At 45.7% G+C, this 286312-nt stretch overlaps 4 protein-coding genes, 1 long non-coding RNA gene and 2 pseudogenes across 51 annotated transcripts; 3 read left to right on the forward strand and 4 right to left on the reverse strand.

Annotated features, from left to right (window-relative positions):
* Positions 1-11222: 11222 nt before the first annotated feature.
* LOC147349764 (uncharacterized) lies at positions 11223-27407 on the forward strand. 8 transcript variants are annotated; one of them, XR_015150127.1, is made up of 6 exons: positions 11223-11278; positions 12414-12654; positions 15668-15734; positions 16287-16367; positions 22156-22230; positions 27042-27407. XR_015150127.1 is itself a non-coding variant. In XM_086364804.1 (5 exons), exons 1-2 carry the CDS (start codon positions 13060-13062, stop codon positions 15682-15684), a joined length of 360 nt encoding a protein of 119 aa, XP_086220930.1. In that variant the 5' UTR covers positions 12964-13059; the 3' UTR covers positions 15685-15734; positions 16287-16367; positions 22156-22230; positions 27042-27407. The 8 variants fall into 8 exon arrangements, 2 of the variants coding, with proteins under 2 accessions (XP_086220931.1, XP_086220930.1); XM_086364804.1 differs by lacking the exons at positions 11223-11278; positions 12414-12654 and adding an exon at positions 12964-13402; XR_015150124.1 differs by lacking the exons at positions 11223-11278; positions 12414-12654 and adding an exon at positions 13505-13695.
* A 2199-nt stretch (positions 27408-29606) lies between these two features.
* CHD2 (chromodomain helicase DNA binding protein 2) lies at positions 29607-141707 on the forward strand. 32 transcript variants are annotated; one of them, XM_086364778.1, is made up of 40 exons: positions 29607-30107; positions 30450-30582; positions 36151-36274; positions 48440-48671; positions 52614-52700; positions 54306-54367; positions 60887-60991; positions 63768-63908; positions 65486-65619; positions 66315-66540; positions 67858-67958; positions 68837-68881; positions 69029-69207; positions 71210-71334; positions 74547-74763; positions 76550-76639; positions 77521-77711; positions 88108-88296; positions 89901-90063; positions 90396-90548; positions 92285-92356; positions 95443-95592; positions 96280-96428; positions 97649-97745; positions 98159-98251; positions 101663-101833; positions 102771-102946; positions 107781-107822; positions 108377-108516; positions 111389-111527; positions 111711-111861; positions 112973-113095; positions 114320-114448; positions 115280-115420; positions 117118-117252; positions 121621-121799; positions 123772-123871; positions 126402-126615; positions 131656-131902; positions 138240-141707. In XM_086364778.1, the coding sequence occupies exons 5-40, from the start codon at positions 52614-52616 to the stop codon at positions 138571-138573; spliced, it is 5190 nt and encodes a 1729-aa protein (XP_086220904.1). In that variant the 5' UTR covers positions 29607-30107; positions 30450-30582; positions 36151-36274; positions 48440-48671; the 3' UTR covers positions 138574-141707. The 32 variants fall into 32 exon arrangements, 31 of the variants coding, with proteins under 31 accessions (XP_086220904.1, XP_086220910.1, XP_086220894.1 ...); XM_086364779.1 differs by lacking the exons at positions 29607-30107; positions 30450-30582 and adding exons at positions 33781-34289; positions 35541-35650; XM_086364784.1 differs by lacking the exon at positions 60887-60991.
* On the reverse strand, positions 47663-48423 carry LOC147349766 (adenosine 5'-monophosphoramidase HINT1 pseudogene; annotated as a pseudogene). Its single transcript, XR_015150123.1, has one exon. The product of XR_015150123.1 is annotated as an adenosine 5'-monophosphoramidase HINT1 pseudogene (transcript).
* Positions 76765-92974, reverse strand: LOC147349767 (uncharacterized). 6 transcript variants are annotated; one of them, XR_015150130.1, is made up of 5 exons: positions 92720-92946; positions 92509-92636; positions 92254-92396; positions 83642-83803; positions 76765-76985 (listed from the first exon to the last, which is right to left on the reverse strand). It is a non-coding gene; the product is annotated as an uncharacterized LOC147349767 (long non-coding RNA). The 6 variants fall into 6 exon arrangements; XR_015150134.1 differs by lacking the exon at positions 92254-92396 and adding an exon at positions 85992-86176 and having other exon boundaries at positions 92720-92934; XR_015150131.1 differs by lacking the exon at positions 83642-83803 and having other exon boundaries at positions 92720-92965.
* A 12237-nt stretch (positions 141708-153944) lies between the features above and the next one.
* RGMA (repulsive guidance molecule BMP co-receptor a) lies at positions 153945-203831 on the reverse strand. Its single transcript, XM_086364801.1, has 4 exons — positions 203699-203831; positions 182297-182412; positions 164801-165315; positions 153945-156284 (listed from the first exon to the last, which is right to left on the reverse strand). Exons 1-4 carry the CDS (start codon positions 203710-203712, stop codon positions 155562-155564), a joined length of 1368 nt encoding a protein of 455 aa, XP_086220927.1. The 5' UTR covers positions 203713-203831; the 3' UTR covers positions 153945-155561.
* Positions 203711-205156, forward strand: LOC147349769 (uncharacterized). 2 transcript variants are annotated; one of them, XM_086364802.1, is made up of 2 exons: positions 203711-204076; positions 204481-205156. In XM_086364802.1, exons 1-2 carry the CDS (start codon positions 203711-203713, stop codon positions 204526-204528), a joined length of 414 nt encoding a protein of 137 aa, XP_086220928.1. In that variant the 3' UTR covers positions 204529-205156. The 2 variants fall into 2 exon arrangements, 1 of the variants encoding a protein (XP_086220928.1); XR_015150122.1 differs by having other exon boundaries at positions 203939-204076; positions 204366-205156.
* Positions 205157-227712: 22556 nt separating this feature from the next.
* LOC147349770 (large ribosomal subunit protein uL29 pseudogene) lies at positions 227713-228176 on the reverse strand (annotated as a pseudogene). The gene has a single exon (XR_015150136.1). The product of XR_015150136.1 is annotated as a large ribosomal subunit protein uL29 pseudogene (transcript).
* Positions 228177-286312: the final 58136 nt, after the last annotated feature.

The following is a 286312-nucleotide window of genomic DNA, read 5'->3' on the forward strand; positions in this document are numbered from 1 at the left end:
GAGAGGTTAGTGGGTGATGCAGGAGGAAGGTCAAGGAGAGAAACACTTGAGACTGATGGTCATATCTGTAGGGGAGAGAATGTTGGGATGGCATGACTTCACAAGGGCTTGACCTGTCTGTCTGATAGGCCCCCCAGTCCTGCAGTCTTAGAGCCAACAGATAAAATACAACCACACTCTAAGTCATCTTGGTATTGTGATCCTTATAATAAAATCTGAAATATCTTTGGAAGGACATTGGGGAAACTGGTTGCATTGATTGCTTTCAGAGAGGAGCTCTGGGTAGAATAGGAAGAGAGAGGGGAGACTTTTCACTGTATAGCCTTTGAACTTTGAACCAGGTGTTAACTCTAAACCTTTTTTTTTTTTAATTAAAAGATAAAATCCAAGTGTGTTGGAAAAAAGAATGAAATAGGAACATAAGGTTCTAGAGTACAATCTTCACAGGATCCTCCATCAAAAAAAAAAAAATAAGCAGGGACTCCCCTGGTGGTTCAATGGCTAATACTCTGCACTCCCGATGCAAGGGGCCAGGGTCCAATCCCTGGTCAGAGAACTGGATCCCACATGCCGCAAGATTCCACATGCCACCAACTGAAAGATCCTGCAGGCAGCAAGGAAGATCAAAGATCTCAACTAAGACCTGGCACGGCCAGAAAAAAAAAAAAAAAAAGCGAACTCCGGAAAATTTTAAACAAACAGCCTTATTGAGGTATAAAATTGACGTACAGTAAACTGCGCATATTTAAAGCATACAATTTGGTATGTTTCAGTGTGCACTTAACAGTTGCAGAACTATCAGCATGAAAAAGATATTCATCACCTTTAGAGATTTCCTCCCTCATGCCATTTGATGTCCCTGTTTTACATCCCGCCCCATCTTTCTCCCATCTCCAGGCAACCAAAGCACTGATCTACTTTCTATTAGTTTGCATTTTCTAGAATTTTATATAAATGGATTCATATAGTATGTACTCTTTTTTTATTTTTGGCTTATTTTCCTCAGGCAAAATTAATATTGAGATCAACCCTGTTGCTTGTATTGATAGCTTATTCATTAAAAGTGATGGATTAGTATTCCTTTTTTCTTTTTTGGCTATACCACGTGGTTTGTGGGATCTTAGTTCCCTGACCAGGAAATGAACCTGGGCCCTAGGCAGTGAGAGCATGTACTCCTAACCTCTAGACTGTCTCCGAAGTCCTGAGTAGTATTCACGTTTATAGACACGCACCTGGGTAAAAATCTAGGCGCAGGATCATACATTAAGTATTTTGAACTGAATAAGAAACGGCCAACGTTTTCCAAAGGGGCTGTACCATTTGGCACTTTCAAAAGCAAAGCATGAGCGTCTTTTATCGTTGCTCTGTATCCTCCCAAGCTGGCAGAGTTTTTTTATTTTCATTTTTCAGTTTTATTGAGATGTAGATGACATACAGCATTATATAAGTTAAAGATATACACCATAATGATTTGATTTTCATCCATCATAAAGTGATTATCACAATAAGTTAAGTTAACATCTGTCATCTCATATAGGTACAAAATTAAAGAAAGAGGAAAAGTGTTTTTCTTGTGATGAGAACTCAGAATTTACTCTTACTAACTTTCATAAATATCATACAATGGTATTAATTATATTTATCATGTATATTATATCCTGCTGGGACAGTCTTTTTAAACTCTCAAGTTCCTATTATATACATAGTAATATCTCATTGCGTTTTCAATTTGAATTTCCCTGGTGACTAATGATACTGAGCATCTTATTTTTCTTATTTGGCTTCACTGCTTGGCTTGCATAACCTTCATTCCCCAACCAGGGACTGAACTCAAGCCCTAGCACTGAACCACTGGACTGCCAGAGAATTCCCCTAGCATTATTTCATGTGTTTATTTACTATTTGTGTATCTTCTTTGGTGAACTCTTTATGTATTTCACTCACTTAAAAAATTGCATTGTTTATTTTTTTATTATGTTTATTTACTTTTCATTGATTCATGATTTCCTTACAATATTGGTCTGATTTCTGTCACACATCAACATGAATTAGCCATAGGTGTACATATGTCCCCTCCCTTTTGAATCTCCCTCCCCCCTCCCACCCCATCCCACCCCTCTAGGTTATCACAGAGCCCCAGTTTGGGCTCCCTGAGTCATACAGAACATTCCCATTGGCTACCTATTTACATATGTTGGTGTATATGCTTCCATGCTGCTCTCTCCATCCATCCCACCCTCTCCTTCCTCCCCCTCCCCCTTGTCCATAAGTGTTCTGTATGTCTGTGTCTCCATGGCTGCCCTGCGATTAGGTTCATCAGTACTATCTTTCTAGATTCCATATGTATATGTTAATATATGATATAAAATGTTTCCAGTTTATTATTATTTAATGTTGAGAGTTCTCTATACATTCTTTATATAATTCATCCGTGATTTGCAGATATTCTGTCCCTGTTTGTGGCTTTTCATTTTCTTAACAGTTTCAAGAAGATATTTCTAATGTTATGCAGTTAGGTTACGAACTGTTCCTTTTATGGCCCATGCTCTCTTCTCTCTGGTACTCTGCCCTGGTAACTCCAGCCACCGTGCCCTCCCTGGGCTTCCTGGACTGCCAGCCCGTCTCCTCAGCTCAGGGAGATGGCAGGGTTCTGCCTGGGTTTCCTCTCCCAGCACCGAGGCTTGGACACAGGGTTGCAATCCAGGCAGTAAGCGGGGGTAACAGCAATGCTTATCACATTTGTTTCCTGCACTCAGGAATCATGGTCCTTTGTTAGCTGATGCCTGATGTCTTAAGTACCCTTGCATTTTTCTTGCCTTTTGTCTGTTTGTTTCAGGCAGGTGTGTAAATCTGGTTCCTTGGGCTCTATCTTGGCTGGGAAGCACAAGTTCCCTTACACTCCGCTTGAAAGTTTGATAGAATTCAACTTAAAATATATATTTATTTGGCTGTGCTGGGTCCTAGGTGTGGCACATTGGATCTTTGCTGCAGCATTTGGGATCTTTAGTTGTGGCATATGAACTCTTAGTTGCAGCATGTGGGATCTAGTTCTCTGACCAGGGATCGAACTGAGGCCCCCTGTACTGGGAGTCTGTTGTCTTAGCCACTGGACCCCCAGGGAAGTCCCTGAACAGTTACCACTTACTTTGGAAAGCCTGAGTTGTAGGCACTCACCTAGCTATCATGGTATATTGGCAGAGTTAGATGAAGGCTCCCAGGAGACGGCAAAGAGACTCATCTGCAGGTTGTAGTCTGACTGAGGCTTCCCTGGGAATTTACGAGAACCTCACCTCAGCAACATCAGGAGTGAATCCTGGAGAAGACACGCTGCAGCACAGTGGGGGCACTGACAGGACAAGACAGGAGGCGAGTGTTAGACGTGTGGCAGTTACGTGGTTCGGGAGTACGCTGTTCTGTTTTAATCTGCTTCTCACCTTGGTCTAGCAGTGGGTCAAAGCAGACCGTATCTGTGGAGGAAGAAGTGAGTCCTCAGCTGATCTAGATGGTGTGGCCTAATGGGGGAGAGAGGAATTTTATCAATACCTGGTCCAGATAGGTCACGTCCAGATTATAAGCTAGGTCACAGGTGTGACCCCTGAGTTAGGAAGATCCTCTGGAGGAGGAAAGGGCAACCCACTCCAATATTTTTGCCTGGAGAATCCCATGGACAGAGGAGCCTGGGGGGCTTCAGTCAATGGGGGTCACAAAGAGTCAGACATGACTGAACGACTGAGCAAGAAAGCAGGTTCACCTGGGTATTCAGTCCTCAGGCACAAAGGAAGGAACCAGGGGAGGCAGATCCCAATGAAGCTATCCTGGAGTCTGTCTCTTGGGTTACGCTGCTCCAGTTCTGCCTGGTGGCTGTCTGGAGCAGACTTGACAGCCTGGGATCTCTCTGTACCGTCCACTCGGGGACTCTGTTTGCCCACCTTCTGCAATAGATCTCCCCTGTCCTCTGATTATGACTTCCTCTTCCTTGGTTGCTCCCTTGCAGGATACATTCTCCAACAGCTCCTTGAGAAAGCATTCATGGGAGGTAAACTGTTTGAGATTTTGCATGAAAGTTGTCTTCATTTTACCTTCTACATGCTAGATACTTTGGCTAGAAGTAGAATTTGAAGTTGAAAATCATTTTTCCCTTAGTGTTTTGAAGATGTTGCTTCACTAACATGCTTTTTTTTTTTTTTCTGGCCGTGCCTGGCACACGGGATCATAGTTCCCAGACCAGGCATTGAACCTGCATCCCCCGCTTTGAAAGCTCAGAGTCTTAATCACTGGACTGCCAGGGAAGTCCCTTCACTAACTTCTTGATTCCAGTGATGTTATTGAGAAGCCTGAAACTATTGATTCCTGGTCCTTTGTATGTGACCTTCCCTCCTTGAAGCTTGTAGAATCTTCCTTTGACTTCTATGTTCTGGAATTTCACAATGATGAAACTCAGTGTCTACTTCATCTGTTGGTCTTGCTTCTTGATCACCCTTTTCCAATTGGAAATTGTGTTCTTCAACTCTGGAACATCTTGAATTATTTAGTTGATGATTCTTTCCAACTCATTACCTTTGTTTTCTTTTTCTGGAGTTTCTATTATTCAGATGTTGAACCTACATGCTGCTGCTGCTGCCAAGTCGCTTCAGTCGTGTCCGACTCTGTGAGACCCCATAGACGGCAGCCCACCAGGCTCCCCTGTCCCTGGGATTCTCCAGGGAAGAACACTGGAGGGGGTGCCTACATGAGTTATCCTTTAATTTTGTCTCCTAGTGTCCATCACTGCAGATGGTGACTGCAGCCATGAAATTAAAAGACGCTTATTCCTTGGAAGAAAAGTTATGACCAACCTAGATAGCATATTCAAAAGCAGAGAGACATTACTTTGCCAACAAAGGTTCGTCTAGTCAAGGCTATGGATTTTCCTGTGGTCATGTATGGATGTGAGAGTTGGACTGTGAAGAAGGCTGAGCGCCGAAGAATTGATGCTTTTGAACTGTGGTGTTGGAGAAGACTCTTGAGAGCCCCTTGGACTGCAGGGAGATCCAACCAGTCCATTCTGAAGGAGATCAGCCCTGGGTGTTCTTTGGAGGGAATGATGCTAAAGCTGAAACTCCAGTACTTTGGCCACCTCATGCAAAGAGTTGACTCATTGGAAAAGACTCTGATGCTGGGAGGGATTGGGGGCAGGAGGAGAAGGGGATGACAGAGGAGGAGACGGCTGGATGGCATCACTGACTCGATAGACTTGAGTCTGAGTGAACTCCGGGAGTTTGTGATGGACAGGGAGGCCTGGCGTGCTGCGATTCATGGGGTTGCAAATAGTCGGACACGACTGAGCGACTGAACTGAACTGAGTGTCCATTTCTGTCCTTCATACTTTGTTTTCTCTGAGTTTTCTCCAATTTTATTATTCTTTCTATTGAGTTTTCCATTTCTGTCACTATGTTTCTTTTTCTTTCTTTGAATTATTTCTTTATATGGCATCCTTTCCTTTTTCATGGATCCAATATCATTTCTTTCCCTTTTGAAATACTAATGATGATTAAGAAATTTTATTTTTTAATATCCTTTCCCTTCATGGCCTGTTTTTCCTTCAAGTTACTTTTTTTTTTTCATTCCTCTTGGTTTTGGTCCTTATCGTTCATGTGAGAAACTTTTATTAGTTGTTTGGCATTAGTTATTACTATTAACAATTTATTCCTTATCAAGAGTAGAGTCTGAAAGGGTGACTGGAAGCTCCGACTGTAAGATTGGGTCTTATTGTAACTCAGCCAAGGTTTTCCTCAAGAAAGAGCCCAAGACTTACACACAGGGGAGTGATGACATGATCCAAAGAAGCAGGAGTGGGGTTGGTGGGAGGGAAAGTGGCAGAGCACAGCATCAGCGTTAGACATGTGCCGCAGCGACCGGTGGTCTGTTTCACAGCATCTTCTGAGTCCCGTAGAATCTGTCTCAGCTGTCCAATCAGGGGACCAAAGTCTTCAAAGGTATCCTCACAGGTATTATCTTCCATAAATTTCTGGCTTCACATTCCTCCATGCTGATGCCGAGTGATTCTGTTGACCCAGAGACATCAAAGCAGCTTTGAGACAGAAAGTACATTCAGGGACGAGATAGGTCTAGATAGAGATAGTATAGGGAACTGGCTCAGGTGATTATGCCGAGAAATCTCATGATGTGTCATTTGCAAACTGGAGGGCAGAAGAACCAGTTGTGTAATTCAAGTCCAAGAACCGGGGGAGCCAATGGTGTAAGTTCCAGTGTGAGTGTAGGAAAAGACAAGTGACCCAACTCAAAAAAAAACATTAGGCAGGAAGAGTAAATTCTCTTGTCTGCTTTTTTGTTCTATCAAACTCTCAACCGATTGGATGAGGCCCAATATCCGCTCTGCTTCCCTGGTGGCTTAGCAGTAAAGAATTCACCTTTCATGCAGGAGATGCTTGAGATGTGGGTTTGATTCCTGGGTGGGGAAGATCCCCTGAAGGAGGAAATGGTAACCGCTCCAGTATTCTTGCCTGGGAAATCCCAAGGACAGAGGAAATTGGAGGGCTACCGTCCACAGGGTCGCAGAGAGTCAGACACGACTGAGCATCCATGCAGTATCTGCTCAGTCTACCAATTCAAATGGTAATCTCATCCAGGAGTGTTAATTAATATCTGGGCATCTTGTGGCTAGTTAAACTGACACAGGAAACCCATCATATTTGCTCTGGGAAGCTATATGGAACTTGATGGAACAGTGGCTATGACTTTAGGTAGAATAACAGCTGAGGTCAAGAGGATTAGGAAGCAGTGCACAAAAGGTGTCTGATACATTGATCCTGAGCTTTTCTGAAGGGTGACCTGGTTGGACCATTGTCAGGAGTTAGGAATGCCCCCTGTGGGCCTTCGTCATAGACCTATTAGATTCCTCAAAAAGAGTCTTCCAATCTCGTACCCAAAGGTAAATGTCACATTGCCAGCATTCTAAGAGCCAAATTGGGATTGTGGGTGTGCCCAGTTGTGTCTGACTCTTGGCAACACTATGGACGGTAGCCAACCAGGTTCCTTTGTCCATGAGATTTCCTGGGAAAGAATACTGGAGTGTGTTGCCATTTCCTTCTTCAGGGCATCTTCCCGATGCAGGGATCAAACCCCTGCAGCTTGGCAAGTGGATTCTTTACCACTGAGCCTTGGGGCAGGACGACTGGAGTCATCTCACTTGCTGAGCATCTGGCCTCCGGATCTCCTGATTTTTGGTGTGGTAGCTAGGCCCTCCAATGTGCCTGGCATCCTTCAGACCAGAGGCTCTCTCTTCAGAATAATCTCCAATCTCCTGCTGGAATCAGGGATGGGATGTGAGCTCTAACTGCTTCTCAAACTGCTGTCACTCAGCTCTCTTTATTTCACCCTTCCCCTTCCCACTTAGTCCCAGTGATCCCCAGCTCTGGTTTCTGAGCCTTCTGAGTGTAAGCTGGGTTGGATCTTAGCTTTCTCAAGCCTGCTTAATTTTAAGATAACCTTCATCCATCTATTTTCCAGCTTCGGAAATTGTGTTCTTCTCTTGTGTTCTTTCCCTGATAAGTTTATGAAAAGAAGAAAAGAAGGAAGTAAAGAAAGGGAAAAGAAAAGCTGTTTAATGCAGTTTGGGGATGGAGCAAAATTAGCTGCATGCATACCGTCTGCCATGTTAGCCTGGAACTGGCTACACATAGCTCCTTCGTGTCCTTCTGATTTAATTTACATGTCACCTCCTCAGAGAGGTCTTCCCTGACCACTCAACCTGTGGTTAGGCCTTCCATCAACATACCTAACTGATGACTACTTGGTATTTTCTTATGTACAGACTTCTGCCCCATAAGAATATAAGTTCCATGAGAACAGGAACCCCAGTCTATGCAGCATCCCCAGCTTCTAAAATGGTACCTGGTGGGACTTCCCTGGTGGTCCAGTGGTTAAGAGTCTGCCTTGTAATCCAGGGGACACAGGTTGGATCCCTGTTTGGGGAACTAGGCTCCCATATGATGCAGAGCAACTGGGCCTGTGGAACCACAGTGCAGCTACTGAGCCCGAGCCCTCAGGGGCCCCAGTGCCACAACTAGAGAATGCGTGCACTGCAGTGAATATCCCGAGTGCTGCAACTAAGACCTGGCACAGCCAAACAAATGGACTTTTTTTAAAAAGGAATAAAGTTTAAAAAAATAAAATAAAATAGTACCTGGTACATGGAAGAAATAAGAACTGTGTTCGGAAACCTTTTGAATATACGAGTTTCAAGCTTGCGTGTGATGTACCCTGGGAAAAAGAAAGACCGCCGTCTGTGAAGAAGGAGCAGGGTGTATCCAGAAATAAGAGAGGCTGCATGTAAGTCACATGAGTGTGAGCAGCAAGAGAAACTGCAAAGAGCAGGAGCAGAGAAACTCTGCCTCTGACATCAAGGTCATCCTAGGTTTTGATTGAGCCTCCGTGATGAGTTGGGTTGACCCTCGAAGGGAGACACTCCAGGCAAAGGTGGATGTGTAGGACAGGACGTAAGGCGGGAAGCATGTCTGGCTGGCTCTTCTTTAATGGCCACCAGAGGAGAGGAGGGCAGAAACGGGAAACAGGCTCGCGGAGCTGCAGGGACGCAAGCAAGCAGCTCTGTCCTGCAGTGTGATGCCACAGCTCACGGGGACCGGGAGCTGCTGCCCATCATATGTGCCAGGGACCCTTACCATCAGCCAGGGACACTCCAGGGGCCATTCACATCTCTGGAGGTCCTGAGTGTTGTATGACCTTTGTTTCATTAAAAAAATAAAAAAAGGTACAGGTGTTTTGTGCAGCCAATGCAGATGACATATACACAAATTTTTTTTAAAGACTTTTTGGATGTGGACCATTTTCAAAGTCTTTATTGAATCTGTTACAGTATTGCTTCTGCTTTGTGTTTTAGTGTTTTGCCCACAAGGCAAGGGGAATCGCAGCTCCCAGACCAGGGAACGAACCCACACCCCTGCATTGGAAGGCGAAGTCTTAACCATTGGATGCCAGGGAAGTCCCCACAAAAAAATCTTTTTTAAGTTACCTTTATAACAGTGGCAGCTTTTAGCCCAGGAGATCGAGTTTTCTCCCTTTTCTCTCTTCATTAAAAAGGTAATACCTTCACATGGTTCAAAGTTCAAATGTCACGAAAGGATATAGAGTACAAAATGCCCTTCCCACTTGATTCTCCACCTTCCTCTCAGGTCTCCTCAGAGGTGACCAGTGTAAACAGATCCTTGTATCCTTCCAGAAATAGTCTCTGCCCATCGAATTTTTTTTTTTTTTTTTTTGACAAGATTAAATTGGAACAGATCTACTTAGAGCGCATGAAGAGGCCTTTCCTCTGAGGAAGTCAGGGCTAAGGGCTGGGTTCTTCATTTTCACTGGTAAAGAGATACAGTAGTAATAGGAGCCTGCGGGGGCTGGGGAAGGGAGTGACCTCCTCTGGGTTCACTGGCAGATCACTTAGCACGAAAGGAACTGTGGTGGAAGTAGACTGTGGTCAGCCAGGTATCAGGTGCTTTTTTTCAGGACAGAGCTAGTCTACCTTCCCTGGTGGGTTTTCTTGGTGTCTTAGTGGGAAAGATTGAGGGCAGGAGGAGAAGCGGACGACAGAGAGTGAGATGGCTGGATGGCATCACCGACTCAATGGACATGGGTTTGAATGGATTTGGGGAGTTGGTGATGGACAGGGAGGCCTGGCGTGCTGTGGTTCATGGGGTCGCAAAGAGTCGGACACGACTGAGCGACTGAACTGAACTAGTGGTAGAGAATCAGCCTGCCAATGCTGGAGACACAGGTTCGATTCCTAGGTCAGGAAGATCCCCTGGAGAAGGAAATGGCAACCCACTCCAGTATTTTTGCCTGGAGAATCCCATGGACAGAGGAGCCTGGCAGGCTACAGTCCATGGGGTCGCAAGGGTCGGACACGACTTAGCAACTAAACCATCACCACCAGTCTAGCTTTAAAGAGGATGGCTAAAGGCACAGTGTTGACATGGCAAAATAAATCATGACTGTCATGTGTGAGGTGATAGGGAAAACATTTCCATTGGGTAGATAAGGGCCTTCTCTGAAGAAGACGTTATGTGGAATGTAAGCTTGGGAGAAGAAAGCTGTTTTCTGTAAGCCACCCAAGATGTATCTTCTTAAAAGGGAGTCACTCCACAATTGAACCGTGAGGATCCACAATTGGACAAGGAGTAAAACAGGAGAGCTAGAGGGACTTCCCTGGTGGTCCAGTAGTTAAGAATCTGTCTGCCAACACAGGGTTCCAATCCTGCTTCTGGAAGATTCCACATGCCGTGGAGCAACTAAGGCATGTGTGCATGCTAAGTTGCTTCAGTCGTGTCTGACTCTTTGCAAACCTATGGACTATGGCCCACCAGGTTCCTCTGTGCATGGGAGTCTCCAGGCAAGAATATGGGAGTGGGTTACCATGTCCTCCTCCATGGGATCTTTCCGACCCAGGGATTGAACCGGAGTCTCTTATGTCTCCTACACTGGTAAGCAACTAAAGCCCAGGTGCCATGACTACTTAAGCCCATGTGCCTAAAGTGTTGTTCACTGCAACAGGAGAAGTCACCACAATGAGAAGCCCGAGCACCGCAACCAGAGAGTAGATCCTGCTTGCTGCAATTACAGAAAGCCCACACACAGCAATGAAGACCCAGCACAGCCGAAAACAAAACAAACGAACAAAACCAGAACTAGAGACCTAGAGTTCCCAGGTGGCATGCCAGGCGATTGATAGCAACAGGGTGGAGGATGGGGACCAGGTCTGGGAACCAGGATTAAGTTAAAACGGATCTGATATCTCCCAGTTGGAGGGAGGCCCGATTCTGAAGGTGGAACATGTCAATGAAGTAGGGGAGAGAGCACCTGGCAAATCAGACAGCTCCCACAATGGGAGATCCAACTGAACCCATCTGGCAAGGGGACAGTCTTGGCCAAAAACTGGGAGAGGCAGAAGGGAATGGGTCTGGAGTCAGACTACTGGGCTCAATGCTGGTTCTAATATTTCTTAGCAGTGTGGACCTGAGCAAGTTAAACTTGCGTCTCAGTTTCCTAACAGAGATAATACACAGTGATAATAACAGCCTCTCATAGGGGTGCTGTGTGATCACCTAAATCAACCTCCAATGAGGGCTTAGAACAATGCCTGGTGCATAGCTTACTCAATGTTTTTGAGTCATACCTATTTTTAATAAGGACCTGTTCAGGCCAGTTTTGCTGGCAGAGAAGTACTCCATGATGAACCGGGACAAGCAGAATCATAGATGGATTTCAGGTAGGGCTAGGAGGGAAAAGGTGGGGGGATGAACAAAGAACACACAAGAACGAATCAGGAAGGATGAAGACAAAAAGTTCAGGGTGGGGCTATTTCAGAGAACAAAGCCTGCAGCAGGTCTACAATGTTCAAAGTTAGATTGTGTAAAGGAATATCTCTTGGAAATTAAATGGAGAAAAGCTGAATTTCAGTTAAAGAAGCATTCTTTTTGTGTTCACTTAGAGCTCAAATTACACTCTTAAGAAGAATGGCCAGTTTGCACAGAAGGAACCCTAAGATCTATATAAAGTTAGGAGATTTGAGTTCTAGCCCTAGTTCTGTCCTAAGTAGCTGATGCTTTTCAAAAGAAGGGGCCAGACCTAGTTCCTAGGCCTCATGAATATTTAACATTCTCTGATTCTAATTCAAGAACAGAAAACAGGGTCTTAAGAGAATTTCAGAGTTGCCCACCTTTCCCCAAGACTCCTTCCCTCAAATAAATCCGTTAGGACTAAGAGCGTCTAGTGTTCCTTTCCTTTTTCCCAGGTCCCTTGCCAAAAGGAGCAAGATTTCTAAAATGCTGGCGTTGGGAGAGAGCCACTACTTTTTCTTTTCCCATCCATTTCAGTAAAGTTTAGGTTTTCAGTTATTTCTCGGTCTGCCAAGAGTTACTTCCAGATTTAAGTAGGAAGAAGGGGAGAGGGGGCGGGGAAAGATTTGCTTAAAGGAAGTGAAGCTTGTTTTGCCTGAGTTCTGGGAAAAGGTGGTTGGCAGGTAGACTGTGACTGTTCAGCTTCAAACTATCGCTTTAACATACTGGGGAAGGGTGGAATCCGGCCCAACCAGGATTAAGAGATCCTGACTTACAAGGCCGAGTAACAACGTACCTAATACACTGCCTTTCATAAACGGTCAACAAGAAGGTTACAAACTCTCAAATAATTGGCATCTCAATTAGGATGCTTGGCTAGGGGGATGTGCTGGTTGGAAAATCACTTGGCTCTAATTCTTTGACCTTTAGGGAACGATTGGGTTGTTTAGAAGAAAAATCTTGAGTTCTACAGTTGAGGAGAAATGGCTGTTGCCCAAGGGCTATGAACCTGCATCTTGTTTGCCCGTCATCCTCTCATTTTCCTTTTTTTTTTTTTTTTAAAAGACAAAAATCTGAAGTCAAAAACACCGAATTCCAAGTTTTTTCCAGGAGCGAAGGCCCCATCTCTAGGCCACTGTACTAATAATACTGGCCTGGACTATTTCGCGCCTGGAACCCCCCTAGTCTTCTCCGAGGGGTCCGCACTGCGGGGTGCAAACCCACAAACCAGCTCCAAACCAAATGTTCCATCGTCAGCCAATCGCTGGCTGGGACCCCTCAAGAAAACCAAAGACACCTACAGAAGGTGAGTGGCATTAAGGCCAGCCTATCCGCGGGGAGGCAGCTGAAGGGGGTGGGTTCAGAATTAGCCAATAGTCTCCAAGTGGTTGTTGTTAGGCGGGAGGAAGACGCTTGCGAGCGTGCGTGAGGCCGCTCCCCGGGAAGGGGGTGGCAGGAAGCTCGAGGAGCCAATGGCCGCGGCGGGCGGGCGGTGGCGCGCATGCGTATTGCCACCTGGGGCTGCGGGCGGGAGGCGGGGAGGGTGGGGGAGGGGAGCGGGCAGGAACGCGGCGGAGCTGCTGCCGCCGCAGCCGCCGCCGCCGCAGCGAAGAGGCCATGTTGTGTGGTGTGTGGGGCGGGGGGGAGGAGGAGGAGGGAGTAGAGCCGAGAGAGGAGACGGGAGAGAGACACCACACACACACGGCACAAGATGGCCGGAGAGGCAGCAGCACCCCGAGCTGTCAGGCGTTCCGCCGCGGTCGCGGAGCCCGCCGGCCGGCGAGGACCTACTCCCGGGCGGCCCCCAGACCCGCGGGAGCAAAGCGGCCGTGGCTGGGGGGTGAGGCGGGCCGCGCGCCGGGCTGGGAGCCCGCGGCAGAGGCGCCCGGGGCGGCCGGGCCCACGACGCGCAAAGCGCCGCTGCGGCAGCGGCCGCCGAGGCTCCCCGGGGCCCCGGCGGCCCGACCCGTACGGGCGGGAGGCTCGGGCGGGCGCCCTGGCGCGGGAGTCGGGTGCAGGCGACCAGGAGGGGTCGGCCGCGGCGTTCGGACCCGGTGAGTGGCTCCCCGGCTCCTTTTATTGTCCTTTGTCCTTGGGAGGAAAAGCAAAATGTCCTTGAGCGCGCGAGCAGGAGGGGGCGGCGGGCCGGGCCTCGCGGGCCGGCTCTCCCCCGGCGGCGCCGCTCGCTGGCTCTCCGGGCGGGAAGCGCCGCGGGGCCGGGGGCTGGGGGCGCGGGGCCCCGCTGCAGACCCCGCGGCGGGCGGGGGGCCGTCTTGCTGCCCGGTCCGGCCCCGCGGGGAGAGGGGCGGCGACGGCGACCGGGCGAGGAGAGCCCCCGTCTGTCCTGGTGAGTTATTTTGATATTTAGGGTAAGGAAAAAAGAATCCCCTTTTCATATCCTTCCAACTGGGGAGTTTTTTTTTTAACCCCTTTCCCGTGAGGTGGGAACTCATCTTCGTGGTCGAATTTAAAAGAACAATGGAACCCTGACTACGTTTCAACAAAAAATAAAAACTTGTTTTTTTTTTTTTTTTTTCTTTTGGGTGTTGGCTTTTAACTCTTTCCAAGCCGATTTTGAAAACGGCTGCAGTGTTACAGATGAAAAGGTAGTTGCTGCTTGTTCAACCCTTTACTGACTTTAAGGTTGTCTTTTTAAAAATGCAAGTTGGAGGAGTGCTTCTGGTATTTCAAAAATTACGAAGCCAAGTTTACTATGTCGTCAGGGCTGTTTAATGGAAATAGATTATAATTACGGTGCTAGAAGATGACGTTTGATTAAGGTAGTTTATTTTACTGAGTGATTACGCCAAGATTGTTTGACATTCTGTTGTTTGAACGATGATTAAATCTACTGTTGGGGTACTTTTAAAAAGGTCGTAAGGAGCCGTTATACCACACCTGAATGTTAGGAGGTACTTGGGTCAGTTCCTAGACTTTTAAAAGTTTAAGTTCGTCGTTTGATTATTTTTAAAAATAATGTATATCCTCACAAGCTGTGGTCGACAAAACTTCTGCAAAGGAATATTCAGAGACCAAATCCCTTTGTGAAGTTACTTTCTGGTAGTGTAAATATTAAAGTAGGATTGCTCGGTAATGGGCGATGAAGAGGAGCCATATTTGTTGCATGCATAAAAATCCAGTTATGCTCAAAATGGAACAGTATTTCAATAGTGTATTATGATTTTTTAAAAATTTGTAGAGTCCCCTGTACAGTCTAGAAATTTGAAACCTTGTCTGAGAGGGAATTTAAGTTTAGTGATTTGAAGAACAAACCACAAATGCACAAACCTTTGTGTATTTTAGAATATATTTGTCTTCGTCCTGCGGTAGCTCGTGTGTTGTTGTGGAGGTGAAGATCTACGTAAAAATAGTGTTGGGCAGATTTACGTAGTACTTGTAAAATCACAGGTACTGTTGTATTTTTTAATGTTTCTGAGGGTATTTTTGTTAGTGAAATTGTTTTATTTTCCTAATAGCATTCATATACTGCTACACGTTACATCAGTTGCGCATATCTTGATTTTACAGACTGTGTTGTTTTAACCGTTTTGGTTTTTCAAATCAACGTTTTTTGAAATTTTTGAACCTTGCAAGTCGTTTGACATTAATATTCTGAATCTTAGTTTTTCAGAATCCTCTAAATAGCAAAATGCAAAATAATTGCTAGTTGTTTAACCTCCTAAGATCTTTTTACATGAGAAATGGGGGAAGGGAGACTGAAAAGGTTAGAGACCTCAGTTTGAAATTGAATAAAGATCATAGATAGTACATGTTTTAGATTTGCTTTAAAGACAAAGCTAATATCCCACTTGGTGAGATCAAATAACTTGTGGTTTAAAAATTTAAAGTAACCAGTAGCCATTTTAACTTCACTTATTTCTCCTGGAGTTAATTTTTAATTGCTCGTTTCTTGTAAAAGGTAGTTCTAGATGGTAAAGAAAATTTAAGATGATTTCAATCTTTACCAGTGGTAAACTTCTTTGTTTTGGTATATTGCTTGGCATCAAAGAAAAATAAAAATGAAAACAAGGTTATAATCTTAACCCTCTCCAAAGATGTGAATTCTTTCTTTTTTAATCTCCTTGCTTTCTCTCTAATGTTTATGCACGCACCCAAAAGATGAGGAAAACAAAGAGTGATAGGCCCTCTGATAAATAGCTGCAACCTCACATGTACAGGGAGCGCGTTGATGAGCATCTTCTTGATTTATCCAGTGAGCATGTCTCTGGAATATTTTCTCATTGTTCCATCACACTGAAACTTTGGCCAAGAATTGTTCAAAAATCAAAACACTGATATTATCTTTTTTTTTTTTTAAGGTAACTTACAAGATTAAAATTAAATTTGATTGACGATGATTCTGAACAAATATGCTGTTTATTTGAGGTAAGAATGGGTAAATTTTACTACTTTGACATAAAAGTAAGCTTATTAGGTTTTTATTTTCTTTGATAATTTATATTTTTGATACTGATTATGAGTAAGTATCTGAAATAATTTTACAAAATCTTTAAACCTTTTCATTGAGAAGTATTACGTACATAGCTATTGTAACTTAATGTGCCTTTTGAATAGTTTAAAATATTGAAGGTCCTTTAAGCCTTTGTTTAATTTTGGGACCAAGAAAAAGACTGATTATACTTTCAGGAAAACCATAAACCAAAGATATGGTTTTTCTTTTTTGCTGCCTAATATGCTGTGTAAACAGTTTTAATCTTTAATATTAAATAAGTTCATTGGAAAATTCAATCTAGTTACTATTCATATTAACATTTTAGGGGAGAATGTTTTAAAAACTAGCGTTTTGTGAGCATAGATTTTAGTTTTTGTTCCTTTTATGAAATAAGAACTTTAAAAACATGTATTCCTACTTGGCTTTTGGTGGTTCCATCAATAAATTGTTTAGAATATTGTTTTCTTCCCCGCCCCCCCCAAAAGGTATGCCATTTTGAAGACTGAGACCATGGAATTTTGTCCTTGAGGATAAATCTTTGTGATAGTCTGTATTTTGTATAGCAAGTAAGTAAATGTTTTTACCCAACATATGAAGTCTAATAGTTACCAACGTTTGAATAGGAAAATATCAGTAAAGGTTGTCAATGTGACATAAATTGTAGACTTAATCTCAAAAAAGGGATGAGGAAAAGCCCGTCAAGTGCATTTCCTTATATCAAAGCAGTTTTGTGTTAATGTTAAAACAGTTGATACATGTGATTTATATCAGCTGTGAGACATTCAGTAATTTTCAGTTAAATGGTGATTTAGATCTATGGTTAAATCAGAAGTTGAGTCATCTTTACAATCTGAAATGTACATTCTTCAGCCATTTTTTTGGTGATATAGATTATGTTTTAGAAATGGCGTAGAATTTTTGTATCTGCAGATCTTACAATTCTTAAAAGAACTGTATTTCAAAAATTAAGTAGACCCTTTCATAGTCTAGTTATTATTTAGTGGATTTAAAATAGTCATTTTACCTATTTTTGTGAGTCTTTCTTCCCAAACAGGTAGAAAAATAAGTTATTTTACAGGAAACTAAAATGATGTGACAAGAGAGACTTGTTACCTATAGCTTAGTAAGTCTTTAGAGCTTGAAAGGAAGGAATAATTTCAACATGTATATGATTTTTTGATATCCTAAAATTAGATACATGAATTAAAAAAAATAGGTACAGAATTGTCAGGAATAATTTCTTACTCCTTAACACTGAATGTGGAAATTAATGTCAAGTGATATTAACAAGGGATTTATCAGAGGAAATATGGAATATAATGAGATATCTTGGGAAATTTTAAGGATAGTCAAATAACCAATTAATTCATATAAGGGCAGGTTTGCATTTGTTCTTATAATTTTTGTGGATAATTTATCATTGGTGTTAGCTTATTCTGTTGATTCAAATAGATGATAGAGGTAATATTTTTATTTCTTTTAATTTAGCTTAATTTTTGCTTTTTGGTCCTTTTGCAGTTTGGTCAAATTTGTGTTTTTTATAATGTACAAAGGAAACCAAATGTTAGACCTTTAACAGTATAAAGTTTTAAGATGTCATATATGTAGAGTAAGACATGTTTTCATCCCAAGCGTCTTTAATACAAATATCAAGGTTAGGGATTCCTTCTTGTAAATGATAGGATGTTATTTTGGCATTCAGATGTGCTTGGACACTTGTAAAAATTGAGAATTGAGCTTCTTAAGACACAAATGTATGTGAAGTTTAGGGTAAGTTTAAGTAGAAATTGGCAGTGACTTATAATAGACTACCGAAGTTGTAATTTGAATCCATAAAAGTAAAAAAAAAATAAAAGACTTTAAGATTAAAATATTAAATGGAGATTTTAATTTTTTTGTGTAGTATTAATCATTATAAAAATACTTTAAATGATATAGAAACTCCTAAATTAACATAATGGAGTTCAGTTTTCCTTTTTATCACCAACAAAATAAATATTTTAAAAAGATCTGCATGTCCTTTGACCTTCATAATAATACTGTCAGTGTTTTGAAATCTGCTGAGCCAAGCTTGTAAAATTGGCAATATTTCTGGTAGACAAAAAGAATGGATACATGAGAGCAAATATAACCTAAGATTCCATTATTTTAAGTTTGTATAGTTCATAAAAAATTATTTAGTTTATTACTATTTTCTGTTTGAGTCAAAGTTAAAAATACTTAAATACTTGTTTTTATTTTAACATTTTGAATTCTTGAATCAAAATAACCTGATCAGGTTCGAGATTGAATTCCATTGTGTTTATCATTGTGGCAACAACTGTTTAAAAAATTCCCTGGAGTTCCACAGATAATGAAGGAAGCCATGCCCATAGTTAACAAAAGGCTTTCATGAACTATTGCATTATAATTAGAGGCTAGATTATATGAAATAGGTAATTTTGAATATAAATTTTCTTTCAAGCTTAGTTTACTATTCACAGTTTCTTGATAATTTAAAATTTTGGACTGTGGACAACCAATTAATTTGCCTTGTTTACTCTTATTTTCATCTTTGTTGAGAGGGAAAAAAGATAACTTGGGGATATCTCCATCTTCTCCATTAATGAGAGGTGTGTGAAAGAATGGAAAGAATAACTGAGCAGAGAGGAGACCCAGCTTCTAATGTGAATTAGTTCTGTAATCTTGACATTTTATTCACTGTGGGCTTTAGTCTTCCTCTTTTGTATAAAATATTTGGAGTTTTCCAATCTCACACCAGTTTGCTCTTAAATTGTGTGGTAAAAATAATAGAATGTCTAATTCTCTTAAACTGGAGAGCAGTTTTGATAATTTTTGCATTGCAAATTGTAGGTATTAATTTTATGTTGAAGTTATTTGAATAACGTGAGACCTGGGCCGGTAGTATACCTGAGTTTCCTAATTTTGATGGTGGTTTTGTCCCTAAATTGTGTCTGACTCTTTGTGACCCCATGGACTATAGCCTGCTAGGCTCCTCTGTTCATGGGGTTTCTCAGGCAAGAATTCTGGAGCAGGTTGCCATTTCCTTCTCTAGGGGATCTTCCCGACCCAGGAACCTGTGTCTTCTGCATTGGCAAGAGGATTCTTAACCATTGAGCCACCAGGGAAGCTGTTTCTTAATTTTAGGCATTCTAAACTATTAATAAATAGTATAAATGCAGACAATGGAGAAGTGTCTTTAAAAAATAGAGATTTAGAATGCTGCAATGAAAGCGTTTTGAATTTTTTTCCTAATTATTTCATTAAGTAATTTAAAGATTAATGTATTTAATGTAACATTTGCAGCTGACTATCATGATTATAAAGCTTACATGCTTGGCATAACCTATATAATTTTCTCTGAATACAACTGTATTTCAGAGATAAATATTCTCTTACTCAGCTGCCTTTCCCTTCCAGGTTAAGTAGCTCACCGCACTTAATTGTCAAATTGAGTGTTATTTCTGAATATAATTAACCATGACAATTTAAATTCAAGGATATTCTGAACTTTACAAATAAAAACTGATTTGAATGTTTACATAACTTCCAAGAAGCATGTTTACTACCACAATTTGATTTATACATTGTGTAAAGCTAGATAATCCACTGTTTTGGAAAACAAGCTTTTGTTTTTTGAGTTTATTTGAAATTGAATATTTTCCAAACAAGCAATTATATCCTTAATATATATTACAGAGTAGTCAAAATCATTTTAATTTAGGTTATCAAGCTAAATATTTTGCTTAACTTTAGTGGTTTATGAGTTGTGAGAGTTTTCTTATAACTTGATGACTTTACCACTAGTATCTTATTTTTGTGAAAAATTTCTTATATTTCACAATGCTCTCAAACTTTATTCTTAATTAAGATGTTAGGTGGTTTTGAGGACTTCAAAAGATGACAATCAAATGTAAGAAAAGCACAGATGGCCTAGTGTTAATGTAAGACTGCACTAAAGTCATCTTTGCATTTTATTATAAAGTGACCAGCAATCATAATATACCTTTCAGTTCAGTCGCTCAGTTGTGTCCGACTCTTTGCGACCCCATGAATCGCAGCACGCCAGGCCTCCCTGTCCATCACCAACTCCCGGAGTTCACCCAGACTCACGTCCATCGAGTCAGTGATGCCATCCAGCCATCTCCTCCTCTGTCGTCCCCTTCTCCTCCTGCCCCCAATCCCTCCCAGCATCAGAGTCTTTTCCAGTGAGTCAACTCTTCGCATGAGGTAGCTAAAGTACTGGAGTTTCAGCTTTAGCATCATTCCTTCCAAAGAAATCCCAGGGCTGATCTCCTTCAGAATGGACTGATTGGATCTCTTTGCAATCCAAGGGACTCTCAAGAGTCTTCTCCAACACCACACTTCAAAAGCATCAATTGTTCGGTGCTCAGCTTTCTTCACAGTCCTACTCTCACATCCAAAGATGACCACAGGAAAATCCATAGCCTTGACTAGACGAACCTTTGTTGGCAAAGAAATGTCTCTGCTTTTGAATATGCTATCTAGGTTGGTCATAACTTTCCTTCCAAGGAGTAAGCCTCTCAAATGAGGATCCTTGTTACTGCAAAATATTAGAGATAGATAGGAATATGAGCAAAATTGATATATCAAAGTTTGTAGTCTGCTTAAGGTGAACTTAGCTTGTGTTAGTGGCTCAGTTGTGTCTGACTCTGCAACCCCATGGACCCCATGGACTGTAGACCGCCAGGCTATGCTGTCTGTGAAATTCTCCAGGCAGGAATACTGGTGTGGATTGCCATTCCCTTCTCCAGGGGATCTTCCCAACCCAGGGGTCAATCCCAGGTCTCCACATAAAGGAAAGCTTTGTCATTTTGGAAAGGAGATTGAGTGGTAGATTACATCAGTGTCAGTAATTTTTGTGGTGGTGCAAAGTGTGATCCAACTTTTCATCTGGTTTTCATGGAGTGAGCACTCTGAACCACATACTTATACTGGTAGAGAGCTTTTTTTAATAAGCTGATGAGTTTTCCTCATATTTCTTTCATGGATATTCCCTTAAGTCATTCCTGCTCTACTCTCAGGGACTAAATCAATTTATTTTACTTGATTGATTTAGGATTTATCTTTGTTCAGTAACTGCCTTCTTTATATAAGGTCAGGTTAAATTTGGAAGCTTAAAAATGAGTAATGCTGTGTTTCTTATTAATTGCTTCATTTTATTAACTTGCTGGGAGGAAATTTTAGCACCTTGATCTTAGAAGAAATTTTGAAGCAGGTCTTTGCAATATTTCTTGGATATGAATAGTCAAAATGATTAATGGGTTTTGGTAAAGTTATCAGGAACTTGCTTTATAATTTGAAAATTGGAAACCTTGGTCTTGGAAAACATTTAAGGTAGCTTAGTTGTTGCTTAAATCTTAAACTTTTACTTTCTAAAAATTCTTAAATTGGTACTTTTTTATATTGAACTTTTAAACAAAGCATTTTGGATAGTTCTTGCCATTATTTTGATTATTATAATCATACTTTGGCACAGGAGTGACGGGAAAAAGTATATACCTGTATTCTCAAAAATATACTCAAGATAGAGAAACATTGTCTTCCATGTTGGTGAAGTATTTCAGTCTAACCAGTGAAAAGTATGGGTATGGTATTTTTATCAAGCCACATACTTTAGAGAGGCTTAGTGTTGATGCTGGGGAAAATTGAGGGCAAGTAGAGAAGGGAGCGACTGGATGAGATGGTTGGATGGTATTACCAACTCAGTGGACATGAGCTTGAGCAAACTCAGGGTGATGGTGATGGACAGAGAAGCCTGGCATGCTGCAGTTCATGGATTCACAGGGTCCAGCAAGACTTAGTGATTGAACAAGTGTTGAGTAGGTCCATTTAATTAGTAGTAAAGGAAAGTTGGAAATTATGCTTAAGGTTTCTATCCCAGAATAGTGTTGATTTGATTAAGGTTCACGATAATATAGTAATACTGAAGAGTGAGAAACATGGCCTTGCCAGGTTGGAAATGGACGTTTTCCTTTAGAAATGTTGAAAGCAGGTTAGATGAAGGACCAGAAGATAAAATACTTCTCTTCTGTTGAGTGAGGTTGGCTCTGTTAAACAGCTGTTTTAACAACCATGACTGCCTGTTAGGGAGCCCAGATTTTTACCTAGGAAGTTCTTGGGGACTGAGACTTAACATGTGTTTTTATAATAACATTCTACAGGTGAAGCTCCGAGCGTTCAGGTTTAAGATTCTCTGGATTTGAACTTTTGATCTTTTGGAACTGTCTTTATAAATACATGTCTGGTAATTGATTCTGATAAGATGTTGAAATTTCCAAGTCTATTTTTGTGTTTCTGTTCATAAAATTGTATTCCTTTTGCTTTCTGCAGGAATATGAATCCTGAAGCTGAATTACCTAAGGGGCCTCTACAGTGAAGTGAAATAGATGTTGGTGGAAGCATTTAGTAAGTTTTTACTCAATTTACATGTTTAATCTGTTTTTTAAGTTTAAATATGACTTTGGAAATTTTAAGTAAATGAGTCTATAAAAACAGATTTAGTGAGATTCAAAACAGTACAAAAATAGACCCATATGGTTAGGTGTGTACCAAGTTTATTAAAATCTTATTAATTTACTCCAACCTTTTATTACTTTCTGCTTTTCTAACTTAGGTTCAGGCAAAGTTTAAATGGCAAGAAATCATATTTGAATATGCTCTTAATACTATACCTAGGACTTCTCTTGACGGCCCAGTGGTTAACACTGGGCTCCACTGCAAGGTGCAGGGTTCGATGCCTGGTCAAGGAAATAGGAGGCCGCAGGCACAGCGCAGCCAAAATAAAAAACCTGCACCGTAGATCTAGGTGTTTGTAAACTGCCCTCTGTTTTTATAAATAAAATTTTATTAGAACACAGCTATGGTGTTTCATTTATACATTTTCTGTGTCTACTTTATTTAGAGCTACTGAGTAGAGAGTAGTTGTAGCCAATGGCCACAAACCATTGAATACTTAGTATCTTGTCCTGTAAGCAAACCTAGCTTATTCTGGATCCTTCTTTTTTGTCAGCTTTACATATATAGAACTCAGAAGCCCTTGAATTCTCTTGGTAATAGAGCATACTTTTTACTGGATTTCATTGTTACTAATTCAAATAAATGAAGTAATCATGAGCTTTCCTTAAACTTGAAAGCCCAACAAAAAGTTCTTTTTACACTGGGGTTTTGCCTTGATAGTGTAGAAGGTTTGGTTACTACTATGGAATTTCTAATTCACCATCTGAGAAATAGTGAGAAAAGAGTGGTGAGACTGTATAAATGAATTTGGATGAATTTTCAAATGGATTTGTTTATTTTTGACAAAACTTTTTAGTATAATTATTTAGTAATTGTTTTATAAAAGAGTTTTTGAATCACATTTGCGTATCTAGATTCTATATGATAATCTTTGTTTCTCATTATTGTTTGAACCTCTATTATATAAATGGTGACTAGGACCTGTAAAATTGAATTTTTTTTTAATGGGGGGTGGTGAGGACAGAGATGAAAACTTACCTAATGTAGTATAATTTATTGACTTCATGCCTTCTATTTTAAAGTGCTTAATTGCCTGGCACATAGTGGGTGCTCAGTAAATACTTGTTAATTTAATGTATATAGTTGCTGTTGAACATTTGTCAACTAGTGTTTGGGGTCTAAACTAAAAATGAAGGGAGATTCATGGTTAAGTTTATAATGCTTTAAATAGTAACTTTTAGATATGCTTTAAATACTAAACTTTGACTCAGTAAAAGCTTAAAAGTTACAAGAAACCACAACTTTCAATCTTTTCATGAACATGTAGTCAAGTTTTAAACTAATAGGGATAATGGGGAAGATCTGATAATAAAACTTTTAAGTAAGATGATTTTCTTAGCCCCCATAGTTGAACAGCATAGTTTTAACAGTGTGAACAATAGCTGGCTGCTTTTGTTTCTTGCATGCCCACCTTATTTAGGACCCAGACTTGTTAATATATTTTAATCCTATTGAGGAGTCAAGCTGTTTTTGGTAATAAGACAATATGTGAATTGACTATATTAAATATTTTCAAATTTAAAGGCTGTGCAAAGAAGATTGAAATTATGACATAAGTACCAGGAAGATTCATTATGTGATGATAATGATCAATTTCTCCTTAATGTAATTTTGTACCCATTTGTCCCACTCGTTTTGCATTAAGTCTTTGAATTTTAACAAATTGTAACATTTATTAGAACCACTTGTTTAAAAAGTTGAGTCATTCATCTTTTTCCTTGTGCTCTTCCTGTCCTCCACATTTTTTTGTTGCTTGTAAACTGGGGGTTTGCTAAGAAGTAGAGGTAAGGAAGTGGCTTGTTTTAGGGGAACCTCTCTTAAAACACATCCAGTAATAAATCACTTGCTTGAATTTCAACTAACAACTCATTTTACAGTATCCCAATGTGTTTTAAGCAAATTTACTGAATTAGAATTTAAAACTTTCTTGTTCAGTATTGTGTTTTTAATTTCTGGCTGTACAGTATTTGGGGATTTTAAGAGATAGTAGATACTTAATACCTTCTTACCATAAAAGTTTGTCTAGAACTGACTTAGAACAAGCAATTAAAAAAAAAAGTATAAGTGACCATTATAGTGGGAAAATTCTCTTAACTTTTCATAGTATTAGCTTGAAGCTTGTATGTTTGATGATGGAATTCTGGATCAAACCATCATCTCTTCAGTATGTTTGCAGTAATCCACAAATTGCTGAAAAGATATGGAGTAGTAGGGCTTTGATACTAAACCCTATTCAGTTTTCTGTACTGATCTTATTTTAATGCAACATTAGCATTATGTTAGTTACTCAGTCATGTTGGACTCTTTGTGATCCCATGGACTGTAGCCCACCAGGCTCCTCTGTCCCTGAAATTCTCCAAGCAAGTATACCTGACTGGGTTGCCATTTCCTTCTCCAAATGTGACATTAAATTCTCTTTAAAGCAGAAATTGTTTTTGTCTTTTAAATAGTTGACCCCAGGACCCTATAGATTTTTCAGAGATACCATGACCATTGGAATATAAATTGTTTGATTCATTAAGGTTAGTCTGTAGGTCCTCAGGTACTTTGGTTACTCTGGTATATTGGAGTAATAACTAATATTTATTGAGGTCGTTCTATATGCCAGGTAATGTAAAAGCTATAAATGTTAATCTTCACCACTACTGCTACATAAGGTAGGTACTACTGTTACTTCTGTTTTACAGATGAAGAACTGGATTTAGTTACCAATGAAATTTCCAGGCTCAACTCATGCATACCTTTTCACTTTTTTAACTTCGGTTATTTGCAAATTTAATTTTTGTAAGAAATTGAAATTCCGTGAAATTAAATGGCTCATTCTGAAATCCTTTATTGTTCTTTTAAGTGCTTTGAATGCTTGACTTAGCTCTTTTGCTTATTAACAGAATGCTTACTTTCTGGGTTTTGATTTGCTTCATAGGAATGCAGATTGATCATGGCTTTTCTAGTACCAATCTTTTTCTTTATCCTACTCACCCCCCTCCCCCTTTTTACCATCTTATATATGATGACAGTATATATGATAGCACAACCAATATGCTGGTATTTTTTAATTTCTACTTTTGTCACACAAGATGATGTATTCTGTTAATTAATTTTGATATGATTTTAATATCATTTGGCTTCCTTGTGAATCTTTAAAAATATGGTTTTAATTTTTTAAAATAAGGCTTTAATACTTTACATAGTGTCAAGAATGGATTTTGCCTCTTGCCTTGTGGCAGGAGAGTATGAAGCCCTGAGTTTATCACTTAGTGTACTAGATTGAATAAATTGCACCTATTGCTATTGTAATGACTGTAACTTGATATCAATGCATTAACGTCATTGTTCATCATAATAGTATTTACATTCCAAACATCATTTAGAGCTTGATCCTTCATTGTAACAGTTTGAGAAATTGGTTTATAATTAACTAATCAAGAGGAATGAAGGTTTTTATCTTTTTACTTTAATATAGAGATATATGTCCCTTAATTTTAAGGAATGAACAATTCAAGTGGAAGCTATTTTACTGATCTGGGAAATAAATGAGTTATTTTTAGTTCTCCTTTTAGGCTGGAGAGATATGGGCAAAAACGTTTGGGAGAAATATCTTTTGTTTGATGTTTATTGATGATGTGACACTCATTTTCAGTATCTGTTAAATGAGTGGTGATATCTCGGTTAATCATGTGATTTATTCAGTAGATTTTTGTACTGTATATAGTAGACAACAGCAACAATGAATCCTTATAGTTTTGGAATGAATGTATTAATTACCTAAAGAGCAAAAAATACCCTTGTATTTAATAACTTCCAAGTTAGTCATCCAGACTTTATTGGTATAAATTTTAGTTTGAGAGCTGTAAAATTTATAGAGAAGATCAGAGTTAAAGCTTATTTTTCTAATTATGTTTGATCATGATGAATCAGGGCCATTTATTTAATGGTAAAATCTTCTGACTTCCCTTAATTCCTTTAGCTCAAATTATTTAAGCAGTTTTTTTTTTTAATGAGGAAAATTTGATGTTTTTGAAATGAGAATTTTACTTGTATTTGAAATCTGATACATCAAATAAGACAGGCAGACTACATTTTGATCATTTTGTTTTCTAGTGGCTATATGTTTCCTGCATTCTCATGTATGTAGCTCAAGATTATCCATATCCATTTGTGTTACTTATGCAAAATTAAGATCTGTTGCACCAGAGAACTGCTGTGATCCACTGCTTTGGTCTTTTTTTTTTTTTTTAATTCTTTAAGATTCTTTTCCATATTTAGTTTTATTTGAAGAAGCTTGGAAAGTTTTCTGCATTGAGATTTAGAATCCATAGTGTTTGCTGTACTTTAGCTTTCCAGAATTGTGGATTTGACTTTTTGTTTCCATTTCTCATGTAGATAGTATAACAACATTTAACTATTAAAAATGTGACTCTTACTGCCACATTTTTATGGTTACTCTGTATCTGTGACAGGAAAAGAATTTTGTTACTGGTGTGCTGCTGTTTGTGCCATGCTTCTATCAGTGAGAAGTTGTCTGTGCAGCACATGCTACTTAATATAATACAATTTTAGAGTTTAAAGTTGTTACAAAATTATTAAAGCATTATGTATGGTAAGCTTATCTTCAAGGTGGGTAGATGTTATCTGTTTGAAGGAATATGATTGTTGATATTCCAACAGCATTTTTTTTTTCTTTTAATGTTTTCATCAAGCACCCAGTCAGCTTGAAGAGTCTCAAATGGACCCTACCACTGAGAAATCAAGATGGCAGTCCACTATGGGGAATTGAGAAAAATGGATTAATACAAGAGTGCTGTGATAATATACAACCAAGACAGGGTTCTTTTAACATGGATTTCATGAAATGAATGAAGATATAGGTTTTTTAACAGCACAAATGGACAGTAAATTTGTCTTTCTAGAGACTTTTTGTATCATTAGGAATATTTTTGACATTTGGAGAAAAAGATGGCACATTAACAGATGATAGTTTGTATGCCTGGAATTTTTTCAGTTTGATTTGTATGAGTATGACCTTGTGGAATGTTAACTTTAATAAAATTTCTAACACTTTAAAATTTCTCAGTTTGGGTTTTTGTTTTTTTTTTTTAAGCTCATGTTTCATTAAATATTCAGTGTCGCCTTAAATCACACTTTGACCTTTACAGTTGCCCAGCAGTCAAATGTACTGAATAAAGCTGGTAAAATGGAAATGGTGTGCTGGAAAATATTTTACTTGGTTGATTAACATTTGTCTTTTTACAAACTTGTGGAAATTTATTTGTGCCTTAAAAAATGGTTGTTCAGGTAAAATACTATTTTATACTTTCTTAAAGCATCTTGCTTAACCAGTGGGTCAAGGATATTTGATTTTGTGAGACTTTAATGAACTTTAAAAAAAAAAATGCCTTTTGCTTCAGAATTCAGCATGAATGATAGAGTATTTTTCTGAATTAGTATGTTTTGATGGAAATGGTCCCTTTCACCTATGCTTATTAAATATTATAAATAAAACATCTTGTAGAATATCTGAATATTCAAATTAAACTGAATCCTCCTTTTGGCTTAATGGTTAATATTAGGTGAAGAGGTGTTGGATTTATAGGAAGGTCCTTAGGGTATTCTCAGAAGAACTTAACATTTTGGTGTCAATAATGTCTACAATAGATTTTATAAGATAAGATTGCTTATTGTATTTTTCTGATTCTGTACATTTAGAAGTTTAGAGTAAGTGAACCACACTATGTCATTGATAACTTTTGTTTGAATTCTGGGTGAATGCTGCAGTTTCATTCATTGATAATCAGTTAAAATTATTTTCAGTTACTATTATGGGGTGTGGCAGACTTTGATAAATGAATTGATTATATTTTCCCATTATATAGAGAACAAATGATATTTCAGCTTTTGTTTTTTGTTTTGGTGAGAAAATGTTAATCACGCCATATTTGTAATTAATGGCAAATACCAGGATACACAAGTCAGTGATCAATGGAGATGTATTCATTCTCATTGGCTGATTTGAGTTGGTTGGTTGGTTTATATAGATCAAAAGTGGAATTTTGGATTTTGATTTTTGGTACAAAATTGTCTTTTGTAGAAAGTATGGAATTGAGACTGGGTTTTGTTTATGGATTTTACATTTACCTGGGTGCAGATTATTGCTTTCGTTGAGTATAAATCTAAAGTTGGCTTCTCAGTGAGGCAAGGGTGGTATTCTGGCAGATAACGTTGAGTAAGGAAAGTTGATTGCTTTTGGATGTGTGAATGTTTTCTTGGGGTGCTTGTTGAGAAAGTTGAATAATTTGGTTTTGGCATTAGTGATTTTGTTTACGTAGATGTCATGGTTTTGATATGTAGGAGATATGTGACATTACTTTGGTAACTTTTCCATCAGATATGACATTGTTACTAGTTTACCATTGTTGAAATTGGTATATACTTAGAATTTGATTTGGAGTACAAGGGGATGGTTGAAATACATGTGTTGGTTTTGGAGGTGGAGTTTCTTGGGTTTGTTTTTTCATTGGTAGTTCCATGCTCTTGAATTTAATACCATTGTTCTGCGTGAATCAGTATGGTATGAGAATTTTGGGGGTATGGTTTTGGCAAGGTTGTATAATGGGTTAAAGAATCTTGTGAAAATACAAAGAAAAGTTGAGATTTTTGAATAAAAACTAGTTGCATTAATTTTTGCCCTAATGCAACTGAACACTAGGGAGGCGCTCTTGTGCCCCTTCCTTTCAGTTGGGATGGAAAATTCCCCCTTAAACTTAATCCTTAGATAATTTTTAGGCTTCATAAGGAAGGCAAAACTTGAATTTTAATTTATGAAACTGAGGTTTTGCTTTTATTTAGAAACCATTTTACCATGGTGGGGGTAGTTTTTAAAAAGATTAGTACTTAAGCTGAGCTTTATATTCTCCCAAGAATTATCCCTTTTTCAAAATGGCTTGATAAAACACCACTTCCTGTCCAGAGAGGAAGTTATTTTAGCTCAAGGACTGAAATATTTAGCAGATCTTTAGACAAAAGGAACAAATTACATTTCTCTCTGGCTTAAAAAGGGTGTTTGAGCCAGAGGGGGTTAAGAAACCCTCCCCCCTCCGCCTGATGGGGTGGTCTGGAGGGGCAGGGAGGGGTGGGGGTAGGGGTCCTTAGGCTCCCTGGGATGGAGGATCTTTTTTTTTTTTTTGGTGGAGATGAAGGGGTGGGTCTATGGTACATCACCTGAGTTGTGGGGTAAATGTAGAGAGTGTCAATCAAAGGCAGAGCTCAGAGCTGGGAAGGAGGCTCTAGATGGCGGCTGTGCCTTAGAGAGAGCGCGCTCAGCTCCCTGCCTTCGCCTCACTTTACGCAACTTTCCCTAACTTTCGGGCAGCCTCAGGGGGCCCCCGCAGCCCCCTGCCTCTCCTAGTGACTTACTGGGGTCGATTCGAACCTTTTTTAGGGAGAAAAGCAGCTTTTGGGAGCTTTCTTTTCGTGCCTTGTTGGAAAGAAGCAGCCGTACTGAGAGCCCAGGTCGTTGTTTTTTCCAGCTTAGAAGCCATGGCGCACCTCCATTTTTGTGCGCTCTCCTAATGAGGTTTTTTTTCTTCCGGACCCGTTTCAGGATTAATTGTTGCTTTATTTTTTTGAACAGTTAACATATTTGAGGATTATATTATTTATTTTTTGCTTTTTAGCGGAGAATTTTGTTTTTATTTTTAATTATTTGGGATCTGATATTTTTCTACTACTAGATAGGACTCTTGCTTTGGACCTACTACATGGATCAGGTAAGTTCACGATCATTAGTGGTAATTTAAAAGATTTACATGTTTAAGTTTGCTCTATTTTCTGTAAATATGTGAAATTCCTGGATGACGCAATAAGATACAGAGATTGTTATTTGTATCCAGTGTGTTACTTTGAGAAACTTTCCTTATTGATAGTGATGATTCCCTCTGTTCGGTTTATCATGTTTTTTTTTTTTTTAAGGAAAAAATAGAAATATTTTGTTTTTTGGTGTTTACCGCCGTTGTGTTATAACAATATCGTTACATAGTCAGGACTTTGTTCCTGATAATAAAAGCCATCGATAGAAGCTGGGACCTTACCTTTCTTTCAACTTTTGACAGTAAATACCTGGGCACAGGACTTCAAAGCAAACACAGATTCCCCCTCCCCCTTAATATTTAAGACTTAAAAGATGATGAGAAATAAGGACAAAAGCCAAGAGGAGGACAGTTCGCTACACAGCAATGCATCGAGGTATGAGCTATCAACTTTCTTCCTTTTTTCTTTTTTTTGGGGAAACCTCAGCTTACATTGTTTACCTTGACAGACAAGGATAGCTGTCTGTTTTATTTTAAGAATTTTACTAATTTGAGTTCGTTTTTTAAAGCGTGACCTTGAGATTGCTAATATGCCACACCCTAATTTTTTGGTAGCAATTTATGAAAGTTAAGTTGTGACTTAAGGCCTCTTACAGCAGTCAAAAGGTAAGGTACCTTTATTCAAGGGGGCCTTTCCTGCAAACCACAGGTTTTTTGACAGTAAATTTCAGTTTTTAGGTTTTCATGCTGTGGGAAAATGACCTTGTCGGTTTAGCCATTGCTGCATTGCACCATTTTACATACAAGGCAAATTTTTTCTTTTGAAGAATCTAGGATACCCAAACTAGTAACTGAAGGCCATAGAGGAGCCTTGTGGTAGTAAATTATAGTAAATAGACATTTGAGAAAGTTATATGAATGAAAAAATGTACATTTTAAAATGAAATGGCAAAAAGGACCCTTTGACTGATGCCTCTCAGTTTATATTTTTATTTGACTCTGTTTCTTTTGATACTGTTGACATTTTAGGAAATTTTGATAAGATTTAATCAAAACCTTTACTCTTGATGGTTACAGTTCCTGCATTTATAAAATCAAACCTGTGATCACAGAAATCTTGGAATATGATTAATATGCTTCTGTTTTGTGTGTGTTACTGTGATTCTAATTGTTTATTTTATATTTAAAATACTTTAAGGTTTGCATTTGTATGCTTATATTTAGACAATTTTCTCTGGTTGGTAGATGTAGTATTTTATCCTTGCATTTTAGTTGTAGCTGCTTTAAATTTATTGATTTATTTCGACAGAGTCGTCTGGAATGCTTTATCTTCTGAAGCTTACAAATGTTACTGTTTGTTCAAATCATGATTTGTTTCACATTTGTTGGAGTTCACCATATTAGTGACTAAGTAATAAAGCCTCTAAGATATCTTGTTGTATGAAAATCCTCTAAGATGTTTTGTTGTATAATCTGTATATTAATTTTCTAAAGTATGTATGAATACATTTCTTGATGTGTATTCTATGAACTGTCACATTACAGATTTTAAATTAATGCATTTAACAAGAACTTGATTGGTTTATATGAATTTTTTCCCTCCCCAGTTTGCTTTTACTTTTACAATTTTTTATAAACAATATATATTACTAGGTTAGTGATATGAAAGTTTTGAACATGGTTTATTTCTAATGTTGAATTCTTATTTGTGTTATAAGACTTAAAATATTTTCACCCTTGCTTTGAAAAATACCTTTCCAAATTCTTTTGCAAATTGAATTGTCACATAGTTTGGATTACTGTCTTTGAAATTGAATTACCCGTGTAATTATCTAGGCAAGATTTAGGACAGAAAACTCGTGATTCTAAACTGATTTTTCTGAAAAGTGATGGTGACTTGAAGAAATAGGAATCCCCAGAAATCTTTGACAAATTATTAAAGATTCAATACCTAAAATTGGTACTCCCTTGAGTGTATGATTTGCATATTTCACATGGGTTCTGGCTTTCTCATGCAAGGTTTGTGGTTAACGTCATTGACCAGACTCTGCTTTCTAATTTAAAAAAATTAAATGGTTTTGTTATTCTTTCATTAATTTACTCTGACCTGGAGAACGACATGCAAGTTTCCATGCATTTGTGTTCTGGTTATGGGGTTGCAGCTTAACTAGGAGCATGCACTGTACTTTTGAATGTTTTGTCAAGTATATTTTGGTTCATACACCTGATGAGTGTCAAATATTTGAGACACCTTGAAAAGAAGATGGAGTTTTAAATTACTGTTCCCCCTAAATTGCATACTGATACATGTACATAATTATGACATCACTTCCTTTAAAAATTGTAAAGCTAAGAGAATGTTAGTGATGTTTTATTGTAGTAAATTGTTATTTTTAAATGAGCTAAAACTGTGACTTACCACAGCTAGTACTTGGTTCCTTAATGCTTCAGAATTTCTCCATAAGGACCTAGTTTCAATGGCACAAAGTCTAGTGTTTGGGGAATATTAGAAAAATCACTTTTGCAGCCTGAGCCATCAGAGGAAGGGAGGAGTTTGCAGGTCAAGTAAACTTTTTGGTCTGTGAAATTACTTTAGGACCTGGGAGAATTGAGTGTGATCTGTTATTTTCCTGTTTTGGGAAATAATGGCAATACTTAATAGTCATTATGTAAGTTTGTTACTCTTTTGAAGTTAATGCTTAAGTATAATGTTAACACTTTGTATGTCATGGTTTTTGAAGGTTAAAAGTTCACTTTCAAAAATGTTTTGATTTGGTATCTAAGTTTTAAGTATTTGAAACAAAGTTTTAGGGATGGACAGAGAAATGAGGATCACACACTTACCTAAGACAATTCGCAGTGGGGGTGACTTCAGTAATAAAATAATGGGAAGGGAAGGGAAGGAAAGGGCAAGTGAGTGGGAGTGTGCACACAAAGAGCTCTGTGTTCTAGGACGCTGCGTTTTGATTTTATCATAAAAGTTTATTAAAATTTATCTCCAAACCCTCTGCCTTTGAACCAGATTTATTTTGATAAGCTGAGCTGCGGGCAAAATCTGCTTTTTAAATCAGCCTTTTAGTTGTCGCTCTTAAAAGGCTGGTGATGGTTAGAAATTGGCATAATGCAGTTGCTTGTGAACTGGAACAGGGAGTTTTTTAAGTGGCAGCCATTTTATGATGCTGATAATAATTATGAGTCGGGATTTTTTTGAGAAGACTGAAAATAAAGCAAATTTAAACCTGAATTACCAAAACATCTGCCCCTCTCCTCCCTTTTCGTTCTTTGGTACTGAAATAAAGGGCAGCTTGGTAGTTAGCGCAGGCAGCAGTTCTGAGTCCCTGGCATCTTGGTGCAGGTCCAGCTCAGTCACAAAATGGCTGTTCCTTTGTGCCGCAGCGCTGACAGACATACTGCATTGCACTGTGTACTCGCCAAACAGCAGGAAGTTGCCGTGCGGAGTTCAAAGGCCGGCCGGCGCCGTCGCCGACTGCTGATTGGCTGTGCGCGCGCCTGGCAACAGCGGGTCAACAGCGGCGGCCTTCGGGCAGGCTCCGCCCCGTGACGTCACGTCCCTCTCCACAGGGAGGGGTGTACGCAATGACGTTAGGTTGCGTGCGCAGCCTGGTTCGTTCTTTTTCGCGGAACCAGCCGCCAGCTGTGGGGCACGGGGGGTGGGGAGGGGCAGGGACGCTGGCTGGGACTTTCCGGTGGGCGGCCTCTCCCGGCGACGTCCTCCGCCCTGTCCGTGGCTGTCTCCACCCTGCGGCGTGTGTTCTTTGCCCAACCCTAGGAATGGTTTTCCTGATTTAGAAGCGGCTTCAGCTTTTGGAGAAAGTGAAGGACCTGCGTGTTGTTTTTACAATTTTCGTTTTCCTTTCTCATATCCTAGAGGGTTTTTTTTTTCTCTCTTTCTCTTTTTTATTTTTGTGTGTGTGTTTCCTGTGGAGATTAGTGAGTTTGTAACCATTAACCAAAAGCGTTTCACTGTTAGGAGATATTTTTAATTGAAAGTTCGTTAATGGTGTTACAGCTGTTTTAACACATGGCTCATAAACAAAGGGAAGATTATTTGAACTTGTCCCCGTGCATTTTCACTTGGTACCAAATATTTTCTCAATTGACATTTGATGGAGAAAAACTCAGGTCAGTATGTGCAAAGTGATTTATTTTTAAGGGATAATTAGGTAGAAAATAGCAAGAGATTTTCACCTTCTTAGTAACTATTAGTCTACTAATGTTAGGTTAACAAACGAATACATCAGTAGCCATTCATTACTATAAACAAATGTTAGGAGACAAGTCTTTTAAGTGTTAGAGCACTTGCTAAAGAATAGTGACTCCCGAAGCATGTGCAATAGTGGAATTCCTTGGTAAAATCTTAGGAAACTTTACCCGTTCTGGAAATTTTAATTCAGTCCTGGCAAACTTGTTAAAATATTACAATGATGCTCATAGTCTGCCTTTTTAGCAACCCTTGCAAGGATTTCTGGTTAAAAAAATAATCATAGCTTACCAACCATGACTTTATAATTTGGTCATAAGTAATGAATTTAAGCACAGAGGAAAAACAGTATTGGTCTGTACTCAATACTGTAATCATACCCCGGTGAAGAGTCTTTTCCCCAAGCTTTTGGGGGTGTTTTAACAGTAAATGGAATATCAGATTGTTGGCAATAGTTAAGATTTTTTTTTGTATAGAGTAAAATATACTTCCAAAGAGATGTGAAACTCCTGAGTGCAGGTAGAAATGTTTATCTGGGCATATCATGAATTTTTTTCTGAATCAAGTTTGTAGAGTAAAATTCACTACATTATTAATTGGTTTTGTAGATTCGCATAGTCTTTGTTCTTTAGGAGGAATTGTTGAAACTTTTAGGTGAAATTGGGTTTTCAGTTTGTTTTATAAACTTGTTCATCAAATATTCTGTAAATGATATTTCAGTTATATGCTCAAATATATATGATGAAAATTTTAACAGCCTTAGGGACAAGTACTTAGAATTTGAAGATCATTAACATATTAGCAACTTAAGGTGAATATAAAACAAGTAGAAAGGTTTGTTCTTCCTATATTTTGTGATTGAGTTCTGGTTACATTAAAATTTTATTTGCTAAATGCCCTAAATTAAAAGAGAATTAAGTAACACTGCAGTTGTGTTCTAGAATGTAAACTGCTCTGTAGTAGATGTCATAGATACTACTCTGTGAATTAAAATGACTATTATGATACATCCTTAGTCTCTGTGAACTATTTGCATGCTACTTGGAACCAGTTAATTTATTGAAGGGAAGTATTAGGTCTCTTCATTGAGCTTTCTATGGATTTTCCTCCTGTGTGCAAAATGTCATGAAATGGCAAGAAAAGTGCTGGTTAATCTTTTTTCTTTCTTTTAGATTCTTGACTTGAAAACCTGCAGTTTCCATTTGATATTTGGCTTTTTGGAGTGTAACATCTTTAGTAAAGGTTAAGCAATTGCAGGAAGGTGGGCCAACTATTTCATGAGGTACTTTAGTTATAAAAATTTTTAGCAAGTTATTTTTTGAGAGGTGAATCTGGAAGTTCGGTTGCATTTTACTCGACAGTATGTGAAACTCACAGATTTTATAATTGGTTGGCTTCCTTCCTTCCATATGGAGTTAAACCCCTGACAATTGTGAGATCTACCTCCTAAAACCACTTATTTCTAGACTCCTGTCCTTTCACACAAAATGTAGCATAGCCAGCTTGTTCCTGACATAAATATTAAGTGACTGCTCTGTGTGACATCTGGTAATTTTATTCTGGATCAGAGCATCAATTTTTTAAGGGTTTTTTTTTTTTTTTGGGAAAGCCTTAAAACTTGGTTGGATTTCTTGAAGAGATATTTCCTTTAGGGAAGAAACAGTGTTTTGTTTTGTTTTTAATCACTCGAGAGTAATTTTGTATACAATTAAAAACAACTGTGTTGCCTTACTTATGCTGCTATTTGTTACTATAGCTGACTACTTCCCTCCTGCATTTCAGCGTGACTGCACATTGAATTCGAATTCATACCTCACCAATACTGCCTGTTACTACGTCTTTGGAACTTGAGTGTTATTAGTATAAAGCCGAAACAACAAAAGTTGACACAGTTCAGTAAATGCCAGTGAGTGTCATATGTTTATTATCAGTGATTTAGCAGTGTTGGAGTACATATTTCATATTTGTTTTATAAGTGGAGGTTTATACGTTTTAACTACCTTCATTTAACTCCCTGTCCCCTCAGACTCCTTACTCCCCTCCCCCTGAACCATTCCCAAGCCCTGCCTCTGGTTCTCAAATCTCATCTCTATGTCTATCATTTACTTTATTTTTGAAATATAATTGACGTACAGCATTATGTTAAGATGCTTGGCTAACGTCACCTTTTTTGTTACTTTAGTGATAACTTTGGAGAGACCTCACAGTTTGGGGCGGGGGGTCTCCTCTTTATGAGGAGAATGTTGCAGAAAAGTGATGAGGCATCACTGTGATGATAGTTGTGATTTTATACCCATGTCAGTTCTGATGGGTCATTTTGTGATTTGTGGCGTCTTTAGCAGTTCCTTCTCCGCCTGCCCTGGCGAGAGCGGGTGCAGTGATGAGCGCTAGTGCAGCATTGAGGCTTCCCTGCTGGCTCCGTGGTAAAGAGCCCGCCTGCCATGCAGGAGACACAGAGACGCAGGTTCCATCCCTAGGTGGGGAGGATCCCCTGGAGGAGGGAATGGCAGCCCGCTCCAGTATTCTTGCCTGGAGAATCCCCTGGATGGAGGAGCCTGGTGGGCTAGAGTCCACGGGGTTACAAAGAATCGGACACGGCAGAGCACACAGGCATGGTGCAGCCTTTACTTTAGTACAGACGACTTCTCTCAGTTTAGGCCAGTGAAGTACATTGTTGGAATTTTCTGATTTTTGAAGTGTGGATATGGGACCTCCCTGGCGGTCCAGTGGTTAAGACTCAATTCCGCTGCTGGGGATGTGAGTTCAGTTTCTGGTCAGGGAACTAAGATCCCCCGTGCCTTGCAGTGCAGCCAAAAAAAAAAAGTGTGGATAATGTCAGTCTTCATTGGGTTACAAAGATTAAATTATGTAATGCTGATAAAGTGCTTAGCAGAGACACTGTTAGGTTGAAAGTACTCAATAACTGCAAGCCACTAGTAACACTTTATTCCTCATGTTTCATCTTTCTTTTTCAATACTTTATAAGTTCCTCTTTAAGAGCCAGGTCGCCCCTGAGGCTGGTGGCCAGGCCTCCCACAGGAGTCAGTTGAGGCCAGTTAGGTTAAGATGATTTTAGAAGGCAAGATCTCTTTTAGTTCGTTGAAACCTTGGGTGTATTTTGTAGTTAATCCTAGGATTTTTTTTGCTTGCTTTTTCCTGAGAACCCCAGCCTTCTGAAGGGAGCGTGTGAGTCTCTCTGGGCTAGACCAGCTTGTGTTGAGTCATAGTCTTCTCGCAGTCACTCTGAGTAGAGGCCTTGTCTCCTCCTCCCTGAGCTGGTGTTCACTGCCCCGGTCTACCCTCTGTCTCGTCTACATCTCAGGCTGTGCCAGAGGGAATGATTCATACCAAGGTGCAGTGCTGTTTGGATATAAATGTAACTGCTATAATATTTCAACAAATGTCAGATTGGCTGTAGGTTGCTTTTACTAGTCAGTCTTCCCCGTAGTGGCACTTAATTTCATTTAACATAACGTGCAGTGTCCAATTTATTCTGTTAGACCTGTAGTCTCATGATTTGTGTTTCCCTTTCCCCTCCTTCCTTCATTTCCTTCACTTTTGGTTTATGAGTTCGTTGAGTTCTGTCTTTTTTTTGTTTGTTTGTTTCTACATCAGACCTTGGAGAGCTTCTAAAAATACCAATGTCCAGCCCAGCCCTTGTGATTCAGTTTTAAAAGCTCTCCACCTGTTTCAGATTTGCCTGTGTTTCCATACATTGACGTGATTCCCCATGTGTTTCAAATCTTCCCATGGCGCACTTGTTACATTCTTTCTAACCCTTCCTCCATTACCTGTCCTGGTTTCTCAGTTGCCTTTTTAGGGCAACTGGCAGTTGGTCTGGAAGCAGTGGGGGATGGGGTGCTAGTAAGGAGGTGGTGTAGGGAAAGAGGGAAAGTTTGCATTTGAACGGCGTGCCAGATCCTGCTGTAGCATACCTTTAAACTGTTCATAGTGTTGGGTTTTTTTTTTTTTTTCCCTTGGCCCCAATTGCTTTAAACTCTTGCTCTGTCTCTTCCTTACTGTGATTGTCTTCTTAAACCCTCTTGTTCAGTTGCTCAGTCGTGTCCTATTCCTTGCGACCCCATGGACTGCAGCACGATAGGCTTCCCGGAGCTTGCCATCCAGCCATCTCATCCTCTGTCGTCCCCTTCTCCTGCTGTCAGTCTTCCTCAGCATCAGGGTCTTTTCCAGTGAGTTGGCTCTTTGTATCAGGTGGCCAAAGTGTTGGAGCTTCAGCATCAGTCCTTCCAATGAATATTCAGGGTTGATTTCCTTTAGGATTGACTAGTTAGATCTCTTTGCAATCCTAGGGACTCTCGAGACCCTTTTAGAGACCTCTAAAAGTTTGGATTGCATAATTGACTTTGAATGCAGTTACATTCCCTTCAGAATTCCTTCCCTCCCCCAGCTGAGGAAAGGTAGCTCAGGGCTGGAGCAGCTGCCCAGGGTCGTCCTGTGAAGCAGTGATTCACGGTCATATTTGTCACCCATTGGTGGGTTGTGAATTGTAACCAGCATTAAGAACGGAATAAGAAAATAGGATATAAAATAAACCTCAAGGTATTGCATATATAGGAGTGATTGCTCAGTCCAGCCATGGCTGGTAATCTTTCATATTGGATTTTTATCTTGAAGGAAAATAACATATGTGGTGAACATTTTATAAGAAAATACCAGAGTCGATTTACATTTTATGGAGAGCTCACTGTGTCAGGCACTGTTTTAAGGAGTTTCGAATGTAGATTTTATTTAGCGTGAAGGTTAGTGTAGCAGGATTGCTAGTGACCTCCTTCCGCTAGCTTTCCCAGGTCTACCGTCCCCAGAGCTTGCCTTTGAACTTCTGTGGGTGGTCCTGCATCCTGCTGAGCTTTTTTATACTAAACATGTCACCCCAATCCTTCAGTTGGGTTGTATACCTAGCTAGAGCGTTTGTCGTTACTTCTCAGATTCGTTTTTGCTGGCTCTGCTTACAGTGTTACACTTAGGTTAAATATCAAACCAGTAGCTCTGATTGTTGAGAGATGTTTCACTGAAACCTGTGTTGATTTATTCTGGAGAAGTTCAGTAATTGCCAATGGCAGTGGCTGCTGTGAGCCTGCCGCTTGTTCTGAGTCCTGGGTATGTGTTCCTCTGAGCCGTCTGTCCTCACGTTGTATCTGTGAGGCAGGTACGACCGTTACTTCTCTGTTGTAGATGAGAAAACTGAGGCACAAGGGCGAGCAAAGGGTAGCCTTGGCTTCAGGCACTGGCAGTTTGGCCCCAGGATGAATTATTACAGATGGGTAAGCGGAAAGTACATAGGTGATTGAAAACGTAGAATAATTCTGTGTTCTGTTTACCTTAAACTTACTAAGAAACCAAAAGATGAAAATCACCTTCTGATGACTGATGGTGTGACTGATGAAGAGACACATTGCTTTTCAAAAGGCCATAAGGCCATACTTTTACAAGAAACGATTCAAGTTAAATTGTTCCGGGAAGTGATTGCCCTGGGGGTAGTGGTGGGTGGGGGGAGGGAGCCCTGCTCTGGAACCTTGCCCTTGCCTGGTTTGACCTTCTCCAGCCACGAGTGCTGCAGCCCATGGGGTCGCAGAGAGTCGGACACGGCTGAGCGACTTCAGTGTCATGCATTGGAGAAGGAAATGGCAACCCACTCCAGTATCCTTGCCTGGAGAATCTCAGGGACAGAGGAGCCTGGTGGGCTGCCGTCTATGGGGTCGCAAAGAGTCGGACACGACTGAAGCGACTTAGCAGCAGCCACACGTGCACTTTGAATTTGGCCAGTTGGTAGACGCTGAGCTGCTCATTTTTCTCTTTTGCTGTTGGTAAGCTTAATTTCCCACTGTAGGCTTTGCATCAGAATCACTTGTGAATTCAAAACACGAAGGCCCATACCTGATTGGATTTTGGGAGGGGAGGGAGGGAAAAGGAGACGGGAGGGGAGAGGAGGGCGTGGAAGGGAGGGGAGGGTGGGGAGGGGAGGAGAGGGATGGAAGGGAGGGGGCAGATAATCAGAATTATGCTCCAGGTGTGGCCTTGTAAAAGCCAGGGCTGGAACAGCTGTTCTATGTGTGCACTAGAGAAGTAGTTCCTGATGGTGGGTGTCAAAAGTCCACTCCAGTTATTCGACCTTCCCATGGAGGTCGAATATGGCTGGTAAGTTATCCTTTAGAAAGGGAAGTGGGTGATGGGTCAAATTCTTGTAGTGCTCCTTTACTCTTGCCTGATTAAAAAGGTCTGTTCCTTCTGAATTTAGCTTTATATAGGCATTTAAGTCCCCAAATCTACTTGCTAAGAATCACCTGAGTTGCTTGTTAAACATTCCAGGCTTGCCTGGAAGTTGTAACTCAGTCGTTGAGGGATGTATGTGTGTTCAGTCACTTCAGTCTTGTCTGACTCTTTGTGACGCTATGGACTTGCCTGCCAGGCTCCTCTGTCCATGGGATTCTCCAGGCAAGAATACTGGAGTGGGTTGCCATGCCTTCCTCCAGGGGATCTTCCCAACGCAGGGATCGAATCCGTGTCTCTCTTGTGTTCTGCATTGGCAGGCAGGTTCTTTACCACTAGCACCATCTGGGATGGTGCCCAGGAATCTGTGTTGACAACAGGCTCCCTTGATTTCTGCACTCAGGCAGGTTTGGGAAATAGGGGCTAATGGGACAGGATTTGGGGTCTGTTCTGTTTCTTTTTAGCTATTGAATTGCAGACAGGACACTCTGAGCTTGTTTCTTTGATAGAAGTTAGAATTAAATAATGATTTAATAAACTAGTTTTGAAATAAAGGACACCACCTCCCCGCACTCCTGCAAAACTTTGGCAGCGTCTGGAGGTGTTGTTGGTTGGGGTTGGTCGCAGTTGGCATCTAGCGGGTAGCAGCCAGGGACCCTGCTAAACATCCTACCGTACACGAGCTTGTCTTTCTGCTCCACCCTTTCCCCAACGGGGTTGTCTGGCCCAGAACAGTGATGGCGAGTGTGAGAAATTGGTCTAAAACAGTACAGTTTTTGCCTCGAAAACTGTTGGCTGTTCTTAAAGTTGGGAGCCCTCACCTTTTCTGTGGACTGGTTTAGGGGCCTCACTTCCTGTGACAGTGTGGGCATAAGTTCCACATTTACTACTGAGGTTAGCAGCCAGGACGTTTAAATCTCTTTTGAACTCTGGAGTTACTGTCTTATAAAAGTCTAAGACACAATTGCCTGAACGTTTATTAATAAGGAAAGAAAAGACTCAAAGGGCTGAAAGAAACTGGTTAAACAAGTTCATCCAGCCTCAGGGTTTAAATAGGGGTAAATACATCAGTTGATACGGTGGATTATGCCTTTGTTGTTCAGTCACTAAGTCATGTCTGACTCTGTGACCCCATGGACTATATAGCCTGCCAGGCTCCTCTGTCCATGGCATTTCCCAGGCAAGAATGCTGGAGTGGGTTGTCATTTCCTTCTCCCAGGGATCTTGCTGACCCAGGGAATGAATCCTTGTCTCCGGAGTTGGCAGGCGGGTTCTTTCACTGAGCCACCAGAGAAACCCATGGTGGTTTATAGGGCTAGTTTTACTTGTAACTGCCTTTCATTGCATGAAGGGTTGGTTTTCCATGTTACCTGGGTAGAAAGCTTGCCTTTTGTAGTCCTTAGGGCATTATCAGATCCGGATTGGGATAGGTGTTTGTGAAATGGGTATTTAATTTGTGCCTTACCCAGGCTTCTTGTTGTAACCCACTTTTTTCCCCTAGTGATTTGTTTGCCCGGATTCCGTTTGTTTTACGCTTTTTAAACCATTGAGGGCCACTCCCATGTTTCCTGGTCATCGGGCAGCAGAAGCAGCATGATAGAGATGCAGGCGCCCTCTGCCTGACCCCAGCTGAGGATTCCAGGCAGATCCCTCCCCCGCCCCCGCCTCTGCCCCGGGCTACTTCTTGGGAGCAAGAGGTGGTTACTGATAGGACTTAACGTTTTATCTTCTGAAACTGTACACAGCATTTTGGTGTGCATTTTGTCTCATATGGGTTATTGGGTTGGCTGAAAAGTTCATTCGGCTTTTTCCAAACCTGAATATACTTTTCAGCCAACCCAATACCTTTTTCTGAAAAGAGAATCCTTCGTGTTCCCAGTGTTAAATTCCCAAAGTATTGCTGAATCTGAGGATGATCTGCGTCAGAATACTGATTAGTTTTGCAATGTTAGAAACAGCTCTTTTTGAAAAGTTAAGTTCAGAAAAGTTCAAAGAATGAAATTAAAGTTTAAACAAGATAGGTACAGTTAAAATCCTATCTACCCCTTTCCCCTTGTCACTCTCGTGAACTTGGCATATGAAAAACTTTGCATTTTAAAAATTATGATTCATGCAATATATTTTGTGTTAAAAAATATAGCCTTGAAATTGTCATATTTTTTTTGAAATTGTCATATTTTTATGGATGACACATCCCTAGTCTTAACTGCTGTAGTTAATTGCATAGTATGATTGAGTGACTGAACGGATGACTTTCATATTTTATCTTTGCATTTTCGTGTATGAACATGTAAGTTAATTCCTTTTCTAAAATCTTGTGAGCAGATCTCTGAATATTTTTATACTTTTTCACCTCTTGCACACATATGATGATTTATTTAGGTTATATACCCACTGATCAAATCACATGACTCATACGTGTATTTTTTATCTCAACTGGATAACACAAAATATGTTTCCAAAGCTTCTGCTGATTACTTCTCCAGTAATCATATATGAGTACTATTTTCCCTACTTTCTCATCATCCTTTAACGTTACCAGACTTTTTAATTTCTGCAGAGCAGATGACTGTAAATTTAATGTGTTGTAATTACACTTCCCAAGTTACTAGTGAGGCCTGATTACCTTTTTTTTTTTTTTAATGTTTATTGGCTTCTGCTGTTTGGTTTTTTGTAATTGCATGTTCATTTCCTTTGCCCAGTTTTTTACTGGAATTTTCTTTGCTACGTAATTCTTCCTGCGTTGTATGTGTAAATGCTTTGTTGTGTGTACATTGAAATTTCTGTCTCTTGTCTTTGAACCTGACTTAAAATGTAGCTTATTCTTCAGAATCATGGGACTTGAACCAGAGGTGGAGGAGATCTTAAAGATAGGATTCAACTTGTTAGAGGAACTATATGTAGTGTTTTTTATTACGAATAAGAAACTTGTAACTTAATGATCCCTGCCTTTCTATCCTCTTATGACACAAAGGAGTGATTGAGAAGGACTTGTCCTGCACCGCCCTTGAAATGGTTCTGGCCTTGATCTCTTGCTGGGTGGTTTAATAATCTCTTTAACTGATTATGACAGGGACAGAAATACCACTTAGAGGTTAATACTGTGGATTTCATAATTGAGACTGGGGATGGGGTTGACATAGACTCATTCTTGGGCGAGAACTCTTCTGTAAAATGAGGGTGCGGATTAGAGGAGAATGTTAACATGTGACGCAGAAGTGCTCTGTAAATTGCTAGTTATTTTATTATTGATAGTACATAGTCTGGAAGTAAGCTTTATGGAATTCCAGTGTAGATTGCTTTGTGTTTTTACTAGATTTTCCTTTCACCACCACCAACCAGAAAAACAAGCTCTGCCAAGCAACTCGGCCATTTTGTAAGTTTAGGAAAAACAACCCAGCAAGTGCTGAAATGGTAAGTTCGTGGGCAGAGACGCGCAGGCTTGCCCTTCAGTCAAGTGCTGCTGTGCTGCCCTCGTGTGGTCATTGCTAAAGTGGTGATTGAAAAGGGAACAGCTTGCTTTCACAGTCGAGTTGTAAAGACACACTGAATCTCTGTGTTTTTGCCAGCTTGAAAGGGATTTTCAAGAGTTATCAAATCTTTTTTAGCAGTGAATGACAGGAAGTGTTAAGCTTTTTTAAATAAGTATTTTTCTATTGGAGTCCAACAGTTCCCAGTTTTGACTTCAGTCCCCTGTATGTATTTATGCATTGTGTTTCCATTGTTGTGGTTATTCAATCAAAAATTACAGAACTTGTCTGCAACTTAGGTTTTGTGTAATTTATAGGTAAACTTATTTTTCATGAGAATTCTGTATGTATGGTGGATAATCATTCTCAAGTTCCATTTTTCATTGCCTTATAGCTAGCTATTAATGCCATTGGAAATCTGGTAATTTTATGACTTTAATTTAGGTGAAAGCTTAGTTAAAAGACTACTTACCCTCTAACTTGATTTGTCCTTTTTTCTAGTCTTGTGGACTTTACATATCTCCTACTCTAAGCATCTCAGCCTACAGTTTAATATTGATAGTATTTTGTATTATCATTAGGCATTAACAGTGAATCTTCATAATATTTCAGGAAATTTCATGTCCTTGGAATTAATAATTAGGTCATCGGTATCTTAAATGTGGAGATATTTATAGTTTTTTCCTAAATATTCTTTTTCTAATTTTATATTTAGGAACTTGTCCTCCTAGAAGTAGTATGCAAATTAATTGTTATATCTTTATTAAGGCTTATTTTAACCCCCCCCCCCCAAATATTATTTTAGGTCGCTTAAATCTGACTTGTTTCAGAAATGATTTAAAAAAAAAAAAAACCCTTGGTCTTACTCTCATTCATATCTTAAGTTCATTTTGTGTAGGATTGGGGATTTTTACACCCCTTGCCTTGAATTTGACTCTCGGTTGAATTTATTATGAACAATTTGAAAGACTAAAAAGATTGATACATAGCGAACGGCTATGAACTCAACCACTCAGCCTCAGTCCTAAAACCTGTCCATATCATTTTCTGATTACATCTGCCTCCCTTTACCCCCAGAAGTAAATACAGTTGAAAATTCATGTTTTGTCTTGGGTTTGACTTTCAGAGTTAACTGTTTTTGAGGGCTTCCTGTGTAGCTCAACTGGTAAGGAATCTGCCTGCAATACAGGAGACCCCAGTTTGATTCCTGGGTCAGGAAGTGCCCCTGGAGAAGGCATAGGCTACCGACTCCAGTATTCTTGGGTGTCCCTGGTGGCTCAGCTGGTAAAGAATCCGCCTGCAATTCGGTAGACCTGGTTTCAGTCCCTGGGTTGGGAAGAACCCCTGGAGGAGGGCATGGCAACTCCTGGAGAATACATCTGCCTCCCTTAACCCCCATAAGTAAATACGGTTGTAAATTTGATGTTTTCTCTTGGATTTGACTTTTAGAGTTACTATTTTTATTTTTAAATTGCACAAGTAAGTAATTCATGAAATTCTCAAGGTACTTCAAATAACCCACCCCATAGAGTAAACCAGTGTTAGCAGTTTGGTGATTAAAATGATTTTATGCACGTAGCTATGTTTTACCTGAAAGGTGTTGTATGCCTGCTCACATTTCCAGAGGTCACTTTCCTATACAAACACAAATATAGAGCTGCACATGAGGCATATATACAAAAACAGTTTTGTTAAAGTGCACAGTTTTAAAATCTAAATATTTTGGTCAGGAATACAGAGATATGGAAGTATATCAATGATATTTGTAGCTTATTCATTAAGAGAACAGTTTAAAAATTATGTAAATGTCCCTTTAATAAGGGAGCAGTTTAAATATGTATTCATCCTGTGAAGCCATTCAAAGAGAAGGAGGTATTCATGGACACAGGTGTACCCTGATGTGGGAACTGGTATCAAATTGTCTCTATCATGCATGTTGGCAGTGACTAATGGCATGGGTTGCAAGAGGGCGCAGGCCTGAGATGATCTGTGGTGGAGACCCACACCAGGAGGGCCAGAGCCTGCACTTTCTAACTGGTCACTTCCTCGTGTTCCTTCTCACTTGCTGAGCACCTTCTGAGTGGTCACAGGTGGAGAAGAAGTGAGTTGAGATGGTTAGTCACCTGGACTAGTTAACTTGACTGTGCCAAGGACCTAGGAGTCAGTAAGTGCAGTGGGGCCTTGAAGGTACTGAGTCACCATTACAGGGTTCAGGTTGATCGGCTGAGTCTCTAGGACTTTGAACTCCTGTGGTGAAATAAAACATGAGCTTTTTAGAGCCACACTTCAGGTGGAATTTCTGCCTCACTCCCCCCAGCACTCTCACCCTCCGCACGAGGGTGGTAAAAGTGTTGTGCTGGTGGATATATAAGTTAAACAGACATGTAAGGTACTCGGCATCTATTACATGATCAGACAAATGATAAGTCGCTTTCCCCTTCTGCTCCCTTTCCCAAGGTAGACACTCGCCCACTCCCTGTGTTCTTATTGCTTCCTCGTGTCAACTGAAGTCCCTCTGACTGTATTTTGCTTGCTGTGGGTCACACGGGATATTTGGGTCAATGCCCCATCCCTGTGTACTGTCCTGTTCATTCTCTGGACACATCTGTCAAATGGTAGCACTTCATTTCTGGTTTGGAAGAGAGTGGTGGTAGATAAACAGCCTCGCTCTTGTTAAAACACCCTTTCTGATTTTCCTGCCGCGTGTCTCTGTCTTCTGGTCACTACACCTGAGGTCCTTTGTGTTGGCACTGCTTTAGGTTCTGGGTTGCTGCCTGCTTCCTCCTCTGCTCTGCCTCTCCTAAATGAATAGAGGGTTTCTAAGCAGAAGAGCTGGGGGAGCTCTCCACCTTTTTTTTTTCCTGTAGAGTCCATCACATTTAGGTCTCTTCTCTCTAGTGTCCTCATTCCTGCCACCATGCCCCTGGCTCTGTTTTTAACATTGAAGAACATGCCTTCTGTTTTATTTTTTGGTGTGACTTCTGCTGTCGTTTACCTGTTGTGCTTTCCTGAGGGGGGCTTGGAATGATGAAGTTGGGGTTGTGTGGGAGTCCAGTGGCAGTCTTTATTGGACTAGACTCTTTGTTTATTCTTTTCTTTTAAGTCTACCAGGTCTGGGACTCACCTGCAGGAAATTTCAGGGCAGGAGATCTGGTTTGGGGTTACTGTGTATATGTTTTTAATTTGCGCCTGTTCTTGAGAGCCATTGATTGGATAGTTGGAACGATTGCATTTTTACTGTTTGAGTGACTCTGCCTTGGTTTTGTTTTGTTCTGTGTTGTTTGCTTTTTTGTTTGTTCCTTTTGTTTTGATTTTGTCTTTGTCTTAAGGAGGGAGGGGCTGAATAATGAACAAATAAGACTTAGTGGATTCAGACAGATGTACCTGGTTTTAAACACTACCTGCGTCATCAAGAATTATTCAACTACTTTTATTTTATTTTCAGGCTATGCAGCAATATCTTTTATTATGTATGGGTTTTTAAAATTATTTTTGCAATATCTCCATACACAGGCCAAAAAAAAAATTGTTTAGCATATTGGAACTTGCAAACCTGATCACTGCATAGAGAAGGCAAAATTATCCCTATAGCACACTTAACCAGGAGGCCAGTTCATCTGCCGACCTCCAAGAACATGGAGAAGAACCTGATAGACAGACTGGCCCCCATCTGAACCTTCATTCACCACCATTTTGATAGCCCTTCTTCACGCCCAGATCAGCAGCACATTTCTTGGTGACAATCATCAAATGCCCAAGAAGACTTGCATCATCATCATCTGCTGCAGAAATCTGGGATGTATGTTTCTTGGGTATCACCAGAAAATGTGTTGGTGCTTGAGGGGAAATGTCATGGAAAGCAAGACACTGGGCATCCTCATAAATGATTTTGGCTGGGATTTCCTTGCGATTGATCTTCTTGAAGATGGTGTCGCCGCCAGACCGGGCGACCTGAGCCTTGGCGATCTCATCTGCCATCTCTGCCTCCCTCCCGTGCGGCCGGCTGGGGAGAAGGTTAGGAGGAGGGAGGTTAACTACTTTTAAGCTTCAGTTTTTCTTCATCTGAGTGAAGGACAAAATAATATCCCCCGTTTTGTTTTATTTTTTCAAAGAGCTAATCTATATAAATTATGTGGCGTATGGCATCATGTAAGTAAATCAGGAAATGGTAGCTGTCAGGTGTCAGGGATGTTGAGAATGGCACTAGTGACATTATTTGCAAATAATATAAAAGTATGTTTGAAAATTTTGATCTCGTATTACCAAATTACTATCTGCTGTCATATTAATGCTAGGATTTTTCTTTTAAAACCGATTTATGTGGCAGTTCTTAAATTTTTTTTTAAATCTTTTTTTTTTTTTTTTTAATTAAGTCATTCAGCATCTGAAGAAGCTTCGGGTTCAGACTCAGGCAGCCAGTCGGAGAGTGAGCAGGGCAGCGATCCAGGAAGTGGCCATGGCAGTGAGTCAAATAGTAGTTCTGAATCTTCGGAGAGTCAGTCGGAATCTGAGAGTGAATCGGCAGGTTCCAAGTCCCAGCCAGTTCTTCCAGAAGCCAAAGAGAAACCAGCCTCTAAGAAGGAACGGATAGCTGATGTGAAGAAGGTATCGGCCTTGCTTACAGTACAAGTGTGCCGCGAGCCTGGACCAGAGCGCAGGCCCCTGCGTTCCTGTGGGAAGCTCCTTAGTGTGTCTTGATAATGAAAATTCATCTGCAGCTGTCTTTTCTAATAATACACTGTCTCTGGATCTAAATGGGGACTGCTCTCTGCTCTACTAGTTAAGACACAGGGCTATGAGGAAAATATTAATAATTACATGAACCATCATATAGGGCAGAGAGACATTTTGTTGTTTTGATTTTTAGCATTTAAAAAAGATGGTTTCATATATATATATATTTTTTTTTTAGCACAATAGTAATACAAGAGAAAATCATTGATAGATGACTGTGAAATGCAGTTGTAGTTTGATGGATGATTCCAGTCCAAGAATAAGGGATGTTTTATTTTATTGAAGAATAGAAGGAGAAGTACTCCTCACAGAAAAGAAATTATCTTTACCTAGGCAATGTAGATATTCTTCGCCTAACAGAAGAATTTTCCAGCAGAGAATGCAAAAAGGTGAATATTGAGTTGCGTAGAATTTTCTCACTGATGTCCAAACTTTTGGATGCATTCCTTTTGGGGAAAAATAATGACTTGGTCTAGGTAGTCATGAGATGCAGCTGATCTTTGAAATTCTAATTTGAGAGAATTAAGTTTAGAATCACTAGAAATATTTAAAAATTGCTTTTAGAAATTTAAAAAGGTCTTATGCTGAAAGCTTTATGAGAAATCAGTTTTTCCTCTAAGATACAAATCTGTGTCTGCACACAAGAGATCTTCCCTGGAGGACAAACAATTTTAAATTGCCTACAAGTTCTGTAGAATAGCTTCAGCAATCCTGAAATTAAAAAAACAAAGTGGCTTTTAACTGTTGGCAGAATTGAGATTAACTGTTATTTCAGTTCTTCTGTTCCCAGTATAGTCATTGCTTAAGGTTAAATGGCCCTGAAGGATTGGTGGGAGGTTGGGGAATGCTGGTGGTGGTGTAGTGTTAGGGACAGGGAAATGAAAACTCCTTCTTAGCTAACTCGTCACCAGAGAAGGGACTTTCAGACACTCAAGGATTGTGCTGTGTTGCCTGCCTCAGTATGTGGAGGCCCTTCACAAGAGACATGTCAGGTGGTGACTTATTCCAGAGAGACCCTGTGTATGGAAGGTACCACTTACGGTATCTTGTCTGAGTGTCATTCAGCTCAGAAATTAACCTGCAGAAGGCCTTGCTTGGCTATTTTTTTTAACTTTTTTCTGAACAGTGAAGAGTTCTTTACTTGCAGAGAGTAAAGAAAGCCATAGAAACCACGACTTGCACGGGGTGTTTAAAACTTTACTAAAGTCATGTTGACTGGGATTCTGGGAATCAACTGTAAGGCCAAATGTCTATGTGTGTGTGTAATATACATATATATATGTAAAACTTAATTTAAGGAGAGACTGGATTAAGATTGCATGTCACAATGGAAGTACAGGTTTAGGCAGAAATATTAAAGTTAAGGTGATCAATTTTTAGAAGTTAATAGATACATGGATGGATGTACTAGCCAGTTAGAATGATTAGGTTATGACTTTAATAATTATTGTGAAATGAGCTTCTAAAGAACCGCTCTTTGTTTTCTGTACACTCTTTTTTTTCACATGGTAGTTTTTATTGAAGAGTTGATTAGGTATCACTAGCCCTCAAAAGGGAGAAGGCACTGGCACCCCACTCCAGTACTCTTGCCTGGAAAATCCCATGGATGGAGGAGCCTGGTAGGCTGCAGTCCATGAAGTCGCTAGGGGTTGAACATGACTGAGCAACTTCACTTTCACTTTTCAGTTTCATGCGTTGGAGAAGGAAATGGCAACCCACTCCAGTGTTCTTGCCTGGAGAATCCCAGGGACAGGGGAGCCTGGTGGGCTGCCATCTCTGGGGTTGCACAGAGTCGGACAAGACTGATGCGACTTAGCAGCAGTAGCTGCTGCAGCCCTCAAAAGGACAGATGGGAACACAAGATGATTTTAGGATGTACACATTACAGTGTGTGTTGTAGTAAAGTCCCAACAGGTGAGCCTGAATGCCTCAGATTTTAAAATGGTAAAACTAATTAATGTAGTACCATTCCCAGTTAGTAAACACTAATTCCTGTGGAGCCACTTCATAGCTCTCAGGTTGAAGAAAGGGTGGATGTGGGTTGATTGGCAGGGCTGGAGCAAAGCTCTTGCTGCCTCCCTTTCTCTGCCCCACTGGTTCGAGTTGTGGACATTGGCTGCCTTTTTTGCCTTTATTTCCTGCCGCTTGATTGTTACTAATTCTTGGTTGGATCTTTTGTCCTCTGACTCATATTATTCTAAGGTTAAGGATTCTTCCCTTGTGTAAACTGAGGACACTGACCTACATGGTTATATGGCTTCTCGTTCTGAAATGCCTATTCCTAGAACAGCATGCTTGTTATCTTTGGAGGGGTTGTTTTTCTTCGGCTTTCCTGGGATTTTTTTTTTTTTAAAGGTACTGTTGATTATGTCCTCCCTTGACTTTGTGACATATTGTGTTCCTGAATCGTCTTTCATCATTTTTGTCTTTTTAGGGATCCACTTTCCACACATTTCATGATGAGCCACAGCCCGAGGCTTCTCTTGCCTCACTCCAAATATTTTCATGACCTTAGCTGCCTCCCGTATTTCAATGGCAAATCCAGCTTTCTAATCTTGGCTTTCAAGCATCTCTTCTAAATGTTTAACCCTGTTGTGCATCTTCACTTCAGTGTTCCACAGTCTTTTAAATTCATTTTGCCTATAGGTGATTGATTTCATTAAAAGAACACACAACATGGGCTTCCCTCATAGCTGAGTTGGTAAAGAATCCGCCTGCGATGCAGGAGACCGCAGTTTGATTCCTGGGTTGGGAAGATCCCCTGGAGAAGGGAAAGGCTACCCACTCCAATATTTTTGGGCTTCCCTTGTGGCTCAGCTGGTAAAGGATCCTCCTGCAATGTGGGAGACCTGGGTTCGATCCCTGGATTGGGAAGATCCCCTGGAGAAGGGAAAGGCTACCCACTCCAGTATTCTGGCCTGGAGAATCCCATGGACTATATGTATAGTCCAGGGGGTAGCAAAGAGTTGGACACGACTGAATGACTTTCACTTCACTTCACTCACACACAACATACTTATTAGCCATTACCTGTGGGAAGAATAGAGGCTGGGGGTTAGACGAATCCTTAGAGCAGCAGGGAGAAAAGGGAGGCCTTTTGTATTTTTCCTTTTGATTTGTTAATTTGAGTCTTTTAAAGTGAAAGAAGGTTTATTTGCGGAGATACACACTCCACAGAAAGAAAGACTGGAGGCCATCTTGGAAGGCCGGAGAGGCCAAAATCAGGTCTTAAAGGCAAAGGTTAAATATTGTTAGTAACATGAAGTGTGCTGGAGCAGGGGCGCCAGTGGGTCTTGTTCTGAGACTTAAAGCTGAATGTTGGAAATAGTGAATTTTGACTGTATCTGGCATGTTGCACATCCTGAGGAATTTTTAAATATACGCAAGTAAACTGATTCTTACTTAACAAAAAGTTGGTGGTGGGGTTCTATTGATTTTATTTGAGTTTCTCAGATGAGTCTTAGGCAGTCAAAGCTGAAACTGAAAGCATTAGGGACTTAAAATTCTTAAGTAAATATTTTTTTAGTGGAAGCGGTTGTTCTCTTACGTCTCCATATTATTCAACTGTAAGTTTATATTTTGACAATGGGTAAGCAACGTACTTTCTAGTTTAATAGCCATGGAGTGATGAAGAGGCATTGTCACAACTTTAATGAGTTCTAGGGTAATTGCTTTATTCTTTTTAAAGATGGTCCTTTATTGTCTCATTAAACAAATTTGAATTCACTTAAATTGAAATATATGTTCCAATAATGTAAATAGTAAATGGGGATCAAGAAAAAAAGATTGATGTGTAGTCTGTTAATTTTACAGATGTGGGAAGAATATCCTGATGTTTATGGGGTCAGGCGGTCAAACCGAAGCAGACAAGAACCATCACGATTTAATATTAAGGAGGAGGTAAGAAAAAACAATGTTTTAAGGGGATATGATCACACTCCTTATCTTACCTCATCCTTTCTGACTCTGGTTTGTATTACCATGAACTTCAGGCATGGGAGTTAAGTGACTGGAAAGCAAGTTTTTTAAACCTAATTCAGCCGGAAAAGCCGCATGTGGCTTTAAAAAAAAACTACCAGAAGATCAAGTCATAGTGTGTGCTTTAGTGGAGTGTTATATAAAACTGCCCTTGAAGTTTTGTTTGTTTGTTTCTCATAGTGCAGTTGATTATAGCAAGAAGTTTACTTTTTAAAGCATGGAGTTTGTAAATTCTAGATTTTGTTAACTGGGTCACCAAGCAACGGTGACAGTGAAAGTAGTTTCAGATTTTCTGCTGAGAAGGGAGCGTGTGCCTAAGTGATTATTTTACCTAAATTGTTAAAATTCGGTTTCCGAGTTCATTTTAATGTGCAATATGAATGCCTATTTACTTTCTGAGATTGAATAGATTGATGATTTTAAAAACTAGTGTTATATATTGGATTTTGTTGTCTCTATAGAATCAGACCTTTCCTCAGTTTGTGTGAAGTTTTTGGGGAAATCCTCTGTTTTAACTCTGTGTTAGGTTTATAGACTACATTCTGAAGAGGTGTTCTTTGGTCTCTCAGTGAAATGTCCCCTCTGCATTCTCTGGAGGACTTTGCTGTTCTTAACTATGTAACGTCCCACTGGTAACAGTTAAATATTAGTAGCCAAAGGTTAATGAGTTTGGGGCAGTAAGTATACTTTAAAAATGTGATTGACCATAACACACCACAGCATTTGTGGTGTTTTATTTTGAGTGATCTCTCAGCTGGTTAACCTTAGTTAGCTTTCTTTTTCCATGTTTGTTACAGCCAAGCACATGGTGTATATACCTTTTCCCTTTTGTATATAAATTAACACATTGTTGATAGGTCACAGGACCAACAGAAATGGGAGTATCTTGCCGATTTGTTTTAACACGTGGGGAAAAGAGTTGTTCAGATGTCCGTGACTGTAATCGCTTGCTCTGCTGCTGTCAGCAGAGTACTGCTGGCTCGTGACTGAACAAGCGCTTTATTGAGTCTGAAATGAAACAGGTTCTTAGTCACCGCCTTTAAAGGCACACTTAATGTTGTGTGGCATTTTTGTGCCAGACATTCTATATCAGCACCCAGTGTGGTCGCCATTAGACGTGGGTCTTTTAAAATGTGTATTAGGTAAAATTAGGTAAAATGAAAAGTCCATTCCTAAGTGACACCAGCCACATTTCAGGGGCTCAGCCACGTGTGACTGCTGGCTGCTCAGTGGGCCACTGCAGATACAGGATGTTTCCTTCATCACAAAATTTTATTAGACTATGTTCTCTTAGAAGTCCAGCTGAAACAAATACTTCTTGGCGTTACAGGTAACTCAGCAGTAAGAGACAAATTAATTTTAAAAATGAAAGAGTGAACACCACCAAACAGAGGCTTAGGTGTCTTTCTGCCTGAAAGCTCATATTGAGTAATGTTGCATTGAGTAGATTGTGGAACCGGGGTTCGTGTTGTCCCTGAGAACTGTGAACTAAAGTCTGTGATCTTTTTCCCCCCTCACACCCTGAAGGCAAGTAGCGGGTCTGAGAGTGGGAGCCCAAAGAGAAGAGGCCAGAGGCAGCTGAAAAAACAGTAAGTCTCCCCTGGGGTGGTCCTGCCTGGGGAGTCGGAGCGTGCGGCTGTCTCTGGGCCCGCCTGCCTTGTGTCTGCAGTGCGCCCTGGGCCCCAGAGCCCGCTTCTGTCTCTGCTGTCTTGGCTTCCTGTCTGTCTGAGTCTGCTGCAGCAGCAGTGGCATTTGAACATTGGGCTGCTTTTCAGGGCACACCACAGCTATTCCATCTGATTTGCCCTATCAGCCCCATTATTTTTTTTTTCTTAAAAATGTGCACAAATCCCAAACATACAGGCATTTGGTGTTCTGTTCCAGTTAAGCAAGGAACACATGTAGACTGGCTGTTTTTCCTGTTGATTTGTTCTCTGTGTAGGTGTGATAAAATTATACTGATTGGACACCCATTTTAATATGAAATACCTTATTGTGTCAGTGTAGTTTTACTGTTGGCAGTTCATAAGCAAGAAAATTTTAATTCACGAGGTTAATGTGAAATTCCTTTATGATATGGATTATATATTTGTTATTGTAAAACTTTAAAAACTCTACTTATGGTAAAAAAAAATTGACTTTTTTTGAGAAATAATTAAATCTTTATGGGGTGGAATGTATGAATCCCTTTGACAAACTGAATTCTACAGCTTGTCTTCTCAGAAAAATACTCAAAACCCTGCACACAAATTCAGGGGTTTCTCATGGTAAACGGCTGTCCTTGGCTCTTGTTGAGAGTCTCAGTTATATCTTCTCTGTTTTAAAGTATTGTAATCCTTAACTTGGGCTTCCCTAGAAACTCAGCTGGTAAAGAATCCGCCTGCAGTGCAGAAGACCCCAGTTCAGTTCCTGGGTCAGGAAGATCCCTTGGACAAGGGATAGGCTACCTGCTCCAGTATTCATGGGCTTCCCTGGTGGCTCAGACAGTAAAGAATCCAGAATCCATCTGCAATGCGGGAGACCTGGGTTTGAGCCCTGGGTTGGGAAGATCCCCTGGAGGAGGGCATGGCAACCCATTCCAGTATTTTGGCCTGGAGAATTCCATGGACAGAGGAGCCTGGTGGGCTATACAGTCCATTGGGTCGCAAAGAGTCAGACATGACTGAGTGACTAAGCACAGCATAATTCTTAAGTATTTGGCCAGAGGCACAGTAACGTGAGTCTTTAAATTTCCCCATCTCTAAAATAGGGTAATACTTATTCTGGTAACTTAACACAGTTATTAGAAACTATGGTCAGAAAAGTCATAGTGTTTAATTTTGCACTGCCCAGAGGGCATGCAATTTCCATTTGTGCTTTAAATATTTCATTAGAGTTGCAGAAATATTGACTGTAGGCAAGCCCCTGCTTCGTGGCAGCTCAGAAGGCTCTATCCCCATCCCAGGGCCTGCTTAGGAGATCTCAGTTTCCCAGGCTAAAGGCTTCAGAGGCTTTTTGGGAAGTCCATGCATGTGTGTTTTCCTCCACCGTCTGGCTACATTCTGCTGGTCCGTTGGTGGGAATCTAAATGTTCTGTACTTGAAAACCTGAACTCCTAATTTTTTTTGGCCACTGTGCATGTGGGATCTTAGTTCCCTGACCAGGGATTGAACCTTTCATCACTGGAGTGGGAGCGCAGAGTCTTGACCATTGAACCACTAGGGGAAGTCCCTGAACACCTCATTTATGTAGCTTTATTTGGGTGTGAGAATCCCTCCAGCTTTCAGCCCCTGTGTAATACATCAGACTTGCTATTTTGACTGATTTCTGTATTTGCTTTTCCCTCTCCTTTCAGTCCTGAGAGCTCTCCAAAGTAGGCAGCTTTCGGAGGCCCTTGTGACTGTTCTTTGCCCGAGTAGAACCTTTCCACTTCTTGTCGGGGAGAGGGAGAGGGGGTGTCTTCTGTGAGGCTGCTTGTCTACTTCTGGGCTCTTCCTTAGGAACTTACGTAAGCAGAGGTTCTCCTCATGCCTGTTTGGTTGGGCCCTGGGCTGGCCTCCTGCCATGCCCTCCTCTGGGCAGCTGGAGGGCACTGGGGTTTGTGGAGAGCTCTTCTCCCGAGTCAGTTTAGTTAGTAACATAGATTAGGGGAGGTCCTGCAGGTGCTGAGACTCAGGTCACGAGAGGCGGCACTGCCGGGCCCTCTGTGGTCTCAGCAAGGGCGACAACCTAGTGTGTGGGCACATGGGCTTCAGAACTGAGCGAGACGCGCTCAGAGGAGTGGACATTGTGAAATATTAGCACGGGGCAGTGTTTTTCCAAAACACTGCAGATTGTCTCACAGATTTTAAAGTTTTTAAAAGGAACCATTTTTTAAACTTTTTTGGGGGGATTAATTTCAAAGAGTTGAAAAATTTTAAGGGTAAGAGCAGTACAAGGAATCCTGTATACTGAGATTCACCACTCTGTACCGTTTTTGCCCCATTTGCTTTATCATTGTGAGAGTTCTCTTTATATATATTTATGTATACACACAAGGTAATATTTTTTCTGAGCCATTTCAGACTAAGATTCATACAGCATGGTCTTTAACCCCTAAATACTAAGTGTGTGTTTTCTAAGAATAAGGATATTCTCTTTTGTAAGCAAAATACAATTTTAAGGTAAATAGATTTAACATTGGTACAATACCGTTGTCTAATTTGGATTCCAATTTGGTCATTCAACTCAACAATGTCATTTATAATATTTTTCTACCCACAGTACAGAATCCAGTCTCAGGTTAAATATTGTATTAGATGTCAGCTTTCATTAGTCTGGAGCACTTTCACAGACTTTATTTGCTTTTGTGACATTGACACTTTAAGGACTACAGTCTTAGAAGGGACTAACTCTGCTGGAGTCATGTGATTAGCATTTTAAAAGCTTAGAGGAGGAAAATATTCTTTTAATTAATTGGCAATTCTTTATGGTCCAACTCTCACATCCGTACATGATTACTGGAAAAACCATAGCTTTGACTCTGTGGACCTTTGTTGTCAGAGAGATGTCTCTGCTTTTTAATACTGTCTAGGTTTGTCATAGCTTTTCTTCCAGAGAGCAAGCATCTTTTGATTTCACGGCTGCAGTCACTGTCCGCAGTGATTTTGGAGCCCAAGAAAAAAAAAATCTGTCGCTGCTTCCACCTTTTTCCCATCTATTTGCCATGAAGTGTTGGGAGTGGATGCTCAATGTTGAATGTTGAGTTTTAAGCCAGCTTTTTCACTCTATTTTACCTTCATTAAGAAGCTCTTTAGTTCCTTTTTGCTTTCTGCCATTAGAGTGGTATCATCTGCATATCTGAGGTTGTTGATATTTCTCCCCACAGTCTTGATTCCAGCTTGTGATTAATCTGGTCTGGATTTCTCATGATGTTCTCTGCATAGAAGTTAGATAAGCAGGGTGACAACATATAACCAACACACTCCTTTCCCAAGTTTGAACCAGTCCGTTGTTCCATGTCCAGTTCTAACTTGCTTCTTGACCTGCATAGAGGTTTTGCAGGAGGTAGGTAAGGCAGTCCCTATTCATGCTGTCCTAATTTGTGAAATGTTGGGTAGGATTTCTGCTGACTCATTGCAGTCCCAGTAGTGTTCAGCTCCACTGAACAGTGGTTCCAGAACCCTCTTTTCCACCTGGAATTTAAAAAATGATTTTACCTGTAATCATTTGAAGTTATTCTCCTGAGATTATAGTTGAGATTATAGTTATTTCTTCCTTTCCAGTGCAGTAAAGTGGAAGTCTGTCACAGTCCTGTGACACAGCAGAAGAGAGTCCTTGTTAGAACAGACTTATCCTCTTCATTGAGACTTGCTTCTGAACACCATCCTCTTTGGGAAAATCGACTGAAAATCAGTGATGTTAAAGCAGTTAGTTCCCTGTTTTCCTTATCTGCCTTCTAAAGTGGAGGAGAAAGGAGTTCCCTTCTTTGAGCTCTTAAAGACAGTTAATTAGGAAGCCTCAGTGGCTCTTGGCCAAATTTTAGGCCTATTTTATTTTAAAATGGCTTTTGTTCATTCCCTTCTTTATAGTTGTTTAGATTCGATTTTTCCCAGTAAAGAAAAAAGGAATCCACTTTTTCCCAGTAAAGAAAGAAAACCATACCTAGTTAACTTGCATTCTGACTTTTTCCTATCTATCTATATGGCCTTGAGGCCTCAGTGGTCAAATCTTGGTATTTTTTTCCCCCAGTTCCCAAAATTTTGGCCAAAGTTCTATTGAGTCCCATTTAGGGAATCCCACTGGTGGCTTCTTAGAACTGGATCTGGCAATTCAAGTCTCCTTTAACATGGAAAATATTTCAATCATGATCCTATATTTGAGACTTTTCTTTGTAGCCCAGCTTATAATATGGCTTAGTCAGGGAGTCTTCCTCCTACAGTCTACATTATTTGAGAAGCCAGCAAACTCTAGGGGTGGATGTTGGTTTCACCTGTTGGAGAGCCAGGGTTGGGGCAGTAATCTGTTAGTAATTGATTGCCCTTTTCACTTCACCACTTAGACAGAATTAACAGTATTGCTGGTCCTAACTTGCCCCCTCCCCCACCATTCTTGAAAATTAAAATGAAATTTGAAATAATCCACCAATTTCAGATACATATATATAAAACTCCTTTCAACCTTTTAAGCCTCTTAACTGTTCAGCTCCTCCTGGAATGGTCTTCAGTAGGTTCTGTTGAGAATAGCAGAAATGTGGGTTTGACATACACCAAACAGCTTGTTCCCACTGGGCTTGATTTTCCCTCTGTGTGGGAAGAGTACTTTGGACCAGTTGCTTGGCTAAGTTTTTGTACCTTCTCATATTTGAAGATTTGAAGTCCTCTTGGTTATCTGTACGTCTACAGATCTGCAGTTTAACTGGAAAACTCTGAACCTCCATTCTCTCAGTGTCTACTGCCACTTTAGTCTTTAAAATTGTTGAAGCAGACCTCATTAGCTACTCTGATATAACAGTCTCAGTTCCTGGCAGAGTTATAGAAATTACGAATGACACTTGATTGTAGATCTTTCTCATCTCATCTGCTTTCCATTAGGTCTTACGTGCATGTTCTTTCAAGCTTGTTTCCTGTGAAACCACTGCTCTCCAGTTTGACTGTAAGCTCCTTCTAAGGGGTAAATAAACTGTTCTAGTCTTGGCCAAGGAAGGCTAGATCCTTAGGTGCCAGTCTCCCCACTGCTGGAGACATCTTTTTTCCTCCTGGCCATCACCATCTATTCCTTGGATCCTTTAGAACACATTTATTGTATGAGGCGCTAGGAAACGAGAATAAGGCGGGTGCCCAAAGTATGGTTTGCTTTAAAGAGGGAGGGATGGGTATTGGTGATAATAGCAGACCTTAATATTTTACCAGTCACTGTCCATAAGCACACTCTACCTGTCTGGCAGACTGATAGGATTCATTGTTTGTATTTAACAAAGATGTATCTCCACTTGCCTGCCTTTGTGCCAGTAGAACTTGAGTAATGTGCGTGGAAGTGCTCTATGGCCTTTCATGGAAGGCTTGAGAGCGTTTTCTTTCCTGAAGTTTTGACTGAATCAAGTGTAGGGCTGTTCAGAAAGGTTCTTCCACTATTACTCTGAGTTATTTTCCCAGGAAGAATATTGGCTTGACTTTGCAATTTGACAGCAGTTGTCTTTAACATAACCTCATTTTCTGTACGGAGACCCAGAGGCACATGGTAATTGTTTTGTTTAGAGAGAAATCCTAAACCAGGTTCTTGCCTGTTGAGTTTTTTGTTTCCCTGGATGTTTCTCGACCCGTTGCTATTATGTGTGTTCCTTCCTTCTTCCCTGCAGGTGGGAAATGAGCTGAGTTCCTGTGATTTCTTTTTTGGTCTTCAAGGAAACTTCAGAAACTGTTGGGGCATAGCAGGGCACCTATAGGGTATGGCTCTCCCATGCCATCTGTTATCTTGATGAGCAAAAGGACACCTACTGTATTTAGTGATTATTAAAACTACTTCATTAGCTGGACAGGTTAATTAGTAGGTGGTAGGTTTATCATTAATAACATAATTTTAGGGATTGTTTAATCAACACATTCTGAAGATAGCTAGTGTAGTACTCAAGAGAACTCTCTCAATAGTATCAGCATCATCTGAATTTGGTAACATTCAGATTTTTAGGCCTCACATTAGACCTCCTGAATCAAAAACTGGCTGTGGCCCAGAAAACTCTTTCAGCAAATCCTTTATATAGTTCTGATCCATACTAAAATTTGAAAACCTCTGATCTAGTATATATTATAGCTTCAGTCTGATCAATGATAATAGTAAATGAAAATAGAGTATTAGAGAATTGGCAACATTTTTTTTTTCCCAGAACCAATAGTTAAAAAAAAAAATACAGCCTTAGCTTCATCATTTATTTTGATACCAGATACAAAATAGAAATAGATATTACACATCGCAGGAAGGAACCCAACCAAAATTTGAAGCTAAAACAAATCTTGTAGCATAATATCTAAAATATACACTTTCTGCCTTTTTTGGCTCTTCTGCTTGAAATTGGTTTTGTCAGATTCTTCAAGCGAAACGATCTCGAGGAACTCTTTTAGAAAAAAAAAATTTTGCTTTGCTTTTGATCACAGAGAAAAACGGAAATGGGAGCTCTCGGAAGATGAACAGGAACAAGGCTCCAGTGCAGAGAGCGAACCAGAGCAGACAGTGAAAGCCAGAAGACCTGTCCCCAGAAGGTGCCGTGCGTGCTTGCGCGTCCCTGCCTCTGGTTGAGCTCAGTCTGTGTTAGGTTGAGGAGGACGGTGTAGTGCTGGCACGGGGGCCTCAGTTGCCAAGCTGCAGTGTGTTGTGACTCTGGATTCTGAATGCCTGATTAACTTCTTGCTCATCTGCTTCGTTAGCAAGTAATTAGATGACTGAGCTGCTGTGGATTTTGTGTGTTTGCATGGTACATAGCTAGAGAGTGAATCTTGCTGTTTCATATTCCAGGTGGACTGGTTCTGAGGAACAAATACATCTTCCACTCTTAAAAAAAAATCTCTCTGTGTATTTGACCAGTGTACAGATTCTTTTGGGGAGAACTAATTTTTCCTATGTTTAATTGGCTGATTGAAACATACTTGACTGTTTATTACCCTGTTCGTACGATCTATATGACATTAAGCAAAGAATCTGTCCAGAGATGGAAGTAGGTGGAAGTGGGAAGAAACTGGTAATTTCTGATCAGACAGATGGCAACAAAAGGTATTGGTGATGGGGGGAGGAAGACAGGAGGCAACGAGGCCCCAGGAAGATTTTTCTCCTTGCAGTGTTAGGAGGGGTTGGCAAATGTTGTCTTTGGGCCAAATCCCACTCCCCGCGCCCACCCCCCCCCATTTTTATGTGGCCTGTGAACTCAATATAGCTTGTTTTTAAAAAGTTTTTGTGATGTGGACCATTTTAAAAGTCTTTATTGAATTTATTACAACATTGCTTCTGTTTTATGCTTTGGTATTTTTTGACCACAAGGCATGTGGGATCCTAGCTCCCCGACCAGGGTTCTGCGTTGGAAGGCAAAGTCCAACCCCTTGGACTACTGGAGAAGTCCCTCAGTATAGCTTCTGGTGAACATTTGTAGTTTCATGATAAGGAACACTAAATTCGAACACTAATTAAGTGAAATGCTATCATCACTTCAAAAAGAATTCTGTTCTTCTCATTAGTAGATGTTGTATCACAAAAAATATACTTGATCATTATTATTTTATTTTGAATTTTTCCGTAAAATATTTGTTGAAATTTATTTTCTCTTGTTATTTAAGTACCTATGTGGTAGCCTCAACTTTGCCTCTTGTCTGAGAAAGTAAAAAATACTTATCCTCTGGCCATTTACAGCAGAAATATTTGTCTGTCCATGGCTTAGGATGTTGTACCTCCCCCCTCACCTTCCACCCCTGTAGGGAGATTCATTAGTGTTGTCTCCTTTCATCTGAGTTTCAGCTCTCAGCCCTGGAATCCACTCCAGGTCTGTCTTCTAGATTTTACCCATCTTTTATTGACTCTCTGGTCATCTGTCTGTGGAGTGTTGGTTATGGCAAGTATGAGAGAAAGAGATGGCTGTGATTGTGAGTTTCTGTCACTGTCTTTCTCCTCTCACCTTTTGCCGCTGCTGGAGTACTTGATTTCCTTGTGAGAGCTCCTAGTCTGTGGCCCTCAGTCTTGGCTGCAGGGGAGGCGCCGCCTGCAGAGGGCCGATCTCCTCAGCTGTGCCCGTGGTCTGTGGCAGGGCACAGTCTCTCAGGTAGTCTCCAAGGTGTCTTTTATATACATGGAAGAAAAAATGTGTAGTTATTTCTTGTCCTTTACTTCTTTATACAGATGATAACATTCCATGCATCTTCTCCTGCATTTTTCTTTCATTATCTCTCTTGGAAATCTTTCCTTACCAATGCACGGAAAACTGCTCCCTCTATTGTTTTTTATGGTCGCATGGTATTCTGTTTTCAGACCCTGATGCTGGGAAAGATTGAAGGCAAAAGGAGAATGGGGTGACAGAGGATGAGATGGTTAGATAGCATCACTAATTTAAGGGGCATGAATTTGAGCAAACTCCAGGAGATACTAGAAGACAGAGAGCCTGGTGCAGTCCATGGGTTGCAGAAAAGTCTGACGTAACTTAGTGGCTGAACAACAATAACAAGTATTCTGTTATTGAACTAGTTCCCACTTGATGACTGTTCAGTTTTCCTAATCTTTTGTTATTGCAAATACCACAGTGAATAGTTTACTGTGCCTGTATCAGTTTATATCTGTTTGTATCTTTTACTTATTCCCAGAAGTAAAATGGTTACATTAGTAACTTTGGTAGATATTTCCAAACTGCCCAGAAAAGAGCTGCCCTCAGCAACAGGCCGTGTGTGTATTGTGGTGTCAGGCGATCCTGAGGAGCGGTGGAGAGTCGTTGCCTGAGAACCCCCAGTGCGGTCCTCCCTTCATCCTCGCCAGGGATGCTAAATAGATGCCAGAATCCACGGATGCTCAAGTCCCTTCTTATATGAAATGCTGTGCTGTTGTATTCCGTGTAGACTAGGCCTCTCCTCCCGTGTACTTTTAGTCATCTGTTGATTACTTTTAATACCTGCTGCAATGTTAATACTTATGTAAACAGCTGCTAATGGGCAGCAGTTTCAAGATTTGCATTTGGGAACTTTGTGGACTTCTTTTCCCCCCAGATAAGTTTTTGATCCCTGGTTGGATAAGTCCGTGGGTGTGGGACCTGCAGTCACAGCGGCCGACGGTGTCTCCTGTAAAATGACTGGAGGGTGTCAGCAGTAGAACCGTTTTGTTTCTAGTGAAGCAGATTTCTCATGAACTAGAATCTCATGGAACAGGACCTAGGAATATTCATGTCTTAACATTCCCTTGGTTAATCTCTATGGTAAGCCCTGCTCTGGGCAGTACAGTTATATAGATTTGAAGTAGACACCAAATGATGAAATAAGGACTTGGCCATTTTTCCTTTTCTCACTTTAGAACAGTGCCCAAACCTCGTGTTAAAAAGCAACCTAAGACTCAGCGTGGAAAGAGGAAAAAGCAAGACTCTTCTGATGATGAGGATGAAGATGATGAAGCTCCCAAAAGGCAGACACGCCGCAGAGCAGCTAAAAATGTGAGGTAGGTGATGTCCCGGAAGGGTTTCATTAGTGAGAGGAAGGGGCATAGTGTAACTGGCTAGAGCTTGCTTTTAATAGGTCCAGGATCAGACATTTGACAGGTGAAAATAATGACCTGTGTCTTGAGATTGTATTCAGAAAGGTTCTTTCAAAAAGAATGGTCCTGGCCAATAGGAAAATGGAAATAATAGTGATAAATCATATCAAGCCTTCATTCCTATGAAGAGAACTACTTCAAATTCACGTTTCCTTGAGTGGTAGTGACATTATCTTCATTTCATACCATTCTTTGGGACTTCCCTGGCAGTCCAGTGGTTGAGACTCCATGCTTCTAATGCATGGGGTGCGGGTTCGATCCCTGGTTGGGGAAATAAGGTCCCACATACGCTGTGGTTTGGCCAAGAAAATAACAAAAATAAAAGTATAGCACTGTTTTTTAGGAAACATATTTGGATTGCAGTCTTACTTTTGAATTATACTTTCAATCAGATAAATTCCTTTGAGTTTCAGCTTATATAGTGTTGGGCTTCCTTTGTAGCTCAGCTGGTAAAGAATCTGCCTGCAATGCGGAAGACCTGGGTTCCATCCCTGCGTTGGGAACATCCCCTGTTGAAGGAAAAGGCTACCCACTCCAGTGTTCTGGCCTGGAGAATTCACTGGACTGTATAGTCCATGGGGTCGCAAACAGATATGACTGAGCGACTTTCAGTTTCTTTATATAATGTTACTTGGATGTAATAATCTTATCAAGGTTATGATAGTGTATGAATAATTAATAGAAAATGAAATAAAGGAATAGATACAAAACATACATACTTTATACCAGTCAGAGGGCATTTAATTTCATTTTAGAAGGGTACATAGTTTTCTTTTGGTCTACTTAAAGATGGTGAAGCTGAATCCTGAAGTTACTAATAACCTGTTAAGTGAATCCAGTTAATAATTTGAAAGCTAAGACTAGGCTTTGAATATATTAATGTGTAGCTTAGCACTTTTTCCTCCTATAGCTAGTTGTACTGCATCCAGCATTGTGTTTTTCTCTTTTGTAACTCCCAAACCCTTTGTTGTTAATATAATATATGGTGGAAGGTTATGTTTTAATATTTTTAGTACCAGGAAGCATGCTCAGTGACTTGAAGACTTAAATTTCATATTCTTGTTATTGGGAGACAAAATGCAGGGTTGATGCATTAATCTTAGAACCAGTTTTTTCATTAGGCAATTTTTTTCATTATGCATTTTCTTTTTTTCGTAGTTGTTTCCTTGTTTATACATAATAATGATGTTGTTAAAAAATGAAAACATAAGAATGTCCTTGTAGTTTTCTGTGTCTTGCTTACAAAAATCACTTTAGTCAGTTTTTATTTTGAAATATGAGTTAGCCTTCCTGCCGCTGTCTGTGAACATGCAGTAATACTTTAAGCAGGAACAAAAAAATGAACTTTGAGCCCACTTTATCGTGGCTGATCTGCAAAACACCATGTTGGAGCCAAAAGGGTTGTCCTAATGATCTTACGTAAGGTGATTTTGGATCTGAAAAGATAGTTTCTTATTTATTCGGCATTATTCCTCATGCAGTTATAAAGAAGACGATGACTTTGAGACTGACTCAGATGACCTCATTGAAATGACTGGAGAAGGAGTTGATGAACAGCAGGATAATAGTGAAACTATTGAAAAGGTCTTAGATTCAAGGCTGGGAAAGAAAGGAGGTATGCAAAGACAGTGCTTCATTCTTGCTATAGGTGGCAACAAGCGTTAGGGCAGGGAGCGCAAATGTTGAAGGAGGAATGGATTTAAGGGTCACTGTTGCCTCAGGCACAGAAACAGCTTCCCTTTTTCTGGCTTTCTTAACCGCCTATGGCCCCGGCCCTTCCCTGCAGCCTCTGCTGTTAGCTCCCTGAGTTCCTTCTGCGCCTCTTGTTTCTGCTTGAATGCTGCTGCTTCCTTGTCCATCTCCTCAGCCTGCTGCTTGCGTTGCTTCAGGAACTTCTTGCCACCTTTGCGGCTAGACATGGTTCCTGCTGCCACTTCCCTGCCATTGGAAGCTGGCAGATTTCTCTCTGCTCAGAAAGGCCCAAATTTTATGTATTTAGCCTGAGTTAGTAGGGACCAAAACAAAAGAATGTTGCTGTTCCGTATTTATTGTGTTTGAACACAAAGATTTCTTTGATTTCACCAGCAAATTTTAGACTGTTTAAATGGGAAAAATTGGGTTTGCATCTTGAAAACATTTGAAATTGCTGGGCATGTTCATTCTGTATTGTTTGTGAATATCTGCATATTTGAAGATAAAGGATTTTGGTACTTCATCCAAAAAGAGACTCTTTAGACAACTGTGTATTTGGGAAGCTTTTCAGGGTCTGGTTTCATAGACTTCTTAAAATTTAACTGAATCTTTTTGCAGCCACGGGAGCTTCTACCACTGTGTATGCAGTCGAAGCTAATGGAGACCCTAGCAGCGACTTTGACCCTGAAAAGGATGAAGGCGAAGTCCAGTACCTCATCAAGTGGAAGGGCTGGTCATATATCCACAGCACATGGGAGAGTGAAGAGTCCTTACAGCAACAGAAAGTGAAGGGTCTGAAAAAACTAGAGAACTTCAAGAAGAAAGAGGATGAAATCAAGCAGTGGTACATTACCTTTCCTAGATAAAAGAAATACACTTGCAGCCTGGGGGAAGGGAGAGTTTTTAAATGGTGGAGAACATGACTGTCTAGAATATCAAATTTTGCCTCTGTCAGACTGAATGAACGTGGAGGCATCCATGGTTACCTTTTATAAAACTGTGACCTGAAGATAGTATGTATTTTTATGTATAGCCAGAAAGTCTGTAGAGTTTAATAATAACAACGAGTGTATGGGGCGTTTTTCAGACCTGATCTTGTCGTCAGTCCTCACAGTAAGCCTGTGAGATTTGTACAGAGTGCTATTTGTTGACAGTGAGCTGCAGAGCCGCTCTGCGGCCCTGGACGCCCGCAGCCTGAGTCCAGGCTCATGTCCTTGAGCACCTTGTCACTTTCTCTGGTTGTGCTGGCCTAGCCTGGGTGTCAGAAGTTTAGTGTTCTAGAACTCTCTGGGATATGGTATACTTAAAACTAATCTTGGTTTTACAGTTTACAGAAATGATGTGACAGGAATGTTCTGAAACTGTGATCACCTTGTGGTTTTTAGCTTACTTACAGCTTTGAACATGTCAAGTTGTATGAGAAACGTGGGGCCACAATACACACACCCCTAAACTGATAATAAATAAGAAGTGTAAGTTCTCCCTGGAGACACACGCTTCAGTATCATGTGATCAGGTTAATTAGTGTTAGGAATAGGGACAAATGGGTTCCAATTCCTGTTTTATTACTGTGCAGAATATGCTATTTCAGTAAATCAGATACTTTTTTTCTTTGAGTCAAAAACAAAAATATATATCTCTGAGGTATGGGTAGTTTGTAAAGCAATTATTAGAATTTTGAAAGTCCTTGAAAGTTATAGTAGTATTTAATTTCAAGTTGCTGGTGTTGTTTTATAACTGAAAATAATTGGTTTTCTAAAAATGTCAACATTTAATCACTCCTAAAGTCCATCATATATGAAAAAAAGACATCTTTTCTTATAATCTGAGTTTTATTGGCCTTGTCTATTAAGATACATGAATTTATCACAGATCACATGAATTTATCACACAAAATAGTTATTTTTAGGTTTCTTTATAAAACAGACCACATCAGCAAGAACAACTGGTGTGTCCTTTAAGTCTGAGGTTTCAGTGTTTTCTACAAGTCTTACATGTTTTTCTTAAAATCTCTGGCCTAATTATTAGTACAAGATTACTAAAGGGACATATGAAAGTAAAGACTAAGTTTCCTTTCCTGTTTTGACTTTGCATTGATAGATGAGTATGGATTCTCCAGATCTAATTAGTATGTACTCTTCCTTGTTTGACTTCTGGCCAGGTTAGGGAAGGTTTCTCCTGAAGATGTGGAATATTTCAACTGCCAACAAGAGCTGGCCTCGGAGCTGAACAAACAGTATCAGATCGTAGAAAGAGTAATAGGTAAGTACATGGAAACTCATTTAAGCAGTGTTGGAGTTCCAGGAATAAAGGAACTTCCTTTTTTGGGAGTAATGTATAGATATTAAAAAATGTATTTTTGCAGGTGTAAGTTTGGAGAATAGTCAGATGCCTAGATTTATTTTGAAGGAAAAGCTAACAAGACTTGGTGGTAGATTTGGAGATGGGGGAAGACAGAGGAGTGGTGTCAGTATTCCTGACCTGAGCAAACAGGAGATTGGAGGTACCATTTACTGAAATAGCAAGACTGAGGGAAGAGAAGTCAAGAGCTTAGTTTGTCAGTTTGATATACTTCACAGTCATCTAAGTGGATAGTATTGTGAAGGCTGTAGAGTATGTGAATCTGGAGTTTAGAACTCAGTCTTAGCTGGAGATTGAAACTTGAGAATTTATCTCTGTGTAGATAGTATTTAAAGCCTGAGGTTTAATGAGATCATCAAGAAATGTACACATGGTGAGAGCAGAAGTCTGAGGGCATTCCAGCTTTTGAAAGTTGTGAAGAAACCAACAGAGGAGCGTGAGAAAGGCCCGCCAGTGAGGTGGCAGCCAGGGGGTAGGCGTGCCAAGCACCAGGTGGCTCGGGCGGCAGGTGGCGTTGCCAGTCAGGGAGGACTGGGGCTTGGTCCTTCCGCTCGGCAGTAGTCCTGGCCCGGGGGATGAATCCATGGGGTGGTGGGGCTGCAGGTGGGGGTAGGGAGACAGAGAAATGGGGCCAGACAGGGTCGTGAGAACAACACGGCTCTTTTTTATTTTGTTAAGATGTGAGATAGTAGAGTATATTTGTACTCTTGCTCACAGGGCCTGAAATGTCACTGTTTTCTTGGTTTTGTGATAACTTACCTGATTTTCCATTTATTTAGCTGTGAAGACAAGCAAATCTACACTGGGTCAAACAGACTTTCCAGGTAAGTGAGAGATTTTGTTTATAAATATTGTCTAAGAGCAATGCATGCTTTGCCACGTGGTGTTGCCTTGGTTACACATAAAACAGAATGTCACCCCTCTCCTTTAATTGGCAGTTGCTGATCTGTCAATTTTTGTATGTGAAATAGCTCACAGCCGGAAGCCGGCCCCTTCCAACGAACCTGAGTATCTATGCAAGTGGATGGGACTGCCCTATTCAGAGTGCAGCTGGGAAGACGAAGCCCTGATCGGAAAGAAATTCCAGAGCTGCATCGACAGCTTCCACAGTCGCAACAACTCAAAAACCATCCCCACGAGAGAATGCAAGGTGTGCTGACTGCTGGCGTTTGGGCTTTCGGGGAAAGGTGTATTGCTTAAAAGTCTGGCCACACACAGATGTGGGGGAGAGAAAAGACTACAGAAGTAAAGGACAGTTCTCATGTTGAAGAAGATGACCTAATCTTGGTATCAAAGGAAAACCATTAAAACAGGAGAGCAGGATGTGTTGTATAATGGCTTTACTGACTCATTTCATCTTATTATTTACCCAGTTAGATATATCTAGTTCAGAGATACTGTGGAGACTCCTTGAAAGAGTTAAAGCACTTTAAAGAGAAGTGGCAGGAAAAGGAAGTGACTCTGCATTCTACAAAAGACAAGGATCTGTACAGGCTTTCTTATTTGATTGATCCAGAGACTGGATCAACCAGTCTCTGCTAGACTGGTTGTACAGATCCTTATCTTTTGTTGGTATTTATTCCCTGTATAAAGTGGAATGCTTGGGTCCTCAGTAATAAAACTATACTTAAGATATGGCCTCTTTGTCCGAGAGGTTGTCTTCAGATTCATAGAACCAAACCTGTACCTATAAAAAGCAGTGTGTCACTGGAGGTCAGTGAGTGTGACGATATCCAGAGGCAGAAGTCACTGAGCCACAGGGATCACTGAAGGGGTTTTAAAACTAGAGGAAGTTGTGGTACATGAAGTGCCCTACCCTTGAAGAATAGATTGGAGCTGGTTAGACAAGATAAAAGGGGGCCCAGGTTATTGCCCTCTTGTGAAAGATACTAAGAGAAAGATGTTCTTGTAATATAGTTGGGGGACCACCGGGCCTCAGGGTTGGAAGAGGGAGGTGATATTGACAAATCAAAGTGTGTATGTATTGAATACCTTGAAGGATATGTTGACTTTATCCTGTGGGTATTGATAAGCCTACCCTCTTGAGCAGAGCAGCAGGCCAGAAACAGTATTTCATTTAGAAAGCTTAATCTAATGACTCTGTGTTGGAGACTCCAGAGTAAGTAATTGTTAAAGCCAGAAGGTCCCACCAGGAAGATGTAGAATAAGCCCCTGAAGGGAGAGTTGGTGTGAGGATGAGGACAGTAGCAGCAGTTGAAGGGTCAGACGGGAGAAGCTTTGTGGGGAGACTTGGCGGGAGTGGACAGCTGCAAGTGAGGCATCTGATTCTGTTGACTGCCCGCTGCTCACAGAGGAGAGCTGAGACAAACAGTAATTACCTTATCAAATACTTTAGTAGGATGACACTTCTTAATAGGGTACTCATTCCAGAGAGTGCTCATCTTCAGAGAAATGCTCCCTGCAAAAAAGGCTTTTGTGGGCACATCACTCTGGGATGCACTCCTGAATGAGCTTCTCCTGTTAACTCACGGCATCCACAAACATGGTAGACTTGAAAAGGCACGAGCCATGGGATGCATGTAACTTTTTAACCCAGTGTTTCCCAAACTGAGTTGCCCGTAGAATACACATTTTGTGCAAACCATAGAGACATGGCTTTACTAGGCTGCCAAATCCTCACACCTGTGAAGGTGAGAGCAGCATCTTTTCCTTCAGAAAGCCAGACTCACAGAGTTGGGGCTTCAAGGGAGGTGGGCTGCTTTTCAGAATTGACAAACGCTGTTACGGTAGCATAGACAGACTTCCCGAGAGGCATTGTTTTGTGCTGTTTAGAGAGTAAGGTAACGCCAAGAGGAAAATAGGTGACTCACTGCCCCGCTGCAGAGATGATGCGGAGTCAGTGCTGTTTAATGATGTTCACAAGCTTACTTCAGGAAAGAAGCAATGACTAACAACATCTCGGGCTGCAGTCTGGCTTTGGGCATGTAGACAGCGATGCAGGAACTGATGGTCGGTTGGGTGTGGTTGGTGATACAGATGTGAAATTTCAGTTCTTATGCTTTCATGTAGAGTGCACAAATCATGGTTAGCATTTTAACATATGAACAGGTTTGCATATGAAGAAGGTTAACAGGTTAACATATGAAGAAGGTTTTCTTCATACCTGGTCTTTGTTCAATTCTGCATTTCAGGCCCTGAAGCAGAGACCACGATTTGTGGCTTTAAAGAAACAGCCGGCATATTTAGGAGGAGAGAATCTGGAGCTCCGAGATTATCAGCTGGAAGGTCTCAACTGGCTTGCTCACTCCTGGTGCAAGTACGTAGAAGATTATGTTTGATGTTTTCTCTACTGTTTCTGGCTGTTTAAGATGTTAGATGCAAAGAATTACTCCTTTTTATTCCCTTCTTCAGGGGATCTTCCCAACCAAGGGATTGAACTTGGGTCTTCTGCATTGCAGGCAGATTCTTTACCATCTGAGCCACCAGGGAAGCCCCATTGTATATTATTATTGTTATTTGTCACTATGTCGTGTCTGACTCTTTTGGGATACCATGGACTGTAGCCCACCAGGCTCTTCTGTCCGTGGGATTTTCTAGAATACTGGAGTGGGTTGCCATTTCCTTCCCCCTGGGGATCATCCTGACCCAGAGATCGAACCCATGTCTCCTGGATTGGCAAGTGGATTCTTAGCACTGAGCACAAGGGAAGTCCATTGTATATTATAGAAAAAAAAATCATATATATATGTGTGTGTGTATGTGTATATATATATATATATATGTATGTATGTATATATATGTATTTGATTAAGAGAAATCACTTCTGGGAATTTCCCTGTATGTGTAATTACCACTTTAGCCTGAAGTAAAAAGTACTTTGTTATTTAGTTATTGGGAGGGTAATAGCCAGCGACCTGTGTCATACTGTGTTATTCGTGAGCACAAATAGCAAGGTAATTTGCCCAAATCTTTGGTGTGGAAGGAATTATTCTAAGACGAGAGAAGATCTTTAATTTACATACTGGTGCTAAAGAGTCTTGTGATTCCCCTGCTCCCCAATTGCTGTACAGGCCATCCCATTTAGAGAAAGTTTTCTGACAGTTGAACTTGTGAAATTATCCTTCACTTTTTGTAATAAGATTACCATAGTCTTGGGAAAAAAGAAGAGAGATGAGACAATGAGGTTTAAAGGTACTTTGAGACTGTACTCATGAATTTTATTCACCAAGTTCAATTGCAGACTCAAGTATTCCCTAATTACTGTGCATTAGGAACCCATGTAGGCCTTGAGAATTTAATAGTGAACCAAGACAAGACAGGATTTCCCTGTCCTCATAGAACATACAGGGTGAAAAGTACCTTTTTAAACCCCCTCAAGGTGTTTTATTTGCAAATATGTATTATATCCCTTGAAAAAGAATCCAAAGGTTTCCCCTCCTGTGTTTTCATCTTGCTTCTTCATGGTCCATGATGCCCACTGAGGTTGTTGGTACAATGAAAACAAACTGACGGGACGGGAGCAGGCCATTCTGCCATTTTTCTAGATCTTTCAGTTGCACATCAAATCTGGGGCTGGTCACTCCACACTTACGAAGCCTGCCTCTGAGGCTCTCAACAACTTGTACAGCGCAGTGATCATGGATGATTTCAAATTTGCCAGCGTAACCAGGCTGCTTCTTCAGGGTTAGAAGCCTGACAGTGGCTTTGGAGCGTGGTTTGATAGGCACCTGGCATTTGCCTCTTCTCCGCACTGTTGGTATTCCTGAGAGCGCCAGCCCGGACACCCATGTGCAGCATCACGGCGGCACAGAGAGGCGAAGGAGGGAGGGGAAGCACCTATGTCTGTCTGCACATTCCTTCCCCAGATGGCAGCTCTTAATTTCGTCAGTATTTGGTGGCAAAGCAAGAATTCTTACTTCAGAATAGACTACAGCTCCAAAGCAAAGACGTGTGAGCTGCTTTTCTCAATGTTGAAAAGATGGCTTTTCATTACAGAGATGCGTTTATGTGACTTTCCCAGTTGAGCCGTCTGTTTTTTCTCTTGTTAAAATTTATGTAATATTTAACATTCAGTGTAAGAAACAAAGATCTTGAGGTTCCATTCCTTTGACTGAGAATGGAGGTCTGAGGTAACTCCTGTTCTCGATTGCTGGAAGATTATTTTTGTTTCCGAGAATAGTGAGATGTGAGCTTCCTAAAGGACAATTACAAGCTCAGTGGAGCCTTAGAAGTTGTGTAACTAATCCTCTTGCTTTACACTTCAGGACACACTCTGTAGAGTCTTTAAACTCATTAATTCAGAACCAGCTGAAAAAGGCCCAGTTAGCTGCTGGGCCCTGGTTGTGGGAACCTTGCATTAAGTAACATGCTGTTTTGGTCTAGTTCCAGAAAAACAGGCAGATCAGACCTCCTTTCATGTGTATAAATGGACAGTGGCAGTTTGCTAGGGAGAGGAAATGTTGGAGAAAATTAACCCTGTTTCCTCCCCAGTGGTGTGAAAAGGTGAGAGAAATAAGAGGGAAATCACTCAGGGATATCTTCTTGGTGAATTAAATGTCTTGTTTTTCTAATCAGTTAGTTGTCTTTAACTTGAGTATTAGTTTTTGTTCTCTCTGGTCCACTGATTAAGTGTGTATTATACATATGTAAACCTCCCGTGGCCTGATTTTCAAGAACCTTTTTATATTTTCAACCTTATGGCATATATGCATCCCTGGTTTCCTGCCAAATGGACTCTTTTCTATTTCCAGAACATATTTCCTAACTCTGGCTATTTTTTTAAGTTTAAATTAGCTCAAATTAATTAAAGTTTTTGCCTAGTATCTGGACAGCCCTTTCCTATTAGTACCCTGTTGAAATCCTGCCTGTCCTCTAGAGCCGTCTGTCTCAAAGTGTGGTCCAAGGAGTATACCCATATTACAGTGCTTGTTAACAGGAGTGCTTGTTAACAATACAGAGTTCTGAGCCCTTTTCCAGATACTCCGATTCAGCAGGTCTGGGGTAGGATTCAGAGATCTGATCTGCAGCCTACCCCTGCTAGATACTAGTATGTTTAAAGGAAGCTTTGTGCACCTGCGGCATGTAGGTCTGGAAAGTAGTGATTACAGCATTAAGTAGCCCAGTGGCAGGCAGTGGAATGGGTGGGCAGTCTGAACAAGGGCCCGTGACTGTCAGGCTGTAGGGCTCACCAGGAGTGGGGTAGCCCGTCTGCCTCTGCCTTCTGCATTGATGGAGCCCAGGGCATGTGCTTTACACCACTATTCCAAACCTGCCTTCTGTTATAAGAGGTAGATGGAAAGCGGCCCTTACAATAATCCAGACCTCGATTATACTTAGATTACTTGTTACCCTGCTGTCTTCTGACGCAGGAGACGATTGCAGAGGAGAGGAGAGACATTTGAGGCTCAAAACCCCTGACTTGCTGAGGAATATCGTGAGGCCTTGATGCCTCTGCTGTTTGTGCATGTACTGTTTTGTTTTTTGTTGTGAACTGATGATCTTTTTGTTTTTATCTTTTTCTTTCTGCAGAAGTAACAGTGTAATCCTTGCTGATGAAATGGGCCTAGGAAAGACCATCCAGACCATATCATTCCTCTCCTACCTGTTCCACCAACACCAGCTGTATGGCCCCTTTCTTATAGTCGTCCCTTTATCCACCCTCACCTCATGGCAGAGGGAGTTTGAAATCTGGGCACCAGAGATTAACGTAGTGGTTTACATAGGTGACCTGATGAGCAGAAATACGGTGTGTAAACAAAAAGAATTGGGATAGAATCTGTGTTATAAATGTATTTGGGAAATTGACCTAAAGCTATTATAGTCTTTAGTAAATTGTGCTTCTGACACTGTGCTATGCCCCTGTTACTGGGAGATTTCTGTATCACAAAAACACAATTCTGATAGTCTTAAAAACGTATGCTTACTTTGTAAAGAAAAACAACAGCTATACATGAACGGGAATCTTTCCTAGTTGGATTGCAGTATTAAGTTTTTCTTCTTTCTTTTCTGTCTACTTTGAAGACCACTTAATTTACAAAGGATTATGCGATAGAGTTTACACCTTATGAAATGTTAGTAGTATTTGACAGGGATAGTACTGACAATACTTTAGTTCTTAGAATTTGTTTCCTAACTTTTAAAAAATGGGGCAGTTATATAACTTATAAGAAAGGAGTAAAAGGACGGTGAGCTATTTCAGAGCAGCAGACATGAGAATTATTTGTCTGATATCAAAGTTAACTTGAGTATCAGGAACTTGGAACACAGGGGCTTAAGTTTATCTTCGTTTGACAGATCTTTTCTTGGTAACGAGTAACATTTTTTAAGGTACTGTGTGCCAGGCCCTGTGCTGGGTACTTCATATATATTACCTATAATCCTTATGATAGTCTTTAAAGTAGATGATATTCTTTCCAATCAACTGATGAAGGAAATTGACAGAGAGGTTAACACTTGGCCTCAGGCCAGCTGGACTGTGGCAGAGCTGGGGTTGGGACAAGGATGTGTTCAGTCCCAGACCTGGGCTTTTTCACCACTGGATGTATGTTGGAATGAACTGTTCCTAGGAAGTTGCTGATGGTTTCATTGAAATTGCCTAACCTAAACTCTGACAGATTTCATTGCTCTAATTTTGAGTTTCTAAGTACATAATAGTTCCTCAGTTTGTTGATCCATCCGTTAACCATTAAAAAAGAAAATCTAGATTATGTAGAATTGCTTCAAACACCACTGCACTGAAAGGTGAGGGCAAAGAAAAAGAACTCTAAATAATTGTGGGGTCAGGTACACTTTCTTTTCTTCTCAGTACTCCTTTTCTTTGTTCTTCCTTCCCACTTGATGGTGATTTTCTCAAAAGCTCTCCTTGACCCATTCTCCATTCCTAACTTGATAACCAAACTGTAGGAGCTTTGTCATGGGCCATTGTGCTTGCTGGGTGTCCAGTTATGTACTTTATACTTTTGTATGAATGTGTTAGTTTTTATGTTTCTTTGCATTGATGTTATTTTCATTCTTACTAGGTTGTATTTTAATCCTGTAAGCCTCCCTTTCCTCCTTATTGGGGGCCACATCTTACTGCTATATGATTAATGAAATTTCTGACCAAGTCAGAAGTTGGAATTTGTTGTATTTACTGATAAAAGTATGCCCTACCCAAAGAATAATCAAATTATATTTCCTTAAGAAAATTCTCCTTCTGGAAGATCTCTAGATAAGTTCAAGTCACCAGGGTTTAATTACTCATGAAATGCATTTTTTTCTCAAATGTATTGGGGTGGGGGAATATGGAGAGAAGACTGTTTGAATTCTGGCAATAAAGTTTTTGCTGCTCAGTAATAGATCTTTTAATTTTAACTTGTATTGCTCTGTACTTTGGTTGCTTAGATCAGTTTAGAATGTATTAGGTATTCATTAAGTTCTAATTAGATTTAATTTTTTATTTGGCATATTTTGTTGCATCTGTCATAAGACTTGGTGATTATATAGAAGGCTTAAAGTAGAAATTGTGTCTTAATTTCTATTTTCTCTTATAGATACGAGAATATGAATGGATTCACTCTCAGACCAAAAGGCTAAAGTTCAATGCGCTTATAACAACATATGAGATCCTCTTAAAAGATAAGGTGTGTAATTGGTAACCCAGGAGTGTAACTTGTCCAAATGGTGTGGTCTCTGCCTCCCCCTTGCCATGTTATTTTTCTGTTTTTATTTAAAAAAGCCAACAAATGAAGAACAGAAAATCCATGAAGAATGTTAAGGTTATGTATATATAAAAAAACCCTAGAACCTTACAGTCGAATGGGACCTTGGGTCACCTAAGCCAATTGAATAAGACAGGATGAAAGGGGATTGAGGCCCACACCTGATAGGAGATTCTGGTCAGTCATTGGAAGCTGGTCTTGAGTGCCTCTCAGGCATTTGCCATCTTATTGTTAAGCACTTCTCCAGAACAGACGTTGTGAATGGTCTCTGTGAAGAGGACAGAAAAATGAAGCTCTTTTAAATTATCTCCTTCTACCGTTACTATGAAATGTATGTGCCAAGTGATCCCATTGATGATGATAGGTGTAAGCAAGTTCAGCTTGTTTACAAGCTGTGGCTTGTAGTAGCTTGTGGCTCTTGGTGTTTCTGTGCTTTCAGGGTTGGGATGGAGAATAGGCAGAGAAGAATCTTAATTAAGGAGAGACTGCAAAATCATGAGTTTTGTTTTTGTGTTGTTTTTGCCCAGCATACATACCAGTTTTTATGTTTTTGCTTTGAGGCATGCAGCGATACCTGAAAGACCCCCTGTAGGTTTTAGAGGATGACCTGTTCTTTAGAGTAAACACCAGTCTGGCAGCTAAGAGAATAAACAGAAGAGTCTTACGTACTTTTAAGTCAGTGAAGAATAAATGTTTCTGTGTAAACCTTTGTGATGGTATTTGTACAGAGATGATTAACACTTGAAAGTATTTTTAGGTTCCCTTCTGACCTGGTGGCTCGTTCTGTTTTGTTTTTACTTTAGACTGTGCTGGGCAGTATTAACTGGGCCTTTCTGGGAGTGGATGAAGCCCATCGGTTGAAGAATGATGACTCTTTATTGTATAAAACTCTGATTGATTTCAAGTCCAACCATAGGCTCCTGATTACGGGGACCCCTCTTCAGAATTCCCTCAAAGAGCTCTGGTCCTTGCTGCACTTTATTATGCCGGAGAAGTAAGCTCCTTCCTATGTATTTCAAAAGATGCTAGAATGTCTGAAATGCCAATGCTTTTTAACTTTTTTAGCAGACCTTAGGGAAAACAGATGGCATGGTCTGGGGAAAGCAAAGCATGGAACTGAGGCAGCAATAAAAGTGTGAAATGTTTTGTAACAAATGATAGAAAGCTCAGAAATCAGTCTGTTAAGGAAGAAAGCATACTGTCTACCAAGCATTTGAATTGTTTAATGCTTTGGAGGAAATAGTTGATAAATAGAAAACATTTCATACCTTCTCCCAGTAGCTATAAGGTCATCAGTATAATTGGAATGGCGTATACAAGGTATACAATCTGAAAATAAAATATCCTAAATCTAAGCTTTTGATAGTAAAAGCATCAACTTGAGATTTGTTACAATTACCTATTTAAAGAATTGTGGGATGTCTTTACTGAAAAGATTTTTGTGGGAGAGATGGTATGTACATTTCATAAAACTTTAAAATTATCCAATGGTGTTTGATGATACTTGCAATCTAAATTGTTACCCTAATGTGGAATACCCTACTCAGCATCTGACCCATCTTAGCATTTTCTCCACCACTAATTGTGCTCCAGCCATTCTGGCTATCTTCTGGTTCCTTTAACAAGCCAAGCATTGCTATTCTTTTCTTTATTTTATTTTATTATTGTTTTTAGTGGATTGATGACTGGTTTACAATGTTTTGATTTTTGTCATATGTCAACATGAATTAGCCACAGGTGTACATATGTCCCCTCCCTCCCACCTCTCACCCGTTCCCCGCTCTAGGTTATCACAGAGCCGCAGTTTGGGTTCCCTGAGTCATACAGCACGTTCCCATTGGCCATCTATTTACGAATGTTGGTGTGCACGCCTCCATGCTGCTCTGCATTCATCCCACCCTCTTCTGCTTCTTCCCACCTTTGTCCATAAGTCTCTTCTCTCTGTCTGCCTCTCCATTGCTGCTCTGTGAACAGGTGCGTCAGTACCTTCCTTCTAGATTCCGTGGATATGTGTTAATATACGATATTTGTTTTTCTCTTTCTGGCTTACTCCACTCTGTACAGTAGGCTCTAGGTTCATCCACCTCATTAGAACTGACTCAGATGTGTTCCTTTTTATGGGCGTTGTGTGTGTGTACCACAGCTGCTTTATCCGTCTGTTGATGGACGTCGGGGCTGCTTCGGTGTCTTGGCTGTTGTAAACAGTGCTGCAGTGGACACTGGGTCCGTGTGTCTTTTCGGGTTTGGGTTTCCTCGGGGTATGTGCCTAGCAGTGACACTGCTGGTCACATGGTGGCTTTACTCCTGCTTTTAAAGGAACCCTCGTGCCATCTCCCGCAGTGGTGTGTCAGTTGACATCCCACCCACGGCGCTGGAGGGCCCCCTTCTCTCCACACCCTCTCCAGTACTTGTTTGTGGATTCTTTGATGATGGCCATTCTGTCTGTGGTGAGGTGATCCCTCATTGTGGTTTTGATTTGCATTTCTCTAATAATGAGTGATGTTGAACATCTCTTCATATGTTAATTGGCCATCTGTATGTCTTCTTTGGAGAAATGTCTGTTCAGATCTTTCTGTCCACTTTTTGATTGGGTGGTTTGTTTTTCTGGTATTGAGTATTGTATGAGCTGCTTGTATATTTTGAAACTTAATTCTTTTGTCAGTTGTTTCATTTGCTATTACTTTCTCCTATTCTGAGGGTTGTCTTTTCACTTTGATTATAGTTTCCTTTGCTGTGCAAAAGCTTTTAAGTTTAATTAGGTCCCATTTAATTATTTTGTTTTTATTTCCATGATTCTAGGAGGTGGGTCATAAAGGATCTTGCTATGATTTATGTCACAGTGTTCTACCTATGTTTTCTTCTAAGAGTTTTACGGCTTCCGGTCTTACAATTAGGTCTCTAATCCATCTTGAGTTTATCCTTGTGTGTGGTGTTAGAAAGTGCTCTATTTCGTTCTTCGATCCATCTCGAGTTTATCCTTGTGTGTTGTGGTGGTAGGAAGTGCTCTATTTCGTTCTTTTGCACATAGTTGTCCACGTCTTCCAGTGCCACTTGTTGAAGAAACTGTCCTTTCCCATTGTATAGTCTTGTATATGTCAAAGATAACCTGCCCATATATGTGTGGGTCCAAGCATTGCTATTCTTTTTGTCTGGAATGTTCTTTCTCCTCATCTTCAGAGGGGAAGTCACTTATTAATACCTTTGCCTTACCTTACATGACCAGCAAACCTGAAATTCCTTATTGGACATGCTTATCTTCCACACCCCGTTTCATTTTCTATATGTCACCTTCCCCCCCACCCCCATTTATTTCCTCACTGATCCTGTGCCATTAAATTATGCATTTAGAAGTAGCAGGGATCTTGTTTGTTTATTCATCTGTGGTCCACAGACCTAGAATAGTACGTGGCATGCAGTAAACAGTTCAATTAAGAATTGTCAAGTTAATAGATGAAGCACCACTTTTTTTTTTTTTTTTTTTTTTAATTTGGAGAAGACTTGAGTGCTTACTCTGTGCCATAAACTGAGCACAGCATGTTTTGGACAGCCTAAGGAAATAGCTTATGGGAATATAATGTATGTACCATAGAATGTGGTACGGGAGATGTCAAGGGACAGGGAGGCCTGGCGTGCTACAGTCCATGGGGTCGCAACGAGTCAGACAGACTGGATGACTGAAAAACGGCAACAACCGTGGAATGTACCATTTTAAGTATACAAGTCAATTTTTTTTTTTTTTTAAGTAAATTTATAGAATTGTGCAGCCATCCCCACAGTCTACCTTTAGAATATGTTCCTCACCGCAAAAAATTCCTTCTTGCCTGTTTGTAGTTAATCCCTGCTTCAACTTCTAGCCTTAGGCAGTCACTAAACAGCTTTCATCTCTAGAGATGTACCTTTTCTAAAAATTTCATCTAAATTGAATCCTAATAAGTAATCTTTTGTTTTTGGCTTCTTTTACTTAGCATAATTATTTTGAGATTCGCCCATGTTATAGAATTTATAGAATTTATTAGGAGTTATTCTCTTATTATGGAGTCATATTCCATTCTATACACCAGTTGATGGATGTTTGGGTTGCTTCAGTTTGGGGCTATTTTGTTAATGACTATATACATGGGAGTGGAATTGCTGCATTATTCATAAAGTATATATTTAACTTCTTAAGAAGCTACCGGCTGTTTTCCAAAGAGACTCTACCTTTTTACATTCCCATCAGAAATGTTTGAATTTTTTCATTTCTATCATTGCTGATACTTGGTGTATTGTCAGTCTTCTGGATTCCAGCATTCTGGTGGGCAAATAGTGGTATCTCATTGTGTTTTGACTTGCGTTTCTATAATGACTAGTAATGCTGAACATCTCTTCAAGTGTTCATTGGCCATTAGTGTATATTTGGTCGTATGTCTGTTCAGTCTTCCACCCATTTTTAAGTTAAATTGTTTACCTTGTTGTCCTTTGTCCTTGGACGTGGGGTATCTTTTGTTGTGTTCCAACATATTCCTGTCAATGGTTGTTCCACAGCTTGTTGCGATTTTGGCGTTCTCGCAGGAAAAGATGAGTGCACATCCTTCTACTCTGCCATGTAGCAGCACCCTTAATGAGTTGAAGAGGTTTTTAATTTTTTAAAAGTGGTCTAGATGGAAGTTCTTTATTAGACTCACATCTTCTCTTAAGGCTGTAGTACCTCATTTCTCCAGTGTAGGTAGATTCCTTTTATTTCTTGTCTTACTGTATTGGCTAGAATTTTCCATGTTGAGTAGAGTTGGTGGGAGTAGGCTGTTGCAGGATTTTTGTTAGGTACCCTTTATAAGGTTGAGGAAATTTTCTTGTGCTCCTGGTTTTTGAAGAGTTTTTACGAGCTCTTGAGTTGTGTTGGATTTTGTCATGTGTTGCTCTTCTGTGCCTGTGGAGGTGACCATGTGATATCTGTTCTATATTCCACCCGTGTGGTATATAGCATTAGTTACCTTTTGGCTATTGTCAGTCTTTCATTCCTGGGATAAATCTGACTTGGTCGTAATGTTGAATCCTTTTTCTGTTTCTGGATTCAGTTTGCTAATACTTTGTTAAAGATTTTTCCATTTTTGTTCCTGAGGTACCTAGTTTTTTTGTTTGTTTTTGTTTTAGTGATGTCTTTCTTTCTGGCTTTGGTATCAGGATCATAGAATGAATTGTATAGTATTCCCTCCTTTATTTTCTGAAACAATTGGTTAAGATTTGTATTACTTTTAAAAGTATTTGATAGGATTCGCCAGTGTTGCCTTGTGAGCTTTGGCTTTTCTTTGTGAGAAAATTTTTAATGAATATTTCCATTTCTAGTTATAGGTCTATTCAGGTTTTCTGTTTCATCTTGACTTTGTTTTGTTTTGTTAATTTGTGTTTAAGAATTAGTGTATTTCATCTAAATTGTTTTGTTTGTTGGCATAAAGCTAGTATTTCCTAATGATCCTTTTAATTTTTCAAGAATCAATACTGATCTAAGTAATACTTTGATTATGGCAATTTGTGTCTTGTCTCTTGGTCTTTTTATAATAGGTAAAAGTTATCAATATTAGGGATGTTTTCAAAGACAGCAGCTTTGGAGGTTATTGGTTTGTTTTGTTTTTTCTATTTAGAATTTCATTTATTTCCACTCTCATTTTTATTATTGTCTCCCTGTGCTTTTCATTTAGTTTTCTTGTTTTCTATTTTCTTAAGATGGAAGCTTAGATTATTGATTTAAGATCTTTTCTTCCTTTTCCCAATATAGGTACTTAAAGATACAGATTCCCTCCCTGTACTGCTATAGCTGCAGCCTGTAAATGTTGCTATCTTCTGTTTTTGTTTTAATTCATTTTCACCTATTTTTGAATTGCTCTTTTGATTTTTTCTTTTGTGCATGGGTTTCTTTTTTTTAAAAAATGATTTGTAGTTTACTTCTGTCTTAGAGCACATGCTTTAAATGAATTATTTGTTATAGTCTAGTATGTTTTTTATTTTTGAGGATATTCCATGTATACTTGAAAAATGTTTATTCGGCCTTTGCTGGGTAGAATTCTGTGTCTGTTCAGTCACCTTTGTTAACAGTCTCCTACGTATCTTGCCGACCCCATGTGTAGTAGTTCTATCAGTAATTGAGTGAAGTGTTTTAATATTTAACTACAGTTGTTGAATGACCTACTTCTTTCAGTTCTGTCAGTTAGGGGGTTCTGTTGTTAGATGTGTGCACATTTATGTTGGGTTGACCAAAAGTTCATTTGAGTTTTTCCATAACATCGTACAGAAAACTCTAAATGAACTTTTTGGCCAAACCAGTATTTGTTGTTTGTTTCTGATGTATTGACCTTGTTACCATTATAGCACGGCCCTCCTCATCTCCAGGGCTGCTTCTCGCTCTCTGGGTCTGCTTTGATCTCTAGCTCCTCAGCCCTCTCCTGACGACTGTCTGCACAGTGTACTGCTTCCATTGGTTACTTTCGCCCTGTATCTTTCTTTAAGATGTGGCTCCTGTGGACAGCATATAGTTGGATTTTCCTTCTTCTCTAGTAAGATAATGTCTGCCTTTTGATTGGAGTACTTAGTTCATTCACATTTAGTAGAATTATTGATATGGTTGGATTTATGTCTGTTTTGTTTTCCCTCTATATGTCTTATTTCTTTTTTGTTCCTTTGCTTTTTTCTTTGCTGTCTTCTTTTGTTTCAACAAATAGTTTTTAGTGGTTGCTCCAAGGTGTTTAGTGTATACATCTTATCAAAATATTCTTAAAATTAATACTGATTTAATTCTGGTAAAATATAGCAACTTTTCTGCAGTATAGTTCTGTTTTCTCCTCCTTCATTGTTTTAAACCCAAGAATACAGTGATAAAATGATTGCTTTATTCAGGCTTGTGTTTGAAGGAAATTAAGAAAAGAGAAAATATATTTATACAGTCTTACTTACCATTTTACTTTATCATCTTTTAGTGATCTTCATTTCTTCTTGTGCAGTCAAGTTGCCGTCAGGTGTCACTTTAGCCTGAAGGGCTCTGTTTAGTATTTCTTGTAAAGCAGGCCTTCTACCCACAAATTCTGTCTTCATTTGTCTGTGCTGTTCTCTTTTCACCTTTAGTTTTGAAGAATAGTTTAAGACTCCTCAGAAGACAGAGAAGCTTGACTGCTCTGATTATGCTCTTACTACAGCAGTTTTACAACAGGCTTAGACTATTCCTTTTTTTGCAGGCATCCTCACTATAGTATACTTGTGAGAGAGGAGGCCCCCCTCTATACTCCTCCTTCCTCTGCCTTCTCTTGGAACAGAGTTTCTTAACCTCAGCACTGTTGACATTTTGGGCTGGATAATTCTTTTTTTGCAAAGTGGGGGGTGGCTCTCCTTTGCATTTTATGGTGTTCAGCATCCATGGCCGCTACCTACTCCATGCCAGGAGTGATCCCCCTTCCTCAGTTGTGACAACCAAAAATGTCTCCAGACATTGCCGAGTGTCCCCCAGAGGGGTGAAGTCACCACCTTGAGAAGCACTATGCGAGAGAGTTCCTGCTGCCTCCCCGCATTGCCCGTTCTGCCGTCCTCCCCCCTCCCCCCAGTCTCATTGCTGATCTTTCGCCTGTCCCATTTGCTGCTCACCTGCTCCTCTGCTCCTCCCACAGAGCTCTGTAAGTCAATAGCAGTCACCTTTTTGAGGAGGGAGGCAGTTTCCCCCTTCTCTTTTTAAACATTCTATTGTCCATTCTGTAATGAATACCCTGTCCGTCATGTATTAGCAGAAGCCCATGTTTTTATACAGTGTGTTTTTCAAAATGTGTGTGCTATAAAACAGATGATGAATGAAAGTTTAGAAACAGTGGGAGTATCACTTATTAGTGATCTTTGTTTTCTGAAATGGATAAGAGAATTTTCAAGTATATTAGAGTTTTCATATTGTTTTCTTGTATCTGACTTTTGATATACTGTGTATGTTTAGCCTCAGATTGTAGTGAGAATATGCCGCCTTAGAGAGGTGATGAAAAATGTGTCTCGTATCATATGGTTAATAACTGGATAGACTGAGATCGATATGTCTCATATCATATGGTTAATAAGTGGATAGACTGAGGCCAATCTCCGGTCTTCTGTGACCCAGGCCCATGTCTTTAAATTTCAAATTCTAAAGAGAAATAGTGCATTCTTCATAGCACCATAGAGATGAAGTAGAAGTATTCTGCATAGTAGGAACCTTGAGGCCTGTGGGAACTTATGTGCTCATTTTCTAGAGAAAGAAACGTGATGCTTAGTTTCCTCCAGTGAATGGCTAGCTAAGATTTGTCCTTTTGTTCTTGGCTAGCGAGGTGGATGGTAGGGATTTTGACTCCTAAATGGTCATAATTAATTTTTTGATGCTCTTAAGCAACTGCAGCGTTCCACCCAGCATGGGCTACATTTTGGGAAAAAAGTTTTATGTTTTTGTTTTTATAACTGAAGAGAGGAATTTTGAATTACTTTTTTCCACTAGAGATGATCATTCAGTTAGTGTTTGCCAAAGTTTTCCATGTGGCCAGTTGGGTAATTATTGGAGGGTGGATTGGAGTTAAGGGATGTACTTTGTGTATGTGTGTGTATGCGTGTGTGTGTATCAGCATGTGTATGTGTAAGAGAGCTTTTTCTCTGTAAACTTTGTTTTTAAAACATTATTATTTTCAGACATTTAAAAAAATCATTTTTCACGAAGGTGTATGTGTAAGAAGGAAATCCATTAGTTAAGGAGTTTAGATTTTCCTTTATTTCCATCTGAGCTTGCTGTGTGGACAACAAATCCTGTACTTCCTCCTACCCTTTGTGGTAGGTCCTGAGGTTCATTACGGCTCTCTACAACCGTGTGTTCCTTTTTGGGAAGTGATCCGCTGAAGAAACGTCATTGTACAGAAGAGAGGTTTACTCATATAATTTCCGGACTTTCCCTTCCTCAGCTGTGATAGGCCATTGTTCTCAGCATCCAAAAGTTACTGTTCTTTTTAACCAGCTGAGATGGCATTTCCTTTGTGCAGAGTCGATCCAGTCGCCTTTTCTGCATAGCGACTCTGACCAGGAGCCCACCCTTACTGTCTATGGTTACTACCCTTACTAGAGACACATATCGTTGAGCCACTGTGTTCTGTATGTAGTGTTTTTGCAAAGTATGGGGCTTGCTTTTAAAGCGAGAAAGAGCTACGACTACATCAAAGAATTCAGCGTATACACATAATCATGTGCAAATGTGTATTTCATACCCACCCTACAAAATAACTTAGTTTGATAGAGTATTTTCGGAGATTTTTACCTCTTAGTGTTTTGTTGTTGTTGTTTTGCTTCTGCTGTCTAGTCCAGTCTGTGAATTTTTTTGCACTTTTCCTTTCACATATTTATCACAGGACTTCTAGTATACTTTTCTCCCTGCTTTGATTTAATTTTCTTCTTTGTTGTTCCTCATTAGAGTGAGCTTCTGTTTATGCAAAATCCCAAGGTCTGGAAAATGCAGAATTGTTTCTACTTCGGTGAGACGCATATGTTAAATAAATACAGAAGTTGATTAACAGAGGAATAGTTAAAATAGTGACTCTATAGGCTGTGATGTGGTATCATTATAAGTTCACCATGATGACGGTATACCTTTTATATCCATGGTATTACAAACTGACAGTTGTCCACTGCATGGACCAGCACATGTTTCTTAAAGAACTTGGTAGTCAACATTTCAACTAGGCATATGGTCTCTGTCACAACTACTCATCTGCTGTATAGACAGAAAGCAGCCATAGGCAGTTTGTAAATAACTTAGTATATATCTAAGAAATAATATCTCATATTAACTTTTTTAATGCAATAAGAATACACTAGGTGGGTGAAAATACTTGTTGCCTAAAACAGTAGGAGCAGTAAGTCTTGTTTTAAAAAAAAGTTTATTAAGTTTTTAGACTAGTGTAGTTTTAATTAAAATGTGTTATGTAAATTAAAACATTCCCTTGAAATTATTTATCTCCCAGCTCTTCAGAAAGTAGCTTGATGTATAGGAATGGTCTTTCATTTCCAGTTGCCTCATACATTTTGCGTTGAGATGCTGTTGAGATACCTCATTTTTTACATTGTTCCTTTTAATCCTCTTATCAGTTTTAATTCTTCAATTTATGTTCTTATTTTTCATAGCAGTATGGCAGAATACAGTGTGCCTTTGGTTTGTCGAGGGAGAAGCTTTAATGGTATTCTCAGATCGCTACCTCTAAAGGTTGTTTTCTCTGCCTCTCTGAACGTGGTTGTTTCAGGCATTGCCAGGTGTCACTGGGCTTGAAACTGATGCTCCTGGTGCCTGATGGCATGCTTGGCCGTTCCTGAGATCAGAAATGGCAGCAGACAGTTAACATCCTTGTGCCCAGAGGCAGTGCTGGCATTTGACTTTCTCTCTTATCAGAGATCTCATTACATGGTAACTCTAGGTAGTGTCAAGTCCTGAGTTTATAATTCCGGGACTTGACTGACCTCGGCACAGCAGGGCCTCATCTCACCCACTGAGCTTCAGTCTGTACACAGAACTAAGCAGCTTCTTCCAAGTGCTTTCTTGGCTTTCATTTGGCAAGTCAGCAAGCTTATATTTTTCTAAGCCCCATGAAAGAAACTTCTTTCAATTTTTATTTTTGAAAGAGCTTTGATCATAGTGTCCCATACTGAATTTCTGCCACAGGTCCTTTAGTGATCGAAAGATGGTTGAATTAATATTTACACAGGAGAAACTTTGATCTGTAGAGTCCAGGCAGAATTTGTTATGGGTGACTTGTCTTTAAATTTCATTGATAAATTTTGTGCCTCCAAGTTCTGTTAGTATTAAATTTGTATCACTTACATCATTCTTCTTGTCTGGGGGTTGTTGTGTGGTTGATTGTCATTGTGATCTATTAACTTTTAAATCTGTGGGCAGTAAGGATGACTGATGGAAACGATATAGTTTTTACATTTGGTGACAGCCCTGATACCACCACTAATTATTCTTTTATCTCTGAATATTGTTTTCCCTGTAAATTGCAGCTTATTAAACGATAGCTTATGATTAATTTTCTGCCTAACATTTTATCACAATAACTTGTTACTTATGTACTAATTGCATGATTTACTGAAATATTTTGTGAACCCTGGATCCAGTCTCAGAATTGGAAACCTGCTATTATCCAGTATAGACTTATGAAATTGTTTCAGTTGATTTTTCCTTGCCTTTTGTTTTCCGTGCTCTTATATTCAAGAGCTAGTGAAAGATAAAATTTATTTATCCTTATAGGGAAGACTCATTTTTTTTAACGGACTTTTTTTTTTTTTTTTCTAGTTGGTTCCTTAAAAAAGAAATTTTAATTGGGAAAAAAATTTTTTTTTTTTCTGTGTAATTGAGTAACACTGTTCTGTTTTATCTCTAGGTTTGAGTTCTGGGAAGATTTTGAAGAAGACCATGGGAAAGGGAGAGAGAATGGCTATCAGAGTCTTCATAAGGTGCTAGAGCCTTTCCTTCTCCGAAGAGTGAAGAAAGATGTGGAGAAATCTCTTCCTGCCAAAGTGGAACAGATTCTCAGAGTGGAGATGTCAGCCCTTCAGAAACAGTATTACAAGTAAGTCATTGGCTGAGTCAGGCCCGACTGGGATTAAGATCAGTGCCAGGAACACATGAGAGAGAGAACTGACAGGTAAACTGCCTTTTTTAGTGAAGTCTCAACACAGATTTAAATAGCAGTTTATTTGTGGTCGGAGAGAGGGAAATTTATTTTTAAGGAATTGCTTTGTTTAATTTTGTTGATGATTACTAATAGTTAACAGAGCTCCAAAGCCAAAACTGCCAAGTCTGGCCTGTTCAAAGACCTGCCTTCATTCTTGTCTCCTCCATTCCAGTTTCTCTTCTCCTTAGGTAATGATTACTGTTATATTTAAAAGTCTTGGTGTTTATCTTTCCTTTATTTTTAATTTTTAAAATAGAAGCAGATACACGCTAGCTTCTTCGGGCCTTTTGTCTTCTTATACAGATGGTAGCACACTGTGCAGTTTTCTGTACCTTACTTTTTTCACTTACTGATGCCAGACAGCTGTGCTGGGAACACTCCACAGTGGTGTACAGAGGCAGACAGCCCTTGCTTTTTGCAACCGCATAGTGGATCTGTGGGAAAGTTTGTTACTAGTCCCCTAGTGATGGACATTTGGATAGTTCCAAATACTTAACTTTTATAAATAGTGCTGTAGTCTTTGAGCCATCCCTCTTTGAGATGGGTTCCTAAAACATGTGATTGCTGAAAGCGTAAAGAAATTTCACAGTGCAGAAGAAAAGTGCTTCTCATATTTTGGGGTTTGTGGTTAGAGCTTATTTGGATATGTGTGAATATTCACGCACCCCGTCCTCCCTTCTTTCCAAACTGAGTTGTAAAACACACTCATCATGAGCACTGTATTCTGTAAAACTCCCTTTTACACAATTTAAATGGATATGTAGCTTCTGTCATTGATATATCTCATTTATTTAACTGATTTTCTAATTTGTGATAGCTTAATTTCTACTTTTATACTATATTAAAGACAGCTTCAGTGATAGTCATTGTTTATGTGAAATATATAAATGTAATATATGTTCTAGTATATATATATATTTTTGTTGTTGTTGTTGCCTTGGCTTTCTAAAAAAAAAAGTACTTACTTTCAGTTGGAGGATATTGTGTTTGTCTCTGCCATACATCAACATAAATCAGTCATAGGTATACATATGTCCCCTCCCTCTTGAATCTCCCTCCTACCTCCCACCCTATCCCATCCCTATAGGTTGTCCCATAGCACCTTAATCATTGAGCTCCCTGCATCATACATCAGTTTTTTATTGTTATTATCCTCTCTTAATATTCCTGTGCTCAGCCAGGTTGAATATTCCTGTGCTCAGCCAGGTTGAATACCTGATAGAATGTTGAATGGTCTGACTCTGGAGATGTGTGAGATCTCCTGCTGAGGTGGCAGGAGATAGAAGGTAAAGCGCCCTTAGTTCAATGGTCTGGCTCTGGAGGTGTGTGAGGGCTCCTGCTGAGGTGGCAGGAGGCAGAAGGTAAAGTGCCCTTCCTCGCCTTTTCAGTTCCCTTCCGCCCCCATGCCCTCAGTCATAGTGTTTCCTTTTATAATCTCCCTGGTATACCCTGTTCTCTTCCTTTGCATCTGATAATATCATTATTGTCTTACTTTGCAGATGGATTCTGACCAGGAATTACAAGGCTCTCGCCAAAGGAACAAGAGGCAGCACATCTGGCTTCCTTAATATTGTGATGGAACTGAAGAAATGCTGCAACCACTGTCACCTGATTAAGCCCCCTGAGGAAAACGAAAGGGAAAATGGACAGGAAGTTCTTCTGGTGTGTGCCTACCTTGTTTGTAATTAGTTTCTTAAGGACAGTTTAATTTCTGTAGATGCTTTTACTCAAAACACTCCTTTTCCTCCCTGATGGCTCTTCAAGGAGCATCAAAAGAAGCTTTAAAAACAGGTGAGGAAAACCAAATAGCTAGGAAAAACCTGGAAAGTATATTGTCACAGATACCAGGTAAAGAGCATTTTAGGAATTGCTTGTCAGCTAGATTGCAGAAGGCTTCCAGAAGCTTTAAGATGATTTTAAAAATATGAACTCTTAGAGGTGAAGGGCAGATTGAAGTATCCTTTTGATCATGATTGTGTCTTTTCGTTCTTCAGTCCCTGATCAGGAGCAGTGGGAAGCTGATTCTATTAGATAAACTGTTGACAAGACTTCGAGAAAGAGGAAACAGAGTCCTTATCTTCTCTCAGATGGTGAGGATGTTGGATATCCTGGCTGAGTACCTGACTATTAAGCACTACCCTTTCCAGGTAAGGATGCTCGGTACTTAGGGTCTCTCCCTTCCTCTCTCCCTCCCTCCCTCCTGGGTTGTATGCTTTGCTTGTTAAATTAGCCTCAGGTAGAAAACAAAGAGTTTTCTTGTTTGAAACAAATTGAGATTAAGAGTCCAGGAGGGTCTTAATTTTACTTTTGTAAAATTAAGAGTTTTTGTCTTCATTCATTAATCTCCAGTCAGATTAGGAGAAAAATAAGGAGGAAGAAGGAGTTTCTTTAGCATAATATTTTTCTGCATGTTAGACAATAAAAAAACAAAAACTTATCTGTTATCTATGTATAGGCATGTGTGCAATTTATTTGGCCTAATATTATTACATAAGTTTTTTCTTTAGTTTTGGATGAACTAATGAAGTTAGGCTGATATTGAAGATACTTGAAGCTAGTGATTCTAAGAAGACCAAGCTTTAAAACTCAGTGCAGATTGTCTTTCAAAGTACCCTGAAAGGCCTAGTTACATCCATAATACCTGGTGTGGTCTTTCAGCAGCTGTCTTGATACTGTGGTTATTATCAGAAATAGCACAGCAGAAAGAGTCAGTGATCTTTCAGTACATCTGATCCCTGGCTGCTTTCAGGTCTGGCTCATCATTTGGCATCAGTGAAATAAGATGTTACTTTTTTCTCTAGGGAGTGAGTAGTCTGGTGTCTGCTCAGGTTATCATGCCTGTTGCCTTCGCTTAGTGAGAATACTAAAAAGAGGGCATTTGGGTTTTCTGATTTCAAGACTTATCTTTGGGTCAGGGCTGTCAGGTAGACTTGGTAGTCAGAAAGAAGAAGGGGGGTTCCCACGTGTGATTCTGCCTGTGTTCAGGTGGCTCTGGGTTTGGTGGGCAGAGCGCTGAGCTGTGGGTCCTTCCAGATCCCGCCCCGCCCCGCCCCGCCACTGATGACTGGCTAGCAGACAACATCTGTCTGGTCGGTTTTGCCCTCTGTAAAATGAGATAGTTTGTCTCAAGTGGTGATTAAGGGGCAGCAATATGAAAATGATTTTAAAGAGTGAGAAATGCTTTATATACAGTGTACAGGTAGTAATTCTTCAGTATCCACATGTTATGGTATCTCTACAGTGACATTGTTTTGGACCTAGAGTTGACATACAGTCTAATGTAAGAATTGTATGTGCTGGGAAATGCCAGAGGCTCTCTTGAGGATACATTTTGGCTGCTTGAATGCTTTAGTTTTTGGAAAAGCTGGGGTATATGACCAGCTGAATGTTTTCAATATTGTGGGGAAATGTCTTCCAAACAAAATTATGTAAAGGATTTTTTGCTGTATATAGCAGTTAACATGAGGGCAGCTTTCAGCCATATTAACTTAGGAGCGTCACTTTTCCGCAGGAGCTAATTGTGAGGTGAGCAGTGGTAGTGTTTCCTGATTTCTTGAGTACCCACAGATGGAGAATCAGACAAAGCCTCTAAGCACAGCGTGGTTGCCGTCTTTCTCCTTATGTCCTAGCGGCAATTCTCATCCTTGGATGGACCTAGGTGGCCCTCAGAACCAGAAGCTTCTGAGCTTGAGTGTGTAACCAGAGAGCTTGGGGCATGTTGGGTGTGCTGCTCAAGCACAGCCCCTGGACGGCACTTGGCCAGTGTGTTCTGGTTATTTTTACTCAGAGGGTGTTGGAGTGAGGAAGGTTTCAAGTCTTCTGTTCTATTTTGAGTGCAGCTGATTTTCCTACCTTATGATTTTCTCGTGGTTTATTTTTACAGCGTCTGGATGGTTCCATCAAGGGAGAAATCCGAAAACAGGCGCTGGACCACTTCAACGCAGATGGGTCTGAGGTACGGCATGCGTGGCTTTGTTACTTGGGCAGTCTGGGTTCTGTATCAAGGGGGAAAGCCTTTCTAGCTGAATGTACTCTGTTTCAGAAACAGTTCACAGAACAGTGTCCTACCTGATAAGAGAAATCACTGATGTAAAAGGTGGCTCTTACCTTGTTTGGTTGTCACCCCCAAAAAGCATATCCATGCTTGTTTCTCTTCCCTGGGCTGAATTAATGGCAGAGTAGCTCTGATATCAACCGAGTGCTCTCTGGTGCTCCCAGATGACAAATTTCTGAGCCTAGAAGAAAAACAAGGCCAGGTTGTGGAGGGCTGACCAATAGGATTACCTTTGACATGTGTGCTAATTCAGAAGGTTCCGACCTGTGCTCTTGGTGACTTGAGTCTTAGAAAGTGTGTTTGTGGTGTCTCAGATGTGCTGGACCTTGGTAGGGATGTGGCTTAACTCCCTTGCTTGGGCTGATGGCAGCATCGGTCCATCTGTTAGGTGTTCAGCTTGAATTTGGCAATATGAAGTATTTTGTTTTTAAGGCTTGTGTGGAAGAGCCCTTAGGACAAGCTAGAAGCCGTGTAACCTTGTAATGTGTGCCTGTCAAGCTGTTAAATACCGTGGGATTTGAGAGAAGGAGGGGGAAGAGGTTTAGCGTGGGGGGCTGTAGTGGTATGAGGAGGGGAGGAGGCCAAGGAGAGCGCTGGAGGTGGGACTAAGCAGTCTGTGGAGAGAGCGTGGGAGCCTCTGAAACCCAGGCGGCTCTTCTGTGTAGAAAGACCGGACTTGACTTTCTGCTTCTCATGAGCTTTAAGCACTGCGTCTGTCACTCCAGAGAGTCAGGACTCCTGCCCCTCGAATTGCACACAGGCCCAATTAGACTGTGGTATTCTGGCTTCTTCTCTAGCTTAAAATTTTAGTTTCCTTGGGGAGTTTTAGACACTAATCTCTTCAGAACCAAGGCTCTGAATAGTCAAGGACAAGAGGAATTGAATTATTAAAACTATTGATAACCATCTAATTCCCACTCCTCCTTTCCCTCCTCCGAGTTCCTCACCTATGAACTTTCACATGATTTTGCTCCCCGCTTTGTAACCCTGCGGTGGCGACTTCAGAGTAACAGTCAGCACGCAGCCCTGAGCAAGCGTGCCGTCAGTGTCAGCTGTTGTCATTATTCAGAGTGTGCTGAGGTTGGCTTTTGTGCCCTACTCTAGGTTTAAACTCAGTATGAGTTAGATGTCTTGTACTGCCCTGTGTCAGAAAAAACTAAAGTCAGTTTCTTCACAGTTCTCCACTCAGCCCCTTTCCCCGTGGCTAGAAGGAGAAAATGGTTTCTCTACCATTTTCTGCAAACCCGAGTCTTTCTTAAATTAATTTAAAAATTTATATACTTTATTACTGGGGGAAAGGATTATATGCACATTTAGAAATTTTGCAAGTTGGTGAAGAGTACCAAGAAGAAAAGCTGTACAAACTCGCTCTCCAGCTTGCTATTCGTATCATTTGGGTCCATTTCATTCATCCCAGAGGAAACCGTTTATTTGTTTATATGTTTGCCCCAGTTGGAATCAGGCTGCATATAGTCCTGTTGTCACATTTCATTCAAAATTCTACTCTAAGCATTTTCTCCGTATCATTTAAAGATTTTAAAAATCATGGTTTCTAATATTTCTCATGCCTATTCCCTCATTTATTTAACCATTTTATTGTTGTCAGATGTTTAGTTAAGAGGATGTGAGCATGTAAAAAAGGTTTTTAGTGCCTTTTGCTGAATCACTTTTTCCAAACAATTTATATTCATACTTTCTAATGTATTAATTTATTTGGTTGTGCCTAGTCTTAGCTGAGGCATGTGGGATCTAGTTCCCTGACCAGGGATTGAACCCAGGCTCCCTGCATTGGGAGCGCGGAGTCTTAGCCACTGGACCACCAGGGAAGTCCCTATATTTATACTTTTATGTATGAATACTTCTATTTTACCTCACCCTTTAGTTTCATAGTTTTTTTAACCTTTACCTATTTGGTAATAGACATAACTAATATCTTAATATACTGCATACTACCTTTGATAAAGAATGCCATTGAAAATAATTTTTTATGATCATTCAGAGCTCAGATGTCGTTTATGTTTTAGATGTCTTATTCTCAAGTGTTTACCTGTGGGCTTCGCTCTAGAGTGTGGAACTGCTGGGTATTTCTACCAAGGATCACAGACTCAGTGCTTCAACACCCCTGGCGATCAGTTCTCTCTTGGAACTGTTTAAAGTTCTTGTGAGACAGCTCTCTCTATTTTTAGTTCTCCAACAGTGTTGGTGAATGACTGTTATTCAGACTGGGGAGACCCTTTCATTGCATTTATGTATATGTATTAAGTACAGCCATCTATCAAAAGATAACTCAGAACTACCAGTGTTTGAGATGCAGATACCACCTTCACGAGATGCAGATGGGCGTGGGCTGCCTGCCCAGTCTCTGTTATGCCGTTGCTGTGGAAGCTGGGATGCATCAGGGCCTGGGTCTTTCCCGTATGCGGCTCTTCAGCTTGTCCTTCCCTGGTTTCCTTGGTGCATGTCCGTGGTGACTGAGGGCCCTGTGCTACCAGTGGCTCCGTCATGTCGCCTGTCAGTACAGTGTTTCTGTATTCCTCAGCAGCCTAATAAATGAATGGACATTTGCTCAATAAAGTTTCCTTGCTTATACGGACTGCCTGCCTTACATGGCATAACTCTCCTTTACCCAGGAAATAAGTGTGTAGACAACGTACTGAAGTGATCTGTTGATAACTAAGTTTGTCTGGTTTCTGTTAACTACTTGTATACTAGCTTTAGTTGGGCAAGACCACTAATTCTTCTGCTCCTATTGCCTTATCCATTTCTACTTGACTCCCTTAGCTCATTGCACCAACTCTTACCTTTTAATCAAATGAAAATTCACTCTGCCATCAAGTCCCTGACATTCTTGTAGCCTCCATAAAGTTTGTCCATCATATCTCACTTTTCTTCGCACCTGCAGGGGTTTCCAGGTGTGAGGGCTTGTTGGACTGTGAGGCTGTTTCTGAGAGGCCACTGCATAAAGTAGTATATTGCATTGTGTACAGGACTTCTGTTTCCTGCTCTCGACAAGGGCTGGTGGCCTGGGAATCAATTTGGCTTCAGCGGACACAGTTGTCATCTTTGACTCTGACTGGAACCCCCAGAACGACTTGCAGGCACAAGCCCGAGCCCACAGAATTGGTCAGAAGAAGCAGGTCAGTGGAGAAGCCTTTGGAAGTGGCTTGGAGGGGAGGTCGTTGTCTCTGGGTAGATACCTGTTAATTAGCTCGTAGAGAGACGCTGTCTTTAGGGCTGAGATGAGATGAGCCTGTAGTTATGGACCAGTTCTTTTTCACTGTTTGTAACGTGTATGACCAGTAACTTTCTGGCTTACTCAAAGGTACATGATGAATAGACTTAGAATTAAAAATTTCTGTTTTTGTATAGAAAAGTTGTGATATTCACATTGTTCAGCACAGTCTACTTCTGTTAACATGGTCAGTGTTAGCGCTGCTGTATGCTGCTCAAGTACGCACTTGTTCCTTCAAGGATGAATTTCAAAGTCTGTTCCAGTATTAGCTACCATTTAAGTTTCATATGTGGTTGGAGATTCAGTTTTGATAAAACAGATAATTCTTCAGCAGCATTTTTATTGTTAGGTCAAGGCTATAATAATAGTTCTTAGAGGCAATTTTTATTTAAGAATGTAGCATGCTGCCCATAGTAGAAGATATAATATATATTAATGCTTAAGTTGTCTGCTTGGATCAATGACTTACAAGTAGTAAGCCATAGCAGAGAACAGATTTTTTTTTTTTTTAATTTCCCCTCTTGGTTTTAGGCAGAAATAACTTTCTATGTGTGTGAACAGGCCATAAGCATAACATTGCCTTTTCCTACAGGTAAATATTTACCGCTTGGTTACAAAGGGGACCGTGGAGGAAGAGATCATAGAACGGGCCAAGAAGAAGATGGTATTGGACCACCTGGTGATTCAGCGCATGGATACCACTGGCCGAACGGTTCTGGAAAACAACTCTGGGAGGTCCAAGTAAGTGCCAGAAAGGTGGGAGAGGTAGCAGACATCAATTTTACATTGTCATTTTGTGTAATTCATTCATTCTTCTCATGAGATGCTCTACAACAGACATTAATCCGTTGATTACCTGGAAAGGACCAAGCCAAAACTGCAAGATGACACTTTGATTTTATTTTGCCTTCCCCATTTCTCCTTCCTCTTTTTTTTTTTTTTTTTTTTGGCATACCAGCCCTCTGCGTGTGCCCTCTTGTCTTTGCTGCCCTCCTCTTTTTTCATTTTTTTGGGGGGGTACCAGCCCTCCGCATGTGCCCTCTTGTCTTTGCTGCCCTCCTCTTTTTTCATTTTTTTGGGGGGTACCAGCCCTCTGCATGTGCCCTCTTGTCTTTGCTGCCCTCCTCTTTTTTCTTTTTTTTGGGGGTACCAGCCCTCTGCGTGTGCCCTCTTGTCTTTGCTGCCCTCCTCTCCAGCCTCTTGCTTTTGCCTCTGCCTGTCCTGTATGACACAGCAGCAGCAGTGGCAGCTGTGTGCTCGCCCTCAGGCTTCCTGCCTGGCACGTATTGCCTTGGACTTTTCAGCAGCGAGGCTGCAGCAGGTTGAGTTGGCAGCCGTTTCTTATTATTGGTAAAAATGTTGGGTGTGGAGATTGCCTTTCCTACTGAAAACAAAAGGGTATGAAAGGAAAATAGTTAAGTTTCAGCTAGCTTTATTTGGAAGCACAACAATTTCTCTTAGAGAGTTTACATTTTGACCAGATTGTTGAGTATCTTCTGTGGCAGTCTTAACAGTTGTGTTACAGGTTAAATCAAATGAGCCCTTTCTAATTAGGTGATGATGATTTTCCACTAAAAAGAAAACTAGGACAGAAAAAGCTTGTTCTTTTATTTTGGACCAGAGAGCAGGTGTTTGAAAATTCTTGGTGAACAATAACTTTCTGAATTAAAGGATGAATAGAGGATTCCCTTCTGTCATGTTGCTAATTACCTTTCTTGCTTACCCATGTAAATATATGAACCAACCAGAAAAGAATTGCTGTCTTAGTCTTTTGTTAAGTTTACCACTGCAGACTCATCCTGTGGATTAAAAACCATGAAATATTTGTGAGATCATTTTTCTTGTGGCAGAATTTCTGTTCTCACCAGTAGTTGGACCTCTTTAGGAAGAATATATATTTAGAACTCAGTAGAGGTTATTTGATGTCCCTAAGAGATTACAACTACATTTTACTTCTACAGTTCAAATCCTTTTAATAAAGAAGAGCTGACGGCGATTTTGAAATTTGGAGCAGAGGATCTCTTCAAAGAGCTTGAAGGGGAAGAATCAGAGCCTCAGGTAATTAACAGCAAGGGGAAAGAATGTCTTGATAAGTATCATCTGTGAGAGTCTAAACTTTTCTGGAAGCACATTCTGAGCCTGAGACTTTTCTAAAGAAAGAGTAGTTACTTGCAGAACATAGTTTCTCTTTTTCCTTATATGGCTGAAAGTGCTTACAGAATTGAATGGGAAAGAATGAGAAAATCATGGAGGGTTTTGACTTTGCTGTTTTTTATTCCAATTTTATTTCTTGAAATTTCTGAAGTGTCATCCTATGATTTGTATAAATAGTAGTTTGAAATGTTGGATATAAAACATTATAAAAACTGTGAGTGTAAAAGAAAATGGAATCAGAGAAGAGGGTTGGTTTATTTGCACCAGTATTCTCAGTGAATGCTGACCACTGTTGGCTTTTCACCATGTTCTTTTAGGAAATGGATATAGATGAAATTTTGCGCTTGGCTGAAACCAGAGAGAATGAAGTCTCAACAAGTGCAACAGATGAACTTCTGTCACAATTTAAGGTATTAAAATCATTGTCTGAGAAAGTCCTTGGCATTGATTTGTGAACCAATAATAAGTAATGCCTGTCAGTACTTTGTCAGTGCAAGACACTCTGGGCTTTTCTTTTTACCTAACTTAATTCATACCCCTTAAAATCACTCTCCAGAGTTCCAAGTATGGTGTGAATATAGACTGTACAGTCCTTCCCATGGGGGTGACCACCGAAGTAGTCCATCTTGCCCAGAGTCAGTGGACAGAAGAAAAATAGTTGGTGTGAGTAAGGCTGCAAATACGCTGTCAGTGGGACAGGTGGAGAACTAGATAATGTGGAGCTCCGGGAGAGACGTTAATAGAATCATAACAAAGAGAGGTCAGAGGTGTGAAAATAGAAGGTGGCAGTGGGGAGGCTCCTGATGACTTCGTGGCATTAGGGAAGTTGTGGGATGGTTGGTGGTATTTGATAGAAAATTAAATGAGATCAGGACCAAATGCAAAAGCTGGATACCGGATGAGTAGGAGGTGACCGCATTGAGTATAGACTTTATTAAAAAGCTTAGTAAGGAAAACAGTGAAAGTAATTTATAATGATGAAGGGTCAGGCAAGGTAAGGTTTTTTAAAGGTGTTACCATGTTTCTAGCTTGAGGAAAGAGCTTGAGAATAGGAAAACACTGGAAGTTCTAAGGAAAGAAGGATAATTGGTTACACATTGCCCAGGAGGAGAGTGGAAGGGATACAATCAAAAGCACAGATGGGAGAACTGGCCTTCGAAAGACAGAAGAAGAATCAACTTTGGAAGGAGAGGGGAGAGAAGATGCAGAAGCTCCAGGTGGTGACCTTACTTACCAGTAAGTGAGGTGTTTACTGAGCAGTGGAGAAGTTTTGGGATGGTGCCATCCAGGGGCCAGGAGTTGCTGGGAGGAACTTGATAGGGACTAGAGCTGAATTTAGAAGGTGGGGCTTCATGTTAGAGCAAGTCAGCAGGATCAAATGACTCTCCAGCATTACTTGAGGTCAGAAAAACTGGATCAGTTGTTCATCCCAAGGTGGAAGATTGGCTTAGGAGGCACAGAAGAGTCATCAAAGTGGCAAAGAGTTGCCCAGATTCAAGGGAGAATGTGGTTGAGTGGATTCATCATTGGTTGGTTCCGAGCATGTTAGAGAAGAGGGTAAGAGGCTACATGGATGAGTATGTGTGGTAGACCCACTAGGACTGAGAAGTGTTTGGGAGGAAGCAGTACTTTGTGATGAAGTCCAGGGTTGGCCACAGGTGGAAGTTGTCGCAGTGGGAGAAGAAGAAAGGGGCTGAGTGGATCACAGAGCTCTAGGGTCAGAGTTAATGTGTCTTAAGGATGCAGAAGATGGAGGTGAATTGTTAGCATTTCAACTGGATTTCACTTCTGTGACTAATGCTCCCTTCTTAAACAGAAATAATCTTCATGATGGTGTCCTAGTCAAAATATTATATGATTATTTAGATCTGAAAAACTTCTGCATATTACAGATTGATCAGAAGCCAGATTATTGGTGATACTTGTCTTTCTATAAGGCCCTTTTGGCCATTATGTTTCAGCATCAGGTTAGGTAGGATTCGGCTTAAATAGGGACTCTATGTCTGGAGTGCATCACTGAATTGACTTTCTTTTCCTAATAATTCTTTTTTGTTAAGCTAATTTAACTTGTTGGAAACATAACAAACATTTCTTTGAGATATTTATGACTACATGTTTCTTAAGTAATAATAACCAATCCTTAGAAAATTCTTACTATACTGTAAGCACTGTTTTAAGTACATTCTGTACATCAGTCTTTCAGTTTTTACAACAATATTATGTTGGAGTCACTTATCATCATTTATAGATGAGGAAACTGAGATGTAAGGAGGCTAAGTAGATTTCCTAAAGTCACACATGTTTGGAGTTGTTATTACTTCTTAGACAGGGATTCTGGCCTGTAGAGTGCTATTCTACTCTTGGGAAAGTTAAATTCCCAACTGCATGAACCCCTGATGTATCTGTAGTATTGGTATTTGTATCAACTAATACCATTTCAAAGTGAGATCTAAAGTAGTTAAAAACAGTGCTTAACTTGAGAGATCAGTCAGATGATTCATTTTATGGAACAGAAAAATGTTAAATTTTAAATCTCAGAAATTACATACCTCTGGTTTTGTCCTGTAATATTAAAATTCTGATTGTGAAGACATGATATCCATGTTGGAAATTAGAGTTAATTTTGCCCGAAAGTTCTGATTTCAGTGTCAGCTCTTAAGTTATTTTGAGGAATGGAACCTCGTAAACCTCTTTAACTTCAGTCCTGACCTGGGGCCTGCCCACCACTGCTCAGAAGTGGCCAGAGTTGGTAGATGTTTCTCTGTAGCCGTAGTCTAAGGCTTTCAAACTCATACATGCAGATGCCTTTCTTTCTGGGATACATATTATGTCTGTATAAATATAATTAAATGTCTGATATCAGGCTTTCCTGATAGCTCAGTTGGTAAAAAATCTTACTACAGTGCAGAAGACTGGGATTTGATCCCTTGGTCAGGAAGATCTCCTGGAGAAGGCAATGGCAATCCACTCCAGTATTTTTGCCTGAAAAATCCCATGGACAGAGGAGTCCATGGGGTCACAAGAGTCAGACATGACTTAGTGACCAGACTACAAAATGAAGTAAATGGAATATTATTCCCAGTTTGCTTGAATTTTTTGCATTTTATGTTTTCGTTTTTATTCCTGAGACTAACGCACTTTTGAGCATGTGAAATTATGAAATACTGTTAGCTTCTGTACTTTTAATAAAAGTGAATCAGGTAACCAGTTGACTAGACAGTAGCTACTGCTTTGAGTTGTGCTTTGTTTCAGATGAGCTCTATTCAGTATCAGCTTACAATGCACAGGCCTGTCAGTCCACACTGGGCTAACATTAGGGGTTCGGATGTGATGATCTATATTTACTTTATTTTTGGCCACACAGCACAGCATGTGGGATCTTAGTTCCCTGACCAGTGATCAAACCTGTGTCCATCCGCTGCAGTCTTGCAGTGGAAGCATGGAGTCCTAACCACTGGGCCACCAGGGAATTCCCTGCAAATATTGTCATCTAAATAAATCTAAAAGTTCTAGTTAATATATTAGAAAATGTGTATGATTTAATAGCACGTCTTTTAATAAAACATAAGACAGCTTGTATATTTTTATCTTTCTTTATTCTTCAGTAAAATTCCTGATGAACTTTAGAACTTGGCGAGTAGATTTTGTTGAGGGGATAAGGGAGAAATTAGTAGAAAACTGATTTTTTTGATTATGTAATATAAGAGTCCTCTTATTCATAGCATTTTAGATTCAAAACACTGCATGAGTTGGTGTTTCAGTAGATGGTGTTTGGGAAATAGTGAAATGTCGGTCAGACAGTGAAGTCCTTTTGTTGTAAGGTTGCCAACTTTGCAACGATGGAGGATGAAGAAGAGCTTGACGAGCGTCCTCACAAGGACTGGGATGAGATCATCCCAGAGGAGCAAAGGAAGAAAGTGGAGGAGGAAGAGCGGCAGAAGGAGCTGGAAGAGATTTACATGTTGCCTCGAATTCGGAGTTCCACTAAAAAGGTGATCAAGTGAGACAAAAGAGACGGATGTGCTTCTGACGTGCAGGGTTCCAGGGCAGAGTTTCGGGAACTTAGCAGAGGGAAGTGGAAGCTTGCACAGGGCCCAGGAGCGTACCTGGGAGACGTTCGATCTCTACATCTTGGCCCTTTGTGAGATGGCTGGACGTGATTTGAGTTTGACACAAGGCTGCCTTTTGCACCTGAGACTAAAAGTAGTAATTTTAACAGTTGGGCTCTGGTTGGCGAGGCCTTCAGCTTTCAGAGTCAAATGTCTCTTCCTCTGTAAATGCTCGTTCATAGCACTTGGTATAAATACTTAGTAAGAGATTATATAAAGGTGCTTCAGTTACAAAGTGCCATCATAGGCACTATCTAATTTGATTTTTGCAAGAACATAGAAATAGATAAACTCTGTTTTTATTACTCAGTTTGTTGGTGATAGCACACTCAGGTTTGCCTAAGATCCTAGTAAATCAATATTAGCTCATAGTAGTTGTCACTGAGTATGCACAGTGTACCAGGCATAAGTCAGTGCTTTTACAGTAACTGATTCATTTAGTTCATATGAAAACCCTGTATTATAGGTGCTATTATTCCCATTTTACAAATGGAAAACAAAGGCATGGAGAGGTAATTTGCCCAAGGAAATAAACATGAACCTACAATCCAGATATTTTTATTCCAGTGTACTTAATGATGACCAGATGACCAGAGACAGTATGTACTTAATGATGACCAGAGACTGTATGTCTCTGGCAGTGTGAATACACAAGCAGATCTTCTTTCATTGCATGCTATCTGCCTCCTCCTTTCTTAAAGGCAGATTGACTTGCCTGATAAATAGGAAGTTCCGAGCTTTAAGGAGTTAAGATGGGCTGGTCTTAGTCCTTAGATCACTTGGACCTGGCATTTGCTACAGTGTAACTTTGCGTTTTCAGGCTCAGACAAATGACAGTGACTCTGATACTGAGTCCAAGAGACAGGCCCAGAGGTCCTCTGCCTCTGAGAGTGAGACAGATGACTCTGATGACGACAAGAAGCCCAAGCGCAGAGGGCGTCCCCGAAGTGTGCGGAAGGACCTGGTGGAGGGGTTCACAGACGCCGAGATCCGGAGGTTGGTGGAGGCCCCGCTCTCCCTCCCCTCACGTGTGGGTGGGCATGCTGTAAGCCTCAGGTGATGCGTCCCTGACCTGGGGGACAGGGCGGAGGGCAGCAGGGAGACGAGTCGTGCCCAAGACCCCGGGATGATTCTGCCTTCTCCAGGCTTTTCCTCAGTTGAGCTCTTTGTTTACTTCTTGTTCTCTGCTCTGAACATTTCATGATGAAGAAAGTCCAGCCACGAGGAAAGAGGCTGTTGGAGGTCACCTTGGGCTGGAACTTTCTTTTGTTTTTATTGAAGAATTTGAGTACATACATGCATGCATATTTAACAGTGTATATAGAAGAAATGGTATAATATAAAAAATTAAAGCAGTACAGATAACCCCAGTTTACTTTCTGTTAGTGTTAATACTGGTATCAGTTTGGTTTACTAATACACACATGTTGTTATACACAGCATATTGTTCGGCAGCTTGCTTCTTGTCACTTTCAGCCAGTTTTAGGTATCTTTCTATTTCAGTACTTATTACACATTTGTTGGTATCTGATTGAATCCCTCTGCCCTCCAGAAAAATCTAAAATTGTTGCATTGACACCATTTCCCCCTAGTTTCTGTTATCTTTTTAAACAGGTGAAGAAAGTAGAAACTGTGAAGATAGCTAGCTTTATGATCTAATCCATATTATTAATTTAACTGTATCATGTAGTCCTTTTAAGTCAGTATTTGAAACCATGAGGTCGTTGTTTCCCACTAAATGTTATACCTGTTCTGTTCTTCTTTCTTTATTATGGAAAAACGTAAATACATACAAGCATTGATAAGACGTCAGCAGCCTTCCCCTGGGCATCGTCTTAACCCTTGCGAATCGGTAGTCCATCTTGTATGTGGCCCTGCTTCTGCCGCCCCTGCCCCGAGTGTCACACAGAGAATGCTGTGTGTTGTGCTATGGCTAAGTGGGAGGTGCCAGAGGTGTTCACTAGGCCTGCTTGGTTTACTGCTTTTCAGGTCTTCTGTGTTCTCTGATTGTCCTATGCATTATTGGAAATGGGTGTTGACATCTCTATTGTTGCTGTATTATTTATTTCCTCTATTTTGTCAGTTACTGCGTCCCATATTTTGGGGCTCTGCTGTTAGGTGTGTATACTTGATGATGTGTTGTGTTGATGGACTGGCCCTTTTCTCGTTATAAAATGTCCTTTGTCTCCAGCAGCAGTTTATGTCTGAAAGTTTATATCTTGGTTCAGTACTCATGTAGATACTCTAACTCTTTTGATATTGTATGTGTGGTATCTTTTCCCTTTTTTATTGCAATCTATTTGTGTCTTTGAATCTAACTTGCAACTCTTACAGGCTGTATTTAGATGATTTTTTAAAATTCATTCTATTGGTTTCTTTGTTTTGATTGAAGTCTTTAAATCATTTACATTTAATGCAATTACTGATAAAATAGAATTTATGTCTGCATTTTTGTTTGTTTTTTATGTCTTGTATCTTTTTTGTTTTGTTATTTCCCCCATTACTGCCTTCTTCTGTATTGCATGATTTTTAGTATACTATTTTAGTTTTCTTGTTTCTTTTACATTTTAAAAATTATTTTCTTAGTGGTTTCCCTGGAGATTATAATTAATATTTTAACTTAGAACAATTTAGTTTGGACTAGTATCAACTTAATTTCAGTGGTATTCTAAAACTTAACTCCAATTTAGGTACATTCCTTCTCCCTTTTTGTGCTTTTATTGTCAGGTTTAAAATCATTCAGTTCAGTTCAGTCGCTCAGTCGTATCCAACTCTTTGCGACCCCTTGAATTGCAGCACGCCAGGCCTTCCTGTCCATCACCAGCTCCTGGAGTTTACTCAAACTCACGTCCATCGAGTCGGTGATGCCATCCAGCCATCTCATCCTCTGTCGTCCCCTTCTGCCCCCAATCCCTCCCAGCATCAGAGTCTTTTCCAGTGAGTCAACTCTTCGCATGAGGTGGCCAAAGTACTGGAGTTTCAGCTTTAGCATCATTCCCTATAAAGAAATCCCAGGGCTGATCTCCTTCAGAATGAAGTAAAAAATTACTGAAAAAAATACGTGTACACTGTTTTTTACTTACTCAGGTATCCTCCTGAGGCTCTTGTTTATTCATGTGGATTTGAGTTATTTCATGTGTTTTCATTTCTGCCCCAAGTACTCTATTTTAGTATTTCTTTTAGGGCAGGTCTGCAGCAACAAGTTGTGTCTTGATTTATTGGGGAATGTCAATTTCTCCTTTGTTTTTGAAGGATAGTCTTTATTCTTTTTCTCTTTAACATCGGATAGTCTCAGTTGATTTACCTTTTCACTGATGTTTTTCTTCTGTCAGTTCACATCTACTCCTGTGATTTTTTTTCATCTTATGTATTGTACTTTTCAACTCCAGTTTATATGTGACTCCTTTATATAATTTCCATCTCTGCTAGTATTTTCCATTTAGTGATACATCATTCTCAAATTTTCATTAAATTCTTCAGACATGGATTCCTTTAGTTCTTGTATATATTTACAATAGTTGATTAAATCCTTTGTCTATTAAGTTCAACTTTTGGATTTCCTAGAGACTATTTCCATTGAAAACTGCCTTCTTCCCCTGTATATGGATTATACTCTCTTGTTTCCTATAACTTTTTGTTGAAAACTGGACATTTTAAGTGGTACAGTGTGGCTAGTCTGGACATCAGAATCCCCCTGCCAGCCAGTTTTTTGTGTTTGCTGTTCATTGTTGTCATTGTTTGCTTACTTAGTAACTTTTCTGGACTAGTTCTGTGAAGTCTCTGCTCATTTAGCTTAGAGCTCAGCTAATGATTGGGCAGAGGCTTTCTTAAGCACCTTAAGTCTACCAAACAGTAAATCTCCAGCCTTTGCTGAAGGACTCCTTGTGAATGCTGAGGCATGTGTTCAGTGCTCTTGCAGGCAGTTTACGACTTTGCCTTATCCTTCAGCTCGTGTTTGTGTGGAGCCTGAGGACTGGTCAGAGGTGAGAGATGAACGGCTTCTTGTGTCTTTGCTGTGCCTGCACACAGCCCTACACATGTGCAGCCTTCTAGATTCCCGGGAATATGTCTGAGCTTTTCAAAGACGCCTGTGAACATCTTCTCACCTGTGAACACCCCAGTTTTTCCATAGCAGTTCTTGATCAGCTTATTCATCCCCAGCTTATAATGCTGCTTCAGGCAGCCATGGTGTTAAACCTTTGTCTCTAATTAATTTTTGACTGATGAACTATGGACAGTGTCTTCACAAAGACCCAAGTCAAATGAAGACAAGCCTGAGAATGGAGTTTCTCAGGGTGCCATCGGTCAGGCCAGATAGCACTGTGCTCTGGGGAAGAAGCTTCTGTGGAGCTCCAGGCCCATTCTGCTCCCTGTAATGGCTGCTGTGTTGCTGTTTGCTGGCTGCTGTAGCTAGAAAAGGGGTTTTCAAGGCAGTCTTGGTGCTGGGGAGAGGGCACGGGAAATAGAGCAAGTCAAAATGGCAGAGAGCTCACCATTCATACTGAGATTCAGCTATTTTCTTGAATATATGCTTATAAGTTAGCTGCAAGCCTTTGATTAATTTCCAGCATTCCAACAAAGTTGACTTGGACAGTTTTTGCCAGTGTTTTTGTTGCTTTTGTGAAGGAGCAGATTTTCAGGGGTTCTTATTACTCCATCATTCCTAGAATGCTTCTCTGTCTCACTATTATTTTGAAGTAGGCTCAAAGGACATATTTCAGATGTAAAGTATGTGAGTATATGTCAAGAAAGAGAAATGCAGAGTTGGGGAGTAGCCCTCAGGCTGGCTTTCACACACAGCACTTTCCTAATCCTTGTACCCATGCTGTTCCTTTGATGTTGTTTCTTAGCTGTTGTCACATTCATCACCACTTTTAAGAATCGCTACGCCTTCTCTTTTCATTTTTTTCTCCATGGTATCTCTTCTTTCACTGTTAGCTAACCAGATAATTTGGCATTTTATAGTGATGACCTTCATATATTGTGAATCTTGGTTTTTAGTGAAAGTGCTAGTGGTTGGCTCTAGGGAGGGGAACAGATTACACATATATTGGCATTTAGCATAGTTTAGGCTAGAGACTTGTGGAAGGATGATTAGGTTTTAGGTTGGAGACACCGTTTGGCAGAAGGAGTCAGAGTTTCCAAAATAGTTTTGCCTAAAAAGTTTAAAATCATATATTTTAGTTTGCCTCATTACAAAAAGTACTTGAGGCAGTCCTAAAACTCTTCTAGTTGTATTATTGACCAGAACATAATGGAAAATATTGTAGTATGGAATTGGAAGTAACAGCAGTGGACTGAATAGACCAGTAAAACTGTATGGGATTTTATCATAAGAGTTGTGGTTACTAAATCATTTATTACCTATTACCTATTAACTTGTACCTTCTAAAACTGATAGTACTAGAGTTAAGCCATTTCCTTGGAGAAGAACACTCCAGTGTTCTTGCCTGGAGAATCCCAGGGACGGGGGAGCCTGCTGGGCTGCTGTCTATGGGGTCACACAGAGTCAGACACGACTGAAGCGACTTAGCAGCAGAGTTAAGCCACCATACTCAATTACATCCCTAAGCAGTTTCATGACCAGTCACTGAGAATAAAGTTGATCTTTGGTTTGAAAAGCTTTTTAGCACTCATTTTAAGTTGGCCATTTTCAAAGGCATTCAATATTTACTCGTGTAGTGGCAGTTGCAAGGATTGGGCAAAATCTCTTTTTGACCATTTTCATGTTTTTGACCATTTTTATGGCTTATATTTCGTCACAGGATGTGTTTGCACCAGCATAGCCGAAGTCTGCTTTTTAAATGTGATTTATTAATCATTTTCCTAGGTTCATCAAGGCGTATAAGAAGTTTGGTCTCCCTCTTGAACGGTAAGCTTAGTAACACAATAGTTTCTTATCCACCTCTTTTTCCCTTCTGTTATGTAGCAGTTTCTTTTTTTGGTTCTGTTTTCCATTTTTAAGGTCTGGCACCTATTGACAGTGATTTTTTAGACATGACATGCTCCAGATGACTTGGAGATCAACAAAACATTTTGCAGATGTAACTGCACTTTGCTTCTAGGAACATTGCAGTGAATGGAAGTAGGCTGGAGAAAGGAAAGTGAGCACAAAGAGGCAAACTAGTGCTGATAGCTTCTGGGCACGTCACCCGACGGCCCATTTAGTTAATAAAGAAAGCTGAGCCCTTTCCCCCGTTTTCTGAATTAGTCTGTTTTTGTGGACTCTTCCAAGTCAAATTCTTTATGATGGAAAGTGAGTAAGTTAGTCATAGTCACTGCTGGAGGGTTCTTGTTGGAGCCTTGAACAGTCAGATGAGGAATGAAGAGAAAAGTGTCTTTGCAGGAACAAGCTTACGCAAAACCAAGCGGTAGCTCACTTGGGCACAGGCCTTGAGGGCTGTCCCGGTATGTGTCTCTCCTCAGGCTGGAGTGCATCGCACGTGATGCTGAGCTGGTAGATAAGTCTGTGGCGGATCTGAAGCGCTTGGGGGAACTGATTCACAACAGCTGTGTGTCAGCAATGCAGGAATATGAAGAGCAGCTGAAAGAAAATGCCAGCGAGGGTAAGTCAGCAAGTCTGCCTCAGTGATGCTCACAGACCTGGATCGGGATCTCTGCTGCTCAGGGGTCTCTTCTCCTCACTCTTTCTTCACACTTGTATCCTGTGCTGCCCTCCTTTTTGGAAGTGTGTATTCTCACCTGCCTTTATTTATGTGAGCTCAGTTGTTAGATCCCAAAGATTTACTCCCAAACGAAGTTGATTTGCCCAGGGTGCAGAGCACTGAACAAGTGGAATGATTTCTTTTAATGTTACTGTAGAAAGTTCACGTTGGCTTGGATGATGTAAAGATTTGAGGAGGTAAAGCCTGACTGGGCACGATTGTATCGTGGTTGCAAGAGAGCACATTACAGAGCACCAGAAGGAATTATCTTGGATGCACATACAGGTGTTGTTTTGTTGTGTAAAGGATTTAGAGGATTAATCCAAATAGACAAAGCAGTAGCTGAATATTATAAAACTCTTTGTGAGCGTGAGTCTTTTTTGGCACTAGAATTTGACCTGTAGCATGTTTTCTCTTATACACCAAAAGCACTTTTGCCTGTCCTCTACAAGCAGGAGGTGTCAGGAGAGAGCTGAGGTCCTTGTTGTTAAAGGATGCCCTTACAGTTGACCCTCAAAGAGATGAAGGTGTGACCATTCCAGTTCCCTGGCCTGTGGTGTATCTGTGCAGTTGCCTCCATTCTTGTCTCCCTTCACTGAGGTTACTCACAGGAGGCTCTGTCAGCTGTGATTAAGGGTTCACATGTGGGAGGCAGCCAGTGTACCTGGAATCTTGGTCCTGATGGTTCTCAGCTGCAAGATCTGAGACAAGTGATAGCCTTTCAAGGATCTGGTGCAGAATGGAGTAGTAGCCCTGAGTCAGTGGGCTTGGATGGCCACTTGAATAATTTCATACATGTGAAGTGCTTGTCGTCATGTTTGCCTTGCAGTGTTAGCTATTTCACCAAGTAGAGCATTATTTGTGCTCCGAAATTTTCTTCTTTATACTATTAACTGAAAGTAATAGAATTTTAAAATACCTTGAATATAGTCAAAAACATTTTTTAGGTGTGGTTTTTGTTTTTTTTTCCCCATGAAAGAAAGAAAAACTTGAGTGGTATGGACAATGATCCAAATTTGTGCTTTTATAGCACCCAGAATACATTCAAAAGTAAACCTTAGCATTACAGTGCTTTTCTTTTTTCCTTGTAATTGGTTTGAATAAGTATTACACTCATATGGCTCAAAAATGAAAACCAACTATCCCTGTTTCTTGTCTCTTTCTAGAAATGTAAAATATATATATGTTCAAAAAAGGAATAGATACTATTTTAACACAGTTGGTGATGTAGCATGCATACTGTTGTACCTTGCTTTGTCCATCTCACAGCATATTTGGGAATATTTCCTTGTGACAGGTGCCCCCTCGCCCACATACCTCTTTTCTCTGCTTATTCACAATCTGAATCTGATGGATTGCTTCCTCTGGGCATTACTTAACTTATTTCCATATACCTGTATTTTCTATAAACTGGCATTGAGTGTATTCCTGAGTCCAGGTTTCCTGCATTGGCAGACGAATTCTTTAGCATATGCCACCAGGAAAGCCCCTTCCATAGACCTGTATTTTCTGTACACTGGCACTTAGTGTAGTCCTGAATCCAATTTCCAATTCTAGTGTAAGATTATTGATACCTCTTTTCTCAAGCCAAGAAATTTTTGTTCCTAGAAATGTTAGCATAATCATGTATTTGTCTCACACGTGTTTCCAAATATTAATATCCAATTTTACTGGGTTTTTTTTTTTTTTTTGGTTTGGATTTTTGTTTGTTTGTTTTGGCTGTCTCTCAGCTTGCTTGGTCTTAGTTCCCTGGATTGAACCTGGGCTGTGGCAGTGAAAGCCTGGAGCCCTAACCATTAGACTGCCAAGGAATTCCCCCGGTGTTACTGTTAACACTAAGACTTCTCAATGCAAAGTCTGATTCTTTTGCATTTCTTTTTGTCCTTAAAATCCATGCATTAGCAGTGTACGAAGTACTGTGTTTTAAAATTGTTTGAAATTGTTCTTTTCCCTGTGTGGTTATGCCACCAACTTATAATATGTAGTTCAGTATCTTTTGTTTACATTTCAGTTTCTAGGGACTGCTTTTCTTGTTTTTATGAAACTGTGTGTGTTTTAATTATGTAAACCATTTGCATGGCCCAGAGTCAGAACTGTCAAATAAGGAACGCATGGAGAACCTTGCCTTCATCCCTGTCCCCGGGGCTGTCTTTTCTCCCACAGACAAGTGCCATTATATCACGGATTTCGACTTTGGCCAGAAAGTCTGTGGTTAGAGTTGACCTGCTTTGTTTTTGCCTCTTCAAATTACTTTAATTTGAAACTCGAGCTAGGGATAACCTTTCCATGACTTATTTTGTTCATCCTTTCAAATGTGTTAGGTATTAACTTGATCTCAGGCTTTTATAGTAAAGAAGTTCATTTTAAAAAAATTTATCGATGGGTTAGAAAAACAAAAGAAAAATCTTAAGTGTTTATATCACTCCTTGAAAATCTTCTTTCATTAGTTTTAGAGCCAAAGTATAAAACAAAGAGGAAGATTAAAATACAATTATAAACACTGCTGGACTGAAAAATTCTAAATCTTAAAAAACCGAACTGTTTAGAGATTATTTTACAAACATTAATTGAGAAAACTTTTTGCCTTATTGATTGTATCTTTGGATTAACAGTAAACCAGAGATATACATTGAGGGAATAAGAGAGCATTTAGGATTGTTCACCTGCGTTTTCTATGAATTCTCACGTATAGTGAGAATTCTGTATACTTCTTCTGTGTACACTTCTGAACAGTGAATTCTCATGTAACAAATATGCAATTGATGTTCTTTAGGCAAAGGACCAGGGAAAAAGAGAGGCCCAACTATCAAGATATCTGGGGTTCAGGTTAATGTGAAATCTATTATCCAACATGAAGAAGAGTTTGAGATGCTGCATAAATCTATCCCTGTAGACCCTGAAGAAAAAAAAAAGTGAGTATAACATGTACCCATGCACAGGTGGTTGTGCCATTAGAAAACAGATTTGAAGTTACAGAGTAGTATTTTCATTGTCTTTTTGATGTACTAGAATGCTTTGTCTATGTTCATTTGTGTTTATTTCCAAATCAGAAAGGCCTCTCCTCTCACGTCTTCCTGCTTTGGAAAACTTTTCAGATATTGCTTATCCTGTCGTGTCAAGGCTGCACATTTTGATGTTGAATGGGGAGTAGAGGACGACTCTCGTCTATTGCTGGGAATTTATGAACATGGCTATGGAAACTGGGAGCTAATTAAAACGGACCCAGAGCTTAAGTTAACTGACAAAGTAAGTGATTATCTGTGGTGCTGGAGATTTCTAGAAGATTTGTTGTATATCTTTTTATCAATGACTTACTTTTAACTGTTTTCTGAGGGGTGGGGGATCAAATTAAAGATTAGTACAACAGTAAATTCCTGGGGTTTCTATCCTTGAAAACATTACTGTCTTTAGTGGACTGTGGCACTATTTCAGAGCTGAAGATAATAGCCAGGTGAAATTTTGGGGAAATATATAGGAGAAATCTTAATATTCTGATATTTATCGTAGGTTAGATCTCATTGCAACAAATACCAGGGTTGGATTATTAATAATAAAAGCACTCCTCAGCCTGAGTTGTTGGCACTTTCTTTAAAACGATATTGGGTCAGTTCTCCACCTGGAGAAAGAATGAGCCATGCCTTGGTATTTTTTGTAATGGAGTTAAACACGGGCTGTACTTCTCCCACAAAATTAAGCCTCCCACCCTATCCGTTGCACATCAGGCTGCCTAGTAGTGAGGCCGTGCTCAGAGCTGTAAGCAGGGAAAGCTGACTGGCTCAAATTTTCGTAGGATGCGCTCCATGTTGGGCTCCCGGCAGGGCTTTTCCCGGCACGTCCCTCAGTGCTCATCCCAGGTGCGGTGTTCTCAGAGGGTGCCAGCACCCTGCCATAAGCACTGAGACCACATCCAGCCTGGCCAGGAGGCCCAGCTGCGTCCTGGCGTAGCTCAGTGCTCTCCGGCAATGCTCTAAGAAGCATTTTCAATCTAAAACGAAGCTTTAACCTAGCTCCAGGGATTCCCTGCTCCTGGAAGGAGGAAATCCACGACGGCTGGGATGCTCTAGCAGACGAAGCCAACAAGCCCCTCCTACCTGAGTTGTTCTACCCTGTTAACAGCACAGGTAGGAGCCAGTGGGAGAGCTGGATTTCTCCATCCCATTTTGTAAAATGAGAACGGCTCATAAGGGATGTTCAGTGACTGGGAGCCATGGACATGAGATAGGATCTGAGGCTTTATCTGTGTTCTGGGTGGTTGGGGAGGGAAAGGATCGTTCAGCTGTTTGTCATCTCTGTTCATCCTGATCCACTAACCGGGCTGTGGGCCATGCCGGGTGCTTCTCTTCCTTTCCTGTTGAAGATTCTGCCCGTGGAGACAGATAAAAAGCCCCAGGGGAAGCAGCTGCAGACCCGAGCAGACTACTTGCTGAAGCTGCTCAGGAAGAGTCTGGAGAAGGAGGGCGCTGTGACGGGCGGGGAAGAGGTGAGTGCAGCTGCCAGCCTGGCGTCCCCCGGGGCCTGAGGCTCCTGCCCTGCAGGGTTAGGTGGGCAAGAGATGCCCCTTCCGGGTGCAGCACAGAATGCTATCCTCTCCTTGTCAGCTGTTGCTACTGGGAGTTCAGTGGTAATGGTTTGGTTGGTAATGGTAGGAATGTTCGTGTAGTAATTGAACACCTAAACACCTTGGCATAAACCCATTCTTCTAGAATACTGCCTCAAAATAGTTCTCATCTCTCCCAGTGCCACTGGTCTAGATAGACTTTCGCTATTGCTTTATGCCGTTTCCTTGATTTTGGAATATAGATCTTGTTACTGTCTGAACATCACTGCATTTGCTTGTTCCAGCTAACACTGGCTACGTGTAGTCACAGGTCCCAGGGATAAAATGGGTAATTAGGATACACAGTTAATTCAGACAGTAGACTTCAGTTGCAGTGAGTGACCTTACCTGCTCAGTGAAAGATTTCAGCTGAGTTACTAATGGACTCCTCCTTTACCTTTTATTTCCTCAACTTGTCATTTCTCTTCAAGCCTGGAAAGATGCAAATCACAGTTAGGAGATAGTTCAGGTTACAGCCAGTACCAGTAGCCTTTGTGTGTACATACTCCTTAAGTGCTCCCAGAGCTATGCCATTTGTGTTAATTTCCCTGCATTATAAACAAAGCAAATTTCAGAAAACAAAAAATCCCAATCCCATACTTTGTCCTTAACAAAGTCCCATTATGTAAGTAATGTCACTCTTCACATAATATGTTGAGGATATTCTGTAAGTTAGGTTCTGGAGAGAGAGATGAGACCATGGTTTTTACTTTTGGATAATACTATATCTGAGTGGATAAACACATTTTCCTTATTTTTAGATATAGCATGCTTCTCCATTTTTTTATGTTCCTGTTACTATCTTTTGCATATTATCTTTCTTCGTATTTGTGCATAAGGTGATTTTCCTTCTTTTGAATTTTGTCTTGAGATTGAATTCCAAAAAATGGAGTCAGTGGGTTCACGAATATGGACATTTTTGTGAGGCACAGAATGATTTATTTTTTCCTCCTTCAGATAAAATTGATTGCACTACCATGAATTTTCTTTTGAGTTTCCTCTTTTGAATTATGTGGCTGCTACTATTCAAAGAATCGTAATGTTATGTGGTCATACTTTTGAGGGACTTGATTTATAGTTTTATCATCATTTTCTTCTGGTTTCCAGGCCAAATTAAAGAAGCGGAAGCCTCGAGTGAAAAAGGAAAACAAAGCACCGAGGCTGAAGGACGAGCATGGAATTGAGTTTTCATCTCCTCGACACTCAGACAATCCATCAGAAGAGGGAGAAGTAAAGGTGTGAGGCTGCGTTTCAGTTGAGATGATTTTCTAAGTTACATTTATTGTGCCAGCTGGTGTAAAACCATTTGAAGTGTGTTTGGTTTACATACCAGAGTAGGTAAAATGGAAATAGAAATACGTGTATCTTTGCTTAACATGTGAGAGAGGAATATAGTTGTTCATGTAAAATCAGTGATTGAAATAATGAAAGCAAATAAAGGGAACCACGAAATTTAGTGATAAATGGCAGCTGATGCTCAGCCTCACTGTTGGGATGATAAGGAGTGGTGGAGACTGGTTAATCAGGGAGCACATGCCTCATGCATAGGGGCACCTATGATGCAGTTCATTGTTGGGCCAATAAAAACTCCTTGTGGTTCAGATTTGGCCCAGATCTGTCCGTTTGTAACCTCTGGTCTAAGGAAAGTGAAAAGTAACGTGGTAGCATTCAGCCTGTTGAATCAGGGACTGAAAACTATGGAATTTTATTTTGTTGCACTTTGAGGTTAGTTCCAGGAGGCTCAGAAGTGGGTATATGAACTAGCGTGGATTTGAGTCAAGCATACATAAGTTCAAATTGTAGCAACCTTACCAGTTACTACCTAGCAATAAGCTCTTTGGTCTTCGGTTTTTTCCATGGGAATAATGATGCCTATGTAGTGAAGAGCATCTGCCTCTATAGGCTTCAGTTGAAGCAGACGGCTTTAAGGCTGTGCTTGAGAACACGCTTCTGTGGGCGCAGTGATGAACCATTGAGGGCAGTGCTTTCTGGTTTTTTTTTTCCTAGAAAGTAAACGAGGGAATAAAAAGTTTGTGGCAAAAGCTCACAGCCCCATTTGTTTTCTAGGATGATGGCTTAGAAAAAAGTCCAACGAAAAAGAAACAGAAGAAGAAAGAGAACAAGGAGAACAAGGAAAAACAAATGAGTTCTAGGAAAGACAAGGAAGGGGACAAGGAAAGGAAGAGGTCGAAAGACAAGAAAGAGAAGGTACCAGTGTTGTTCTACTTCCTGAGATGCCCACAGCCTTTGGGATTCCCTTCTAGGATTTAGAAATAAAATGGGGTTTGAGGGCCCTGAAAGAATCGTCATTTCATGACTATATCCCAGGAGGAAGGATGGGGCTTCCCGTCAGGATGGCTGCAGTTCTCCCTGCAGAGAGGGGGCAGTGTGTGCGTGGCGGTATTCTTCAATGTAGAAGCCTTGCTCTTTTATTACACATTTCAGAGAGGGTGTTAGAATGACATCAGGAAGTTACGTGATACATGTTCTCAGACTCATGGTAGAAAACCACCATCTACAGATGAATCTGAATACATGAAAGGTTTAGAGTTCGAACCAGATACTATCAAGAGTAGAAATGGGTTAAAAGCCTTGTTATTGTGTAATCTTCATATTTCGGTTTTATGAAGTTCATTCCAAACCTAGAATTCTGGTTCAGTGTTGAATCTTGCTGACTTCTGATGAAGTTATTTTTCAGTTAATCTTTATAATCATTGTTAAAACATACAAATAACTGAATTCTACCACCACTTATAAGTCTCACAGATTTCTTGATGAGGACATATGAAACTTTTTTTTATTATATGCATATAAGAACAAATATAAAAATTTGTTTAGGAAACAAATTTGTAGAAAAATTAGGCCAGGCTATTTGGATTGCCTTTTCTTCCCACATAGCAATATATCACAAATAGTTTTCCAAGCAAATAAATAAAAGTTAAAGCCATTTTTAGTAGATAAGGAAGATTTTGTTTGATTGTAACTTTTTGGAAGTAATTTAAGTTTCCCATATGGACATTGCTTTCAAATTTCTAATTATAAACTCTGTTGTGACACATATCTTTCTTTGCATTTGTGCTTCTGCAGAAAGATACCTTTAAAATGAAATATTTAAAAAATAGATGGACAGAGAACGATTTAACCAGCAACCGTGTACCCGATATTGGTACCAGCAACAGATATTGCAGCTGCTGACATTTTTCTTGTTTACTTCAAGTGGTTTTTTTCCCGGCTGCTGTGTTTGGTGCTCCACACACCCATTACCAAACGCCCCTCAGTTGGAGCTCCCCTCTGTTCCTTCTCCCAGTTTCATTACTCTCCTCTATAACACTGCTCTGACATTGGTATGAAACCACCTTACCCATGCTTTTATACTTTTCCTACATGTTATGTAATCATAAGCAAAGCATAGTATTGTTTTATGTTTTTAAATGTTCATACCTACAGTTAGTTTTTATTTGTATCTGTATCTCCATCATTCTGCACCCTTTCATGAATAAATGAGCTTCATCCACCTGCATTCATATAAATTCAGTCACTTAAACTATCTTAGTTATTTAGATTGAAGCATATGTTCGTTCTTAAGCTGTTAATAAAGTTGCTTCTTGCTCCTCTGTTGGAGCTCTTCAGTTTACAGTCTTAACCTCTTGATGACATTTTTGTACATTTCATCGATTAGGTGATAGAAGCCAAAATAGCACTGATGAAGCTAAAATTCTGTTTAGAGACAGGAATGGGAATGATATATGATTAAACTGTTAATTGAATGTGTTTGGCTTCATGATATCTTGAAACTGAGGCCGTCTAGTATACCCACTTACAGTGATGTGACGCAGTGAAGAAGTCCGAATGCAGGACAGGAGCACACAAATGACAATGACTCCTTGTAACTCTTTTCTGAAAAGCCTAAAGGTGGTGATGCCAAATCTTCAAGTAAATCCAAGCGCTCTCAGGGCCCTGTCCATATCACAGCAGGAAGCGAACCCGTCCCCATTGGAGAGGATGAGGAGGATGATCTGGACCAGGAGACGTTCAGCATAGTAAGTTCTGGAATCGAGGGGGCGGGGTCTGCAGCTGCCGTGCTTGCCTCTCCCAGTTCCTGCGGCCCAGCTAGTCGGTCTAGTAGGTCTAGTAAGCAGCATGGCGTGAGACGAGGCTGGGGTCCGGCCGTGTGAGCCGGAGCATTGGTGAGCGTGGCCTGTTTCACATGCTCCTGTGTTGTGGGCGAGGAGCTGAGCCACGGCCTGGGGTGTGGTGCAAGCCGCGGCGCACCGCCTCCTAAGAGACAGGGACGCTGAGGGGAGAGTCATGGACCAGACCTTGCACAGGATGGTGACAGGCCAGCGCGTCCTCAGGGGCGTGCCCCTCATCAGAGCTGTGGGCGCGTGCCTTACTGTGCTGCACTCGTCCCCTTTCTCCTCCTCTCTTGAGGTCCCCTCCTCTCCCAAACTTGCCTATATCACTGTTCACTTGATTCCAGTGTATGTTCATTTAGTTTTGAAGAAAAAGTGGTCTTCCAACTCTCAGAATATTCCTCCTCTGCGGCAGCAGTGGATAGAATTTTGACCTCGTCCTGTAAGAGTCTTCTCTCGTTTTACCCTTTTTTGTGTGTGTCTGTGTTCCCAAAAACCTATATGCATATGTGTATTTTTTTTTTCTCTTCACGCTTATCTCATTTTTCTTAAATCTCTTTACTCTTCTTCCTGTGAGCTCTCTGAGGGAAAGTACTATGTCTTCTAAAGTAGGTGTAGATGATAGAAGTATCTCAGTAAGTGAGTAAATGAATAAATTAATTACACAACCGCCTCTCTGATCTGTTTCTGGTTCTTCCTTGACCCAGTATTTATAGGAGAACATCATTAGCTAATGCTTCTGTGGTACCATACTATTTTAAAAGTGGCTTTTACCCAACATTGTAAATCAGCTGTTTGTTGCTCTTGTTCAGTCGCTGAAGTCATCCCCGACTCTTTGCCACCCCGTGGACGGTAGCCCTCCAGGTTCCTCTGTCCATGGGATTTCCCAGGCAAGAATATTAGAGCGGTTGCCATTTGCTTCTCCAGGGGATCTTCCTGACCCAGAGATCGAACCTGCGTTTCCTTCACTGGAAGGCAGATTCTTTACCACTGAGTCATGAAGGAAGCATCAATCAACTGCACCTGAATTTAAAAAAAAAGGAAGGAAATTGCATTTATATATTCCAGCTCATTTACTCTTGTTTTTATATTATGATATCTTTTAAAAATGCAGACAATTTTCAGAAATATAATAGGCATTGATAGAGGTACCACAAAGTTTTGTCAGGTCTGAATTTTTTAAGGCTCAGACTCTAAAGTTGAAGCTCCTGGCTCTGCTTTGTTTCCTCCCCAGCAGTGACCACAATTCTAGTTTGATGTAGTTCTCATGTGTCGTGGTTCTCATGTGTGACTTCAGAGTTTTACTACTTAATCTCTTTAAAGACAGTAATAGTTCACATAATCAGCCAGGTATTGTTAGTGTGCTTTTTGTGTATTTTCTCCATGACAACCTGTGAGGTAAGTATTATCTCTGTTTTACCCCTTAAAAAATAATGTGAGGAGAGTTAAGTAACTTGTCCTTTTTCACAGAGTTAAGATGTAGAGCTAAGATCTGACCCACACGATTTGACCCAAGAGTCTGGGTTCTCCCCATTACACTGCGCATCCTCCCAACTGTCCATAAGCAGCATGACTGCTGCTTCCCAGGTCTGGAGCCTGCTGATAAACGCCGCACTGTGTATCTTGTAGCCTGCTTCAGCATGCACAGTTTTGAGATTTATTCATGTTGTTAATTGTGTCTCTGATTTCAGTGTTTCCTGTTATTCTGTTTTATGATTTCCACAATTCATTCTTTATCCTATTGATGGACATTGGGGTTTTCCAAACGTTCACCACTACAAATAGGCTACAGTGACATTGTAAATATATCATCAAACGTGTGTGTAATAGCTTCTCTAGTGTGTAGCTTGTGCAGAAAAGCCGGGTGTTTGTTTGGGTCCACACTTCTGCTTTATTAGATGTTGCAGAATTCATCTTCAAGGCAATTGTAAAGATTTGCTCTCTTTCTAGTGATGAATGTGAGTTCTAGGTGCTTCCCAGTCTTGGAAACACTTGGTAATTTCTGACTTCTTACTGCTGCTGCTAAGTCACTTCAGTGGTGTCCGACTCTGTGCGACCCCATAGACGGCAGCCCACTAGGCTCCCCCTTCCCTGGGATTCTCCAGGCAAGAACACTGGAGTGGGTTGCCATTTCCTTCTCCAATGTAGGAAAGTGAAAAGTGAAAGTGAAGTCGCTCAGTCGTGTCCGACTCTTAGTGACCTGATGGACTACAGCCTACCAGGCTCCTCCGTCCATGGGATTTTCCAGGCAAGAGTACTGGAGTTGGGGTGCCATTGCCTTCTCCGTCTGCCTTCTTAATTTTTGCCAATCTAAGAAGTATGAAAAAATTAGCTAGTGGTGGTGTTGAACATTTATTTTCATATTTATCAGGTATTTGTGTTTCCAGTGAATTGCCTGTTCATATCTTTTGCCTATTCTAGATAACTTTTATATCCATACCTTTCCCCCCCCAAAACTGAGCATTTGTATTTCTCAAAAAACTTCAAGATAATTCTGATAAGCGTCTGGATTTTTAAAAGTGATTACAGGTAGTCCTTACCTTTTCTATAGGAATCTTGTTCATGATACTAATCTTTTGTCTGTTACAGTCATTACAGGTATCTTCCAGTTTATCTTGTGTCCTTTTTAAAACTTTAAATATAATACTGAAAAGCAGATTTTAGGTATATGGCTATGGAGATTATCACGAAGTGATGGGAGTTTGTTGGATTTTTGTTGTTATGTAGTTATGTGGACATGTGGCTTACTGGTTCCTTATACTGGATACTTAGTGGCTGACAGCCATGCCCTACAGGTCAGAGAAATACTCCTGACTTACTCTGTGGTAATTTCCTTCTCAGTTCTTAGTTTTATCCTGGTTTTCGGACATTGGACTCTGGGAGTGGTCCCTGATATTATCTTAAAAATGTTTTCCACTTCTTCTTTGTCAATCCTACGTTTCTTGGAGATCTCCTCAGCTTTGTTTCTGAGAAGAAATGCCATTATTTCTTTTGAGGCTTTCGCTTCTTTGTCATTTTATTTCCAAGATCTTTTCCCCCAATGTATTTCTCCTAGATTTGTTTCCATCATTCGTGGTAGATTTTTCCAGATGGCATGGTGCTCCCTGGTTGTCTTCTGATATTTAAGAGTAAGGACTGAGCTTCTGATTGGAACCTCTGAGCATGTGCGTGGCACTTGATCAACTCTGAGAGTGTTCTTCGTAGGGTGATCTGGCTGGGCTGCTTCCTCAGAAAACTTTAGTCCGGTGGTCAGCATCTTTTGGTTCTTGCTCTTAGGTGGTCAGGTTTTAGGCACAAGAATCCTCCAATTCTCCTGATGGAGGATTAAGACCTGGCTTTCTTCATTCTGGAATCTGCGAGGCAAAAAAAAAACAACCAAAAACCAAGCTGGTTGGTGGCTCATCTAATATGCATATATTACACATGTATTCCATATAATGCTGTTTTCAGTGCAGCAGGCTTGCCCCTCAACTATGCCTGTGCAGCCCAGTTAAAAGACTTATCCTCTCCAGAGAATAAACTTCCATATATGTTGTTGGGCAGAGTTAGAGATCTGGGTGTCTGTAATGAATCTGAGTATCTATTCCTTTTAGGCAATCTTAAAAAAAAAAATCCTTATTTTCAGCCTTCACCCCTACTGCCAGTGATACTTAGCAAGCCTTTGGGGGAATAAGTTTGCAGCATAAATCGGGCTGGCTCTCAGCTCTCTAGTAAGTATCTATTAAGTGATTTCACTTGCTGTAATAGTTTGCTGCTGTTGGTTTCTTGGATTTCCCTTGTCTTTGTGGGCTTATCTCTTCTAAAGTCAATTCCTTTACTGTCGTGTTAGTGGATGGAGACAGCAAGAACAAGTTTCTTGTGTTCAGTCCACTGTCTTTATCTGGAAGCCTTTCCCTCAGTTTCTTATAAGCCTGAAGGACTTGTAAATATTTCACCCTGCAGTTTTAGGTAGTTTGTGGTGCCCGGTTTTCAGGTTAGGTCTGTAGTTCCGCTTCAGAACTAAGTAGTTGCATCACGAATGCCCCTCTGGCAGATGGGGAAACAGCGGTGTTCTGGAGGCCAAGTAAAGTGTGAACGCCGCTGCTCTGAGCACTGGAGCCGAGACTGGAGCCTGACGTTTTTCCAACTCTCTAACATTTTTCTTTGTTGCCCTGCCTTTCTTTCCCTGCTTCTCTACAAGTGGTCATGTGGCCTGAGGGGGACTGTGTGTTCTCTGGGAGTTCAGGGCACAGGAAGCGTGGGGTGCAGAGGGCTTATGTCTCTCCTCTGTCGCAGTGTAAGGAGCGGATGCGGCCCGTGAAGAAGGCGCTGAAGCAGCTGGACAAGCCTGACAAGGGGCTCAGCGTCCAGGAGCAGCTGGAGCACACGCGGAGCTGCCTGCTGAAGATCGGGGACCGGATAGCCGAGTGCCTGAAAGCTTACTCAGACCAGGAGCACACCAAGCTGTGGAGGAGGTAACCCGCCGTGGCCCCGCACGCCTGTCGCATTGTCTGTCCTGACTTGATGACAGAGTGTGTGTGTGTTAGGGATTCTATTTTTGTTTTATACAACATGACACAGCCACCTAATGAAAACATTTTTTCTCAGCAAAAGCCGACGACTGGCAGCTTACCTGCAGGCTTCAGTTTTCTTTTCCTGAAATAGCCTATTCCTCTGAGGCCAGTCTTGACTGGGTAGGATGATATTATTTTATGAGAGAAATACTGTGGTGCTGGATTTGCTGGCCTGTCCTCAGGATAAAGACTCAGGCTTTGAACCTGGAAGGGATAGAAATCATGTATAATTTCACTGCTCTACCCGTCTCAGGTTAATAGTCAGAGATGACATAACTAATTGGTTAGTTCTATATCAGCTAATAAGAGGAGGCAAAAGCTCAAACCACTGGAGCTGTGAGTCTTCTTCTAATAGTTGAAGAACTCAAGTAGTAATTTGGATTAATGCAGTTAATCCAGAACTTCAGTTTGTAAGGCATCATGACTTACATAGGTTCATTTATAATTCATTTCTGATGTTTATAAAACATGCCTGTAATTTCTCAAAGAGAATTGTAACATTAAGTCTCTCTCTATACTCCACAGTTAACTGAACTCATATACTTCACAGTTAATTATCTTTGTGTAATATGCCTAACATCAGTGGACGGATTTTTGAGTGAAAAGGAGATTTAAGAAAACCTCTGTCATGATGCTATTCATAGCATGCTTCACAGCCATGAAAAAAGAACATTTAAGTTTTGAAATGTGACTTGACTTTCCTCTTAGACTGTTCCCAACTTCTGGATCCCTGTATCTAGCCGTCTGGCTCTCTTTTTACCCAGCTTAACCCCTATTGGAAGATAACAAAAGCTCACCATCCTAGCGTATAGTTCCATGAAGCTAGGCTGGATACTGTGCACTGTGGCCAGTCTGTGTTTAGATGTGCTGGGTACTGTGGTCCTGGCCTGCTGTGGTTCATAAGAGAAACTTATGAGAAACTGTCCCTCATGCAGTGATGCTTGGAAGATCAAGTCTAGTAGGAATTCCAAGAAGGTAGAAACCCGTGCAGAGGAGCAGTCAGGGAGGGAAGACTTGCAAGGGGCAGGCAGGTAGACCGAGCCGGCGTGGGAAAGCAGAGTGGACCTGCTTAGATGGGAGAGTTCTCAGGCTTCAACAAAACGTTGAAAGTGGCTCTTAAGGTTTAAAGCAGGTTGTTAGGATGACTGAAGTGCTGCTACAGAGGACTTGAGAGAGAAAGGTAAATGGCTTTCTGTAGGAGGCCGCAGGTTTACTGGTCAGGAGCTGGACAGTGTTCTCTGAGCGGCACTGTGTGGCGTGGTGTGGCTGCTCTCCAGGACACGCGCCTTTCCTTCTAGCACATGAGGGTACCTGTGCCTCCATGTTCTGCACACCTGCTCTACCAGCCACTGCCCTGTTGACAGTTGTGCCACGCACAGTGGAATCGGAGCGGGGCAGTCGCTTGGAGTTTCGAAGGCAGGAATGACAGGCTGTGGTGGTGACAGCTGGGAGGAAGGGAGGGGCAGCAGTGCAGAGATGCCCACCTGTACCTGGGTCCCTGGGAGGCGGTGGTGATGACAGACTGCCTGAGGGCCCAGGGAGAACAGAGGTGGGGCGAGATCTTAGGTCTGAGGTCACAGGCGTCAGGAAATAAGTTAGAGGGGTTTTAGCTGTGAGACGGAACCCTTGTCTCCAGATCAATGTAATATTGATAATGTAATTGTCTCCAGATTGTCAAATTCTGTTGACATTAGTTAGCTTCCGAAGGTGTATTTGTTACTGATGCCAAGACCTGAAAGATCATTTCTCTATTTTTTATACTTGGAAAGTATTCCAAGTATAGCAAAATCAATTAACTTGCCATCCATAAAGAGAAGAGTTATTTTTAAAATTCTATAATTTACCAGAAAAAATTTCTTTTTCTTTTTTTTAGGAACCTATGGATTTTTGTCTCCAAGTTTACAGAATTTGATGCTCGAAAATTGCACAAGTTATACAAGATGGCTCATAAGAAAAGATCTCAAGAAGAAGAGGTAAAAATACAAATTTAAGCCTAATTCATACAAACAGATAAAAACCAGTTCTGCCAAAAAAATTCCCTCATTCCTGTTTTTGTCTCAGGAGGTGATCGTAAACTTGTAGGTTGTGGTCTGGAAAGGGCCCGGGGTTCCCTGCTCTTACTTTACAGATGGAGGCCTGGGTCCGAGAGGGGCTGCGGGTGGGTTCTTGCCTGCTGGGTTCTTCCGCCGTCTTAGCCGTGCACTTTGTCCACATACTCCACAAGCAGTCAGACTATCGGCTGAGACCTGATGGGTGGTAGTGCCAGTGTACAGGAGCCAGACAGGGCTGGCATTCTGATGAGGGCCTGTTCCTCTGTGTTCTTATGTCCTGGAAGCGTTTACTCACCAGGCCCTTCCCTCCATATGCACCTGTCTCAGCGGTGGCTTATCAGTGTGGCTCTTGAAAGAGGACGTCATGGGCAGCGCCCGCCTTCTCTCTTCTCTCTGGGCCATGTGCCCTTGGTGTCCTTCCAGCTTTTGCACACAGGGCACCAACCACTTGCATAAAGGAGCAAACACAGAAGGGCGCCCAGGAGATGCTGCCCCTTCTTTGGTAGCGGGAGATAGGCACGAAGACATTTGGCCGATGCTGCAGGGCAGCGTTCCTTGTTCAAGTGTGTCCATTTGCAGATCTGCTGACTTGCCCTGTGGGCCCTCCCACCAGTTAGCCACGTAGAGCCAGTCTAGGAACACCCAGCACCTCCTTCACCACCCCGTCCACTCCGAGGAGGCCTGCGGGCTGAAGGGCGCTCATCCTCTCCCGGATCGTCAGCACCTGGAGTCGTGCCAGGCGCAGGGCAGCTGTCTCCTGTTGCACGCACGTGTCCTGTGCCAGCACTGCTTTGAGCTGTGGGGCAGCATCGTCAAGTGGTTTATAATTTAGTTTCACATGGAAAAATATGTTAGAACAGCAATATACAGGAATACTATAATAACACTTTTGCTGAATGTTAGCGTGAACTTTACGCGTTGTGAAAAGTCTTTGAAAGAATAGTTAGGAAAAGCCCCAGTAAGGAGTGAAACAGTTGGGCAAGGCACTTGAGGGAAGAGGGGAAGTTAGGATAAGTGTAAGTTGGACATATGCTGTAAAGGGTAAAGGGCTTCATCAGTCAGGTTATCAGAAGTTAGATTAAGGTGGTAATGACACTAGTGGGCCTACTAGTTGGGGTTATTGTATACATTCACAGCCTTTCTGGAGGATAATTCAGTAGGGTTTACAGAAAGACTAAAACATGCAGTTCTTCTAAGAATTTAGTTAAAAGAGATAATTATTTAAATATGTTTATGTGGAAATGACTTCATGTATCCATATCAGGGACTATTCAACCATAAATATTATAGTAATATTCAGTAGGTATTCACATAAGATTTTCACAGTACATTAACTGAAAAAAGAATGTTAAGTAATACTTTTGTTTAAAACACACACACACATGTGCACACACACACAAGATAGGAGTTCCTCCTATGTAGTCTTGCTTTCCACAGTTTTAGTTAACTGCAGTGAGTCATAGTCTTAAAATATTACATTGAAAATTCCAGAGATAAACAATCTGGAAGTTGTAATTTACGCACGGGTTTGAGTAGCGTGGTGAAATCCTGAGCCGTCCTGCTCCATCCTGTCTGGGACATGACCATCCCTTTGTGCAGCATGCCCACACTGGATTCACTGCCTGTGTGCTAGTTAATTGGTGGCCCTCGGCCGTCACATCGACTGTTACGGTACTGCAGTGCTGTGTTCACGTAATCCTTATTGTATTTGATGATAGCCACAAAGCCCAAGCGGAGTGACGCCGGCCGTTTGGATGTCCTCTTACTGTGCCTGCCGTGAAGTGCCACGGGCATATGTGCACACGGATTTGGTGCTGTCCTGAGTGTCAGGCACCCACTGAGGGCCTTGGACTGCACCACCCAGGGACTGGGGGGACTACTGTGTATATATATATATAAACACATACCGGCCCAGATTATTAACAGTAATTCCCTTGGTGGTGAGATTTCACGTCACCTCACATTTCTTAGTGTTTCCTTACTATATTTTCTGATGTTTTTATTTTGAATAGTCATTTCTGTGGTAGAGACATGATGTTACTTAGATAGATGTTCAGTGTGATGACTTTGGCATGGGAACCAGTTCCCACTGGACCAGTCGGGGGGTTGGTGGTTCTGGTTTCACGTGGTCCAAGAGCAGCCTGCAGGAGGGCTGACAGCCTGGCACCTGTTCCTCACCCCAGGCTCTGACAGCTACGGGTCATGGAGACTGGCTTCCTTACAGTGAGGGGCCAGTAGGTGCAGCAGCAGATGGAGCTCTGTAGGGTTTTCATGCCCTGGAACTTAGTGGAGTTTATGAGCATTTTTTCTTAAGAAGGTATTAAGCAGCAGGGAAGCCAAGAGGGACTTGTCAAAAATCAAGAGGGAAATGTTCAAAGGTGATGATCTTTATACTGTTCTTGGGTACTGCGCCTAGGATCCTGAGGGTCTTTGGTTTCCTTTGACTCTCCAGGAGCAGAAGAAGAAAGAGGATGTGATTGGTGGTAAGAAACCATTTCGACCAGAGGCCTCAGGTTCCAGCCGTGACTCCCTGATGTCTCAGCCCCACACCCCGCACAACCTTCACCCACAGAAGCCTCACTTGCCTGCCTCTCATGGCCCGCAGATGCATGGACACCCAAGAGACAACTACAGTCACCCCAACAAGAGACACTTCAGTAATGCAGGTGAGTCGTCAGAGAAGCTTTAAGAAGAGGTGACAAAAAAATTGTTTTCCTTTCCAGAGACAGCGGCCCGGCCTTTGTGCTTCATTCTTTTCTCTCACTTTGTTGTCTTCTTTTTTTTCTCAGTGAAATAATACACGAATAAAGATCCAAAAGGCTTAATTCAACTTTAGGAAGAACATAACTCGCACAAGTAAACAAAAGACGAACGAGAGACTGAGGGAAACCGTTTACACTGTATATGAGAGTTACATGGTAAACTGGTAATACTGAAAAACCCCTTATGAATTGATAACAGCCGGATGACCAAATACAAAAATGGGCAAAGGTTAGGAATGGACAATTCATTTGGAAGAGGAGATTCAAATGGCCCATAGGACAAGATGAACAGTATTACTACTAGGGAAATGTACGTTAAAGTAACAATAAGTTAACCGTTTTTTTTAACCCATTCAGATCAGCAAAAATTATAGGGTGAAATTCACACAAATTCCTGAGTGTGACTTGCTACTCCAGAAAATAGTCTGGAGTATCTAAATCCAGAGGCCCATTTTCTGGGAGTCTGTCCTGTAGAAATGCAGACACGTATGATGAGGGTGCTGTTGTAGCCTTGTAATGGCAAAAAGCTGGAAATAAATTGACTTCCCACTAATAGAAAGATGGTTAGATGAATAATAGGGCATTTATACTCTGTATTATTAGCAGTTGTTAAAAAAAATGAGTTGCTTTATAGATAAAAGTCAAAATTGGAAGGAAAAAAAGCAGCAGCAAGAACCACAGAATCTCTGTGGCATGTGTGTTTAACTTTACTAACGTGAAAGTCACATACCGTAAAGAAGTGTAGCCATTTAAAATGAACAGTTCAGCAACATTTAGAACACTCACAAAGCTGTGTAACCACCACCTCTGTCAAGTGCCAAAGCGTTTTGATCATCCCAGAGAGAAAACACGCTTCATTTGCCCCTCCCCAGCTGTGGATTTACTTATTCTGGACTCTGCGTTAATAGCGTCACACAGACTCATGTAGTATGTGCTGGGCCTTCACTGGGCTCTGGTTTTCAGGGTCTTCCCTGTGGCACGTGTCGGTACTTGACTCCTTCTGTGACTGAATGATACACCACTACGTGGTTGGACTACAGTTTGTTCTTTCACTAGTTGGTGGGCGTTTGGGTTTCTGCTTTTGGTGGTTCTGAATTGTACTGCTGTGCACATTCGCATGCAATTATTTGAGTGCCTATTTTCAGGTCTTTTAGGTGTATAGCTAGGAACGTGGAATTGCTTGGTTGGTTATGTGATAATTCTGTGTTTAACTTTTTGAGGAACCACCAAGCTGTTTCCCATCATAAATATTTGAATAATGTATTTGTATAAGCATAGAGAGAGATGTGAAAGCATACACACAATAGCAGTTACCTTAGACCTGGTGGCCCAGACAGTGGAGAGTGTGCCTGCAATGCAGGAGACCCAGGTTCCATCCCTGGGTCAGAAAGATCCCCTGGAGAAGGAAATGGCAATCCACTCCAGTATTCTTGCCTGCTGAATCCCATGGACAGAGGAGCCTGGTGGGCTAGAGTCCATGGGGTCCCAAAGAGTCGGACACGATTGAGCAATTAACACTTCCTTTTCTTTGTCTTTTTTTCTTCTAGGCTGGTAAAATGTGGGAGGATTGGAGAAAATTAATTTTTCCGTATCTGTTACTTCACTGGTTACAATGAGCATGAATTACTTTTAAAGATAAAAATAATAAAAAAGCATATAGAACAAAATCTTAAAAAAATATAGTATATATCACGGGCCCCCAACCTACAGGATCTTATGCCTGATGATCTGAGGTAGAGCTGATGTTGTCATAGAAATTAAGTGCACAGTAAGTGTGATGCACTTGAATCATCCCCAAACCAAACCTTCTTCCCAGTCTATGGAAAAATCGTCTTCCACAAAACCACTCCCTGGTGCCAAGAAGATTGGGAACCACTGGTATATATGGAAGCGTGGTATTAATTTTACGGAGAGTCAAATGTTCCATAAACTTTCTTCCTTTTTTTTTTTTTTGGTTTGGTTTTTGTTTTGTTTTGTTTTTGTTTTTGTTTTTTAATTTTATTTTATTTTTAAACTTTACATAACTGTATTAGTTTTGCCAAACATAAACTTTCATTTCATTGTAGTTTCTTTTTAAACTTCAGTGTTAGGATGTGCATTTGACTTGTTTTCTTTAAAGTACATTCTCAGCTTCCAGTAAAGTTCTCATGCCTTTAGAAAAATTGATGTTCTCCATCTTTTCTTCTTACTTGAAACACATTAACTGTAGATATTTAAAGATTCTTGTCCGCTAACTCTAATATCTGAATTACTGTGAGCCATTTTGTGTGTTTTCTTTTACCCCTTGGTTTTCAGTCATACAGCCCTGTCCTTTAGTGTGCCGAGTTATTTTTGTTTAAATGGCAGGCACTGTGTTTTAAAAATTGTACAAGCTCCAGATGATGTCACTTTGCCCCAGAGAGGATTGCTCTTTCCTCCCCCGTCATGCAGAGTGGGAGGCGATCCCTGCCACCAGTGAGTGGTCTGGTCCTCCTCTGGTCCCCCATTCCTGGGGCGTGGCCCTGCAGGGTGCTCGGCAGGGGGCCTGCTGCACTCGCTGCCCCTCCCCGCCGGCCGCTGTTACACTCGGGTCTTGGTTTACCTGGCACTGGGCCTCCCTCAACTGTTCCGCTTGTCAGAAGGCCTCCAGCTCAGCTTTTCAGCCTTCCGCTCCCTGCAGATTCAGCAAGTGTTGTGAGGGAAAACTGGCTGTGTGCTTGGAGTCCCTCGAGTCTCCAGTGCCCCTTGAGCTTAGAAAGACCACCAAGGGCTCTGCTGGTGGCTCTGTTTCTCCAGCAGTGCTTCTCTGCTGGGAGAAGCCCAGATACTCAGCTTCTTGCTCAGGCTCAGAATCACAGATCTCTCCAGTGCACTGCGGTGACTTCCGCAGAAGTTGACTTTGGTTTTTTGCTCTTTGGAATCTTATCCCTTCTAGTCTTTATTGCTTGGGCTGCTCTTTGATGTCTTTAAGCAGATTATTTTCTGTTTATCTGGCATTTTCTAATCGTTTTTGGCAGGGTGTAATTCTGCAGTAGTTACTCTTATCTAGAAGAAGTTCCATATCTATTAATCCTAAAAATCTTAGTTGAATTAATTGATCTCCATTTTGTTGGTGGGGTGAGGAATGCCGGTACAGTAATGTGGTTGGAAAGTATTTCCATGTCCTTAGCTGCAGTCTTAGCAGTTTTACTGGGTTTTTTTTCCTCTTGGGATTAGACTGTGAGGTCACTGATTTTCTCTTCTGATCCTTAGAAATAACTCTTCTTATTAAACTAACTCGTAGTCTTTGAAACTTTGGATTTGTCACCCCTCTGCTTAATAGTCAGTACTTCCCAACCTATGACCCTACCCCATGGAGGGTTCAAGAAGGAAGAAAAGCACTGTTTACTTTCTCTGGAAATAAATGACTTGGCTTGAGTTTTAAGCATCTCTACTACACCACATACCTTGACACCCTTTTGAAACCTTCTATTTCAAAATAGAAGGTTTCATCTTTTATTTGAAGATGGCTTCAGACGATCCTTTCATGTTGTGAAGGTGTGTCTTTTTGTTGTTTGTTGGTTCTTTGGTTAAATAATCAAAAGTTTTTAATTCTTGGTCCCCTGGCCTGCTCCACCCTGGGTCAGCAATGAATTTAAGCCACTGGTTGACTTTGTATTATTTTGATGGTCTGAATTTCTAAGCCAAACAGGTTCCTTGATGGAATTATTCTTTGGCTTTGTAGAAAAACGCTAGAAGGGCAACAGAGTGAGTAGAGAGAGGTTTAGTTGGTGGCACATCTTTGACCTTAACAAATTGTAACAGGAAGATGGGTGTCCCGTGAGACCACAGAGTTCCTGCTGGTTAAAATCTCTGTGAGTTTCCCGAGATTGCTGTGACACAGTGCTGCAAACCAGGTGGTTTAGAAGAAGAGAAGTATGTTCTGCGGTTTCAGAGGCAGAGCTCTGCTATCAGCCGGGGGTCAGCAGGGTGGGTTCCCGTGTGCGGCCTTCGGGAGAGCCTGCTCCACACACTCTCCTGGTCTGTGGTGCAGGCCAGCAGGCCGTGGCACTTTGGCTTCTGGCTGCCTGGCTCCGGTCTCTCTTCCTCTCTCCGTGGCCTTCCTCTACGCGTCTCTTTGTCCCAAATTGGATTTAGGGCCCAATGTAAATCCAAGATGATCTCAAGTCAGGATCCGTCCCTATAACTCAGAGACCTGTTTTCACTGCAGTCACAGAGGCCCCACGTGGCTCTACGTTGGGGGACCACATTTCAACCCAGCTGAGCCTCCTTTCCTGGACTTCAGTGTTTTCACTGCATTTTATGATTCATAAGTGTGATTCTTCACCTCAGGAAAAAAGGGAGGCTTACAGAATCTAAAACAAACTGCAGTTTAGCTCCCATACAGAATCCAGAGTAGAGGAATCGCTTTTTACAGGAAGAATGCAAGGAAGTGGTGTGGGCTGAGGAAGAAGAGTAGCCTCAGTGGGTATGGTCTGGCAAGGTGTTCGGGGGCCAGGCATAGCTGACGGTACCAGCAGGTAAATAAACGTTAAAGGTATAAACAGGTATATACCTATAGCTGTGAAACTCAGCAGTGCCTTTTCCCAAATAATTGCTTGGTGTTGGGTTTTTGTTGTTGGTGTTGGGTTTTGTTTGCTTTAGTGAGATATCATTTTAAGAGTCTGCCCTGGATTGGAAGGTAAGCAGATAGAAAATGAAAAGCAGTAAAAGAAAAAAAAAGAAAGGAAAAACAAAAAGCAGTAGTTTTTAAGATTGCAGAAGGAGAAAGGTGTTAAATTTTCTTTTGCCTTAAACATTCTGGGAAAGAATGTTAGGACTCGTTACTTGTTTGATAACCAGCAGCACAGAGGCCAAGGAGGAAATGGACTGTCTGCGGCACGTGTCAGCCCTTTGCAGTTTAAACTTTAGTGAAAGTGAAATGCAGCCATTCCTTGCAGTCATGAGATTATTATTTTCTTGCAGATCGAGGCGACTGGCAGAGGGAAAGAAAGTTCAACTATGGTGGTGGCAATAGCAATCTGCCCTGGGGGAGTGACAGGCACCATCAGTATGAGCAGCACTGGTACAAGGACCACCATTATGGGGACCGGCGGCACGTGGACGCCCACCGCTCAGGGAGCTACCGCCCCAACAACCTATCAAGAAAGAGACCTTACGACCAGTACAGCAGCGACCGAGACCACCGAGGGCACAGGGACTACTATGACCGGTGTGTGGAGGGCCCTCAGACTCTTGGCACTGACCTCTGCCTGGGGCGTTAGGTTTAGAAGGGAGGGACAAGCAGTGCACACTTAATGTTCTTCTCCATCAGATGCTCATTCTCACTGTGCGCCGGGCACGGTCCCAAGTCTGGTCCAGTGTTCTGCCATCACGGCGTCTTCAGAGTACTGGGGAGAAATAACGATGCAGCTGAGGCTGTGAGTGCCGAGGGATGGGTGGATGAAAGAAGGGATTTTTGAGTTTTTCCTGAGGGCTGAGGAAGAAGGGAGGTTTGATTTGGGTCGTAAAGAGTCAGTTAAGTAGAGAGAGATAGAATAGACGTCACAGGACCAGGGCAAGGATGGGCCCCTAAGATGAGCTGCCCACCCCGAAGATGACAGGTTGGGTGGTGGAGGGGCCTTGAATGCCACGTTACGTTACAGGTTTTACGTGTCATTCTTGGGGCCAGGGAGCCACCTGTGGTTTCATCATCACACTTGCGTAGGGAGAGTTTGCTTTCTTCCTCTGAGAAAGTCTAGAGAATGGGTAGCCATAAAATGCTAGAATCAGCAGTCAGAATGGTGACTGTACTAGGCTCTTGGCCACACCAGGCGGGACCCAGCCGGTGGTACGCCAGGAGCTGCAGTTTCAAGGGTCAGAGCCTGTCCAAGTCATCCCTTCTCTGCAGCCATTATATCATGTTCCAATGGGCCAGCTTCTGTAAGAGTAGTTGTGAGAGTTAGGAAGGGCTAAAGAGGTTTTATCTCTCTTTAATTTCAGGACTTAGCTATATTTTAACTTCCTAGGAGCTTCAGTTTCCCCTAGGCTAAAGACAGGCTCTGGCTGCACCTAGAATCTAACATAGGAAATGTTCATATGAACATCTCCACATCCCGCCTTCTTTTGGGAAGAGCTGGTGACACCGGGCTGCTTTAGGGTAGTAGCTGTGGCTGAGCAGCAGCTGCCTCTGTTAGGCTGTCTGTGCCCCTCGGCCCCACGCGTCTGTGCCTCTGTTAGGCGGTCTGTGCCCCTCGCCCTCACGTGTCCCTGTCCTCTTGTCTGGCTCCAGTGGGCATTTGCCCTGCGTTGTCCTGCGTGGCTCTGTATTTCCATATCGCATAATTTTTCTTCTGCCTGAAGGACTTTGGTTTTAGTGTGGGTCTGCTGGTGATAAATTCTTTCAGCGTTTGTATGTCTGAAAAAGTCTTTATTTTGTCTTCACTTAACAGAAATATTTTCTGCTGGGTATAAATTCATAGATTGACAGGTATAAATTTATAGATTGACACTTTATTTCAGTACTTTAATGATGTTCATCTACTTTCTACTTGTATCATTTCTGATAAAAAATCTGTCATCTTTATTCTTTGCATAATGTGTCTTTTTCTTCACCACTGGTTTTTAGCAATTTGATTATAATGTGCCATGGTGTATTTTTCCTGTTTTTCTTATGCTTGGGAATTCTTAGAGCTGTACATTTATCATTTTTTCATTTTTTTATGATTATTTCTTTGACTACTTTATTCTGTTCCCTCACTCTTGTGAAGATTCCAGTTAGACATTTGTCTCACAGTTCACTGGTGCTGTGTTTTTTTTAAATGATGTTTTCTCTGTTTCATTTGGATAGTTTCCGTTCCTTTTTTAATCATGTCTGTCTTTGACGTTTTGAAATCTGGTATACAATTTAAAAATGGTTTTCTATCCTTGTCTGCTAATTTTTATCATTTGGGTCAGTTTCAATTGATTGATTTATTATTGCCTCACTGTAGGTCTTACTTTCCTGGTTCTGTCCTTTTCCATTTTGGTTTCTTATGGAATTTTGCATATAGTTCCTTGAGCTATCCCGTAGGGCCTTGTTGCTTCTCTCTTGTGTGATAGCAGTTTGTGTCTACTAATCCCACACTCCCGATTCATCCCTCCTGACACCCTTTCCCCTTTGGTGACTGGAAGTGTTTCTATATCTGAGTCTCTGTTTTGTAAATAAGTTTCTTTGCATCATTTTTTAAAATTCCACATGTAAACAAAGTATATCAAATGATATCTTTCTCTTTCTGATTTAACTTCACTTAGTATATTATCTAGGTTTATCCATATTGCAGCCAATGACATTTATTTTTTTATAGTTGAAAGTAATATTCCATTGTATATGTGCACCACACCTTTTTTATTTATCTGTCCATGAACATTTGTTTCCATGTTTGACTATTCTAAACAGTGCTGCTGTAAACATAGGGATGTCTGTATCTTTTCAAATTAGAGTTTTGTTCAGATACATGCCCAGGAGTGGGATTGCTGGATCATATGGCAACTCTATATTAGCTTTTTGAGGAACCTCCATATTTTTTTCCATAGTGGCTATATCTATTTATATTCCCACTAATAATGTAAAAAAGGGTTCCCTTTCTCCACACCCTCTCCGACAATTTGTTATTTGTAGACTTTCTAATGGCAGCCATTCTGACCAGTGTAAGGTGGTACATTGCAGTTCTGATTTGTCTTTCCCTAATAATTAGCACTGTTAAGTATCTTTTCATCCGTGTGTCTTCTTTGAAGAAGTATCTGTTTAGGTCTACCCATTTTTAAGGTGTTTTTTGTTTTTTGTTTTTAAATACGGACCATTGTTTTAAAGTCTGTATTGAGTTTGTTGTGTCCTGGTTTTCTGGCCGTGCAGCACATGGCATCTTCGCTCCCTGACCAAGGATCAGATCTGCACCACCTGCATTGGAACATGAAGTCTTAATTATTGGACCCCCAAGGGAGTCCCTCTGCCCATCTTTCAACAGAGTTTGTTTATTTGTTATTGCGTTGTGTGAGCCGTTGGTATATTTTGGAGATTAAATCCTTGGTGGCATTGTCTGCTGATATTTTCTCCCATTCCATAGGTTGATTTTTGTTTTGTTAATGGTTTTCTTTGCTGTCCAAGAACTTTTAAGTTTGATGAGGTCCCATTTGCTTATTTTTGCTTTTATTTCTCTATGCCTGATAATTTTTTATTAGATACCTAGTTAAGTGCTGGATATTTTTGTCTTCCTATAAATGTTCTGGAGTTTTGTCCAGAAGCAGTTTAGTTACTTGGGAACAGTTTGTTTAAGATCTTGCTGGTGGGACTTACGAGGCAGCACTGGAGCAGTGCTGGGGCGAGGGCACATGGGCTTCCCCGCTGTGGCAAGGCCCCTCATGGCGTTGGACCAGTGCCCCTTGGAGCAGAGGGTTCCAGTCTGGTTGGTGAGAAGAGAGCAGGCACTCTCTGCTCCAGCCCTGCGTGAGCACAGGGCACAAGCATCTCTTGTCCTTCTGTCTTCCCCCGTGGCCCCTGGGTAGTTTTGGCACACATACAGCCTGAGCCTTATCCAGCTAGATACCCAAGGGAACACCTTTGCTGATCTTTGAGCTCCTTTCTCTGCAGAACTTTCTTCTCTTGCACTCTACACTTGAACTCCAGCTGTGCTGGTGCCCCCGCCCCATCTCAGGAAGCCTGGGCTTCTGCTGAGCTGGGTGCTTATAAAACTTACGTCATTCGTTTCTCATCCCACAGGGAGTGTTGTTCTTTCTTTCCTGACATCTGGTGTCTTGATAACCATTGTCCACACATTTTGTCCCTTTCTGACTGTTTGAGCAGTAGGTATCTTGGCTGGAACCTGGGCAGTCTGTCTCTCTTTCCCTCCCTCCCATCCTCTCCCCTCCTCCTTTTTTCATTCAGGTGAAACTCACATAACATAAATTACTTTAAAGTGAACAATTCAGGGACATTTATTTAGTATATTCAGTGTGTTGTGCAACCACCACCTCTGTCAAGTTCCAAAACACTTTCATCCCCTTAAAGAAAATTCTGGCCACTAAGTAGTCACTCCCCATCTTCTCTCTGCCTAGCTTCTGGCAGCCACCCGTCTTCTGCATTCTGTTTCTGTGGACTTGCTTAGTCTGGACAGTTTGCATAAATGGAATCATATAATATGTGGCTTTTATGGTTGGCATTTTCAGATGTTTAACATGATATTTTAGAGCTTCATTCACACTGTACCATGTATCAGTACTTCAGTTCTTTTCATGGGTGAATGATATTCCAGTGTATATATTAGGTGTATACGAAAGTAATTGTGGTTTCAGACTGAATTTTCAATCACTGTAACTAGGCTCAACCACATCTTTCTTAAAACAGGAACCATTACAATCAATACATGTTTTCCAATGAGATAGAAGTTTGTTTATTCCTGTAGCATAAAAGTCCGTGCTTTTGGGATTCAGTGAACTCTTGGAGAGCATTTTCTGCCTCCTGCTAGTTGTGGAAGCATTTTGCCAACAAAAAGTTGTTGAGATGCCTGAAGGAAGTGGTCGTCAGTTGGCGAGAGGTCAGGTGAATATGGCAGATGAGGCAACATTTCGTGGTCCATTGATTGAGCTTTTGGAAGCTTTGGTTGTATGACCTGTGGTCAGGTGTTGTTGTGGAGAAGAATTGGGCTCATTTTTCTGTTGACCAATACCAGCTGCAAGTGTAGCAGGTTTTGGTACATCTCATTGACTTGCTGAGCATACTTCTCAGCTGTAATGGTTTCGCTGGGATTCAGAAAGCTCTAGTGGATTAGACGGGCAGCAGACCACCAAACAGTGACCACGACCTCTTTTTGGTGCAAGTTTGGCTTTGGGAAGCGCTTTGGAGCTGCTTCTCCAACCCCTAACTGGTTGTCTTGTAAAATCCACTTTTCATCACACATCACAATCTGAGAAATGGATCGATGTTTTATAGAAAACCGGCGGTTGTTCTGATTTGTGGTCAGCTAATGAGGCACCCACTTACTGAGCTTTTTCACCTTTCCAATTTGCTTCACATGCCGAATGGCCACAGAATGGTCGACATTGAGTTCTTTGGCATCTTCCTGTATGGTTACCAGAGGACCATCTTCAGCGACTGCTGTCAGTGGGTCGCCATCCGCTTCCAGGGGCCGGCCCCTGCATTCCTCATCTTCAGCGATTGCTGTCAGTGGGTTGCCATCTGCTTCCAGGGGCCGGCCACTGCATTCCTCATCGTGGAGGCTCTCAGCTCCTTTGTGAGCTTCTTGAGCCACCACTGCGCTGTACCTTCATTAGCAGTTTCTGGGCCAGATGCGTTGTGGATGTGAGTTGTCTCTGCTGCTTTACGACCCATTTTGAACTCATTAAGAAAATCACTCTAATTTGCTTTTTTGTCTAACATCATTTCTGTAGTCTAAAATAAACATAAACAGCAAGTAATATGTCATTAGCAAAAAAACGTGAAGTGAGAAATGCACATTAAAATGATGTACAACACATTTATTTAAGAATGTATTTCCACATCAAATGGCAAAGTTCAGCAATGCAAAACCAGAGTTACTTTTGCGTCAACCTAATACATTGTCCATTTGGTTTATCCATTCATTCATTAGTGGACATTTGAGTTTTTCTGCCTTTTGGTTATTGTGAATAGTGCTACTGTGAGCATGGTGTGTGTTTGTTTGAGTATCTGTTCTCAGTGCTTTGGGGTTATTTACCTAGGATTGGAGTTGTTAGTCATATGGTAGTTCTAAACAGAACCACCAACTGTTTTCCACTAGAGCAGAACTATTTTACAGTCCCAACCGTGTATGAGAATTGCAATTTTCCCACATTTTCACCAACATTTATTTTCAGTGTGTTGAATGTAGCCATCCTGACGGTAGTTTTGACTTGCATTTACCTAGTGATTAATGCTCATTAAAGATGTTGAGCGTCTTCTCATGTACTTTGGAGCCGTTTGTGCATCTCCTTTGGAGAAATGTCTGTTCAAGTCCTTTGCCCATTCTTGAGTTGGGGATTGTTGTTGACTTTTACAGCTTCTCTGTTAACAGTATAATAGGCAGTTTGCCATAGTCCTGATTAAAAATCTTAATATTCTTCACATTGAGTCTGTTTGAAAGTAATTAACACTGCACTTACTGTTGAATATCTAGGTTGCTTGAGTTTTTGCTGTTATTAATAACTTGGAAAATGATTTCCGTGGCTCTTTTTCTCCTGGGCTGGGTGAGGAGCATGAAAGTGTTAGTAGGTCTTGCCAGTTTTCCTGAAGGGAATGTGAGTTTACAAAGCCATCAGTGAGTCAAGTTTGTGCTTGTTTCATTGCAGACTTGATGAGGCTCATGTCATTTCATGGGCTGTGTTTTGCCAACAAGTATAAAATAGCCCTTTGTTACTACTTTAGTTTGGTTTTGGTTTTGGTTTTGAGTTCTAGTAATGTTAGTATTTGCTCTGAGTCCCTGGAAGTGTCCTCCAGCGTGAGGAAGAGCCAGTGGATGACGGAGGAGGTGTGGGAATCCAGCCTTGGTCTTCAGCTGATTCTCTTGTCTCTATTTCAGGCACCATCATGACTCCAAGCGGAGGCGATCCGATGAATTTAGGCCTCAAAATTACCACCAGCAGGATTTCCGACGAATGTCTGATCACCGCCCCACTATGGGCTACCACGGCCAGGGGCCCTCGGACCATCACCGCTCTTTCCACACAGACAAACTGGGGGAGTATAAACAGCCCCTGCCGCCGCTGCACCCCGCGGTCTCAGATCCTCGCTCGCCCCCTTCTCAGAAATCTCCTCACGACTCCAAGTCACCCCTGGATCATCGGTCTCCTTTGGAGAGATCACTAGAACAGAAAAACAACCCAGATTATAACTGGAATGTTAGGAAAACATAAAGGAACGCTTGGAAAGCAGGGGAGCGCAAGCGTCATGAAGCACCTGGACGTCTTTGGTCTGATCCACAGGAGCCGGTTACCCAGACCCGAGAGGGTGTTTCTGGACGCGGGGCTGCCGTCAGCCTGCTGCTGAGGGGCACTCAGAGTGTGGGGGCCTTCGACTCAGTCCGGCTTTGATCTGGGTCACCCCCTCCTGCACTTGGGCACCCATCGCATTCCGGCCTGGTCCTGGCCTCCCACTCGGATGGGTGCCAGGAGGAAGCGGTGATGCTTTTGTCTACCAGCTTCACGGGCTGTTTCCCTGTGAAGGCAGGAGAGGTCTTAGAGTCGTGAATGTTTTGTTGCCCTGGACCTCATTGTGGGGTCAGGGAAGGCACGAGTGCATGAAGGCTGCTGGGACCCGCTGGACACACGGGGTCTGGTGCACTCTGATGAGACGGATGCTGCTGACGGGGTGAGGGGACACGTGGGTGGGGTCTCGCACCACAGGACTTGCAGGGGAGCAGGTACCCCCTCAGACGTGTCCTCGGGAGAAGTGACACTCGAGCCTCACTGTGTGACAGCTGTGGTGCGGAGGGGCGGGGGTGGGGAGCCACCTCCTCCACGGCCTCTTCCCCAGCAACACTAAATTTTCCCACACTGTGTGTCTCAGAGGTGTGGTCTCCTGCGTGGGCCTCCTTTACTGCCTGCACAACCCCCCCACCCCCATCCCCCAACCCCAGCCCCACCCCTGTCCCCGCCCCCGCTAGGCAAGGTAGTGGGTCCACGATGCAGTGGGCGGGGGCTGGCTTGCCTGGGAGTGGCCTTGAATGCAGGGCGGGGTGGGGCAGGGGTGCGTGGCCAGAGCTCCTGAATCCACTTCCAGGTGGGCTCCCACACTGAGTGATGATGACTGGAGAGGACGGGGAGGGAAGAGGCTCATGCCTGGCTGGGTGCTGGCGGCACCGGGGCAGGGCGCTGGGGAGGGGGGTGGATGGGTTTCCCAGCCTGCGGGTGGGGGGGTTGGTGGTGTGGTCTGGGCGGTGGTGGGTCACCATCTGCAGCTCATCTTGGTTCCCTTTGCACAACCTGAGGAAGGAGGATTCATGGAATCACACATCTGCCATTCCTGCAGTGGGTGACCAGATACAAATCAGTTACTCCCTGTGGTGAACATGCTGCACTGCTGGTTGGAGATCATTAGAACTGAACTCAGTATGGTTTTAGAATGAGGTCAGGCTAAGTCTAAACCTAAGTTCACTGTTGCCCCCAAAACTGGAAGCCTTCAAGGACAGGGTGACTGAGCTGTAGGTAGGAAGAGCTGGACTAGAGGAGGGGATGGGAGGCAGGTTAGCTACAGCAGTTAAGCAGCCTCAGAACTCCTGGTTCTCGGGCCTTCCGTTCTGTTCACCTTAAATACAACTCACCAGTATTGTTAGAGTATCCAAAGGCCTTTCTAGACGGAGACAGAATAACTGACTTGAACGTGCAGTGAGCCTGTGAGTCTCCCAGCTCAGAGCTGGTGGAAACCCTTCCCTCGGTGTACACAGGGTCACACTCCCCACACTAACTGCTCCTCTACAGGGGACTCCATGAGTCACCATCTACTCACTCGCCAGTTCCTGGGCAGCACCACTCACGCCTTTACTGTTGCCTCACACGGTGAAGCAGGGGCGGCTCGGGGGGGCTCGTGCTCTGTGCTCCCCGGAGCGTCTTTGGCTCACCTGTGCCGAGGTCCTTGTGAGAGGCTGGGTCCACACAGCTGGTGTGGGGAGCTCCGTGGGCTCAGCACCTCCTGGTCCACTTCTCCTCCTGGTATTTGGGGTCGTTCAGCTTGGGCTTGTAGAGCACCTGCCCAGAGCACTGCCTGGGGGACCACAGCAGAGCCCCAGCCACGGTCACCCCACCGGGGCCATGTCTGAGTGCTGTGTGGGGGAGACAGGAAACTCTGTCTCTGCTCAGGTTGGGTTCCCTCCCCGCAGTACTGACACTACCCGGGCCAGAGAGGAAGGGCAGGCTGGCTTGCAGGCCCCCGAGCCATCAACAGGCCGTGGGGTCCGCAGAGCAGGCCCCAGCTCGGCCTCCCCTGTAGGAGGTCGGGTCGTGACCCTTTGAGTTAGAGGGGCCAGGGGGAGGACTGGTGGGGCCTGCATTTCAGAGTTCAAGGTTTTTGGTTTTTTTTTCTCTGGAGTTGTTGATAGGAGATGCGAGTTATTCCCAAAGATGTCTCATCATGAGGAAAAAGGAGCTTCCTTTTGTTCACATCAGGACTTGTAGTGCCATATGCTGCCACAAAAGGCAGCATCAGCCAGATCAGTGTTAAATTGATTACAGAAAGTACAGTATCCTCACAAAAGCATCTGTTGAGGTGCCGGAGTGTGTGTGCAGAGTGGGTTGGTAGAAAAAGCATTTCCTCATAGTCAGTATGAATACTGTATGCTTCTGTCAAAACCAGAAATTTGCACAAATAGGAATTATCTGACTCGTGGATGGGAGAAGCCGCCCCCAAGTCTCTGAGGATGGTTTCCATGGAGACTGGCTCTGAAGGATGTAGTTACTAGGTAGAGCAGGGGCCGAGGAAGAGGAGAGTTAGCGCCACCAGGAACCTGATCAGGAGCATGGATTCACCTGTGTGCCCTCGTCTCCGCCGAGGACGCGGCAACCCCAGACTGGCCCCCCCATCGGCTGCTGCCCCGGGCTCCCCCTCCTTTCAGCCATTCCTTTCTCACACCCTCCGACGGGAACCCAAGACACTTCTCACGTCGTGCTGCAGACACTCTAACCTGATACCTGAGGGCCGCATCAGGGCGCATGCGCACGGTGCAAACGCAATCCAGTTACGAATTCACACAGCGACGCGGAAATCCTACAGACCAAAACCCACTCGTCAGCAGGAGCGGTGGGCCCCCAGCTCGTCTGGGGGCGGCCGTGTCGGCGAGGAGAGCCAGGCCAGGGGTCCAGGCTGCTTTAGTCCATCTGCGCCCCACTTGGTTGGGGACGGGTGATTTTTCTTTATTGTAAAATTGTGGACTTTTAAAACCTGTTGACTAAACAGTAATTAATTTATATTTGTGAAAAATGCCACTGTCCTAGTGATTTCTGATGTAAATAATGTTGTTTATATAGTATGTATTAAATTTTCCTACATTGTAAAACTGCTGTACTTTTGACTCTTGTATATTAAAAAGTGTTACTGAGGATTTTTAGAAGCAGGCGAACACGTTGCATTGCATTGGCGTGACCCGTGACCGGACTCACCTCCTCATCACGCTTCCTCCTGTCGCTGGGTCATTGGGATTCTTGGACAGCTTGTGAAATGGAGCTTTTCCCCTACTCGGGCCCCTGTTGTGTCGTTGGGTCCAGGACCTAACACCGCACGCAGGTTCTAGACTTTTCTCCGAGTAGCAGAGGCTGACAGTCCCTGGCCAGCCGCTGCTGTCCCCTTCCCTTGCCTGTGCTCGCCAGGGTCCGTGCAGGGCGGCTGCCCCCTGAGTCCTGGGTGGGTCACGCCGGGCGGGGGCCATCCCCGGGGGTCCCTGCAGCCCCCTGGAGGAAGCCAGACCGCCGGGTCTGAGCCAGCCTGCAGCCTCGAGGGTAATTTTACAGTTGGGCCGTATATTCCTGAAGGAGGAAAGAGCACTTTATAATGGAAACACTGACACGAATGTTAACGAGCGATTTGGCGCAGAGGCCGGCTCAGCTCCCGCAAGGCCCAGACGGAGGGAGGGTGGTACGGCGGTGAGACCATCTGCACAGGAGGCGGAGAGGCCTGCCAGACCCCAGGGGTTTCTCCAACACTTGGTGAGTTTGAAACCACACTTCAGCCGTCACGAAGGTCTTCCATTAACTCTCAACACCACTTAGGCCCGTGTGTCCGCTCGGAGCCTGGGGGTGAAGTACTGTGGCGCCCGCCCAGGACACGCTGCTGCAGGGGCCTCCCTCGCCCGGCTGCGCTGGGGTTCCAGCGTAAGGAGTGGGAGTCAGAGACTCGAGGAAGAGCTGAGGGTTCTTCCTGACCATAAACTTAACTCTCAATTGTGTTGCAACTCACAGCTTGCCTGGAACCGCTCTCGGAAACTTTAAGAACAAGTGCAATAATCAGCTTATGATTTACAATAGCAGCCAGGCTTCTAAACTGACCGCTGCCAAAAACGCCTGCCTTTTACTGGAAGGAGTAGTCTCAGGCCCCTCCCTGCTCCCTGGCAGGGCCCCCGCACGTCTGGCATCCGGGCAAGTCCTCCTCAATTAGCGCCAACAGAAAGGTCACTTACTGAAACACAAGGCCCCACAGTTTGCCAGACCTGCGGCTCCGGGTTCCAACCTGTGGCTCTTAAAGGAGCAGGACCAGCTGTGCCTGAGGCAGTTCTTCCATCAGGTTTTGAGGTTGGAGAACCGCTGGGCTCACCTCCCAACCTGCATTTGTTCTGCTTTGTGAAGTGGGAGGAAGATACGGCTCATCTGGATAAACATCTGTAGAAACCCGGGCCTGTGGGGCCGCCCCCGCTGCTGCTGGTGGGGTCCTGCCCTGGGCTGAGTCTTGGGGACTCCAGGTCAGTTCTGTGCCCCGTGACAGGACTTCGTGTGGAATACAGGCAAGTCCCTAACCTACAGACTTCTGACCTCCAAGATGGACAGAATGACAGCCACTTTCTGCAGCCAGAGCTGCCCCACAGAGGGTTCATACCTTTCTCTGAATTTCTTTTGTGACCCAAGAGGAAACTGTTACCAAAGCAGAGTCCCCACTGACCCCATGCACTGAGATGGCCTTGGGGGCAGGGGTGGTTTGGGGGTGGGCAGGAAAGCCATCCCTCGTCCCTTTGGCCCCTCTCTGTATGCTGTAAGACATGTGGCCTTTTCACCTTCATTTGCACAGGAAGCAGACGGCTCCTAGGGTAAGTGAGAACTCTGGCCATGGAAAAGAGAGAGGTTTGTAAGCCCTGAGGACCACGCAGAACAGTCAGCATCCATCAGTTCTGGGCTGGGGGGGCGGGGGGTGTGGGTCTAGGAGGGAGGGTTGGGGGGACCTAGAACGTAATGGCCCTCACCCTGGAGCCGACCTGACAATGGGAGCCGCCTGTCCTGAGAGCCCTGCAGGGGGGCCCCAACAAAGCCTGCTCTGCTCCGGAGGAGATTAAACACAGGAGGAAGGCCCATGGGGACTGGAGCCAGGTAAACACAGAGACAGAGGGCGGCTCCTTCAAGGCTCCCAGGCCGGTGGGGAGACAGAGCTGGGACGAAATCATGAGAGTGAGGTGCTCCCCTGAACCGGGCTCTGTGCTAGGCTCTGTGTCCCTGCCCTCTTTCAGCCGATTTCCTAGCTGGGGGTTGGGGCGGGGGGCACGCCCTGGACGAGCATTCAGGAGGAGGACGAGACGTCACATACATGCCAGGGAGAGAGACGGGGGCCCGAGACGGCGTGAGGGCCGACCCAGGGAGGCATGGGTCTGGGAGGTGGGCACACTTGGCTTTTAACCAGCTGGCGTTCTTGGGTCAGTTTGCCACCTCTCCAAGCCTCAAACACAAACTATGTGAGAGCCTCCGGCCAGGCTGTGGTGACCTGCATGAGGTCCCTGCGGGGTCTCTTGGCATCTGTGGATATTATCAAAGGGGCATGTTGGCACGTCCTGAGGCTCCAGGGTCCCTTGGATGCAAAGAGATCCAACCAGTCCATCCTGAAGGAAGTCAGTCCTGAATATTCATTGGAAGGACTGATGCTGAAGCTGAAGCTCCAATACTTTGGCCACCTGATGAGAAACGCTGACTAATTAGAAAAGACCATGATGCTCGGAAAGATTGAGACGAGGAGAAGGGGATGACAGAGGATGAGATGGTTGGATGGCATCACCGACTCGGTGGACATGAGTTTGAGTAAGCTCTGAAATAGATGGGGAAACAGTGGAAACAGTGTCAGACTTTATTTTGGGGGGCTCCAAAATCACTGCAGATGGTGACTGCAGCCATGAAATTAAAAGATGCTTACTCCTTGGAAGGAAAGTTATGACCAACCTAGATAGCATGTTGAAAAGCAGAGACATTACTTTGGCAACAAAGGTTCGTCTAGTCAAGGCTATGGTTTTTCCAGTGGTCATGTATGGATGTGAGGGTTGGACTGTGAAGAAAGCTGAGCGCCAAAGGAATTGATGCTTTTGAACTGTGGTGTTGGAGAAGACTCTTGAGAGTCCCTTGGACTGCAAGGAGATCCAACCAGTCCATTCTAAAGGAGATCAGTCCTGAGTGTTCTTTGGAAGGAATGATGCTGAAACTGAAACTCCAGTACTTTGGCCACCTCATGAGAAGAGTTGACTCATTGGAAAAGACTCTGATGCTGGGAGGGATTGGGGGCAGGAGGAGAAGGGGACGACAGAGGATGAGATGGCTGGATGGCATCACTGACTCTATGGACGTGAGTTTGAGTGAACTCTGGGAGTTGGTGATGAACAGGGAGGCCTGGCGTACTGCAGTCCATGGGGTCGCAAAGAGTCGGACAAGACTGAGCGACCGAACTGAGCTGAGGCTGCGGGGAACCGCACCTGGCGACCGCTCTTGGCCGGGCCAGCTGGGTGGGGTCCGCCTTGGCTTTGGGGATCAGCACCGGGTCTCTGCTGGAGGGTCCTAGTGACGCGGTTCTAGAACCGTCCTGCAGAGGGCAGCAGATTCCCACTAGAAACGGCCGGCCGCGCCGCCCCGGCAATGAGCTACCCGGGATGGGAAGGGGGTCGGTCCCCGGGGCTGTGAGCCCGCACCCGAGCCAGAGACCTGGAGGCGCCCTGTCCCTGCGGGCGTGTGGCGGGGTGGGGAGAGAGGAAGGTGCCGGCTGCAGGGAGGCGCGGCCTTGCCGGCCCCCACCAGCCGTGCCCCGCCACGGCCCATTCTCGGGCGGGCCTCAGGCCAGCCGCGCAGGCTCTCTGCCCCCGGGGTGGTCCGGCGGCCCCGCTCGATGGCCACCTCCCGCCACCCTGCGGGGACGCATGGGCTCAGCCAGCGCCAGCCTCTCCTCCCTCCCAGCCACACGCGGCGGCGGGCGGCGCCGCCCTGAGCCCCGAGGCCCAGGCATCCCTCTGCGGCTCCCTGTGACCCTCTCCTTAGCTCTAAGCTCGCTGGATGGGGTCCGAGGCCCTGCACGACCTGACCAGCTCTCCAGGCTCATCTTGGTCTCCCGAGTCCCCCCGGCTGCAGCCAGCCTAAACCTTCCAGCCAAAGGCAGACCTTTGCCCCCGCAGCCTCAGATATCAGCAGATTGGCTTCCAGCCACTGTTTTCCCTTTCCTCCCTTGTGGTTCAGCTGGTAAAGAATCCACCTGCAATGCGGGAGACCCGGGTGCGATCCCTGGCTTGGGAAGATACCCTGGAGAAGGGAATAGCTACCCACTCCAGTATTCTGGCCTGGAGAATCCCATGGACTACCGTCCAGGGGGTCGCAAAGAGTCCGACACGACTGAGCAGCTTTCACATCACTCACCTCCTGGTGCCTGACGAATCCTATTTCTCCCCAAGATGCAGTTGGAGCTTGGTTTTCTCCACTGCCTTCTCTGACCTGTTGTCCCGTTCCTATCTGTCCCTTCCCTGTGCCCACAGACGTTGGCAGAGCCCCCAGGGTAATCCATTGCCCCCACGTTGTCACTGCTGACACCCCTGCTGAGAAGCGGGGCTCCCAGCAGGGCCCAGGTCTCCTTGGCTTCCAGTCCTGAGCCCCGATTCTGCAAGGGCCCTGTGGGTGTGAGGCTTGGAGCTCTTTCTTGTGCAGTGCCCAGACAGGGAATCCCGGGAGAGGAGGCCTGGGGTGCCCCCTTCCCTGGAGGATGAGCGGGCTGGGGGTCAGACCAGAGTTCAGGTCCCAGTCGGCAGGCCGCCTGGACCAGGGGGACATTTACGGCAGACAGAAGCCAGTTCTGGGTGGTGGAACAACTTCCCCGAGGCTGCTTGGCCTGCGGCCCATTAGCTCTTCATTTGCTGGATTTTTAAGAAGGTCCAGGGAAATAACTGGAAGGGTAATGAGGCGATAAAGGCCTGGGGGAAAGATTGGTAAGCTGCCTTAGTTGCTCAGCCATGTCCAACTCTTTGCAACCCCATAGACTGTAGCCCGCCAGGCTCCTCTGTCCATGGGATTCTCCAGGCAACACTACTGGAGTGGATTGCCATGCCCTCCTCCAGGGGATCTTCCAGGCCCAGGTATCGAACCTGGGTCTCTCCCACTGCCAGCAGATTCTTTACCGTCTTAGCCACCAAGGCGGGGAGTATTAAGTACCAGCAATTTGCTAAGCATCCTCCCATCATAGCTCCTGGACTGGCTATGCTGGGCAGGCACATGGGTTCACAGTCTGCCGGCTGCCTTAGCCCAGGAGGGAGGCACCCAGGTCCTGGCCCCAGGCTCCCTGTGCTAGGCAAGAGAGTGAAGAGGCAGCGAGGTCTAGGGTAGTGGCCACAACAGGGAGGGGAGCTCCATGGGCTCACACAGGAGGGCCTACGGAGCGGGAAGGAGACCCAGGGCCCTCAAAGCAGCCTGGCTGAGAGTTTGGGTGCTGGTGAGACCACCTAACTTCAGATCAGGCTGCTCCTCCCGATTGCCATGACCTGGGCCCAGTGTTAACCTCTGCAGGGTGGGGACCAGGGTTACCTGTTTGATGGGGAGCAATGCCCGGCTGGGTTAAGCATCCTGCAGGGTGAGCCATCACCAATGCGGCTGGCTCCTCGGGGCGGCCTGGGTCTGGTGACCTGTTGTGAGGTCCAGCCCACTCTCTGCCCTCCGTACCCCAGGGGAGGCTGGAGATGAAGGCTCCGTGGGCCTCCCTGTCTCCTTTGGGGGCCACCTCTTCCCACACTGCTCTAGGCCCCTGTGGCCCCAGCCCCCTGCTCAGGGCCTTCCTGCCTCCTCCTCTGAACCCTGTCCTGGATCACTCTATCCCCTGCACAGAGCCAACGCCGCTTCACTCCCTGAGTCCTGGGACAGCGGATGCGGGTGGGAATCAGATTAGCCAATTCCTGTCCTGCTGGGTCCTAGTTCAGTGTTTCCCGAGTTGGGGCCTACAGATACAGGGAGGGTAGTCCTTTGAGATCTCTGCGTGCTAAGTCACTTCCATCGCGTCCGACTCTTTGCGACACTATGGACTGAAACCCGCCAGGCTCCTCTGTCCATGGGATTCTCCAGACAAGAAAACCGGAGTGGGTTGCCATGCTCACCTCCAGGGAATCTTCCTAACCCAGGGATCAAACCCATGGCTCCTGCATTGCCGGCAGATTCTTTACCACTGAGCCACCAGGGAAGACTTTGAGATCTCTAGAAGAATTTAAATTCCTTTATGTTTCCGTTTCGATGAACATCTTTTCAGTCATTAAGAAGGGCTGGAAGGAGAAAAGAACCTGGGACTTGAGGGGTGTATTGGAGCTGAAAGATCCACGCTGGCTCTCTGGTGGTCGAGGGGACTCACGCCCATGACAAGCTTCCTAGGGTCTGCAGAGTCAAAGGTGGGGGGAGCGGGGGGCGGATGATGGGCAGCCGAGCTGGCAAGACCTTGGCCCAGGCGGCCTGCCTCCGGCCTCCATCACATGGGGAGGGCCCACTTAGCCTCTGCGAAACATCACCCATTGCTTAAATTAATGCTATCCCATTGTGTTTTATTGGTCTTGTAGTTTTGTTTGGGCTTAATTAATAAATGTGTCTTGATTTTATAGTTGAGAGAAGCTATAATTATAAAGATTCTATCCCTACCTCATAAATTATCAAATGAACTTCAGCCCTGGAGGGGCCCGGGGAAATATTAGCCCCTAGAAAGCATCTGGATGTCATGTGTGTCTGGGAGCCCCGAGCTGGTCGTGACCTTGACTTGTGAGTGAATGAAGCCACCTGAGCTACAGGCGTGTGGGCAGACGCCCCCGTCTACAGATGGTGGTTACCGGGTGCCAGACTTTGGGCCTGTTGCTTTATTCTGCTTTCTCCTTTAGTCCTCATGAAATTGCCACGAGGTCGGATTTTCCCCCATTTTCCAGCTGGGGATCCGGAGGCCCAGAGACTTGGAGTGACTCACCCGAGATCACAAAGAGAAGTGGTGGCGCTCAGATTCCATTCCAGCTGCTCCTGCCTCTAAAGGCAGAGCTGGTTCCTGCCCATCCAGTGACCTCTCTGACTGTCACTCAAGTGCCTCCGACGGGTACTGTCTTATCCTCCTGATGGCCCTGAGACCCTGTCCGGGTCCTTCCCCAGGACTAGAGATGGGGGCTCGGGGCCAGCATGTGGCTGGCTCAAGGCCAGAGAACAAGGGAAGCAACCTGAGGACCAGCGCTGGGCCGTTTCCCCCGGCAGTTCTCATCTCCTCCTTGCAGTTCCATCCTCTGTGATCTGTCCCAGGTGGGTGGCCTGGGATCCCTGCTGTGTCCCCAACAGAGGGCTCAGCCCCAGACACGTCATAGGGTCTCACTGAATGCGTGTGGACTAAATGAAGTGTCCCGGAGCAGACATGCAGGGGACACGCCTACCAGGGTCTGTGCAGACAGGAGAGAAGGGAAGGTTAGACACCCCCTCCAGAGGGAGGGGCCTGGGCACTTCCTGGAGGGATCTACCGCCCACCTCCTCCCACCCGGGAAGGATGCATCAACTCAAGGAGGCAGATGTTGGGGCTGCCCTGTCCTGAGGGCCATGGCATTGACCCTGGGGGTTCAGACTCCCCAGCCTTGACTTGAGGGCTGCCTGCTCACCAGGCCCATCTGATGGAGCCCAGGAGTCCAATCACCTGAGCCTCAGGAAGGAGGCAGCTGGACGGGGCTCCTTGGTGACCCTCCAGTCCTTGGATAAGACAGTCGGCAGGGTACCTGGCATGCGGCAGGTGGCCCTGGCTGGGGCAGGGTGGGGGGCTCCAGGCTCCATGCGTTTGGGAGTGGGGTCTGCACTGGCAGCTGCAACAAGACTGTCCCCCAGCTGGGGGTGCTGATGACCGCCCCTGGACGGTGGTGACCCCGCCGAGGATCCACAGGTGCCTTTGATCCCAAGGCTCGAAGACTTCAGATCTGGGGGACCCTCTTTGCCTTCCTTGTTCTCTCCAGGGCCCATCGACATCCCTGTATGTGCCCAGCCTGCAGGTGAGGGTCTGGCCCCATTCCCTGCCAGCCCCAGAGCAACCAGAACCTTGGCTTGACGCCACCCCTGCTTTGGGGATCCTCAAGGGAGGGGCAGGTGGGTGGCATGGGATTTACCTGGAAACCAGATGGCATCTGCTTTCTAGGGCTCTTGTGAAAATGGTCACAGCAATTGTGAGTTCAGGGCAGGTGCAGAGGTTGGCATTTTGTCTGCAGAGGACATACAGTCATCTTCCCTTACAGGTGAGGGCGCCGAGGCTGGGAGCCATCCCAGGTCACCTATCACACAGTCAGGAGGGGACAGGGCTGGGGACTGTCTGTCCAGATGTCCACATGCCAGCTGCCATCCGGGCCCACCAACCCAAGGCACAAGGCCTGCCCTGAGCTGAGGGCCTGGCCCTGGGCCGGGTGGGCCTGGTCCAGTCAGCCAAACTCTGTTTCTGTTTCCTTTCCGACGAGCTGCGGACTGCTTCTCTACCAAATTCCAATCGCCTTCAGGGGGTCCCCCTTAGCCCGAGCCAGCTCACCCACATTCATAAAGTGCCCCAGCCCCAGAGACAGCTGATGCTGACACTGGGCTTGTGTGCAAGAGGAGCCTGGAGTGAACTTGAGACCCAGGCCCCAGCCTGTTTCCAGCAGACGATTCGGGTGTGTTCTTCCCCAGGCAGATCTGCTTGGCCAGACTCCTTTGCTTTGGCTACAGGGGGTGGCCTGGGGAGGGCTCTGATTCCTGTGGGAGGGAGGGACGAAGGGGACAGAAGTGAGTTCAAATGCAGAAGAATCCATGAGGCTTCCCAGCATGACTCTGGGTGAGGCTGGAGTGACGCTGGGGGACATGCCTGCCTCCACACATCATGCCTTGCACACCTGCTGGCCCATACAGTTTCTTAATTAAGCCCATCCTTCTGAGACCATTTTTTTAAATAGCCTGGGGAGCTATAGTACATGGGGTCGCGAAGAGTCAGGCATGACTGATGGATGAACATATAGTGAGACATGGCTGAAAAAAAGAAAAAAATGAAAGTGTTAGATTACTCAGTCAGCTCTGAGGCCCCATGGACTGTAGCCCGCCAGGCTCTTCTGTCCAGGGAATTCTCCAGGCAAGACTCTTAGAGTGGGCACCCGGTGCCTTCCCCAGGGGATCTTCCTGACCCAGAGATGGAACCCTGGTCTCTTGCATTTCAAGCAGATTCTTTACTGACAGAGTCATAAGGGAAGCCCAGTACAGCATGGCTACTGGTTACGAACTGCCTGGTTAGAGACCCGTCTCACCAAGGAGAACATAAGGTAGAGTGTTTGGTCTCTGTCGCATCCCCCAGCACCCATGATCATGGAACCCAGTCGATCAGGGGACACGCGCAACGGCAAAGGCAGGATGAGGGCCGTGTCTGGCGGCCTCTCTGTTCTGCCAGGGCGCCGGGACCCGTGTGCGAGGCGATTTATGAATGTTAGCTCATTGGATTTCTGTAATGGCCTTGGGAGGTAGGTACTCATAATTCCATTTTACAAATAAGGAATCCAAGGTTCAAAAAATGCAAGGGAGACCACACAGTCAGCGACGGGCAGAGCCAATCTAGATGCCAAGCCGGCCGGCCGCCCGGGACCAGGGCCACCCCCGCTCTGTGCCAGCCCGCCCCCACCCTGCACGCTGGCCTGACTCTGATGAGACCCCTCTGGCCTGGCTCCACTGCTTTTCCTCCCAGAATCTGCCCTCTTCGTTACGAACAACCCACGCTCCTTTGTGTTTAACGGCCCTTTCTCTCCTGTCTTCCATCCTTAGGAAGTCTGCCTCGCCAAGATGTCCAAGTTCCCGGTGAGTGGGGATGGGGCAAGGAGAGGGCCCGAGCTCTGTCTGCTAATGCATTTACCTCCAGGCGCAGGGCCTTGGAGTGTCTCTGCTCCAAACCCAGCCTGAGGAGCCAGAGGAAGCCGCTTCTTGGGAATCATTTAACTCACAACTCAGTGTTCCATATTCACGATGAAGTGCAAATTTCCATGTTCAGGAGGGCAGCGAGTGGCATGGTACTTGGAAGGAATTCCAGCTGGTAGAGTTTAAGGTCCTGAACACGTTCCAAACCAAGCCTCTTATCTGGCGACCGCCGTAGCCTTTTCATCTGATGGCCTGATTTTTTTTTCCTGATTTTTTTCTTTTTTTTCCTCTCTCCTGTGTGCCCCGGCTTCTTAATAATCTGTTCTTCTGCGTTGGCCGACTGCCAACAGCTCTTGGTGGTACTGCCTCCCCGCCCCCCCACCATTAGTGTTCATTTCATTCCAGTTTCTAGTGAGGGTGAGCAGCCTATCAATTTGGGCGGCTGGGTAACTGGGTAAGGCGTGTGTGGGATGTCCCAGCTTTTTTGTGTCCCTTCTAAGCTGGTTCTTCCTCCCAAAGCCCAGACTCCTGGTTCTCTCTGGTGTGCGTGTGCTAAATCGCTTTAGTCTTGTCTGACTCTGCGGCCCCATGAACTGTAGCCGGCCAGGTTCCTCTGTCCATGGGATTCTCCAGGCAAGAATACTGGAGAGGGTTGCCGTGCCCACCTCCAGGGGATCTTCTCAACCCAGGGGTTGAACCCGCATCTCCTGTGGCTTCTGCACTGCAGGTGAATTCTTTACCGCTGAACCACTGGGGAAGCCCCACCACCAAGCCCAGTAATGTGTGTGCTAAGTCGCTTCAGTCGTGTCCGACACTTTGTGACCCCACGGACCCTATGGAACCCACCTCTCTTAAGTCTCTTGCTTTGGTAGGAGGGTTTTTTACCATTAGCGCCACCTGGGAGGCCCTTGGTTCTCTCTGGGAGCCTGCTTAAATAAGCACGAGGCTTAGAAAGAGCTCCCCTTCTACTTCGGCTTTGGGGTGGTGTGCAGGCGCACTGTCTTGGTTGACCTCGCTCCCGCGCTTCCAGGGCTCTGCGGCCCGCTCCCCTCCCGTCCCCCACCATCTCACTCGCCCCCTCTGGCCTTAGGGCAGCAGCGGCACCAACGCCAGGCATGCGCTGTGCCAGGCCCTGTCCTTGGTGCCTCACAGGAACGTACTTGCTGAATCGTCAAACAACCCTAGGGGATGGGCACCCCCCACTTTCTAAGGGAGTTGATGGAGGCTCAGAGCGGTTAGTGACTGGTCCAAAGTCACGGAGCTGGCAAAGTGGAAAGGCTGGGACGTGGCCTGGCGTCACAGTGCAGCTCGTCTGCCACCTGGCCTTTGGTATAACGGACTGGCAGGGATTTGGGGGGGCAAAACACACCTCGGTGTACATGTTGGCCCTGCCCTTGCTAAGGAACTCTGGGCCAGTCCATCTCCCTGAGCCTCTTTTTGGAGTCTGTAAAATGGGCGTGCATTTTACACGCCCATATACACATCTGATTCACTGGATAGCTTTAAATTGGGATGAGACTATGTGTTTTTTAATAATTTTTTTTTCTGATAGGGATCATTTAAAAAATCTTTGTTGATTTTGCTACAATATTGCTTCTATGTTTTTTGGTGATGCTGTATGTCTTTTATGATGTTTTATGTTTTTTGGGATTTTAGCTCCCAACTAGGGATCAAACCTGCACTCCCCACACTGGGAGGTGAAGTCTGGACCACCAGGGAAGTCCCTGTGCTGCGCTGTGCTTGGCTGCTTCAGTCATGTCACTCTGTGCGACCCCACGGACCACAGCCCGCCAGGCTCCTCTGTCCGTGGGATTCTCCAGGTAAGAATACTGGAGAGGGTTGCCATGCCCTCCTCCAGGGGATGGTCCGACCTGGGGATTGAACCTGTGTCTCCTGCACTGGGAGGCAGGTTCTCTACCAGAGAGCCAACTGCGAAGCCCAGGGACGTCCCTGGATGCAATGTGCACACAGCCAGTAGAGAAGCTGGCCCCGGCAGGCTCTGATCCTCTGCTCACCGATGGGCCCTTGGCAGTGCCGTCAGCCATTACCTGGGCTGCAGGTGAGGGGGCACCTCTGGACCGGAGGCAGCTAGTCCCCGCTCCTGGGTCTCACACTGATGGGAGAAGCTGAGATGACTCCTCCTGGATCTCAGGCCAGCCCACCCTACCTCAGCCCAACGGCCCTCCACGTTCCTCCAGCACATAGTCATCTGTTTTGGGGATGATGCCAGCTTTGCAAGGGAACCTGGACCCCTCAAGCCCCAAAGACAGCTCATAGCAAGGAAAGTAATTTCAGAGAAGTAGGGGGCTTTGGTTGTTTAATTGATTCCTCTTCTGCAGGCATTCACAACACTCAGCTCTCTCACACACACCCATATGCTACCCACCACGGACACCCACCATCCCCGAAGGAACCAACGTCCGTTCAGAAAACAAACTCTGACACACAGTCCAAAAGAAAATAACAAAACAAAAAAACCCCCAAACTTTACTTGCATTTAGCCATTAATAAATAATTTACAGTATGTACACGCGGTGACACTCCACACAGGTCGCAGACGCGGGACACAGTGAGGGGCCCCCACTTCCAAGCAGAACGTGATCAAACAACCAAAATAAAGTGCTTCACTTTTTACTTCCAACATAGGGACCATCTAAAAACCAGCAGGGAGGGGCCGGGGCCACACTCCCGTCGACCGCCCGCCCAGCCCGCGGCTTGGCAGGGCTCCGAGGGGACCTCTTGGAGTGGGAGGCGGGGACCAGTCCGCAGCCTCCTGGGCCAGTGTATGAGAGGTCCCCGGGGTCAGCAGAAGGCGGCCGGCGGGGGGAAAGTGATGGGGGGTGCAGGGCTTGCGGAAGGGGGCCCTCGGGGGCACGGCCATGCCTTTGGGGGCGGAGCCCAGCCCGCGGCGGCCTCTGGGGGTCTCTGAAACAGCAGCGGAGGCGGGAGTGGTCTGGGGTCCTCGGATGGACAGCCTGGCTGACATATAGTGGGGAAGTCTCCGTGTGGCCGCGGGGCTTAAGAGGAAATCCGAGCCAGAGGGGACCCTGCCACCGATGCTAAGGGTTGAGATATCTTCCCGCTCCTCGCCCCGGAAGGCAGATGTGTGGGTGGGCAGAGTGGGGAGCAGGGCTCTGGGGGTGGGGGCAAGCGAGGAGAAAGCAGAGGATGAGGGCAGGCCAGCTAGCCCTCTCCGCCGGGTCCCCGGTCCACAGCCTGCAGCCCCAGATTCCCTGCCCACTGGATCTTACCACCTGCTGGGGAGGACCAGACAATTTAAAAACAAAGGTTCGACTTCCTAAGGACGGTAGACGGGAAGGGGGACGGAAGGACGGGTGGTGGGAGTAAGGGGCCAGAGCAGGTCATTGCTCAGAGCGCAGGGGGCCCGGTCACGGGGGCCTGAACCCGTGCCCAGTTGGGGGGCGCCTGGTGGTCTCTGCTGGGCTCACAGGGAGGCCACGGGCAGGAAGGCATGGGGAGGGTGCAACGTTTTGGCCAAAGGATTCCCCCAGTTTTCTACAGACGCCAAGCAGCGCCCTGGGGCGTGTCCTAAAGGCCCAGCAGGAAGCGATGCCCTGCTCAGGGGTCCAGCCTGGGCCCGCCCCCGCCCCCGGCTCCGTGTGTGCGAGTGTGTAGAGTGTGTGTGCGTGCGTGGGCGCAGGCGGCCCCGGGGGGCACGTGTGCAGCAGTCAGCCGGGCCTCTCTCAGTGCATCGCAGGGGTGGGAGCAGCTTGACATGCTGCCCTGTCCAGGGTCTCTGGCGTGGGGTGGGGGCTTCGCGTGGGGGCTGGGGCTCTGATCTGCACATTCACACGGTGGGGCGCGTGGAGACGGGGGCGGGGGGGGGCAGCTTGTTCTCTGCACAGCTGGAGGTCACACACGTCACAGCACCCGTCACCAGCACCCCCACTAGCGGGTCCCCCGGGGGGGCAGAGAGGGGACATCCCATGCCCCCAGCCCTCGCCAGCAGGCAGCCCAAGGCGGCGGGGACGTAACTGTCCCCCGTGGGGCCCACGGGGCCAGCAGGAAGCCACCAGACCCCGTGCAGTGAGGGGCCGCCCCCGCGGTCTGTCCTAGGCGGCCCCCAGGAGCGCGGGGAGCAAGGCCAGGAGCAGGAGGGTGCCGAGGAGGGGCCAGGGGGCCGGGGGTGGCCCAGGGGCGGCCCCCGCCCGGCCTGGCGGCTCCCGAGTCCTCGCGTACAGGTGCAGCTTGTCCTTGTTGGAGTGAAGCATCTTGACGTCCTCCAGGGCATAGTAGGCGGCCAGTGTGAAGTTCACGTCCCCCGTGGTGAGCAGGTCGAAGACGCAGGCCTGGTAGTACAGGTCCTCCACGGGCAGCTTCTCTTTGCACTTGGCCACGGCCGTCTCGTAAGGGAAGGTGTCCGGGGCTGGGGGCGCAGGACTGGCGGCCGGCGGCTGGGGGGCGCCAGGGCCCTCGGCCGCGCCGGCTCGGAAGGCCTGGAAGTCGATCTGCTGGTTGAGGGGGCAGCCCCGCAGGCAGAGGTAGAGGCCCTGGCTGTCGCGGTCCTCCACGGCGTTGACCACCTCTTCGGGCATGCGCACGGCGAACGTCAGGTAGCGACCCACCTGGCGCACCACGATGGTGGTGCCGATGTACTTGGCCTGGATCTCCACGTGCTGGCCCGACACCTTCTCGGTGATTTTCAGGCTGTTGGCCCCGTGCTTGTCCCCACCGTTCTTGGAGCCGTCTGCGAAGGCGGCCGGCAGCTCGTCCATCTCAGCCTGGTACACCTTCTGGTCCACACACTCCTGGAAGTTCTTGAAGATGATGGTGAGCTGTGGGCCAGAGGGTATAGAGACAGAGAGGCCTGAGATGGTGCTGGTGACTGCAGGGGGACGAGGCCCAGCCCTGGACTCATCATGACGCTCTGCACGGAGCAGACGGAAGGCCGGAGGCCCCAGGACGCTCTGGACTGTCCCTTCCCTGTTTTGGTCCCTGTTCCGTGAGACCTGTGCTATTATGCATTTAATATTTTTCTTTAAGACAATTTGCTTAATTTTTTTATTATTTATAAAGGGAACTTTAGAAACTACTTTTCTAAATAGAAAAGCAGCTCATTTACTATATGCAGAGGAGAATCATAAAACGACAAGCAGGGCTAATTAAAAATAAAAGGTCTTTATCCACTATGGTAGGTTGAATAACAGCCTCTAAGATACCATGCCCTAAACCTTGGAACCTGTTAAAATTCCAATACTTTGGCCACGTGATGGGAACAGCTGACACACTGGAAAAGATCCTGATGCTGGGGAAGACTGAAGGCAGGAGAAGGGGGCGACAGAGGATGAGATGGTTGGATGGCATCACCGATGCAACAGACATGAACTTGGGCAAACTCCAGGAGACAGGAAGGGACAGGAAGGCCTGGTGCGCTGCAGTCCATGGGTTCGCAAAGAGTTGGCGACTGGACCACAACAGCAATGGCAGATGGGATTTTACAGGTGGGATTAGGTTAAGGACACTGAGATGGAGAAATGATCCTGATGGACCCTAAGCGTAATCACACGTGTCCTTGTAAGACAGAGGCAGGAAATCTGACCGTAGAAGAGAAGGCGGTATTTCTACGGAGGCAGAGACTCAAGGGACCTGGCCCCAAGTTGAAGGATGCCGGCAACCAGCAGAGGCCTGGAAGAAGCAATGAACGGACTCTCCCCAGAGCCCCCAGAAGGACTGGCCTGGCCAACACATTGAGCTTTTTTTCTTTTCTTTAATTTAGGCTATTTTATTTATTTATTTAGGCTGAGCCAGCTCTCAGTTCTGGCATGTGGGATCTAGTTCCCTGATCAGGGATCGAACCTGTGCCCTCTGCATTATGAGCACAGAGTCCGAGAAGTCCCCGTCTTGAGCTTTTTAAAGACTCGTTTCAGACTTTTCGCCTTCAGGAGTATAAGGGGCTCAATTTCTGTCTGAATCACTTAGTTTGTGGTACTTGTCACAGCAGTGACAGGAAACTGATACAGTCCACAACCAAAGGACGGTGAGCCCCGGGCTGAACAACACAGCAGCTAGAACAAAGGAGACTGCTGTGCACAGAAAGAACAAGCAGGCGAGGTCCACGAGGCAGAGGCCAGCAGAGGCCACGGTGGTGGGGCTGGCCCGAGGGGTCTCCTAGCCCGGCCTTGGCGAGCAGGAGGAAGCGGTGGGGGAGGGAGGTGCTGGTCAGCAGAAGGGAGACGGGTGCTCCCTGCAGAAAGGGCAGCTCTGGCCAGGGGAGCAGGGAGGCCCATTTCTGCTGAGCCTGCAGCCGGGGCAGGGGCTGCGCTGAGCTGCTGGAGAAGCAGAAGCAGCAGAAGGCCAAGAAGCTCCATCAGGAACTCTCCTCCTAAGAACACAAACACAGGCTCACTCGCTGCATTTATTACTAACACGCCCGTATGGTGCTGCAGGGGAGGGGACAATACCCCTGATTTACAGATGAGGACATTTCGGCTCAGACAGTAAAGTGACTGGCCCCAAGGTCACACAGCCAGCAGGAGGCAGAGCTGGGACTGGGCTCTTGGTTTGCAGCCGCCGGACATTTCTGGCCAAAACAGTCATAGTGTGGGCGGCCTGGGAGAAGGACAAGAGACAAGCAGCCCACGGAGTGACCTATCTCCCCATCATCAAGGGTGAGACGCGTGGCTATGCTTTCCTTCCTGATGTAACTAGGAAGACTGTGGGGGGCAGAGACATGAGTGAAGCTGGAAGCCCCCCATGCCTGTTCCTGTTGCCAGGGGCATGCTGTTTTACCACTGGTGGCTCTGGGTGCCTTGACAGCCATGGCACCACCCGGACCAAGGGCAGCTGGAACCTGGACTCGCAGCCTGAAGCCAGGCAGGGAGGAGGGGTGATGAGGGTAAGACGGTGCCCAGGCCTTGTGGGTCCCTGGCTAAAAGCCCACCCCCAACCTCTGCAGGGCCCCCGGGCCCTCATTCTCAGGCCTTGCCCTGTCACCCCCACTAAGCCTGGAGAAGAAGAGCCTCACCAGCTGGGGCACCCCGCCTCCTCGTGATGTCTGCAGGCCCAAGGGGCTTCGGCAAAGGGCAGGGCACTGCTGACGCTGCATGAGGTTGGCCTTGGCGGAATTCTCTGCCTGGGCCCCGGGGGCGGCGTGGTGGCTGAAGGCCATGATGGTGGTCTGTACCCCTCTCCCTGCCCAGGGCAATGTAGCAACGCACTAGAGGAGTGTCTGGCCTAAGGGTGAGCGTGCAACGGAGCAAGGGCCCAGACCTGCTGGACACCAAAGAGAAACCCAGAGCGGCAGCAACGGGGCAGCGAGGGCAGGAGGGTCGGGGAGGGGCAGCCAGGACCGCAGGTGTGTGGTGGGCACAGGCTGGGGCCCGTCTGCCTGCAGTTCTTGGGGGGGCCAGGGGCACAGCCTGGAGCCCGAGGGGAGCTGGCCCCAGCTGGGGGCCTTGGGAGCAGGGGCTGAGAGCCCCAAGGACTGGAGGGGGAAGACTAGCAGCTACAGAAGGTTCTGGCCTGAGCAAACCAACAGGGCAGAAAGAGCGAGAGCCCACGGAGGCGTCCCCGGCTGCGTTTTGCCACTGTTCTGCAGGTCCCCTCACGTAGTGTAAAGCCCAGGGGTGACCAGCGGCGGATGAGGGCCCTCGGGGGGAACACAGACAAGACCCCGGCCCTTCTCACCCTGTTCCTGAGAAATGTGAGGATGTCTGAGAGAGGCTGACTACAGTATGATTTTGGGGGAACTCCAGGCCCCTGGGCCTTCCTGTATCCCTGCCTCCATCAGAAATGGTAAAAATTAGGGACTTCCCTGGTGGCCCAGTGGCTATCACTTCACACTCCCAACGCAGAGGGGGCCCAGATTCGATTCCTGGTCAGGGAATGAGATCCCCCATGCGGCAACAAAGATCAAATATCCCACGTGCAAAGACAAAGATCCAGTGCAGCCAAACCAATAAATGAATATAAAAAAAAGAAACATTAAAAAACCACCTCTTGTGACTGCATGGCTGTAAAGACTAATATAGTCCAGGCTGGCTCACACTGGTTTTCTCCTTCGGGCTCTAAAAGGAAGGCAAGCCTTTTCATGGGCCCTAGCCATCTAGGGGCGGAGGCGCTGGGGCTGCGGGGTCCGGCGGATGACGAGGAGGGTGGGAACTGGGAGCACCGTGTGAAGGGGGCGCACCGTGTGGTCCTCACAGGACGCAAGCAGGGGCTGGTGCTCGGAAGCTGAGGCTGGAGGCGCTGCTCGAGCCACAGAGGGTGACATCGGGCGGTGGGGGTGGGGGGCCCGCGTGCCTAGCTCACTGGGCCCGGGGGTTACGTCTCCTCATCTCCTCCGGGAGGTCATAGCTGGTCTGGGGAGGCGGTCCTCTGGTTCACTTAGGGATGTCCAGGAGGGCTGCAGCCCCACCACTCTGCCCAGGCCCTGCGCCTCGGGCAAGCCCACGGCGCGGCCACTCCCCCACCACCCAGACCTGCACGGGGACCCACCTCTGGCTGCCTCACCTCCATCCAAGGCTTTCACCCCATGCGGAGGCCGCCTGCCTGCGGGGGGCGGTGGAGGGGAGCAGCCAGGGTGGTCTGGGCAGTGGGTGGTCCTGCCCCGGGGGTGGGAGGGGGCGTGGGCCGCGGGGCCCGGGGGTCCATTCCCGGTGCGGTGCGCAGGGCCACACAGACACACGGAGGCCGCGGGCGGGAGCGGGCCAGCCTTCCCGCTGCCATCGGCCTCCCTGGAACAGGAAAGGCTGGTTTCACTCTCCCCACCGTCGCTTGCGGAGACAGTCTGCTGGAAGGCTGACAGGCTGCTCGCCTCCTCTTGGCACCGGGGCCTGGGACTCAACCACAAGTAACAGCATGAAGGGGGCCTGTCGAAAGCGGGGCGGCCGGCTGCCAACACGGCCAAGGGCGCGGCTGCCGCTCCCACAGCGCACGCCCCGCTCCCCGGGGGCCCGCGCCCCCCCACCACCGGGCGGCGGGCGGAGCCCCGTGTCATCAAGCGACCTGTGGGGCCAGACCTGGGGCTGGGGGCTGTGTCCACACGCGGGAGGAGGCAGTCCACGACCCCGGTCCTCACGGGCCCACACTGCGGGGGCGGGGCGTAATGTCACGGGCCAAGCGGGTGACAGATGCTGGGAATGCGGGTGCCCCGGGGAGCCTGCACGGGGCGGGGGCACGGAGACCCGAGTTCCTCTCCTCCCTGAGGCTCAAAATAGGGTGCCCCCAGCACGGCAGGAAAGAAAAAAGCAGCGCAGGCGGGTGGGCAGGAACGGGAGGCAGGCCCCAAGGGAATAGGAAGCTGAACTGTCAGCCTGGGCTGGAAAACTCAAGATCCGGACTCTCCACGAGAACGGGGCAGGGGCGGGCCGAGCAGGGCTGAGCAGCTCCTGGGTGAGGTACCGTGGCTGGGGAGTGCGTGCGTGCTAGGGCACTTCAGTCGTGTCCAACTCCACGAGACCCCACGGGCTGTGGCCTTCCAGGCTCCTCTGTCCATGGGGATTTTCCAGGCAAGAACACTGGAGTGGGTCTTCCTGACCCAGGGATCGAACCCACGTCTCCTATGACTCCTGCTTGGGCAGGCGGATACCTTACCACTAGCACCACCTGGGAATTGGGGATCGTGACGCCGGGGCTCCACTACCTTGGGGATAAGCCCGTACTCCGCCTGCTTCGGGGGTAAGCTCAGGGCCAGGACAGGCAGGAGGCCTTCCCCAGGGCTCCGGGTGGAGCCACCTGACGCCCCGACCCCGAGACCCTCAGCATCCCGCTGCCCCAGCCCCCCGTCTCGAGCACCCTCAGGGCTGATCTCGCCGTCCACCATTAACCCAGGGACTGCTGGGCGCGAGGCGTCGCAGAACACAGAGGCTGGCACAAAAGAGCTGTCTGGCTGATGTTTTCTGAATCGGCGGAGAAACAAACACACCTGAGGACTGAAGGCCCACAGGAGAACAGGCCGAGGCAGGCCGAGAGCGCTGGAAAGCAGCCACTGGTGTCTCTCGCCTGGGCACACCTGGCCCTGCGGCCCGGGAGGGGCTTGGCCACAGACTGGGAGCCTGTGGCCGTTCAGCCTCCAGCAGCGCTCGCGCTGCCTTCTGGCTGACAGGGAGATCAGAGAGGGTGCTGCTCAAGTGCTTCTCCCGCCAGGAAGACGGAGGTGACCCTGGGTCATGGCAGAAAGGGGCTGCCTTCATTAGGGGGCTCTGCGGCAGAGTGCCAGGCCCATCTGCAGGCTCCACGCTGCAAGAGGAAGGGAGGTGCTCCCGAGTCTGCTTAGGCAGCTCTGCCGACCACGGTGCCCAGCAGTAAGCCGGCCACAGAGCGAGCATCTGAAGCGTGTGGGCCAGATGAATGAATGAATGGAACGCAAGAAGGAATGAATGAAGGAATGAACCACCGCTGAGCTAAGGGTCCCACCGAGTGTCCACAGAGAGCCCAGGGTGGCATCGAGGCGTTCTACAGCCAGGCACCTCGCCCTGGCCTGTAGGACTCCCTGATACGTGATCTAAAGGCTCTTTCTCTACCTCATCCCCCCCAGTCTAAGGTGCCAGCAGCCCCGCCTTGCTGGTCACTGAGCACAACCCCGCCCAGGTCTGTTATCACCCCTGATCCCCACGCCACGCTGGGTCAGGTCCCCCGAGGCCCAGAGCCCTCTCACACCCTCGGGAGCCTCCCTCTGCTCCCTGCCAGGACGGGACGGGGAGGCGGGGTCCCCCTCCACGGCATGTTTGCTGCTGGATTTAGAAGCCACAGCCTCAGGCTCCCGACACTCATTTATCTTGGCTCCTGGGAGAAAGGCGGGTAGGGGAAGGGGCCGCAGAGAGCGCAGCCGGGACCTTGCCTCGGGGCCCCCCTTGGTCTGCAGAGGGCTGGGCGTGGGGAAGAGGTGAGGCCACCCACCAGGCTTCATGGCCCCGGGGCCAGAGGCTTGTAAGAGCACCCACAGGGGCCGTGGCCTGCTTGTTTTCTACCCAGCAGCTGGTCCCCGGAGAGATCCCTGTGGGCAGGCGGGGGCCACCGGCGCAGAGGGAGGTGGCAGGAATTTTCCTGGCGGCCAGGTCACCTTGGTGTCTTACCCCGGGGTGTGTGGAGGGATGAGAAGAAACAGAAACACCCTTGTGGGCCAGCCTGGCGCTGCTCCACACACTGCCCTGCAACGTGCTCTTCTTGGCAAAACAGACCCACTGCCAGATCGGAAGCCCTGGGGACTCTGAGGGCCATGCCCTGGGGAGGCAGAGGTGTCCGTGTCGCCTGGGCTCAGATCACCCTGGGCCTCCTGGACTTGAGACCATGTCCTCTGGCTAAGTCTGAGTGTGAGATCATGGGAGACCCTCCCTGCAAACGGGGGGAGAGTCTGGAGGGGACTGGAATGTCCCATGGCCTGGGCCCCGGCCACATCGGGGCTGCCTCTGGGTGGGGCTCTGAGAGCAGCACTCGGGTCTTGCCACCCAAACACTGAAGCCTCCCTGGATCAGAAGACGACTGGCTTTTGGCGGCCTCGGGGGCTTCCAGGTGGGAACCGCCTCTCCTGACAGCGAGAACCTGCGGGGCTCTGGAGTCCCCTGGCCCGGGTGAAATCCTAGCACGGTTTCCAGCGAACGCACTTGGGTGGGGAGGCCGCTTTCCCTCTTGAAGCCTCAGTTCCGGATGTGTCAAATGGAGGTCCCCCGTCTGGGGAGGCTGCCTGGGTGGCCCCTGGGGTGCCCAGTGGGCTGATGCCTAATCCTCACTTGTTCCCTCTTCCCGATGCCCCCGGCAGCACGCTGCAGCCCCGTCCTCCAGCCAGCATCTTTAATGCCCTTCATGCCCCAGAATCACTGGGAGCTTTAAACAACACATCTGATCCCCACCCAGATATCTGGTGTCAGACTGGCTTGGGGGCTCCAGAACCACTATCCTCTAAAGTCTGCTTAGTTTGTAAATGTGCAGCCGCAATGGGAATCCCTGGGTAGGGCCGTCACCTCCAGGAGGCTGTCAGGCCCACTTGTCTGGGGTGGGGTTTGACCCCTATTGGACAGAAAGTGCAGTGATGACGATGGCAGAAACATACCTGCATAGAGGCTCCTCTTTATCAGGATTTGACACTGGGCTTCTACCAAAATACAGTTTGAGGCAAGAGAAGAATACTCCAAAAGTTTGAAACTGAATGCTCTGGGAGTGTTTCTAAATTTTCCGGATTATTAACCGCAGGGAAAAAATCCATCTTACATCTATACCCAATGTGCATGCACATGAACAACAGAAGCTAAATTTCCTAAATGTTTACTCTCCCACTGACAAAGCATTCACAAACTGCCTTTAAGGCAGGCTGCTGCTGCCAAGTCGCTTCAGTCATGTCCGACTCTATGCGACCCCATAGACTGGACTATGCAGCCCACCAGGCTCCCCAGTCCCTGGGATTCTCCAGGCAAGAACACTGGAATGGGTTGCCATTCCCTTCTCCATAAGGCAGGCTAGGTTTTGCTATCTTGTTCTACTCTGCCCGCCCACCCCCCTCCCCCAACAACTCTATGCCTATGTGCTAGCTTGTGACCCTAGAGTGTTGCTTTCAAAGACCCCCCTAGTGGATGGTGGCTGGCAGTTAAAGAAACATCCCACTCTAGGCAAAGGGCAAAGGTGGTTCCAGGGTGTTTTGTTGTTTAGCCACTAAACTGTTTCTGACTCTTTGTGACCCCATGAACTGTAACTCGCCAGGCTCCTCTGTCCATGAAATTCTCCAGGCAAGAATACTGGAGTGGGTAGCCATTTCCTTCTCCAGGGTATCTGCCCAACCCAGGGATCGATCCCATGTCTCCTGCATTGGCTGGTGGATTCTTGACCACTGGGCCACCAGGGAAGCCCTCCAGGGTGGTTTGCTGTGCTGTGCTGTGCTTAGCTGCTCAGTTGTGTCTGACTCTTTGTGACCCCATGGACCGTAGCTCGCCAGGCTCCTCTGTCCATGTGATTTTCCAAGCAAGAATACTGGAGTGGGTTGCCATGCCCTCCTCCAGGGGATCTTCCCAACCCAGGGATCGAAGGAAAGGTCTCCAGCATTCCAGGCAGATTCTTTACTGTCTGAGCCACCAGGGAAGGCCAAGAATACTGGAATGGGTAGCTTATCCCTTCTCCAGGGGATCACCCAGGAATCAAACTCGGGTCTCCTGCATTGTAGGCAGATTCTTTACCAGCTGAGCTACCAGAAAATTCCTGCCTAAATATTCAGCTCATTGACTGACAATAAGAAAATGTTGGGTGCAGGAGGCGTCTGGGTCTGGTGGGGGAAAATCTGGGCCCTCCTGATCCTAGGACCTGGTGCTGTGACACCCCGCCCCCCCCCCCCCCCCACGCCCCGGCCCCCCAGCTTCCCCCATACCTTGCTGGTGGCAGTGGCCGCCGAGCCGGGCAGCACCGGTGTGTTGGTGACCTGCACATTCAGGTAATTATTGTCGATGAGCGGCCAGGCGCCCTGCACCTTGCAGGTCTGGAAACGGTCTGTGAAAGTCCGGAGGTGCGGGTCCCCGAAGAGGCCGCAGTGCGTGTAGTTGGGGGCAGCCGCGCGGTTGTGGAAGCTTTTCTCGTAGTGGCAGATCTCCGGGCTGTCCGAGCGCTCCTGGCTGTCCCCGGGCGGCGGCAGCGTGCGCAGGTGTGGCTGCGACGTGGGGCCATCCTTGGAGCAGTTGTGCTGGCTCATGAGGTCCTCGATGCCATGGACTGCCGAGTGGTAGGCCAGGTCCCCCCGGCAGGTACGCGCGGTCCGCCGCGTGCACAGGGCGTAGGTGCGCAGTGCCGCGCAGAACTCGGGGGCGTCGTCTGCGGCCGGCGCGTGGCTGCCCGCCGTGGCGCTCCAGAACTCAGAGTTGCACTTGAGGATTTTGCACGAGGAGGAGGCTGCAGGGACGGGAAGAGGGGGTTGTCTTCAGGTTGGAAATGGTGAGCCCGGGCCTCCGGAACCCCCGCAACAGGCCAGGGCGGCAGGCACGTGCAAGAGAGGAAGGCGGCCTCTTCCCAGGTCCCGCAGGTGGTAGGTGGTCCAGTGCAAGATCGGCCCTGCCTACCTTCCTTAACGACCCTGGGTGGTCAGTCCTCCGCAGGCTTAAAGGGTTGGGGGAGCATGCCCCTATTTTCCCTATTCCAGCCCAGCCCCCCAAGCTTTCCGCCCACCCTGTGCCTTTGACACATTCACACCAACAGCAACCTGGCCGGGAATGAAGCCCCACTATTCAGTATGTGTTCTGATCTCTGCCGCTGTGTAACCTTGCACGAATCACTTAGCTTCTCTGTGCCTCAGTGGGTGCTCAGTCCTGTCCGACTTTTTGTGACCCCAATGACTCTACAGCCCACCAGGCTCTTCTGTCCACGGGATTTCCTCAGCAAGAATACTGGAGTGGGTAGCCATTCTCTTCTCCAGGAGATCTTCCCCATTGAGCCACTTGGGAAGGCTGCCTGCCTCATTATATCTATCTAGAATGTGGGGTAATAATAGTATCTACCCTATAAGGTTGCTCAAAGTGCTAAAGGACTTACCCCTGCATGGTGCACAGAGCAGAGACTCAATGAATGTTGGCCACTGTGATTATTCTACTAGCCCTGGTTCCCCGGCTTCCTCCACAGACTAAGGGCAGCTTCCCCCTCAGTTCTGTAGCTCCGCACACCATTATCCTGCTCTGGGAAGCAACTAAGAGTGATAACCTTGGATGTGCTCCAGTTCATGCTTTTTTCCCCCAAGGTCACTCACAAGCTCTGAGACCTTAGTGACAATTTTATTGTTGTCACTAAGCTGTACCTGACTCTTTGCAATGCCATGGACGGTAGCCCGCCAGGCCCCTCGTCCATGGAATTTTCCAGCAAGAAGACTGGAGTGGGTTGTCGTCTCCTCCTCCAGGGGATCTTCCCCACCCGGGGATTGAACCTGCAGCTCTGACATTGGCAGGCGGAGTCTTTACCACCGCTCCACCTCATGCCTGAGAACTGTGACTTTAACACACCTGAATCTTGCACCCCACACACACGGACGCTGCCCTTTCCCACCCAGCCTCCTGGGTTCTTCTGTAGAGCTCGTGGAGAGTACACGTGGCAGCAGGAGGGAAGCCTCTACATTGACTTCCAGGGGCTATGGGGCCAGCAGACCAGCTAGGAGGCCCAGCATTTGGCGTTGCAGCCCAGTCAGCAGAGGAGAAGGGGGGCTCTGGCTCCAGCCACACCTGCCTGGGCCGCTAATCTGGCTCTTAACCTTGGAAAAGTCTATTTACTGTCTTATACTGGCTACCTGATGTGAAGACCCGACTCATTGGAAAAGACCCTGATCCTAGGAAAGATTGAGCTGAGGAAGAGAAGGGGGCGACAGAGGATGAGATGGTTGGATGGCATCACTGACTTGACGGACATGAGTCTGAACAAACTCCAGGAGATGAAGCCTGGCATGCTGCAGTCTATGGGGTCACAAAGAGTTGGACATGACTGAACCACTGAACAACTGGCTTTTTACCTATACAATCAAGCGGGGATTAAAAGCAGGGACAGAAGTCCACAGGGGCAGGCTTCCAAAAGCACTGTATAGGCTGCCGCCCAGCCCCATACCTGGACAACCTATTTTGAGGCGCTCGCTCACCTCTGCAGGAGCAGACACCATGCTCCTGGAGCAGATGTGGCCTGCCTAAGTCACACAGCTGGGAAACAAGATCCTTGTCCTAAAATCCAGGCTTTTCCTCTAACGTGACCTGTGTTTGTCACACTGCTGGTAAACAAGGCCATTTCAGGTGGTATCTGGGTGAGCAGTCTTCTTTCAACTTGAGAAGTTACATATTTACTTAAATATGTATTGGGAAAAATAAAATAGATTTGACAGGAGAGCTACAGATTTCCCATTTTAAGTTGAAGAAGCGTGCCGACCAAAAGAAGCGGACCTGGTAAACGATAGGTGGTAAGGGCCGTGAACAGCTGCCGGCCAGGGAGACCCCCGTGTGGCTGCCCTCTCTGAAAGACATGTTCCTGGCCCAGGGCTCCTTTAAAAGGCGTCTAGAAGGGATGTCCCTGGTGGTGCAGTGGATAAGAATCCTCCTGCCAGCGCAGGGACACGGGTTTGATCCCTGGTCCAGGAAGATTCCACATGCAACTAAGAGTGTGCACCCCATCTACTGAGCCTGTGTGCTCCAGGCCTGTGCTCTGCAATAAGAGGAGCCACTGCAATGCGAAGCCCGTGTACCGCCATCAAGAGAGTAGCCCCTGCTCTCCGCAACTACAGAAGCCAGTGCAAACAAGGAAGACCCAAGATAGTCATCAGTTAAAAAAAAAAAGGTGGCGAGAAGATTCTCTGGGCCTGCCATCTTCATGATTCTCCAACCTGTGGAAGAGGCCCAAGGGCCCAACCTCCCTGTGGGCTGCAGATGCTACCAGGGCCTGCGTGGGAGACGGTAAAGGAGACTCTCGAGGCGGAGGGCTGGGTGTGGAGGGGATTGTGCAGAACAAGCCACGTGGAAGAACACAGGTCAGAGGAACTGGCTGATGCAGCCCCCAACCCTCCACCTCTGGTCTGCGCGATGTTCACTCCGGTAGCCTCAGTAATTCTGAAGCAGGTGAGCTGCCCTGCCCTGCTGCCTTCTCAGAATTCCGGAAAAGGCATCTCAGAGGAAACCATTCCGGCAGGACTGAGCCTCGAGTTGCATGGTGGCTGCTGTGGCTCCGTCTGCTGCCCACCAGCCCTGGGCCCCCCTCTGGCCCTTACCATGCTCAAAGGACATGAAAGACAGTGCCTGTCCCTTTACAGCCAGACTGCTGCAGCACACGCAGGCCTGCGTTGGCCTCAGCTCTCCTACAGAGCTCAGCTGGGGTGGCAGAGACAGAAGTCCCAGTCAACTGACTGTGTCCCAGGCTTGGTGGCTTGGGCCCTGCAGGTCCCACGTCATTCAAGGTCCCAGGCAGCCCTGTGGGCAGGCACTACAGCACCCCATCTCCTAGAGGAGCAGAGCCAGGCTCAGGGAGGCTGGCTTTCTTGCCTGAGGTTCCACTGTGAGGAAGAAGCAGGAATTGAATTCGGCCCTTTAGGTAAAGAACCCTCCTCCCAATGCAGCAGACACAAGCGACGTGGGTTCGATCCCTGGTTTGGGAAGATGCCCCAGAGGAGGGCATGGGAACCCACTCCAGTGCTCTTGCCTGGAGAATCCCATGGACAGAAGAGCCTGGGGGGCTACAGTCCACGGGGTCATACAGAGTTGGACCCGACTGAGCGCGCACAGTCGCAGACCTGAAGGGCCTAAGGGTCCTGAGGGCCTGGGCCCTCAGCAGCGCCAAGGCTTCAGATAAACTTGGTGCTTTCCTGATTCCCCCCAGCGGCCGCTGGGTGGTTCTCGGGCACACTCCCCCTCCGTGGGCTTCAGGGTGACTGCGCCTGCGGTGCTGAGAGGCCCCCACCCACCAGGAGGCCCACATGCTCTGTGGCATTGCATCCACACTCTGGTTCCCAGGGTCTGTTTCTCAGGGTGCAGCCAGCAGCGGGCAGGGACTTGAAGGCTGGGGTCAGGAAGGTGCCTAGCGCAGGGCCCGCCTGCACTCAGATGGTGTGGGACATGTCGGGGGGCACTCCTCACTCCCATCATGTGTGGCTCCATCCCCCTCAAACGTGCAGTAGTGGGGGGCTGTCCTGCTATCTCCACAGCCTTGAAAACCAGGCTCAGAGCCGTGTCTCAGAGCTCTCTGGTGTGTCTGGAACCCATGACTGAAATCCCCCTTAAGGTGCCCCCACAAAGGGAGTCCCTCAGATGCTCGGGGATCTGCTCAGAGGGCGCTCCTCAGATGTCCCTGTGCCCACCAGGGGGCTCTGACCCCACTGGCCCCCTGGTCCTGAAATCTGCATTTCCGCCAGGCCCTCTGGGGCCAGAGCGGGTTCTTTTCTTGTCAACAGTCACAGCCTCAGAGGGGCCATTACTCCCCACCCCTTCCACCGCCACATGCACAGGTCTGAGGTGTGCGCTGGGAACTTGGTTTGGGCTGGGGGGCAGCAAGGAGCAAGCCCAGCAGGGAGCCCAGTTGCCAACGCGGAGTGGCCACGGCAGGCAGCTCGCATATGCTCATCCCTGCTCATCCGGGTGCCTTCAGCCACGGGGAGCGATGGGGATTGTGGGGGATGGCAGCCCTGCCCGCCCCTCAGGTGGCAGCAGAGGGTGCTCTCCTGCCCTCCCTGCGCCCAGGGTCCAGGGCCCTGCTCTCCGCCTCCATCTGGGTAGGGTGGTGGTGGTGGGGCTGAGCTCGAAGCTCTCAAGTTTCTGGAGAACGTTTGCGATGCTGTCACCTGGGACTGGGGCGAAAGTGGAGAAATCTGAAGGAGACGCTGCTCGTGCGCGGTGCTGGGCAGGGGTCTGGCCTGAGGTCCCGCTCTGTCCCCTCCTAGCACTTGTGGGGAGGGGCTTGGCCTGTTTCCACATCTGTGAAGTAGGGGCAGCACCAGCCTCAGAGCCTGCTGGAGACTGACGAGGTGGATGGGCAGTGCCTGGGACGAGTGGGCACTACCTAGATCAGAGTCCCTGCCAACAGTCTTGGAGGGGGACACATACAATCCCCGTGGGGTCAGAGGCTAAAGATCACGCGGCAGGGCTGGAAGGGGCCTGGAAGAAAGCCAGCACCTTCCCTGCTTCCTCCCCGGGAACCCAAGGATCACCCACAGCCTCCACTCCACTGCCTCCTGCTCAGGTCAGGGCCCTGGCTGGCCCTGGAACCTGGTCTTCCACCCTGACTCAGATCAGAGTCTGGGCAGCTCTTCCTGGGTCCACTCACACCCAAAGGCCCAGCCCCACCTGGATCAAGCCAGGACCGTGATGCCTTGGCCACACATCCCCGATGTCCTGGGTCTCCTCGGGCCTTGCACATCTTCCTGGTATCTAAGAGGAAGCCCAGGCGCTCTCATGGTAATGGACATGCAAGAGGCCACTGCGTAATGAGAGCAGGGGCCAGAGGTGGGGGACCCGTTCCCCTCTGCCCTCTCTCCAGGAGGTCGTGCAGCTCTTCCCAGCCCGGCTGCTGTCATTTCCTGGGGCTGGGGGTCCCAGGGAAGGGTGTTAGGGATGCCAAAGCTGGACAGTCCCCAAGGGTGGGGAGCCGAGGGGGCCCTGACCCCCATGGGGCCATCCTGCCGCCCTGTGTCCACTTCTGTAAATCACAGGCGGAAGCTCCCCCCACCACCACCTCCCAGGTCAGAGACTTGATGTAATCTGGCCCAGCATCAATAGGAAAAGTTCTGCATGGGCCGTCACCTGCCAGAGAGAGCCCAAAGCGGCTGATTTTTATGTGCTGTATCTTTAAAAAAAAGTCAAAACCACCTGAATTCCAGGCAGTAAACCCTAGCCTTTTCTGATGTGAGTGTTCAAGGAAGGAAGGAAGGAAGGCAAGTCTGAGAGTTTGAAACATCTTACTGTGAGTGGGAGGAGGAGGCGAGCTTTTCTGAGTGAGGCCGGCCTGGCTCCTGCAGACCTTGTTACGCGGCCAGGAGGCAGCCGAAGAGTGCAGAGCCAGGGCCTCAAAGTTCTCCTGAGCTCCTGTTTCCATCTCAGATGCTGCCATGTCTGTCCTAGGGCGGGGGCGGCTCTCAGGGAGCCCGTGCTAACCTTGGGTACCTGGAGCTCCATCTCAGGCACCCAGGAAAAGGCTAAGACCATGCACAGACTTCTCGGAAGCCTAGGACACCTGATTTGTTTTTGACTCAAGCCTCTTGGGACTTAGGACTTCGGGGATTAGCTACTAAGAAACAAACAGAGGAGAATCCAGAGCCTGCAAAGACACTGGCCAGCCCAGGTCACCACTAGGAAACCCCTGAAATTCCCTCCGGTGCCCCATGATGCTGGACACTTGGCTCAAAAGGTGGGGCGCAGGCTGGGGCTGTTATGGGACCAAATGACTGAACGAAACTGCCCGCCCTGGCCAGGGAAGACAGTAGCCACCTGCATGAGTTATCTTAACAACAGGAGGTCCTGGTAAGGAACAAGGAACTAAGAAGCTACCACCAACTGGAAGAATGCAGGAAAGGTCAAAGGGAGACAGGAGATACCAGTCCGTATGTCCTACCAGCCTCCCAGAATCCTTGTTGGAATCCATCCTTCTCGATGCATGTACCACCAGGAAGGACGCTGAGTCAGAATGAGGGGCCAGAGACAACCAGGAAACCAACCCCATCCCGGGAAAACCTGGGGCTGCCAGCCACGTGGCAGAGCAGTTCTGGGTTCCCTCATCCTCCTGCTCTCCACCTTTCCCAATAAAGTCTCTCGCTTCATCAGCATGTGTGTCTCCTTGGACAACTCATTTGTAAATGTTAGACAAGAGCCCACGCTCAGCCCTGGAGGAGGGTCCCCTTGCCACAGCAGGACTTGGGGACCCCGGGGATCCATTCGCTCCCGATTTGTGCAGTGAGGCTCAGGGCTTCTGTTTCTCTGTGCAACTGGCTTCGTCGAGATCACTGTAACTACGGATTGCTTGGTGGGCAAACTCCAGGTCAGCTTCCTAGTGTGCAGCATGGAATTTTAAAATCCCGGGCCTGAGAGCAGCCACAGGTCAACAGTTTGCACCTCCAGCCAGCCCCCGCGGCAGGAAAGCCCCCTGCCCGGTGGCAGTCCGGCCTCAAGGGCCGCCGGACCTCTGCTGGGCCGGGCCAGCCCCTCCTGCTCTTGACAGCTCCAGCTGTGGACCCCAGGTCTGCCGGCTCGAGGGAGATGGGTGGGGGCTCTGGTTCTTCTCTAGAGCCACAGGGAAAGGGCTCAATGGTAACCCTGCAGATACTGGAGATGGCCCCTTGGCTTTCCTGGGCCGCCTTCTTTGGGCCTCACAGAACTGTGTCAACCATCTACGGCTGAGTTGGGGTGCCACCTCGTGCCCACAGATCCCCTGAGAACCCTCTGACTCCCGCACTCGTCACTCAAAGCACCTGTACCCCCTCCCCTGGTACCCCACCTCTGTAATCTTTCACTTTGTGGGGAGGTGGGATCCAGCCTGGTGGTTAAAAAAAAAAATCTGCCTGCAATGCAGGAGATGTGGGTTTGATCCCTGGGTTGGGAAGATCCCCTGGAGGAGGGCATCGCAACCCACTCCAGTATTCCTGCGTGGAGAATCCCATGGACAGAGGAGCCTGGAGGGCTACAGTCCATGGGGTCGCAAAGTCGAGCTCAACTGAAGCAACTGAGCATGCACACACGGGCTCCAGACTACCTTCCTCGAGGTCTGAGACACAGCAGCGAGAGAAATCACAGCCACACAGCTTGCCTGACTTAATTCTTTTCCTTTAAATAGCAACCCAGAGCCTCTTGGAACAGAAAGGCGGGGGGCAGGGGGCGGGGTGCGGGGATCTGGGAGCAGCAGCTGTACAGACCCAGGCAGGATGGAGATATTTATGCACCGCCATGGCATTAGCTGCTTTCGGAGACCTCCTTTGAACTGTTAATCAAGCCCAATCTTTCAGAATAATAGCCTGATTATTACCGCCTTGTTTGCATAACAAAAAAGCCCAATAAAACTCTCTTTGCCGAGTGCCGAGGGGTGCGAAGGCCCGGCCCCGAGAAAGGAGTCTTAGGAATGTGGAGCCGCTCCTGCGCCTGAACCCGAGAATAAAGACAATGCAATTTGCCACCGAGAAAAGCCCAACAGACCAATAAATTACCCTCGTGCAAAGGGATTAGATCAGGTTTCACTGGCGGTGTAGGAGGGGTGGGGTGAGCCAGGAAAGAGAAAAAACCTGCCTCTTCTTAAAGGAGTAAGGCGTCTTAGAAGGCAAGCCCGCCCATCACGTTGGGTCTGCCCAGCTCTGTGGTCTGCAGGGTAACTGCCTGGGTTCGTATACTAGCTGAAGGTTCTGGACTCAGTCCGCTGCGTGCAGGCAAGGTGCTTCCTGCCATTCCTGGAACAAGCTCAGGTGGAGTCGGCTACAAAAACCACCGGGGTGCTGGGGAGAAGGTTCACGTGTACAGAGATTGAAGGATGGGGGCACAGATAGTACCGGGAAGCAGCCGTTCCACGGGGTCTGGAAGGGCAGTGGGATTCGCCAGGTGATGTGGGGCAGAGGTACATAAGTCCAAGGGGCTCCGAAGCAGCTGGCACGGGTCGGAAGGCGAAATTCCGGATGGTGAGAGTGCGCTGGGAGTTTGGAGCCAGACACGGAAGCCCTGAGTGAAAGCCTGGGATGAAGCGAATGTGGTTCACTTCAAACTGCTTTGCTCGGCTCCGGTGCAAACCCTGTGTCCCCATTCACCCAGCTCCCAGTTGCCCGATTCCACCACAAGGCGGCGCTACACGAGGCCCAGCCAAGTCGACCCGGTCATCACAACCCAGCCTTGCCTCTTCTTCCCCTCCAGCTGCTGCTGTTCCAGTACCCAGCTCAGCCGTGCAGCAGCAGCCCTCCTCACAGCCCCGGGCCCCCAAGGTCCTCTTCAGTCCGCTCAGTCGCAGGAGTGGAAGTCCCCTCCTGCAACGCTGTGTCTGCCTCCGTGGTCCCTCGTGGCCTTGCCCCTCCTCCCCTGCCCATCTAGACACAATCCACTGTAACAGCTCCCCCCTGTGGCAACACCCTGTGTGGCTTCTGTTTCCCTGACTGCACCCTGATAAGCCAGCCCAAGGATTTCAGGTCGGATCCCGCTCAAAGCGGGAAGCCCACCGGGTAATTTTCAGTACGCACGTGGCATGATGAGAAGGCTATTTTAGGGAGTGGCCTAAACTAAGAGAGGGTGGCTTTAATTAGGGTAGGAGAAGGCAGAGCAGAGGGAGAACAGCTTGAAGGAGAAAGTGGAAGGGGTGAGAGCCCCCCCGCCCCTGCCCCGGGGCAGCAGTGATGCTGAGGCTCGTCTCTTAGCAACGAGTTGGGATGCGGATCCCCAAGGAGGTGGGAGATCTGCTCCCATTCTCTGGGAGCACCAGAAGCACCGCACTGTGGCACCGAGCAGGCGCAACGGGCCACTCCCCACCCTCTCCTGTTCTCCAGCACCGTGGCTGGGAGGGGACAGGGGACGGATACAGTGCCAGAATTTGGCAAGCTCTGGCTGGGCAGTGTTCTGCAGTCTCCTAGCTTGAGAGGTGCCTGGGGCTGCCAGGCTTGTTGCTCCATCGTCCTGGCGTAAACACGCAGGTGTCTGGCGTCAGACACCAAAGAGGCACATACCCAGGTAAGGGACTGGCTTTTCACCAGGTGCAGAGGACCCTGCCTTACTTAACCCACAAGCAGCCAGAATGATCCCCTTTCCTCAAAGGTATTCCTCCCAGCTCAGCCTGAGAACGGTCCAAGGAACTGCCCTTGCCTGGGACTCCAGCGTGCCTCTTGGCCCCCCTGAGAGCACTGGGGACTTCCTCTGGGGACCCGCTGACCTGAGAAAGATGAAGGCAGGGGGAAGCCTCTCAGAGCATCTGTACTGGCTGACGGAAGGCAGGAGGGGATGTGTGCCCTTGTGCTAAGTCCCTTCAGTCGTGTCTGACTCTGCGACCCCGGGGACTGCAGCCCGCCAGGCTCCTCTGCCCCTGGGATTTTTCCGGCAAGAATACTGGAGTGGGTTGCCACTTCCTCCTCTGGCGGTGGCGGGGGGGGGGGGGGGTGTCTTCACAGCTCCTGTGTCTCCTGCATTGCGGGTGAACTCTTTACTGGCTGAGCCATAGGGGAGCTGGGGGTTAACTAACTCACTGCTAAGTGTGGGCAGAGGTGGCTGAATGCCACTTGCCGAGCTGGGCAGGCGGCACTACCCCCTCGTCACACCCAGCCAGGCTTCTCTGTCCCAGCTTCCACACACGCCAAGTCGCTGCAGGAAACCACGCCGAGTGCCAAGGAAAAGGGCACACCTCAGCTTTCCCAACTGGACACCCTCCCCACCCCCCAGCTCCCCCTGGAGCCACACGCAGCCGGATCTGCAGCCAAGAGGGCCACGGCGGGCCTGTCAGCAGGGCTTCTCTGGGTCAGAAGGGCCCACAGCAGGCAGGAGCCGGGCGTGGGATCCCATGCCAAGACCACCCTGCCAGGAAGGCAGAGAGCTGAGCAAGCCTGGGTTCCACAGGGAGGATGGTTTGGGGGCAAAAGCGTCACTTTTCAGTTATAAATGAAGCTTGTGGGTGAGCAGTTTGGGCTTCCTGCTTTGAGGCACACTCCCTTTTCCTGAGTCTAGGTAGCTGCTGCTATGCTCAGTCACGTCAGACTCTTTGTGACCCCATGGACCATAGCCCGCTAGGTTCCCCTGTCCATGGGATTCTCCAGGCAAGAATACTGGAGTGGGTTGCCATGCCCTCCTCCAGGGGATCTTCCTGATCCAGGGATTGAACCCGCGCCTCTTGAGCAAGTCTAGGTAAGGCTGACTTCAGAGATGACAATTTTCCATTCTGGTCCTGCCTCCAGGAGCCCTGCGCTCCTCTGCTCAGCTGTCCCGGGTCAAAATCCACGTGAAGTGGCTTTGCTCCCCCACCTCCCTCCGCAGGCAGGCCCTTCTTCCACCTTCCTAGAGCAATGGGAGGACACCGGCCTGGCTGGTGCACACACGTGTGTGAGCCTGTGTTCCTGGAACATTCCTTAGCACGGGGAGCAATAATGGCTCCTTTCTGCAGGGACCTGGGCGCAGAGGGATCACTTTAATAGGCGTTTCGGTATTCCGACTGCCCGGGCGAAATGGTGCATGAAATGAATAAATAAGCAAAAACCCCAAAGACATAAATCTGACTTGGGAAAATTTGCACCATGAGCGCTCTGCCAAAGTGGCATCTGCTTTGAAATGCTAAGCCGGGGATGGACAGGGAGCGGAGAGGGTCTCTGGGAAGAGGCAAGAACGTGACAGCCGTGGGAAAGTGTGGTCACTCTTCATTCTGCTATCCAATCATATCTCCAAAGTTTCTTATTTTTCCCCTCTCATCATAAAGCCTTGTATGCTACACAGCTCAGAGTCTGAAATGCTACAGAGCACGTTCAATGAGGGTGTTTATCCAAAATCTGGTGTGTGGAAAAGCACAGAGGTCTGAGTTCTCCTCTTGGCTCTGCCGCTGACTCAGCTGTGTGATGTTGGGAACCTCTCTGACCCTCTGTCTCCTCATCGACACAGTACGAATGATGATGCTCGGGGGGAGGGGTGACCATCTCATGAGGTGACACATTTCAAACATTTAGCAGAATACCTTGGATGCTCTGGCCACTGGATAAATGGGAGAGCTTTAAAAATTGTTGTCTGGGGGGATTTCCCCAGTGGTCCAGTGGTTAAGGCTCTGCCTTGCCATGCAGAGGACGCAGGTTCGATACCTGGTCAGGGAACTAAGTTCCCGCATGCCTTGGGGCAACTAAGGCTGTGTGCCACAACTGCTGAGCTCAAGGGCCACGACTAAGGCTGACGCAGCCAAATAAATAAATATTTTCAACGTTGTTTTTCACAAGGACCTGTTGTACAGCACATGGAACTCTGCTCAATGCTATGTGGTAGCCTGGGTGGGAGGGGGTTTTGGGGGAGAATGGATACATGTATATGTAATGTGGTAGCCTGGGTGGGAGGGGGTTTTGGGGGAGAATGGATACATGTATATGTACGGCTGAGTCCCTTCGCCGTTCACTTGAAACCGTCACAACATTGTTAATAGGCTCTACTCCAATACAAAATAATAAATTTAAAAAAAATTGTTGTTTTCCTTCAAATGATCATATTGTTTAGAATATAACAGTACCATGTCTCAAAGGCTATTCATGAATGTTAACTAGTGATGGCAGCCTGTGGGAGGTTGGAATTTTGGTTATTTCCATTTTCTTATGTATCCTTTTCTATCTTTAGGTTTAAAAATGAGTACTGTCTTTATAAACAGAAAAACATCTTTTGGAAAGAATGATTGAGATATCTGGACAACCCCCCTCCCCAAATCTGCGATCTCGGTCCATGGAGCAAAAAGACAAAGAGAAACACAAAGAAACGCAACGGTCCTGTAATTTCCGGGATTGTGCCAGGCATGTTTGGGGTGCATCTCAGAGAAAAGTGCACGCAGGAACAGGAAATGGGGTTCTTGCCCTTATAAACAGATCCAGTGATTTAGAAGAAGATTAAAAGCCATGCAAAAAAAAAAAAAAAGGGGGGGGCAAAGGGGGGCCTGGGTAGTGCAAAAAAAAAAAAAAAAACAAACCCAAGACTCGGGAAGCAGCCAGGACACGAGGAATACAGGTATTAGCAGCCAAGGTGGCCGGTCCTCAGGTCATCGGAGGGACGGCGCTGGGCCCCGCCAGGTGGCACTGACCTTGGGCTTTGCCAGTGGGCGTTCCCTTTCCAAACCAGGCATGGCATGAGCAAGACCCAGTGGCTGCCCACCCATAAGGTGGGTGGGTGGTGGCAGGTACAGAGACCAGCAGGGACCTGGAGCCCAGGGGCATGCCAGAGGCCATGGGAATGAGGCTGGAGAGGAGTGTGGAACTGGATGTCAGCGGGCTCTCCCTTCTGGGAGCTCGGGAGCGGGTCATGCAGAGCCCTGAGCTCCTGAGCAACTTGGACAGTGGGGCGGGGGCAGGGGTCACCCCAGAGGCAGGTCCTGGGGCGGCTCAGCTGCTCGAGGCAGATGCCAGCGGAGACAGGCAGGACAGGGCGCAGGAAGGAGGCCCAGCGCCGGGCAAACGGACAGAAGGAGAGGCCCTTTACACCCAGGACTGAACTGTCTGCGGCGGCAGGATTAACAGACACAGGCCAAACCCTGGTCCCAGGACACGGAGAGTCCAGGGAGACCGACCATCCTGGGGTACCCAGGACTGAGGGGGCTTCTAAAGACACGGGAGTCCCAACTTTAAGACTAGAAATTCCTGGCTCCACTGGAATGAGTTAGTTGCCCTAAAGAAACAGTGCCCTCAATTTCAGGCAGGCTGAATGCAGCCAGGCATTGAAACAGTATGACGCCCCAACCCCTCAACCAAACATAAAACCTGGATCCTCTAACAAGGGCCGGGCGCATTGCACCCAAGAAGGACATGTTAGCAGGAACCGTATGACCTCCAACACAGAAAGTGGTCCCCATGCGATTCCCTCACCTCCACAGAGACCTGGACCCAACTGCCCCATCTCACGGAGCGTCCTTATCTGAGCCTGTTGATCGTCTCTGCCCAGTTCTCCTTTGGCACTGGGGTGACTGCTAGCAATTCCTCCAAGCTTGCAGCAGTTTCCCTTCCTAAACCTGACGACCAGAGATCCTCTCCTTATGCCCCAGCTCATCCTCAGGGCCAAAGGGTCAACCATCCACAGGACTTTACATCCCACCCTCCCTGGGAGCCAGGGCTCAGCCCTGCAGATCCCTTGGCGTGTCATGCACCAGCCTGCAGGCTGGCTCTACTGCCACCTGGCTCTGGCAATGGGACTCATTTCAGTCTCTCCCTCTGGGACACAAAGTCCTCCTGGGAGGACAATGATGTGATAAGCAGGTTGACTTGCTTGCACATTTTTGAATGGCAGCTCTCAGATAAACGTTCTCAACTCTAGAATGGCATGGATGTCCTTGGATACTACACAGGGCCTGGGTCTTTGCAAGCCTTAGTTTCCCCATGAGGATTAATTTCTAAAACAACTGCAGTTTAAAAGGAAAGGGAAAGACAGGAGGAAACATGGAAGGCACAGGGCAATAATTTTTCCAACACTGATCCTCACAGTTGAGGTGCATCAGAGCCCCCTGGAACGTCTGTCACAGTATAGATTGCATGTTCCACTCCCAGAGCATTAGCTTCAGTCAGTTCCTAACACGTTCCCGGGGGAGGCTGGTGCTGCTGGTCCAAGGACCACACTTTGAGAACCACCGGAGCTGGAGTACAGCATCCATATGTAGCCAACGGGAAGCGTGCCAACATGTCTACAACATATGACTTTGATGAGTTCCTCTTGGAAATCTGTTTTATTAAGTCAAGGTGGTTTCAAAGTTTTAAAAAGTATCTATTAATTGTGTTTTGAAGTGGATGTTATTAGTGGAAGACTCCCTAAGAAGCCTTTCTTGGCCTCCCGCCACGCACCCCCCTCCCAACTAGACGTGGCCACCCTGTCCATTGGCTGAAAGTACAGCATCGTGCCCGCACACACCCTGACGAGCCGAGGGACATGGAAGGGCTCTTGTCCTTCCACCAGGCCTTGGAGGTGGACGCCAGCCTTGCTCAGATGAGGGCCCCCAATTCTGTCCCCGCGTCAGGACCGCACGAGATGCGCCATGCATGCTGAGAACATGTTAGCACTCTCACAAGCCCTCTCTGTCTAGCAAGAGGTTAAGGCATCTTTCTCCACATAACTATGTCCAATTTAATTTGCACTCCTATGGGTTTACTCCTGGACGCCATTCAAGTCAACTAGCACTGAACAAGCCTATGCTTTCATGCGGCTGTTCCAGAGGATTCCACCTGTCTTTGGAGGGAGAAGCCGGCACACAGGGCCCCTGACTGTCTCCAGCGCTTTCTTTTCTTTTTTCTCAAATGCCCACCCCACTCCCCACCAGACCTGCAGATTCTCTGACTTTATCCCCAAGCAGCCCCTCTGCCATAGGTCAAGAATACGATAGTCCATCCCTTTGTGGTGGAAATGATCCATTTCACCTCTTAAGAGCCTCTCTTCTTGACCCAGGATTCCGGAGCCCACACGTTCTCAGAGCCCCCCGGTGTATTCCATGCGGGCATACTGGAAGCTCAGTTTTCAGCAAGGTGGGCAATTTTGACTAAATGCGCCTGTCAAGGCCTCAAATTAGAAGAAACATTAGCCAGTTGGCATGACAGTGCAACAGCTATCTGCTCTATCTGCCAGGTTTTAGTTACCAGCCTTGAAGCCAAAAAGAAATGGGCTTCTTGGAAACAAGTGATGGAATTCGGGCTGTGCATTATATAACCCACCAGCTTTCCTCAGACTACGGGGGAGATGTTTAAAGTTTTCTAAGATGGAGAAATCAAACAGCAACCCCCTCCACCCCTCACCACCACCCTGGCAGCTCCCTCCTACCTCTGAGTACCTCCTGCCAGCCTTTCCTTTCCTCTCCCTCCAGCCCAAGAAGCTAACAAGTGCTGCCGCTTTAAGAGCGGGAAGGTGTTGTTTTAAGGGCCTCTAAGCCCCCCTTCTCAATTTCAGCTCCAAGCTGAGATCACATCCCCCACGGCAGCCAAGGGACAAAAGCCATTTATCAACCCATCTGATAAAACCTCCAATGGGCTGGATCTTTATCTGGACCAAATAGAGATGCACACACACTGCAAACTCCTGCTCCTCCAAAAGGAGGGATTTCTTTTCTTTTTGAAAGAGGAGGGTCGCTTCAAATTTTATTTTCTTAGTTATTGGGAGGGAACCAAATCAGCCAGACCCTTCTATGGGGGGAAGCAGGAGGGGTGGAAACTGCCTTTAAAAAAAAAAGGAAGAGGAGGAGGACTCCCTGCTGCTTGACCCGGTATGGAGGTTGTAATATTCCAGGGCTAGGGTGCACCGGATGGGTCCAAGGGCTCTTTGAGGCATTGACACCCTCCATCCTGTCTTTGGCCGGGGCCTCCACAATGGAATCCTGGGCTACAAGCAGGTTGCGGCTCACCCGGGACGCCCTTGGGGCGCGCAGGGCCGGGTGGGTTCCGGGGAGGAGGTCCCCCGCCCCGAAGCAGGGCTGGGGCGGGAAGGTAAACGGATCCTTTCTCCCTTACCGCTGCGGCACGGTCCTCCCACCGGGAGCCCCAACTTACAGCCAGGCCGGGTCCGGACTGCCCAGTTCTGCCAGTTCCTGAAACCCAGTTGGCTGAGGAGCAAAACAAAACAACCCAATCCCTGGTCTAACTCAAGTCCTTTCTTGCAAAGCTCGGGAGTGCGCGGGGGCTGCGGATTCGTTCCGGCTGCCGAGCGAAGGCAAGCTCTTTGCAAAAAGACACCTCGGAACCCCGCAGCACAATGGAAGTGGCCGGGAAATCCCGCCTTGCATCGGGGACCATTTGGTCCGTGACGCTGGGTTTATTTGTATTTTTTTTAGCAAGGGGAAAATGGATATAAAGCTTGTTGTTTCCAGGCTGTGAGTAGCATATGGCAAAAATGGAATAAACTTTAATGAAACATTATAAAGAAAACAGACCCGGGATTTAAGTTTCGTGCCTTCCCCCTCCCCCCGAAAGGAAAAAAAAAAAAAAAAAAGTAAAGAAACTGGAGCGTTTGGGAAGGAACAAATGCTTCTCTGTGGAGTTGGTCTCCCTTCCCCCAACAAAAACAAGAGGTCCCGGCTCGGAGGAATTTGAAAGCAGCGATCTGCCAAAAACATTGTGAAAAACTATGGGGGATTCATTGGAAACAGATGGGCTTTTTCAGCTTTAATTCTGAAATTCTCTCCCTTTCTGACACAATAAAAACAAACAGGGGCCGACGCGGGATGTTATCACACAGGAACAAGGGGCCGGCGGTGCCCAGCCCGTGGGCTTCCCCGCGTGGGCAAGCCCGTGGGGGCGGGACGGGGTCCCGCGGGAGGGGGCGGTCCGGGCTCGGCGGGGACCTCAGAGGCGCCCCCGGCTCCACCCCTGGGCACCGGACAGGTCTGCAAACTGCGGGACGAGAAGCTAGAGAAAGTGCCCCCCGGATCCGAGTCCGTGCCTCCCTTTCTCCCCCTTCTCCGGGGCCCCTAAGGGGAACGTCCCGGGTACCCCCTTTTCTGGGAAGTTGGGAGACGTCCCCGGCGCCTGTGATCTCCCCGCCTGGCTCTTTCTCATTACAACCTGAGAGGGTTCCCCCAACCCCAGGTGCCCACGCGCATCCATCGCGCCTTCGGCTGGACGCGGGAGAAACAAAGACGCGTGGAAACGCGAGGCGGGGGCCCGAGGGCGCCCGGCGAACCTGAGCTCCGACTCGCCCGCAGACCTGTGGCCCGGCGCCGCGAGGAGACCTGGGGAGCGGGCCCCGCGCGCCCAGCCGGCCGTTCCCGGGCTGGAGCAGTGCCTTACCTGCGGGGAAGCTGCAGAGGAGGAAGGCGAGAGTCGGCCAGAATCCCAGGGCTGGTCGTCCTGCCCCTCTCCCCATACCCATCCATCCAGCTCGGCCTGTTACCACTAGCCTCTCCCTGGAAGAAGAGTTCAGGAGAAAAAGAAGAAGCAGATAAATCACGCTGCCGAGAAAGGGCGGCCTCGCTCCGCCGGCGGGAGCTGCGAGCCGGGAGGCTCGGTCCACCTCGGCCGCGGGCGCCCGGCGCGCCCCCCCGCCCCGCGCGCCCCTCCCTCGCCAGCCATCGCCCGGCTCCCCGCCAATGTCGGCGCGGCCCCGCGGCCCCCGCCGCTGCGCGGCCCGCCCCCTCGAGCTCGGGTTTCAGCGCGGCCCGCGGGGGGCGGGCGGAGAGGAGCTGGGCGGGGACCGCGCGGCGGCGCTGGCCTCGGGGACCCGGGGAAGCCGGGGACTGTGGGCGCGCCGCGGCGCCCCGAACCCCGCGGCTGTACACCCGGGAAAGGCCCCAACCCCCCCGAGACGGCCAAGCCCCGCAGAGTGCAAGGATGGCCGCGCGGCACCCCCGCCCCCCACTTCTTCCCTAAAAGTGGCCAGCCTAAGTAGAAACTGAGCTTGAAAAAAAAAACAACCCAGGACCCTTTTACAACTAGACTGCAGTCCCAAAGTCGCCACTGACACCCGGGCTCTTCTCTCACCCCGACGTGTCCCGGTGCAGGAGGCTGAAAAATCCACCTCTGATGTGTCCGGGGTGGGGCGGGTGGGTGGCCCTCCGGATCTCCCCACCCCCCATCTCGTGGCCCCCGAGCTGGGGCCCCCGCCCAACGGAGGCGGCAGGGTAGCGACCCCCGCCCCCACGCCCACCCCGAGGCGTGGATGCTGCGGTCCGTGCACAGGGCCCAGACGCCGGGCACTGCCAGGGCAAGGCCACCAAGGCCGCTCCTGGGAGGGCATCAGGGTGGTGACTTCCTTTAACTTGGTCACTTATTTTTCCAGGAGTAAAATGTCTCCTCCTCAAGATTCCCGAGACCTCGCAGCTGTCTTGCGGCTGTTGGGCTATTTAAAAGAGACTGGCAAGGTCCCCTGAGAAAGGTCTTTTGGATGGAACACAAATAGGCCGGAGCAAGTGTGTTTAGTCAAATTCTTTGAGCGACCCCCTCACCTCACTTCCAAGCCTACTCATCTGGTTCTTTGAAAAAGACTTCTGAGTTTTTATCCCACTCCACTGTTTCTCTTAAGCACTGCGGCAGTCGGTCACTCGCTGCCGGCCGCGAAGGCCGCAGGGCTGCGTGTCTGCCTTTGGGACGCTGCCGGCCTCCAAGGGAGTGAAGATGCAACGGAGAAAGCTCTGGGCGAGGGGAAGAGGACCCTAGATCTGTATGCAACCGGAAGCAGTCAAAGTGCTGAACCTGGCTTCCACAAAACAGGTAGGAAAGAGGACGTAACAGCTCAAGCAGCCAGGCCACGGGGCAAAAGCCAGCCGTTGTCCCCTCAGGGCAAAATGCCATGATGGCCACTGCTGGCCCTTACGATCTGGAGCACCACCATACTTCCTTCAGAAATTTAGGTCTCAGTCCAACAGGCTCTAATTATCATTACCCACTCCCCCCTCAAAAAAGAAAAAAAGAAGGGATTTATTTTAAGCCCCGGTTGGCAAAATGCTAGAGGTTCCTCTAGGGAAAGGCCACCACCTCAAAATCCAGGTCTCAGATTGCATTCCTCTCAGGCCTGGCCGGACTGGGAGCCAGACCCACAATTTATTCTCTAGAATCGCAGGATGGCCTCAACACAGTGAGGCGGGCCCAGAACCAGGCTGCACAGAGGCACCTTTGAGGTCCACCAATTAACACCCTCCCCTAGATCCTGCCTTTCACAAGTTAGTTCTAAAGCTTCTCGCTAATGAGAGAGAAAGGGTCCATTAGCATTCCCAGCAGCCCCACCCCCACACAGCTGCAGCGTCTCCAGGTCAGAGAATGGGACTCGGGAACCCCGCAGGGAGGCTGAGAAGGAGGCCTATGAGCAGGCCCTGCAGGCACTGTCCTTGCCCAAGAGTGGGGGCCTTTGGCTGCAGGACTTTGAGCCTCTACACTTCAGGGTCTTCATCTGTAAGGGGCAGGCTGATAATGTTGTCACCCCAAGACCACGACTGAATACAAACGTACAAAGCAACTGAGCAAGTCATGTGATTTTTTCTTCTGCTTCCCAATGCACATCAAAGTTGTTTACACTGTACTGTACTCTGTTAACTGGAGAAGGAAATGGCGAAACCCACTCCAGGGTTCTTGCCTGCAGAATCCCAGGGATGGCAGAGCCTGGTGGGCTGCCGTCTATGGGGTCACACAGAGTCGGACAAGACTGAAGCAACTTAGCAGCAGCAGCAGCAGTACTCTCTTAAGTATGCTATCGTATTATGTCAAAAAGACAATATGTGTGCCAGGTGGCACTGGTGGTAAAGAACCCACCTGCCAATGCAGGAAATATAAAAGACGCAGGTTCAATCCCTGGGGTGGGAAGATCCCCTGGAGGAGGGCATGGTAACCCACCCCAGTATTCTTGCCTGGAGAGTCCCATGGACAGGGCAGCCTGGCGGGCTACAGTCCATGGGGTCACAGACACGACTGGGCGACTAAGCACTTGCATTGGTATACAGAGGTGGGAGGGAGGGCAGGATGGGGGGCACATGTACTCCTGTGGCTGATTCATGTGAATGTATGGCAAAAACTACCACAATATTGTAAAGTAATTAATCTCCAATTAAAATAAATTTTAAAAAACCAAGACAAACAAAAATACTTTGCTGCTAAAAAATGCTAACCGTTGAGTGAGCCTTCAGTGTCAGGAATCTTTTTGCAAGAGTAACATCAACGATCACTGATCACCTAACAAATGTGTAAGTAAAGAAAAAGGTTGAAGGACTGAGCGAATTACCAAAATGAGACACAGAGACAAAGTCTGTGAAGCAAAGGCTGTTGGAAAAATGGCACTGATAAACTTACTGGATGCAGGGTGGCCAAAGACCTTCAATTTTTTTTTTTTTGTAAGAAAGCAGTGTCTGTGAAGTGCAATAATACGAGGTGTGCCTGTACAATCCGGGAGGGACACTGGGCCGTGGGCGCGCCCCAGCATTCCTGCTGGGGCCTGGCCGCCATTTGGGGAGGAGATCCAATTCCTACAGCATAAGGGCATCATTTGGGCAGGGGATACAAAGGGCTTCCTTCTCACAAGGAGAGATGTGTGAGGCTGAATTTGGACATCGTAAAAGTAGAGATTTGGCTTTCACACAGCTAAGACTATGAAGAGAAATCCAGCCACAAATAGAGCAATATGGGGTTGTGTTGACCTTGAGGAATCTGTCTATACTGGCCAAACCAACCAGCTTATTATTGACAACTCCCCGGCTCTCTGCAAAAATAAGAAATTCTTGAAACGTAGGGTTTGGGAACTTAGCACTCCGTTTGCCATAGAAATTCACTTAACTCTGCGTGTAGCTGACTTAAGACTAACAGCTATCGTTACCTTCTGACCACCTCTGCATTTTCCCTGGAGACTTTGTCATGCTTCGGCTCCCTTTCCCTCAGTCTTGGCTCTGGAGGCAGCTCCACTGAACCATCATCCCTCCGTCTCTCCCTTTCCACCTTGGGGGGTGGTCGTGCTGTGTGATGAATGGGCAGAGGGCTCCTGGAAGGCAAGGTCTACATAAGGTTGAAGCCCTCCTGGGACAGGGATTTCTGGCTTTCCCAGCCTCTGGGGTATGAACAGGGTGTTCTCAAGTCCAGGGCCTGAGTCATCGGTCAAGAAATACATATTTAGGACTAGAGCATGCTAGTCCCTGGGGGACAAAGCAATCAATAAGATAACTCCTGTCTTCTGAACTGCTGGTAGAAATAGATATTAGAGGAAGGTGAGGGGAGAAAGCAGAGGTCAGAAGTGAACAGCTGACTACCCGGGGAAGACTTGACCCAAAATCTTGCAAGGTGTCTTCAAAGATTCATTTTCAGTAAGAATGATAGCAACAGGGGCTTCCCTGGTGGCTCAGTGGTAAATAATCCACCTGCCAGTGCAGGAGACACAGGTTCGATCCTTGATTTGAGAAGATCCCACATGCCTCAGAACAATTTTAAGCCCACGGGCCACAAGGACTGAGCCCACGCTCTAGAGCCTGTGCTCTGCAACAAGAGAAGCTGCTTCAATGAGAGGCCTGTGCACCGCTACTAGAGAGCAGCCCTGCTTGCCACCACCAGAGAAGAGGCTACGCAGCAGCAGAGACCCAGCACAGCCAAATAAATAAATACAATTTAGAAAAGAATGATAATAATAATGGCTTATGCTTCAGTGTGCTCCCACATTATGTCAGGTGCCGGCTAAGTGCGTCACATTTCTAGACACTTTACGCTAAGGCAGGTTCTATTATTATCCCCATTTTGCAGATGAGAAAACTGAGGCTGGATGAACTTAAGTACTCACCCAATTACCAGCTAATAAACTGCAGAGCCAGCCACACCAAACCCCATCCCTGACATGCTGTATGTGTCTTTCATGCCAATGAAGCAAGTCCACACTGGGCTTAAAGTCAACGCAAGACAGATAAACTTAACAATCTCTTTCAATAAGGAATAACAGACTCTGACAGGGAGGCCCATAGGCACCGGGGGCCTCCAGCCCAGTCTAGGGTGCAGCGTGGGAAGTTCTCCCAGTGTGGGTGTGTGCCAGGGGAAGATGGTGGGCAAGGGAGGAGGCACAGGGCAGGGCTTCCAGGTAGAAGGAACACCAAAGATACCATTTACCAAGGTGTGGCTTGTCTGAGGAGCTGGAAGATCTTGATGATGGCTATAGGAGAAAGAGGTGAGGCTACAGAAAGAGTACGAGCCTGGGAAAGCCTCTGCAAGGCCAGCACATGCTCTGCTAGGGTGTACATCTTTAGAAATCAGGAGCTCCACCCAAAGCCTCCTGAAGAAGAGGGATTTATTTCTTTGGTAGACCATCTCAGAGGACTTAACAATAATACATATGCCCAGGTGCCACTCAGGGCTTCCCAGGTGGTGCTAGTGGTAAAGAATCCGCATGCCAAAGCAGGAGACTTAAGAGACGCAGGTTCGATCCCTGGGTTGGGAAGATCCGCTGGAGGAGGGAATGGCAGCCCACTCCAGTGTTCTTGCCTGGAGCATCCCATGGACAGAGCAGCCTGTCAGGCTACAGTCCATAGGGTGGCAAAGAGTCAGACACGACTGAAGCGACTTAGCATGCAGGCGCCACTTGGAGCATCTGAATGTGAATCTCAGGAGGTAGAGCCTTGGGTGTCCGCATATTTAATGAGCTCTCCCAGGTGACAAATGTTAGGGACTTGTAAGTTTTAAGTTCCATCACCCTCCATCAACCTTGGGTGCACATAAGACCCAGGTTGAGTCAATCAGTTCATCCTCTTGGACTTAAAGTCCAGGAAAGACAGAGAAACCAATGATCGCTTTCACTAAAGCAGAGACTGGCATGTGACCCACGCTGACCAATCAGCACCTGTCCTGAGACTGTTGCCATGAGGAAGCACCCAGTTCTGATTTCTGATTCCTCTGTAGGATGGATCTGGGGATGGTAATCTGACAGGAAGGCAAGTGTTGATGAGTGCTGTGGGTTGAAGCTGTATCTGCAGCATTGGCATATATATATCTTTATTATTAAACTTGAATTGTGTCTGGTGAGCTTTTCAGGAACTGATGGAGATTTTCAGGGCTAACCATCCCCACATCACTCTTTAGCGTGTGATTCTCCCTGAAGCTTTGTCTTAGCTCCTTGGAGCCACCTAAGAGCCTGTTCCAGCTATGGGAGCCAACAAAGTCCTAGTTTTGCTGAAATTGGTTTGATTTTGGGTCTTCTCATGTCTAGGCAGATTCCTGACCAACCAGGAGAAAGCTAAGGTCCAATTCTGGTCCCAGGAAGTATTTTTGCCATCCTCAGAAGTGCAGGGATGTGTTGTCAGTTCAGCTCAGTCACTCAGTTGTATCCGACTCTTTGTGACCCCATGGACTGCAGCATGCCGGGCCTCCCTGTCCTTCACCAACTTTTGGAGCTTGCCAAACTCATGTCCATCAAGTCAGTGATGCCATCAAACCATCTCATCCTCTGTTGTCCCCTTCTTCTCCTGCCTTCAATCTTTCCCAGAATCATGGTCATTTCCAAGGAGTCAGTTCTTTGCAACAGGTGGCCAAAATACTGCAGTTTCAGCTTCAGCATCAGTCCTTCCAATGAATATTTAGGACTGATTTCCTTTAGGATTGTCTGGTTGGATCTCCTTGCAGTCCAAGGGACTCTCCAGAGTCTTCTCCAACACCACAGTTCAAAAGCATCAATTCTTCGGTGCTCAGCTTTCTTTATAGTCCAACTCTCACATCTATACATGACTACTGGAAAAACCATAGTTTTGACTAGACGGACCTTTGTTGGCAAAGTAATGTCTCTGCTTTTTAATATGCTGTGTAGGTTGGTCATAGCTTTTCTTCCAAGGAGCAAGCATGTTTTAATTTCATGGCTGCAGTGATTTTGGAGCCCAAGAAAATAGTCTGTCACAATTTCCATTGTTGTGTTGTCAATGGCTCTTAATCCACGGGACTTCCCAGGTGGCGCTAGTGGTAATGGATCCGCCTGCCAGTGCAGGAGGCGCGGGAAATGCAAGAGTCGAGGGTTAGATCTCTGCGTCAGAAAGATCCCCTGGAGTGGGAAATGGCACTCTTTTTTTTGGCTGGAAAAACTCATTTACTGGCAAAATTTCTTGAGCCTCCTCCACTCCTCACATTTGAGTAAATTTTCTCTGTACCACATTTTGAGGAACTCAGTTGTTTAGTGGGACCCAATCCTCTTTTGTAATTATCTCTCAAATTCCTCTATTTTAAAAAACTATTTTTAATTGGAGGATAATTACTTTTAATATTGTGTTGGTTTCTGCCCTACATCAACATGAATTGGCCACGAGTGTACATAGGTCCCCTCCGTCTTGAACCTCCCTCCCATCTCCCACCCCATGCCACCCCTCTAAGTTGTCACAGAACACCGGATCTAAGTTCCCTGCATCATACAGCTCAAATTCCTCTTTCAGACTTCAAGGGCTACACTGAGTCTGGCCATCTCAGATTTGATGAACTAGAGCTGCTCAATCTGTGCGTAACCTTTAAGGTTTTATAGACTTTTGATCATATCACCTTTCTGGCTTCATCTTTCCACGCTGACATCCTTCAAGAACGAAGCAGGCCAGCTTCTTGGGAAAGCCTTCTGTTTGGGTGATTACTCACCTTCCTACAGTTCTGAGGTATCTTCTCTAGGAGAAGGTCATAAAACTGCCAGGTTTGGGTAGAGCCCAGGGAGAGCACTATTTTTGGCTTAGTGTCCAATACCATTTCTGAATGCTTGGTCCTGCATGGCCTTTAGCAAACAAACATTTTGCAAAGACCCTCAAGATTCCTTGGGAGCTATAAACAGCCTGGACACAGTCCGTTATTTCTGGACACAGTCCGTTATTTTTGTAATTTGGATTATGTTTTCCTAAGTGCATTGGATGAGGCTTGCCCCTGTGAAAGCTTAATATGCATCTTCTTGTAAACTCATAAACTGGTCCTGCAGTTAATCACCATGTGTTTGCCATCTCTCCACAGAGTCTGGAACCATTTCATCTGCAGGCCTGGAACCATTCATTCCTCCAGATGATCTATGGACATTTAAACAAAGTCTGGGAGCACTGGCAATCCTTGGGGATCCCCACTGTTTATAATTCTTCGTTTAGAAAAGTACCTGTTTATCATATTTTTTGTTTCCTATCTCTAAGGACAATTCCGATTCATGGCGATTTCCCCCTGCATTCTGGAGGAACTTACTGTTGGAAATGACCTTTGGGGTGGAACTTTGTCAGAAGGAATTTTGAACGTCTAAACATAATTCTTCCCTGTGTTTCTCCAGGCCTATTTCTACCTCCTCGAGGAATGCTAATAGATGATTGGTCCAGTTTCACGTTCTCTTTTCAGAAAGTGTGTTGTGCTTTGGCCAGTTAATTAGGACTTTACAAAGTGCCTGCTGACACTACCTTTTTAGTATCTGTTCCACCAAAGTGACTATTAAATGTGACCCTTCCTGGATGGGTGGGCTTCCTTTGTGGGCAGGAGTCCCTTGGGCGAGGGCCAGTGTGGAAGGAAAGTTGCCTTTTTTGGCCACCGAGATATGACTGCCATCTTTAATTGCCACTTCTCCCTTTCCTCCAGATGGTCCTGGGGTAGAGGGCCCCAGGCTTTCCTTGACCTGTTTGTTGCCATGACGACGCAGGAATCTCCCTGCTTCTCTTCTTCTAAAGTCTGGTTCTCACTGTCCTTACTCTGGCATCAGGAAACCTCTTTACCGTTGATTCTGGAAAGCCTTACAGTGTGTTCCCGTTTTGGCTTATCTTGTTGTTTTTTTTTTTTTTCCCTTTGCTTCAGGCTTCCTTTCTCTCTGTGTGCACACGGCTTTCTTGGTTCTGAGCTCTGTCCCTCACCCTGAGGGATGCTTATTTGTACTAATTAAAACACACAGAATTTTTTTTTTACAATATTTTAATGGATTTTTGAAACACACCTTTCCCTGACATTCCAATGGCTCTCTTTAGAAACTGAATGAATATTTCACCTTCACTTTGAAACCTCTCAATGGATTTAAAACACATTAGCAGATTTTATTTGCTCTTGGACATGTCTTTTGCTTGCCCAATGCCTCAGAGGGTGAAGAATCCGCCTACAATGCAAGAGACCCTGGTTCAGCCTCTGGGTTGGGAAGATGCCCTGGAGAAGGGAATAGCAACCCCCTCCAGTATTCTTGCCTGGAGAATCCCATGGACAGAGGAGCCTGGTGGGCTACGGTCCATGGGGTCGCAAAGAGTTGGACACAACTGAACAACTAATACTCTTCACGTGTCTTTTAATGTCTATGATCAGGTTAGTAAGATCCCTCCACTGCTACAAGGCAGATTCTTTTAATCAGTTTTTCTGTTTCATTCATTCAACAAACATTCACTGAGTACTGGGCTCTGAGCAGGTTTTGGGGGTTCTCAGATGAGCAGCAGACAGTTCGGCAGCCCCCGCCTGGAACCCCGGCGGGGGCAGTCAGATGTGGAGATGAAGAATTCTAGTTTTGAGGACTCTTGAGAGTGGTGTTTGTGTGGTGTCTCAGGAGCCTCATATTTATTTCCCATTCGGTTGCCACAAATCAACTTGGGACTTAACAAGGCTGGGGAGTCTTTCAGAACTGGGGTCTCTGTCAGTAGCTTCTTTAAGGAACTGGACCACTGACTGCAGAGCAAGACATCATTAGCACCAGGTATGGTGACAGCTATGGTGACAGCTACATCACTACTGGCCTCAAGACCGCAACACCATCTGTCAAAATTCCACCTTGTGAACAAAGCACGTCGGACTGCCCCGTGGGGTGGCACCCCTGCTCAGTTCAGTTCAGTCACTCAGTCATGTCCAATTCTTTTCAACCCCATGAATCGCAGCACGACGCCAGTCCTTCCTGTCCATCACCAACTCCCGGAGTTCACTCACACTCATGTCCATCGAGTCAGTGATGTCATCCAGCCATCTCATCCTCTGGCATCCCCTTCTCCTGCCCCTAATTCCTCCCAGCATCAGAGTCTTTTCCAATGAGTCAACTCTTCGCATGAGGTGGCCAAAGTACTGGAGTTTCAGCTTTAGCATCATTCCTTCCAAAGAAATCCCAGGGCTGATCTCCTTCAGAATGGACTGGTTGGATCTCCTTGCAGTCCAAGGGACTCTCAAGAGTCTTCTCCAACACCACAGTTCAAAAGCATCAATTCTTCGGCGCTCAACCTTCTTCACAGTCAACTCTCACATCCATACATGACCACTGGAAAAACCACAGCCTTGACTAGACGGACCTTTGTTGGCAAAGTAACGTCTCTGCTTTTCAATATGCTGTCTAGGTTGGTCATAACTTTCTTTTCAAGGAGTAAGCGTCTTTTAATTTCATGGCTGCAGTCACCATCAGCAGTGATTTTGGAGCCCAAAAAAATAAAGTCTGACACTGTTTCCACTGTTTCCCCATCTATTTCCCATGAAGTGATGGGACCGGATGCCATGATCTTTGTTTCTGAATGTTGAGCTTTAAGCCAACTTTTTCACTCTCCACTTTCACTTTCATCAAGAGGCTTTTTAGTTCTTCTTCACTTTCTGCCATAAGGGTGGTGTCATCTGCATATCTGAGGTTATTGATATTTCTCCTGGCAATCTTGATTCCAGCTTGTGTTTCTTCCAGTCCCCTGTTCAGAGGTCCTCTTTGGAGGACCAGGTTGGCATGGGACATCTGCATGGAGTGTCTGCCCCAGAACCTTCCAGAAGCACACCCCTGCTGGTAGACATGTATGTGCATATTCATGATGCTGGAGAGATATAAAAAGGATTTTTTTTTTTTTAAAGAAAACAGAGAGAGAGCAAATTTCCTGGACTTTCTGTTTCCTTCCATCTAATATCAAATTTATTTCAAGAAATTGAAACAGTATTATACATACATTAAAAAAAATCAATTTCCTGTTAAATGAAATAAATTCACTATCCCTGGAGGTCATGACTATTTACAGTTTCATGTGTATCTTTCTAGATATTTCTATATGCAATAAGCACACATAAAGTCAATCAATCAATCGATTTCTCTAGCTAGCTAGCTATCATTTTACCAAAAAGTATTAGCAAGCCCCCAAATGCTCCCTCCCCAGCGGGTACTTCCTATTTCATTCTGTCTCTCAGTGAAATAGCCCTGTAAATCCCTCCACTCATGGCAGGAGCTGAAGAGACTAAGAACTGAGTTCCCCAGCTAAAGGGGATATATGTCCGTAGAGAGATTTAAATATAAAACAGTCCACGTGAACAAAGAAGCAGACTCAGATTTACAGAGAGCCAACTAAGGGTTACTTGTGGGGAGAGGGGAGTGGAGAGGGGCATAATAGGGGTAAGCAATTAAGAGATACAACTTATTAAGCATAAAAGAAGCTTCAGGTATATTGTACAACATGGGGGATATAGTCAATATTCTGTAATAACTATAGATGGAGAATAATGGAGAATAACTTGTACAAATTGTGAATCACTATATTATATACCTGTAACATATAATACTGTGCACCAGCTATGTCGCTGTTGCTGTTCAGTCGCCCCGCTGTGTCCGACTCTTTGCGACCCCAGGGACTGCAGCACGCCAGGCCTCCCTGTCCCTCACCATCTCTCAAAGTCTGCCCACGCTCATGTCCATTGCATCAGTGATGAGTTGGCTGTTTGCATCAGGTGACCAAAATACTGGAGCTTCAGCTTAAGCATCAGTCTCCTTCCAGTGAGTAGTCAGGGTTGATTTCTTTTAAGATTGACTGGTTTGAGTTCCTTGCTGTCCAAGGGAGTTTCAGGAGTCTTCTCCAGCACCACAGTTTGAAGGCATCAGTTCTTCGGTGCTCAGCCTTCTTTACAGTCCAGCTCTCACAACTGTACATGACCACCGGGAAGACCATAGCCTTGACTATATGGACCTATGTCGGCAGAGTCAGCTATACCCCACTTCAAAAATAAATGAAAATAAATAAAATAGTCCACGTGAGGAATGCCAACTGCCTTTACAAAATTACATCCTCTTTTTCTCCTGGACTTAATTCCCATTTTCAAAAACACGTATCCTGTCTTCTCTCATCTGTTAGTAAATCCACATTTACTGCAACTTACACGGTGGAGAAGGAAATGACAACCCATTCCAGTGTTCTTGCCTGGAGAATCCCAGGGACGGGGGAGCCTGGTGGGCTGCCATCTATGGGGTTGCACAGAGTTGGACACGACTAAAGCGACTTAGCAGCAGCAGCACACGGTGGAAGGTAAGTAATCTGCGTCAGGTCATCCAGCTAGCTGAGTGGGGTTTGGGCAGGTCTGGGTGACTCCCAGCCATCACCTGCCACCTCTAACGAGCTCACTGGCCCGTTCCCAGGCACAGAGATGGTGGGTTTTCTATCTGCCTCTACTGACCCTTGTTCATCTATTAATACGTGCTCGTCTTACTTAGGACAGAAGGAAGGATTCCCTTTGAGATGCCCCAGTCTCATCTCAGGCTGAGCTGGAGGCCTTCAGATGATCTACTAATAGTTTTTGGGGTCGCATTTCCATAATGTAAGCCCCTCCTTTCACCTGTTTGTACCTCTCCTTCTTGACCGCTGAGACTCTCAGTAAGCTCCTGGAGTAGCTTCGTTCATTCTTTTGCTACATCTTCCCTTTCTCCCTAGATGGGACTGTCAACTAGTATATAGTTGGAGTTTCATTTATGAAAGTCTTCCTGACTTTCCTCTCCAGTTCTCGTCCGTGACTCCAGCCCACACCTACTAGTTGATCTACAGCTGCCAATCCTGCCTACAAAGGCCAGTACGGAGTGATAGCATTTGTGAACTGCTTACTTGTCAGTGTTGAGATTGAGAGTTTTTATTTATTTTTCTTTTTTTGGCAGCACGGTGCGGCATGCGGGATCTTAGTTTCCTTACTAGGGATCGAACCTGCGCCCCCTGAAGTGGAAGTGCGGAGTCTTAACCACTGGACCGCCAGGGAAGTCCGAGATTGAGAGTTTTTAGACACTGAAGTGGATATGGAGAAAGAGCGAGACCTGGGGTTCGGGGCAGTTCTACGTCTAGCTGCGTGGCCCCTGTCCCATCCTATCTCTGGACCCGCAGCTTCTCAATCTACAGAGTCATGACCTGGGTGCCCCACTCCCCTGGGGGGGTGGTGTCTCCCAGCTTCACAGTCTGGTATCTCTAGGGATTCAGTGACCAGGTATTAGCTCTGTAACTAAATGGCCTTGCCCACACCTGACTCTGAGGAGCCACTCTGGGGCCCCATCTGGACCATTTCTGGGTTCCCCCAAGCGAAATGTTGATGAGCAAGTAGGAAATGTTATTTGAAAAGTGACATTTGTATGTTTTAGTGCCAGCATGAAATTCTTCAGCAATCATTCCCAGCAATATGACCATATACCTGAAACCACACCTTGAAAACACTCAGTAGCCTCTTGTTTTAAAACAACTTTTGGGTGCCTATACTGAGATGCCCCAGGTTCCTACGAGGGAGAACAGGCCACCCAGTATGTTCCTCTTCTCATTCCAGTAAGTTCTTGGGAGAAGAACCAGCTTGGACCCATTTATCCACCAAATGGCAACTGTTTGAACCGACAGCGTGTCTGCATCTCCCCCAACCAGCAGAAGGCCACGGTATTTGGATTAATGAACAAGTAAGTTGGTGCCAAGCACAAATACCATAGGCATTTAGCAATAGGAACAGATAACCAAGTTATTCATCAAATTCAAAACTGTTTAGAATGGCTAATGCAAAGCTGAAATAAAGAAGATCCCCAGCTGATGGGTGGCGGAGAAGGGTGCCAATCTAGGAAAAAATCAATCTATTGCTTTATGTGACATTTTCTCTACCACCATGGTTTTCTTTTTTTAATTTGTTGGAGGCTGACGGAATGTTTTCACTTTTACATTAGAGAGTCAGTATAGCACGCTGGCCAAGAACACAAAGTCTGAACAGATACTCTAAAGCTCAGTTATCCCCAACTGAAAAATGGGGATATACTTTGGCTGCCTCATAGGGTTATTGTGAAGATTAAATGAGTTAACACAGTGATAGACCACTTAGAACAGCTAGGAATAGCGTAAGTGTCGATAAGTAATTGCCAATGTCAGTTCTTGCCTGGACAATCCCAGGGACGGGGGAGCCTGGTGGGTTGCCGTTTGTGGGGTCGCACAGAGTCGGACACGACTTAAGTGACTTAGCAGCAGCAGCAGCATTCTTATATTACCAACAAGAACCATTGTTTTGATGGTAACAAAGTATCTACTATAGGTTACAAGCCTTTAGACCTGTGGGAATTGGGGAGAAATCCTCAGAATTCCCCCAAGGACTTTTATTTTGTTTTTTAAATTAAAAAATTACTTTTTATATAATTTTTAAAGGTCACACTCCATTTACAATTATTACAAAATATTGGCTCTATTTCCCATGTTGCATAAACACATCCTTACAGCCCATCTCACACCCAATGCTTTGTCCCTCCCACTCCCCCAGCCCCACTGCCAACCACAGGTTTGTTCTCTATGCCTGTGAGTCTGCTGCTTCTTCTTTTGTTATATTCACTAGTCTGTTGTATCTTTAAACTTCCACATATAAGTGGTATCATGCAGTATTTGTCTTTCTCTGTCTGATGTACTTCCCTTAGCATAACGCCCCCCAACTCTGTCTGTGTTGCTGCAGATGATGCTTTGACATCTTGGCAACTTGTAAGTAATGCTGCCATGAATATTGGGGTACATGTTATCTTTCTGAATTAGTCCCCAAGGACTTTTAGATAACCTTGACCTCTGGGTGGGTTCTAAGTGCATTATCAGTTATACTCAAGTTTTGTTGAGCAACCACTATAAGACAAAGTCTCTCACGTAACTGTAGGGTCATTTCAACAAAGTGATGGACACAGCTGTGTCAAAATGAGGAGACTGAGACTCAGGGAGATTAAGTGACTTGTCCAAGGTCACTGAGAATATAAATGGCAGGGAGAGGTTCAAACCCAGGTCTTGTGGGGCCAAGTCCAGTGTATTTCCCACCAAATCATAGTTATTTCTCATTCTCACCAGGGTTTACTTTTTCCTGTTAGTCAAATAATATGCTCCATATATATAATGATGGCTCATGATTAGAGATGTGCATATGTTTAGAGATATACTGTTTTCCATAAACAAAGATATTAAAATATTTTAAGAAAAGAAAAAATTTCCTGAACCATCTCCCCTACTGTATCCCCACAAAAACTTAGGAAGTTGAAATAGAGAATTTTTTTTTCTTTCTTTTAGGTATTTTTAGGTCAAGTTTTCATTGAGTTTTCATAGAGCACTTACCTGGGCTTAAGAGCCTCTGTGTGTTATGCTCCGTTGCTAAGTCGTGTCTGATTCTTTGAGACCCTTTGGACTGTTGCCCGCCAGGCTCCTCTGTCCATGGAATTCTCCAGGCAAGAATACTGGAGTGGGTTGCCATTTATTCCTCCAGGGGATCTTTCCTGATCCAGGGATTGAACCCTCATCTCCTGGCTGCATCGCCTGCATTGGCAGGAGGGTTCTTTACCACTTGAGCCACCTGGGAAGCTGACAGCCTCTGACCGACAGGTAAATATTACACAAAAAGATGTTTAGGGAATGCTATCTACCATATCAATTCATTGGAGTCCCTTCAGACTTCAAGCCATTCAGAGTCTGTCTTAAATTCAAAATCAGATGGGCTTCCATCTAGAAATTGGTCACTGACCCAGAACGGGAAGACTTGGATGCCATCTTGGTTCGGTTTCGGTGTCATCTTGGCTTGGGTTTGCTTTACCCTCATTGACTCTTGGCCCAGGTGTGTACATGTAGGGAGCAATACGTTCCCTAGCAATGCACCCCTGAAGTCAGCAGACTCTGCCAATAGCATCTATTTGCTCATGAAGAAACCAGATGCTTGGAGTTTAGGAATCTCCTCTATCAAAATGCTCTCAGCAGAGAAAAATCAAAGCAATGTACAACCTCACCACATGTCTGAAGAGGGTCGTGTCAAGCTTTTCCTTACCATATGACCTTGAGATACCCAAGGACACAAGCTCCCATGAACTCCTTGTTCTGTGGCAGAAATGACCTACCAAACCTAGCAGTGAGGGGTTATTAGCAGGTCTGGACCTGTGGGAAGCGATTACGGACCTCCTCACGTCTACAGGTAAGCCAGTCCTCAAGCTCTACAGTTTCCATTTTTAAATTTTGGCCACACCACGAAGGTTGCAGGATCTCAGTTCCTTGACCAGGGATTGAACCTGGACCACAGCAGTGAAAATGCCAGATCCTAACCACAAGACCACCCGGGAACTCCTATAAGCTCTGTATTTCTTTGTGCTTGCATAAATGGAAGCCCATGTGAGAAAACACAGTTGTATTAAAAATCTATTTATTATTTATATTTTACCTCTTTTCCATAAAGGATATTGAATTAAATGTGGCTCAGACGGTAAAGAATCCACCTGCAATAAGGGAGACCTGGGTTTGATCCCTGGACTGGGAAGATCCCCTGGAGGAGGGCATGGCAACCCACTCCAGTGCTCTTCCATGGAGAATCCCATGGACAGAGGAACCTGGTGGGCTACAGTCCATGGGGTCGCAAAGGGTCGGACACGACTGAGTGACTAAGCACAGCACAGCACACAAATGAAAGTTATGTACCCAAACTTCCAAACAAACATGAATTCTCACTCTCTTCAAGGTACCCATTGTTTTGAGGAAACCTGGTAGCTGTTACAACTCTGTGAATGAAACTTGCATCCCCACGTGCTTTTGTGCGAGGACCTGTCAAATCCCCACTCTGACGCAGGGTTTCCACTGTCGGTGGAGCACCGGCTGCCGGGTGGGAAGCCACAGTTCACCTGTAGACCATGGGACAAACTGAAATAAGGACGTGGGCCACTCACAGGTCCTGCAGGACGGACCTGGTGTACCTCAGGGGGCCACACAGGGAGGTCACGGCCAAGGGCGAACAGAGAGACAGGACTCAGGCCACACGCCTTTAGGGGCCGTGGGTAGAGGGTGCTGGGGTTCCTGACCTAAGGCCAGATTGGTCAATTCAAACCAAAAATGTGGGCTTCTGGTGACCCTGAAGGGGGTCTCAGCTAAGCGGGGCACAAGCGGTGGGTCCTGGGGAGAAGGAGAGACTGTGGATCATGACCATGACCCCTGGCTGTTATTTAGGGCATGCACTTGCATGAGGGGGCTGGTGTCAATTTAAGCTCCCCTCAGGCCTCCTGACCAAACAAAACAGATGCGGAGGCAGCGATACCACGGGGTAGCTTAGCTAAACCCTCAGCAGCCCAGCGGATTTGTTCCTATGCGTGCAGGCGTGCTCAGTCGCTCAGTCGTGTCCCACTATTTGCAACTCCAGGGACTGCGGCCCGCCAGGCTACTCTGTCCGTGGGATTCTCCAGGCAAGAATACAGGAGTGGGTTACCATGCCCTCCCCCAGGAGATCGTCCCAACCCAGGGATTGAACTCCAGTCTCTTTTGTCTCCTGCATTGACAGGTGGCTTCTTTACCACTAGTACCACCTGGGAAGCCCAGAAGACGCCCTAGTGAGCTAGAAGTGAACAAGCTGTAGGGCACTGGTACTCATATACGCTCATCCCGCTGCGTGTCCTGTGAAGGACACAGAATCTAAAAGACTTGGCTGTTTTACCAGATTGTTGACGGAATCTTTTGTTTTCAAGTTTCTGCCAGATTTTCAGACTGACAAACCCAGGATCCTGATTCCTGAAAGCTCTTCATCTTGGAGTGTTGCTTTAAACAAAACAATCGAAAAAAGAAAAGTAAACTCAACTGGCAATTTTATCATAGTTTTCTGCATAAACAGTGTCTGCAGCACTTTCATTCTTTACTGTAGTAAATCTGGATATAATAATTTTATAAGGTATGTAGCATGCATTTATGTTTGTCTAGTAGCAGTGACTTTTAATCTTTTGGTGGTGGTTTAGTTGCTAAGTCATGTCCGACTCTTGCAACTCCATGGACTGGAGCCCACCAGGCTCCTCTGTCCATGGGATTATCCAGGCAAGAATACTGGAATGGGTTGTCATTTCCTTCTCCAAAACGGCTGCAGAATTGATGAAACTGTCAGCTATTTAATCATGTCCGACTCTCTGTGACCCTGCGGACTGTAGACCCCTCAGGCTCCTCTGTCCATGGAATTCTCCAGGAAAGAATACTGGAGTGGGCAGTCATTCCCTTCTCCAGGGGATCTTGCCAATCCAGGGATCAAACCTGAGTCTCTCACATTGTGGGCAGATTCTTTACCCTCTAAGCCACAGAGACAAATTCTTAAATCTTTCAAAGGGGGCTGTAAGATATTTGCATTTGGCATTTTTTTCCCAATTTCTGCCCAAATCACAAAATTTTTTTCCTCCAGCCCTTAGAATTATAAAGTTTCACACCTCAGTGGGCATTCTTGCCTCCTGATCCTTAGGCTCTAATGTGATATCGCATTTTGTCCTTATGGGTCAGATCTGGCTAAGAAACTGTCATCCTTTTAAAAGATGTTCATTTTTTCACCAAGGAAACTGACTTCTGACTGACTTTGTCTGCACACTTGGGCAAGGCAGTCCTTAAATTTTTTCCACCGTCCTGTTCATCGCTCTTCAGAGCAACGTTGCTAAGGGAAGGCAGGCTGAAACTGTCACTCAGTCAAAAGGAGGAAAGGAGAGGCCTGTCATCTGAAAGGCTGGATCTCCCCTCTTCAAGTTAAGTCTCTGTTAAGTTTGTTGAATGAATAATGAATGTTGTTTGAAAAGCAAAGCCATTCTCCTGGAGAGCCACAAGGATACTGCAGACACTTAAAAGTTGGGTGAACTTACAGTTGATGTTATAAGTCAAATTCTAGAACAGTGATCTTTAAGGAGGGGTGCCCTTTCGTTTCACGGAAGAGGTGGCAATAAGCCTGCACTCTGTTCAAGCTCAGTTTCATTTGGGTATATCCTGCCTCTCTTCCTGGGCGGCAGACTTTGGGAGAGAGTACCCCTCTAAGACATGACTTAATTTGGGGGCCACACTTGGCAAAAGCAAGTGCTTGAGCTTAATTCGCTTGGTAGCAAGGCTGAAGGGAAAAAAGCCCTTTAAACTTGCAGAACCTTGGCTCCACCTCTCCACCTCGCTAGGCATCAGTTTTGAGAGGCGGAAATGCCAGTACCTCTTCCTGACCGCATCCCTAGAAGCAGCCAGCATCACTGTGAGAGTGACTTGAGACCCCGCCGCCCCATCCCTGTGTTAGGAACGCTCCGTGCCTAATCATTTTGTTTCGTATCTCCTCACCTAAGGACTCCTCTATCTGGCCCCCACGGGCTGGTTTAACAGCCAAGTCAAGGGGCATGTGAACTAGGGGCTTCTCATCCTCCGCTGTGTATTATTACACACACTGGGGAGGGATTGAATCAGGCCTCAGAGACGCTTGGAAGGAGAGAAAGCAGACAGAGGTTTCCTAGCGAAGATCACAGAAGCCCTCTTTGAATAAGATGCCAGGTTACGGCAAGACCCTTTTTGTCCTAAATCTAGTTATTAACTAAACACCCGCAAAGGGGGACACAGTTTGCGATAGCGTGGGGAGTGGGCGGAGAAGCCGCCTCTCGTTTGGAATGTTTGCTCAGAGCATAGGCCCCTGTCTGCCACCTGAGAGGGAAAGGGTGGGAGCAGGGTTATTGAAAAAAGGATGCTGGGGACCTCCCTCACCACCACCACAGCTCAGAGGCTCTCGAGGGGGCAAGGACCCTTCCCACAAGGAGAGCACCACACCGCTCTACAAGGAACCAGCTGACTCTTCAGAACAGGGAGAGTCCAGCGCATTGCTAATATCATCTGCCCTGGAAGGTGGCAGCAAAAACCAGGCTCCGGCAGACGGTGGAGCCCGCCTGGCTGTGTGGGTGCCCCACCCACAGCCTTTGTCCGCTCTGTTTGCCATCCAACAAAGTCTGCCCCAGTTGCTAATTGGCGATCGTGTCCCTTATAAGGGAGGCCTGCTTGTTGCCTGCCCTGGTAGTGGAACAGCAGGAAGTCTCTGGGCAAAAAAAAAAAAAAAAGCCATTTTTGTATATTATACCTCTCCTGGATGGATTTGTGCCAGACTCTTTTCCAGTTCTCCTTCAGCTGCCCTCCAGAGCACAGCCCACTTCTTTTCTAGGGGGTTAGGGCTCAAGACTCCCCTGACAAATCATTCATGTCTGTGATGCACAGGAGAAGATCACAGTCTGTGCACAGGTTTTGCCAATTTCTGCGACACGTGTCCAGAGAACATGCGCAGGCTCACTCTGGTGACATTCTAGGTCATGTCTGTGCTGTGTGCTCAGTCGCCAAGTCATGTCCCACGCTTTGCAACCCCACGTACTCTAGCTCGCCAGGCTCCTCTGTCCAGGGAATTGTCCAGGCAACAATACTGAAGTGGGTTGCCATTTCCTCCTCCAGGGGATCTTGCCCACCTAGGGATGGAACTCATGTCTCGTGCGCCTCCAGCGTTGGCAGGTGGATTCTTTACTACTGAGCCACCTGGGAAGCCCTGTGCTTGTGAGAGAGGACCCTAAAGCCAGAAGGAGAAGGTGATGGATCTTCTCCAGGTGAAAGCCTGCCACACTCAGTGCGACCTGCAATTCTGACCCGTGAGCTGGGCGCGCGGAGCTCTGTCGCCGCTGCGCTTCAGCTCCGCCGGAAGGTAAATAAATACAGCGGGGAAAACTCGTCCCTGGGTTAGCTCCTGCCGCCCAGAGAGACGCCCCGAGTCTCCCACTTTGAGAACATTCAACTTCGACGCCTAAAAGAAACGCGCTGCTCATCATTTCCGCTAGATGGCGCGATGTCCCCTAATCCGTCCGCAAGACACCCGATTTATAAAAATAAATACAATCCGACGCCTTCCGAAACCACATCACATAATAGCAGCTCGCAGGCTCCCATCAGAAAAAAAAAAAAAAAAAAAAACAACCTAAATCTGGGGGAATTGACTCTACGTCCGAGCAAATCTAACGCAATCACATTAACAGGCTGCAATCAAGAATTGCACGGGGGCGCCCCCTTCATCGGCCCTCCCCCTGGGTACACCTGTTCCCCTGCCCCAGCGCTTCCGCTGGGATGGGCCACGGCTCGAACCACGCGCGGAGCCTTCTCTGCTCGGAGCTCGCCGGGTCCACCTGTCCGCTTAGGAACACCAGGGCCCCCCGGGATCCTACTCCTTAAGCACTCAGCCCAAGCCCCTCATCTTCCTGCGCACCTGCCCTTCCAGGCAAGGGACCACTCGGACCCGAGCCCACACGGAGCGCAGCGTCGATGCCCCCGGGGCCGGCACTCGAGCCGCGGCTCTAACTAGGTAGCCTGGCGCAGGGCAGGGGTACGCGGCCCGGGCGAGTCCGGCCAGTGAAGGCTCACGGCGGGACGGCCGGGTGGCCCGCTCGGTCTCAGGCCCCGCGGGCCGATCGGAAGGGCCGCCCGAGGAGGAGGTGGCAGCGCGGGAGAAACGGAGCTCCCAGCACGCGCACAGTGGTACAGACGGTCGCCGGGTGTGCCCAACCGCGCGCGCTGCGGGCTGCCGAGGAAGAGCATTTTAGGGAAAAAAAAAGAACAAATACCAAACCACAAAAACTTTACTGCTGCCAAGAGCTCAAGCGATCGAGTCGCAGCAAAGCTCCAAATCTGGGCAAGATGAAAGCAAGATGAGACGCAGGGTTGGAGCGGGGGGAGAGGTGGGGAACCAAAGCGGTGCGGTGGCCCGGGCAAGTGGCGGCGGCGGCGCCTCGGGGCTGTCAGAGCCGGGTTGGTTAGGCTCCCGGCGCGCGCTTACCTTGGCGGCTGCATGAGCCCCTGCAGCCCGCGGGGGGTGGCGCTGGCCGGGCGGCGGGAGAAGAGGGGGTGCCGGGGCGCCGCTCTCGGCCCCGGGGCAAGGTGGGAGGGGCTCGGCAGGCGCTGGTCCCCGCCACCCCGGCCGTTTCAGCAGCGGCCCGGGGCGCGCCGCCTGCTCCCGGGCTGCATGCCTGCGAGCGCCTGGAGGAGCCGGCCCGAGAGCGAACCGCGAGTGCTTCCCCAGCCCAGAGGCTCGGGAGGCGCAGCCGGCGCTCGGGAGACAACTGCCGAGTCGGGCTGCTCGGGCCAGCCCCCTCCCTCGCCCGGCCCCCGCCCGCCGCCGCCGCCGCCGCCGCCGCCGAGCGCTCGGCGTCGCGAGGTTCGTTTGCGCGCGGAGGGGAGAGGGTGGGCCGGGCGCCCAGGGCGCGGGCGGGGGGCGAGGCGGGCGGGGCCGGCGGGGAGGGGGCGGGAGAGGAGGCGGAGGTGCGGACTCAGATTGCCCTGTCCTCCGCGGCCGCACCTTCCCGCATCAGCACCGGTTGAGGGGTGGGCTGGGGGTGCGCACGCTGCAAATGGAGACTTCCCTAAACCGCGCCCGGGTCAGGGGGGAGCGGGCGACAAGTGCGGCGACCCTCGAGGCGCCTCCAAGTTTCCTAATCTCCCTCTAGGATGCCCGGGAGAGCACGTTTCCATCATCCTTTCCAAGGTGGTCCAAGGGTCAGGGACCGGGGCGGGGTCGGGGGCAGTTGCTCTGAGGTTTCTGGAATAGACCTTCGCTTCCAGGAGAAATGCCGCTGCTGTCTCCAGAGACACACCTTTGTTGCAGACTGAGATGTTTAAGACTCTTCTGTTGGAAAACCAACACACGTATGTTAAATGTGTAATGCACGAATACATTGTTGCGTACAAAGCTGAGGCATATCTAGAGAATAAAGACGACTATATTACGTCCCCTCCACCTTGCAGCCGCTCCCCAGCGGTCACCTCGGGTCGGGGTGTGCTCCGCTGCGGGTCTTTCTCCTCCTTGCTCTGCCCTTTTACCCGCACACGCGCGGATTGCAAGTGGATTCTCACGGGCTTTTCAAAAGAAATGTTTCACCGCGCGGCGCACGCACACACTGGCGAGAACACGGCCACTTCAGCTGCGATAAATTCCCCAGAGGCTTCCGGAATCCGGAGAAAGATCCGGATCCCTGCAGCGACACACAAGGAGCCACCCCATCGCCCGCAAAATCTGAAACTGCAGCTGGGCCCTGAAGTCAGCCGGAGCACACAGCTCACGCCCCTGTTAGCGTTGCGCGGCTGGAGAAATTGGCCAGAGCATTTCAGACGGGGTGATGCCCTTGGTGCTGTTTTTTTTTTTTTTTTTTAACAGAAAACAAGCTGTCTTTGGATTTGGATGTGATGAGACCTCTTTGGATTTGCAAAATAAAAAGGTATTATCTACATTAAAACGTGATCGTTGTTTATGCTTGTGGTCCTGAGGGATGTGGTTTGAACTCTATGTTCTGTGTTTTATTGGCATTGAGATAGTCTATAGCTGGGATATAAATAAAATCCATGTGATTTAGCAGGAAGAGATTGGGTGTTGGGATCGCTGGTTTCTATAATTAGCTCTGACCTTGGGCAAGAGTTTTAGCTTTGCTGGGCCTCAGTTTCCTCACCTATAAATAGAGGAGTTGTGCTAGATGTTGGGAGAGGGAGCCGGAGGGGGAGAGATCCAGCCCTAACAGTTGGTGAAAACTGATTTCTTCCTTCCTCTGTCTTTCAACTCAGCTCTAACCTCTCCTCCTTAGGGATGGCTATTCCAGCACCACATGTTTCCCTTCCTAATAGTGATCTCACTTCGCAGTTATGCACTGGTCAGCATGACCCTTACATAGTGTGTCCTCCCATCAGACTGTAAGCACACTGAGGGCAGGAGTCTGGACCACTGGGGTCCTCATTGCATCCCCAGCATTTACTACAGTGCCTAGCACTTGACAGGCATGCCACAAGAATCTCTGAATCACTATCACCCAAATAGACAATTTCTTATTGCTTGTCCAACTCCCTTGTCATTTTTACAAAGATCTGTAAGTGGAAACATTTTAAAATGAAACCTTTGGAAAGGACCCAGCAGGGTTTTCCCTTCTTGGGGGACAAACACTTCACTGTCTAGATGAGGACAGACAATCCTCAGCTTAACCAAAGGTCGTGGAGACAGCTAGCTGCTATTTACCTTGATGAGCACCGGCTCCTATGGAGGCAACAACGAATATGAATGTTACTCATTACAGTGCTTGATTAAGTTGGAACCAGGCAAAGGCAGTCGCAATGCACACACGAGCAGTCAGACTTAAATGAGGCCATGGGGTGTGTTTAGGGTGCAACTGAACAAATGTACATGCTCTCAACCAACCATCTAAAACACTCCTGATATCAAGTTCCAGGGAATGCTTGTCTTTCTTTACTGCAAAGGATCTGAATTCCTTAAAAAAGATGAACAGGAAATGGGCTAACCTGGGTCCAAGAGTTTAAAAAAAATTAAAGCCATTATGAAAAAAGGGGTGGAGAGGGGAGTGAAGGTCTAATGCAGCCTGAGACTAATATCTGTAAGTTTCTCTCTTGTTCCGTGTACAGAGTTGCTGGGAGAGGTTAAAATCTGGCTTTACATTTATAGAGGAAAATGAGAGGGGTGTGGTTTTCACCCCTTCTCGGCTACTTTTTTCTTTTCTCTCGTTTTCAAGGGATAGGTACAGCCCTGGATGCTCAACCCAAGTCCCTTGCACAAGCTTCTGGTTTCCACAGTGAGCCTTAGTCTGCTGGGAAGTGTGCCGTGTGGGTGAGGCTGATCAGGCTTGTGCCTTTGGGTGGAGGCGCCACCCCCCAGTGCAGGGAGCCCTGTGTTACTGGGGTGTGGAGCACGGAGCTGTTTCTGGTGAGCGGTGGCACCTGTAGGAAAGAGCGCACCCTCTGAAAGTAAATTCCCAATGAAACTGATTAAGGCTTCTTCCCAGCTGGCAAAGCAGTGTGAAGTGAACTGGCATGACTCTCCACTGAGGGCTGGCACCTTGACTGTCACTTTGGATTGAGTACCACTCCATCATGATTTTCCGGGTAAATTCAGGTTCAAAAGTAAAAGTGAAGCTTAAAGGAGAAGCAGGTCAGGAGCTGTCATAGGAGCCTCTTAAAGAGAGAGGGACTGGCTGTCCCACACCTGGCTTCAGTGAGACACAAGGAGGAAGTGGATGCTGAGGACTTAATTCATTTGGCATAGACCTGAAGAAGCGGCACGGGGTGGGTTGCATCCCAGAGGCATTGCCTGCTCTAATAAACCCAGTGCGTTTTGTGTCAAGCAGTTATTCTACAGCTGGCTCTGTGCTGGACCCTGCAGCAGGCACTTATTTGAGGAACACAGCCTCTGCCCGTAAGACACTTGCAGTCCAGCAGGAGAAAGGATGGCGGAGCAGTGAAGTCTCAGTAGCTGGGGTTTGCGGGGGGCGGAGCCTCAGCAGCTCCATTTCTCATTTCATCAGCTTCTGTCCTCATATAATTATAGTGACACAGAGTGTTTGTGCAAATGCAGCTTTAAGGCCAGACTCTGGCCTTCCCTTCCAACCAGACTGCTGCTCATAAGTCGCTATAGACTCTCTGGAGTTGACACTACAAGGTAAGGGGTGGACAGTGTCATAGGATTTAGAAGGTAGGTTCATCACTGGTTGGAAGGATTGGGAACAAGTCTTTATGGAAGAGGTGTCATTGGAGATGGTCTCCGATGGGTGGACTTGATTTTAGTCTGGATGTTAGGGGAGCAGGGAGAGTGTTCCAGGCGGAGGGTTGGGGGGAGCCCCATGAATAAAGTCCTGGAGATAGCAAAATGTGGGAAGTTCAATAAGGAATGGTTAAGTCTAGTTGGAATTTATGGGCTGGAATAGAGATGTGATGGAGAAGGAGGTTAGGGCCACCATGTAGGGAAGCTCAGCTGCAGAAGGGCTAATAGGAAACCACGAAGGTTACTGAGTAGAGAAATAACAAAAGTGAAGCTTCACTTTAGGCAGGTCAATGAAAGATGGTTTGGAGAGATAAGAGTTGGGCAACCACCCAGAAGAGTCTGTGAATCTTGACACATTATTGTCGGGAGCATGACCCAGGGTGCTAAGACTGTACTGGGAGGTACAGAGCTGTAGAAGACACAAATGCTTTGCAGAAGTGGATGACAGAGGAGTATCAAGGTCGGTGTCAGATGGGGTGAGTTCTCATTACAGAGACTGGGAAGTTATGAGAAACTTGGGAGGGGGTAGATGGCGATTGGGCCAATCACCATTGTCTTTGCATGGGGGGGAGCCCCAAAATTCCATAGAGAAAATCACTTAGTTTTCCATATTTGACAGCAGGTACGTAAGTTTAAACTAAAACCCAGTGCTTGCGCTCACTGTAAGAAAAGCAGCCCTAGTTAGTTCATTGTTCCTCTGCAGCTTTTCTCCCCACAGGCCAGTCACTGCTGCCTGATGGTGTGTTAGTCACTCAGTCGTGTCCGACTCTGCGATCCCAAGGACTATAGCCCGCCAGGTTCCTCTGTCCATGGAATTCTCCAGGAAAGAATACTGATGTGGGCAACCGTTTCCTTTTCCTGACCCAGGGATCAAACCCCGGTCTCCTGCATTGCAGGCAGATTCTTTACCGTCTCAGCCACCGCTGTCAGGACCAAAGTAAGGCAAAATAAAGGTTGTTTTTTCTTTCTTTGGTTAGGTAAGCAAACACCATCAGCTCAGGAATAGAAAGAAAACAAAACCTCTCTTTACTGTCGTTTCATGCCTTGGGACAATGGAATAAGGTGGTGGAAAAAGCAGGCTTTTCTGACTGATTTAGCCAGGAGGAGAGCTGGAGGGTTCAGGCAGCCACAGCTGCAGGAGAACAGCTGGAATGTGGTGGGCGAGCATAGCCACCCACCCCACAACAGCATCCACAGAAGCCTATTTTTGACAGTTTTGTTTTGACAGTTCAGAAATGGGGGAAGTGGGGAGCAGCTGGCACTGCAGCTCCTCATGGTGACATGGCCAGAAGGGCAAGGCTTGCCAATTTCTTTGTCTCAAGGCAGGATCAGTTTGGGTTTGGTTTTGCTATTGTTTACTGAATGCTGACTGTGCCAGAACATTCTGTGTTATAGATGCTTCCTTCCTCCTCATAGTGCTCTCTTTTGTTCAGTTGCAAAGTCGTGTCTGACTCTCTGCAACCCCATGGACTGCAGCACATCAAGCTTCCCTGCCCTTCACTATCTCCTGGAGTTTGCTCAAACCCATGTCTACTGAGTCGGTGATGCCATCCAACCATCTCGTCCTCTGTTGTCCCCTTCTCCAACTTTCAGTCTTTCCCAACATCAGGGTCTTTTCCAGTGAGTCAGTTCTTCACATCAGGTGGCCAAAGTATTGGAGCTTCATCTTCAGCATCAGTCCTTCCAATGCACACTCAGGGTTGATATGCTTTAGGATTGACTGGTTGTATCTTCTTGTTGTCCAAGGGACTCAAGAGTCTTCTCCAGCACCACAGTTCAAAAGCATCAGTTCTTTGGCGCTCAGCCTTCTTTATGGTCCAACAAGTGTCACATCCAAACATGACCACTGGGAAGACCGTAGCCTTGACTGAGGAGATCTTTCTCGGCGAAGTGATGTCTCTGCCTTTTAATACACTGTCTAGGTTTGTCATAGCTTTTTGTCATAGCAACCCTCTGAGACGGTGCAGATATTCTTATTTTATCAACAACTGAGATTCAGAGAAGTCAATGAGTGAATGAGCACGTGGTATAGTCAGGATCTGAATCCATGTCCAAGTCCCCAGACAGTGCATTTCCCACTAAGAATGTGTCCCATTTTCCCGACCATCCTCCTCCACCTCTCCTGCTCAGGTTTAAGCTGGAAACGTCAGTGCCCACAACTCCACAGAGCAAGCTTGGGCCCTACTTTTGGCAGCACTGCCAAGGCTGGTGGAGAAATATGTAGTGCTATCACTCCAGCCACATGCACTCGATGTTCACCGAGCAAGATCTGCTGATGGGATGTTGTTCTGGTAGGTTTTGGAAGTCTTTGTTAGTTTGTGAACCAAGGGGAAGGGCAGCCAGATTGCTGGGTTCCTTTAAATATTCAGATGTGCTTCCCAGGATGTAACTGAGTCACAGCCATCCCTGTGGCTCTTAGGATGGTGTTCACATTTGGATCCTTTGGAGAGGAGCTCCTTGACTGATATAAATAAATTCTCATTGATCAACTGGGGTTTTCACCTTGCTCCCTGACTAACTCACCAACATCTTCAGTAAAATGATTCATTAACATGTGAAAGCCAGATCTCTTGACCCTCCCAGAACCTGGCCCTCCTGGAATAAACTTAATTTAAAAATCTATTTCTTTTCCAGCTGAATTAATATTAGATTTCATGATTTGGGGCGTCCCTGGTGGCTCAGATGGTAAAGAATCTGCCTGCCAGTGTAGGAGACCCAGGTTCAATCCCTGGGTCGGGAAGATCCCCTAGAGAAGGGAATGGCAACCCACTCCAGCACTCTTGCCTGGAGAACTCCATGGACAGAGGAGCCTGGTGGGCTACAGCCCATGGGATCCCAAAGAGTTGGACACGACTGAGCGACTAACACTTTCATGATTTTAAACTTTGCGTTATCAATTGTTAAGCATTTAAAAAGAACAAGGAATACAACACTTAATTCAAATATTTTTACAAATAAACAATAGTACATTAAAAAAAAAAAGAAAAAGAAATTCTACCTCATGCGTGGAGGTCTTGTTGATTTTGTTTTCCAACCCAAACTGGGTTTTAAAGGCACTCCTGAGAGCACACCAGGTATTGAATCTAGTCCACAAAAAAGAAAAATTCAGACACAGATTGGAGTAGGGACCCTCAAGGATCTCCCATTGTCTGGAGGTACTGTTTATGGGGTTAAATTATTTTTTAACAGAAGAGGCCACTGGCATTCAAAAACATATAGATCAGTTAGGCTAAGGCTGGAGTTCTGTAATCAAGAGACTGAACAATAATATGACTTAAAGAATAAAATTTATATATGTTTTCTCGCACAGTCCTGGTGGGCGCTTCAGACTCCATGTGCGCATTCTGGGATTCAGGTTATTTTCAAGTCATTGTTCCATGCCCCCCAGAGCCTTTTGGTGACTTGCACAATCAAAGCCATAAATAAATGGTTTCTGCTTGCATCATCATTTCTCCTAATGTGCCACTGGATGAAGTCACAGGTCCACTCCGAGCTGCAAGGGAGGCTGGGAAATTAATATAGTTAGGCAGCTGTTCTGTTTCCACGGAACAAGGGAGCTTCAGTTTTGGTGGACAACTGGCGGTATTTGGTGAACAGCTAGCAGCACCATGTCAGTCTGGCACATGGCACAGAGAAGGAAGTGTTGGCTGTGGGCTCCAAATACCTGGGTTTGAATCCTCGCTCTGCTGTTCCTAATTGGACAGGCTGCCTTATCTCTCAGAGTTTTGCTTATTTCCACTGCTGTGCCCCTCTTATTGCTCGATGGCCTCAGTCAAGGTTGCAGGGAATGAAAACCAGCTTGAGCTAGATTTGAGGAAAGGGAGATTTAGTTTATGGTCCAAGTTATCCCACAGAACCCAAATGCAGGAAGTATACATGAACCTTGGTAGAAAAGGATCAGAATTAGAGCTGGAAGCATTTGATGGGAACAGGAGGAAAGAGGGAAATTCCAGGAGTCAGCCATCGATTAGCAAGTCCTGTTGGTACTAACTCCAAAATCAGTCCTGACGGCACCTACTTTCTCCCTCTCCACCTCCTAGCCTAGTCCAGGCCACCCTCACGCCTTGGCTGAACCAACACAGCAGCCCGTGACTAGGCTCTCTGCCTCTGCTCATGCATTCAAATCCATTCTCACACAGCAGTCAGAGTAAAGTGTAGCTACAGTAACGAGATTGTGTCTCCTGTTTGAGACCTGCAATGTCTTTCCCACAGCACACAGAATCAAATCCCAGCTCCTTACCCTGGTTTACCAAACCCACAAGACCCAGCTCCTGCTCTGTCTTTGACCTCATCTACTGCTCTGCCCTCTTACACTTTGCTTCAGCTGCAGGGCCCAGCTGTAGCCATTCAAGTCATCTAAAGCTTGCTTCTGCCCCAGGGCCTTCTTTGCATTAGCTGTTTTCTGTGCCTGGGGTGCTCTCATCACTTCCTCTTCTTTGTTATTCAGAGCTCAGTATAAAATGCCAGAAACATCATTTATTAAGTCCTGCATGTCCCACTCTTTGAGACCCTAGAGACTGTAGCCTGCCAGGCTCCTCTGTCCATGGGATTGTCCAGGCAAGAATATTGGAGTGGGTAGCCATTTCGTTCTCCAGGGGATCTTCTTGACTCCGGGATCGAGCTTAGGTCTTCTGCATTGCAGGTGAATTCTTTAACGTTTGAGCCACCAGTGAAGCCCATTAATTAAGTCACCAACTTTAATTCTCTTGATAGCAGTTATCACAATTGATAGTTTTCTCACTAATTTATTCATTGCTATCCAATCCCCAGACTCTGTCACCCCAGTAAATGTAATGTAATATAAGAGCAAGGAACTATCTTGATCTTTAATTGTTTAGTAATATTTGTTGAATAAAACAATGAGTAAGCAAACCCTCGTCCAACAACACAAGAGAAGACTCTACACATGGACATCACCAGATGGTCAACACCGAAATCAGATTGATTATATTCTTTGCAGCCAAAGATGGAGAAGCTCTATACAGTCAACAAAAACAAGACCCGGAGCTGACTGTGGCTCAGATCATGAACTCCTTATCGCCAAATTCAGACTGAAATTGAAGAAAGTAGGGAAAACCAGTAGACCATTCAGGTATGACCTAAATCAAATCCCTTATGATTATACAGTGGAAGTGAGAAATAGATTTAAGGGACTAGATCTGATAGACAGAGTGCCTGATGAACTATGGACTGAGATTCGTGACATTGAACAGGAGACAGGGATCAAGACCATCCCCATGGAAAAGAAATGCAAAAAAGAAAAATGACTGTCTGGGGAGGCCTTACAAATAGCTGTGAAAAGAAGAGAAGCGAAAAGCAAAGGAGAAAAGGAAAGATATAAGCATCTGAATGCAGAGTTCCAAAGAATAGCAAGAAGAGATAAGAAAGCCTTCCTCAGCGATCAATGCAAAGAAATAGAGGAAAACAACAGAATGGGAAAGACTAGAGATCTCTTCAAGAAAATTAAAGATACCAAGGGAATATTTCATGCAAAGATGGGCTCGATAAAGGACAGAAATGCTATGGACCTAATAGAAGCAGAAGATATTAAGAAGAGGTGGCAAGAATACACGGAAGAACTGTACAAAATAGATCTTCACGACCCAGATAATCACGATGGTATGATCACTCACCTAGAGCCAGACATCCTGGAATGTGAAGTCAAGTGGGCCTTAGAAAGCATCACTACGAACAAAGCTAGTGGAGGTGATGGAATTCCAGTTGAGTTATTTCAAATCCTTAAAGATGATGCTGTGAAAGTGCTGCCCTCAATATGACAGCAAATTTGGAAAACTCAGCAGTGGCCACAGGACTGGGAAAGGTCAGTTTTCATTCCAATCCCAAAGAAAGGCAATGCCAAAGAATGCTCAAACTACTGCACAATTGCATTCATCTCACACGCTGGTAAAGTAATGCTCAAAATTCTCCAAGTTGGGCTTCAGCAATATGTGAACCGTGAACTTCCTGATGTTCAAGCTGGTTTTAGAAAAGGCAGAGGAAACAGAGATCAAATTGCCAACATCCGCTGGATCATCAAAAAAGCAAGAGAGTTCCAGAAAAACATCTATTTCTGCTTTATTGACTATGCCAAAGCCTTTGACTGTGTGGATCACAATTAACTGTGGAAAATTCTGAAAGAGATGGGAATACCAGATCACCTGACCTGCCTCTTGAGAAACCTATATGCAGGTCAGGAAGCAACAGTTAGAACTGGACATGGATCAACAGACTGGTTCCAAATAGGAAAAGGAGTACGTCAAGGCTGTATATTGTCACCCTGTTTATTTAACTTATATGCAGAGTACATCATGAGAGACGCTGGGCTGGAAGAAGCACAAGCTGGAATCAAGATTGCCGGAAGAAATATCAATAACCTCATATATGCAGATGACACCACCCTTATGACAGAAAGTGAAGAGGAACTCAAAAGCCTCTTGATGAAAGTGAAAGTGGAGAGTGAAAAAGTTGGCTTAAAGCTCAATATTCAGAAAATGAAGATCATGGCATCTGGTCCCATCACTTCATGGGAAATAGATGGGGAAACAGTGGAAAGAGTGTCAGACTTTATTTTTTTGGGCTCCAAAATCACTGCAGATGCTGACTGCAGCCATGAAATTAAAAGACGCTTACTCCTTGGAAGGAAAGTTATGACCAACCTAGATAGCATATTCAAAAGCAGAGACATTACTTTGCTAACAAAGGTTCGTCTAGTCAAGGCTATGGTTTTTCCTGTGGTCATGTATGGATGTGAGAGTTGGACTGTGAAGAAAGCTGAGCGCCAAAGAATTGATGCTTTTGAACTGTGGTGTTGGAGAAGACTCTTGAGAGTCCCTTGGACTGCAAGGACATCCAACCAGTCCATTGTGAAGGAGATCAGCCCTGGGATTTCTTTGGAAGGAATGATGCTAAAGCCGAAACTCCAGTACTTTGGCCACCTGATGTGAAGAGTTGACTCATTGGTAAAGACTGATGTTGGGAGGGGTTGGGGGCAGGAGGAGAAGGGGACGACAGAGGCTGAGATGGCTGGATGGCATCACTGACTCGATGGACATGAGTTTGAGTGAACTCTGGGAGCTGGTGATAATGGACAGGGAGGCCTGGTGTGCTGCGATTCATGGGGTTGAAAAGAGTCGGACACGACTGAGTGACTGAACTGAACTGAACTAAACAAAAAAGTATGCTTATTGTTTGTAGCTCTTTTAAAACAATAAAATTTGAACCACTGTCTATTTCAACACAAAGCCCATATCATTTAAACGTCTATTCTTCCATTACACAGACCATAACTGATTTAAACCGCTTCCTACTGTTGGATATTTACTGAACATAAAGTCTGCACATTCTCCATTATTTCCTGGAACACATTTGTGAGATAACAGAATCAAAGGATACGCTTTTTTTTAAAGGTTTATTTTATGTTTTGGCCATGCCTTAGGGCATGTGGGATCTCAGTTCCCCTCCCAGGGATCAAACCTGCACCCCCTGCATTGGAAGTGCAGAGTCCTTCCCGCAGGACTGTCAGGGATTTCCCCTGGATGCACATGTTTTTGAGGTTCAATGTAAAGTAAGGCCTTCCCAGGTGGTGCTAGTGGTAAAGAACCCATCTGCCAATGCGGGAGACATAGGAGACTCAGGATCAATCCCTGGATTGGGAAGATCCCCTGGAGGAGAGCATGGCAACCCACTCCAGTATTCTTGCCTCTAGAATCCCATGGACAGAGGAGCCTGGAGGGCTACCGTCCAAAGGTGACCCTATGGACTGTGTGTATACACACACACACACACACACACATTCCATGAGAGATATGTGTGTGTGTGTGTGTGTGTATGGAAGGAAAATTATGACCAACCTAGACAGCATATTAAAAAGCAGGGACATTACTTTGCCAACAAAGGTCCGTCTAGTCAAGTCTATGGTTTTTCCAGTAGTTATATATGGATGTGAGAGTTGGAAAAACCTGAGTGTCGAAGAATTGATGCTTTTGAACTGTGGTGTTAGAGAAGACTCTTGAGAGTTTGGAGAAGAGTCTTGAGAGTCCCTTGGACTGCAAGGAGATCCAACCAGTCCATCCTAAAGGAGATCAGTCCTGGGTGTTCATTGGAAGGACTGATGTTGAAGCTGAAACTCCAATACTTTGGCCACCTGATGCAAAGAGCTGACTCATTTGAAAAGACCCCGATCCTGGGAAAGATTGAGGGCAGGAGGAGAAGCGGACGACAGAGGATGAGATGGTTGGATGGCATCACTGACTCAATGGACATGAGTTTGAGTAAACTTTGGGAGTTGGTGATGGGCAGGGAGGCCTGGCATGCTGCAGTCCATGGGGTCGCAAAGAGTCGGACACAACTGAGTGACTGAACTGAGCTGAATTGAACTGATATACATATATTTGTATACACACACACACATACATATCATGGAATATTACTCAGCCATCAGAAAAGATGAAACCTTGCCATTTTCAGCAACATGGCTAGACCTAGAGTGAAGTAAGAGAAAGACAAATATTATATGATATCACTTATATGTGGAACCTAAAAAGTGCAAATGAATCTATTAGAGAACAGTAACAGACACACAGACATAGAAAACAAACTTGTGGTTACCAAAGGGGAAAGCAAGGCAGGGGAGAGATAAATTAGGAAGGGGGGATTGACAGATACACACTACTATATATAAAATAGATATAAAACCAGGATTTACTACATAACACAGGGAATAAAATAATATCTTGTAATATCCTATTATGGAAAATAATCTGAAAAAATATATAACTGAATCACTTTGCTATATACCTGAAACAGACATAGTACTGTAAATCAACAATACTTCAGTCAAAAAAAAAAAACACAAAAAAACCCTTTCTTGATAAAATAAAAAGTTAGCAAATACATATTTGTTTCCCCTCCTCCCCTTTTTTTTCTGATATCTGTGAGCTCCCCAAATCACTGGATCCGCTGCTTTCAGTGGCGGGCTTTCCATGTAACTGTGGTATGTGTTCTGTCTTAGGGCTCCCCGAGTGGCACTAGTGGTAAAGAACCCACCTGCCCATGCAGGAGACCCAAGAGACCAGTGTTCCATCCCTGGGTGGGGAAGAGCCCCTGGAGGAGGGCATGGCAACCTACTCCAGTATTCTGCCTGAAGAATCCCATGAGCAGAGGAGCCTGGTGGGCTGCAGTGCACGGGGTCACAAAGAGTGGGACATGACCAAAGTGACTTAGCACGTACGCAGGCGTTCTGTCTAAAGGGGAAGCTTGCTACACTTTTTTCAGTGAGCCCCAGAAGAATGATGCCAACTCCCTTCAAATGCTAAGAAGGCGTTTCTTTACCCACAGTGGGAACTGGGGCTCCTCTGGCACCACCCCAAGGAGGAGGCTGTGCTACCAAGAACAGGGGAGCCTCGCCTACACCACAGGGCTGGTACAACTGTGGTGGGGGTGGGCATACTCAGCCCAGGAGAGAAGTTACCTTGGCACCAAGGAAGGTCCTCTGATCATAGGCTTGAGAAGATTCTGGAAAGCAAACTGAGGCAACATGCAGGCAACATCTTCTCCACTACTAATTCTCTCCTCTTCCTCCCCATCTCCTGACTTCCTCAGATGGATTCATTTTAGGAACCTCGGGGCCTCCAGGGAAATTATTTAGGGGGCCAGTTTATGCAGCCAAAGTTAACTTGCTTGTTTTTAAATAACCAGGGTCTGGACATTGAATTTTTAATTTAGAAAACTCCAAAAATAAAGCAAGAGGCTAAAGGTAAGTAAAAAGAAAGCTTCATGATTTCCCCTATTGTTGGAGAAAAAAAAATGAAAAATGCGTGGAGGAGCTTTTGGTCCAGAGCCGCAAATATGCATGATCAGTTACATGGATGCAGAGCCATGGCAGGAGGTGGGGCCCCCTTATCGCTGTCGGTGACTGCATCCATGCTAATTCTCAGGGCGGGAGACTTTGGAGGTATGATTAGGCGACTAGAAGGCAGTCTCCTATTCCTGAGAGAACAATCCTCGCCCCACTCCGCGTGCGATCTGCAGTAAGATCTTGGATTTGACCTATGCCTTCTGTGTCTCGAAGGATCAGTGATTGCGATTCGGTAACAGGACAGGACCAGCTCGCCTTTCTCTCTCTCCATCCTTCCCTCCCTCCCAAGGATAACCTCCATTTCGTTGGAATCAGGTTTAAGCAGCAACCTTATGAGATGCCAGAGGCAAACTGGAACCCACCGTCAATGTGTTTTGGGGCCCTGACTGCCCCGCTCCCCAGAGCTGTCTTACAAATGAATAGGCTCGGTCTCTGGCGCCGAGTCCCCACCGAGACCGCTTGGTTTGCATTTCTACTCATCCTGGGGGCTTACCTTGCTATCTTACTGCGTACCTGGGGGTGGGGGTAGGGGTAGAGGGTGTGTGGGTGTTGTCCACTTGGAGATGAGAAGGGCTTGGGAAATGTAATTAAAAAAAAATCTTCTTAAAAGTTGCGAAGGAGAGCTTGCAGCTGGGTGGAAGCTCGGAAGGAGAGGCGCCGGGCAGCACTAGTGCGGAGCGGGTCGTCCCCTCTCCACCCACCAACCAGGGCAGGGCCCAGCGGAGAGCTCCCCTGAGGTGGTCCAGGCACAGCTCGGAAGGGATCTGCCCTTCCTCGGGCCTGTGGCTTTCCGCGAGCGGGCAGCTGGGGAGAGGGATTCTCGAGTTCAAAGAGCCACCTGTTCCCCGCGGAGGAATTGGGGGCGGGCGAGAAGAGCGGTGGTGGGTGCGGCGGGGCGGGGGGGAGTCCCCCCGGAAGGAGAGCAGGTGGCAGATTGCCTTCAGGAAAAGAATGCCCAGGGGACCCGAAAGCCAGTATTTTGGAGCCCAGACCCCTTGACCCTGGGAAGACCAACTGGCCGGAAGTCATGGGCACTTCTCAGTGATTAAACATTTTGCACGCTTTCACATGGGTTTAGCACTTTTATTATGTGGTTGAAAAGTACTCATACTGGGACAAAAAAATCTATAAATAAAAATTCGTTAATGAATGTGTGAAATCATAGCCGAACCTATAAATTAATACAAGTTAAAAACTCAGGTGCGTGAGGCGTGTCACGTGGTATGGAAAATGCTTGTCTTCAGGGGCCCCGGCAGCGCCCCAGATACCTGGGGACGTGGCCTACAGGGAACCCAGTAGAAGAGCGTTTAAAACATCAGCCCCCTCCCCGCAGTAATCTTAGTGATGAGGGGTCGCCGAGTTTCCAATTCTGTATCTTCAGCCCAGATTGGACCCTGACTTTTAGCGCTCATATCCAGATGCTTTGGGCTACATGGATATCTGGCAGGCAAAACTCATTTCCAGATTGAATTTTTCTCCATCTGAGTTAGAAACCTAGAAGTTACCCTGGATTCCTCCCTCTCTTTCAGTGATGCCATGACCTGTTTCGCCCGTGGCCATATTTGGCCAACTTTGCTTCCTAAAGCTCCTCTGTAACCCCCTACTCCACCCATCTCTGTCTCTTGACGCTCCTGGCCTGGCTCAGGCCAGCAGTGGTCCTTGTCAGGTTCAATAGAAACCACTTCCACAAAAACCTTTCAAAACTGCCTATTTGCCATACCACCCTGGTGCTTAACAATTCACCAGGTGAGGAAGGTCAATATGAGTAGTCATAAGAGAAATGCAATCACCCTGAGACACCACTACACACCATTCAGAGTAGCTAAAATAAAAAAATAGTGACAACATCAAATGCTGGTGATGATGTGGGCAAATTGTATCATTCATCCGTTGCTGGTAAGAATTTAAAATGGTCCAACTCTGGAAACCCTTATGGCAGAAAGCAAAGAAGAACTAAAGAGCCTCTTGATGAAAGTGAAAGAGCAGAGTGAAAAAGTTGGCTTAAACCTCAACATTCAGAAAACTAAGATCATGGCATCCGGTCCCATCACTTCATAGCAAATAGATGGGGAAAAAGTAGAAACAGTGACAGACTTTATTTTGGGGGGCTCCAAAATATTGCAGATGGTGACTGCAGCCATGAAATTAAATGATGCTTGCTCCTTGGAAGAAAAGTTATGACCAACCTAGACAGCATATTCAAAGCAGAGACATTACTTTACCAACAAAGGTCCATCTAGTCAAAGCTATGGTTTTTCTGGTAGTCATAAATGGATGTGAGAGTTGGACTATAAAGAAAGCTGAGCACCGAAGAATTGATACTTCTGAACTATGGTGTTGGAGAAGACTCTTGAGAGTCCCTTGGACTGCAAGGAGATCCAACCAGTCCATCCCAAAGGAAATCAGTCCTGAATATTCATTGGAAGGACTGATGCTGAAGCTGAAACTCCAATATTTTGGCCACCTGATGTGAAGAGGTGACTCATCTGAAAAGACTCTGATGCTCGGAAAGATTGAGGACAGGAGGAGAAGGGGATGACAGAGGATGAGATGGTTGGATGGCATCACTGACTCAATGGACATGAGTTTGAGTAAACTTTGGGAGTTGGTGATGGACAGGGAGGCCTGATGTGCTGCAGACCATGGAGTTGCAAAGAGTCAGACACGACTGAGTGACTGAACTGAACTCTGGAAAACACACTTTGGAAAATTGCTTGACAGTGTCTTAAAAAAGCCTAGCATGCAATTACCATGGAACCAGTAAGTACACTCCTGAGCAATTATGTTCATGCAAAAACCTATACATGAAGGTTCACAGCAGTTTTATTGTAATACCTCAAAACTGTCCTTCCATACTCCAGATATCATTCAATAGGGGAATGGTTAAGCAAACTCTGATACATCTATACCATGAAATAATATCCAGCAGCAACAAGGACCAAACTATTGAGAGATGTAACAAATTAGATGAATCTCCAGGAAATGATACTGAGGGTAAAAGGTCAAACCAAGAAGGAATGGATGATAGGAATGTACAATTCCATTTATATAACATTCTTCAAGTGATAACATTTTGTTTCATTTTTTATCATTGTCCTTGGAGGACAGGGGTTTGGGATGGGGTGGGGAGAGCAGGAGGGAGGTGGGTGTGATTATAAAAAGGCACCATGAAGGACACTTTTGGTTGAACTGTTGAGTAGTTAGTTTGACCGCAGTGGTGGATACCCAAACCTGCAGAGGGGACAAAATTGTTTATCTTTAACACATGCATACATGCACACTGCTGCTGCTGCTAAGTCGCTTCAGTTGTGTCCGACTCTGCGACCCCATAGACGGCAGCCCACCAGGCTCCCCCGTCCCTGGGATTCTCCAGGCAAGAACACTGGAGTGGGTTGCCATTTCCTTCTCCAATGCATGAAAGTGAAAAGTGAAAGTGAAGTTGCTCAGTCGTGTCCGACTCTTAGCGACCCCATGGACTGCAGCCTACCAGGCTCCTCCATCCATGGGCTTTTCCAGGCAAGAGTACTGGAGTGGGGTGCCATTGCCTTCTCCATACATGCACACAAGTATGAGTAAAACTGAGAAATCTGAATAAGATGGGTGTAGATTGTATTAGTGGTAGCATCCTAGTTGTACTGAAAAATATTACCATGGGAGAAATTGGGTGAAGTGTAAGAGACTTTTCTGTATTATTTCTTACAACTGCTTGTGAGTCTGCAATGATCTCAATATTTTCTGTTAAACATTTTAATTTCTTTCTGTTAAAAATTTTGTGGTAAACTATACATAACAATTTACCATCTTACCATTTATGAATGTTCAGTTCTGAGGCATTAATGCCACAGAATTAATGCCACGGAAGTAACTAATGGTTGTGATTAATGGTACAACCATCAACCTGTTCTTTGCCAGAGCTTTTTCATCTTCAGCAACGCAAACTCTGTACCTATTACTTACTAACTCCCCATTCTCTCTTCCCTTCATACTTCTTTTTTTCATCTGGAAAAAAAAAAAGAAAAACCAAACAACCTTCCTTGAAACGGAGCAGGACCCTCTGGGCCTTGCCCCCCACCGAGTCCTCTGCCGGGTCTTTGTGGAAAACTTTAGTCAAAGAATAAGTTTAATCAGAGAAGTGAGAAATGCGGAAACAAAGGAAAACAGTCAAAGGAGACTAAATAATAATAATGAAGCCATTTAGCTTAGTCAAGGACCTTTAGTTCTTTCTCAAGGGCTATAGATAATACTCTGAGCCATAGCGAGTGAGCTGTCTTATAGATACTGCAACTCAGGTGATAGAAGCTACCTACATGATGACCAGACTGTACCCAGGACATAAGCTGCCACAATTTCCAGAACTGGCCTCAGAGGAATGGACACAAACCACGCTGGAACTGAAGACTAACTGTACCTACAACAATCAAGATGACGCTGGTCAGACCACCGATGACCAATCTGAAGATGACTGTCAGAGCTGACTGTGGTTTCTGCATGTATCTCTCCCCCTCAATCTGTCTATAAAAGCTCTCACCTCCATTTGTCAGGGCAGGGGAGTCAGCCTATGAACAGATGTCTGCCACCCTCCCTCCCCCAGTTGCTGGCATCTGAAATAAAGCTAACTTTCCTTCCCACCAACCTGGGATGTCTATTGGCTTTTGAGCAGCAAGCAGGCAGAACTCACACACACACGCTCCTTTCGATAACATCCTGAGTGTCTCATTGACCACAGGGCAGGCTCTCTCAGTGTCTTGAGCTGTTCTTGTCCTGGTCTTGCTGGTGTTCTGGCCCTCATGGGAATCTTGTCTGGCCTTGTCAGTTCCCTGGGAATTTTGTTGCTGTCGTCTGCTTGTTAGGACACTCAACTTCTCCCTGCCTTGTGGATTCAGTTTCAGGTCCCTTCCAAAACCCTGGAAGGGCAGCTAGCAACGTGTTCACAAGGCCATAAGTTTTTTTTTAAATTGAGGTATAGTTGATTTACAATATTTCAGGTGTGCTTATATATGTAGGGGCTTCCCAGGTGGCACTAGTGGTAAAGAAGCTGCCGGCCAGTGCAGGAGATATAAGAGATGTGGGTTTGACTCCTGGGTTGGGAAGATCCCCTGGAGGAGGGCATGGCCACCCGCTCCAGTATTCTTGTCTGGACAATCCCATGAACAGAGGAGCCTGGTGGGCTACGATCCATAGGGTTGAAAAGAGTCGGATGGTGACTTGGCAGGCACATGCGTATCTATACATATACATATTTTTTCTGATTCTTTTCCATTGCAGATTATTCTAAGATATTGGATGTAGTTCCATGTGCTATACAGTAGGTCCTTGTTAATCTATTTTATATACAGTAGTGTGTATATGTTAACTCCAAACTCCTAATTTACTCCTCCCCTCAAGCCATACGTTTTTGTAAATTTGCAAAAATAAAATATTTTCTCTGCAATCAGGTATGACCTTGGGCATTTTCTTTCCTGGTCCCCCTGCTGCCTCTACCATGCCTAAAGTTGTTGACTGTTTTGGTACATTGGTATGTTCCATGGTTTTTTTTCCCCAGGTTGGCCAAGCATGGATTTTTTCTTTCAAGCATTTAAGTGTCATGAGAAGATCTGCCCATTATGAAACCATGTGAACCTTGTAAAACAGAATGTGTCAAGTACTCTAAAATATATTTCTGAAGATTTGGGAGAAGAGCCTAAACATAATTAAGAAGAAAAAGCTTATTGAAAAAGTTGATAAACCTTGAATATGCATTTTTCTTGGCATTTGGAAAGAGATTTTGGAACATTTCAATAGAAGAAGTGGGAAATTACAGACTCTTAATTTGGATGTAGATGAAAGAGAATCTATTTTTGTCATCTTTAAATTAGTTTGTTTATTTGAGAGCCAACAGATAAACTTAATGGATTATGAAAAAACATTAAAATAAACCAAGAAATAAATACAAATTATTCATACCTTAAAAAATTGTAAGAGAAATTTTTTTGATATTTCAAAGGCAGAAATTCACCAAGAGAAAGATATTCTCTTTCTAATAGAGGGGATGACTAAATCCTTGGATTTTTTTGATAAGCCAGTTAATTAAGAGGAGTGAATCATATGAACATGTTGGGAAAAGGCTTAAGTTTCTTGCTGATTTGCTCCAGAATACTGACATTGACAACACAATTTAAACTTATAATACACACTATAATAAGAAAATCAACACCAAACTGGTTAATGACATTCATCAGTTCAAAGAATTTGAAGAATCTCATAGTCACTGCCTAAGAAAATTTGAAATACCCGAACACTTCACAGCTCATATATAATCCTTGAGAGGTTCTCTTGGTTTTGACAACAATCCTACAATTTCCATGAACAAACCAGAAGTTAGTTGGGAAGTGGAAAGAATTCCTTATAAACTGTTAAGAATAAAAATAAAATTTCTATCAATCATGTCAGGAGAAGAACTGAATGATCTATTTTCCCTGCAGAAAAAATTACATTATTAGAGGAAGAGCAATCAGAGAATGTGCAGGACAAATGTGTAGGGATGAAAGTATTGCTGAGGTGGATTAGGCAGTTAATAAAAATATAGGTTTTTGGATAGTGTAATGTTTGTGATAGTTGATCAATTTTGCAAATTTGCAGTTTGTTGAGTTTTTTTGTTACTCTAAGTAAATATTCATTTTTGCACCTGATTTTGTATTTATAACTTCATATTTTAAAGGAAAGCCCTCAGATTGCATTAGCCCCACAAAATCTGGCTCTATCTCTACCCCAGGTCTCATCTCACCTCTCTTAGTTGCATGACTCCCTGGGATATTCTAAGAGCCCATTTAATATCATCCCTCCCAACATGTTAAAAAAACAAAACCCCAAAAAACTTTGCTTATACTTTCATCTTCCTGACCACGAAGGACAATCATGTAATGGACAAGAGCAGATACTGAGTTGGCAAAAAAATTTGTTTATGTTTTTCCAAGCTATCTTCTGGAAGAATCCAAATGAACTTTTTGGCCCATCCAATATTTGGGAGCAAGGCTACCTGGGTCTGAATTCCGTCACTCTGGCCTGGCTGCTTTGTGACCTCAGGCAAACTGCTTATGCTCCCAATGCCTCCATGTTTTCTTCTATAAAACAGGGATGATAATAGTATACACCGTAAAGTATCATTGTGAGGATTAAATGACTTCAATACAAGAAGTGCTTTAAAAAAGCCTGGCATGTGTTCCCAGGACCTAGCAAGGGATCTGGCAGAAAGTCTGGCATGTGGTAGGTACTCAGTAAAGGTTGGGTTAACATGAGTGAGTGGCTTGCTTGTGGAGAAGGGCCGAGGCATATGGCTTAACAGGATACAGCCTTCAGTGTATCGATCTTTTTGGTCTTGAATTTGTTTCCCCATAAAACAGTGGTCTCACAGTGAAGTCCTTCATAGTCCTAAAATCCTATGAGTTAGTGGAGATACAATAATAAGTAATTGTATTATTCATTAGAGTGAACATTCACGGAAGCTCAATAACTTTAGTTCTCTTGACGATTTCTGGATACTTGCTCTTGACTCTGATTCTTCAAATATTTTCTGTAAGCAAGCAGGATAAAAATAGTAACAGCATCCCAACTCTAGACTTTGTGATTACAAGTTCATACTCATCTTATTACTAATAGTTGTCAGTCTTGAACATCCTTATTTTTCTTCTCTTTAGTAGTATCCATAGTAACTTGTATTTTTATACATCTCTAGATTTAGGAGGTATGTGCTTGTGATGGTGAATTTCATGTGTCAATTTGGCTAGGTTATGGTGCCCATTTGGTCAAACATTTGTCTAGATGTTGCTGTGAAGGCCTCTCCAGACACGATTAACATTTACCATCAGTTGACTCTAAATAAAGCATTTTATTTTCCATAACATGGGTGGGCCTCATCCAATCAGTTGCAGCCTAAGAGCAAAGACTGAGGTTTACGAAGAGGAGGGAGTTCTGTTTCAACATCGGAACATTGAAACCTTGCCTGAGTTCCAGCCTGCTGGCTTGCCCAGCAAATACGTTGCCAGGCCTACAATCATGGGAGCTGAGAGAAGGAGAGAGATTTAAGATCTCTCTATCATATGTCTACACGTATATCTGAAACATATATTCTGTTTCTCTGGAGAACCTAGACTCACACAGCACTCCAATAGGTCAACTCAAGATGTATACAAAGTATGCATGCATTCATTCATTTCTTCGTCTAGTCAGTAAGAAGTTATTGAGATAAACATGTATGTGGCACCATAAAGGGGATTGAACATGATCTGTAAAATGTCACAGGAAGTCCGATGGACTCACACTGCGGCTTCCTGAAAATATCCAGTAGCATCTTATTAAACAACAAAATAGTAATCATTAAGGGCTTCTCTGGTGGCTCAGTTGATAATGAATCTGCCTGCCAATGCAGGAGTCTTGGGTTTGATCCCTGGTTCAGGATGATCCTCTGGAGAAGGGAATGGCAACCCACTCCAGTATTCTTGCCTGGCAAATCCCATGGACAGAGGACCTGGAGGGCTACAGTCCATGGGGTCACAAAGAATCGGATACAACTTAGTGAGTAAACCACCACCACCACCAGTAATTATTATAGGAGCTCAGAGGCACAGTGTTAGTTTGGTTTGACAAAGGGCGTTTTTTCTGGGACCTCTTGAGTCTAAACTTTAATGATTGGAAGATGAGATAGTTAGCAGAATGTTCTCCGAAACGAGATCCTTCTTTTTCTCCTAGATTCTTGATGGTACTCATCTTCAAATCTTGATATTTTTAACATTAATTTTTTTTTTTTTTCTGTGCTGTGTCTTTGTTGCTGTGCTTAGGCTTTCTCTAGTTGCAGTGAGCAGGGAATAACCTTCATTGTGGCGCACGGGCTTCTCACTGCAGTGTCTTCTCTTGCTGTAGAGCATGGGGCTCTGGAGCTTGGGCTCAGCAGTTGTAGCCCTCGGGCTTACTTGCTCCAGCACATGTGAGATCCCATGTACCCTGCATTGGCAGGCGGATTCTCATCCATTGTACCACCAGGAAATTCCTAACATTTTTAATCTGTGAAATGTTTTGATGCGGCCAAAAGACTTTGGGACTGTTTTGGAGCTGGAAGGTGGGAAGGGGGAATGAGAAGGCAGAGTGAGAGGGACAGGGCATCACGACCAGGACAGAGGGATCTGGTTACCAGTCTTGGCTCTGGCATCAACTGGGTGACCATGGGTACACCGCAGAGCTTCCCTAACTCTCATGTTCTTATTTGTAAAGTGGGGGAGAATCTGTCCTTGAAGGGCGATTAGAGGACTCGCTAAGATCACACGCATCGGATGCCAAGAACAGGATCTTTTTTCTTCCCAGCCAGTACGCTATCACTAGGTCGTCCCTCCCACCTTGCCTCCCGTGCGCCTGCGCCTGGGCCAACAGGCTCTCGAATCCCGTGGTGGGAGTGTAGCAGAAGGCAGCGAGCCTTTCCCTGTCCATTCATCTTCTTTGCAACTTTGCATTAAAGACAGAGAGAAGCTGACCTACCGGTTTAAAACTCGAACACGAGCCATGTGCACTGTTTCCAAACTGTGGACGACACCTTTCTGGGAACCAAGCAGCAGACTTCTGACAGATGCTGCGTCTCACAGTTTGAGGGTCTGCTCTACGGCAGCGCCCATGGGGTGCAGCCCTGTTCTCTCCTGTTACAGTAAGTCCCTCCATACGAGCCTTCCAACTGAGAACTTGGAAGCATGCGAGTGTGTATTCGCACGTCCAATCACGGAAGTTAGTTCTGTTTGAGGAGACACCGTCGGTTTTGGAGGTGCAGGACCTGAACGTGGAACGGTGCGTGAAGTTTGGAGCAGCTATTCAGAACGCAATCCAGTGCCACCGTGTCATCCATGACAAGAATAAAAGAGCTGCTACCCAGATATCACTGGATTGGTTCTTCAAGAGGGTGCTGCTGCTGCTGCTAAGTCGCTTCAGTCGTGTCCGACTCTGTGCGACCCCAGAGACGGCAGCCTGCCAGGCTCCCCCGTCCCTGGGATTCTCCAGGCAAGAACACTGGAGTGGGTTGCCATTTCCTTCTCCAATGCATGACAGTGAAAAGTGAAAGTGAAGTCACTCAGTCGTGTCCGACTCTTAGCGACCCCATGGACTACAGCCTACCAGGCTCCTCTTCCCATGGGATTTTCCAGGCAAGAATACTGGTAGATAGACTTAAATCCAGCAAGGAAGCAGAACCCTTGCCATCAATGTCAGGCGTGAGTGAACTCTTAGCTTGCCCTCTGTCTCCTATTGCTGACGACCCTTCAGGTCTACCGTCTCCCACCTCCTCTCCCTCCTCCATCAGGAACTCTTCTGGCCTGTTCACTCCGTGCCAGCCCCTGTGTGCCAGCTGTTGTGATGTACTGTTCAAGGTACTGCACTGTAAGATCAAAAATGCTTTCTTATTTTTTTTTTTTTTTTGCCAGTGGTCTGTCTGTTTTATTGACAGCTGGATGCTCAAGCGTTGACTGTGTACTTCCTGAGGGGGTACAGCCGCTCCTTCTGCTGCTGCTTCTTGGTCTTCAGGTTCTCTTCATGCTTGTTGAGTCGGCGGCGCATGACACGTGTTTTCTTGGGCCGCAGATCCAGGGGCTTGTACTTCTTGCCCTTACAGAATTTCCTGAGGTTCTCTTTCTGAGTCTGGTTAATGACGGTCAGTACACGGGCGATGGATTTACGAACCACTCGGATCTTGGAGAGTTTGGAAGCCGCGCCGCCTGTCACTTTAGCCACGCGCAGCTGGGACAGCTCCACCTTCAGGTCCTCCAGCTGTTTCAGCAGCTCCTCCTTCTTCTTGCCGCGAAGGTCTCGAGCCTTAATCTTGGCCATGGCTGTATAGTCTGCCTCCGCTGCCTTCTCGGAGGGAAAGAGGAAGAGGCCCTTAATTTTTTTTGTGTTTGTCTTTTATATGTTGTGTTTGTGTGAAAAGTATTATAAACCTATTACAGTACAGTACTATATAGCCAACTGTGCTAGCTGGGTACCTAGGTTAACTGTATTGGACTTAATAACAAATTGGACTTAGGCATGCACTCTCGGAATACAACTTGCTCATACATAGGGGACTTACTGTCCTCTTATCCTGTGGTGTTGGATGGCATCTTGAGTGACCCAGGAGAGCTGCAACCTGCTTAGAGGAGTCAGAGAAGCTTAGTCTGTGAGCCTAATAGCATGGTGTTTGGATGAGAGAGATGAGCTTGAATCCTGGTTCCTGGTCTCCCTATTCTAAAGAGGACAGTCAGATGTCCCCTGTTCAGGCTCTTGGAGCTGACATTTATAATATGGAAGCTATTTTTACTTTCACTGGGGTGGGATTACTACAGAACCCATCTGACTACAGAGGAACTGCAAAGAGGACTCTAGACCGGGTCAACTCAATTTGTTTGGGATCTAGTTCCTTGTTTCCCAGACCTGGTCTGGCCTTGGAATCAGCTGAGGGGGAAGGTCTTGTTAAAAATGTAGGTTACCAGGACTCTTAACAGAGCTAATGAAATAAAATGTCTGTTGGGCATATGTGTTTATAAAAAAGGGACTTCTGGGTAGTGCTAGTGGTAAAGAACCGCCTACCAATGCAGGAGATGCTGGAGACATGGGTTTGATCCCTGGGTTGGGAAGATCCCCTGGATTATGGGTACGGCAACCCACTCCAGTATCCTTGCCTGGAGAACCTCAGATATTTGTACACCCCATGTTCATAGCAGCACTATTCAATAGCCAAAAGGCGGAAACAACCATGAGCGTGTTCATGGACAGAGGAAAGGAAGAAACAAAATGTATTCTACACAAACAACGGAATATTATTCAGCCTTAAAAAGGAAGGGCATTTTGACACTTGCTACAACCTAGATGGACCTTGATGACATTATGCTAAGTGAAATAAGCCAGTCACGAAAGACAAATACAGTGTAATTCCACTTAAACGAGGTACCTAGAATAATCACATTCTCACAAATGGAAAGAAACAGTGGTTGCCAAGAGCTGGAAAGAGAAGAAATGGGGGATTACTTTTGAATGGGCACAGAGTTTCAGCTTAGGATGATGAAAAAGTTCTGGAAATGGATGGTGATGATGGTTGCACAAAAGCATGAATGTGCTTAAGGCCACTGAAGTGTACACTTTAAAATATTTAAAATGGTGAATTTAATGTCATGAATTTCGCCACACACATACACAAGCAGCACAGGCTTTTCTATCACAATGAGGCTGGGAAGTTAAAATTAAGAATCCTTTGCCATTCCAGGATAAAGAAGTTGTGGTACATAGACATACAATGGAATATTACTCAGCCACTAAAAGGAGCAACTTTGAGTCAGTTGATGTGAGGTGGATGAAACTAGAGCCTGTTGTACAGAGTGATGTAAGTCAGGAGGAGGAAAACAATGATTAAATATTAATGCATAGAGGATAGAATCTAGAAAAATGGTACTGATGAATCTATTTGCAGGGTAGGAATAGAGATGCGGCACACACAGAGAATGGACTTATGGACACAGAGTGGGAAGGAGAGGGTGTGAGGAAGTGAGAGAGCCACGTCGATGTGTACACATTACCACGTGTGGAACAGATAGCTGGTGGGAAGCTTCTGTAATACGCTGGGGGCTCGGCTCAATGCTCTGGGACGACCCAGAGCTGTGCGATGGCAGTAGGGTGGGCGGGAGGCTCAACAGGGAGGGGATATGTGTATACTTACGACTGATTCTGTTGGCAGAAACCAACACACCATTGCAAAGCAACTATTTTCCAATTAAAAATAAATGAAAAAAAAAATAAGGTGAATAGGAAGAAATTACAAAAAAAAGAATCCTTTGCTGTTCCACATGGCTTCCTTTCTGCTCTTTTACCCAGTGTATCCGGCACGCTGCCTCCGGGCATTGCCACCCCAAGGCACCCCTTTAGATAAGGATGCAGCTGAGCGGGGTGCCTGGGCTGGGAGGCAGAAAGGTTCAGCTGGAGGAGCTGTGGAGGGATTTCCTGTCAAGCCACAATCACGCCACTGCTGCCGTCCCATCCTCTACACCCTCTGTTCGCTTTGCAGTGTGAGGACAGGCGGGCTCGGGGGAGGTGAGCACCAGACCTGCCTAGGTCCTAGGGACCACTCTTGGCTCAGCCTTCTCCCCATCACTAAGCTCCCGCGTTTGACATCAAGCAGCCAGGATGACTGACCCAGGGCATCTCACCCTCACTTCCTTGGAGGGTTAGGGGAAGTGAGAGCCTACAGCCTTCCTCCTGGGAGACAAAATCTGGTGGCCGTGGGAGTTGAAGGGTCAAGAAGGAAGAGAAGGGCAGGTTCCCAGGGACCTGCTGTTCCCCCAGCAGCCATCTGCTGCTGCCTGGGGTCAGAGCCACATTTTCCTACACGCTTCTCGCTTCTCGCAACTCAAATGTTGCCCTTGAATCAAGATTGTGGTTAAATAGCGCTAAATAATTAATCGCACTCTTGAACTGGTGTTCTCGGCCTGCTTATGCTTTTCTGGTTGCTTCTGCTGGTCTCTCTTTTTAATTCAGAAGTGGTATTAATAATTTATGAGCACGTCCGTGGTCACATATACCCAGGACCCGCCGTCACTCTGCGAGTCAGAATCAATACTGGGGAAGTTACAGCCTCCAACCTCAGGCTGTCTCTTTCCTGCTCTTTTTGGAACAGAAATGAGGGTCAAGTCTATGTATAGAGAGCTGGCCTGGATCAGGCTCAAGAGCTTTTTATTCTGTTCAACGACGTTGACAGGCGCTGGGTCCTGACAGACTTTAAATAGATGTACGTTCTGTGACAAAGAGCACCCAGGGAGAGAAATTAGAAAATGGAAAATGGAGCACTGCTTTTTATTCAGCCAGGACTTCAAAAAAGGGGGAGAAGGGGTATCTGATAAGCTGATTCCAGGAGGCAGAGTTGCAGGAGGAGAAGGCTCTGGAAGGTTTGGGATCCTTATTAAGGAAGTAAGCGGCCCCCACCAAAATGGGAAACAGAAGCAGGACTGGGACCTGGTGTAGGAGATCTCTGCGGTGCATTTCAGGCTGGCGGATAAAGGATGTCCTAAAGGAACCAAGAGGGAAATTGAGCACAAAGAATGTCCCTGGGCTTGCCTGTGGCTCAGTGGTAAAGAATCCGTCTGCCAATGTGGTAGATGCAGGAGATGTGTGTTCAATTCCTGGGTCAGTAAGATCCGCTGGAGAAGGAAATGGCATCCCACTCCAGTATTCTTGCCTGGAAAATTCCATGAGCAGAGGAGCCTGGTACACTACAGTCCGTGGTGTTCCAAAGAGTCAGACACAACTTCGCTACTAAACAACAGCAACAGACTGTCCTCGATTACAAAATGTCTGCAGAGGACAAACGAGAACACTCTAAATATAGGACTGCTCTAGAAGGGGATCAGGGATGAGGGCGGGGTAGGTGGGAGATTCATTTTTACTGAATATGTTCCAGAATCTTAAAAATTTTTGCCATTTGTAAGTATTCTTCTTTGGAGGAATCAGGAAACGAATCCATGAGGACATCAACTGGAGGCAGGTTCAAAGAGGCTTATTTGTGGTGAACAAAAAGAAATCAGAAACACATAGACTGAGAGGGCTTTTTTCCTGGTTTGTAAATATTTTTATTAGGTCCTGTAAGTACTCTTGCCTGGAAAATCCCATGGACAGAGGAGCCTGGTAGGCTGCTGTCTATGGGGTCGCATAGAGTCAGACGTGACTGAGCGACTTCACTTTCACTTTTCATGCATTGGAGAAGGAAATGGCAACCCGCTCCAGTGTTCTTGCCTGGAGAATCCCAGGGACGGGGGAGCCTGGTGGGTTGCCGTCTCCGGGGTCGCACAGAGTCGGACACGACTGAAGCGCCTTGGCAGCAGCAGCAGGAGCAAAGACATAAAACGCAGTTAAATGAGGTTGCACTATGCAAAATGACTTTATTGGTATTCAATAGGTCAGATATGGTATAATATTGGCAATTTTACACAGGTTAATCCAGAACTTTTCAACCTTGGCACTACTGACGTTTTGATAATTGTATGGTGGTGGTCGGGGGGATGTTTTGTGGGTTATAGGTTGTTTAGCAGCATCATTTGTCTCTATTCACCAGATGCCAACAGCACCTCCTCAAGTTGTGACAATCTTTGATTTTCATGTCTCCAGCAGGAGTAGCAACATAATTTTGGGGTTCAGTGCAAAATAAAAATGCCCCTCATATAAAAATTATTAAGAATTTCAAGAGAGTGACAGCAGAAAATTAAATGAAGCATGGGGCCTGGGGCCCTTCTAAGAGTGGTACCCCATTCCACTATACAATTTACAGACCCACAAAGCTGATCTTGGTCTCCAGAAGCTGCCCAATGTGGGAACCAACCACTGGTTTAATCTAGTACAATTGGATCAGCGTATACACATGTTCAGAGTTACAGAGAGAGAGTCCATCATTTTTTGGTTTGTTTGTTTGTTTTTTAAAATAAGGTTGCAGGAGATCTTAAGAAATGCTATAGCTGGACTCCAGGTACCAGGAGGTTTGGATGGCAGCCAAATCTGGCCCGCCACCTGATTTGTAAATAAAGTTTTATTGGCACACAACCATGCTCCTTTGTTTACACATTGTCTGTGGCTGCTTTCCCCTATGGCCGCAGCATTGAGATATTCCAACAGAGGCTGTGAGGCCAGCGAAGCCTGAAATATTTATTACTGGCTTTTTACAGGAAAAGTTTGCTGATCCTGTTCTTGATGATTGAGTTTGCAATCAGTGCTGGTGGTGATGGTTGAGGAACAGATGGAATTAGCTAGAAGTCCTTGGGTACGTGGTCCTCTAGACCTTGTTATCCACACAAGCTAGAACATTGAGTGTTCTTGTGGGGAGGCGATGGAAAACCACCCTGGACTTTTTTAAGCAGAGGTGAAATTTATAGGAAGGATATTGGGGGTATTCAGAATCAGTGGGTGGCTTAATTAATGCATGTGTGGACTGCATAAGATGGAATGCCTTGGATTCTTTTCATTCACCTTCCAGGCTCGTTTGGTAACCTGAGTGCATGTAAGAGAAAAATGAACAAGATAGAAGCTCTTTGAGCATTAACAGTTGCAGGATGAGCAAAGATAGCGTCTATGTGAGTTTTTATTGTATCCAAACAGGTTTATTTTATTCCTAATATTCTTTTACATGGCAGTTACTTTTATTTTTCTTTCATTTTTAAAAAAATATCACATTGCTCAGGAGACATGTTTGGCAAAAGCAGTTGAAAGGAAAGACGTCTGATGGAAACTCAAGTGGTTTTGCATGAGCAATAATAATTATTATGATGATAGGTTTCCTGCCTAAGCCTTCTCGGTGGGTAGTATTTGCAAATTAAACACACCATGAAATATTCAGCTCCTTGCCACACATCTTGGGTGATTTGCATAATCCCCCTGCACGGGCTCTGGGGTGAGCTACTCCCTAATTAATTATTAAATTCCCATCTGTACAGTGTGAACAGGATAATGAAATTCCAGGAGGCCCTGAGAAAGGCCGAGCACTGCCTCCTGGAAGAAGGGTCTTGGCTTTCCTGGGCTTGGGTCCTTCTTCTGGCCACGGGTCCCTTCCTGGGCACCTCCCCCAAGGACTAATTGTAGATCTGGCCTCTGACCGAAGCAGTTCCAACCTTCTTATAACCCAGGATTCCATGGTTCTGGTCTCAGCCCCTTACCACCCACGGCTCGGCCACCGAGGACTCGCCATGTGACTTTATAAGGACAATTTCAAAACAATCTTCTTAGACTCGCTTTATGGACAGCCCCTAAGGCTCATTGCTATTCCCCTATTACTTCATTTCTGGGTGCGTTTTTCCATGTGGCAAAAGATGAGTTTTCCTCTAATTGTTCAGCAAAGAGTTTGAAAGCCATGACGCCCTTTCTATTGCTCTGTGTAAAGCAACCTAGAATACTTGTAGAGGGGTGGGTGGGCATCCTGGGTGCAGAGGCAGGGGCGGGTGGGCATTCTGGGTGCAGAGGCGGGGGCGGGTGGGCATCCTGGGTGCAGAGGCGGGGGTGGGTGGGCATCCTGGGTGCAGAGGCGGGGGTGGGTGGGCCTCTTGGGTGCAGAGGCGGGGTGGGTGGGCATCCTGGGTGCAGAGGCGGGGGTGGGCGGGCATCCTGGGTGCAGAGGCGAGGGTGGGTGGGCATCTTGGGTGCAGAGGCGGGGGTGGGCGGGCATCCTGGGTGCAGAGGCGCAGTTACTGTGGCAGATGACGCTGAGGCTAGGGGCCACGGGAGCAGAGGATTCAGGTGTAATTCGGGGCCCCCCAAAGTGGGCTCACTCACCTGGAAACAGATTTCTGAGACAATCCCTGGTGATCACCTCAGTTTGGTCTTGTTTAGGAGCTATGTCTCTGGTTTTTTGTATTTAAAAGCTGGTGCTCACTAGTCAAATTCTGTTTTTGGATACCCCAGAGAGAATTGTCCATAAAATGGCTGATATTTGAGATCTTCTGGGGTCCAGTGCATCTCAGACTTTCCTGTGTACGCACATTACCTGGAGAGTCTGTTGACATGCAGACTCTGATTTCACGAGTCTTGGGGTGGGGCCTGAGATTTCACATTCCTGGGAAACTCCCAGATGGTGTTGAGGCTGCTGGTCCATGGACCACACATGAAGTGGTGAAAGGCTGGGAGACAAGCTCATGCTTGTAAATAGGGAGGAAATCAGACTCACAGATGAAGGGGAAGAGCCAACATGCCAATCTCACGTATGCTTTTATTTTTAGCTTTTTAATTAAAAACACGTTTAGCAGGGATTATAGCAAAGCCAGCATCAGACTTCTTTCTTATGCTTATTATAATCAGTTTTTCATTTCCACTAAGCTTGTGTTAAAATTTAGAAGTGGATCTAGAATTGCCCTGGGGTCTGTGCCTAGTATCATCCTGAGGTAATTGGGAATCTGCTTTTTTTTTGTTTTTTTAACAGCCGGGTGTGACTTCTAGGAAGTTTTGTTATCTCTCTGAGCTTCTTCCTCCATCTGTAAAATGGGGAAAATAATAGCACCCTCATGAAATTTGTACAGCTGGCATCATTGGGCGTAGGTTCTGGAATTGCTTAGCTGTTGCTCAGTCGCTAAGTCGTGTCCGACTCTTTGCAACCCCATGGACTGCAGCGCACCAGGCTTCCCTGTCCTTCACTGTCTCCCTGGGAGTTACTTTGACTTGGGTTCACATCCAAACTTTGCTGCATAAGGGTTTTTTTTCCTTCTCTGGCCTTGTTCTCCTCATCTGTAGTGTAGGACCAAGTTAGGACCAGTCTTAGAGGATTGTTGAGAGGGTTTCATTAAGAATAGGACCTGGCACATGGCAAGCACTTAGTAATGTAGATACACTGGAAGTCTATCAGCTTACGGAAAGCCTGGCTGTCAGCTGGTCTAAGGCAGAAATGCCTGCCCAGGGGCGGAGAAGAGAGAGTGGGCTGAAGGTTTCCGATGCCCTTTGTTCTTTGATTTCACACTTGTGAAATGCTCCCTGTTGTGCAAACACTGTGTGAGGCTTGGTGGGATCTTTGAGGAAGAATCTTAAAGGGATCCTATAGGAAAATAGTCAAAAGGCTGATGGGGGCAAAAGAAATGCCAAATCTGACGCAAATGAAAAAGGTAGTCTGCTTCTGGGGGGGTAGCTGATACCACTGATTGAGCAAAATCACGAGGTTATCCTACTGTGAGTGGAGAAGAAAGTGAAGTGAAAGTCGCTCAGTCGTGTCTGACTCTTTGCGACCCGATGGCCTATGCGGTTCATGGAATTCTCCAGGCCAGAATACTGGAGTGGGTAGCCTTTCTCCTCTCCAGGGAATCTTCTCAACCCAGGGATTGAACTCAGGTCTCTTGCATTGCAGGTGGATTCTTTATCAGCTGAGCCATAGGGAAGCCCAAGAATACTGGAGGGGGTAGCCTATCCCTTCTCCAGGGGATCTTCCTAACCCAGGAATTGAATTGGGGTCTCTTACATTGCAGGCTGTTTCTTTACCGACTGAGCTATCAGGGAAAGGAACCATGGAAAAGCAGGAATTAGGTTGAAGAAGGCAGCCTTGTTGTTGGGGGCATCATTTATATTTTTAAAAAATATTTTATTTATTTATTGGTTGCCCTGAATGTTAGTTATGACACATGGGATCTCTGATCTCCACTGTGGCACATGGGATCTTTTTTTAGCTGTGGCCTGTGGGATCTAGTACCCTGACCAGGGATTGAACCCTGTCTGCTTCCTTTGGGAGCACAGAGTCTTAGCCTCTGGATCACCAGGGAAGTCCCCATTTCTGGGTTTGAATCCTCAGAAACTCCAGTCCTCTGAGAGAGGTAGCAACCAGAGTGATGCAGGCAGCATGCCAGGAAATCGGATGTTTCACCCAGGCTCCACCTGGCAAGATGGTGCTGTGTGGAGTGAGCAGGTGCCCTGGAGCTGAGTTAGATAGATTTACATTGGTTGATCCCAGGTCTAGGCAGTAAGACTGCACCAGAGCTTACAATCTGCTGTGTTCAGCTTGCAGATGTATTTGTTTGGTCCTCAGCGTTTGTTTTGTAAAAACATTTGGATTAGTTGTCAACAAAAAACTATTGGAGATTTTACATCAAAGTCCAGATTTTCCAACTACCAATGAGTGCATGCTTCTGGGCCTGTGTTCTATGTGGTAGCAACCTGTCTGCTCTGAATTAACCCTGGGACCTTTAGGTGGGCACATCCACTTAGGTAGGTCACCATCCCCACCTGGCTTGCTTCAGCCATTCACGGTCCCTGCCTGGCCTTGGTAGGCATGTTAGTTTGTGGGATACCCTATTGAGACTATGGATACGACTGAGCGACTGAACTGAACTGAACTGATAAAATGCAGGAGATGTAAGAGATGCGGGTTTCATCCCTGGGTCAGGAAGATCCCCTGGAAAAGGGCGTGGCAACCCACTCCAGTATTCTTGCCTGGAGAATCCAATGGACAGAGGAGCCTGGTGGGCTGCAGTCCATGGGGTGGCTAAGATTTGGACGTGACTGAAGTGACTTAAGCACGCACGCACACATAAAATGGTTTATAATGAGAACCTACTGTATAGCACAGAGAACTCTACTCAGTGCTCTGGGATGACCTAAATGGGAAGGAAATTTTAAAAATGAGTGGATTTATGTATAACTCATTTGCTTTGCTGTACAGTAGAAGCTAACACACCATTATATAAAGCAACTATACTCCAATAAAAATGAATTAAAAAATATGTCCTCGGTAGAATATGCTTAGTTTGACTCAAGTTCAAACTGACACGCTGAGGTTTTCCCCACCAAACCTCCTTAGTTGGTGGTGAAGAAGCTGAGCTTTGGCAAAGGAGGACCTTTATGAGAAGCTTGGGGTGATGGCTGAGTGTGAGTCAAAACAGAGTTAAAAAGAGGATTTTGGCCCTTTCTGTCTGGAATCACCACTATGCATTGATGACTGGAGAAAATAATGTAATTTGATTGTTCCACTGGGTCATTTCTGGGAATATGGAGACATTTTTCCAAAACTGGAAGCCCGCATACGTTGGGAGAGTATCTTAAGGCCGGGTCCTGCGTTCTCCTTGGCGTCCACGCTCCCTGGCCCCCTGCTCCGTCCACGGCAGATGCTTGTGTCCCCGGGAAGCTCGTCTGCATTAGAGGTGACCCAGGTTTTTCCCCCACGGAACTTTGTTAGGGTTGAAGCCGTATTGGTCTGCTCAAGAAATCCCCAGCCTGCTTCCCCTCACTGCGTGGCATTTGGCAGATGTGTTCTGCAGAAGGAATGTGGAGTATTTCCCTTTTCATCATGTCAGATCATCTGGCCTGGGCCTGGCCCTTCCCCAAGAGTCCAGTGGACACAGCTGGAGCCGGGCGGGGCCCAGGCCGGGTGCTGGCTCAAAGGCCGCAGCGGAGCAGGACTGATGAGGCCAGTGCGTCCCACGGGGTGGGGGAAGGTGCCTTGCATGACGCTCGGGTGGAAGGAGGTGGAGCATGTGAGGTCCCTGCCTGCTCCTCGGATCTCAGCTCTAATCCTGAGACCGTGGCCTGTGAACTCTCCCACAGAGCTCACAGCTCAACCCGGAGATCCCCACAAAGAGGAAGTCATTTCTGCAGCGGTGGGTCCAGGTTTGGGGTGGCTTGAGGTTAATACAACTTTTGGAATCTTTGTGGAGAAGATAAAATTACCCATAGAGAATTAAGGTCAATAGAGGGGCTCTGGCAGGGAGGAGGCCTGGTATCTAAGCTACCTGAGTGTCACAGGGAATCTGCCTTTTCAGTTTCTATTAGGCCCACAGGTACAGTTGTTAAGGGTGGAAAGACATGTTGGGTCAGGTTTTGGTTGTTCACCTGTGAACATGCCATTGCTTGGTCACCTGATGCTCAGGGTAGGCCTGACAGGTGGGAGAGGGTGGGCACGAGGCCCAGAGGACCTGGGCGTATTAGGACATCCGTGGTGGATACTCCACACTGGGGAAAGTCAGGGAGACACTCCAAAGTCAGCAGAGAAGGTCAACCCAAATGTCAAGTGCAGAGGAGCCAGACAGAATTCAGAGAGGCCAGACTTTTGTTTGCAAGATTTTGCACAGTAGGTTAGAGGTTGAGAGCTATCATTTCAGAGCTTCACCAATCTGGATTTAAACACAGACCAAAGTGTATCTACTTGCCCTGGCAGCTGGATCCTTTCTTCAGTTGCAGATACTGACTTCTGGAAGACTGACTCCTTTGCAAAGCAGACAGGTGCCAAGCCTGACTCTGTCACTTCCCAGCTCTGAGACTCCCGTTTCTTTGTCTATAAGACTCACATCATACATGTTTTTGAAAAGTTGTGATGATCAAACTTGTTGATACAGGTAAAGGCCTCTACTATAATTTTAAACATAATTCTTTAGAAACCAGAGTAAGTGAACACATCTCTAATAGTAAGTATATGGCACTTCTGGAGGAGGGCCTGGCAGCCCACTCTAGGATTCTTGCCTAGAGAATCCCATGGACAGAGGAGCCTGGCCGGCTACAGTCCATGAGGTTGTAAAGAGTCAGGCGTGACTGAGCGACTGAGCACACACTCACACATGTGGCACTTACATACTTAATCTAATTGACACACACGGAATCAGAAACATCAGAGATGAGGCATCCTTTGTAGGCCCACATGGAACATTTCCATAAACTGACCGCATTCTAGGTCTGAAAGTCTCAAATCTGAAGGTATATGTCGCATTCCTAATGACTGCCCTTGCCTTCATGGAATAAACTCAGCAATGTTGCTGAACTCACTTATTGATCTACCCTGTCAATACCCACAGTTCTTAAAAACTCAATGTCAAGTGAAGCCATGAAGCTGCAGAATATAAATATCATGTGATACCAATTACCTGAAATGGAAAACACACAAGTCTTTTTGTTTTTATGGATACATATTAACACTTAGATTAGTAAAAGCATAGAGACATGGTAGGAAGGATTTACACAACTGTTGTGAGTGTTTGAGAAGTTACTTAAATCAGAAAGATTTTGCTAAAAAATAAAAAGTTCTGAAATAAATGTGGCGAGTCTACATATGTGAAATCTAGTCTGTGTTTACCGAGAGGATCGTCATATCCCTTACTTCATAGTCCTTATTGGAATGAAAAAGAAAAGGCTCAGTATTGGGCTCGTATTGGTATTTAGCAAACAAACAAATTTAGTTTAGTCCAGACTAGTTTAAAAAAAATTCTTTTAAAATTCATTTTAAGTTCTTTTAGGCTGAGCTGGGTGCTCATGGCTGTGCACAGTCTTTCTCTAGTTGAGGCGAGCAGGGCCACACTTTGCTGCGGTGCCGGGGCTTATTATCGAGGCTTCTCTTGTTGCAGAGCACAGGCTCTCGGTGTGAGGGCTCAGCAGCCATGGTGCCGGGGCTTAGTTGTCTCTTGGCAGGTGGGGTCTTCCTGGACCAGGGATCGAACCAGTGTCTCTTGTACTGGCAGGCGGATTCTTAATCACTGGACCACCAGGCTTTAGGGAGCATTCAGTGAGCTAACATGGGTGAAAGTTCCCGGGGCAGGCGCCTAGGATGGGTTTGCACTCTCCTTCCCTGTCTTCCTGTTCCCGTCCAGCCTCTCACCGGGAAGGTGTATCCCACGGCACCCGGCTGGCTTCTGGGGTTGGGGCAGCAGTAAAACCATCGGCTCCCACTTGTCTGTTCCCTCCAAATCTGCTCAGCTCCACAGGAACTGGAAGCATCAGAGAGGCAGCAAGGAGCCTCAGACGCTGGGGAGACAGGGCATCTTAGTCCATGGCCAACCCTCTCATCCCTGCATCTAATAGGGTATCGAAACACTCTCCTGCCCAGTCCTGCCTGGCAGGTCAGGGAGCCATGGGTGCAGGAATAGCTGCCCTGCTCCTCCGTTATCCTGCTGTATTATTCATTAATACCTACCCTGATCTCCCGTTAGGCAATGGGCTTTCTTACCTTTTTAGGATAATTAGCTAACCTATTACACAATAAAACGTGGCTTGGTTTCCATGGTGATTTGCATGCTCTGTCTCTAGAGCTTTCAAAGGAGCCTATCTTAATCTCCATCAGCCCTACCACGGCTAGTCTCTGCCGAATCTCATTACAGGGAAAGTTTCCTTAAGAAAACACTATTTCTTAATGCTCCTTTGGCCGGGGCAAAAATTCCGACATACAGCATGACGATTGTAGTTATCACTCTTGTATTCGTATACTTGAGGTTTGCCGGGAAAGCACCAGATTTGCAGTCTTCCTGAGATAGTCACAGGCACACACACAGTGGTAACTGTGAGAAGTGATGGATGTGGTAACTGTCGTGGTGAGCATTTCACAATACGTGTGTGTATCAAACCGTCACATGGTACACCTTAAATCTAGACAATTCTCTTTGTTAATTGTAGCTCCATAAAGCTGGTGGGGGGGGAGAAAATTTGCATTTTGGAAACAAAGGCTTCTTGGGTTCAAGTTCATTGATTTGCCTCCAATGCAGCCTGTAATCGAGAACAACTTGTTTCTCGTCACGAGTTTCATTATCATCAGGATGGATTAAACACTCAGCATACACGCTGTTAAGCATCTTAAAGACACTCAGGACGTGTGTCTTTGTGGCCACCCTGCAGATATGCGCGGTGAAACCTTGACGTCTCCGCTTGGGGAATCTCTGAGAAATGCATGAGGGATTTCAATCAATGGCTCAAATGGAGAGTGTGCAGATGGTCAAGCACTGAGAAATATTGGGCGGGCGGGAACAAATCATTTTGAGTCAGACCCAGTGGGAGGCATGCAATGTGGGCAACTTCTTAACGAATATAGACCCTCACCATCCCGTGCATTATTTACCCAGCTGCGCCTATTACTATTTCAATAATTTAAGGCAATTTGTTACAGGGCTAACTTGACTGATTGCAATCAATAAGCAAGAAGCCTTGAATCTGATGTAAACTGCTTCAGGAAACCAGCCGGTTTTTCTGGGGCAGCACAGTGCCCCTCCATTAACCCTTTCTGCCCCTGAAACATCTCAAGAAGGGTCTTAAGAGATGGATGTCGAAGGGTCCTCACTGTGCCCTCATCCAGCTGTGGGATACACTTGGCAGGTTCTTTTTGCTGTTGCTACTGGAAGCGTGGTCCAGGCATTGGTGGCTTCAGTTTTAGCATCAGCATCATCTGGACCGTGTTAGAAATGTGAGTTCTCAGGCCCCTCCCACCCCAGACCTACTGAATCAGAAACACTGGGAGGGGGCCCCATTAGCTGTGTTCTAACAAGCCTTCCAGATTGTTCTGGTGCCCACTCAAGTTTAAGAAGTTTGCCCACTGGACTCAGGCAAGACCAAATGTTAAGATAATAATAGAGAACGTAACTGGAGTTTAGCTTTAATATCCATCAAATGTGCTTGTATCGTGGTCCCCAAGATTATGAGCTGCAAGGCAACTGACTTCTCCACCCCTGATACCCACTCCCCCGCATGTGTCACTTCAGCATCCTCTCCACCATAGCATCCTGCATCCCTCAGGCTCTGCTCCACGGCTCCTGCGAGCAGAGCTCTCACTTTCACACCCCGCAGGGAAAGTTCTGGTTTTGCACATATTGCAACTGCCAGAATTGACAGAAGTGACATTTATTATAAAACGTGTATTTTGCTTTATCGCATCTCCCCGACGACTAACTATGACATTCTTTCCAACCCCCAAACAAATCTAGGAATAGAAAAAGTTCAGCAAGCAGTTTCTGGAAGAAGCATTTCTTGATTAGTGTCTCCTCTCTTATGATAGGGGAGTGACTCTTATTTCAAAAATTGAATTAATAGGCAGTATTTAGAACTGATCAGTATCTTAACCTACCCCCATCTTTACAACAAGAATAAGAGAGCTTCAGTATAGTTAATACACACATGTATCTAAAACAGCTTTTGTGAGCTATCATTCGCATACCATGCAACTTACCCATTTAAAGTGTATCCTTTGGAATTCCCTGGCCGCCCAGTGCTTAGGACTCACTGCCTTCACTGCCAAGGGCCCAGGTTCGACCCCTGGTCAAGGAACTAAAATCCCACAAGCTGTGTGGAGCAACCAAAAAATAAAAAAGAGAGAAAAGTATACAGTCTAAGCCACCCGGCTAGCTCAGATGGTAAAGCATGAGACTCAAACTACACAGGTCAGGGGTTTTTTGTATATTCTGAGAGTCATGCAACCATCACACTCTCAGTTTTAGAATATTTTCATCTTTCCCTAAACAAACTCTGAGCCCTTTATTCATCCCCACCCCCAATTCCCTCTTGCCCTGTAGCCCTAGGTAACCATGAATCCACTTTCTGTCTCTATGGATTTATCCATTCCAGACATTTCAATTATTTCATGTAAATGCGCTTCTTCAATATACAGTCTTCTGTAAATGGCTGATTTCCCTTAGCATAATGTTCATCCATCTTGTAGCGTCAATCGGAACTTTATTCCTTCTTTTTGGCCGAATCTCAGCACCGTTTTCCTTCCTGACTCCCTCCTCTTCACCCTGTCACTTAAGTTGGATTTTAGCTCCAGACTGTTGTGTGTGTGTTTATTTTTAAGAATCAAGAGTTATTTACATGTAGTTTCATCATCAGCATCCTTTCCCCTTTTTCTCTCCTCTGCTTCTCCTCCTTCTTCCCCCCTCCCTCCCCCTGAGGTGGGAAGCAGATTCTTGCACTGAGAGATTTTCGAGCAGTGAAAATAATTTTAATAGGGTAGTTTATTTAACTCAATATACATAAAATATTATTTAAACGTGTAATCAATATCCCAAATTATTAATATTTCATATTCTTTTATTCATACACGATCTTTGAAATGCAGTGTGTATTTGACACTTACAGCACATCTCAATTTCGGTGCAAAATCTGCACTAGAAATACTTGGCCTGCATTTGAATTTCATTAAGCTTAACTGTCAAAATTTTTTTCACAGAGTGTATCTCCCATATTGCACTATTTATCTAAAGTTAAAAATAAGAACTTGTAATTTTTCAAATTTTGAATCAACACATTTTTGATATTATTTGAAAGGTCTTATATTCTACAGGCAACGGTTTGGATCTTCATTGGAGATCTTTCACTCCTGCAGAATACATTTAAAAATTTTCTCTTCCTCATTTTAAGCAAAACTTCCATAGCTGAAATAACAATTTCTTTTACCATCTTTCCATCTAAAATTTTTTGTGTGTGTGTGTGCGCAAAAATCTAAACCATTTTATAGCTGGCCGAAGTTATAAACTCAGATTTGTTCAAATTTGTTTAAAAATCTTTGTTAGATACAATTCTGATATCTGATGACTAATTTTCTTGATTCTTTTCTGGCCATTGACAAGAAACTTCTTATAGAATTCTCTGTGTACTTGTTGAACATGTCTCTTAATAGTATCCACTTAATTGTCCTAATTTTTTGTTACACAACAGATTCTCATTTTACTCTGCTGCAATAAGTTGCATTTACTATTTGTTGTGAAATTTGCAGCATGCTTTCTTTTAGCTTCTTATTTTTTTTCTGCAAAAAATATTCATAAGCAAATTACAATGTCACATCATTGTGTAACAACATAATTAGAACTGAGTTAGTTCATTGATGCTGAGAAGATTGGTGATGAGTTTAATGCTAGAAAAAACACAAGCAGTTTGAATCTTGTTGCTGGGCATATTATGAAACCAAGCCCTATCAAGTGACTTTGTTAAGCGTTTCCCTCTTGCCTGCAACATGGGCTTCCCTTGTGGCTCAGATGGTAAATATCTGCCTACAATGCAGGAGACCTGGGTTCCATCCCTGGGTTGGGAAGATCCCCAGGAGAATGGAATGGCAACCCGCTCCAGTATTCTTGCCTGGAGAGTTCTATGGACAGAGGTGGGTTCTTGCTTGGAGGACTCTATGGACAGAGGTGGGCTACAGTTCTTGCATCCCAAAGAGTCAGACACGACTGAGCGACCATTACTTTCACTTCACTTGCCTGTGACACAGATTATAGCACACAAGACAGTGCTCTGTGCATCTCGAGTGCCTCAAAGAGGCATTTTCCTTTCCTCCCAAAGAGGAGTCTGCACGTCATCAGAGCAACATGGGTCCATGGCGCTCCTCGGCAGGGATTGAGGCGGGGCGGTGACCTGAGATCATGTGCCTTTGAAGACCTCTGCCATGCCTTCTGCTGCCATCCCTCACTCATGCTGGCCTCTCCAACCTTATGTATGTTTCTTTTTTTAATATTTATTTTTATTTGTTTAGTTGGCTGTGCCAGGTCTTAATTGTGGCACACAGGATCTTTGACCTTCGCTGCGGCATGTGGATCCTTAGTTGTGGCATGTGGGATCTATTTCCCTGACCAGGAATTGAACCCAGGTCCCCTGCACTTGGAGCACCGAGTCTTAACCACTGGACCACCAGGGAAGTCCCCTGTGGATGAGTTTCCTGATATAGGAACCTTTTCAACACACCCGGATATGGCCCCAGACCCAGCACTGCGCCTGCCCAAGGGTGTAAGCACAAGAGTGATTTGGGCTCCAAGGTGAGGCGTTAAGGGGACTACAGCTACACCATTGGGAGGAACACTTACTTCACAGACAGAGATCCTGGGGCTTAAACAGGTACAGTGACTTGTCTGAGGCCACAGGGAACGTGGGCAGGACCAGGGTTGAGGGCAGGTTCTCCTGATGAATGGTTTGCCCACCTTCCCACGTGTAGGGAACTTCGAATTTATTGCGGTTGCTTCCTTTCCTTCAATACCCTTTTTTACTTTTACTCTGAAACAAGCCTGCTTAATGCAAACCCCGGGGGTCATTCCATTGTGTCTACTCCCTTCTGGGATCGATGCCGTCACAGTTCTGTTCCACAGTCTTTAAGTTTCTTTCTGGTTCCAGCTGAGATTGGAACCGCCCACTGCCCCGACGCCAACCTCCAATTCCAGCCTTTGATCTGCAGACTCATGTCCGCCTGCATCATTTTTTTCTTGTATTTTACCTTAATTTTTATTTTTTTCCTTTGAGTCATTTTATTTTTATTCATTATTGGAGCCTAGCTGCTTTACAATGTTGTGTTAATTGCTGTACTCCACTGTACATTCACTGTACAGCAAAGTGAATCAGCTGTACGTATGCATATGTTCCCTCTTCCTTGGATTTCCTTCCCATTTAGGTCACACAGACCACTGAGTAGAGTTCCCTGTGCTACACAATAGGTTCTCATTAGTTACCTATTTGTACATAGTAGTGTTTATATGTCAATTCCAATATCCCAGTGCATCCCACACTCCTCCCCTTCCCCCTCGGCATCCATACGTTTGTTCTCCACATCTGTATCTCTATTTATGTTTTGCAAATAAGTTCCCCTATACCATTTTTCTAGATTCCACATATATAATAATATATGATACTTGTTTTTCTCTTTCTGACTTATTTCACTCTGTATGACAGACTCTAGGTCCATCCATGTCTCTACAAACGGCACAATTTCATTCCTTTTTATGGCTAATATTCCATTGTATGTATGTGCCGGAGAAGACTCTTGAGAGTCCCTTTGGACTTCAAGGAGATCAAACCAGTCAATCCTAAAGGAAATTAGTCCTGAATATTCATTGGAAGGACTGATGCTGAAGCTGAAACTCCAATAGTTTGGCCACCTGATGCAAAGAATCAACTCACAGGAAAAGACCCTGATGCTGGGAAGGCAGGAGGACAAGGGGGCAACAGAGGATGAGATGGTTGGATGGCATCACTGACTCTATGGATATGAATCTGAGCAATCCCTGGGAGACGGTGAAGGACAGGGAGGCCTGTAGTGCTGCAGTCCATGGGGTCCCATGCAAAGAGTGGGACACGACTTAGTGACTGAACAACATTTTATGTGCCACATTTTCTTTATCCATTCCTCTGCTGATGGACATACAGATAGCCAATAAACACATGAAAAGATGCTCAACATCACCAGTTATTAGAGAAATGGAAATCAAAACCAACTGCTTTCTTAACATCGATACACAGATGTCTCAAAATGTCTAACACAAGACTCTGATTGTCCATTGCCTACCAATGGTTCCTCCCTGTGCTCAGCCTTTTCCATCACATAAATGGCACCATAGTTCCTTCACTGCCTAGGGGAAGAATCAAGGAGACCTCCCTCACTCCTCTTTCTTTCATCCCCCACACTGGTGGACCCCAAAGGCACACTGGAAATCCATTCCCAGATTGTCACTTCCAACAGCTACCCCAGTCTAAGGCTCTTCCGAAGTTGCTGGACTTTATTTTTTTGGGCTCCAAAATCACTGCAGATGGTGACTGCAGCCATGAAATTAAAAGACACTTACTCCTTGGAAGAAAAGTTATGACCAACCTAGATAGCATATTCAAAAGCAGAGACATTACTTTGCCAACAAAGGTTCATCTAGTCAAGGCTATGGTTTTTCCAGTGGTCATGTATGGATGTGAGAGTTGGACTGTGAAGAAAGCTGAGTGCAGAAGAATTGATGCTTTTGAACTGTGGTGTTGGAGAAGACTCTTGAGAGTCCCTTGGACTGCAAGGAGATCCAACCAGTCCATTCTGAAGATCAGCCCTGGGATTTCTTTGGAAGGAATGATGCTGAAGCTGAAACTCCAGTACTTTGGCCACCTCATGCGAAAAGACTCTGATGCTGGGAGGGATTGAGGGCAGGAGGAGAAGGGGACCACAGAGGATGAGATGGCTGGATGGCATCATTGACTCGATGGACGTGAATCTGAGTGAACTCCGGGAGTTGGTGATGGACAGGGAGGCCTGGTGTGCTGCAATTCATGGGGTCGCAAAGAGTTGGACACGACTGAGTGACTGAACTGAACTGAACTGAAGTTGCTGGATCTACTACAATAACTCTTAGCTTGATCCTATAAAGGATTGAGTGTATACTGAAAACCCTTTCTTTCTGTAACTGCTAGATGGCCTGTTCAGAGTATGAACCAGAAAATGCCACTTTCTAGCTTCAATGCCCGTGATGGCCTCTGCCTGTCTCTAGAATGAAATCCAGGCTCCTTTTGGCTGTAAAGCACTCCCCAGTCTTTTCCAGGTCTGTCACCTCTCAGGAGAACAAGAGCTCTTTAGGCAGGGACTATTCTGTCCTGTCCGCCACTGATCCCATGTGTCCAGCACACTGTGGGAGCTTAGTAACTGTTGATTGACTGTCTAACTGGTTCTACTCCTGCCTCAGCCTTTTTGCTTCCTTGTCTGACCACTGGACCCCAGATCCATCACTGAACCTTGGGATTCCAGTGCTCAGATCAAAGGCTGACAGTGGTGCAGTGATTTTTGTGATGAATACACTCATTTGAAAATATCAATTCAAGGTATGTCTGTTATGATACCTTCCAAGGAACTATAGCATGGTAAAGTTTGGAATTTGTTGGGAAGAGTGGATTCTTCTCCTTCACTCCATCGCTCATTTTCATCTGAAAGCTCTGTTGTCCTCTGATTGGGGTCCTTTGAGCTTTGAAGACCGCATACTGTGTTTTGTCCAGAGGTCAAGCTGCAGCTCTTGAAGAAACCCCCACCTCCACCCCCACCCCGTGTAGATTACTTTAAGGTGAAACGAGCCTGGGAATGAAGAATGCTCTTCACGGTAGGAAGCCACTAACACTTCTGCATTTGAGAAGAAGAGTAAGCATCAAACCATTAAAATGCTCTGGCTAATGAAACGGAAGGAAAAAGAGCAGTGAGAGCAGCATTCTCTACACTCATAAATACCAAGCAGTGTTCCTAGGTGACCAGAGAAAATGCCTGGGGGACTCAGAGACCTTTTTGGGGCATAGTGGGTTCAGCAGGGAGGGAAGGGGTCTGTGCCATTTTCCCCTTCCCCTAAAGGGCAGGCTCCAGGGTTGCAAACTTTTGGGGAACGGTCCTTTAGCCCAGCCTTCTGATCTGCCCCTTGGGTTCTTGTCCACAGGGCTCTGCACATCCAGACTGGCTGCATTCTGAGGTTGGTCAGGGACTGTCCTGGGCAGAAGGGAAGCATCACTGATGAGGCAGGAACTCCTTCAAATCCTTAGTGAGAAGAGATTTTCTGAAAGCTGCTTAGATGCTGGGATTCAGCCAGGGGTAAAAATGAGGGGCTCACACTCGTACTGAGTGAGACCTGACTTAAGTCCTTAATAAGTGAAGGACTACAGGCATCTGATGACTGCCACGTTAGAGCAAAGCTCGAATGGCAGGGACACAGAGGATGGGGAGATCAACACGGAGGGCAGGGAAAGGAGTCAGACAAGGGGCCCAGGTAAACAGACAGCCTGGGTGAGGGCCTGGGGCTGTGAAGCATCTTGGGGAGCTGCAGACAGAGCTGTCTGGCTGGAGCATCGGGTTTGGAAGCAAAGTTTACCCTGGAAGGTCAGTGCTGGGTTGGTCAGTGCAGGATCGGGTCTGCATTTTAGAAAAGAGCAGTCTGGCCACAAGGTGAAAAGCAGATTGGGGAGGAAATGAGGGGTCAGAAGATATGTGCATCCCCAGTGTCCACTATTTACAAAAGCTAAGACATGGAAGCGACCTAAACTTCCATCAACAGGGGAATGGATGAAGAAGATGCGGTGTGTATATGTATACACACACACAATGGAATACTACTAGCCATAAAAGGATGAAATAAAGTCATTTGCAGCAACATGGATGGACCTAGAGATTATCATACTGAGTGACTTATGTCAGACGCAGACAAAAACCATGTGATACCACTCACATCTGGGCTTCTCAAGTGGCTGAATGGTAAAGAATCTACCTGCCAATGCAGGAGACACAGGTTCGATCCCTGGGTCAGGGACTTTCCCTGGAGGAGGAAATGGCAGTTCACTTCAGTTTTCTTGCCTGGAAAATCCCGCAAACAGAGGAGCCTGGTGGGCTACAGTCCATGGGGTCGCAAAGAATCGGATGGGCCTGAGCACACACGCAGCACTTACAGGCGGAATCTAAAAAGAAAATACTAATGAACGTATTTGAAAACAAATCTACGGTCACCAATGGGGAAATGTGGGGGAGGGATAAATCGAGAGTTTGGGATTAACGTATACACGCTATATAAAACAGGTAATTAACAAGGACCTACTGTATAGCGCAGGGAACTATACTCAATATTCTGTAATAATCTACATGAGAAAAGGATGTGAAAAAGAGTAGATATATGTATACATATAACTGAACCACATTGATGTACACCTGAATCTAACACAACAGTGTAAACCAACTATACCCCCAATATAAAATACAAAATTAAGTTAAAAAAGAAGACTGATGGTCTAACCCGGCCAAGGCTGCAGCGGGGTACAGAGGAGTGGATGACAGAGGTATCAAGCATTTAGGATCAGCAGGTGGTGGTGGGTTGGTTATAGGAAGAGTTGAGAATAATTTTCATGAACATGGCACATAGCTTTTTCCAAATAGATGGGGACAGGGATTGTGGTTAGAGGATCAGATTTCAGGAGAAGATAGAGTTTGGTTTTGGACACACGAGTTTGAGGTGTCTGCAGGTCACCTGAGGATGCTCTGAAGGTAGGGTGCTCTAGTTTGGGGTTCAAAAACATTATCCCATTTTAGACATAGGTTCAGACCTAGGGACCATCAACTTCAGAGCAGAAACGGAAGCCAATAATGGATGAGATTGCCCAGGGAGATTACAAATATAGACACTGGGCTGGATCGACCAACGGGGCTTGCATGTTAGATTTCTCACATCCAGTGCCCTGGTGGCATGGAGAGGCAGCTAAATCCCTGGTAACCAGGTGAGAAACTGTTTCACTCTGAGGGTCAGCTGTGGACCTGCATATAAGCCTTGCTATGATGTTTAGGACACTGGGGAAGCAGGGTCACAGCTTCCCAGTAGAGGGATGGGGGTTTGAATTCAGTGTATTCAGTCTGAGTTGGGTGAGAGGGGAATGAATATCTAAATGAAGAGACCCTAGTGGCTAAACCTTGGGCCTGTGGGGCCCAGATCATTTGAAACAAATCATTGAAATCAAAGGAGACTTGCTCCCCTTGCCACGTAGCTGAGCTCTTGCTTCTTTCCGAGGTTGGAGCTGCACTGGTTTTGTCTGGAGTGGAGAATAAGACAAGTTGGTAAATACTCAGGAGGCACTGATGAGCTATTGATATTCTTAACCTAAGCAGCCAGCAACATGTCAACAGTCAATAGCTTTTCCCACCAGTTTAATCATCGCCATCTGCTCCATCTCACGTGCCCTTACTCTTCAGTGCTAAGTGTGATGAGCCTGAAAAGAGACACGTGGAATGTTGCTTTGTCACCAAAGAAAAATCCTACTGAGTTCAGGACTAAAAGAAGTGCCATTGTTGATTGCAAGATGAGTGTGGGCAGAGGAAGGCTTGAGCTTCCCTGTGACAACAGCCCCCAGAGGAGAAGAGGGCAGGGGATGTCCCTGTAAACAGTGACCAGGAGGCAAGGTGCTGGGACTTCATGCCAAAAAGTTGCCTGGGCAAGTAAGGGGCAGAGCAAGGTCAGGCACTGTTCAGCTGCTAAGAGGATCATGGTCAACTGCAACTCCAGCTGGTAAGTAAAGCAATGCCATGGGTGCGTGTTACTGAGATGCCTGGCCGGCATCAGGCACGACTGGATACAATGCTCAGGTGTACCAGACTTCGTCTCTCACCTCTTTCTTCTTCCTTTCGTGTGACTCTGCTGTTGGACAGGTTTTTCACACACAGTGGCTGCCAGCAGCTGTGGCTTCTTTCGTCCAGCTTTACAACGATATTAGCTGAAAGTTCCGGCTGAAGTTCCAGCACTGAATCTAACTGGTGTCCGTAGGACCTCTTGTCCATGCCCAAACCAATCACCATAGCTGCAAGGATGGACGCTTGGATAGATCTGGCTTGAGTTGGTGTTTCCTTGTTGAGATGGGGAGAGATGGAGATAGCCCCAACACAATGATATAGAAGGGCATGAGAATGGCGGAGGTGTTTCCCCAAAGAATAGTGGGTCCCTGGATGAGTTGAATGAGTAAAAGTCAAACAGGTGGGAGTCTTGCAATGAGTTGTGGAAGTGTCTGGTAGCAGAAAGCTTTGAGTTGCATCGTAATTCTGGCCATCACTCCATTCACAAGAGGACCCTAGTGTCATGAGGTGGGGAGCTTGCTGGGGGCAGGTGGGGCCCCAGTCGTGTCCGACTCTGTGCGACCCCAGAGACAGCAGCCCACCAGGCTTCCCCATCCCTGGGATTCTCCAGACAAGAACACTGGAGTGGGTTGCCATTTCCTTCTCCAGTGCATGAAAGTGAAAAGTGAAAGGGAAGTCGCTCAGTTGTGTCCGACTCTTAGCGACCCCATGGACTGCAGCCCACCAGGCTCCTCCATCCATGGGATTTTCCAGGCAAGAGTACTGGAGTGGGGTGCCATTGCCTTCTCTGACCCAATTATGAGGGACTTTCAAATAACTGAATAGGAGAATAGATCAATAGTTAATTCAAACATTAAAAGAGTCTAAGTTTTGATTATTTTTACTTAGTTTTTAGTTCAGTTCAGTTCAGTTCATTCTCTCAGTCATGTCCAACTCTTTGCAACCCCATGGACTGCAGCACACCAGGCCTCCCTGTCCATCACCAACTCCTGGAGCTTGCTCAAACTCATGTCCATTGAGTCGGTGATGCCATCCAGCCATCTCATGCTCTGTCGTCCCCTTCTCCTCCTGCCTTCAATCTTTCCCAGCATTAGGGTCTTTTTCAGTGAGTCAGTTCTTCACATCAGGTGGCCAAAGGCTTGGAGTTTCAGCTTCAGCATCAGTACTTCCAATGAATATTCCAGACTGATTTTCTTTAGAATGGACTGGTTTGATCTCCTTGCTGTCCAAGGGACTCTCAAGAGTCTTCTCCAGCACCACAGTTCAAAATCATCAAAAAGGATCCTTAGTTTTTAGGATATATTTATTAAAATATATTATTTTAAAGCCTACAAAAGTTAGTAACAATTTAAACAGTAATGTAAGGAAAGATGGGCTTCCCTCGTGGCTCAGATGGTAAAGAATCTGCCTGCAATGCAGGAGACCTGGGTTCGATCCCTGGGTTGGAAAGATCCCGTGGAAAGGGGAATGGCTACCTGCTCCAGTATTCTTGCCTGAAGAATCTCACGGACAGGGGAGCTTGGCAGGCTAAAGTCCATGGGGTCACAAAGAGTCACACACGACTGAGCGACTAGTAAATATAAGGAAAGATAATAGAAATTATGCATATCATAATTCTAGTCTTTTCTGCGTTGCTTAGTATATTGCTGGATCATTAGATGAACTTGAGCTTGGCTGAGCCCTGCTAGGACCCTAGATTTCAGGTTGGGTTCAGGTCTGCTGAAGATGGAGACGTGGAGCAGACCTGAAAGTGGCTATGCAGAGCGAGTTCTCATGCAAGTACAAGCAGCCTCCAGGAGAAGCCAAACCAACACAAGCCACCCAAGCACAGGTAGAGCCTCTGCACCTTAAGTCTGCTGATGTCTGATTGGCCAGAGCAGATCACATGGGTGGGCTCAGTCAGCTGGGCGGGGCTCTAAAGGGAGGGTCTGCAAAGTCACAGGGCAAGGGGTGGGCAAGGAAGGAATAAAAATGCTGTCTTCTCAATGGCAGAAGGGAAGGCACCGTACAGGTGTTCTGTGGATGGTCAGTATGTATTAGAAAGAAGACTTGTGTCCCAACTTGTGTCAACATCGCCATCAACAGCACTCCATTCTGGTAGAACTAGACAATTAACTAGCCTGCTAATGGCTTTAGTGTGTGTGTGTGTGTGTGTGCGCAAGTAATTATTTACCTACAATGTACAGTGTCAGTGTCTTACAGTTTGGTTGCTATTAATAAATTAATAGTAGAAAGGTGATTACAATGAATGTTTATGGACTTTGAGATTTAGTTTTGGATCCCAGAAGTTCATTCTACATGGTGCTATTTGGATTTGACCTCTTTTAGCTGAATGTGTATATTTCTTCACTCTTGACCTTTCAGCGTGTGGTTAGATGTATACTGGTGCACCTCTCCTATTTCTTTCTCTCTTTGTCTCTCTCTCTCTCTCTCTATATATATATATATGTGTGTGTGTGTGCAAGTGTGCATTCATGCATGCTCAGTCATGCCTGACTCTTTGCAGCCCCATGGATTGTAGCCCGCTAGGCTACTCTGTCCATGGAATTTTCCAGGCAAGAATGCTGGGATGGGTTGCTATTTCCTCCTCCAGGGGATCTTCCTGACCCAGGGATTGAACCCTTGTCTCCTGCATTGGCAGGCAGATTCTTTACCACTTAGCCACCTGAAAAGCCATATATATCCTGCTCAATACCTCATGGCAACTCCTTTCCTTCCTGTCCATGCCCCCCTTCCAGCCACGCTCTGACGCCTCCACAATCAGCTCCCTGCCCAGACCTCTGTCCGGCCTCGCCTCTGGATGTACCGCCTGGAGAGGCCGCAGCCCCTCACCCGCCTCCCACCTGAGCCCCATCCTCCCCCGTGCTTGCTGCCATGGTAACTGGTGTTGCCATCCACCAAGCCATCATGGCAGGCCTCTCCATCACTCCCACATCTGATTAACACATCCAGGTATGACAATTCTGCCTCCCGCCCTCACACTTCTCAGCTCCTCTAATCATCATGGGTGTCTCTCTCCTGAGCTTCCCTCATGGTTGCTTTCCCCACCTCCTGCCCACAGCACATTCAAGCCATCACATCCTGTGGCATCAGGCCTGGCTGTAGCTCTGAGATGTGTTCTCTGTCCTGTCACAGAGTCATCAATGAGACCGCCTGCCTCCCAGGGCTCTAATTTAAAGTGCATAGTATGGGCCTCCACCACACATGCACGGAATCAGAATTGCTGTTCTGGGGCCTAGGAATGTGCATTTTAATGCACTCCTCAAGTGATTATTAGGTTCCCCAGTAAGGCAATGGCACCCCACTCCAGTACTCTTGCCTGGAAAACCCCATGGACGGAGGAGCCTGGTGAGCTACATGACTGAATGACTTCACTTTCATTTTTCACTTTCATGCATTGGAGAAGGAAATGGCAACCCACTCCAGTGTTCTTGCCTGGAGAATCCCAGGGATGGGAGAGCCTGGTGGGCTGCCATCTAGGGGGTTGCACAGAGTCAGACACGACTGAAGAGACTTAGTAGTAGCAGCAGCAGCTATAGAACAAAGTCAAGATTTCCTCCTGGCATGTACAAGAAAGGCCCTATCTTGAGCTTCAGTCTCTTCGGCTGTGAATTAGAACCCAGAATTTGCTTAGAAATCTTGGGATTATTGGGACTTTCCTGGTGGCTCAGATGGTAAAGAATCTGCCTGCAATGCCAGAGACCTGGGTTTGATACCTGGGTTGGGAAGATCCCCTGGGGAAGGGAATGGCAATTCACCCCAGTATTCTTGCCTGGAGAATTCCATGGACAGTGGACACTGGTGGATGTGAGAGCTGGACCATGAAGAAGGCCGAGTGACGAAAAATTGATGCTTTCGAACTGTGGTGCTGGAGAAGACTCTTGAGAGTCCCTTGGTCTGCAAGGAGATCCAACCAGTCAATCCTGAAAGAAATCAGCCCTGAATATTCTTTGGAAGGACTAGTGCTGAGACTCCAATATTTGGCCACTTGATGTGAAGAGCCAACCCACTGGAAAAGACCCTGATGCTGGGAAAGATTGAAGGAAAAAAGAGAAGGGGGCGGCAGAGGATGAGATGACTGGATAGCATCACGGACTCAACGGACACGAATTATAGCAAACTCCAGGAGAAAGCGAAGGACAGAGGAGACTGGTGTGCTGCAGTTCATGGGGTTGCAGAGAGCCAGACACGACTTAGCGACTGAACTACAACCAGGGATCATGAAGATGGGACATGATCATGAGATCATGGATGTGAAATGCAATGCACAGTCTGGCCCTAGGGAGATAAAGAGAGTGCCAGCACCTCTGGTCCTGGTATTGCTCTTCATGGCACCAGAGCCCAGGTCCACGGGCCAGGCCCACTTGGCCTGCTGGTGTCATCCGGCCGGCCTGCTGCTTCGAGGAACCTGCGCTGTGAGCTGTCTTCACTTCTACCCAGGCTCTCGCAGCCCTGGGCCTCCCTTCTCCTTGAGGGCAGCACCTGACTCTTGATGGGGAAGGCATTTCCCTCTGACTCGATTCCAACTTTCCAGGTTCGTGTGGAGTTTCGAGTGCAGAACTGGTTCCTCTCAGCTGTGCACTCAGCATTCAGAATGAACTGATGATTCTTCGGGCATAGATTCTTCTTCTTCGCCCCTTGCCCAGGCCTCTCTGTGCTCTTCCCTGCTCTGCTCTGGGCTCCAGCAGGCTGACCCCTAAGGATCATGTGGCCACATTGCTTTGCATGCTGGCTTCCAGCTGGGTGTCTCTATTAGCTTCTTCCGGCACCCGGAACACGCCCCACCATCTGGTTTAGACAACGGAAATTCTTTTCTCACAGTTCTGGAGGCGGGAGACTCTGAGATGAAGCTGTTGGCTGGGTGGGTTCCTCCTGAGGCCTCTCCTTGAGGAGCAGAGACAGCCTTCTTCTCCCCGTCTTCACACGATCCATCCCCCGTGCCCCCACCAGTGTGTCTGTGCTCCAATCTCCTCTTCTCATAAACACACCAGTCACATTGGATGACGGCCCACCCTAACTACCCCATTTCACCTTAATTACCTCTTTAGGGGCCCTCTCTTCAAATGCAGTCACATTATGAAGTGCTGGGTGTTAGGACTTAAACATTTGAATTTTGGAAGGCGCAGCCCAGTCCCTAAGAGCAGCCAGAAGGAGGCACGGCTGGAGATGAGAGGGCGGCGGCGAAGTGAGGACCATTTGCTCCACCTCCCTCCTGCCCTAGCATCTTTCCCCAAACTGCTTCGTCCTGGTAACATCGCTCCCCCACTGGCAGGGGTGGCACCTGCTTCCCTGGCATGGGCCTCTGGTAACATCGCTCCCCCTCTGGCAGGGGTGGCACCTGCTTCCCTGGCATGGGCCTCTGGTAACATCGCTCCCCCCTGGCAGGGGTGGCACCTGCTTCCCTGGCATGGGCCTCTGGGCACTTCAGTCTCCTTTGTTGGTCCTCTGCAGCCTGGATTAGAGCCTCTCCATCTGAATCACCCGAGATAGACTCTGCTTCCTGCTGGGGAGCTGGTGGTACGGTTCATTCACGGTTGGTTCAGCCCTGGTGGTCTTCCACTCGCTTGTCCCAGACACCCAGTCATATTGCCACTACCCAGTGGAGAGGGGTCAGAATCCATGCTGATGGAATAGCGTTGTTGTTCAGTGGCTAAGCAGTATCTTACTCTTTGCCACCTTGTGGACTGGAGCACACCAGGCTCCTCTATCCTTTATCTCCAGAAGTTTGATCAAATTCATGTCCATTGAGTTGGTGATGCTAACCCAGCCATCTCATTCTCTGCTGTTCCCTTCTCCTTTTGCCTTCAATCTTTCCCAACATCAGGGTCTTTTCCAATGAGTCAGCTCTTCGCATCAGGTGGCCAAATTATTGGAGCTTCAGCTTCAGCATCAATCCTTCCAATGACTATTCAGGACTGATTTCCTTTAGGGTTGACTGGTTTGATCTCTTTACAATCCAAGGGACTCTCAAGAGTCTTCTCCACAATTTGAAAGCATCAGTTCTACATCACTCAGCCTTCTCCATGGCCCAACTCTCACATCCGTGCATGACTACTGGAGAAACCTAAAACACTAAGATCACAGCATCCAGTCCCATCACTTCATGGGAAATAGATGGGGAAACAATGGAAACAGTGACTGACTATTTTTTTTGGGCTCCAAAATCACTGCAGTTGGTGACTGCAGCCATGAAATTAAAAGACGCTTACTCCTTGGAAGGAAAGTTATGACCAACCTAGACAGCATATTAAAAAGCAGAGACATTACTTTGCTGACAAAGGTCTGCCTAGTTAAAGCTATGGTTTTTCCAGTAGTCACATATAGATGTGAGAGTTGGAAAAAGCTGAGTGTCAAAGAATTGATGCTTTTGAACTGTGATGTTGGAGAAGACTCTTGAGAGTCCCTTGGACTGTAAGGACAGCAAACTAGTCAGTCCTAAAGGAAATCAACCCTGAATATTCATTGAAAGGACTGATGCTGAAGCTGAAGCTCCAATACTTTGGCCACCTGATGCAAAGAACTGACTCATTGGAAAAGACCCTGATGCTGGGAAATATTGAAGGCAGGAGGAGAAGGGGACGGCAGAGGATGAGAGGGTTGGATGACATCCCTGAGTCAATGGACACGAGTTTGAGCAAACTCTAGGAATTGGTGATGGACAGGGAAGCCTGGTGTGCTGCAGTCCATGGAGTTGCAGAGTCAAACACGACTGAGCCACTGAGCTGAACTGAACTGGAGAAACCATAGCTTTGACTATATAAACTTTTGTCACCAAAGTGATGTCTCTGCTTTTTAATATGCTGTCTAGGGTTGTCAAAGCTTTTCTTCCAAGGAGCAAATGTCTTTTAAATTCATGGCTGCAGTCACTGTCTGCAGTGATTTTGGAGGCCAAGAAAATAAGATCTGTCATTGCTTCCACTTTTTCCCCTTCTATTTGCCATGAAGTGATGGACTTGGATGCCAAGATATTAGTCTTTTGAATGTTGAGTTTCAAGTCAGCTTTTTCACTTTCCTCTTTTCCCCTCTGTCACCAAGAGGCTCTAGTTCCTCTTCACTTTCCGCCATTTGAGTGGTATCACCTGCATATCTGCGATTGTGAAGCAACACAACACTATAGGAGACAGGCTCCCTTCCCCTCTGATGGTAAGGAGGGCTTCCTGGAGGAGGAAACACCGAGGCTGCAAGGGGGACGGATCTGGTGAATGAAGAAGGATGTGAGGTGGGACAGAGCTTACAGCAAAAGCCAGAGCTGAGAGCTCCCAAAGCCAGGATGGCCCTCCCCGGGCTGGGGTCCCTGGCATCGCCATCTCCATGGTCATGCAGCTAAAGCCTTAGCACCAGCCTCAAACCGTCTCTTTCCCTTCCTTCCTACGTTTGGCCTGTCACTGAGTCTCCTTTTAATATGCTTCCCCTCTGTCCATCCTCTTTTCTCCATTTCCTTGACACTTTGGTGTGACAGCTTGACATGGGGGGAGGTCTTATCTGGCCGTTGTGTGGCTGGAAGAAATGCAAAAAGATGAGCTTTTTAAGAATGATTTAATTGGAGGAGAATTGCTTTACAACATTGTGTTGGTTTCCGCCGTAGGACAACGAGCATCAGTCATAATTAGGTATGTATCTCCCTTCATTCCTGAGCCTCCATCCCCTTCCCCATCCCATGCCTCTAGATCATCACAGAGCCCCGGGCTAGGTGAGATGAACCTTTTCTGGACATCTCCTTGATGACTTGCAGTAACCTAGGTATTTTATCTTTTGTAGGTTTTGTTTCTTTTTAAAAGCTTTTTTGGCTGCGCCCCTAGGCACGTGGGGATCTTAGTTCCCCAACCAGGGGTTGAACCTGTGCCCCCTGCAGGGGGTGCTTGGAGTTTTAACCACAGGACCACCAGGGAAGTCGGATATATTTTATTTTTGACTTTCATCACATTCTTGGGAGGTCAGGTGGTACAATCCCATCAGTTGATGAAGAAGATGCGCCTCAGAGGTGCTCGTGAAGTGTGTTGTCTCTCTGTGTTGCAGATGACCTTGATCCGGACCCAGGGCCAGACCAGGACTGGTGGCAGTCTGTCTCTGGGAGGTGGCCAGGGTTGAAGGGTTGCAGCGTGCCCCAGCTCAGGTGCTTAGAGACGGAGCTTGTGTTCCCCACAGCCAGCCGCAAACAGCCTTTCTGGAGATCTGGACAGGCCCTGAAGGGGGGTTTTATTTCTCTGGGCAGCTCTAGGAGCATTTTCATCCAGTGGGCCCCAGAGAGGAGACGAGAGCAAACCTGTTTGTTTTTTTTCTTTTGGCCTGCTTGCTGGTGAAATGGAGAATATTTTTAGCAGATTTGAAAGCTTTGGAGACAAATCCTGTTACTCAGAGCCCAGCTCGTAGCAGGCACTCAATAAACCTTTGTTGAATGTTGCTGAATGTTACTCATTGGCACAAATGATCTTCGGTGAATGCGCACATTAGGGGATTTGATGAAGATGTCAGCCATCCTGACCGTAAAAAGTAATCTTTATGATGCCATAAAGAGGAACGCGGACAATAGCTAGAATGTCATCCGTGAGCACGATGAATATTTCCCTGAAGTTCCTCTGCCCATCAGAAAACCACATTGCATGCACTTTCAAAACCAGTGGCTCGTTTCAACTTTATGTAAAATGCCATTCTTTTTAATGGGAAATGATTGGGTTTGCAATTAACCAAAGTGCACAATAATCATGTCCACCTCGATTGATTTATGGAGCATCGAAAATCGCAAGAGGGTTAGTGGGCAAGCAGGATTTTCGGTGCCGCCAAACACATTCAGGATACTGTTCCTGGTGTGGATTTAAAAAAAAGAACCTTGGATGATGTGGTTATTCAGTCAGCCAGCCAGTGCTTGCTGAGAGCCTGTTGTGTGCCAGGCGTGGTCCTAGGGATTCAGAGTTGAAAGGTCAGAGGTGTTACCCCCAGGGGACTCACAGCCTAGTGGTAGCCAACTGCGAGAAAATGTCACAGGGTTGTGGGGAGGCGTGCCCAGGTCACTAGGAGAGGACAGGGAGGGAACAGCAAAATGTGACTTGGACGGGTCAGGAGACATTCAGGAAAATGGAAGGGATTCTTGAGGGGTGATGCAGGGAGCTAGGCGAGGGGGCTCTGGGTCCATCCTGGACCTGGTGGAGGACTGGGAATGTGGGAGCAGCTGGAGGAACGGTGTGGGTGCTGAGGCTGGGCAGGTAGCAGGGGCCAGGGTGGGGTGTCTCTGCCTGTCGAGGAGTCCGCACATCACCCATGCCTGCCTGGGTGGGAGATGGAGTTGTAACTCTCTAACCTGGAGACTGATCCATGCGGAGCTGCCCCAGTGGACAGAGAGATTTTCCTTATTTGAAACTGGGATCTGTCTCTCTGACGTTTGAAATCAATGGCCGTTGTCCCGGCGTCAGCAAGATCCCAGAGTAAGCCTGTATTTTCTTCAGGTTTTATGATGGTTATTTATAGTTTGCCTTTTTATGGAGTTGACAGTTACAAAGCCTACCACTGTAGGTGTGTGATGATAAACACCCTCTAAATCTTCTCGGGGCACAATATCATAGCCTCCTTCAAACATGCCCTAAATGGCATACTTTTCCTTTCCACACAATCCGCAGCGTCTCAACCTTAAATTTTTTTCCATTTATAAGTGTAATATGCCTGTTGTAGAAAATTAGGAAAACACAGACGGTGAAAAGAAAACAAAGGACTTCCCGGTTGTCCTGGGGTTAAGACTCCATGCTTCCAATGCAGGGGGTGAGAGTTTGATCTCTGGCTGGGGGACTAAGATCCTGTATATTGTGTGATGTGACTTTTTTTTTAAAAAAGACAGTTGTAAGTAGCTTGCTGGGTACTTCTTTCAGCCAGACTTTCTCTGGATTGCCTCTTCTGCTGGTTCTGGGGCACTCAGGTTCCTCCCCGTGACTCAGTTCAGCTCACATTAACTCTTCGGTCTCAGATTCAGCGTAAATCCCATCTCTTTGCCTCCCTCTTCACAGGCTCACGCCCAGGTCTTGGTTTTCCTGTTTGTCCTCCCCTCCCTCTCCAGTGCCCTGGGGTGGGCACTCGGAAAGCACTTCGCTCACGGGGACTGCCCTTGCTCCCGTCCTGACTGGCTGTGGGCGCTCCGTCTGTGTCAGACCTGAGAATGCTGGTGGCCTTGTGGGGCACATAGAGGAGTTATCTGGGGGGACTGTGGAGCTCCCCGACACCGTTCCCAGGTGCTGGAGACATGGCTCTTTTTATCCCTCTCAAGTCACCCACAAACTCAGCTCTGTCCTTTGGCTGGGGGCGGGGTGGGTGGTCCTTGCTCAGTGGGCTGCTCTCTTAGGTAAGGCACCCCCACGCCCCGCCTCCCAGCAGGTGTCGTTTGCTCCCCAACAAGCACAAGCATCCTTAGTGGGGCACCTGGCAGGAGTGTGTGTGCAAACCGTGTGTCTCCCCAGCGCCTGTCACTGTCTTTCGTTGTGCTGTTGAACTCAGTGTGTGTGCTAATATCTAGTTAGGGTTTAATTAGAAGCTTTGCATCCTTATTATTGAAATGACTTTATTCGCTTTTCTGCTATATCCTTTCGTAGGTTTTAGTCTTAATGCTATGTTAGATTTATAAAATAAATGAGAGCATATTCCTTCTTTTTCTCTACTTTGGAACAGTTTACATAATGGGAGAATTATCTGTTCCACGAACATTTGAAAGAACACGCTGTGACAACAGTCTGACCCCAACGCCTTTTTTGGGGAGGCAGTTTTTCGAAACTTGTTTGCTTTCTTCCATGCTTGCTGGTCATTGCAATTTCTTCACTTCTCTTGGAGACCAATTTAGTAATGTGTGTTTCCCCAGAAAATGATCCACTTCTTTGAGACTTTGAAATATACTAACATAGAATTGTACCAGCTTACTCTCTTATAGTTAAAAAACAACCCTTGCTTATCTGTTCTGTCTTGTTAAAAAAAAAAAACAAAACAGTCCTTGCATATCTGTTCTTATGTTTTGTTAAGAAAAACCCCTTGCATATATGTTATTTCTTGTTTTTGATTCCTATATATTTTTTGTTATCTCTCTCTCTTTTTTTGATATTAGGATTTTCAGAGGTTTCTCTACCCAAATGCAAGTCTGTAGAACCAGGTCTTGGAATTCCTGCTCATTTCTACAGTGGTTAATTTCTCTGAGTTCTGCTTTATCATGTCTTCTTATCTACTGTCCTTGGGCTTAAAAATTCTCGAGTTGAATGTTTATTTAGTATTTTTAAATAATACGAATATTTAAATCTATGACAATTCTCAGATGACAGTGTGGTCCCTTTGTTTTAGTCCTCCAGCTCTCAGCCACAAAATGTAACAATCTTGCAAATTTTTCCTGTAGTTAGAAGAGCTCAAACCTTCTCTTCCCTATCAGCAGCCCCTCCATACTGATTTCTGTGGCAGCAAACCCATCTGCTTGTTTTGGAGTGGCTGCTAATGCACTTGGTAGGTGACCTTGGGCACACTTGAGGTGTGTCTGCTTCCTTTATACCTCCAGTAGGCCCCTCCTGCAACGAGCATGCCTTTAACTCTCCCGATTTCTCCTGGGACGCTTGGTGGAGCTCAATTCTCATAAGGTGGCACAAATTCTAGAATATTCCTCTGTGAGATGTAAATGGCATCCAATTAAAGACCAAACCTGGCCTAGAGACTTGAGCCACCTGAAGAGTGGCTGTCTACATTAGCCTGTAACACAGTCTCACCTACTGCTCGATCCAAACTGGTGCTCTGAGGAGGGTCTTCCTGTAACGCTGGCCACTGACAAGAGAGCATGGGTGAAACAGCCCTCCCTGGGATGGGAAAATCCACTGGGATGTCCCATACGCTCCACTGTAATGGAGCTAAATTGCTGATGACCCGTGGCAGAGAAAATTCTGCCCAACGCACTGACTACAGATTGGGACCCTGGCCATAAGATATACTGACCCCAAGTTTAGTGAGATAATCCTTTACATAGATGCATGTCCTGTTGCTGATGACTTAACTATGTAGTCAGGGCCCCAGACCCCTAGTGCTGGGCCACTAAGATCACACCCGCATGAGGCACTTGCCTGCAGAGCTGAGTCCCGGAGCTGGTCGTGAACGTGGCCTTTGTTACCCAGGTACATGCCCACAGGAAGCAGTCACAGCTGAAAGGGAGCGACCCGTCAGCAGGCAAGGCTGTTTGTCACCTCTCCCCCAGGGTCTTCACCCTGGGGCGGGGCGTGCCGTCGCCCATTCCTGGCCTAAGCTGGAGACAGGAGGGTGTGGGATCCCACAGACACTGACATGTGCTCCTAAGTCCTCAGAGGACCTCAGTGTTCTGTCTGCCTGACATGGTGCTGGTGAGTGTATCCTTTGCATGAGTAAAAATGTGTTAAAACTGATGCCACCTTCTCAGACCCATCTGATTCGAGTTCTTGCCCTTTCATGACTGTGGGTTTCAGTTTGGAGTGGTGATATAATCTATCATGTGTGTGTGCTAAGAAGCTTCAGTCGTGTCCGACTCTTTGCGACTCTGTGGACCATAGCCCACCAGGCTCCTCTGCCCATGGGATTCTCCAGGCAAGAATACTGGAGTGGGTTTCCAAGCCCTCCTTCAGGGGATCTTCTGCACCCAGGGGTCCAACCTGTGTCTCTGATGTCTCCTGCATTGGCAGGTGGATTCTTTACCATTAGTGCCACCTGGGACACCCATATAATCTATCATAGCAACAACTAATAATTACTGATTGTTACTAGAGGCTGGGCGCTCTGCTAAGAGCTTTATATATTTTAAGTCACTTCGGGAGATAAATACAATGATCTTTTCTTTTCTATTAATTTCTTTTTTCCCACCTCAGAAAAGGAAAGAGAGGCACAGAGAGGTTAAGAATTTGTCCAAGTTCACACAGCTCTAAGTGGTGAGGCCAGGATTCAAACTTAGGCCATCTGCCTCCAGAGCCTGGGTCATTAAAATCATCTGTCTTGATGATTTGCAGGTCAGCTCGAGGGAAGGTTTGGGAGGTGAAAATAAAAAGAATTCTGGTAATCTTTGAAAATAGCACCCCTCTGTCCAAGACAGTTGCATTATTTTCTGATCCCCAAGAAGCATCTCCTTATTTCCTTTTAATCCATATGTTTAGTTCTCACAAAGAACAAAGCCTTTCTGCCTTCCGCCTTCCACTGACTGTGCCTCAAATACACTGTATAGATCTTACATCTGACATCATTTCTTCCAAGGTTTTTGCATCAGGTCAGCTATGAGGCCCAAAGTTTCTGGGTTTTCGTTTGTCAGCTTGCTTTGCTGAGTGTGCCTAGGTTCCCAGGCAGGAAGTGGGGTGTGAGTGGCTGTGGTCCATCCTAGAGGCAGCTCAGCTGTGGGCTCCATCACCCGCAGTCCTTGCAGCTTGGCTCTGGCTGCCCCCAAATGCTGCAGCCCTGAGATTTGGAAGGAGAGGGTGATTGCGGAAGGCGTGGGCTGTGACGGCTGCTCCCGAGGCCCCGGGAGCCCGAGCAGCAGGGGAAGTGGCTCCGGCACAGGCGGCCAAGACCGTGGCGTCCTCGTTACCTGGCCATGACCAAGGCAGCGGCTGCTTGTCCGGAGTATATTCTGGAAGCTCAGCTCTGGGTCTGCCCCTCCAGACCCACCATCAGTTTGTCAGGGCCTCGTTCCCTTTCTGTGTAAACTAGGTAGAGTGGTCCACGTTATTTGCAACTTGTGAGAGTTTTCTTTTTTTTTTTTTTTTAAACACAATTGGTTCAGATTGTGACCCCATGAAAAACGAAACCCTCAGATTTCTTTCCCTGTTGCTGTTCTTAGGCATCCTTCATCTGGATGTATGTGAACAGCTAAACTTACCTGCCCTGGGCCCAGCCACCCCGCTGGTGAGGCCCTTGGAGGCCTTGTCTCAGTGGGAAGCCCGCCACCAAGCAGGGCACTGCCCCACTGCCAACGCCTTGTCCCCTGGCTGCAGCACGCTGGCTCCACTGCTTCTGTCGAGAATCAGCTAGCCTGGTCTCTGCTCCTGGGAAGGATGGCCTGGAGCCCTTCAGTGCATCTGCCTCTCTCTCTATTTCTGGGGCAACACTGGCACCCCTCCCTTGGAGGTAGGATCCCCCTTTTCCAGAGGCTGCCCTGCAGAGCCTTGCTCATGTGATGTGGGTGGGACCATAGCTATAGTCTGAGTACATTTTCCCTCGGTAACTCCTTTGAGGAAGTTATCTTTTCTAATTCCCAGACCTCCCAGGGGGGTGTATGGAGTTTCACTATAGTATAGTTTTTCAAATGGCAACTTATGATCCTCTAATAATATATAAAATTGATTTCAAGGTCTGGACCAACATCGAATGTATAGAAGTTCATTATAAATAGGAAGAATAAGTAGTGTCTTGAGTATCCACTTATTTGTAGGTCTGTACACCCATGGACAGAAGAGCCTGGTGGGCTACAGTCCAAAGGATTGTAAAGAGTTGGACATGACTGAAGCGAGTTAGCATGCATGCATGCATTAAATGATCCGAGGCAGAAGGGAATGATGTTAGGCACACACAAGAACCGTGGGTAGCAATCAGGGGTCCATGAGAGAAACAGAACCAGTAGGAGATGTGTGTGTCTATCTATTGATTTCTATCTGTAAACAACATACGTAACGGTATCTGTATATAGATATGTATCTGTATATATATATATCAGATCAGATCAGATCAGTCGCTCAGTCGTGTCCGACTCTTTGCAACCCCATGAATCGCAGCACGCCAGGCCTCCCTGTCCATCACCAACTCCCGGAGTTCACTGAGACTCACGTCCATCAAGTCAATGATGCCATCCAGCCATCTCATCCTCTGTCGTCCCCTTCTCCTCCTGCCCCCAATCCCTCCCAGCATCAGGGTCTTTTCCAATGAGTTAACTCTTCGCATGAGGTGGCCAAAGTACTGGAGTTTCAGCTTCAGCATCATTCCTTCTAAAGAAATCCCAGGGCTGATCTCCTTCAGAATGGCTGGTTGGATCTCCTTGCAGTCCAAGGGACTCTCAAGAGTCTTCTCCAACACCACAGTTCAAAAGCATCAATTCTTTGGTGCTCAGCCTTCTTCACAGTCCAACTCTCACATCCATACATGACCACTGGAAAAACCATAGCCTTGACTAGATGAACCTTTGTCGGCAAATAATGTCTCTGCTTTTGAATATGCTATCTAGGTTGGTCATAACTTTCCTTCCAAGGAGTAAGCGTCTTTTAATTTCATGGCTGCAGTCACCATCTGTAGTGATTTTGGAGCCCAGAAAAATAAAGTCTGACACCGTTTCCACTGTTTCCCCATCTATTTGCCATGAAGTGATGGGACCGGATGCCATGATCTTCGTTTTCTGAATGTTGAGCTTTAAGCCAACTTTTTCACTCTCCACTTTCACTTTCATCAAGAGGCTTTTTAGTTCCTCTTCACTTTCTGCCATAAGGGTGGTGTCATCTGCATATCTGAGGTTATTGATATTTCTCCAGAGGAACCAGAGACCAAATTGCCAACATCCGCTGGATCATAGAAAAAGCAAGAGAGTTCCAGAAAAACATCTATTTCTGCTTTATTGACTATGCCAAAGCCTTTGACTGTGTGGATCACAATAAACTGTGGAAAATTCTTCAATTCTTAGAACTGGACATGGAACAACAGACTGGTTCCAAATAGGAAAAGGAGTTCGTCAAGGCTGTATATTGTCACCCTGCTTATTTAACTTATATGCAGAGTACATCATGAGAAATGCTGGACTGGAAGAAACACAAACTGGAATCAAGATTGCCGGGAGAAATATCAATAACCATATATATATATATATATATATATATTTGTTGTTTAGTCGCTAAGTTGTGTCTGACTCTTTTGTGACCCTATGGACTGTAGCCTGCCAGGCTCCTCTGTCCATGGAATTCTCCAGGCAAGAATACTGGGTAGGTTGCCATACCCTCCTCCAGGGGATCTTCCTGAGCCAGGGATCAAACCTGTGTCTCCTGCATTGCGGGCGGATTCTATACCACTGAGCCACTGGGGAAGCCCATCTTTATCTACAGATTGATTTTGAAGAGCTGGTTGACAGAACTGTAGGGGCTGCCTAGGAAGTTCTCAGATCCACAGGACAGGATGGACCTCTCAGGCACAAGCTGAAGCTTCTGTACACAGGCAGTGTTACAGAGGCCAAGCTCACTCTGCTTGTTGCACGACAGGCCAATGAATCCAATGGATGAGGTGCTGAAGCAAGGAATAGACTTCATTCAGATAGCCAGCTGACCAGGGAGATGGCAGGCTAAGACGTCTCAAAATAACATTGTTGGGATCTGGATGCCAAGTTCTTTTATGGATCAGAAATGAGGAAACAAAGTGAAGAAAAGGCCATTAATCTGGCGAATATCTCCTAGGACGGCAAGCCTCAGGCAGGGGGCTGTGTTGGTTTCTTCCTTCCTGCGTCTGCAGGTGGACAGGGTTCTGAACAAAAGCACTTCAGTGTAAGTCAGGCAGAGGGGTGGGACCCTCTGAGGCAGACCTTTATGTGTGATTACACTAACAAGAGCAACGGAAAATAAGTCCAAGAAACAGTTTCAACGTGGAGTCAGAATTGACTTCTCCCTGCAGCAGTAGGTTTCTTTAAGGGAAGTCTGAGCTCTGCCCTTAAGGCCTTTCAGCTGATGGATCCACACCACTCAGATTATCCTTATTCAAAGACAGATATCCAGAGAAGGCAATGGCACCCCACTCCAGTACTCTTGCCTGGAAAATCCCATGGATGGAGGAGCCTGGTAGGCTGTAGTCCATGGGGTCGCTAAGAGTCGGACATGACTGAGTGACTTCCCTTTCACTTTTCACTTGCATTGGAGAAGGAAATGGCAACCCACTCCAGTGTTCTTGCCTGGAGAATCCCAGGGATGGGGGAGCCTGGTGGGCTTCTGTCTATGGGGTCTCACAGAGTCGGACACGACTGAAGTGACTTAGCAGCAGCAGCAGCAAAGACAGATATCACGTGGCATCACTTATATGTGGAATCTAAAAAAAAATGGTACAAATGAATTTATATACAGAGCTAGAGCTACAGACAGAAACAATCTTATGGTTACCAAAGTGGAAAGGGAGGAGGGAGAAATTAGGAGCTTGGGATTAACAGACACACACTACTGTATATAAAATAGATTACCAGCAAAGACCTACTGTGCATCCCAGGGAACTATATTCTGTAATAACCTATAAGGGAAAAGAAGCTGGAAAAGAATGTATTGTTTGTTGGTTAGTCACTAAGTTGTGTCTGACTCTTTGTAACCCCGTGGACTGTAGCCTGCCATGGGATCTGCCTGGCAAGAATACTGGAGTGGGTTGCCATTTCCGTCTCCAGACAAAGTTGTCTGGAGACAGAAATGGCAACCCACTCCAGTATTCTTGTATACCAGTATATATATATGTGTGTGTGTCTTGTATTCCAGTATATATATATGTGTGTGTGTGTGTGTGTGTGTGTGTGTCTTGTATTCCAGTATATATATACATGTGAAACTAACACAACATTGTAAATCAACTATACTTCAATTAAAAAATAAAGTGAGGGAGGGGGGTTTGGGATGGGGAACACATGTACACCCATGGCTGATTCATGTCAGTGGATGGCAAAAACCACCACAATATTGTAAAGTAATTAGCCTCCAATTAAGGTAAATAAATAAATTAATTTAAATGAGAAACAATAAAGTGAATTAAAAAAATGATGATAGACTTTAATCTCATTTCCAGAAAACCCTCACAGGGACCCCTAGCTTGTGTTTGAATCCCTGGGGACTGTACCTTGGCCAAGCTGACACATAAAACTATCAGAATAAGTGTGAGTATATACTGGGTGGTGATTAAAGGTGAATTCCTTACCGTAAAATGTAATGTGAAGAACACCGGTGAAATCCGTGGGTCCTCCTGCCCTCTGTTTGGGGGGCCGATGCATTCATATCTGCCCCCCTTTCCTTGGTCACAGCCTCTAGTCTTTTCAGGCCTGGGGGGCGCGCTGGCAGGCCAGCGTTACTTTACATGTGTTGGATGTTTCGGCTTCCCCCAGGGCACGGGTCAGCCACGTGGAGCAAGAGGAACTGACATCCAGGGCACTGGTTCCCTGGATTGCGGGCAAGCTTGGAATCAGGGATCGCTCACAGCCTGGGTCTGAGAATGAGCCTCACTATTGTAAGGGGACAAAAGGAAGAATCTGCTTCCTGGGCCTCAAGGTGGATCCTAAGATCCCAGAGATTCTCATTCTTGTAAGAGGAAGTGGCGGGTGGTCCCAGAGTGGAGAAGCTTACAAGCACGAAAACCCCCCAACCCTGATATGTCAGGAGACAATGCCTAAGGAAGCAATTTGAGAAAGATGCAAGAGGATTGCTTCTCCTTCACAGTTTCTTATTATTCCTGCAGTTCAGCCCTCCCGGGTCCTTTTACAAAGGGAACAGATGACTCATATATTTCCCAAGCCGAAGATACTGGTAAGGAAGGAATATATGACATCATGGAGAAACAGAGAAATCCTCAATTGTTAATGTACATAATAGAAAAGCATCATCACAGGGATCTTCTTTAAATTGTGTGTGTCTTTCTTAGGGAGCAATTCAGTTGTTCCATGAGCGAGCCAGGTGGTCTGCGAGGAGCTGGGCTATGAAGCTAAGATGAACCTTTAAAATGCCTAAGAGGAACAGAAGGGGACACAGAATCTCAGCACAGTGAGAGCTCTGAGTGACGAGGACATGTGGTGGAGCCTGGGCATGTGTTGGTCACTCAGTCGTGTCCGACTTTTTGTGACCCCATGGACACTAGCCCGCCAGGCTCCTCTGTCCATGGGATTTCTCAGGCGAGAATAGTGGAGTGGCTTGCCATTTCCTTCTCCAGGGGATCGTCCCAATCCCAGATTTGAACTCACGTCTCCTGCATTGCAGGCAGACTCTACCATCTGAACCACCAGGAAAACACACACGATGGAGGAAGGAAGTGTGTAAAATGGTGAGCGCCAACGATACACCAGGCTCTGTGGTTAGCACTGGGGATGGGGTAGCCTGCAGGGTGGGATGGAGCTGAGGTCTACAGATGTTTACCGGTCACCCCAATGTTAATTACTGGCCCAACCATGGGGATACCACCTTAAGGTCCTGCTTCAAGCTTAGGTTCAAGCTTACTGTAGAACTCCTGTTCTAGAGGGCTTATTGGTGCCCCCCACCCCCACCCCCAGCCACTTAGCCGAATAGGATCTTAGTTGAGGAAGTGACATTCCCCAAGTGACATCACTGCATTAGAGAAATCCCTCTTTAACAGTCAATTCCCTGAGACCAACAGATTAGATGGATGAAGTTTGCTTGAACCGTTCTGTTTGGTTTTAGAAGCATACTATGGTATTTTCCTTCTTTGTCCCTCCAAAGAGCCTTCTTGGCCCCTTGCATCTGAATGCTTATTAGATTTTGCTCCTCCACCCCCAGCCTCCCTAACTGTCCTATTTATAACTTTCAGCTGTTGGCAGGTCCTCAGTGTTGAGCCTTTGCGGAGACATATGCAGAACAAGATGCCTGTGGGTTGTCTGGGAACACGGGCTGGGGTGATACCGTCACCCAGGCCAGTCTTTTCTTTCAGAATTTATAGGGAAGGCTTGGCTTTCGAGAGCCTGGGGTTGGTGATGAAACAGTCCTGTGCCTGGAACACAGAGAGGTGGGGGTGGGGCACATCCCCCTGAGGCCAGAACTGGCTAAAACCAGCTTTTGGATGCACCAATTAGTCAATAACTCTCTAGCAAAAATTAGAAATAGCGGTTTCAGTTACACATTGTCTTAGCTAAAACAACTTTTTTTTTTTTTTAAACAGAAAGTGAGATATTTGGGACAAAGTTTAAATAAGGGTTTTGGGCAGAGAGCTTTTTTCTGGACCAAAGATGCAACTGATGTTGGGTCTGTAAATGGGTCTTCTGAGAAATGTGCCAGGAGAAGGGTGGTGGAGATGGAGATTAATGGACGCTGGGGCTGTCTCTAGGTTTAAATCATTCATGCTAAAACTGGCCCTGATAAGTGTGCGTGCGTGCTCAGTCCTTCAGTTGTGCACAGCTGTTTGCGACTGTGGACTATAGCCCGCCAGGCTTCTCTGTCCATGGGATTTTCCAGGCAAGAATACTGGAGTGGGTTGCCATGCCCTCCTCCAAGGAATTCCTAACCCAGGAATCGAACCTGCCATCTGCTGGGTCTCCTGCATTGACAGGCGGGTTCTTTACCACTAGAGCCACCCGGGAAGTGTAAATAATTCCAAAGTGACCTCCAGTTTGTTCCCTGGGGTTCAGAAAGCTACACTTCCCCCAAGGCTTTACCAGCTGGCTGTCAAGGGAACAAACACCATTTTAGAACTTGCTTCCCAAAGTCTGATTGCCCTCATTCTGAGAAGCTTCTGCTGAAGACCTTTTGAACTATTTTGTCCACAGTTCTATCCAATTCAGTTGAGATTATGGATCTATTTTTGGACTGTGGATGAAAAGATCCTGCTGTAACATCATTACCCTAACTTCTTCTGGGCTATCTTGTTTAAAAGTTGCTCTCCCTGAGATTTATGCTGCCTCAGTTTTTTTCACTTTGCAGAGCTTCAGATTTTAAAAAATGTGTTTCTGATGCTCAGTATCTTGGCCTCTGATGGGCTCGCAGGGGGAACTTTCTCCCCTAAATTTGTCTCGGGCTTTAGCACGTCAAACCCATTGTAGTCCAAGTTAACAGAGCCCCAAAGCTCTGGGCTGGAGTATTGCTAACTCTCCAGCTCATGGATGGAGCCAGACAAAGCGCCTGAGGTCAAAATGTTATATCCCCAAGCTGTGTCCAGATGTATCTGTGTTAACTGGAAGAGGAGGACTGGTCCCTCTTTGTCTGAGATCATGTAGAGTCCCTGCTGTGAACCAGGTAAGCATTTATTACTCCCTCTTCAGTATTCTTTGTTCATATGGCTGGTTAAGCTTTCAATATTATTATTATTATTATTTTTTATTGAGTACAGTTGATTTACAGTGGTCTGTTAATTTCAGGTGCACAGCAAAGTGATTCCGTTTTATGTATGTATTCTTTTTCAGATTTTTTCCCTTACTGGCTATTACAAAATATTAAATATAATTCCCTGTGCTAAAAGTAGGTCCTTATTGGTTATCTTTTTTTTTTTTTTATCAATTTCTCTCTTTTGGTGGTATGTACTGATCCCAGAGGGTAGGGTCTGTGTTCTTGATCGGTTTTCAGAATCCTGGCTGGTGAGGGAGGAACAGTCAGAATTGACAGATGGTTGCTGCATGACTGAGTGAGTGTGTGATGGGTGACTTTCTGTCAACTTGGCTGGGCAAAGGGATGCCCAGGTTGCTGGGAAAATGGTTTCTCTGGGTGTGTCTGGGACGGTGTGTCCAGAAGAGAAGGGCTAGAGTCAGTGGTCTGAGTGAGAAAGTGACCCTCACTGGTGCTGTGGGCATCTTCCTATCTGCTGAGGACCTGAAGAATGCAAAGGTTGGAGAGGAATGAATTTGCTCTCTGCTGGAGCCCAGACATCCAGCTTCGCCTGCCTTTAGATTCTGGCACTCTTGGGTTTTCCGCCTTTGGATTCTGACCGGAAGTTTCACCACTGGCTCTTGATTCTCAGTCCCGTGAACTTGGGCTGGCTTGCACTGCGGGCTTTCCTGCTTCTCTAGCTTGCAGATAGCTTTTGGGGCTTCTCAGCATCTGTAACTGATCCCTATAATTCGAATTGTGGTGTTGGAAAAGACTCTTGAGAACCCCTTGGACTGTAAGGAGATCAAACCAGTCAATCCTAAAGGAAATCAATCCAGAATCTTCATTGGAAGGACTGTTGCTGAAGCTGATGCTCCAATACTTTGGCCACCTGATGCAAAGAACTGGAAAAGACCCCAATGCTGGGGAAGATTGAAGGCAAAAGGAGAAGAGGGTGGCAGAGGATGAGATAGTTAGATAGCATCACTGACTCAGTGGACATGAATTTGAGCAAATACCAGGAGATAGTGGAGGACAGAGGAGCCTGGTGTGCTCCAGCCGTGGGGTGGCAGAGTGGAACATGACTTAGCAATGGAATGACAACAACAACAAAAATCTGTATAATCTATCTCTCTTACCTGTTATCTGTCTATCATCTATCTAATCAATCTATCTCTATTATTTATCCATGTATCTATTGGGCTTCCTTGGTGGCTCAGGCAGTAAAGAATCTGCTTGGAATCTGGGAAAACTCGGTTTGATCCCTGGGTCGGGAAGATCCTCTGGAGAGGGAAATACTAGAATACCCACTCTAGTATTCTTGCCTGGAGAATTCCATGGACAGAAGAGCCTGGTGGGCTGCAGCCCATGGGGTCATCTATTGGTTCTGCTTCTTTGGAGAATTCTGACTCGTAGTAGAGAATGAATGATCTGTCCCCAGCCTGGGGAGCTGTGTTGTTCTGATGCTGTGTACCTCACTTGGATTTATCCCACACCGGTGCGGTCCTGGGTGGGCCATCAGGAGTTGGGCCAGGCTGCAAGGTGCAAGGAGGACAGAGAACGGGCTACCAGGGACTCACTAGGTGGTGCCTCGCCTGGCTTCTCAAAGCCTCTGTTTCTTCATTTGTAAAAAGAGCTAAGAAAAGATGGTTTCACCAAATTCCTGTACAGTGAATCCGCTAAAGAACTCACTGACCATCTTGTTTCTTTTTATAATATTCCTGTAATGTAGAGAGAGACGAAACCTACCCAGCTGGGCCCTGCAGTGATGTACATGAGGTAGTGGTGGCTGGTACCTACCAGACCTGCCCCCTTCCCAGGGCAAGTATATAGTTGTACCCTGTCTACTCTTCTGAAATGAAACTTGCAATTTATATAATCTACCCACCCACTAACTAAAAAAAAATAAGGCTGTCACTTTTGTATAAGGGAGAAATAGCAAACGATATTTATAAGAAAATATTTTATATTGAATAATGAAGAAGAAGAGTTTCAGTGAATGAGTTCAAGTTTTTAAGATGTAACATAATATTCAACTGAATAATTTTGAAACTTTAACAATACTTGACCTTTTAAAATCAGGACTCTTATATTCATACACGTTGGTAGGATAACACAATTTCTTTGGATGTGCACCTATTCAGGTGTGTTTATTGGCAACCAGGATCCTATGATACTGTAGGGAACAGGATTTTCTGAAATGGTGAACAACTTTTGGCATAATTGCTTATAAATGAGGCAAAGAATCATTTTTTTCAAATAGTAGTTGCATTCCTGGAAAACTATATTAAAAAAATTCCTTGTTTTTATGTCTAAAGTGGAGTTAGGTTCCAAGCTCTGATACTGTATGGAGTTTTCACCTGTGTGACTGTCTCTAAGCACATTAGAGAACTGTGCAGGACACGGGGTCGTTCTTGATTCTGCACAACTGTCTCTGCACGGAGACGCCTGGTGTCCCTCTCTCCTGGCCACTGAATGCTATCCCTGGGGCACGGCCATCGTGTGACTGTGAAAACCTCCCCGCATTTCTTGCAAATCCCCTCTTAGGAGTTTCTGCCCTTGTTGAGAACATTTGCATTTATTTTGCGACTGGATATCTCTATTTCTTAATCTCTGCCACCTACTTCACTCACCACCCCCTGGCAACCACCTGTTTATTCTCTGTATCTCTGAGTCTGTTTTGTTATGTTGGTTCATTTGTTTTGTTTTTTAGATGCCACAGGTAAATGAAATCATATGACATTTGTCTTTCAAATAATGAATACTCTGAACAATTTATTTTTTGGCTGCACTGGGTCTTCGCTGCTTTGTAAGGGCTTTCTTCAGGTTCGGGCTTTGTCTAGTTGCAGCAAGTGGGGGCCACCCTTGGTTGCAGTGAGCGGGCTGCTCGTTGCGGTGACTTCTCCTACTGCAGAGCTCAGGCTGTAGGGCACGCAGGCTCAGTAGTTGTGGTGTGGGGGCTCAGCTGCCCCGCAGCATGTGAAATCTTCCCAGACCAGGGATTGAACCCGTGTCCCCTGCATTGGCAGCTTCCCAGGTGGCGCAGTGGTAAGGACTCCAGCAGGAGGCACAGGAATTGGAGGTTCCATCCCTGGGTCAGGAAGATCCCCTGGAGAAGGAAATACTGGCAACTCGCTCCATATTCTTGCCTGGAGAATCCTGTGGATAGTGGAGCCTGGCGGACTACAGTCCATGGGGTCGCACAGAGTCGGACAGGACTGAGCATGCGTGTCACTCCCCTGCATCGGCAGGTGGATTCTTATCCATTGTGCCACCAGGGCATCCCTCAAATAATGAATACTTTATTCATAGCACTTGCATCAGTTAAAATGTTTTGGGTTGCAAGTAGAGAAAATTCATCAAGAGCCAGGTTAAACAATAAGGAGATGCATTGGCTGATACAGGGGGAAAAGGCAGGTATGGAATATTGCCAGCTGTGAAGAGGTGCAGTGAGTGTATTTTCTGGAGCCAGACTAGCTGGGTTTATATATTAGACCCACAGTGGGGTGGCCCCCTGTCCAAGCATACACAACTGTATTGCCTTCAGCAAGTGACCTAACTTTTCTCTGTCTCAGTTCTATCGTCTGTGAAATGGAGTAGAAATATGCTCACCTCACAGGATTAAATAAGTTAAAATAGGTAAAAGTGCAGCACAGGGCTAGGCACACAGAGTTTTGCCCATGCATGCGTGCTCAGTCATATATGGCTCTTTGTGATCCCATGGACTGTAGCCCACTAGTCTCCTCTGTCTATGGAATTTTCCAGGCAAGAACACTGGAGTGGGTTGCCATTTCCTACTCCTGGGGATCTTCCCAACCCAGGAATTGAACCCACGTCTCCTTCATTGGCAGGTAGATTCTTTACCATTGTGCCAAAGAGTTGATTTTAGTGTTAGCTGTTATTAGGGTTCTTTACCGTTGCTCCAAAGAGCTGATTCTAGTGTTAGCTGTTATTATTATTGTCATTAGTATTACTATCAAAAACAACAAAGAACTTGCCTGTTTAGAATCATCTTGATTTTCCCGTAGTAAGACCCTAAACAGAGAATTCTACCACACTATAATCAGACTAAAGAAACCAAGAGATAATGCAAGTATTGTTTTACACTCTGAAAAATGAAAAGTGAAAGTGTTAGTTGCTCAGTTGTGTCCGACTCTTTGTGACCGCATGGACTGCAGCCCACCAGGTTCCTCTGTCCATGGAATTCTCCAGGCAAGAATACTGGAGTGGGTTGCCATTTCCTTCTCCAGGGGATCTTCCTGACCCGGGGATCGAACCTGGGTCTCCTGCATTGCAGGCAGATTCTTTACTGTCTGAACAACCAACTGTAAGTTTGTGGTATTTTGTTACACAGCTATTGAAAACCAGTTTAGCTGGCTTCCTGCTAAGGTTGTTTCCTCGGGTGCTTATAAGAGGGCGGCCAGGAGTTACTGGTGCCAGATACACCTCTAGTGGGAGAAAAAGGGACCACTTCATTGTCTGGTTTTCCTTATGGACAAAGAAAATTTCTCCAAAAGTCCCCAGAAAACTTTGTCTCATATCTTATTAACTGATGGAATTGGGTCAATGTACTTGCTCCTTAATGAATTGCTGATGGTGGGGACTGCTGTTAACCATGGTTTGTTACATGGTGTCAAGTTTTAAAATGAGACAATTAAAAATATACTTGTAATGGAAAAAAAATTGGAAGTGAACAGAGAAGATAAAAAATGGTCCAGTGCTTAAATCTCTTTGTGCGTTCCATATTCCCATTGGTGGCCCACTGTTCAAGCATATACAGTGTATTCAAATCCCCATGAGATCTGGATCCTCGGATTGGATGGAACTTAAGATAAACGCTTAGGGCTTCCCTGGTGGCTTAGAGGTTAAAGCGTCTGCCTGCAGTGTGGGAGACCTGGGTTCAGTCCCTGGGTTGGGAAGATCCCCTGGAGAAGGAAATGGCAACCTACTCCAGTGTTCTTGCCTGGAGAATCCTGTGGATGGAGGAGCTTGGTAGGCTGCAGTCCATGGGGTTGCAAAGAGTCAGATACGACTGAGTGACTTCACTTTCTTTCTTTCACTTTCTTTAAGATAAACGAATTAAAATCCAATCTTAAAATTGGATGGGTTTTAAGGTAAGGGAGGTTGGATCACTGGCTGCCTTTGGAGATGAAGGAAGGTGGGGTGGGTGAGCGCCCAGGTTCCTGGCCTCAGTCTTGTGTATGAGGCATTCTCAGGCACTAATGGGATCTCCAAATGGCACCCCACTCCAGTACCCTTGCATGGAAAATCCCATGGATGGAGAAGCCTGGTAGGCTGCAGTCCATGGGGTCTCGAAGAGTTGGACACGACTGAGTGACTTCACTTTCACTTTTCACTTTCATGCATTGGAGAAGGAAATGGCAACCCACTCCAGTGTTCTTGCCTGGAGAATCCCAGGGACCAGGGAGCCTGGTGGGCTGCCGTCTATGGGGTCGCACAGAGTCGGACACGACTGAAGCGACTTAGCAGCAGCAGCAGCAGTGTTCAGTGGGCAGGTTAGAAATACGAATCATGAGCTTGGGAGTAAATGTCGGTGATGGACTCGGGGTCCCTTTTAAAGTGTGCAGCCCAGTGATTTTTATTATATTTACAGTCTTTCTTGATGTTCTAAATGTACCTGAGGAAAATTTTCAAAGTCCTGCTTTGTGCCCCCAAATGTGTGGGCAGGGTGGAGAAACTAGAGCTGAGAGACACAGCTCTAAGCCTGTGGTTTTCAAAGATCCTGAGCTGAAAGGCCCGTTTTCACACGTCCAACCGTTGGTAGGCCGGTACGTGGTCCCAGGGCATATGGCTTGTCGTGGCCTGGACCACGGCGCCTCTGTACGTGGGTTCAGTGATGCCCAAACAAGTCTACGTGTGGATCCATCAGCCAGATCCACTGATCTCCTGCTTGGATATTGTGAAATTTCAAATCACCACACAAGTTCCAAAGGGCTCATTCTCAATTTGTGGACCAGTAAGAACAGGTTTCAGAGAGGCACTGGTCTGTGAATCACATTTGAAGTAACACTACACTAGAGGAAACTTCTAGAAAATTTAGTACCCCTATAGTTTTCTTTCTGGTTCTCCTTTTTTTTTTTTAAACACACAGATTCTTTTCTCCTAGGTCTTAGTCACCTCTTGGGCTCAGCTATGTCCTCCGAGTTTCCCTGCAAAGCCACGTTGCCATCAGAGGCAAGCCCCGAATGCTGCTGACAGGAGCTGGAACTGGAGCTGGCTGGCGGCCATGATCCCGTTCATTGTCTGCAGGGCCAGGCCCTCCTGCACAGACACCCAGGGTCTCAGCTCCAGTTTCCTGATCTCTGTGGATTCTCCTGGATTCGCAGAGGCTCAGCAGTCTGGGGACCAGGGGAAGAGACAGAGCTGGGAGCTTCCAGGCCCTCAGGCAATATTTAAAGAGAGCTCAGTGGCCGGGTGCAGAGAGTTATCCGATGCAAAGCCGTAATAATAGCCGAATACTGGGAAGTCTTTATTGAGATGTAGCAGTCAAACCACACAGTTGTTAAGCAACCATAACGATGTCTTAAATAATCAGTTCAGCTGGTCTCTATTTAACGTAATAGCTGCCTATTAAACATAAATTAAGTACAGAGTTAAATGTCTCCAGGACACAAAAAGCCCCAAATGCCTGCCAAACCCAGAATGGAGCCTCTGGCTGGAAGGGGCTGGGAGGGCGGCCGCCTGGCCTGGGTGTGCTCCGGGCTGGATGCAGTGGGAGCCCCGCGCCCTGCCCAGCTGTCTGCGCACGAAGAAGCAGCTTTCCCAGGGTCGGGGTGGGGAGAAGGACCGGCTTCGCAGTGCACTTCAGTCCCGATTACGACTCATAAATCTTTCAGTTTCATAGACATTCCTGAATATGCCAGAAATATAGAAATGCTTCCAAGAGAACCTGTGAGGCCTCGATGGCCTCGAAAATGCCAGAGTGATTGTGAGTTCTGCCCCTTCTCCCCACTCCCCCTCCCGGCCATAGACAAGCCCTTATCCTGGGCTTGGACCATGGTTGGAGATTTCCAGCCCCTGGACTCCTTCCAGACCATTCCCTACCCTGCCCTTGTTCAGCCATCCCTCTTCCTTCCTTCCTCCTTGCCTCATCCTCTCCCTCCCCACTTCTTCCCTCCCTTCCTTCTTCCCTTCCCCCTCCATCTCCCCCTTCCTTCCTTCCTTCCCAACTCCCTCTCTTCCAGAAATACTTACTTTACACCTACTGTGTGCTAAACACTCTGGTAGCAGTACAGTGGCAGCAAAAACAGATCCCAGGGCTTCTGTTTTGGTGGGGGAAGCAGACAGTGATCAGCCTGCTTTTTCTGGGACACAGCCTGAACTCAGACTCTTTGGACCTTCTCTCTCCTGATCTCTAAACCCCCGGGAATAAAGGCCTCATTTATTTCCATTCTCATTTCCTACAACTTCCTCCTTCCTCTTCCCAACAGGCCAGCCACTAAGTGCACCCAGTTATTTATGTTTCTTAGGACTCCTTCTGGGGACTGCCTGCATAGAATTTACCCAGGATTATAGCTTAAAATGAGGGCTTCCCTGGTGGCTCAGACGGTAAGGAATCTGCCTGCAATGCAGGAGGCCTGGGTTCGATCTCTGGGATGGGAAGACCACCCAGAGGAGGAAATAGCAACCCACTCCAGTTTTCTTGTCTGGGAAATCCCATGGACTGAGAAGCCTGGTCCACGGGGCTGCAAAGAGTCGGACACGACTGAGCATGCAGGCATACTCAGAGATGACTGGGTATGAATCAGTGCAGAGCTCTGTTGATACAGCTGTGCCCTCTGGAACAGGCGTCCCCGCAGGCCAGCTCCTCTGCACAGCCAGTTCCCGGATGGCTCACGGCCTGCTGGCCCCTGCTCCTAGCTGAGTAAGGCAAGAATGGCAATGTACAGTGACTAAGAGAAAAGGTTCACTCCTGGCCCCTCTACATTCTGGCTCTGTAGCACTGTGGACGCAACCACTAGGAACGTGCTTGCCCAAGTATACATGAGGATGTGGACTGAAAAAACCACACAGCCTAAAAGCTATGAGTTACGTTTTATTTGGTGGCCACAACTGAGGACTTAAGCCTGGGACACAGCTTTCGGTAGCTCTGAGAGCCTGCTCCAAAGAGGTCAGGGAGGAACCAGGACATAAAGGAGTTTTTGCAACAAAGACTAGGTAGTTGGAACATGAGAAGATTCTAATTAGAGAAAACCAGGCAGCTCAGGTTAAGGAATTTAGCACTTTCCTATGTATGGGAAGATGCCAGAGTCTGTGCTTCATGAAGTCATTCCTTTGATATGCACCTCGGCTACCGGGGGCAGTGTCCCCTGTTTTCACATCCCTAGTCTCCTCAGGGCGCTCGCTGGGGGCTGGTGGCTGCAGTGACTGGTGAATTGGTGGGCATTCTGTTTCCATCCTGAGTTCCCTCAGGGCTCACCATGGGCATCTGTAGCAGCTGATGGCTCCAGCATCTTTTGTAGGCAGGCAGCATTCTTCGTCCTCAGGGACAATCCACCAGATTGCAGGGTTGTCTCGAGGAATAAAGAGTAAATACATTTGGTGGCTCAGAGGGTAAAGAATCTGCCTGCGATGCAGGAGACCCAGGTTCGATCCCTGGGTTGGGAAGATCCCCTGGAGGAGAGAATGGCAACTCACTCTCAGTATTCTTGCCTGGGAAATCCCATAGACAGAGGAGCCTGGTGGGCTGCAGTCCATGGGGTCACAAAGAGTCGGATACGACTGAGAAACTAACACTTTCACTTTCAGTAGTTCTCCTAACTGATGCTTTCACCCTTGAAAGTGCCCATGAACCACGTGGCTGTCTTGCTGAACTATACATTCTCATTCAGCAGGTCTGGGCTGGGGGTCTGTGGTTTCATCCCTAGCCAGTTCCTTGGTCATTCAGGGCCGCTGCTTGGGAGCCCTAGTCTGAGTAGCAGTGGCTCCAAGGGTGGATTATTAGTAGCATTATTGATATTAAAACCAGTGGGCATATGAGAAAACACAGTGAAGCTTTTCATTAAAACACAATGAATTTCAGTTTGGAAAGCAAAACTGTGTAGTGTCTGTTGCCTGTCAGCTGGGCTCAGCTTGGTGGTCAGAAAGTGGCTCCCACTACCTGTCATTTATGCATCTCCAGATGTGATATTGTCTTGTCCTCTCCTCTACCCCTGGAGGAAGCAGATGGAGGGTGGTGGATACCGGGGTGGGTGCTGGTCTTTCCCTGGGCAGTGGTGCATAGCTGTAGGGAACAGAGCCTGACCACGCCCTGCCTGTACCCAAGCGTGTGTGCACAGGAAACTTGCTGTGTACTGAATTCATCTAAATGCTGGAGAAGATATGTTTGGGGCTCTTTGTAGCACTGGAATCTTTACTTTCTTACTGCCTCTCTTCATACTACCCCCTCACCCTTATACCACAGAAACAGCTCTTGCTGAGAGCATTCATTACCTTCTGTCACTGCAAACACCAGATATTTCTCTGTCCTCTTTCTTGACCTCTCATCAGTGTTGAAGGATGATGATCCCTCCCTCCTTGAAACACTCTCTTCCTCTGACTGTCCTGACGTTCCACTTTCCCGGTTTTGCAGGATTGCCCTTTTCTATTGGCATTAAACGTCAGAACTCCTCAAGAATTGAGTCCTAGGCTCTCTCTCCTCTTCTTCTTAATCTTTGGGAGGTCTCATTCACCCCAGTTATAAGCCTTAAGTCTGAAGTCATGTAAGTCTGGTACCACTTATCTGAGTATAGCCCAGCCATTTGTAGGTTATCTCTGCAGAACTACTGAGCAATTGCCAACCCCCTCTCAGAGCTCTCAAAGGCATCTCAAGATCAGAATGTCCAAAACCGCACTTGTGATCTGTCTTGCTTCAATCTGTCAATTTCCAGGTTTCCCAAATCAGTAACTGACCCCAGTTTATAGGGGGAATACCTCAATATCATCCTTAACATTCCCCCTTCTCTCGGGGTTCCTGAGTTGGGAAGATCCCCTGGAGAAGGGAAAGGCTCCCCACTCCAGTATTCTTGGGTTTCCCTGATAGCTCAGTTGGTAAAGAATCTGCCTGCAGTGCAGGAGACCCGAACTGATTCCTGGGTCGGGGAGATCCACTGGAGAAGGAGTAGGCCATCCACCTCAGTATTCTGGCCTGGAGAAGTCCATGGGGTTACAAGAGTTGGACATGACCCAGCGACTTTCACCTCTTAAGGCGTTTCTCTCAAAACCTGTCTATGACTTTTACACCTTAAGGACTTTGTCTCGAAACCTGTCTACTTTGCTTAATCTGCATCACTGCCACCTCTGTAGGGCTGTGACTACCGTTTTGGTTTGGAGCACCACCTGCCTTTTCCTCTACTGGAGGAGATCAGGAAAGCCAAGTATCCCACAAAGGCGAAGACAAGCAATGGATTTCATCTCTGCTCTAAGAATAGCTTCATTCAATATGGCAGAAAACTGTTCTTGTGGGATGGCTTGGATCACAGACAGGATGGCTTGGACCAAATTAGTCCAGGCTTGGTTTTCTCTTCCTGAGGGTGTAGGCATTGCTGTTTCATGTGGGTGACTTGACTGCTAAGGATGCGTGCGTGTCTGCTCAGTCCCTTCAGTTGTGTCCAACTCTTTTGTGACCCCATGGACTGTAGCTCGCCAGGCTCCTCAGTCTGTCAGATTCTCCAGGCAAAAGTACTGGAGTGGGTTGCCATTCCCTTCTCCAGAGCATCTCCCCAACCCAGGTATCAAGCCAGAGTCTCCTGTATTGCAGGTGGATTCTCTACTGCTGAGCCACCAGGGAAGCCTGACTGCTAAGAATAGGAGGGAGAAATTATATCACTGTCTGTGGTTCAATCAATTTTGCTTTCCACATTTTAAGAGCAAATTCATTTGCTCTATATAATAGTCTGAAACATGTTTTCTTTGTTCATCCATTTACTCATTTGGGAAGATCTATTTTGGGGACTATTTTTTGCTTTATTGACAAGACAGTGTAATCCATAATGAGAAATTTTCCATTTTCACGCTTCTGCTGAGGACTATGGGAGGGTGAGAAGCATGGTGATGAAGACTGGCAGAGCCTGTCCTGTCCTTGACTTTGCCCCTTGCCTGAAGGGCTTCCTGGGAGCAGGTGTCATAGTCCCCAACTCAACTGAGCTGAAACCTTGGTTTTTATGTTTGTTTGCGTATTTATATTAATAGTATCTTGCTGTAAATCTAGAGCCAAGGCATACTTAAACATTTTTTAAAAATTATTTTATTTATTTATTTTAGGCTGTGCTGGGTCTTCGTTGCTGCTCGTGGGCTTTTGTCTAGTTGTGGCGAACCGGGGTCTACTCTCTAGCTGCGGTGCACGGGCCTCTCACTGCGTTGGCGTCTCTTGTTGCAGAGCACAGCCTCTAGGGCACATTGGCTTCAGTAGTTCCGGTTCCCGGGCTCTAGAGCGCAGGCTCGACAGTCGTGGTGGATGGATTTAGTTGCTCCGCCGTAAGTGGAATCTTCCTGGACCAGGGATCCAACCTGGTCTCCTGTATCAGTAGGCGGATTCTTTACCACTGAGCCACCAGGGAAGCCCCAAAGCACACATTTGATGCCTTGGTTTTCTCTTAGTTAGCTGGAAATCATGTCTTTGCACTCAGACTATTTGGTTTCAAATTCTAGTTAAGCCTCTTACTTCCTAGCTGTGCGTTTTGGGGCACGTGACTTACCTTTTCTTTGCTGTGGTTTCTTCAAGTGTAAATTGGGGATCATAATACTATCTCATCGTTAGTGCTGTGAGGATTAAACAGGATGGGGTGTGTTGTTCAACACTTAGCCCAAGACTTTGTTTTGGTGGCTATCTTTTTCTTTTCTTTTTGACATCAGTCTCTCTATTTTTCTTCAGTTTATTCTTTCTCACCATCCTTTCTTGGCATATTGTTTCTATCTACGCCTCAAACGTGGGCTTTCCCGGACCTTCTGTCTTGTTTTTACTCAGCACATATTTTGGGGGTGATCTAATTTAGCCTGTATCAACTCTCCTTTCCTTGGGTTTGACCCCAAGATCTGAAACCCTAGCCCAGCCCCTACACTGCAAAGCCCAGACTGCATCACTAGAGACCTGCTGGGTATCTCTGCATGGATGTCTCTTGGACAGTTTTTGGTCTGAGACCCCCTTTCTACCCCACCTTCTTGCCTCAACAGCAGCAACTCAGCCTTCTCCTTTCTCCTCGATTCTAGCTCCTTAACATCATGGATGTTGCCTTTGAACTTGTACCAGGCTTTCTAAATAATAATGATTATATTACTATACGACTTCAATAATTAAAAAAAGTAAGCCAGACAATCAAACTCTTATTCTTACAACATGGCAATGCCTTTAAATGCAAAAAGTACTGCTTGCTTTTGTCCAGCTTAGCTACCAGTTAAATGTTCCCAAGATCCCCTTCTCAGGTTTGATAATTCATTAAAATGGTTCACAGAACTCAAGAAAGCTGTTTACTTACTGTATTGCCAATTTCTATGAAAGGATACAACTCATGAACAGCTAGACAGACGAGCTGCACAGGGAGAGATAAAGGAAAGGGCACCAGGCTTCCCGGCCCTCTCCAGGGGTACCATTCTCCCAGTTCCTTCACATGTTTAGCAATCTAGACTCCAAAATCCTTAGGTGAGGGTTTTCTTTTCTTTCTTTTTTGGAACTGGAATATAATGCTTTACACTGTTGTGTTAGTTTCTGCTGTGTGGCGTAGTGAATCAGCTCTATGGATCCATATATCCCCTCCTCTTGGACCTGCCTCTCACCCCGTCCCCAGCCCCATCCCTCTAGGTCATCACAGGGCATTGAGCTGAGCTCCCTGTGCTGTACAGCGGCTTCCCACCAGCTAGCTATTTTACACACGGCAGTGTATAAATGTCACCCTCATCTCCCAAGACATCCCACCCTCCCATCCCCGGCCCCCAGGTCCGCATGCCCATTCTCTACGTCTACTTCTCTATCCCCTATTCCTGTCCTGCAAATAGTTTCTTTTTTAAAAATGGAGGCATCATTACACAGGCATGATTGGCTGAATCACTGACCATTGGTGATTAACTCAACCCTTAGCCTCTCTCCTCTCCTAGAAGGTCAGGGGTGGGGCTGAAAGTTCTAACCCTCTAATATTGCGGTTCATTCCCCTTGCAACCAGGCTGCATCCTCTAGGCATCATTCTATTAGTATAAATTCAGGTGTGGCTGAAAGGGACTTATTATGAATAACAAAAGACACTTCTCTTTCCCCATCGCTCAGAAATTCTAAGGGTCTCAGGAGCTTTGCCCAGGAACTGGGGATGAAAGTCAAATACATAATGCTCATCACATCACAGTATCACATCTTTCCTTTACATGTAAAATGAAATAAAACTCTTCACTGTGGCCAACCGTGTGGTCTTTATTCTATCGTCTTCCATTGGCTGAGGGTTGGTAGACTCTATTGTTGATCCGTGTGAAATAAGCACCAGGTGGAGAAATGACTCTTTTCTCCAAAGAATAATGCTTTTCTGCCAAAAGTGGAGCTTCAAAATTGCTCACAGCTTAGTATAGGACAAGAAATTACCAGCAAGAAGAAATCAAGATTAACTTTGAAAACGGACAGAAGAGGAGATAAATAGAACCATGAATAATGCCAGTATAACTCATAGCTTCATGATGACACATCCGAGGAGTGAAGGAGATTCACAAAATTTCAGCTAATTGTCCTAAAACCTCGCTTGAGAGTTAGCTGGGTCTCAATTTCATCTTGGCTGTCCCTTGAATGAGTCACTTTTTCTCTCTGAACCTGTTTATCCCCCTTTATAATGGGGGGGATTGGGATAGATCACTGGTGCTTCTAGGGAACAGTCTGAAAGTGTGTGGGGACATTTCTGATTGTCACAGGGATGGGTCTGGGGTCTACTGGCATTTGGTGAGTGGAGACCAGAGAATGATGGTATTCTGCACAAGACATCCTGAGTCAGTCCCACCAACTTTTCCTCAAGTAGGTAAAAATCTTGTTTGTAGTC

The sequence above is a fragment of the Bos grunniens genome, chromosome 21 (genome assembly GCF_055505025.1).
Source record: "Bos grunniens cultivar Pamir isolate PY7600 chromosome 21, Bosgru_T2T1.0, whole genome shotgun sequence".
Classification (NCBI taxonomy): Eukaryota; Metazoa; Chordata; class Mammalia; order Artiodactyla; family Bovidae; genus Bos; species Bos grunniens.

Coding starts and splice junctions, on each gene's coding strand:
- LOC147349769 (XM_086364802.1), top strand. CDS start 203,711: ATGAGCCCCTGCAGCCCGCGGGGGGTGGCGCTGGCCGGGCGGCGGGAG. Junction 204,077..204,480: donor CGAGCGCTCGGCGTCGCGAG/GTTCGTTTGCGC, acceptor CTTCGCTTCCAG/GAGAAATGCCGCTGCTGTCT.
- LOC147349764 (XM_086364805.1), top strand. CDS start 13,060: ATGGCCGGAGAGGCAGCAGCACCCCGAGCTGTCAGGCGTTCCGCCGCG.
- RGMA (XM_086364801.1), bottom strand. Junction 165,316..182,296: donor CCTCTGCAGCTTCCCCGCAG/GTAAGGCACTGC, acceptor CCGTCCCTGCAG/CCTCCTCCTCGTGCAAAATC. Junction 156,285..164,800: donor CGGCCACTGCCACCAGCAAG/GTATGGGGGAAG, acceptor TCTGGCCCACAG/CTCACCATCATCTTCAAGAA.
- CHD2 (XM_086364767.1), top strand. CDS start 34,189: ATGGCTCATAAACAAAGGGAAGATTATTTGAACTTGTCCCCGTGCATT. Junction 63,909..65,485: donor AGAGCAGCTAAAAATGTGAG/GTAGGTGATGTC, acceptor TTCCTCATGCAG/TTATAAAGAAGACGATGACT. Junction 114,449..115,279: donor CAGAAGAGGGAGAAGTAAAG/GTGTGAGGCTGC, acceptor TTTGTTTTCTAG/GATGATGGCTTAGAAAAAAG.